The sequence below is a fragment of the Apteryx mantelli genome, chromosome 12 (genome assembly GCF_036417845.1).
Source record: "Apteryx mantelli isolate bAptMan1 chromosome 12, bAptMan1.hap1, whole genome shotgun sequence".
NCBI lineage: Eukaryota > Metazoa > Chordata > Aves > Apterygiformes > Apterygidae > Apteryx > Apteryx mantelli.
Window position 1 is genome coordinate 15,002,221 of NC_089989.1, and position 243,793 is coordinate 15,246,013.

General features: G+C 45.6%; 5 protein-coding genes across 13 annotated transcripts; 2 read left to right on the forward strand and 3 right to left on the reverse strand.

Annotated features, from left to right (window-relative positions):
* Positions 1-5,101: 5,101 nt before the first annotated feature.
* Positions 5,102-35,811, reverse strand: ABTB1 (ankyrin repeat and BTB domain containing 1). 3 transcript variants are annotated; one of them, XM_067303308.1, is made up of 12 exons: positions 35,723-35,811; positions 33,819-33,881; positions 32,658-32,713; positions 31,488-31,632; positions 28,509-28,668; positions 27,498-27,543; positions 26,377-26,493; positions 20,861-20,976; positions 15,214-15,312; positions 14,437-14,604; positions 10,602-10,802; positions 5,102-8,726 (listed from the first exon to the last, which is right to left on the reverse strand). In XM_067303308.1, exons 1-12 carry the CDS (start codon positions 35,776-35,778, stop codon positions 8,520-8,522), a joined length of 1,434 nt encoding a protein of 477 aa, XP_067159409.1. In that variant the 5' UTR covers positions 35,779-35,811; the 3' UTR covers positions 5,102-8,519. The 3 variants fall into 3 exon arrangements, with proteins under 3 accessions (XP_067159409.1, XP_067159411.1, XP_067159410.1); XM_067303310.1 differs by lacking the exon at positions 35,723-35,811 and adding an exon at positions 35,430-35,493; XM_067303309.1 differs by lacking the exons at positions 32,658-32,713; positions 33,819-33,881; positions 35,723-35,811 and having other exon boundaries at positions 28,509-28,693; positions 31,488-31,587.
* A 2,514-nt stretch (positions 35,812-38,325) lies between these two features.
* PODXL2 (podocalyxin like 2) lies at positions 38,326-71,042 on the reverse strand. The gene is made up of 8 exons (XM_067303311.1): positions 70,985-71,042; positions 60,424-60,717; positions 50,013-50,908; positions 48,841-48,915; positions 45,673-45,829; positions 43,999-44,060; positions 42,100-42,279; positions 38,326-41,746 (listed from the first exon to the last, which is right to left on the reverse strand). Exons 1-8 carry the CDS (start codon positions 71,034-71,036, stop codon positions 41,537-41,539), a joined length of 1,926 nt encoding a protein of 641 aa, XP_067159412.1. The 5' UTR covers positions 71,037-71,042; the 3' UTR covers positions 38,326-41,536.
* Positions 71,043-80,736: 9,694 nt separating this feature from the next.
* MCM2 (minichromosome maintenance complex component 2) lies at positions 80,737-92,974 on the reverse strand. Its single transcript, XM_067303313.1, has 16 exons — positions 92,927-92,974; positions 92,312-92,499; positions 91,757-91,932; positions 90,854-91,117; positions 89,611-89,830; positions 89,128-89,335; positions 88,161-88,295; positions 87,741-87,932; positions 86,511-86,604; positions 85,566-85,816; positions 85,192-85,318; positions 84,865-84,977; positions 84,486-84,728; positions 83,525-83,707; positions 82,381-82,536; positions 80,737-81,476 (listed from the first exon to the last, which is right to left on the reverse strand). Exons 1-16 carry the CDS (start codon positions 92,930-92,932, stop codon positions 81,366-81,368), a joined length of 2,667 nt encoding a protein of 888 aa, XP_067159414.1. The 5' UTR covers positions 92,933-92,974; the 3' UTR covers positions 80,737-81,365.
* A 4,725-nt stretch (positions 92,975-97,699) lies between these two features.
* On the forward strand, positions 97,700-116,248 carry TPRA1 (transmembrane protein adipocyte associated 1). Of its 4 annotated transcripts, none has more exons than XM_067303315.1 (11): positions 97,700-97,766; positions 102,530-102,732; positions 102,889-103,021; positions 105,539-105,625; positions 107,242-107,314; positions 108,368-108,447; positions 109,647-109,757; positions 110,191-110,251; positions 111,366-111,468; positions 112,117-112,197; positions 113,305-116,248. In XM_067303315.1, exons 2-11 carry the CDS (start codon positions 102,554-102,556, stop codon positions 113,537-113,539), a joined length of 1,143 nt encoding a protein of 380 aa, XP_067159416.1. In that variant the 5' UTR covers positions 97,700-97,766; positions 102,530-102,553; the 3' UTR covers positions 113,540-116,248. The 4 variants fall into 4 exon arrangements, with proteins under 4 accessions (XP_067159416.1, XP_067159418.1, XP_067159415.1 ...); XM_067303317.1 differs by having other exon boundaries at positions 97,743-97,750; XM_067303314.1 differs by lacking the exon at positions 97,700-97,766 and adding an exon at positions 99,434-100,799.
* Positions 116,249-119,161: 2,913 nt separating this feature from the next.
* Positions 119,162-236,403, forward strand: CHCHD6 (coiled-coil-helix-coiled-coil-helix domain containing 6). Of its 4 annotated transcripts, none has more exons than XM_067303318.1 (9): positions 119,162-119,344; positions 122,431-122,563; positions 123,825-123,894; positions 126,125-126,269; positions 160,555-160,638; positions 181,707-181,777; positions 183,644-183,766; positions 197,681-197,816; positions 235,493-236,403. In XM_067303318.1, exons 1-9 carry the CDS (start codon positions 119,255-119,257, stop codon positions 235,514-235,516), a joined length of 876 nt encoding a protein of 291 aa, XP_067159419.1. In that variant the 5' UTR covers positions 119,162-119,254; the 3' UTR covers positions 235,517-236,403. The 4 variants fall into 4 exon arrangements, with proteins under 4 accessions (XP_067159419.1, XP_067159421.1, XP_067159422.1 ...); XM_067303319.1 differs by lacking the exon at positions 119,162-119,344 and adding an exon at positions 121,740-121,870; XM_067303320.1 differs by lacking the exon at positions 183,644-183,766.
* The last annotated feature ends 7,390 nt before the right edge of the window (positions 236,404-243,793 follow it).

Here is a 243,793-nt window from a genome sequence, read left to right on the forward strand (position 1 = left end):
ACATCATTAGCAACAAGACCTGCTTCAAAACAGGCAAGTCCTCGGCTCTTTTGCCTGAGCTGAGCCTGGTATTTTTGCGGCTCATTACGCACCTCATGGCTTCGCAGGGCCGCCGGAGGGCGGACGCTGGGTCGGGGCAGCACGCGCAAAGAGCGGTTCAGCCAGCGGCTCGCCCAGGGGACGCGCGTGGCCGGGAGGCTCGGGGCGAAACCAGCTGTGTCCCCCGCGCGGCACCGGCGCACGCCCGCGAGCTCGGCCCTGCGCCCGCTGTGGGCTCTTCCCCCTGCGAACCTCCCTACCCTCCCGCGCAGGGTCCTGCGGAGCGACGCCGGGGCAGGGGCCGAGCCTGGCCACGGGGCCGGGCCCTGCAGGAGGCCAGGAGCAGCGCTGGCACCAAAGCGCTTTTTTTTTTGGCCGTGCAGCTTGCCTGGCCGGTTCCCGTGCCGCCGCCACCACCACCTGGGGCCGGGCGATCTGTCACGGCTGCAGGTGGCCTTTCTGTTTTTAGCCTGTGCTTCGAGGCTGCTCCTGCGAGGCTGCAGGACTCCTGACGCTTTTTGCTTCTTTGCCCCACCTTTGCTGGAGGTTACGTTATCCGGAGCTGGCTTGTTCTCTCTGGGCACCACAAGGCGGGCGGCAGCTGGTGGTAAGGCAGGAACCAGAGAGAACTGTAACCCCCATGTAAACCAGCAGCTCTTTGCTGCTGGCGAACAGTTACATGTGGGATTTACAGGCCAGGGGAGGAGGTGGAGGGAGAAGCAGGCCGTTATTCACGGCAGAGCTGCTGGCACGGATGCGCCGGGATCGCACCCCTCCAGCAGCTGCAGGGCCAGTGAGGAGCAGCCGCCCTGGCCCGGCCTCAGGGACCACAGCGCGGTCGGGGCGCCAGGCTCGGCAGGGACGCTCCTGCCCGGCCTCCAGTGCAGGGAGACGGGGCCGGCGCTCACCCACAGGAAGCACGCGCAGGTTGGCACTGGCAAGGCGTCCCGAGGTCACTGTGTGCCGGCATGGCTATGTTGGCCCCCAGGACCCCATAACCACGTCGGGGAGCTGCTCCAAGTCCCGACCCATGACTCAAGCCAGCCGAGGAGCTGGGGCTCAGCCAGAGCCGAGGGGAGCAGAAGGGCCATGTGGTGCTGCCACCAGTCAGTGAGAGCCCAGCGGCACCATGTGCTGTGCTGGCAGCCAGTTTCCCTGGCTTTTGGGGGTTGTTTTGTTTTGTTTTCCAGCAGATGTTTGCTCTTTTCCTCTGTAAGCACCAGAAGTCTCCCTTTTGCTCAGAAACAGTTACGTTCTCCAAGCTTATCAGTCAGGACTTGTCTCTTCTAATGCCCCAGCCAATTTTCTCCATCTGACAGGGAAGCTGCTTCTGTGGAGCTGCTGTTCACCTTCCTGCTAGCTTCCTCACAACAGGATTATTAAACTAAACAGCCATGTCCATGAGCAAACACCGCTAACCCTGCAGGGCCCTCCAGGCACGAGCCCAGGTCCCTGCGCCCAGCTGCCACGGCGCAGCGCAGAGCTGCCCCTGTCCTCCGCAGCGGCTCCTCGGGTGGTGGAGACGCTGCCTTAGTGCCCTTGTCCTCCACAGGACCCAGGCACGCAGGAGAAGTTCTTCAGTGTCTGGAAATATTCCAGGCATTCAGATGAAAAAAATTCCTAAGAGATTAATTAAGAGTTTGGATGGATCACATGATATGCATGAAATGCATGATAACGTCTAATTAAAGGAAACTTGGCAAAGAAACCCACTGGGCCTGGAGGGAGAGCAGAGGAGAGGGCAAGACGTCCAGCACAGAAAACGCTTGTGCCACCTCTCAAGAAAAGACCAGAACGGCACAGGCAAAGTGAGGGCAGCTCAGGCACAAGAGGGAGGAGCAGGACAGTTGCTGCCCCTGTTGAAGAAGGGGCCATGAACATGGGCAAGCAAACCTCTGCTGGACTACAGCCATGAGCCAGAGCCCCAGGAAAAGCCAGGGCTTTCCAGCTTTCCAAGGACAGCAACCTTCATTCCAGGGTCACATCTTCATTTAGATGACAAACATGCAATGGTTTTCATTCAAAAACCAGCAAAGCTTTCCTAAGGCCAGCAAAATTAACCCTGAAGCTTCACAGCAGGAGAGTCCCACACAGCTACAAACAACTCCAGGTCCTTATCCGGAAGGGAACAGGAGATTGAACTTGCCACCAACAAAGTTGCTTTAAAACTCCTGGATAACAATTCAGTTTTACATCCCGGGGTGGGGGGAAGGAGGAGTTTGAGAGAGCCCACTGCTGGCTCCCATTATGGAGGCAAGCTTAATAAAATTCATAGAAGTATTGGTGGTTCTGCTGTGCCGTGCCAAGAATGCGTTAGTATAAAACCTTGTGAGCCAGAAGGGAGAGATAATGTCATCTTAGCCTTGATACGAAGGATCAGCCTTCACCTCCTGACGCGTATCTCAAGGACTGGGAACTCTGACACATTTCCTCGCCTTCCCTCTAGAGCAGGTCACGCCACCACCTTGCTCGTGCGATTCGTCACTGTCACATCCTTGCACGAATGGTATCGGCATGACCCTGACCAGCACAGAAGCGGGAGGCTAAGGGAATAAAAGAGGGAGAGCTCGTTTCTTACAGGGATTTTAATGACACCTCGATGCAACACAGAGCAGCTCGGATTCTTCCACAGGAAAGCTACATGAAGTTAGTTCAGTTTTCTTTAAAAGGACCCCCCCCCATCCCCTAGATCCCATGAACGGGCACGTCCGGCCTCGCAGCCTCTCCCCAGGCACGACCTCTTCTGCAGGCTGCCCCCCACCCCCCGGACTCCCTGGTCTCAGCGCCACCCTTTCCCTCTTTCCCGACACGCTGTGCCCCCGGGCTTCACGTTTTGCTGTACCAGCAACCGGAGCAGGCGGCAAAACAAACCTTCAGGGACAAGATAAGAGAAAACCAACATGAGAGCCGCGGTCCGGAGGCAGCTAGCCCAGAGCGGGTCTTGCTTCCCAGGGCTGCTCTTTCCCCTTGCACTTGCTCTGCTGGTAACCGGAGGGGAGAGGGAAGCTCTCTCACGCTTTTCTCAGAGCTTATTTGGGAACTGAGCCAGACCCTTGGGACCTGGGCTAGCTCTTTGCCTGGTACTGATTCCCTTCCAAAGCTTTTAGTCTCCTGAAATGCCCTTCAAACCTTGCCCTGAACTTTTGGACTTACAAAGTTCACCACCATGAAGAGAAAGGCCTGTGCACATCTCTCCCCCTTTCCCAAATGCTGATCTCACTTAACTTCAAGTTTGCAGCCAGGCTTAGGAGTCTGCATGCCCATATCTGCACCCTCACGTAGCTGCTGGCCCCTAGGAGTTTCCCTCCCTGCAGAACTTGCCTTTGTTATTGCCCGTAACCCACCTCTGATTTCCAAACTGGATTTTTCTTATAACTGACCATCTGCCCACCCTGAAACACGTGCCCCTTTTATCTCTCCGAGACGGCCAGGCGCAGCCTCCCCATGGTGGCCGCAGTATTGAGTCACGGACAAATACCTTGTTGTTTTGAGCTACGTTTGCTCTCTTTAACCTACACCATGCACAAGGATCAACAAAAGCAACGCAGCCTGCAGGAACCCGCAGCCCTCCCAGCAGCTCGTGCTCCAGGCAACGCGCGGGCCACCCGCTAAGCTTGGTGCTGGCGCAGCTGCAGGACACAGTAGGAGACTTCTCCACCGGAGGAGCCATTTAACCCTGGAAATGGAGTTCACTCCCCTGCTCACTTAGCACATCTTCAAGGCGGGCAGCAACACCAGCAGTGAGACAGCTACTTATGCAAAACAGGGCCCTAGTATGAAAAACAGTTTGCCCCTGTGGTCTCTATTATCTTAATAAATTTGTTATGTCAAATCTGGTTAGCTCAGAAGGTAAGATAAAAACCTGCTCTGGCACATGTGACCCCCCTGCGAGCAGAGAACCAAAGCGACAGCTCTGCCTTTGCTTTTCATCAACAGCGCTAGCTAGACCTGTTCATCCCTAACAAACGAGCATAAACGGACAAAACCCAGCTCCCCAAATCGCAATGGGCTTTGCCAGGGTACCTGTAGCAACAGAGAGGAAAACTCCGTGTCACCCAGAGCAGAGCAGTCTGCCAACACACGCTGACTGCGAGCTCTCAGGTAGGAAGGTGCCATCTCTGCAGTTTGTTTGACCGTGACTGTACCAACCTGAAAGCTCAAGCATCTTGAAGATACCTTTTACTCCAGGCTCTTGCAGCACGATACTCCCTGTAAGCACCGTTTGCTGAGTCCCAAAAGCCTCATCATTGCTTGAACTTTTCCAAACCAGGTCCCTCCCTTTAACAACATTAGTAATGCAGATGCTATTACTTCTCCCCCTGAGACACTGCAGGTTCCTACACAGAGCTACAGGGATGCACTTGGCTCCTCACTCCCTGAGCCCCAGCCATGCTCTGAAGTCACCAGGGGCTGCACATGGGCAGCTTGGTCATTGCTGTTTGCCATGGAAGCTATTGCAGCCACCCAGACATACAAGACGGCAGAAGACAGAATAAGCTTCCATGTTTTCAGAGAGGAGACGAAGGACTGCCTAGACTCTTCAATGGACTTGAGTTTTTGGTGGAAACGTGCTTCAGTGGCTCCATGAATGCGCAGGTAAGCGCTGGAAGTGCTTTCCATGGAGGCTAAGCAACCTCCACCCTTGGATTTAACGAACAGAATAAACTAGTCAGTAATCACAGAACCACAGACAATTCTGGCATGGGGTGATGAGAAGGATGGACAACTCACCTGCTGGGGACTGCCCAGAGCAATTTTTTCCAAGATAAAAATCATCTGACACACCATCACCATATTGATCAAGGCTGTGCCATGGTGCTGCTAATGAAACAAAACATTCCTGGGAGAAAGTATTCGATAAAAACAACGCAGTGCTCTACTCCCAAATGGGCCACCAAAGGAGCAGAGTAGTCATGTTTTCCTTGCTGCTTGAAGCAGGACGATGCAGAGCCAGCCATCTGCTTGGGTGCAGGAAAACAAACTGAAGGAACCCACCAAGTCCTTCCAGAAATAAAGCCACACTGATGTCAGTTGCTAATAAACAGGCCACAGTAGAAATAGATATAGTGAAATATATAGCTTTTTATTGCTGCACACATGCTTACACATTTCTTTTTATATATATTGTTGCTCTGATAAACTTTACAATCTCCTTAATTCAACAGGTGGCTAGTAGTAAATAAAAAGGACAGAGGCAACAGAACACAAAAAGGACACTGGCAACAGAAGAAAAAAAAATCCTTAGCTTTTTATTTTGTGATAAAATTATTTGCAATGAGAATAAAGTGAATTCAAATCTATGTTATGACCTGGTTCATCTTATTAGGGAGCCTGCCTGCATGCTGACCATCTGCTTATGCATGCTTTTTCATAGCCCTATTTTGCCAACAGGAGGGGGGTTAAAGGACCCCAAGTAATTGGACGATCTGGTGGTGGTCACAGATGTGACCACTAAGTGCACGCAGACGGAAGAGGCGTTTGCTTGGCAGCCCACGTGTAGCTGTGCTACTGCAGGGTACAAATCAAAAGGCCGCACTGACCTTTCATCCCACGCGTACAACTGCGGCCTCGCTTGCTCCACGCTTAAGGATGCGGGAATGGAATTATTCAAGAGCAGCAATATGGAGAAAATGTTCTCAAAATCACTGCCCCTGCTCTGCCTCCTTCCTGCTTTGCCTACTACCAGTGTCCATTTTGCTTTAAGAGCTGAGGTATCTGCAGAGAAAAACACCAGCACGTTCCTCAGTGATCCCATTTCTGCATCTCACTCAGTACAAACAGAAGGCAAAGGCCACGTTCAGTTCTCTGGTGGCCACGTCCAGTTCTCTGGTGGCTCCACCAGAGCCTTGTGCAGGGCTGTCACAACCGTTGCTGTGGAAAGACGACTACCAAGATGTCAAATGGGGAATTTATGCAGGAAGAGCAGAGGAGATGTGATAAATTAAACATCCTGCTTATGTTTACTGTCGTCTTCAGCAATAAAGGGAGGAAAAACACCGGTGAACTGTACTAGCTGGGTCAAGCTATCGGTTGCTTCTGTAGCACACTTCCACGAGCCTGACACTTCACAGAGCAAGGAAACAGGCAGTTCTGCTCTTCCACCCTTCTTTCACTAAAATATATGGAACTTCATATTAAAGCTTTTTAAATAGCCCCTCCTCTCCTCAAGTCTATTGAGCTGCTTTTATCAGTTCAAGTTGTGCTGAGCTCTCTGGCTGTCCCATCAAAGCCTGAGCTTGGAGATGGACATGGAGGCGAAGAGATTTGTATATTCCACAAATTGCATGACAAACACACAGCGATTTTCCATGTCACCATCCCAAACAGAAAAGCGCTCCTGCTGCTCCCTGCTCCCATACAGGAACACACACCTGCACGGACACATCCTCTTACCCGCCCTAAAATGGCTGCAGAGAGCAAACCACAAGGACTCCTTATACTTCTACACAAGCATTTTGAAACAGAAGCCAGGCAGACACTGCCTGAATAGCCACGCAGCCTTCACCCCCTACCCTAAAGGGACTTATCCTGCAAGAGAAACCAGTTAAACACAGATGACAAAGTGCACAAGCATCCAGGGTCCAGTTCTGTCAACGCACTTCATTCCTGCCCTGCCAAGTCTGTCCCCAGGCTCCCTGTCAGTGCAGCTCAATCCTGACACGCAATTTTTTTGAAGTCCAGCTTCTCTAGAATACATTACCCAAACACCACAGTGCAACTTCTCCTTTGCAGCCTAACCCAGCCTGCCCACGTAAGAGCACGCAACTTCAAACACGTGCCAGGTAAAGGCAGACACTCTGAGCAGGGCGGGGTGTTCTCACATGGTGGGGGAGCACGTGTTTTTCACCAGGTGGGATTAGCAGGGAAAGGCACCCCATCATCCCAGTACCTCCACACCTGTAACAAGTCTCTGCCAAACACGGGATCTCCAGACCCTTCCCTTATCCATGGAAACACCCCCCTGGAGCTGCAGGGGACCCATGCCCATTTGACACAGGTTATTTTAAGCTCTTGCCTCATAAAGTGACCAAAATGACAATCAACATTCATCAGTAACGGCAGCCCACTGTTCATGTAAGATTCCCCCTGTGCTTCACAACCCCTTTTCTCCCTTCCGACTCACAGCACGGCAAAGCGCGCCCTCCCTGCGCCTTGGAGACTCGAGACTCTCGTAACTCGCTGTTCCAGAGACGAACAGCTCCGAGGGCAGCGAGGCAGGCTTTGTGCAGGGATATCGCCTGCTGATTGGTGCCGAGGAGAAAGAACATCATTACCCTCATTAGGAGTCCAGGGAGACGAAGAGATAACGCGACCTACTGCAGAACACAGATTCAAAAACATTCATTAGCACAAACAGTGAATTTCCTGGAGAACAATAAAGCTACAAGGCTCAAGGCTGAGCAAAGCCAGAAGGTCAAAGAGTGGGACAGCTGCCCTGCAACAGACCCAAAAGGTTCCTCTTCCCCAACCCACCAGCACAAGTGAGTTTTGCTCTCCAGCAATGGACCAAGAGAAAGGAAAAGCACCAATTCCAAGAAGAAGGTGTTTCCTTCTCTTGCTAGGACAAAAATGGGTGATTCTCCTTTTTAATGCATCAAAAGCTACTGCCTTCTAGGAACAGAAGGTCTCTGGTCTCTACTGTATTCCCAAAGATTTGTGTTCAGAAAGCAAAACTTTTAATTTTTGAAGGTGTGCATCACACACAGTACAAGGAAAACATCATATCTTTGCTATGTTCTTGATCGAAAATAATTGTTCATCTGCCAAAACTCAGATATTTTAAAACCTGAGTTTTGCCACTCCCCTGAGCGTGCAAATCTAAATGCCAACACTTCAAGGCAACAAAAAGCTAGGGAAGACCTGGAAATCATTTGGGCGTTTTTCACCTAAGAACCAGAACAGCAGGTGAAGACAGCTCTTTCCAAACAGCCAAGTGCTACTGTGTCCCTGTCAAGGAAGCACTGCCCACCTTTGCCAATCTTATAACGCTGACAGTGAATGAAAAGCCAGCTCCTTTCTAATGTACTTATTGGGAGAGTTTAATCCAGTTTTCTTTCTCGGCTGGTGGTAATGCAACAAATACCCTGGTGTGAACCAGTTTCAGAACTGTGCGGTTGGACAAGAGAACAGGATGGGTCCTTATGCAAGGCAGTAGCAAGTTCCCCACAGCAGCTCCCTTACCCCCAACGACCCGCAGTCTATCCGCACTGTATTGTACAAGCGGCAGCTACTGAATTGGGCTGTGCTTTGGGAGCTATTTCTGAAAGGAGAAACAAAACCAAAATAAAACCAAACACAAACCAGACATGCAAATGTCCAGACATAAATAAATTAAAAAAAAAAACATGCCTGGAAGTGGATGGGAAGGAGGACAAGGGAGGGGAGAAAGGACATTCAGAGACTCAGATGTTCCTGCACTCCGAGTCAAATCACTGTGGAGGGTTACGCAGGCTGCATATGACAGGCAGGGATTGCACACATCAGCACTCGAGCCCTATACTGGCCAGGAGGTTTTCCAGAGCTTCAAGTTTCTGGTTGGCTTCCTCGATGGCACTGTAAGTCTGCACATTGCTGGTGATGTGGAAGCGGATGTCATCGACCAGGGGAATGGAGTCAGTCTCCTGCCGTTCCTCCACAGCCTCTGCGTTCTCCTTCACAGCGGCCACAAACTCCTCCAACTCCACCAGCTGGATGGGGTGGACAAGATAAACATTAGGAACACCAGAAGGCAGATAATGGGATGCAATGGGATCGAGATAATGGGCTCAACCACTATTGAGCCAGCAGGAGGAGAGGGGAATGCTAAGGCTACAGGGAGACCCAAATCTTCCTGCGTGTTCTACAGACACCACTTGGAGACATGGCTGTAGATGCAAACATGCCATTGAGTGCACATGCAGTCCTGCCATTCATCTGAAGGAGGCAGTAAAACTCCCATGACAAATGTTCATGACTGTGAGGAACCTGCACCCCACACAGTGCACTCCAATATTCATTAACCAAGCATTCACAGCTCTGGTACCGGGACACCACACACAGATATACACAATATTCCCTCAAGAAAGGCTCCCCAGCAAGAGCCAGCAGCAGGAGCCAAGAGATGCTGCCAGGCACCTTTGGGCAGTGTCTTGCCACCGGCAAGGCAGAGAGTGCTTGTGCCCAGCTGAGGACCAGGAACCACAGATACTTCTCTCCCCACCATGGCTCTCAGTCCCACCACCAACAGCCGATCAGCAGATCACAGCAATGCAGGTGCTCTGTTCCATGCCCAACCTGACAAAATCAAGTCATCCATAAATGATTTTGCATTGCGTTCCCCAGAAACATGTGGCATGCTGAAGGGTGAGAGGCAGCTTCCGTCTGTCCATACTACCAAACTGCGTCTGGGCATGGCAGGTTGCTGACCCCCAGTCTATACTACATGCTCTGCCAAAACCTTTCCCTTGTTGCCAGCACCAGTGCATCTGCACAAGACACTGCAGCTGTTGATATTTGAACAGCTGGGTTGGCTCCATTTGTGCCAACACCCTTAGGAAGGCACATTTACAGTGCTGCGCCCAAGGACTCCCGTTCAGGCTAGAGAAGGAGAATGCAAGGGGAACATTTAAGCAAAGCCCTGGCTTACCCAATTGCTACTTGGGATATTCATTAAGCTTTCAAACCAAACACCCTTTTCAGAAGCCAGATCTGGGTCTATGCTGACGTGTCTATCATCTCCCAATTGTACACTGAGCAAAAGAACAGTCCCCAAATTATTTCCTTCGCTGTTTTCACAAGCCAGAAAGAATTGCACACCTTTCAGTTTGCAGGTGGAAAGTGTTACTTTCCCATGTGCGCTGTACAACCCATTTATGAGACCTGTATAGGCATAAAAATACCCCATAGTCTAGCCTGTCCTTCTGTATGGTGACTTTCTCCACGAGTCCTGAAACTCATAACTATAATCAGACTCAGGATAACACTTAAATGGAGCCTCATAAATGAAACTTCCGTGTTAGATTCATTACTTCTGTCTGTTCAACAGCCAAGTTTTCCCTGTGGAAACTTCTACTGTTAGATTTGTCATGCTGGAGGAGGGTGGGGATCACCTTGCTTACTCCTTTCTATAGCATTATGCTAGAAAGATCCCCAGTAAGCCATGGGCAAACACTGACACGCTCCCTACACAGAGCTCCCCTGCACACCCCAGTTCTCCAGGCTGCAGCTGGTGTATTTGAGCAACACTGCAGTTGTTCCAACCATGGTGGTTGAAAGCTCAGCACAGCCACCTGCCCACAGCACTTACAGTATCTTTTGGGCAGGTTTTGCAACCCACAGTCCATGAGGCCATGCTACGCGGCCACCAGCATCCAGCTTACTGCAGTGATGTCAGGTACCACCACACTCCTTGTCCTCAGTCCTAACTTGACATGTGCTTTGCTACTCTTGTAGCTCTTTTTCAGGAAGCACATCAAACCAGAGATGGCAAAGTACAGCCATAAAACCTGTTTATATCTATGGCTCATTATGCAGTTAGATTTATGGGCACATATGGCAAGTGCAGCTGGGAGTGTTCCTGCTACCTTCTCGATGATCTTTGCCATGTACTCTGTGCACTGGTCCTCCAGCCGGGTCAGCTGGAACAGCTTTGCGATCCTCCAGATGCTGACAATGTTGTCCTCGTCCAGGATCTGAGCCAACGTCCTGCCACACAGGCGCTTGAGTCCAGGCAGCAGGTACATGTCTGCCACACACAGCACATCGTAGGCGTTCTCTGGTGACAGCTGGCAATGGAAAGAGGGGAATTACCATCTTGTCCTACCCACTCCCACTTGCCACTGGCAAACTACCTTCTTCTCCTGTGTATTAGCAGAGATTTCCTGAACTGCTATTTGGCCCATTAGAGGACAAGTGCTAATCACAGCCCTATATCAGGAGCTCAGTCTTTCAGGGCTAGGTCTTCTACTCAGCCACTGCAAGGGTGGGCAGAAGTTTAAAATGCTGCAGTTTGCTCCCCACAAAGCAAGAAGTTTGCCATCCTGTAGCTATCCTCTCTAGCCAAGCACACAGCAATACTGAAACACTGGAGTGCAGCTGCGGGCTGGCTGTTAAGAAATGTCCAATGCGGTAGTAGAAAGAGGTGGTTTTTGCCAGAGGAACTTAAAGCCTGTTCTAGAGAGGAAAAAGGAACAGGCTGACAGAGAAGAGCACCTTTGTCTCCACTAGATCTTTACCTCTTTGCCTCCCATTTTGTACTGTTGGACTCACATTTTGGAGGAGGGGAAAAAAACAAAACAAACAAAACAAAACAAAACAAAAAAAAACACAAGACGACAACCCCGCCTCTTCCCCCACCACACACACACACCACAACACACAATTTTCTTAAGGTCAGCCAACCAACCTCCTGCCCCCACTGCCTTTTTCATGTCCTTTGGGAACTCCAGGTATTATCAAACCAGAGACCTGGCAGGCCCAAACCAGCCCACGAGAAGCGCTAACCTGCGTCCCAGCTCATCTGATGGAGGGAAATCTCAACTGGCAAAGAAACTCTGAATCACAGTGAAAGATCACCAGGGTAGCAAACATCCATCGGCAAAAGTTCACTGGGCAGGCTTGTACATACCACGGCCTTCTTGCAAGGACAAGCACTGCAGAGATCTCAGATCAAGAAACATGTAGGAAAAGGACAGCAGTCCCTTTTTTCTACTTCAAACACAGCTCCCAAAGAGTTAGCAATAATCTCAAGCAGTTACAGTCAGAACCAAGACTCCTGGAAAACATCTCAGTATCTAAAGGAGAAGGTCAAATCTAGCCTTGATGCATGTGGGGCCTTCAAGACCAGGAACATTTTGACGTCTGTATCAAAGCTGGATGGAGCACAAAGAAGGAACAAACCTGGCGGTGCAGAATACATCCAAGGACAGAAAACTGCACCCCAAATAAATTTTGGGGAGCTTAGATAGATATTCAAACTGGGCTAAACTCGGGTACCCAATGTTCAAGTCTACACTGCTGTGCATGGCATTTAACACTTTCAGACTCTTGAGCTAGATAACCATCCTCCCATTTCCCTCTTGGGTACTTTTGTTCCTTGCAAGCGATCTGATGATAAGAAATGCTGTAGACATTATATAAATACTGGATAAAATATAAATAAATATAAATATATAAATAAATATATATAAATACTGAAGACACCACTGCCAGCGTCACACAGTCTCTTCCCCCTGGCTGGGCAAATCCTATTTTAGTCAGCCATCTGCATCACTAACCTGGAACTGGAGTCTCTTTCTGCACAGTTCTGTTTCTGCTAATGTGAAGTGCAAAGAGCGCAGTTACCCACTTGCATTTCCACAGCAAATCTGGCAGCATACCCTGGCTTTGGAGGAGGCCAGATGACTTGTACCAAGAGACTGAGCCACACAGGTCTAGAGTGAGGAACCGTAACTGTGGTGCCACATGGCTCATCACCCTGATAACCATTCAGCAGCAAAAAGCTCCTGTACACATCTACACATGTGGTTGCTCATTCTGACAACTGCACAAGCCAATTATTTCTTCCTCTACAGCTGTCCACACCGGTGTTTGCCGAGACTGCTCGGAGCAAATGTCGCAGCAGTGTAACACCCTGCAGCAGCTGTGCAGAAGGATGCAAGATGTATTAGAGGCATGCCACAAATGCCGCAGTGCCACAGTGGTATAACAAAGCTCTTGGGGTTATTAATCAAGTGCTGCTTTGTCCTTTCATAAGGCTCCAGGAACCTCACAAGTTGGAGGCGTTCAAGTCAGTGGTGTTGATGGCAGCAGCTCCCAACTGTTTTGATAAAGGACAGACCTGGCAAACATTTCTCTGAAAGCTCCCCTTGAGCCCATGCAAATGTTATCAGCAAATTCTCTTTCTGCCTGGAACCCCTCCTGCCCTCTGCACATCCTCTTCATCCTGGATACAAGCACTGTCACTGCTACAAGGCAGAGAGAGGAATTTAAATCTTTTGTAAAAAAGCAAGTGGAATTGGGAGTGCTGACACTTGGCTGGCTAAACCCAAGGGGGGAGAAAGAACACTCCACATAGACACGTGGAACTGGAACTATATTCCTGTTTTCTTCACCATTTTTCCAGGCAGCTTTTCAAGACAGATGAACTCTCTAAAGAAGTTTATGTCTGTTGCTCAGTTTGGTATCCAAGCTAGTTTCTGTGGTGGCACCATTCTCCATAGGAAACATGTGAGCAAGACGTTTTCCATTCCTACACGTTTTTGTTGGTCCATCCTCCTGCTCTGAGCTGAGCTCTCAATTGCCAAATAAGGACAGTCTAAACATCCTTTGAAGAGGGATGGCTGCTTGGGTAACATCCCTCCTGCGAGCCATCATGAGATGGGCAGGCAGACTGGAGAGGTGCAGGAGAAGAGGGTTACACTGCAGTGCTGTCACAAGGGTCTGGAGGGTCCTCACAACCCCAACATGCTTCCCTTCCTCCCTGCCTGCCCTTTCAGAGGGTGGCTGAGGGGGAAAGCGCAGACAGGTGAAGCATTCACTCTCTGGAATACCAACAGCAATCCTGCCCTTGTTGCCTGCTGAATACACCTCCCTACTGTGCACTCCCTGCTGCTGCCTGGGGTGGAACAGGTCAGCAGAAACAAGGTCACAGCTCTGTGCACTCTCTGTATGCGGCACCCAACCCAGAGCACTAACGCTGCTTGGAAGAAGTGACACTGGCAGGTACAGAAGCGTCCCTGCTCACTGCCCCAATGCCAGAATGTGCCCTTGCATCTTGTAGCTAGACTTGTGGAAAACATTTGCTCCAAAACCAAGGCAGGAAGTTGCAGAAAGCAACCGAGAGTTGCTGCATCTTCCATTAGGCTGCAAACTGGGTGGGTTCAGGTCATTCTGTTGCTGCTTGTGATACGGAGCACAGCAAGGCTTTGGTCTCCCAGTGGAGCCTCTGCCCAACCCAGCAATAAACAACAGTGCCAATAATGACTTGCTACAAATGGAAAACAGGGTTGTGATGCCAAGAGTACATAAGTAGGAATCTCTTTAACATTTCCACATCTCCAAATGTGTTCAAGCTGCCACCTAGTGGCAGCTGCTCACCTTATCCTTCCAGAGAGCCCATATAGGGGAAGTCCACAAAGCCTGGCACTGTATCCGGCCAACATATAACATGCAAACCAATTTCCAAGCTCTTGTCATGGGATGAAAAACTGGGGGTTTGCTTCCCGAATGTCACATACACAAACCAGATCCCTGCTGGCTAACAGCAAGTCCCGGTATATGGGTTCCTGAGATAACTGAGTAGCCAGAATAGGGCAGTGGGATTTAAGAAACCATCCCCAGGATGCTGTAGAAAGACACTGCTATGAATACCTCCAGAATAAAATAGCAAAGGAGGAAAGGTTCCATGGCTGGCCTCACCTCTGTGTCATCGCTATAGATGTAGTAGAGGACCCGGATGAAAATGTCTTCTGTGATGTTGTGGAGAGTCACCACAGGGATGCTGGGCTGTGTTTGCAACTCCTCGCTCTCACAGAAATGGTCTTCAAGGAGGGCTTTGAAATAATCACTGCGACCACAAAAAAATGCCTGCAGAGGAAGAAAGGTGAAAACATTAGTACCTCTTCCCACTGCACCAAGCCAGACAGAACTAACTAACCAGCTGTCAGAGCAGCTCAAAGATATTTCTGAAGTTCTGACTACATAACTCTGACTCCCCCTACATTCTGAAGCTAATCTCCAATCTCTGAGAGAGAGAGCTTTTCCTCTTTCCCCCCCCCCATGCCTTTTAAACATACCTACCCTGCATTAGTAAGCTTAAAGGATTCAAAAGTAGCATCGGAGTAGGGCAGAAGGCTGAGTGGGAGCTCTCAAAATCCATTCCTATTGCTGTTGACTTGCAAATCAAACAATCCCTTCTCCAAACACTGCACTCACAAGCCAACAGTAGGAGATTTTGCAGCTGCAAATGCTCTACTCAATTCATTAATCTATCTCCTCACCTCTGCAAGACAGGCAGGGTTGGCTGTTTTGTTAAGTGCTTCAGATACAGTCTCCAAGTGCAGTGAGACTGTTGGTTTTCCAGCTAATGAGGCAACGCTGCTCCTGCAGGGTGTATCCAGCACTGGATGAGTGGGAGACGCAGGCAGACTCAGGGCAAAGAGGGGGGGAAGAAGGAAGCATAGCACAAGCACATACCTTATGGCACAGAAAGTTATAATCTGCCACCCGGAAACACACATCAGGACAACTGTTAAAGTTGTCAGTGCTGTCAAACGGCAACTCCCCAAAACCAACCTGGGAAGAGAAATCAGAAACCCTGCCTTTAACAACCATAGTACAAATACCCTCAGTCTGGACTTCTCAGTTTGGCCCCGAGCTTAGACTTCTCAGTCTTCCCAGACCCAACCACCCATCTGTTCCCTCAGCACAGCACAGAGCACCAGAGATGCTCCGAACATGGGTTTCGGTGTCAAGAACTGGCTTCCTAACACTCCTGACAGAGACCTTCCTGATACGATTCAGCTGTTTCCTTTGTACAGAAGGGTCAGGAAGTTTCCATGGACACCTCTGGAAAGCATTTCTGTGCCTTCTAGGAAGGCAAATAACTGAGTAGAGGTGAAGTTTCTTTCACATAGTAGGCATCACAAGCAGACTGCAGCTGAGGACTGGCACGTTACTGTGTGCTGTACAGGTGGATGGGGTAGTGTGTAGATTACATATATGTATACACCAGCTTGAAATGGTTTGGCTACAATTATTGCCTTACTCGAATAATGCAACATTTCCAAAGCACATTTTAAATTTCTCATTTGATTTGCAGCCAAAGATAGTGTTGTTGCAGTATTAATACTCTAGTGAATTATTTTAACACCAACACACCTCCTCCCAGTCCCACATGCCAACAAAGACAGCATAAAAAAATCTGTTGGCCTTCTGTTATTTTAAAATGACACTTTCAAATATTTTCGCTTTTGCCTTATTCTACATACAAGGTAATTCAGCTGTGAAAAAAGTTTATATTCACAGTCATGTAACCAGCATGATTACTCTCCGGAAATAGAAGTTTCCTCTGGTTCATGTTTTCCAGGCACATGCCCCTGAGTCACCTGGGATGAGGAGCTTTTACTACTGCCTCTCATCCAGGAAGGTTACATCCCAAGTTTGCACCGGGGAAAACCCCTGACCGACCATAAAAATCTCTCTTCCAATCACAGACTACCTAAGCGCCATTTCCAACACACCTGCCTCCATCCTAACTGAGGAAATTCGCTTTCAGGTTTGCTGAGGACCCAGGTGACTCCCCCCGCCCAAACTAAGCGACGGCGCAGCCTGGGCTATGCTGCCCCGATGCCTGCAGCCAGGCTCAGGCTGGAGGCAGCAGGGTTTCTCTCACACAACACGCTCTAGGACGTGGCAAGGCACCAAGCTGGCAAAGGCCCACAACACCTCCGAACACGGCAATCTGGCACCATTTGCCAGGCTCTTTGTCTGTCCGCAGCAACATTTGGCAGCTTCTGGGTCCTAATTATAGGAGAGCTGAGCCCAGCGACATTCAAACTGTGCACATGACTGTCACGCTAATGGCATCTCCCCATAGTCTCTCCCCGCTATGGGTCCTTTGTTACATGCCCATTGGGGAACTCCTCTCCTGGGAGATGTAGCAATTCGGGGAACCCTCCCCGCCTCTTTGTTCCCCAGCTCCCAACCTGATCTATTATCACTGCTTTTTATACAGCTGTAACACAAAAGGCCCCTCCAGCATCAAAGATGAGATCCAGTTGCCCATTTGGAGATTCCCCAGGCTGCCATTTTGCTATAATCTGTCTTGTGTTTCGAGGCAACGAAGAAATCCCAGCCTGGGATCTGCAGGCACGTTCTCTCTGGCATCCCGTTACAAAAGCTAGTAGCCACGATCCAACTGCCTGCTCTCTTTGCCCTGCTGCTCTCCCCACCCTACGCTCACAGCGTCCACATCCTCTCCTAGAAATCCTAGCATGACCTTCAGGGCTACAACTTCAGAGGCACATTATAGAAAAATATACCTAGAAAAAGGCTTTGCATGGGGTGCCGCTCTTCACAGTGAAAGAAATTTAGATTGAGACATAATCTCCCTAACTTGTGCACGCTTCCCTTCTTTGCTCCCCTTTCATTCCCCAAATGTAGATCTTGAAGAGGAAACCATACCTCTGGGATGAACATGGAGTTTTATTTGGCTCAGAGTTTGTCTCCTGAATTACAAAGTCCTACTGGCTCAGTTTCCTGCTTCTAGCTTTGGCTGGTCCCACTCTGATGCTGAGGGTTACAAGGTCACGTCCAATCCCTACCACAAAAGCAGGTTCATGTCTTTGTCTCGCCTATTCAGCATGAAGTGGCTGTGTAGAGTTTTCCCTTTTACATCTCTACTTTTTCTGCTCTCCTCCCTTGTCACACTTGAGAAATTGCCTCTCCCTTTCAGGGTCTCTCTGTAGAAAATTTTGGTCCGTTTTTCACCCCACATTCAGGCAACCTCTTTAGCACACCTCTGTCTAGGCAAAGCACAGCTGCCAAAGTTAAGTACATTGCCCAAGAAGCACAAAACAGACTAGCCTACAAAGCGCAAATGCATTCACAAGAACACATTCACCACACAGAAATATTCCAAACACTTATATAGAATCAGACAGCTTGAACATCCACAGGATCTTCCAGTCATCACATGTGGAGCATCAAGTCTTTGCTGCTAAGAATTTGCTATTAATGATTAAACAGAAGTATTGTTGGAGGCAACAACATGCAAAACAGATCAGTGGCAACAATTTGTGCCTTGACCAGGAGACTATCTCAGCAAGAAGATTTACTTGTAAACAAATTACAACACAAAATACAGGGGTTAGCGACCCGGGAGGAGATTACCAGCCCATAATCAGATGCAACTGGATCAGATAAAATCCTGGAAACTGCACATAATTCAGTTAATGTGCCTGTGCCAAACAGACAAAGCAAAGCACAGGAATAACTGCCAAGGACAATCACCTTGCACTAGTGCAGAGATGGACAAGATGGTACCCATCAACTTTCTTCCAAACTCTTCTATGCATTACAGAATTTAGCTTTATCCCAAAGGTGACAAATGGTCTTTTTTTGCAGCAGCAGCACTAAATGTCAATACAGGTGGAAAGAACGGTATTTATTTTATGTAAGACTCTGATCCTTCTATGTTTTACTTCATTTTTGTTTGGAAAATAAGATTTCAGTTAAAAGGGAATGAAAAACCAGCTACAAGGAGGCAATGTGCCTGCGGTCTCATATACTGGGAGCCATCAAGTCTCTAACTCAGAGGTCACCCAGCAGGCAGTGGGAAACCACATGGTCTTTAACAATTGTCTGGCTTCTGATGGAGCTTTACTGATGAAGAAGCTGTTGTGGTCAGAAGGATTCTGGCCATTTCTAGTTTGAAACAGAACAGAGACAACAACCATGCTTTTAAAAACATATAAGGAAAAGGAAAAGACTGCCAAGTATAAACAGGAATCAAAAACTAGATAGGAAGATTATAAACATGTTTAAGAGTTCAAAGAATAGATAGTTCTCTCTTTAAAAGCTAATAACGAGCTGTGATTCAATATCAAAGACATCAAATTTTAATCATTGTTTTAATCACATAGTTTGTTACTGAACTGTGAAATTGAGATACATACAGTTTCCTGCATCACTTTAATATCAAAAACATTAATGTAAATTACTTGTTTAGAGTGATACAGAAAGTTTGTATACATCCCAATTTCATTTAATACAGCCTTATATGACATGCAGCAGTTGTTTCTTGTCAAGTTCTGCTCATTACCTGAAACGCCTTCGGGAAATGCTGGCATTTATCCACAAGCTGAATACTGATTTTGCTTTGCATAGGCTGGAAAACATGTGAATGTTTCTCTCAAGAATGTGGCTGTTCGTACGTGACTATTCAGTTGTCCCTGACATTTTAAGTTAAATGATTTATATACTATTCCTTGCATGGTATGGTGTCAAAACCTGTAAGAATAGAAAGGTGGGATTCCTCTGTCCCAAGACAAATATGCCTAGTTCACAGAATTTAGCAGTTTGCAAACACCAAGAAGAGATATGAATGGGAATAGGAGGATGATCTTTGTTCATATATTCTTTGTAAGTTAACCAAAAAAAAAAAAAAAAAAAAAAGTGCAAGAGAAGAAAAACAGGGGAATCTTTTAGAATTAATCAGACTCAAACAAAGCACCCACATTAGTGCGTGGCATAAGTTCTCCAGTGAATAAATGTGTGCCCATGTCCTCTTCAATTTTATAGCCACAACAAGTCTAATGCTACTGTAACTGCCTTCTCTCTGGTCTGTGAACATAGCAAGGAAACCACAACTCGCAGTGGAATTCACAGTGCTGTCAGCTGATTATATTATTCTGAATTTCATATTTTCCTCCCAGCTCCTATTCTGCATTGAAGAATTAAAAATAAAGTGTTTCTAGCTCTCAAGAACAAAAGCTTAACTCTGACATGAGTGTATCACCAAGGTCTGGGAACAAGCAAACAAACAGAAAGCATTCTCTTTATTTGTGAAGTGGCTTAAAACTTATGTAAATCTCACTGTTTTGGGGCCCACAATCCATTTTTTTTTAATTCTTGGGAAGGCAATACTGAGGCTTACTTATAGTATCACCTCCCTTTAAAGTCTGCAAACATCCAAAAAAGCACACTGAAAGCCACAAATAAATGCACAGCTATTTGCTGGGGCAGGGGCAGTATGTAGAAAAGATTTCTACACTGGTAGAAGGAAACTCAGTGAAGGAAATTCCCTGTATAAGGTACTCAATATTCAGAGAAACAGGTCTGCCAAAAGCCAGCACAAAACGCACTGGCATATCCTGGCTATGAAAGTTTATCCAGTAGCTCACATGTGCGTGCATACACACGCAAACATACACTGAGCGAAGGATCCTCTCTGCTTCAGCACATTTCCTGACCTCTCCAGCAGGCAGGTTGATCTTGGTGGTGGGGGAAAGCAATAAACTTTGCTACATCACTCAGTCATACAACCTCTGGGCACAGCAGCCACCTAAAACGAGCTCATGTTATTAAATTCAGTGCTTGGTATGGGAAAGAAAGAAAGAAAAGGGCTGACATACAAAAGCAAAGAATCTGCTGACATTACACAGAACAACAAATGCAGGGAGAACAGCCACTAATATTTATCCTCTTCCTCTGCAACTGGAAGTGAAGATCTACATATCTGAGTCTAACTGATAATCCTGATGGTGTTTTAACATAGTGATCATCAATCTGTTGTGGTCTGTGGGCTGTTTCTAAGGGTCTATGAGAGTAACTACAAAAAGCAAATCTTCTGTCAATCAAGTTAATTCACTTCAGAAGGACTCACATTTCCGCTGAAAATACTTTAAGGGTTTGAAAGCACTGTAGGGTGTCAGTTCCTAGCAAGCCAGCCCAGCAAGCTGTCTTCCATCTATATGTCCCTTCAGGCATATATGCTTCCTGATCAAATATTTCTCAAGCTCAATAAGGGTGGCAGGGAGAGGGAAGAAGAGCTGGAGGCCAACTCGTGTCCCATGGCAGTCAATGGGGAAACTCCCACTAAGAGCATGGCAAGGGTTCGATTTATGCAGACCCCTGCCAGGGCACCAGCACAGACAGCCTCATTAAACAATTTTACAGCCCTTCTAGGCAATAAAAGGCTTCAGTATTTACAAAACCAGCTTGCAGCATTGATACCAGGAAATAAGCAACCACCAAACCCAAATGGAGAGAGCAAGAACAAACATATGTGAACACGTATCGTAGCCCCATGGAGACCATAAGAAGTATAAATGCTCCCTACCCGCAGTTCAGCTGGCAGGGCGCAGTCTGCTAGAAGAGCCAGATCTTCCTGCAGCCGGCAGTTACCTGTGGGCTCAATCGTCAGCACTTTCACACAGGTCCCTGGCTTGGAAGAGACTGGAAGAAGCAAAAAACAAAACAAAAAAAGAGCAGAGATGCCTAAATTCCTCTGCAAAGATTCTCTCCTATTTAGAGAAAAGAAAGAAACTCCAGGGAACATCAGTATTTTTGCTGTTTAGCTTTGACTGCAAGACACAAGTGATGCCTCTATGCAAACATGCACGCAGCACTCCTCACTACAGCTGACGAGCAGGGTTGGAAGGGGATACAAGTTTTATTGTCTCTCCTCAAACTTCCACTTATTCCTTGCACCAAGAGATGACATATAGCAAACAAAGAGCTGCCCAAAGCACATTTTAAGCCAATATGCCCTCTGCAACCCTTGTCATCAATTACAGTCAAGGGCTGTCCTACAGAGGCTGCCCCCGATCCCCGTAGGAGCCACAGGGTGGCCCTATACTGCCTCCCCCAACCAACCACCCCCACCATTGACAGTTTGACAGAAGGTGGTGTCCACAGCAGGGAGTACTTAGTTAAAGTCTCTCTCCACCCCTCTCTGTCCTGTTTTAGCAGGGCCATCCTAACTTCGTTCCAGCGTACAAAGAGTTTTATTCTCGTGTAGCTCATACATACTGCGCATCAGGATCTGCCCTCTACTCTGTACTTGTAGATCCCATAGCACAAAGGCCCCCAAGTCACCTGGACTCCTGACTGTGCCTGTGTTGTTTGCAACCATTAAATAACCATTGCTATTACCATGGAGACCAAATAAACCTTACAGAGACGGCAAATTCATTTTCCTTTTACAGTTAAGTGTGTCTTCCCATCTTGCCCTATCAGGGTATCCAATTAAACAGGCTGGTAAAAGGGAAGCCAAACACATGAGCCTAGTTTGGGGGTCTTGCTAGGACCAAAGTTGCTGCAGAGCTCATTGAAGCCAACCACCCCACCTCCTTATTTTTAACTCAGCCCTGCTGCACGGGCACAGTCTGTCAGGCTGCTGCCGCATCCACACAGAAGGGGTTGCTTTTCTTGAGGCTGAAGCACAGATCCTCAATTTGCTCCAAAACCAGCATCTCACCCGTTAAACAGAAAAGGCTGGAGTCCCTCCAGAAACTACTGGGAACAAAACCATCTGCCATCTCATGAGACACATGAGATTTAAGCCTCCTATTCCTCCCCTTTGCTTGCCCTGCCCCATTCAGAAAAAGCAGCTTGCTGTAGCACTTATAATCCCTTTTTCCAGTGGGAAAGGCAATACAAGCAAGTATTCTGACATCACCAAGCAGTGCGTGTAAAATTCAAGCCTTGAGAATTTCCTCCTGCTTTGTGGAGGTTCAGCTTTGTGAATAGCACAGAGGAATGCTCTTAGTCCAAGCCAGTGGCACCCCCAAAGTCTGTCCAAGTATTGCGTTATAATCCTACTGCTGCCAGCCCAGCCTTTCCGCGTCCTGGCCACCTCCCTCCCTCATTCACTACCTCTGGGCTGTTTTCAGTTCAGCATGCTTTGAGCCGAGGACTGGAGCATGTACGACATTCAAGAGTACCTGGCATGTAGGGAAGTATGTGAAAAACATGGAGCACCACTTGGAAATGCAAAGTTGTGGTGCGGAAGGCTTGAGATGCTGTTGGTAGCCACAGAAAAGCAAAGTTAACTCTCAAGGACAAAAGAGTTAAGCGGCCCCACGCTGAAGCGTTCAGAAGGATTTCTGACAGGTATGATTCACCGCATTAAAACCCCTCGCAGGTGAATCACACCACCTTGAGACCTCATTTTTCATGACATTTTGCTCAGCGTTACACGAGCTCCATCAGATGACTCCACTGGGTCGTGGGCGAAACAAGACCGTGATGTGCCACAAAACAAGTTCTCCACCCCCTCCTCCGCATTACCGCAGTACCTTTCAGATATGCCACTGCTGTACCTCAAACAGGCAGCATATCTCAGAAAGTTAAGAGAAAGGGCAGGATAATCTACCAGTAGAAGACAATTTGGTACCATTATTTCTACACACAGCTGCACCAGCGAGGAGACAGGCTGCTCTAATAGGACTAACTTCAGACAGACGACTTCTGGAGTAAATAAGCCCAGAGGAGACCTGGCACCAACACAAACAGGACTGACTGCGCTTCCTCGAAGAGTCCACTTACAGACCAGTGTGACAGAAGCAAATTTATCACTGTGCAATTAGAAATTCTTGACGGCAGAGTATCATCTATATTTGTGTAGTGTCTGTTACAGAGGAGTTTCCAAATCAATCAGGCTCTCTAAGCACTAATGGAGCCAGCAAGTTTTAAACACTAGTCAAGGGAAAGACTTCTTCTCATGGGATCTACAAAGCATCTGTGCACTTTCATAGCAACATGAAAGAACAGTGATATGTCTGAGAAGCACGTATATCACAAGATGTTTCAGACATTGCATTTCTCAAATCCAAGAGCATAGCATTTGGTATCACAAGCAACTCTACGCCAACAAAAAGAATAAAAATCTAAGCAACAGAACAGGAAAAAGATGTTGGCTGCAAGCAAGCAGCAGGGATGATCACCTTCTTACAAAATGTGGGAATGAAGGGTTTTCTGGAAAGAGCAACATAAACGATGCAGCGAGCTGGAGGGAATAACCCAGCTACAGTTGAGAATGAAGTGTTTTGTTTTTCTTCCCATTCTAGCCCAGCTGTAGAGCACTGAATGTCACCCATCGATTCATTAGCTGCCTTTGTTTTCACTGTTCAATATGTCTTTGTAGTCTTTTGTTTCAGTTGAGCTAATGCACCACTTAAAAAAAAAAAAAACTTTCCAAAATGATGCCGCACTCAGATACCTACGTCATACATCCTCTTCACAACGCCATGACTGCTATAACCACTGATTCTATACATCCAGGGCCTCTGTTACAAAGGCAAGCATCACGAACCTTGCTCTAAACCCTTTTGCCCTACATGTACAGATAATACCAGAACATTTATTTTCAAATATTTCCACATTTAAAAGAAGGATTATGGCTTAGCCTGGACAAAACCCTGTCTGAGCTTTTCCAAACACTGCAACAGTTTTTCATCGTTATAGCCACAATATACAGGTAGGTTAAAATATGCAAGCAGTTACACTGAAGTTTATCTTAGGTGCAACAGAAGGCATTGGGTCATCCTCTGCAGGGTTTTCCTAAACTACTGTCTGTGCACGCCAAGACACTAAGCGCTTTTGAAATGCTGATTAACTCTACACAATGAGATTGCAGAGACTGCAGTCATCCACCGGGGCTGCACAGGCTTAAGTTCACATTGTTTTATTAAGCATGTTTCAACTTTTTAACAGAGATGCAACACATGACCCTGACTCTGCATATCTGAATCAGATGTCTATGCCACAAAAGGCACTTCGAACAAGCAGAGATTCCTAGTGCACTAGAGGGAATAGTAATGTCAAGTGCCAGACATGACATCTAAAGATCTCTCCCATTTTTTAACTTCTATGACCCTTATATGTATTATTTTCTGAGGATTCAACAACAGAGTTCCCAGCTCCCACATGAGATCTGATTTGAGACACAAACATTTAATAGATCTATCAGCAGTTCTGTCTATTCATTTGAATCCAACTTGTCATAAATAAAATAAAGCAGAGTACTTCCATCAGAGCTTTGAACCCACTGATTACACATTCTGTTAGGCCTTAGAAATGAAGAGAACAACTGTTCCCTCTCCAAAAACACAGAAGTTAAATGATTTGTCCTGTGCCACCCATGAAGTCTGTAGCACATTTGCAAGTGAAGTTTATATCTTAAATTTCCAATCAACCTGAAATGTTACATGTTACTTCATCATGTTCCAATTTTGAGCACCCCAAGAATTCAGTGTTTCTGCAGTTCAGCAATTTAACCATTGTACTTCACGATCCTAAGTTGCCAACAACACACTATGCAGTGGCTTCAGGCAGCAGCTAGCAAACCACCCACCTCTTTTTCCCCCACAATCTGAGTTTTATCTTAATGTATTAATGTGGAATGGTCACGACATACCTTGGCTACACCTTGGAAAAAAAACAAAAAACAAACAAAAAAACAAACAAAAAACCCAGATCTCTAGCATATCACTGGATTACTCTGATATCAAAAGTGACGCAAGATAATTCTGTTACATGATTGTCTCAGTAATTTTTATTTCTAGGCATGGTATTCATGACCCCTCCCCTTTTCCACCACTTATTTAATACAGAGATTATTAAATAATAATACCTTACATTTATTTGCAGCAAGGAAGCAAGAAATGCATTTCACATCTCTTCAGATGTGTTTACACAGCTGAGGCAAGACTTATGATACAGCTTCCATTATATAAGGACTCGCACCCTGGTCTAAATGAGACCAGCTGTACTGTGGTAACCCAATATCCTATCAACAACAAACAATTGTGCATGCCTAAGGGGAAGAATACGCACAGTAGTATATTCCACGTGATTTGCAGCTGAGGAATTTCTTGAACCAGAAGTATTGTCTGTATCTGTTAAGCCATGCAACTTTAGGAGGCTGAATAATCAGAACTCACTATTCAAAAGGAAAGTCTGAATAGCTACACCCTTACCTCTTAGATAAAGGAAAAGCATGCTATTGACTTAAACGTTATGGACTAGACTCTCCTCGCAAGCCAAAGTAACTTGACTGAAGTAAAGGAGTTAACCCAGAGCATGAAGTGAGAATCAGATGTTTTCAGCTTGAAGGTTTCATTACCAAATAATTCTTTGTCACTTAATGACTAACACTGCTTTGCCCTACTTGTACTGTTTTAATTCCTTTTCATGTGTCATTTAGCTTGAACTAAGGAGATGAATGAAAAACTCCGCTTGTTGATTTTCATGCAATAAGCTGATGTCATGATTAGACCACAAGTTCTCTGGTTAACAGAAAGTCCTTAAACAAAGGATTGCATCATTTAAAGTCTTGCACACGAACACGTGTTATAAATATACATATGGTTTCAGAAATATTTCTGTGCTTTTTAAAAGGCGTTATTTCCCTCTCTGCACATAGAGCATCCATTCTGAGCCAATTATCAGATGTTCTACTTTGGTTAGGAGCCATCTAAATGCAGAAAAGGACTTTCAGTTGTACATATTTATCTCCCCAGGGATTTAAACAAGCTCTCTGCTGAAAGGCACTGCCCAGTATATCCATAGCGCTTCACTGAATGTCCAGCAGCCACAGCAAAGTCCCGCTGCCATGGCTGCTCTACTATAAGGAAAACGATCAATACAAAGGATGGACATGCATGTGTCAGAAACTACTACAGCTGCCCTGCAGAGATCCTGTGACTGAAAACTATCATGCAAATATAGGAACTCCACAACAGACTCATTTTCTGGACCACCACTGATGAAACATCCACCAGCACACTCTCCTCTTTCCCCTTGAAAGGGAATACAGGCTCAGCAGAGAAAACAATAGGTAAAAAAGCTTACCAAATTCATAGACTTTTTTACACTTGGTCTCCAAATCATCTATGAGGTCCTGCAGCCGACACTGCTTGGCTAACCTCTTGCAATCATTTACGTATTCTACGTCGATATCAAGACGACCTGACAAGAAAAAAATGCAGCCAGCTCTTAAAACCCATACCACTTAGGTGTAAAAACAGAAGACTGAAGACCTGATGGCACAGAAACTCAGTAATTACATATATTGCCTTGCTTTTCAGCCTCCAGTTCCAACTCAGTCCAAGAAGCTAAGACTTGCTACCCCACCGCCCACCACTTTGGTGAATCTCAACTTGGCATCTGACTCACATTCCCATCCCCTAGTTTCTACCACAACATCTTCATCCAAGAGGCCAAAAAGGCTTAGACAGAAAACCTCCAATTCTCTTCCTCAGAAAAGGTGAAAGAGCAGCACAACAGAAGTGGGTATAACTGCTATCATGGGGCATCTGGTTTAGGGTGAGAAAAGACTTCAGACTCATGAGCTGTCATCCCAGAATCCTTTACCATTGCTGAGGGACGTGTGAGAAACACTGGTGAAAACACTGGACTGGGGAATGAAAACCATGAAGATAAAGTTATTTTCTGGCACCACCTGCTGGTCTGAAATAGTTCAGCACTTATGTGCCTACAATACAACACATTTGGTACTTTGGTTGGAGGTTTAGAAACCAGTTCTGTTCAGGAAAAATATTAGCATGTAGTCAAATTATTTAGCACTCAGTGCTCAGGTCTGCCAGACTGAACACGTCCTATGAGTGAACCTGGCTTTTCATCAACTTTGGGGATCATTAGCCCAGATGACAAATATACTTTCCTAAGTTAAAAATACATTTTCCGCATCCATCGACCCATTCTACCAAAGCTGATTTTTTAATTGACTCTGTAGTTATTGGCAGGACAACAACTGGCAAATGGTACAGACAACTGGGAAGAGCAGGGGATTGCTCACACTCTCCCCTTCTGCCAGCTGAGAGGATGTGCTAGCAACTCACATGCCCAAACACACCCGTCTGCAAACCTGCACCACCCAAACAGTGCGATGGCAGAGGCACAGACAACTACCCACCAACCACATACAGACACACGAGACAGCAGTAGTTTACCTGTGTATAGATACTGCAGAAGGGAGCCAAAGGCTGCTGGATTGATCTAAAATAAAACATGAGAAAGTTACCTTTAGAACTCCCGGGAATTTACGTAACAAGCTTAAAACTTGCCTGAATACAAACATACTGACCAAGTCGAAAAATACCACCTACATGGCAATAGCTGTCCCACGACAACTCAGCAGTCTCGTCACCCAGACAATTTCCTTGCTCCCCACATAACTAATACTGTCACTCCACCTGGTTTATACAGCTCTTTACATGTATTAACTAATACTAATCCACATGTCTAGGGGACCTGACTAATGGAGATGCTATAGGTTATATCTAAAGAGACGGTTATGATACAGGCTCTGTAAAGTCCAGTATTTCACTGGTCCCCAGCATTTCCACCCCTTCTGTTCATGTGAGGGGGAAACCATGTTGTACAAAGAGAAAGAAGGAGAGACATTAAATAATGTCCCAGAAACTGGAAGTGTGTTTGCCACAAGAGAGGCCCATGAGGCTTTGCACAAACACAATCAAACCACAGAAACATATGCCAGAGTGCTGGTGATTAATGGATGGAATGCACTTATGGCCTATTTAGTTCTTGCCATAAAGGCATGAAAAGAGACTCAATTAGTACCAATTATAGAGGTGATGTCTTCACTGCAGACCACCTGTCCACCAGGAATTAGACAGACTCAACTCATCCCACAGAGGAGTTGTGAGGCAGCTGGCAGATGGTAACAGCTACCTGCTACCACAGTTAATTAAGCTGTGTTTGAGCCATGACAGAGGGAACAAAGGGGAAGTGCACAGTCTACAGCCTTTTCTTATCAGAGTAAGATGCTGTTTTAGTGCACAAAGTGCCTCCACAAGCCCTTCTACTTCACTAGGGTCATTCTGAGCTCCAGGACCTATTCACTGTCAACATCAAGCCTCAAACTGTCCTTCCCACTTACTTTTCTCACCCAGCTGAAATAGCAAAGGAAAATAAAGAGCTGGAAGCACAGTCTTGCTTACCAGTGGGTGCTTCAACACTATCATGTTCTTCCCCTTCCATTTGGTCTCGAACATTTCCGCAAAGTAAGCGCTGCGAGCGCTGAGGATGCAGCGATGGGCACAGAAAGATTTGCCATGGACGATGAAAACAATGTCGCTTTGGTAACCCTGTTCCAGCAATCTGTAAGGAACAAAGACAGAGGAAACTTGCTGCATAATAAGACAGGAGAGAATGGAAAAATGCTAGCAGGGGACATGGTGCAATTAGGCTCTAAACGGACAGGTCACAGAGTACAGGGGAAGGAGGGGTTAAGAGACTGTTTTGCGAAGACACCTTTTATCAAGCCTGATATTTATAACGGTATCAGCAACTTGCAAAAGTCATAAGCTTATTTAACTGGTGTACAATTAATACCTAGTATATGCAGCATGAAACCAAACAACACTAAGAACATTAACATTTGTATTATGTTGTCTTTAGAAAGCAAGATGAGAAGGGGGAAGTCGCCATCCCAAAGAGTGCTTTGACTAGCAAAAGTCACTCAATATTAGTCTGAATACTTGACCTTCACCCAAACAGTCTCTGCATGATTATCAAAGCTACAGCACAGCCGTATTCACGTGGTTTAGGAGGAAGAGGTGAGCTTCCAAGGGACTATGGGAATACCAGGGGTAACCCCTCACCAGTCAAACCAGGAATACAACATCTGAATCAAATGGAAGCAGGAGAGCACAGACTGCAAAGGGAGAGAAAGGGACAGAGTCCAGATCTGGAGGGAAGGGCTAGAAGACAAGCCTGTGAGTTGTCCCACACTTGGGCACAGCCATCAGGACAAGACTTAAAGATATGAAGAAAAAGACAACAGAGGAGCTAGGAAGGAAACCTGTTGTTAAGCATGGTAAAGTACATTCTGCATGACCCCATAACTTCATTTCTAATTTTGTAATTCAGGACTTAACCTTTTATTTTGCAGAGCGAAAAAACAAAACTAACAAACTTGTCCTGGTTTCACCTTCAGGCTCAACTAAAGACAAGTCCAGGAAAGACAGACAAATACAGGGTATTTTCACTGTCCTGTAAGATCAAGTCCTCCCACACACCAGCCTACTCCTCCACACATACCTCTGGACATTGCGGTCTCTCCCTGCCCAATTGCAAAGGCCAGTGAAGGGGCTGGTACAGCACATAATAGACTTGGACCTCTGCCTTTCCCAAGAGGGTTGGAAAAGCTTTGCTACTGCAAAAGGTAGGCTGGAGAAAGAAAATGTCCTGCTCCAGATGAACCTCTGAACACAGGGAGCAGAGGGACTGACTGACAGGTGATGAGGGGACCCCATCATCTTGGCCCATCATCAAATATGTGTTATGTCTGCAAATACACTTCTAAAGATTAATCCTGCTTTCAAATTGTCAGATGACAAAAAGCAGTCAAAGCCACAAAGAAGTTCACACGTTTCACAGAGAAGTTACCCCGCTGCAAGATAAGGCACAATTTTCCTGCTCTTTGGCCACTGTCAGAGGGCATGCTTTAACCACGCAGCAAACAGGAGAGGACTTGAGATCACCCCACAGCAGAAGGGAGGATGTTACGGGCCTGAAACACAGGCAACTACCACATAAGAGATGAAGTCCTGTTTGTCTGCATGTTCACCCCCTCATTCTTTAAAAGAATAAATTTTTAAAGTTTTTAGGGCATCCATCACTAATATTTTGTAGTACCCATCGCTTTTTGTGTATTTATCCTCACAACTATACCCAAAATGTCAAGTCAGGCAGGAGAAGTCAGGCATCATTCTCCCTTTAGAAAGCAGGATTGATGCACAGAAAGATGTGGGGTCACACAAGTAGTTGGTGTCACAGCAGGGTCTTGAACGCTGGTCCCAAGCTCCTGCTACCAGAACATTCTTCCTACTAATATTGTGCCCCAAATGAAATGGAAGCAGTTAGGTGCTTATTTTTGCCCCCACTGATGCCCTTTGTTCAATCTTAACGTAAGGTCTGTTTAGAAAGAGAAGCAGACAACAGTGCATTTCGGTTTTCATGTGAGCTCAGCCTTGCATCAATTGAGTCACAAACTCAGCAGGGGAGTGATAAAATCACCCTGTACAATTCTACTTCCCTGAAAAGCAGAACTTGGTTTTACTCAGATGAATGAGTTTTCTTCCTCTATTCTTTTTTTTTTTTACCCCCACAGCTTTCAAAATTAGAACTTTGTACTAATGTGAAGATTTTCAGTTCTTTCTAGGACTTGTTTGCTCTCACACTTTGAAGATACAGATGCTGAAACCTTGGTTTTTTTGCTTTTAAAAGTCAGTCCAAGGAAAGAAAAAAAAAATGGGCGGGGGGGGGGGGGGAAGGGGGTCTATGTAATAACATCAGAATTCCCAGGTAGAGAAACAAGAGGAAAAGACTACCACTATTCCTCTAATTCTAGAAGAGGTCAGATTTATTTTTAAGCTCTAGGCTAAGACTCCAAGATGTGACAAGCTACTTTCAGAAACATCGTAAAATGAAACAACTTCAATGAAATTTTAATAAAAAGAAAGAACTGAGCACTTTCCCCATAAGAGCTCTTTAAGAAGCCCCAAATTGGTTATTTTGGAAATGAGACACCTATTATCACTGTTGGAAACCTTGGCTTGTGGGCTACAGCACTTCATGCCTGAAATTTAATTTCAGTTGACATATTATCCTAAATTGCTGAGGCTTTTTTAGTTATCTGATTTTGGTTTGACTGTCAAGGATGACAGTCTAACGCTTCTTCATTAGAAAGACCAGCTTTCCATTGGCTCAGGGTCTGCACACAAGTCACTGGAGGATATCTTTTAAATGCACACATATCTGGAAGTCACCCTTAGGGCAAGCAGGAAGCCCTGCATGCGCAGGGATGACACAGGGCTCCAGTTAACCTGCCCTTAATAGAGAGCTTGAATATCCAAGTTGACAGCTAAGAAGGGGTAATAAAATGTGTTACACATGTAGCTGCCTCATCTGCTTACCGCTGTAGGAAGACATCATAATAGTCTCTCTTCATGCACTTTGCTGTGATCTGCTTGTACTCTTTCAGCAGGCGTCGGATGGTATCGCTCAAAGCTCCGTACAAACAACGCTCCCCGTCAAAAGTGTTTGCCTCACATTTTGCTCCTGCAAAACAACAAGAGGTATAAGTCCAACAGGCAGTTAATCTTCCTCATGTGTCCATGGATGGTCGCTAAATGGATATGACTTTTGGCTGGTGACATGCTTCACTGGGATCCCCTACTGAGCATAATCACTAAAATTTAACTACACGCCTACATGTGCATAACCTAAAGCTGATCTCCCACAGCAAAATCCCTTCCTGAAGGAGTGTCAGGACTCATTTAGGTTGACTTTGATAATAAGCCTCCCAACACAATTCCAACAGGGTCCAAGGAAGAAGACTCTCAACTGTACCAAGAGTAAGATCACTTACTGGACTTTTAAAAGCTCTTCCTAAAAGGCATTTTTGCCTCGCACAAGGCAAGGGATGCCTTTTAAAGTTAGATTTTGCTAGATGTTTGCAGGGGACTTCCTTTTCTTATTTTAGAACTTATTTAGAACCGAATTAGGTGTGCTGAATGCAGTAGAAGAGACAAATCCTTTGAGATCTGACTCTGCACACCATTTCCTTTGCCACAAGGCAGAACAACATCACAATCTTGGGGAATTTGGGTGCTGAGAACTAAATAGGCAACCATTTTGCCTGAGAGCTTGCCTTGCTTTGTTTGAAATTAGTAAAATCCTCTGCATTTCACCTTTAAGTCCTGTGTATGAAGCAAGACTATCAGAACAGTAGAAGAAAGTTTTACACAGACAGTTCTCCAGATGTGGTACAATTCTTGCATCAATACATTCCCAGTAGTAACACATTCTTGCAAAACATCTGTGATTTCAAAAAAGTTATGTTGTCTAATGAGTCATCAGAGACAGCTTCCTTGTAGCAAATTCAAGCAGCAAGTAATCTGCAGAAGGGACCACAAAAGTGGGTCCAGGGTGACATCTGGGGTCCCACTGAAGCCTGAGATCACTGATCAGATGGTTGGTTATAATAGAAGAAGGTTTCACAAGAGACAGCTAGAAGGTGTACAATTCGTACAGACTGGTATGGAGAAGGATATGGCACCCCTAAGCAGGACGTCTTTGCTCACCATTGGCTAGAAGATAGCGTACGAGCTCTTCATGTCCACACAGGCAAGCATAATATCTGGCAACAACAAGAGAAAGAAAATTAGAGATACAATATGAAGAAAATGTCAGTGCTGGGGTACACCGCAGCATGCAGACCTCAGCACTGAGCTATCACTGATAAGCTGGGAAGATGACTCTTCATAGAAGTGTGGAATTGCTCCCGAACAGCACAGAAGTCTGACCCCTGCAACAGACTGAGCAGGATCTGTCCTGAGCAATGCTAGGCCCTGCTGTCCTGAAAGGAGATCTCAAGGTCCCATTCTTGGTTCAGCATCTTTTGTTGCACTGCTAGCTGCCAAATCTATCTCCTCGCTTTAACAGAGTTCATTTCATGAGCACTCAGCAATTCCACTGCACTCTCAGAATGCTCCTTTTACTGTCAGTCTGCTGCTGCACTGGGATAATGAGGGAACAGCACTCACAGCAGACATACAGCAAACGCACCTCTCAAAGTCCTGCTTAAGATGGGTTTGTTTTTCTCTTTCCTCAGTCTAAGCTTTTTAGGAGTCTCTTTCACATGAGGACCTCAAATTGTCCAACAAACTAGCCTTGCAACCTGCACTGCCACAGGCAAATGTTAGTCCACCTTTATTTTGGGGAGGTATTTCATATGCTAAATATATTGCGGATGTCTAAATGCACTTTGGAATTCGCATGTGAGGAGGTACAGAGCCCATACCATCCTCCTCAGTACCTGCATGGGGATTCTCCACTACCTACTGCATGTTCCCAGCCCCACCAGACAGCCAGCAATCCCACAATAACTTTGCATTTCACCAAACAAAGACTTTACCTGAAAAGACATGCTGGAATGCCACAGAGTTTGAGAAAAAACAGCCTAATTGGGCCAAGAACAGACTGCTTAATCCAGGTAATTTGGTCACAAAATTAACCATGCTTCTGAGCACTTCTACAGCAAGTCTCATTCAGATGGGAGGAGAAAGATGCATCTAGCACAGTACCCACAGAGGAGAGAAGCAAAAATACATGGCCAAAGCTCCCACAAAACAGAACCTGAGATATTTTGTAGCAATGCTCCTAGGTGCTGATGGAGAGAGGACAAAGGAGCTCCAAAAGCCCTACCCTCCCACCCAGCCAGTGCACTAGGCTGCAGGACTCACAGAGGTGTACTGTCCCATTTATCGCAGACATTAATTTCCACATCTCGCTGCTCAAGAAGGTATCTGGAAGAGAAGGGAGAGCAAAGTTATAACTTCATGCAGTTGCTCAGTCAGTCACATTCTCCCCTCTAAAAAGATGCAGATTTGATTTTTGCATAGTAACTTCCAAAGGCAGGACAAGAACTTGCACAAGACTTGGGGAAGCAATGGCCGAAGGGGCATCAGTCGAACACGTGTCCCGAAGAGCACGGTTCTGCCACATGGCTCGACAGCTCCCTCCCTGCTGACCCCTAACAGTGCAGCAATCATGAATGAAGCCTGAGCGCTCCAGCAATACCTTCACGTTCTCCTACAACACTCACAGTCTAGACACTTAAAAATAAGAGGTCAAATTTACAAGGCCAAAGCTGGACTCCCATCCTGCTTGTGGCTTTTGTTGTCACAAGTAACAACATCAGTGTCTCTCCAGGCTGTCCTTAATTCCTCTCGCTTCCTTGGCCTGCACACTTAGACTGTATCAAATGCTGCCAACTCCTCCTCTTTGGCACCTCTAGAAGCTGGCCTTTGCCTTGCACACAAATCTCCTGTGCAAGCTGGCTCTTGTTATAGTGTGTCCTCAATTACTGCAACACAATTTCTCCTGACCACGTGTAAAGGTTGCTCTCAGCCTTCACAAATTCTGAAGTCATTTTTCTCACCCATCACATCATTCCCCTCTTTTACTCTCTCCATCTTTTCCGGTCTCAAACTTTAACTTCCTCTGACTATATTTAAAATCCAAAGCAATTCAGCTCCTTTCTAATCAGGCCCCTTTGTCCAGCTCCATGTTGTCATCTCGTCCGCTCTGCTTGGACAGCATTCCCAGACAGATCATTTCTCCACTCTCTCTTCTACGCTGTCTTCTTACAACACCTGCAAGGCCATCTGCAGGGCCTCTCCATCCACAGTAAATGTGCAATTTACTGCTTGCAGTAAATTAAGTTAACTCAAATAAACACTTAATATAAACGTTCTCCAGATTTCTTCCATCTGCCTGTTTAGCCTTAACTAACAAGCACCTTGAAACACAGATCAGAAATCTGTTTATCTGGAGAGATCCACATGTCAGGAGCAAGAACAACCAAGCAGGACTGAAAAGTGAAAAGCAGTCTTGGACTCAAAGCTAGAGATGCAGCAAAGAACATATCATACGCTCTTGGCCTTTGGATTATAACATTCATTCACCACTGCAGACAAGAATACGCTTTGACTCCAGATCTGAAATCATTTCAACCAAACCATATTGCTTCAATATTAGCAGGGAGACTTGAGCTGAAATTTAGCAGCCTGCTATTTCTTAGGGAAACTACCACAGTCTCCAGGGCAAGGTGCTTAAATATTTCCATGACGATTATTCTCCAGAGATCTAGTTTCCTACCATTACAAACATGATTTCCAACAGTAGAGAAAGAGCAACGGAAGACGAGATACATGCAAGGACACTTGCCACCACCAGCACACATATAAATGAAGTAAGCCACGAGCGTCTGACATCCAGCTGCTTGAATTTTAAGAAAATAGGTAAAAATCAAAGCAAGCCTAAGAATGCTTGAAGGACACAGCAGAGCGCACCCAGTTCCTTGGGGAAAAACACGCTTGTTTATTTTCCTAAAGAAAACGAATTTTCCTCGCCGCATCCCAGCTATCTCCGGGCCCGCCGCAGACCTCTAACGTTATCGGCCGCGGCAGGCGGCGGGGCCGGGCCAGGTCTCCCGCACGCACCGCCCAGGGGCGCCTCCCCCCGGGGAGCGGCGGGCGCGGACGAGCCCGCAGCGCTGCGCTGCAAAACCACCGCGGGCCGGGGCTGCGGCGGGCCGGGTCGGCTCGGCTCGGCTCGGGCCGGGCCCCCCGGCGGCCCCGCTCACCGCACGCGGCTCACGTCCCCCTTCTTGCAGCTGGTGAACAGGTCGCTGGTGTCCATGGCCGGGGCAGGCCGCGGGGCGGCGGCGCCGCATTGACGCTGCCGGCGGAGGGCGGCCGCGCCGGGCCGGGCCGCGCCGGGCCGCGGGAAGGGGCCGGAGGGGCCGCGTCGGCGGCGGCGGCACAGAAGCGGCGGCGGATGTAAACACGGCGGCGGGCGGGGAGCGGCCGGCAGCAGCAGCCGCCCCGCGACCGCGCGCAGCGCCGCAGCGCAGCACAGCGCCCCCTGCGGCCCGGAGGAGCGGCGGAGCGCGGCGGGCGGGGGCTGCTCTGGAATGCACCTGGAAGGGGGTGTGTGTGTGTGGGGGGGTCCTATTCTGGAGCATCCCTAAGGGGCGGCCTGTTCTGGAGCACACGGGGGGTGCCCTCTCCTGGAAAGCGTGGGGGGGGGGGGGCTCCTGCTCTGGAACACACACGGGGGGGGGGCAGAATCCTGCTCTGGAAAGTGCATGGGGGGATCCTGCTCTGGAACACATGTGGTGGGGGGCACCTCCTCTGGGACACACAGCACTGGGGCTGTTCTGGAACACACACGGCACGGGGTCCTGCTCTGGGACACACGTGGTGGGGGGGTACCTGCTCTGGGACACGTGTGGTGGGGGGGGGTCCTGCTCTGGGACACACGTGGTGGGGGGGTACCTGCTCTGGGACACGTGTGGTGGGGGGGGTACCTGCTCTGGGACACACGTGGTGGGGGGGGTCCTGCTCTGGGACACACGTGGTGGGGGGGTACCTGCTCTGGGACACATGTGTGGGGGGTCCTGCTCTGGGACACACGTGGTGGGGGGGGGGTCCTGCTCTGGGACATACGTGGTGGGGGGGGGTACCTGCTCTGGGACATACGTGGTGCGGGGGTCCTGCTCTGGGACACGTGTGGTCGGGGGGGTACCTGCTCTGGGACACACGTGGTGGGGGGGGTCCTGCTCTGGGACACATGTATGGGGGGTCCTGCTCTGGCACACACGTGGTGGGGGGGGTACCTGCTCTGGGACATACGTGGTGCGGGGGTCCTGCTCTGGGACACGTGTGGTCGGGGGGGTACCTGCTCTGGGACACACGTGGTGGGGGGGGTCCTGCTCTGGGACACACGTGGTGGGGGGGGGTCCTGCTCTGGGACACATGTATGGGGGGGTCCTGCTCTGGGACATACGTGGTGAGGGGGGTACCTGCTCTGGGACATACGTGGTGAGGGGGGTACCTGCTCTGGGACACATGTGGTGCAAGGGTCCTGCTCTGGGACACATGTGTGGGGGGTCCTGCTCTGGCACACACGTGGGGGGGGTACCTGCTCTGGGACATACATGGTGCAGGGGTCCTGCTCTGGGACACGTGTGGTCGGGGGGGTACCTGCTCTGGGACACACGTTGGGGGGGTCCTGCTCTGGCACACGTGTGGGGGGGTACCTGCTCTGGCACACGTGGTGGGGGGGGTACCTGCTCTGGGACACACGTGTGGGGGGGTACCTGCGCAGCAGGAGAATTCATCAGTGCTCTCCTGAGCGCGGGGGCCAGGATAACGCACCGCTGGGGCGGGGGGACAGGCCCGGCTGAGGAACCCTCAGCGAGGTTGCGTAGATGCAGCAGCCGTGAGTTCAGGCAGAGGCAACCAAGCAAAGGACTCGCGCTCAGGTCAGCGTTCATGCGCCCAGGAGGTGCTTTTTATTGCAAAGAAAACCAAACCAGGAGCTCGTGGCTTCCAAGGCGGACACAAGCATTTTTAGCATTCTCCAGGAGCAGCTCCCCAAATTGGCCACCAGACCCCGCAGGGACAAGGGCACTGAGACCGTGCACCCAGCCTGAGCTGATGGCTGGGAGCCCCGAAGGCAGCCGAGACGAGCCCACGGGGCCCTTGTGAGCCAGTGGGGGCCGATGCACGTGGTGTCTCTCTCAGTGGAGCTCCAGGTGCCATGACCCCCCTGTGAGGAGACGCTTGCTCCCACGCGACTGGCAAACGCGGACAAGCTGCTGCCCAGACCGGCATCCTTTGCCCAGAGGGCTCCTCGAGGTGGGAGCTCGAACGACGTTCCCAACCTGACATGCACATTGCAGAGCCCGGGCCACTCCTCAGTGTCCCTCTACCCTCGGTGGGCCACGGGGCAGTCTGGAGGATGCAGAGTCCTAGTGCGCGTTGGGTACCGCCCTACCTTACAGATCCTGTTCTAAACATCTGGGCAACAGCTGGGGGCAACCGCAGCCTGGTCAGGCCAGCTCACTGCTGCTGCTGCCTCGCGGAGGGGTGCATCCCTGCGGGGGACAGCCACCCTGCTGACCATGGCCGTGCCTCTGGGCAACCACCTTCATTCCTAGTCAGATGTCTCCGATTTCTGGCCGTGCTCCCAGAGGGGAAACGTGGAGGAGAAAGCGGGGGGACGGGGCTGCAGCCCCGTATTGCTGCCCGGGGCCTCTTCACTGGTGGCTCCTGGGAACAGCTGATCTCGTCGCTTTGCAGGTGGGGACGCGCTCACACGAGCCGTCCCTTCAACCAGCCCCCCGCGTGAATAAAACAGGCAACTGTTCTAGGTAAACCACAGGAAAATAAATATCCGTAGTTAAGAGGGAGGAAAACAGTCCTTTTTTATTCTTTGTCTCTAACTCCCAGCAGCCACCAGGTGTCAGTGTGATCAAACGTCTAGCAGATGGGACTACAGTGAAGTCCTAGTAGGTGGGAAATAGTTTTCCAGAAATTATTGTCTTCTGTCTGCTCTGTTGCCTGGCACACCCCTCTGAGAAGTCCAGCTTTGACAGTGTTAAAAACAAGTTTAACTACATTAAGGTGATAGAAAAGCTTCCTGTTACAAATGACAATATAAGGTTTATCCTCCTCTTTAAAGCCTCCCCGTGCAGAGCTGGAAACCCGAGCACTGAACAACAGAACCAGAGCGAAACAGGCTACCGATAGCCTGACTCTGCAGCACTTCCCAGCCCGCAGGTACCGAGAGGTGACCCGTCCGCAAGGTTTGCAGGATAGGGACAACAGTGCAATTGACTTAACAAGTTCAGCCTAGTGCAAAAAATAATACAAAGAAGAACAAATGGAAAAGGTATAAAAAAGTATCTCCATATTAAAATGAAATGCTCTTAACCAGTAGATTTCTGGAGCTAAACTGAGATTATACAGCCAAGCGTACCATGTCTGAGACATCAGAAAATTGTTCTCAGCTTGGTGACAGTCACCCTTGGACACTCTCAAGATACCCTGGAGCACTCCAGCTTCAGAAGAAAGCACTACAGTCTCTGGAATACGATCAGGCCCGATTAAGCCAGAGCAGCAGACCAGGAGAGCTTGCTAGTTGACAGCTTCAAGAGTCAGCGTTGCTTTTTAAGGAGCCTGGATGGCCACCTTGGCCTGTTTAAAGTTTGAAGACTTTAGACCAGATCAGGAGGTGCTGAGCCCAACTGCGACACAAGAAGCATTACTTTATCAGCACCTTGTTGTTTCTCTGAATTAGTAAAGTGGAGACAAAATAGGGCAGCAAAGCAGCTCTTAGCAATGAAGTGCACCAAGGAAGTGTTTTGTGGGTGAACTAATTCACATTTGATTGGTGGCTTTATCTTTTTAATAGCCACCAAGTATTAAAAGTGTATTTAATGAGGATTATTGGACTTATAAACATCTATACGGTGAAACTGCCTAAAGGCCACAGCCATGCCAGGCCTTGTTATGCTAAGTGCTATACAAACTCAAAATTTAACTCCATGCTTTAAATCACTTACCATGTCATAACAACAACTTACATTTAATGCTGTGAGCCCCAAAGCGCCATCAACAGCTCCTGAACTTGTGCAGGTTCACTGCACAGACCGAATTGGGCAGACGGCTGCCAGTGAAGGGCATTCGGAGAAGGGCTGCATGTGGCTGCTTGTGTCCGTGGAGCGTCCCCCCACGCCAGCCACCCACTGTCAACTGCTGGGGCAGGAGAGGGAGCTCTGGGCAGCTCTGCAACTCTATTGACAAGATTAAAAAAGGAGCTGAGGGACACCGTCTCCTATATAACGCAGGGGGAAAGGTATGGAGGCAGGACAGAAACACTCAAAATTGGAATCTGGATAGAAAATCAAAGGCTATCACCTTTCTTGAATCCATAATAGACTGATATCAACATGGTCCTACATCGAAGTAATCTGCAGTTCAGTCTGTATGCAAAGCGCTATGCAAAATGAAACTACAGACTCTTTTGTATCTTGACTTGAGGCACTCACATCAGGGATGAGCATGCTAAAAATATCTGTACATACAGGGATAGATTTACCGGCTAAGCATCAGGCCGCATATCTGGGGTCCTTCTGTACAAAGATTCCCTTAAAGACCAAACACAAAGCTGCATCTTGCAGAAAGCAAGCAAGCAGCTAATCATAAATGGAAGGGAATACTATTGCCTTTGACCTAAGCGAGACCCTCAATCCCGTGGTGACAGAAGAAACAAATGTTCTGGGATTTCAGGCTTGAAAGTAGTTCCGAGTCTCAATTTAGGCAGGGCTCAGAGAACAATTATGCATATTCACGTGCCTTTTATCACGCATCTTCAGGGAGCTGGGGCCTCACAGTTGCCTGAGGCATGGCTGAGAAACAGTCATTGGGGAACTCTTAGATCTGATTCTGATCTCACCTGAACCATCTTTTACGCTTGTTTAATGCAGCGATTTTAAAGATTTTACCCCCGATTTACACCAATGTGACATTAAACACTTCCGCCTAAGGCAGGTTCCTGAAAAGGAAACAACAAGGACCAGAAAACTGTTTCTGAATTTTTGCTTTTTTCCTGTTTAAAATTCTCCCATAGGCTGTACGTTCACCTCAAAAGATTAACTGAAACCAAACTACCCTGGAAAATGGAACAGGAGTGAAAAAGGTCTGCCACTCTAAGACTAAGACATAGGCAAGGGATACTTTGCTGCTGATTTCACAGGCTGTTAGGTGAAAGAGGCAGGTAAAAGTCCTTTTTGAGCAACTCTCCAGCCTAAAGCAGATTTCCAGCTAGGATGCTGCACCATGGCACCAAATTCTCTGCAGTCAGCCAAGACGACCAAGACAGGTTAAAGTGCTCACACTCTGCAAGCTCAGCTTGGAGCTGTGGAACTGGAAAAGCAGTTGGGACTGTTGGGGGAAAGAGGGGAAAGAGAGATCACATGGGGTTGTTTTCCCAGATGTAAACATCAGCCCATCCAGTTGGCAGCTAATGCTAGAGCACTAGAAAACCTCTCTGCATATGTGGAATGCAAACTCTGTGCCCAGGACATCAGCTGCGTCTTGGCTCCCCATATCCGGAATGAGACACAGGTATTACCGCACCTGCAGGGACAGATCATGATCTCAGCTCTACAGCTATAAATCCAGATGCCAGCAAGGTCAGGGTCTGGCTGCCATAACCCCAGCTGGACTCCCAAAGTGAATTTACTCCCCAAAGCCAGCTTCCTCATGGCATACAGCCTCACTGCCTTGTTTCTCAAGCCCAGTCACTCTCAGCCACTTCCAGAGAGCTACAGTAAGTGCATTTAAAGGTGATGAAAGCATTGGTGCTACTGATAGGAACACACACATAGAGACCTACACACCCACCCCTCCCGCTTCCCTCTTCAGTGATCCTTCGGGCTCCAAGCCTCTCATGTGGGCTCAGGACTTCCAGCAGGAAAACATGCCCAAGACTTGACCTGTCCCAAGCCTTTAAGAAGTTCCTGAGCAGCCACCCTGATCCCATGGTCCATCAGTCAAAAGAGTAGAGACACAAATGTATTTAAAGGGGTGGTTCTCTCTTTGCTTTTTTAAAGATGCGTGTCTTCCTCAAACACATCCACATCCTCGCTCGCCTGCTTATTGATCAGGACATCCCAGCTGTCGGGACCATTGATGGTATTTCCACCGTTCACGCTTGGCTTCTTCTCTTGCATTTCCGACTGGCTGTCGCTGGCCACATCCAAGGTGGGGTTGTCATGGCAGCCATTTTCAACAAAGCGCAGCTCCTCGCCATGCGACTGCAAAGGAAGGAGAGGAACGCAAATGGAGACAAAGCAGGACAGGTCCCAAGGCAGCTGAGGAGCACAGTCAGACCAGGCTATAAGGGCCACTGGGGATTTTGCAGGGTCAGTGGGAAAAGGAAAATTTGTTCCTGGTCCAGCCCTCATGGTGGAAATGAGCTGTCCTGAACACAGCAAGAACCACAGGGTTGCATCTCCCTCATGCCTCAAGGGCTGCCTTGCTGCTCCAGCAATGTATCCAGCAATGTCCAGAAGGTGGACTGGGAAAAACGATCTCCCTCTTAACTCTCCAGTCCCCTCCATCCCAAAGGTCAGAATCCAGCTGCCTTCTCCACCCACCCTCCACTCACCATGTTCTTCATCTTGGGCAGGCGTCTCTGCCAGCAGTTGTATATGAGCCCCATAACAATGATGATGGCACAGATGGAGCCGATGATCACCAGCACCACAAAGAGTTTCCCATAATCGCTGCGTGTCTGGTTGGGGTGCGACTGGCAGCTTGTGGTGGTTGAGTAGTTCTGGATGCCAATCTGGAAGGAAGGAAGAGGTACATTAAAACCGCTGGCTTGCAGTCACTAGTGGGGTAAGAACCCATTCGGACTTTCCAGGGTCCAAGCACAGGTTCCTCACCATGGGCAGAGAAACTAAAAGCCAGGACTAGGAGGCAGGTTTTACATTGTCTTACATGACTGTAAGGCACATGACTAAATTAATCCCATCTTCCACAAGACCTGACATATCAGCAAATGACAGCGGGCACAATTTCACCTTGACTGCCTGCACAAGGATCACGCCAACGTGCAAAGCAGAGATGCTTTTGTGGGAGAAACTGACCAGGATTAAGAGCTCCCAAACCAAACTACAGACCACTGAGGGGTGTTGAGGCTTTGGTGAATCTGAGACAGAGAATGAAAGCATAATAAATAGGTTTCCAATAAAACTCTGGTCCTAAGAGGGCACAGTGGTCCATCCAAGGTCTTCAAAGTGGAGAGCTCTCTGTTGATCCAAAAAGCTGGGGAATGGCTGCCCTAGAAATGGGTCCCTCATGGGTGTCAGCAAATAAAGCTGAACATTGCTCCCAGTGACTTGGCAGATTTCAAACAGGTTATGTATCAATTCAACAGCAAGTATGACAGTGTAAGAGAATATCCTCCCTCCTTCTAAGCTTGTGCTAGCGCAAGGTCAATGCAATGAGCTGTGTTTCATTATTGATAGGACTGGAGAGTCGGAGGTAGGTGGCAAGGCTCCTGTGGTAGGATGCATGTTAATGTAGGTTCACTGTTGCACAAAGTCAAACCTTGCACCAACATGAATCCTTCTCTCTGGACAGTTCTAGTTGCTGATATTTCAGTCACACAATTTCTACACGGTTGGCTCTTAGCACTTTCTCTGGTGTAAGCCAATCAATACTGCACTGAGCACTTAATTTGCTTTGTCTAACTGCACCAATTTGTTAGGTCAGGGGAAAACCTGAGAGCAAACAGACAGAAAGGCAGTGGCCTAATTCTGCTGCTATCTACACCGCTAAAGTCAGCAGAATTACTCCAGCAGTGTAAGCAAGAGCAGAATCAGGCCGTCAGTGTCTCCACGTCCAGTAGGCCTAAGGGGCAAGCTCAGAGACCACAGCACTAATTTGCCCTTGATTCTGCCCCCTTCCAAGCTGCCCAGGGTTACAGGGGAACATGTGAGGACTAGAGGCAGCCAGCAGTGGAATCTGGCATCGGTTGCTTCTGCTCCTCTGCCTGCCCTCGTGGAGGGCACTCTAAAGGACTGAAACCTGGGGTTGCAGGGGAAAGGTGTGTGAATGTGTTCCATCTACTACAGGCACCTCTTCCAGCTCATTCAGCAAAGGCTGAGTGACTGGAAGCAGCCTGCCAGCACGTTTAAATCAGCTGTAAGGTGAGCAGGGCTGAATCCGAAGCTCTGCAGCCTGACATGGCCACAGGCAGTGGTGTAGAAGGGAAGAGACCAAGGATCCCAACAAAATGAACACGTGAAATGCAGCTTCAAAACCAAGCCAGAAAAGCAAGGAGGGAATAACACACAGTCACTCTCTTAATGGGAGCTGACATTTGATGATTCTGCAGTTACCAAAGAGGGAAGAAGGGAGTTTGCCAAATATCTGACTCATCTGTTCACCTGTTGTGGGTTCAGCACTCTGTTAGACTGAGATATGGTCCCAATTCTCCAGGTGCTTATTTTAATTGCATAGCCAGCCTGAAAGGATGGATGCAGGCAAAGGCTCTTACCTCAGCTAAGCTCCTCTTAACATCCCCCAGTGCCATGAGAACATCTTTTGTAGGGATGACACCTGGAGAGAAAGAAAGGGAGAGATCAGTGCTGCGTGCTCAGCTCGGGCTAGCTTGGTTAGAAGCACTCATCACTGTGGAATTCACAGCAGGACAGAGGCAGGGGAATACCCATGGATTTTTGTTATTTGGTACATTATGTTATGAGGCTGAAAGAATGCAAGAATGGTAACTGAGGAGACCTCCAAATGTTCTTGAAAAGGGAAAAGAAACAGATGTGAATTGATGCTAGGGGCACCCAGGTACCATTCTCAGTCATGGGAGCTTTCAGGATCTGTGTCTGCTCTGGGAGCAGCAACAGCCAAAAAGTCATGGAGGCAGGTGCCATTGCTGCATGATCCATCCTCTCTGCCTTGCCCAGTGCATTTTGATCCTGGGCTGCAGCGCTCGATGCTCCCACAGAGCTCTAGGCTTACCTATCGCATCCTTTAGCAGGTGTGTTTTGCTCTGCTGGCAGCCCTAGCACAGCAGTGTGCCCGGCACATCAGCAGAGGCTGCAGGAGGTGTGCTGTGACAGCTCTGCTCCCAGCAGGACAACACTGCAGCCAGGGAGTCACCAGCCCACACTGAGTATCCCTTCTGGGACACTCTTTCCCTAACAGCTCCCAGGATGCTCTCTGAGCCAGGAGAGCATGACCAGGCAGGGAGGATTTAAAAGCTGAAGCCAATTTCTCCTTCCCTTCAGTTAGCCCAGCAATAGAAAGAGGAACTGAACAAAAGCATGATTCTTCAGAGCAGAAAACACTTCAATTCCTGAGGTTTCTGAACTCAGGGAAATCTCCAGGCCTACCTGTGCTGCTGGAGTTCAGACCTGTCTTTCTTCTCCAGAAGGGGAGGATGTTCCCTCTTGTGGCATGTAGGTTTTACATTAAAAACCCAAATGCTCACAAAAGCCTTTTCATTGGCACGTGCTCTGGCCCAAGGGATTGGGAGTGATACGATTTACAGCACAGATAGAGCAAATACCACTCAAATGTTAGCTCTGTTTTCCTACCCCTGCAGGCCACTTCAGAATACCACTTTTTTTTATATAGGCCATAACATCAACATAAGAGGCCTCCAGCACTAAGCAGACAGCAGAAGCAGTAGAGAAAAAGCACCCTCTGTATCAGAATGGGATAAAGAGATGATAAAATGTTCCACCCTGGCCCACCTTTCATTGGCAGCTTTTGTTTCTTTGGGGAGGCACCATTAGGACTGGTCCAGTTGGATAAGAGTTAAGAAGTGATAAGTTTAGGAGTGAACTATGAGCAGGCTTTCACGTCCTGCCGTGGCAAGGACCTGTCCCCAGAGAGCACACAAGCATGGGGAGAAAACTGAGGGATGCTCGTGTCAAGGCTACCCAGAGAAGGAGCAAAACAGGAGGCAGAACAGAGAAGTTGGAGCTTGGTGCAAACTCTGAGGGATAAGCCAGGAGGGAGATGAGAAGAACAAGAGGATTATGTCCTCGGTGCTCCTCCATCCCTCAAGTCCAAATAACACTGGGAACGGGCAACACTGAAGCAGACTGGAGAGCGAAAGCTCTTTCCAATGCGACTGAGCATCTCCACTGCAAGGCCCCTAAAGACAGCCCACCCCCTGCATCGCTAGAAAACTCCTTCTCCCAGCACCTACCCTGCTCCCCTGCCAGTGTCATTAGCAAGTGCTTGTCGTTCTCATTGGGTTTGCTCAGAGAGATCAGCCAGCGGTCCGGCAGTCCATCCGTCTGTCTGGAGAAGGCATCCTCCACCAGCGCCAGCAGCTGGGGACCCCTCTCCAGCCGAAACTCCTCCTGCCACGGGAAAAGGACCTCAGTGAGTGCGTGATGGGAACACAGCACCGTGGGACGCTGGTGTGACTGTGTGGCCAAGACCCGCAAACCAGCATCACCTGCTTTCAGATGTGCCCAAACGCAGCACAACACTCCCCCCCACCCTGTACGCCCCCAGCCCCCCAGGCCGGACTCGCACAGTTCTCCTGACACCCTGACCGTCCTCCTGCATGCCTGCAGCCATGCACCCCACACCGCCCTGAGCCTGGCCCCCCCCCCCCCCCCCCAGGGATCCTGAAGCAACGTTATTTTGCAAGGCAAGAAGGAAGAGGCAGCCAGGCTCTTCCCAGCTCGGCCTGGCTTTTCCCAGTGCCCGGCACTGGGTGAGCAGGCCCAGCTCTGCCCGCCATGCTCCAGCCATCCCCTGGCAGGCTCCGCTGCTGCTTTCCCACTCCTGTGTTTCTATTCTTATCTCCGGTTGCCATGCCAACCTGAAGGCCACACAGATGATTAATAAAATGGAGAGCTCTTGTTGCCATGGCAATTTGAAGCGCTCAGGGCAGGCACAGGCCCGAGCCAAAAACGGCCTAATTGGAAGAGCCACTGATGACTGGGGCCTGAATCACCAGGGTCTGCCAGTGCCTCGGCTCATCGGGTTAGGGGTTTGGGCAGGGGGAGGCAGGAGGAGCCGAGCCGGGACACGGCGCGCTGCTGCACGCCTGCGGCTCCTGCTCGCAGCTCGCCTCCGGGCAGGCTGGGGCCCCACTGCCAGCCTGCGGCTCCGTTTTGGGGGAGCCGGGGGAAGGGGGAGCGGCTTAGCCCGCGAGCAGGAGGAGGACAGAAGTGAGATGTCCCTCGTGATGAGGAAGCAGAGGTTGCAGAACGCCGATGAATTCTCCTTGGAGGAGAAGAGGGAGCTGTGACGGTGTCTGAACACGCGAGCGCACCAAGGTGGAGGTCACCTCCCGATGAGAGGCTGGGTACCGCTCTCCGGTCAGACCCCGCAGTCCTCAGTCAGGCAAAATTCCCAGGTAAAGCGAGTGGGAGATTTGCCCAGAGACAGACTGAAATGACTGCCTTGGCCAGAGCCCATTAGGAAGATAAACGGGCTGCCAGCTTAACCCAGCAACACAGACATCACCCCTGCGGGTAAAAGCCGGATGCTCTGAAGAAGAGCGGAGCTCAGGGCGCACCGCTCCGCAAGGGGCTCAGCACCCTCATCGTCCCTTGGCTTTTCAGGGGGACTCAGTACCGCATCGGATCAGAGCTTCAAAACATAGGAAATATTTGAGAAATCCCCATTCACCCTAATTTAAACTACGGTGCTGGCAATGCAGTCTTTCCCTTGCAGCCCCGGAAATCCAAATAACAAAGGCCCAGGATACCTAAACCAGAGAGCAAAAGGGGCAAGCAGAGGGTAGCTGAGCTGCCCAGAGCAAATTACCATGGTAGGAAACAAACTGCATCAACAGGGGTGGAAAGGAGAAGAGCTTGATTTCAGCTTCAGTCATGCAAAGTGATAACAGGAGGCAGGGAATGGAAGCAATGTTCATGTTAAATATGTATGTTGACAAGTGTCCCTTTGAATAAAGGGGAGGACAGCACAAATCACTCACTTGGAAATATGTTTTGAAACATGAAATCAAGTAGAAAAACAGTTCAGTCCAGCCTATCTCAGGGCACTGTCTTCTTTCAGTAAGGCAGAATTGAGGATTCAACAGCAAAGACACAATTTTGTCAAGAGACATCTGCATTTCTGCTTCTCAGCTCTCGCCATTCTAGTGGTTTAAAACATGGCAAGTGCAGATGACCACAGGAAGGGAGCTACTACGTACTATAAAATTAACAAGCATTTAAACAGCAGAGATAGGGGAAAGAACGATGATGACTAGGACATGGAGGAAACAGTGCAGCAGGATTCTGGTTTTCAAGAACTAATTTTCTGAGTTGCAACTGTAAACTGCACCAGAGATGCTTAAAACTCCCCAAAGGGCAAACTGGTCTGCTTAAAGTCAGGAGGCTAACGGAAAGAGACCGACTTTTTCATCTCTCTTTAAGGTAGTCGGCACACTTTATTGTGTACAGTAATTTCCCTGCCCCCCAAAATTTGCCTTAAAAAAACCCAAATACTAGTGGAAATAGGTCAGTGTCGAAGAGCCACCCTGCAGTAACAAAATCAGCCTGCTCACCCTCGTGCAGGAGCCGTAACAAGCAAGAGAGCAAACACACGAGGACAGAACGGGGTTCCCTGATGCAACATTTCAGTCGCAGACTGCCAGGCTCATAATCATTTCATAGAAATATGAAAGGCACCTTGACCCTATGCCTTTCACAACTGGTTTTAAAGTGCCTGATAAAAGGCCCAGCAGAGGTGAACGAGCCCTTTTACCAGAGATACACAGGGGGCTTTGGGCTCATGAATTAACTGCAGCTTTACGGGGATGGATGGACACACATTGGATTAGCAGAGCATGTCTGGTTAACAGACCCAGATAACACAGAAGGTAACAGGGTGGGGAGAAGAGGCACTTAGGGAAGATTTAGTGACAGCTGCTTGACACTGAACCATTCACACTGCAAATGGGGCGTCTTTATTCCCCTGAGCCATCAAAGGAAAGTGACTATAACCTAAAAGGGGAGGAAGGAGAAGTGAAAGGAAGAGGGATGGAAGGTCCCACCTCAGTCCTGCCATGTTCCCTATGAGTAACAGGTGCAGTGTTAAATGTTCCTGTGTCTCACGACAATCCAGGTAAAGACTGGTACAGACGGGCAGCCGGGAGTGGCAAAACCCAAACCGAGACTGATGCATGCTAGACTGAGCAAAATCCTCTCTCCACCCACTCTTTCCTTATTTGGGGAATGAGAATATTTCTGTCCTACCCCCATTCTCTCCACAACCTCTATAGGGATTTTGAGAATTAGTGCTTCTAAAATATTTTTTTTAGTGCAAGCACGCAGCAAGAGCCATGCCTGCCCCAGCATCTCTAAGTGCTATTCCTCTCATGCCATCAAATCTCTTTGGCCTGACTTACACAGTCGATGTTATCCGACATATTCAGGATGATGTAGTTTTTCCCTGCAAGGTTGCTCCAGTCTTTGCAGATTACCTGGAAAGACAAGGCATAAAGACAGCTGAGTTTGGGCAGCGAATGCAACTCTCCTGCTGAAAGCATGGGATATGCAAGGGAGGGGAGCAAGGAAAGGGGCTGCACCATACACCCAGGAGGCGCTTCCCAAAGGAAGTAACTGTCCTCTAACTCTTTGCACTCAGGGGGATTCACCTTTCCATCTGTAAGCTGAGACACAAGTTCTTTTCACTTCAGTGCTAGCACACAGGGCAGGGACAAGGTTACTGTGCCAGCATGCCACAGCCCAGCTTACCTTCTGCCTACATCTAAAAGGACTCAGGTACTCGCTGGAAAGCTCTCTCTAGCCTGGGGCCTTATTCTGTATGTGATTAGCACTAAACACAGTAAAAACCTAAGCAGAAGCCTCTGTGGTCCTTACACAAACTGGTCAGACAGGGCAGTATTTGCAGGCAAGATCAGACATACAGAGGGACTAAGTCACTTCCTCAGGGTCCCAAGTACTTTTGGAAGCAAAACAAAAAACCTTCCCCAGTACTTTCTCAACAACCAGCTCCTCCTACCTATCTACCCTTAACCACCTGCCAGTTTGCTAGATTCGTTCACCTTGCACCTCCCACCCACCAATTCTCCTAAACTAACATCCTCCCAGACTGCCATACCCTGCTCCACCTGCTCTGCATCTAGCCCTTGCAGCTAACGGCAGCAGCAGCAAAAATAGCACTTGCTTCTCACTCCCTTTCTAGAGGTCCTTGGGGCCATTTATGTCCTGACACTTCCAATAATGCAGGCTGAGGAAACAAGGAGCTTTTGCTCCTGTCTGTGCCCCAAAGGGCAAGCATTTATCAGAAGTAGGATTTTTGTGCAGCAGTTCATGGGGGAAGATGGGAGGGGGGCAGGTCTTTCACCAAGAATCATGGATACCCTTAAGAAGTACTGTGAAAGAACAAAAAAACTTCCTCCAAAATTTATTGGTTGGGGGAGTGAGCAGAAAATGTTATTTAAACTGGTTAGATTTAGGGGGATGGGTGAGATTAAGGGGTTAAACACCTCCTGAGAGAGGAGTATCCCAATATCTCCATTGCAACCTCCCAACCACTCCTCGCTCCCAGAGCTACCTGTGGTGAATTCCAGGGCATTTCTGTTGGCAGCACAGCCATGTGGGCATCCCCAGCCTGCGGTGACAAGCTCCTCTCTGCTGCCATGGTCTCTGTGGCCAACTCTGTGTCGTTCCAGGCAAGATCCAGGGCTGGCTCATCAGACCTGTCCCATGGAGCTGTGGAGGAACTGGGGTGCTGGTCGCCACCAGAAAAAGTCTGGGTGTCTGGGGAGCTGCTGCTGGGAGAGGGTGTCCCCACAGGCATTTCCACCGTCTGCTCTGTTTCAGCTAGCACCGTGGGCTCCAGCATCTCCCACTCCACTGTGGTCTCTGGGAACTCCTCTTTGGCAAAATGCTCTTCCTCGCCAGCCTCCACTGCAGGCTCTGCAAGCTCTGTTCTTGGGGTGGTCACGGTTGGCTCCAAATCTGCTCCCTCGACAGCCCACGTGTCCCCAGCTGTCACCTCAAAGGGCTCTTCTGGAACACCAGGGGACCTCACAGCAGTAGTAGAAAAAATAGAGGACCCAGGCAGAAGGCCTGGCCCCATGCTGCTCCCAAGGTCTAAGCCTGGAGGAACAGAGTCCTCTTCTTGAATTCCTGTGGCTGCCTCGGTCACAACGCCTGGCCTTGCAGAGGCTGTGGAAAACAGGACGGAGAACGAGGAGTCCTCTTGGCCCACTGGTTCAGATGATGTGTCCTTCGGCCCGGAGGTCTGGAGGATCTCCGGTCCTCCTTTCAAGTGGTCTATAGGGAGCAGCCCCTCCTCTTCCTCCAGTGTGCTAGAGAAAGGCGTGTGCGAGTCCAGCTCAGCTGGCTCTGCTGGCAGCTGGAGGGTGGCTGTTTCCCAGGTGTCTTTCACCTGCGTCCCGTTCCCTTTGGGCAGGGCCTTCTGAGAGGCAACAGGGAAGCTGTAGTCTAAAAAGAGATCCAAGAGACTTTGCGTCACATCCCAAGTACCCAGGAACTCTGAAAGACTGGGAGATGGCCCCATTATACCTGGCTAGCTACCGAGGAGGGTCCAATGGCAGAGGCCCTCTGAGAGTGTGTAGCCTGCCACCAAGAAGAGGAACAATCCCAGCTGATAAGTGTAGTGCAACTTCCCACGGCCCCCCAAGCTCCCTGCCCTATCCCAGTGAACCCATTTTCCCCAAGGATAATTCACATGTTGATCCTCCCCACTTCTTTCTGTACTGAAGATGTTTTCACAGACCTGCTAGCCAGGAGAGTTGCAAACACCACCTTTGATACTTGTCATCTCTAAGGTGAGGTTACAAGCGTTATGAATCAAGCTGGGACCCAGGGATTCATTTCACAAAGGGCTTAGACAGATACTGGGTTGTAACAGCAGTCAGCCACCAGCAAAGTGGGAGATACTAGGGAAGAAAAACAGCAGCATGGCAAAGCAGATCCTGCTTCCTGGTATGCCCAAGGAGCATCAAAACCTGAATCAACTTGGGCATCTTTGAAAGGCAGGACTTTGGTTTGTGCAGCAGTTCATAGCAGAAAAGTCATCTCAAATGTCTGAATTACGAGATTCCCATGACACTAAGAAGCAGTTTTGCTGCAGAGAAACAGGCCAGGGAAAGGAGCTGAATTTGACCCACCTCTCCCTCCAACTTCAGCTCCTGGTTGTTCTGTGGCTCGGACCACTGCTTGCTGCATGTGACTTTGCTAGGAAAATGCAGGTGCTGAAGGAGAAAATGCACCTCACAGATATAAGGTCAGAGCAGGCAGTGGTTTCTTCTGGGACTGCAGCGAGGAACAGTCCCAGGATAAAGAGAGCATCCGTAAGATCAGACACATTAAGTTGGAACTCAGCAAAGCTCCAGCAGGCATAAACCAGTCTTCATCTTTCTCAAGAAACTGCCTGTATCCAAGCAGCATGTTTCAGGGGGTTGCATCCCAATTAACTCCCTTTCTCCCCAAGATGAGCACAGCACACATTCTGATCAAGAAATGGAGGGGAGAGCGTCCCTCTGCAGCCAGAAATGAGCACCCTGCCCAGGTTTTGGTTATTAATAAGCAACTGTCTAAAATCCCCAACGCCTCCGTCCCTTCGCCCGTCTGCCAAAGCAGATGCTTCACTGAGCACAGTGGGCAGCAGCTATCCGGATGTCTTACAGAGATTCGTGTGAGGGGTCTCCGCACCCCCCCCCCCCAAATCATCGCTTGCCGCTGCCAGATTGGGTGCCAAGCTCCCAGGCAGGGAGGGCCATGTAGACAAACACTTCCATTGCCTTGGATATTCCCTGGCAACCAGGACTGTCCATGCTGCTCTAGCAACCCAGCCCCTTTCCTCCTCTCCCCACAAAGATGCTCCTATTCAGCAGCAAGTGGCTTCCCTAATTCACCACCTCACTCCTTTTATACCGTCAGCAGCTCCCTCCGCGTGCTGCCCAGGGATGAGCTTCACATGCCCTGACACAGCTGCTGACCTTCAGGGCTGTCATGTGGCAACTCTCTCCCAATTCGGGCTGCAAACAGGCCACTGAGATCTACTAACCACTGCGGGCAGATCCCTCCTCTAGCATACATCTGCTTTGCTGCTGTGTTTACTAGAGAGCACCCAGCCTGACTGAGACTCATCTCAGCCCAAGGATCCTGAGGATTAAAGATTATTGCTACCCACCAGCCTCCCTGGTGATGCTCTGTTGGTGGCCACCAAGGTGGTAAGAGCAATCACCTACTGCAAAGGCAGAGGAAGACCATCGCCCCTCTGCTGCCTGGTGCTGGCCTTCCCAAAGGCCTTCACCAACAGCTGCGTGTCTGGTATCTGTATAGAAGTAGTCACCTTGCTAGACAGATGCTGGTTAACAGCAGGAATGGCCACGGATCACAGGATTGAGGACATTAGGTTGGGACCCTCTTCCAACAGATGGTGAAGGTTTAATGCCTCTCCCTGGGCTCTTCTGCTCCTCCTGCCACTGGGACACTTGGGGTTTGCACTGAATGCACTGGCCTCAGCAAGAACTGCAGGAGCCCTGCCTGCACTGCTGCCCTGTGGGTGAGGAAGGTGGGAGATACTGATTTCCCCCTGTCAGATGGGACATTATTTTAAAGGACCAGTGATCCAGTCTGCCATCTCCTGTGCCTAGAGACATGCTCAGCTTTTCTCAGCTCCTCTGTACCTCCTCTCTCCCCCACACTTCTTCCCAGTAGGAGGATAGCAAGAATTGGCAGCTGGGCACAGCAGAAAAATAGACCAGGCAAAAAGAAGCAAAAGGTTTGCCCCAGGGGAGAGAGAAATGCTCCTGACCTGTCAGCTCTCCTTCAAAGTCATGCAGTCAACCTTTCCTTAAAGTGCTCTGTCATGGATTAGCTAGATCCCAAGGGGAAAAGTCCCATGTGGTTCATCCATGCCACCTTCCATGAACAAGATCTAAGGAAGCCCAAGGGACTGCCGCCTCTGCCATCTCCATCGGTGGTGACTGAAGCTTAGGGAGAACCGATCCCACACTTCCCTGGCAGGCATCTATCTTACAAGGCAGCTGAAGACTGAAACCCGAGCTGCTTCTCTGGGGCAATAAGTCAGTGAGGTGGAAGCAGACACAGGAGCCCTCTTGCTCATTGCTAATTGATTTAGCATTCCCACTTGCCACCAGCCTCCCCACTGTCCTGCGTGCTAATCTGGGAGCATCCTCCTCCCATCTGGCTCAGTAAAACCCCATCAATTATAATCTCAATTCCCCTCAAATCTTGCAAGGACTGTTACTCAGCTGCTAACCTCGCAGATGGGGCAAGATGCAAAATTCAGCGATTGGCCCGGAGAATGCTAAAACTCAAGGTGTTTTGGTCACAGTTGTGCTGCTTTGTGCTCCTTAAAATGAGGACTCCTCTGTACAACTCAGTTCCCAAGGGAGATTCAATCGCTTCCCAAGTTCAGAGGTTTAGGGATGATGATTCAGCCCCTCCCTCCAAACTTTCCAGCTAGGGACTTTGTTCCTGCCTGGAATTGTCTTCCCATGGCCTCACTTCCAAAGAGAGGTTATTCACCAACTTTGGAAGATCCGGTCTCTTTAAGGCACTCATATTTTCTTCTAGTTTACATGCCCCTTTCACAATTCAAAGGAATTTTTGCACCCCATCCATCTCCTTGCTCCATCTCCCCAGCCACAAAGCTGGTCCCAGCATCATCTTCCCAAAGATCTTTCCAGACAAGCTGGTTTCTGTCACTCATCTGTGTGCAATCCAGAACTAAAAGCTTCCTCTTTGGGGAAATCTTCTCAACATTTCCCTTAATACCCTTTCCCCCCCCCAGCTCTAGGGCAACTCAAAGAACATCTCCCATTTTTAGTGATCCCTTCCCATTTAGCTAGCAGTTCTCCTTCAGTGAGGGGTCTATCAGACCCTACAACCCACAGGCCCACCTGGCTGTCCTCTCCCTTCAGCAGACCCTCTACAACTGGCTCCCATGCCCTTGGCATGCAGAAGTGAATGCACAGACCTTCCCACCATCCTAGGCCAGCGCTATCCAGTCCCATCCCCACCAGTTTTTGTGGAGGTTCATGAGAAACAGCAAGCATGGAACAGGGAGGCCAGATTGACTCAGGTGACCCATGCTGCTGCTGCAGAAGTGAGGTGGAGTTTTACATTAAAGGAGATGGGTATTACATAGCTAGCTGCAATGCCAGATTTGTCAGGCTGGTTTATCAGCTCATCGAATTTCAGTGAAGGAGCAGAGAGCTGCCAGACAGAAGGGGAAGGGAAGGGAGCAGGTAGTAACGGCACACATCACCAGCTCCTTCCCTGCCAGGGTCTGCTCTGCCACTCTCCACTGAGATCAGCAGTAGGTTGGACCACAACCAAAACGTGTGGATATATGCAGAGATGATGCGTGTCTGGATACTGTACCCCTACCAGCCACAAGCAAGAGCAGCCAGCCCCATCAGAGGCAGATGGCTCAGGAGAGCTGCCCTCTGGAGCCATGACATTGTCTCAGTATCTGGCCAGAGCAGTCTGGCAGGAATGGACCAGACTAGTTCAGCAGGCAGCCACCACCTCCATGCCCTGTTCTCTCCCAGAGTTTCAGTCACATCATGCCTTTGGGAATCTGGTTCACGGATACAAAATTCCACACCTCAACAACATCTCTATGCCACCGCATCCTTAGCTACATCCCCTTAATGCTTTCTACTTGTAGCAATATTACTCACACTGCAGCATCCAGCTGCCTTCAGCCCCCCACTGGCTTTTCCCTTCCAAGCTCTCTTGCAAAGACCCTCAGGCACTGTTTTCCGTAGAAACCATCTCACACAGCCCTCTTGCCACTCAAGGTCTGCCCTTTATATCTCCCGGCAGGCCTAGGTCTGGGTCGCACAGATTCATTTCCCTTGGCTGGGGGGGATGAACTGCCCTGGGAGAAGTGAACATGAGCTACAACCCTCTGCAAGAGCTGTCCTTTAGGCTGTATCCTGCTCTCTCTGAAATCAATACCAAAACTTCCCTGACACCAGATGGGCTAAGACTTGGCACTTTGCCAAAGCACAATTCCCCAGCTAGACATTTAATTCATTACATTTCTATTTCTCTTTCATTCAGAAGAGCTGGTCTCAGTCATTGCCCTGAAAGGTTTCCTAGCCTGTATTTGCCACTATTACCTGTTTAAAGTGACTGTGACAGCTCAGAATAAAGGGTGACCCTCATCATTTTTAGTACACATAACATGACCATAAGGTCTTTATTGGATTAAAGTAGATCATGTTAACCAGTGATTGAATTACAGATAACTAGAAGGCACTGTAATAAAGACATGCCCATTCCTGGGCTCCCATCATAACAACACCACAGCTTGCTCGCACCATTATACTATACTACCTACCATATTCATGAAGCGCAAGGTCCATTTTACCACTGCTGCTTAAAGCGCAGCCTGTTCTGGGGTGTTATCTGCTCCATACTGCAAAACAGCAAGCAATGAGGCTTACTGCAAAAAGGAATACTACACCTGATTGAAATTGCAGGGGGATTTCAAAGAGGCAAAATGTAATTACCTATGCTGGCACTGAGCCAGTTTGGGTTAATACCCCAATCTTCCAGAAGAGCTGGGAGAAGTTATTATCTGGGATTTCAAGACACGTCCACACACATGCACAAGAAGAGAGGTCATAGTTAAAAGACAGACCCAAAGAAATAAAGTGTTAGGTCTCACCAATGCCTGGCAGTTGCTTCAGATGGAGACTGGGCACTAATTTGAAGGGCTATGGCTGTTCCCAAATAGCCCCAATACCTTTTTCCTGCTCTGTGTAACCTGCAAGACGCCAGAATGAGTCACCCCCCCCCCCCCCCCACACACAGAGTCGGTCAGTGATAGCTGTGTCAGAATACCACCCTGCCTAGAGAAACCCTGTTTGTCACAGGTCAGCCTTTGCCAGCAATGGCTTGTCCCAAGATGGATCACCTAATGCGTCAGTGTACATTAAATCAGGGCATAAACAAGAGGCATCCCGGGAGCTGAGCTCAGGCAGGGGGCTGCTCAGCACTAAGCTTCTTATGTAGACAGTCTTTACCAGGTGCTTCGTTTCATTAATGCCTGGGTTGAAGATGGTATTAAGAACTGCAGATCTGCTGTCAATCTGGATGAAGAGGAGCAGATTTCAGTAGGGCTGGAGGGACTGGGATCTCTCTGACCACAGAGAAGTAATTCATCAAGGAAGGAAGGGAATCTCACTGCCAAAGAAGAGTTGAGGGTGGGAGAGATTTTATCCCACTAGCTGGTTGGAAAGCTTACTTTTCTTTGAATGCAGTGCTTCTGCTTGTCTGTCCTGCTATCCCACATCCTAACTCTCCTGGGAATCTCTTCTACTAATTACCATGAATAATTAAAAGATTACAATTTTTTTTTTTCCAAAGCGCCACATGCCACCCTAGTGAATTCCCAACTCATGAGTCTAGATTTGATAGCTCCCGGCACAGCTATGCCTTGGTCTTCAAAGGCACAACCTTGGAGCTAACAGAGCAGTAAGGAAGTGAGCTTCATGCCAGCCCACCACCATGTTGGAAGATGTGATGATGCACTCCAATCCCTTGGGCAAGGGAAGAGACAGATATATGCCTTTCCTCACCAGCCCCTCCCAAGTCTTGGATCAGTTTTCGGGACACCCCACTTCCCACTAATGATTAGGCTGTCTCAACCCAGAGCCTTGGTTGGAGGAGAAACACGAGGGGCACTGGGTTCTGACTGAGCTGATGGGGAACACAGAGATGTGCAAACCAGGGACTACATCAGGCTGGATGCACCACAGTATCTCCTTTACCAAAATCGGAGATGAGAGAGACAGGGAAGTTGCACCTGGCAGGGACCTGCAGCCCTGATGACTCCCTTCTTCTACCCCTAAAGCTAGAAAAGATATCACGTCTCTGGCCCAGGAGATGCACTGGGCTAGTAAGAAATGAGGGAGGATGAAAGCCTCCAGGCAAAACAAGATGGGGAAAAAGGGACAGGAGGGCAAGAAAGGCCAGACACAAGCCCTTGCAGGTCCTCTCTTCCTAGGGTTGATCCTGGCTCAAGCCAATTTGATACAAAAAGTGAGATGAAGCAGTCAAATTCAAACTACAACCTGAGCAGTTTCTGGATTCCCTGGAAGTCCTAGAGGAGCAGGACGCAGATGTAACAGATTCATAGCTCCACTGACCTGTCTCTTGCTTGAGATTGGAATCACCTGCTGCTTCTTTCCCTAAGGATATAGCATCCACACACCCACCAGACCAGATCCATCTATTCCAGGTGCAGGTCCACTGGGTAGCAGCTGTGCATGAACAGCAAAGCCAGGGCATACCAATGGGTTAGCACACACACAAGCGTGCACCTCCGTGTACACTCAGACAGAACAAGACAAATCCCAGGGTCCTTTCACAGGCTGGCACTCACTGATGTCAATATAGATTTACTGTTCTGTAGCATAAAACAGCAAAAGCACATTATTCAAGAGAACCAGAGCCCCAGGCTGAGCTGGGTCCAGCCAATGGGAGTTCATTCTCACTTTTCTCACTTTCTAATGGACTAACAGGTGACCCTAGATGCCACAGGTTTTCCAGAAATATTTTTACAGGATGTTTGAGTGCACTTTAAAATAAATAAATAAATAAATAAAAGACAAAAAAAGGGCAGCAGCAGCTGCAGAGTGTTATTACTTTTTATCTCCCACAGTCTGCAAAGTCGCACAAAGGCAGAGCAGGCTCCCCACACAGACTTCAGAGGGACAGGAAAAAGGAGAGATGACTAATACAGCTTTGAAATCTCAGGAGATCTGGCCTATCTGCAACAAGCTCATCAATCCCAAGCCTAATATCTTTAAATCAAAGAAGGAAAGAAGTCCAGTACTACACGTCTCTTCAAAGCAGGGAATTTTCTCTCTCTAGGAGTACAACAATCCTGTTTTGTGCCTTGACTGATACAGGGTCTCAGAGCTGTGCCTGGGGCAGAGCTATCAGCTAGGCCAGCCTATACTCCACTGTCATTTGGAGAGAAAGCCTACATAAGAAGAACTTACACCTTACTTTTTTTTTTTTTTAAAAAAAACAACAGCTGTTTGAAACTGTTTAATGGATTTATACTTTGAAAATAACCTAACAGATGTCATTACACAGTTCCACAAGGTATCACATGGCATCTGTCACACATGCAGCAAGTAAGATCCATTGGTCGAGCGTATCTCTCTCATGCACAGGCTTTGCGTGACAGGAGAAGGTTGCCCAATTTAGGGATGCTATTACAATATCTTTTATTGTAAAATGACACACAGCAGGTTTCTAATTAAATTTTAAGTAGAAATGCACTCCCAGCTGTTGAATAATTCAAACTGTTCTATTAACCAAGGTTCTGAAATGCCACTGAGAAGTGAGCCCTGGACACAGCAATGGTCAGGGAAAAGCCAGTGCTTGGAAGCACTGTAGTGGTTAGGTGGGCAGCAGATAGGGCAGGGTACATGTAAAGGACAGCTGAAAGCACACATCTGTTCATGTTGGAAAGCACTGCAGGCGAGAACGGAAGGAGAGGCAAGTGTGTTCTGCATACAAATGGAGCGAGGCACGTGCAAGAGGCAAGGCTGGTTTGGTACCCAATGCATCTCGCTCTCAATGCACAAGCACATGCTGTTCTCCAAGTCACGTCCAGATCTGTGAGTGCATGCAGGTGCCTGCTGGCACACAAATAAAAGCGCCGCTGAGCACACTGCCAGCGCGTGAGAGCAGCCAAGGCTGAGCCTGTCCCAAGGATGCGCTGGTGGGAACAAGTGCCATCCGCCCCAAGCATCGCTTTGGAGCCTCCCCACATCCAGGCCTGCAAGTGCCCTGGGGGCCATGCGAGCAGCAGGGCAGCAGCAGTGGCCAGGCAAATTTAACAGCAATGCTAGTGAGCAAAGGGCTTCAGAGACCTAAGCTGGGATAGTCCTTGTCCCATGGCCTGGCAGAGCACACGCCATGTCCCAGCGGGCAGCCCGAGTCATAGCGTTGCCAATTAGCGTGCCGCAGCAGCCCTCAGCCCTGTGCGCGCACAGGCCTTTTTAAGGTCACAAAAATGGGTGGGAAGATAAGACTAAAACAAGACTTGTGCTTTCTAATTCCAGACCTCAGTCAGACCTGCTGAGAGGGAGGTAGTGATACTGGATGAGGGAGGAGGGATAAGGCTGAAAGCTTGGGCCCTGGTAACACTTAATACTTGCCTCGCATGACACTCAGTGCAGGAGCATGCAGAGCAATCTCCTAAGCTACTAGAAACCCTGCAAACACTCCTCCCTTTTCCTCCCATCCCTCTCCCCGAGGGCATCTCTAAACCATCAAGAGGCTCAGGGGAAGAGCACCAAAGGACCACCACCCAGAACCATTCCACGGAGGAAAGCAAGCTCAAACACCTCATGAGGTTCATTTTGGTCCAGGCTCCCCAGGAGTGGACAGGACAGGGCAGATGGGCCACTGCCCAATGGAGAAAACCTGCTGTCTTCACTCAGTTCAAGTCCCTACCGCAGTCATGGCATGAGAAATCCAGGATTTGGCCTTGGGAATGCAGCTGGGACTCAAATCCCAAGATGGCCTCAACCTCCGAGCCAGGGTCTTGAGACCTTCAGATAGTTCTTAATTGACAGCAACAGTAAAAAGGGAGTGAGAAGACAGAATAAAAGGGGGAAGGAGAGAGAGAAAGAAGGGGATGATGCAAACGACAAACTAGGAGGTGGAAGTGAAACCTCTCCCAGCTCAGGGAACTTTGTAGCAGCTCAGGAATAAAGGCTCAGCTGTAACCTGTTTTCTAAAGCCTGTGCTTGCTCAGGGTTCACTGGGGACACGTCAGGCACTGAGGTGATAAAATAGAGCTGACGTTTAATCTCAGACCCTCTTAGCAAGAGTTGTGTCAAAGCAGGAAAACAGATCCCTGCATCCCTCTGCTTCCCCAGAGCCCCAGCAGAGAGGAGAGGAAGAAGGGGGTAAAAATAACCTACCTGTTGCCGGTCCCAAGTCCAAGCTGGAGTCGTTGAGCTCTCCCCCATCTTCCCAGAAGTACTGTGGGGGTTGTAAGATCTTGGACTCCTCGTTCTCCTCGCTGGCAAAGCCTGATCCTGGGGCAGCATGCAGAGAGCCGGGGGTGAGTTCAGCCTCCGGGGCCTCGGGGCTGGTTTGCTCGTGGGAATTCAGGGCCTCCAGATGGGACATCATGGCAAACTCCAGCATGGAAGTCGAAGTGAGGCCATCAGCGGTCGGCTCCTCTGAGGAAGCAAGGCAGAGGCACAAGGTCCCTGTACAACGACAGCAAACCCATATCAGAGACAGCATTGACATCCAGTGGCCTGTCTTCTCCTGCCAACTCAACCTGCCTACCTGCTTTTGGGGTAACCTTCCCCTCAGATAGGCTACAGTCTTAACAGATAAGGAAAAATCAGGATATCTCAGGAAACACCCACAACTACACAGAGGAGTGCTCCCATCGGGAAGCAGCCAGTACCAAGCAGCCATCCAGCCTTGGACACCTCTGTTCAATGGAGCAGTGATGGTTTGCCCTTTTTGAGGCTTTTGCCTCTCTGAAAGGAGGGGGTGCCTTGCTGATCACCCATCCTGGAGGGGAGGTGGCATGTTTTACACTTAAGGCATGAAATTCTGGCTCTGTGAAGTCGATGAGAGTTTCAATTTGACTGTCAGACAGCCAAGATTTCACCCTAGTGTTTCTGATCTGCACCTATATCACGTGCAGGGAGATTGATTTAAACCAAAATTATTTAAGTCACCAATTTTAATCATGTTTTAAATCAGCAAGCTAGAAATCTATTTTTGACTCATCGATTTGAACTTCATTTTGCACTCACATTTTTTGTTTTCATAGGCAAGGGCTGACTGTCACTGGTAAGAATTAAAACACACTAATAGCAAACACATCTACCTAAAGCTAAGCAGGGAGATGGGCAATACTTTACAGACTTATTTAAACAATTCTAAACCTGGTATTTCCATTTTTTAAACTAGAAAGTTTGGCTGACATTTCTTGTTTCCTCGATGAGATTTTGTGATTTGTGTCAAGGTACCTTCACATGCATATTGAAATTCAATTAAAATGCAAGAAAACAGCATCTGAAACTTGGCTTTATTCAGCTGATAAATACCATCATAAATACGGAGAGATAAGGAAAAAATAAATTTACCAAAACACATTTAAAATAATTTTGGTAAGCAAGTGAAATAACTAACTGCAGTCAGTGAACCAAACCAGTTGTTTCCTAGCCCTCTGGTCTTCAGTACACAAGAACTAGAAGATCTCATCCTCTCATAGCTGATTTTTATTCACAGATTGGAAGGGGAAAAAAAAAAGAAAGAAAGAAAAGAGACAAGCTTTCCTGCTTTCTCAGCTCATAGTCACTTTCTCAATTTTTAATGAACTAGTCACTGAACTGAACTAATTGAATAAGCTGAAATGAAGACTAATTTGGTAACTTTCTTTGATAAACAATTTTCCAGACAAGAGAAATGCAGTAGATCTAATCTATCTGGACTTCAGTAAAATATCTGACACAGCGCCATACGGAGATTTACAAGAGAAGTAAGAAAAGACAGTGATGAATAGAAAAACTGTAAGGCATTGGCTATAGGAAAAATGACAGAGACTTGCGCTGGAAGAAGGCTATTAGTGGAATTCCTCAAGGTCTGTCCTTGAAACTCGTCATCTTTAATATTTTCCCAAGTGACTTTGGCATGAAAATTAGGAACATGATAATGAAATTAGCCAGAGACACAAAGTGAGGAGATATCTTTGCTACACAGAAAGACTGTAGGTAGAGCTAGGTGATCTTGAGGATGGAAAGAACAGAAATGTTATGAAAAGAAATAATACAAAGTCATCACCTTGGGAATTAATAACAAACATTTCTGCTATAAGATAAGAAACTATCCATTAGAGGTATCTTAAGAAGAGAAATCCCTGTATTAGGAATGGCTCCGAGCTATCGCTGGAATGCAGATGTGAAAATGCATGCACAATCCTGAAGTATTAGAAAAAATGAGGTATTAATGCCTTTTACAAGCACTGCTGAATCCTCACCTGGATGCTGCATGCAGATTTGGATACACGTGGTCTGAAACAGTTTAGGTAGAGCTGAATCAGCCTTCAGGGAAGGGCACGGACTAGGAGACCTCCCGAGGTTCCTTCCACTGCCATCTACAGCTCCACGTCCCAGAAGGACAAATTCAAACCAGGGTAGGTGCAGAGATGAGCTATGGGGAAACGGCAGATGGGCTGGACCTCGTGCTTTCACTGAAAACACTGGTTTGTCAGTGCAAAAAGTCTGGGAACCGCTGCTCACTTACTGGGCTGGTTACCAAACCTGCCCTGGGAATGCTGGAGGCCCAGAAATGCATTTCTCAAGCCTTCTTCCTACTCTTTCTTGGTTACTCTTTCCCACACACGCTTGAGCCCTTCAGCACTTCTCAGTCTTGTCAGTTTGTTCTATTGATCCAAGACAAGATCGGCTGAGGCCAGCACAGCAACAAAAAGGGAATGGCAATAGAGGCAGGGTACCATGGGGAAGGAAGATACTGCAGCATCCCAGGGCCAACCAAAGCACCTCTGGGCATCCCCAGGGACAGGCCAGCTCCCAGTGTGCTGCACACCCACAGCAGGGTCCGCAGCTGGAAAGAGACTTCGCACGCTTCTTGCGCCGGAGCACTGGTCCGGAGAGACCTGGCCAGGGCGGCCCCTGTGCCAGTTTAGCGCTGCTTGCGTGCTCACCAGGCTCTGAAGCAATGGTGCCCGGACTGGGCTTCTCCAGCCTGATATGAGACAGCTTGCAGTGTCTGCATCACTAGCGGAGAGCATTGCTCGGCCCCATACAGCCCCATCAGACAGAGCATCTGTCTGGAGAAGCTCAGAGAAGCTCACGGCTCCAGTAAAAATGATCAAGAGCTGTGAGCGGGAGAAAGGGAGTATTAGTCTTCCACTTATGCAGAAAGGGGAGCAGAATGATGGAGAAAGACCATCATAGGCCCAAGACCACATGGAAGATTTGGGACTACAATTGACTGCCTGGATCCTACTTTAGCTCTTCATCCCCCCAGATACCTCGGCTTCCTCTGACCTCCACTGGCAGAGACTTGGCCAATACGGTTGTCTGTCTTTCCAGCCATGTTACAATGCACACCCAGGTCTCCCACCCAGCTAGGAAAAGGGAAAAAGCCATGAATATAATCTTGCCCCAGCTCCAAAGCCTGGGTCAAGCCTCTTGATTTCCATGTGCTGCGCACCATTGGGGCTGTCCCCAAACCTCAGCCACAACCCGTCCTGCCACTTCTACAACTGACATGTCGCGGCAGATGAACCCGGACACCCGAAGAGCTAATCCCACCCAGGCGGGAAGCTCAGGTCCTTGGAGTTTGTTTACCCTCATTTAACTCTGAAGTGTTTACCCAGTTTAAAACCCTTAAGCTGCATTATCTTGTTTGCTGGGATGCTCTGCTCTCCTCAGCCCCAGATAAAACTATACCATTGCGGCCCTAAGAGTGAGTCATTAATAGACACAGCTTGAGTGAGCCAGGTTTCTCCACTGGGTGGAAGGGGTAGGATGATGCCTTGGGACCTGATCCACAGGCACGGGATGCCGAGGTTGGCCTGGAGGAACCCTCTGTTCCAGCACTAGCCTGAATGCCATGGGGATGGGGTTAGCTGAACCATTGCACCAGCGTACAAAACGGTACCTCTCCTGACAGCACCCTGGCAACACTTTATGCCTTTTGCACCAGCAGCAATGACAACCCAAAGGCCTGGGGCGCCGAACAGCAGACCTAAGCTTTGCCACCTTCCCACCCTCTCCAAGCATCTCATAAAGGAGCTCAGTGCAGCTGTCAGCGCCGAGGCAAAGAAAGAATCAAAGCAGAAGCTCAGCTGGGAGGCAGGGGGGCACAGCAGAGAGAGGAAATCCGATGCCCGAGAAATCTGCGGCTAACCAGTTTCCTCCTAGGATGGGGACAGGGATCAGACAACTTCCATTTGCCATCAGTCTCTTCATCTGGTATTCTAAAAGTCAGATCAAGCGATAGGGAAAAAGGAACACAAGCGAATAAAACCTTGCAAATGTAAATGGGAGGGAGCAGGGAACAGAGCCAGGGCTTGCCAGCTGCTTCAATGGGGCGTTTGTCTCTCGTTTCTATTTTTGCGGCACCTCTGCGTAACCTGGAAGAGTTGAGGCTGTGCATGCTAAAAAGGGCAGCCAGCCTTTGGGGAAACAGCAGGGCCACAAGCAGGGGAGGCAAAACCAGCCCCAGTTCAGAGAAACAACGGGTGAGAAAGGAGAGAAAGTGGGAGAGGTAGATGGAGGGGGGAGAGGGAACAAAGGCAGAGAGCGAGCACCAAAACCAGCGCGGGGAGTTCCTGCGTTGGCTGCGAACTCCCGAGCTCTCCAGCTGCAAGCACCCCCAAAGGTGACACAGGGAGGTAGTGCAGACCTTGTGAAAGACCGTCACCTCCATGAGGAGTGAAACGGGCAGATTTTAACAGCAGGGAATAACATTGCAGTGTTACCCTTCTAAGACCACTGGAAAAAGAGCCAGGCTGGAGTCTGGCAAACACATGAAATGAGTTTGTTAGTTGCAGTGGCCCCTCAGAAAACGTCTCCAACTCAAAGCTGTTCAGCTCAGCAGAGGAGTCGATGCCCAGACAAGGCAGACGCGGGAGCTTTGCTCAACAGCAGGAGCTGTTGAGCCCTTAGACCCAAGAGTCTAAAGAGAAGATTTGCCATCTTCTAGATTGCAGTGAATAAGAACTATTTCACATTTCAAAGCAATTCTGAAAGAATCTGAAAGCGTTTTCTACATTAACCAAACGAGAACCACTTTATCCTTTGGCACAAGGCAAGCCACCTCTCCATGGGTTGGGGCAGCTCTTTAAAAGCTCCCAATTGGCCTATGGACCAGAAGTGAAAGAGGAAATAAGTTATTTCTGTATCCAGCTGAACTGAGAATAGGGATTTGGGGAGATGAAATGGAATCTGGCTGTGAAAGTATCAAACGGCTTTAAAAAATTTCTTGCTCTTTAATTAGAAACAAGTAAACCTCAATTTTCTCTCCAAGGAAATACATAAGCATCCCTTAAGATATCAGCATACTGCCTTGACCCATAGAGGGGCTGGCATGCCGTTTGGTTTGCCTCCCTCCCCATCTGCACTCTCCCTACAAACCTCTCCTCCTCGGATGCTGTGCCTACACCACCACTGCCACAAAGGCAGGATCAGCCCTGCCTGAGGGGAAGAGCATGAGCCTGGAGCACAGGCCCAGGCTTTCTCCCCTTGCTAAGCCTCTCCCCACCAACTAGCAGAGCCTGTACAACACCACCCAAGCAGGTGCACAACGGGTATGGGAAGAGGTCAGAGCGCCCTGGTATTGCCAACGCAGCAGCTGCAATAATGTCCATCTGGCCCTGCTACTGTTGACCTTCCTTTCAAGCCTACTCCAAACCCAGGAGTTGTCCAACACTGTTATTTCCTAGGAGAGCTGGGTCAGGAATGGGTCATTTACTGATAATCATTTAGGACAGAAACACAATGACCAGATGAGGGAAGCATCTGCTAGGGATATTCCCTCCCCCAGGCCACTGCGCCTGGAAAGGCTGGGGAGCAAGGCCCAAGTGCAGGGAGGAGAGAGGCCCTGGGGAAGCACAGCCAACGGCACAAACCGCTTGCAGAACATAACAAAACACAGAGCTAATTTAAATAATAAAAAGGATCCCAGCCACAGACACTGGAGGAAGAGAAGAAACTCAATGTTGCTCAGCTGAGGGATGTCCCAGCTCCTTTCCCATCTCTCACCTGGAGCCTCTGCCCCCCAGACACTCAATGGCTTGCACAGGGAAGCACACAGGACGACCAGGTATCAGGCCAAGTCATTTTGGTGCTAATCCGGAGTTACGGACCATGCCCATGCTGGAACGCTCCAGCTAGGACACCTCTCCTCTCCCAGCCCAGCTCCCACATGGCCTTGCTGCTCTCTCACATCCCACTACCATTTATGAATTCAGCCAGGCCCCTAATCTCAGGGATCATTTCTAATCAGGGCTTCAGAAAGCACAGTCAGATTGCCATCCTCCTTCGGTACAGTTAGCCAGCAGGTCCCTCGCCAAGCGTCCCTCTAAGCCACCCAACTTTCCCACGACCCTGATACAACTGAGAAGCAAAGGGTAAAGCACTTGGGTCTGTGGGGAGCACATATGTTTAACAGCCTGCCCTGACCAGAGAAAGGGAGACAAGGTGTGACCGAAGAAGGCCTTGCATTGGGACAGCTCTTTCGAGAGAGAGCCTAGAGCACACAATAGTTGTGCCAGGATCTTTCAAGCCTTTATAGATCTTTACAGCTATCGTGATGAGAGCGCTCCAACACGAGGGTACGGGGTGTGCATGTCTGTACGTGCTGAGCAGGCATTACGTTGCCATTAGCAAAGGACTGCAAACAGTCGCTCCCCTGGCATTTCAGCGGAGAACGCCTGCAGGACGCAGGTCTAGGGGTAGAAACAGGAGGTGGCCAGGCGCTGCCAGAGGATGCACCTTCTTTTGCAGATAATTGCAGATGAAGGCATCAGCACCCCATGTGCACCAGGCTCTGACACCCAGAGGTGCGGGGCACCCTCAGCCATAACCAGCTTGTCCTGGTTGCCCACTGGCAACAAAAATGCCCAGCCCTGAGACGAGCCCGGACTCCTGTCCTTATGAACAGCCACATCAGAACTGCTCTTAGCACCACTTTCCACTGCCAGAGAACGGACCCCGAATAAGCGGGTCGCGGCAGCTTGGACAACCGCGTCTTCCCCCTTCCCTCAGCCAGTCACGCCAGGAGCCGCAGCTCTGCCTGGTTTCAGTCTCCCAGACTGTTTCCCTTCACTCCCTCCCCTCCGTGCTCTCCCCAGATCGTCTGGTAGCCTTCACACCCCCCTCCTCCGCTGTCGTAACGTCTGCTCTCCTCCGCGCTTCGTGCGAGCTGGAGCGGCAGCTCCCAGCCCGGGGGAGACGCAGTCCCCTGCGAAACAGCATCAGGGCAGACGGTTGTATGTAGCAGACACGAATTTGCTTTTGTCAGTCACCTTTCACAGCAGCCCACTGGCACCCGGGGGTTAACAGGCCACAGGGTGAAAGACACTGATCCAAGGGAAAAAAACCCCCCACAGACTCCTTCACCCTTTCACAGGTCCAGAGCATTTCAACTGTCAGCTGAATAAAAATCACCTCGCCAGGCCTCCGTTTCCACTTCTCACTCTGCCCTGACCCGGACTGCTCTGCCCGGTCCAGCGCACCAAACGGAGGCCCATCACTCCTTCATCTTCACAGCGTCCCGCTCGGGCAGGGCATGCGCTCCCACGAAACACAGGAGGGACCTTCCTCGAGACGCGGCCACGCGGCAAAACGCCACCGACGTCCCTTCCGCCCGGCTCAGCCGGAAGGGCTTTAAAACTCGCCGCGCGCAAGGCTGAGCACAAAACGGCTACGCTCTGCTCCAGCCCCTGCGGCCGAGCACAGTGACGACCGCCCTGCCGCACGCCGCGCGCTCCGACGTGCCGCGCAGCAGGCTCGCCCCCGAAGCCTCCGCTTTCCGCACACCTTCGCGCACCCGAGGCAAGAAGCACTGGCCTCGTGCAACGCTTCAGTAGTCCGTGGGCACGCGTACAGGTCCCGACTCCCTCGACGGCACGTGAGACAGAAGAGGAAGAGCCGAGTGTAGCTGCAGTTGTCATATAGAGGGAGGGCTGCAAATCTGGCTTCTAGACAATAAAAAATAATCCCCGAGGCAGGAACATACACCCGAATCCTGGTAACCACAACAGGGCTTAAGCAGGCATGTGGACAGCGCGGGTCTGATACGAGCCCCGGCAGCGCATATCTTGCTTGCCAGCATCCCTGGCCCTCTAAACAAACCAACGCACGTGTTTGCTTTGCCTCTGCGCGACTCTGTCTGGGCTGCACTCGTGTGGCTGACAAATAGCCTCTCTCCATTCTTTCGGGATTACGTGCTTCAATAGCCAGCGAGAGCCGGACGCAAATTCACCCTGCTGCCCGCCGCGGGCCGCGACGCACCTTCCCCACAGCCCCTCTCGCCGCAGCCCTGCAGCAGGGCTGGCTTTGTTACTGCTGCTCACTTATTTACCCACAAAATGCCGGAGCTTCTTCCCACGCCGAGCGGAGGGAAAAACTTTTGTGTGCTCTGATCTGCAGCTTGTCGCCTGCAGCTTCCCCTTGAGGGCTTAATGTAGTTATTTCTACCCCTGATGCCTATAATTAAATGAACGTTTCCTTATGGCACTGAAGAGGCCAAGGCAAAATTGACTGCAGGGAATTTTCATCCATCCTGATTTATATTCCCTCAGCTCGGGCTCGTTCATACAGTGCTAACGAGGAATCGTCTAAGCAGGCAGAAGGAAAAAAACAAAACTTACTTAGCAGCCCACATGCAGACAAGCACCTGGGGAGACAGTGAGAGGGAAAAGACCCAATTCCCTCCCTTCTCCCCCAGCTTTTAACCACATCATTTTCCTACTTGCAAAAGCAAAGAGGCTCACATAACCTACAGCCTGGAGAGATGTCTCCACGCTCTGCCAGCAGACCCGTGCTGCCAGCGCTCTGCCGGGAGCCCGATGTGGCACACGTCCTGTTTCAGCCTCTCCCACAGGTCGGCGAGGCTCCCGATCCCGGGAGGCACACTGCGGGACACACACCTTCCCCGCAGCGCACGTCGATCGTGCTCAGCTGCCACGGCTCTCAGGTTTTAACCGCTCCTGGTCTGCAGGACCGGAGGAGCGAGGCCAGAGCGCACTGAATTATTCCAGACTGGAACAGTTCCTGAACTGCTGAGCAAAGCTCAGGGCTGCTAACCAAAACGGGGCTCCCTTTGTAAAATTCCCAGAAGTCTTTGTCCTCACTTCTGACTTCCAGTCGAGGTAGGAATCCAGGTCTCCGGAGGTGCCTGGCCAACTGAGTCCACCCTCCTGTCCCCAGAGCCACCACAACCCACCAGGATTATCAGTTTCACTAGATTAAGAACTGAGCTGACCCTCAGAGCTGCCTCTCCCCTCCCACCCCTATACCTCGCCCCACTAGGACAGGAGAGAGGACCACAGGGAAATCCAAGGACCCAGCTCCTCGGTGTCATCACCAGCTGGACAGCAGCACTAGAAAGTTTCCAGCAGCCTCCACAGAATAGGAAACGCACCCTTGCCTCAGCAAAGCAGCATCAGCTGTAGTCCTTTTGGCCGCCAGATTTTAAAACAACCGTGTGATCCCTCTCCTTCCTCCACAGAACAAATGTCGCTTTCAAGCAATGGGGACAGGGACAACCTGTGCTGGCAGAAGGGCTCGGTGGGAATACGATTCCTCCCCACGCACGTTGTCCCCCTCCGTGGAGGAGGTGCTGGTCCGGCAGAGTCGGTGGCACAGGTTTCCTGCTGAGACGCGGCTGAAGGACCTTTGCCAGCTGCGCCTGTGGTTTTTCCCAGTATCGACAATCTGCCTCGAGGATGCCACAGAATTGGCTTCCGGCTCAGCTCAAGAAAGACTTAGTGCTTCTGTGCCACAGAGCGTTGGCACAAGACCCCAAGAGGGTTTTTTGGATCCATTTTGCTCTATAAGCTCCCTATTGTTTACAGACCTAAACCCTTCTCTTTAGGGAGCGCCGGGAGCCCCAGACCACCGGGGCCAGGCGCCATACACACAGCTCACGGACAGCAGGGCCCCGGCCCCGCAGAGCCGACACATCCCCCGAGGAACGTTTTCGGGAGATGGGGGAGATAAGACAGACGCGCCGGGGGGGCTGGCTGTGACTGTATCACGGCTCAGCCACGCTGGAAGGCAGCGACTCATGGGGAAAGCAGCTCTCCCTCCCAACCAGGATGACTCAAGACAAAGACTCCCCCACACTTCCAAACGTCCCCGTCCAAAGCTCCTGTTCGCAGCCTCACTTTAACCAGATTTTTGGGCAGAAGCGATGGTGGTGGGGTGGGAGAAGGCGATCTCAGCCTCATCGGTCTCTGAGGGGGTCTCTTTGTTGGGGAATTTCCCCAAACAGCCCTCATAACTATTCCAGTACCAACACCCCTGCGCTTAATCGCCTTGCGCTGGCACCCTACCTCTCCTCCAAATTTCAAGACAAGGCTCCTGGGGGACACACGGAGAGGTCTGAGGTTCCCCCTTCCTTTGCGAGGCTTTCGCAGCAGTTGGTACAACCGCCCCGATGCCAGAAGCAGCCACAAATACGAGCAAGGCGGGTTTGGGGGCGGCCCCGGAGCAGCAGCGTCCCCCGCGCCGGAGCGCCCCGTCCGGAGCCGCGTCCGCCCTCGCCGCACCGCGAGCATCGCCGGCGCCCGCCGCGGGCTCCGGCCCCGAAGGAGCGGACGCGCACCCCGAAACCCGCGCGCACGCAGCGGGGGGCCCGGGGGGGGGGAACCGACACCCACCGGGGGGCGCGGGGGGACCGACCCCGCCGGGGCTCCGGCTGCCCGGGGTGGCGGTGCCGGCGCGGGGTCCCGCTGCCCGCCCCGCTGCCCTCACTCACCGGCGGCCAGAAGCAGCAGCGGCAGCGCCGGGGCCCGGTGCGACGGCTGCATGGCGGCGGCGGCCGCTGCCCTGCCGCGCCGCCTCCTTCACGGGGAGCGGGGCCGCCCCGCCGCCCGCCCCGCTCTGCCCCTCGCCGCCGCCGCCGCCGCCGCGCCCGCCCGCCGCCCGGCCCCGCACTGCATCCCGCCGCCCGGCGCCGCCTCCTGCCGCGGGCGCTGCCCGCCGCGCCCGGGGGCGGGGAAGCGGGGCGGGGGGAAGCTCCCGCACGCCCGGCCGAGCCGCGGCGCCGCCCGGCCTCATCGCGGGCTGCGCCGCTGCCGCCCGCCGCCCCCGGGCGCCGCTACCCCCCCCCCCCCCCCGCCCGGCCACGGCGCCCCCGGCGCCCGCAACTAGCGCCGGCCGCGCGGCCGCATGCGCCGGCGGGTGACGAGCCCCGCGAGGGCGGGAGGCCGCGGCGCCCCCGGGCCCCTCCGCGGCGCGGCGCGGCGGCAGGGCCCCTCCGCGGCGGGGGGCGAGGGCAAGGCGAGGCCTCTCCTCGCAGCCGGCGGGGCCGGGGGAGCTGCCCTGCCGGCTGGCAGCGCCCGCGCCTTTCGGTCAGAAAATCAGCAAAACCGGGGCTTTCTGCAGCATCAGCGAGGGCGCGGGGCTCCTTTTTCAGCCTAAACGCTGGAGAACCTGACAGGAACCGTTGCCCCAACCATCGCCCTTTTGAACCTCACGGAGAAAAGACCCTCCACGCGTCTTTCTTCCAGCCTTTTCTCATTTGCTGTGCTCACTGGCCCACGGACCCGCTGGTCACGTCTCCTGGGCCCTCTCTCCCTCTGGTATCGCCTCAGCTTTCTAACATTGGAAGCTTCTCACCGATGCAACATCATTTCCCAACTTTACATCTGACTTGCTTCTATAACCTTCCCATCCCCACATCTGCTCGCTCCCTGTGCTTCACCCCCTTCGTTGACTGGCTGAGCCATCTCCCCTCCTGCCCTTGGCGGTCCTCCTTCGGTGCCCACCACCTCTCTGAGGAGCTTTGCCACCATGAGCTTTGCCACCCCAGCCCCAGCCAGGAAAGGCTACAAATCAAATACCCCCAGGCTCTCGTGAAGACACGGGGGCCCTGTCATTGCCTCACCAGGTCCTTTCCTGCGTGTAATGTTTGCCTGTTCTTAAGTCACAAAGATTTTGGGGCAAGCATGAGATGGTGAGTCACCTTCCACACGCTCTTCTCCACAGTAAGCTAAAAGCACATCAAAGAGCACATTTAAGGAGCACAAGGTGCCCTCTCACTAACCACCACCTGGTTTGTGCCCAGGGAAGATGACACAAGGACACCACAACAGCCCCAGCGAGTTAGCAGCTCACCTGGCCCCACGGGCCTCACACTCCAGTGTGATGATACAGATGTGGGGCCAAGGACACAGGACGTGTGTCTAAAGGGAGTCAGGATTTCAAATTCAAACATTTTAACTCCAAAATAAGAGTTCATTAAAAATATTTCACAACAGAATCCGCCTCCACCACCCACCTTGAGTAAGAGTCAGACCTCATTTGGTTAAGGAGTTAGTTTTGTGAATCTTCTGGAAACATTGGTGGTATATTTTTCCAGCATGAACTTTCTGGTTTTGAGCCTTCTCTGCACCAAACGCCCAGAGAAGGGTGTCTGCATGCCACTGCCCTGCGTGGGCCAAAACATGCCGAACCCTCCGGTGAATCAACCAACAATCCAAGGCTCCTTTGAATTATCGATACCGGCCTTCTTCGCTCCTAGCAGACAAGCACTGGGACAGGTCACCCCTTTGTATAGGTGCCTGTCTTTCTTGCAGACTTTTTCCGTCCATCTCCCCCCACATCAACTACCCAGAGCATGACAAGGGCAAGTAACAGACTGGATGCCCTGGCTCGTCTTGCCTTGCCATGTCGGGTAACGAGCCTGAAACAAAGCAATCACTTCTGCCTTTTTTCAGAAAGAGTCCTTCCAGGGCTCTGAACATCCTTTTTATCCCACAATCAATGAAGCCACTAGCCCCATGGAGCAGGAAATGCAGCTGGAAATACTGAGCTGTAGTTTAGCCGTTAGATGAGATAAAAACACTTTAATGCATTCAGATCCTAGTCCGGGCATGGTATTCAATGAATACTCTTGTCATTTTTCACTTTTCTGCTGGTAATTTGGCTCTCTTAGCATGCAGGTGGCTTACTACAAGTGGGTAACTGAAAGCCATTCAGATATCCTGACCCTGGTACAATCAAGCCCCAAATCTTAGAAGTTGGATCCAGAGTCTGCAGCATCCTAATCACATTAAAGAAAGTGCAGAAACACCCTCATGTATTACATGCCCTCAGATCAGAGGGATGGAAACCACGTGGGCATGGCACTACACATACTTCCTTTGAGGCTCATGGTGCTCTCTTATGCTGCTTGGATTTATTTTGACATTGTGCATTGGTCTCAGACTGAGCAACATAAAGGGGCAGTATAAAAGGAGAAGATGCTTCTTAGGCAAGAAAATGAAATAAAAATTAGCAGCAACATCGATCAGCCAGGTCAGCACTGCCAGCATAGCAGGAAACAGCCAGAGATGAGCAATACCAGTCATCTTTCAAGAGAGCACGAACTTAAACCCTGCCCCTGTGTCTTCTCATTTTATGGTACCTTGAATGGGTATGGCTAGTTAGGGTCTGTTCTGAGATAGACAACTTTATAGGCAAAGGGTTGTCATTCCTCATTTGATCTTCTCCAGCTTCCCTATCTGGTGTATATTCTCAAGCAATGTTTAGTGCACTGGTAAAAAGGGCTTTGCAATTGCACTAAATGCTTTTTTATAGCTGCTCCAGAACTGTTCTGAAAAGTGATAGCAGGAATTTTTTTTTCCTCAATATTGCCTTTGTCTGTGTTTTTCTGTTCTTCCCCCAAATTGTTCAATTCAATTCACAGTTATGTCTATTATACAGAATCAGAAAGCAAGTGTGTATTTTAGGCTGACAAAACCAAAAATCCTTCTGCTGTCTGCCCCCGTAAATTACCAAAAAGAGCTTTTGCCTTCAGGAATTTTAGCCAGCTTTCTGATTTCAATTTAAGGGTCATGTTTTGTTCCATGATACAAGCAAACAAGTATTACTGAGGAATGAGGTGATAGCTAAGGAAAAGAATTCAGTGCCTTAAACTTGTTAATTAAAAAGAAATTAAATGCAAAGTATTCTCAACAGAAGTCTAACTTGTTTTGAAATTCCATGTTAAAAAAACAAAAACAACATTAATTTGAAATATGCTGTTAAGATGTTTTAGTCTCCCAACTACAGCAAAATTTAATTTACCTACAAAGGTGAAATTAATCTATTACCATTGCTCAGCAGAGCAAGAAAGTAAACAATAAGCAAAACAAATAAGCACTCAGATGTTAGGTTCTTGCAGCGTTAGAAATGCAAGATGTTACCAGTATCAGGAAAAAGGTTTAACCCTTCCTTTTTCTTTGCACACACAATGGAAAAAATTATCTGTGCCCTTTCTTAGGGCAGAAAGAAAAAAACATCTCAAACTCTTTCCAGCTTGCTTAGCTTTTTGCCTCTTTGGGGCAGGCTTGCGGCACACCAAACACTTTAACCCATCTCCTGCAAGGGTGGACAGCCTTTTGGCATCTAGTCCCCCTTCCTGGGGAGGCTCAAGACTTCCCCTGCCAGGCCCGGTCCAACCCCTCCTTTCTTAAGCACAAGGAGAGAATTAACCTCCCCCTTTTTGCTGTATACATGAATTAATTTCAGAGTCTCCAACAAGCGTTTTAAGCTTATTTGTTGACTTAGCCTTTTTAATGCTGGGACACAAACATTTTGACTGTACCAGGCAGGGGCAGGTACCTGTTCTGTTCTCGCAGAGCTTAGGGTGTGAGGGGCACAGCTGTTCTCTGGGCACAGCACAAAGCTTCTACACTTGTCCAAAAAGCACATGGGGGGAGACACAATAAACACTTCAGGATGAGAGACCTAGAGCAATTAATGCTCTGGGGATGCGCTGTAATTAGGGGGAAACAGAATCTGCTCTGTTTAGAGCCCAAGAGTGAAAGCGAGTTTTTCTGTATCATTTTTAGCCTTTCTGCATCTCTCTGCATCGGCTTCCTTCCCTTAGGGGAAGAAGGCATGCTGCCTACCTGGGCCACGGTGCTGTTACCGGTCCTGCTTGTTTCCCATCCCCTGCCGTAAGGCATAGTAGAAGAGCAAGCACAAGTTGTTCTTTATTTTTCCTCCCAGTTTTCACATGCCCCTGCTGCTTTCCATCCACGAAGCTTTACATTTCTCTCTGCGCTAAAGCAGAGGTGATCGCTGCATTAACAGCCATGCCATTCTCCTGCGGGAGGCTCTGACAGCAAAGCCCAGACTCCTAGAGGGCAGAGGAAAACAAAGCTGTACTGGATTTGATTAAAGGGCCAGAATAACCACCATCTAACAGATGCCACCTGGGGCAAGGAACCAAACAGCTCTGCTGATGAAAGCCAAAGCAGGTTACCTCATAGCCCGAGGGATGGGACTCTGCACTGGAGGAACAGCAACTCAGTCACATCATTCTATTGGCGTTAGCTCATGGAGGGACAGTCACCACCTGCCACTCACATGAGGGGTGACTGCTGAGCTCCCCCCAGGAAGGGGAAAGATTTAAGCTCTTCAGGCTTACTCGGAGCATTTAAATTGGGCTTCTGTTTAGCAGAGCTTGGAGAAACCCTTTATCTCAGTGTTGAGTTCAGCAACTCAGATCCTAAGCAGAGACCAAATATCCTTTCTGGGAAGGGAAAATCTGCAGAAATACAAAAAAGGTTAATGACATGAAGGTGGACAGACTCATGAGGTTAGTAGCAAGGTATGAGAAATTTGGTCTCTGCTCTGCCTCTCTCAGAGCAGTGACCTAAGCCCAAGCAAGTGACTGCCAAGCCCTTGCTATGCAAAGTTTGAGGAGTACATGGCATAGAGCAGCAAGGGATGGCTGTGCCTTACAGGACAGGGAGCTGAGCACAATAACACAGCTCGTACAACAGGGGCCTTGCTGGAAAGGCAAGCAGGGCAGACCCAGAGATGGTAGCCAGTTTCAACCAGGAATCCAGATCATCAGGCAAGCATAGGGCGAAGCTGGAAAGTCAGCCCAGGTAGCCAGGGTCACACACAATCCAGTGAACACTAGGAAGATCCACAGGGACAAGGTAGGTCTGAGATCAAGCCAAAAAGGTCAATCTGCAGGTTGGGGTCCAGACCAGCAGGTTCCATGGCCAGGCAAGAGCATGGCTGCGGCTGAGCTAGAAACCAGTACTCCTACAGCCTGAGCTTAAATGGGGCTCCTGGACCTATGGGTGGGGGTGGGGTGGAGGCCCCAGCTGAGACTGGTCATGGCAATTAATGTTTATTAGTGAGTGCCCTCAGGACCCTGATAATGTAAGTCTTCCTCTTTGCACAGTAACCTGAGAGGTCATCCAGAGGGGAGTTTCCTCCCCTTGCTGAACAAAGCACCTTCACTGGGAAGGACCTAGAGGTGGTTCCTGGATTACACTTTTCCTTGCTAAATTGAAAAGCCTGATGCTATCCTCTGATAAAGTCCTGGTTCTTTGATGGCTAGCTATGCTGGGATGCAGGAGTCGCCAGAGCAAAGGGAACAGCCTGTAGCTGAAGAGGGCTGGGGTATGTTGACTCTGAGGAGAGCCATGCAATGGCTTGCTTGGACCACTGCCACTCCTACAGCTGTGTTTCTGTTCAGTTTGATGGGACTGAAACTCCTCAGCATTGTTTACACAGAACAGTTGCTTTCAGATCTCCCTAGCACCAAATAATCAGAGGAGTAGCTGGCACCTGCCCCCAGGTTCCCCCCGCAGCTCCACCTCGCCTTTAGAGGGAAGTGGCTTGCAGGATGAACAGAAAGGAGCACAACCACCTTCCAAGGTGCTTTTCCTCGAAAGATGCTACGCTCATTTGCCCCCCCTGAGGTTCCCCACAGATGTTTAGTTATGGCTGAAGAGCATACTGGACGGCTGGAGTCACTGGCAAACCAGAGCTCCATGATAATGGAGACATTAAATCAGAGTCATGGCAGCAACAGCTGCATAATAAATGCAAACTACAGCAGAAGCCTGATCCAACTTTGGCTCTGCGTTGTTAAGTGGAAAAGCATCTCAGGAGATGGAAAAATACTAGGAAGTTCAGAGTGCATCCTCACTTCAGCATGGCACAAGGGCTAGCTGTCTGCAGTAACTCAGCTGTGTTGTGGATACACATCCACTACAAACATATTCTCCTGTGTTTCATGGGACGCAATCACCTGTTGGAGTTCAGGTATTCACGTCAGCCGAGGTCAACAAAGACGGAGCCGTAAGCGCCTGAAATGGCCCCCTTGACTCGGTGGCAGCTAGCTGGCTCCTCTAGGACACAAAGATGACGCTGTCCACTGACACCTTGAGCACAGCTGCACTGGGGAAGACCTTGTAAACCAGTTCCTAGCCAGCCTTTTATTAAACCCACAGGAGATGGACAGACCTGGTTCCAGCCAAAGTCTGGCAGAGGAGAAAGTGAAATACTTTTGGTCCAAAAATGCTGCATATGCTAATTTTTCCAAGTTGCTTTTGCGTTAATTAAAAAAAAAAAAAAAAAAAAACCCTTATACTAGTGAAGGTAGGACATTCCCTACCTGTGGGGCATCTGCCATTTGACAAGCAGGCTCAGAACCAGCCCTTAGCACACTGGATACAACCCAGGAGCTGCAGACCGTGTAGCATATTGGTTTATCATCAGAATAAAAGCAGAAGCCATCAAGACTCTAAACTCTTTCAATACATAGGAACGAGCTTGTAGGGAGGGGAGGGGGTTTCTGTCCCTCTCTTTTTTAGCCACATCACATGCCCTCACATGTTTTAGCTGGTTATCTGCAGCCACCTCCAAGCAAGCATGCTCTGTGTGTGTGTGTGTGTGTGCGTGTGTTATGCTCCATTTATCCAGAATGCTCCGTGCTGGGCTAAGGTCAAACAACATTTTATGAGACTTAGAGAGCAATGCTGTCTTCTCAGGAGTCTGCACACAGCATGTTCAAATTAAACTGTACAAGGATCCAGCCCATCGTGCCCTTTCTGAAGTCAGGATGCTCTTCCAAGACAGCCTGACTCAGCAGTCACCAACAGTCACAGTCCCAAGGAGGGCACGGCTGCTAGCAGGGACACTGCCTGGCTTCCCAGAGCCCTGTCTGTTTTGCAGGAACACCCCCATCATCTTCCCATGAAAGCCCAGGTGCTGCCTGTCATGGACAAGCCTCACTTCCCAAAGACCCTTGCTTTTGCCCCATGTTGTCAGAGGCCCTGTGCGATGTCTGGATCACAGCAGTGAGGAGCCAAGTGCTCAAGCTTGGCTAATCCCAGGGTTGTCAGGGGAGCAACTCCCTCTTTCGTTAGAGCTTGGCTTCTGGCTTGCTCACCTCCAGAGCCCTGCAGTGAAATCCTTGCTACGTTCAGCTGGAACAAGCCCCCTGGCAAGACGATCCCTGTTCAAAACAGCATCTGTGTTCACTCCTGTCCCGACCAGACACCCGATGCTGTCAACAACTGAAACTTGCTCCAGGGAACCCAAAAAGCTCAGTGGCCATGAGAGGAGGAACATGCCTTCAGACTGGCATTAACACTCCACTGAGCCGCTGATGCCAACATTAGCAAGGGCGCAGCTGCAAGAATTCATTGCTCTGCTGGATGCTGGCAGCACAACAAGGTGGGAAAGCATAACTGCCTCTGTAGGGATGAGTAGAGTGACAAACCAGTGACTCCAAGAACAGCATCTCTCTATCGCTACTGCTCACACCCAGTGCCAAGTGGGGGGGGGGGTCAGAGCAAAGGAGGCAGTGGTAGCTTGTAGGACAAAACTGAAGGGTGACTGTCAACAGCTGTGTCCAGCAACAGGGCAAAGAACTGGGAAAACCAGGAGTCCCACTTAGTCCTCACACCATGTATTCTCTTACGGTTCGCAGTGACGTGCTTGGCTAGGTAGGTAACTCTCTGCCTGGGTCACCAAAGGCATAGCAGGGGCTTCACGAAGTTGCAAGTGTTTAGAAAGTGCTTTGTATTTCTCTAGCACAACACAGAGCCTCTTCCTCCCTCCCTCCCTCCACACCCAACATTAATTCCTTAAACACACAAGCTCCATTGCTGACGTGCCTGTTGCATCCCTCATTACTGCTGGTTTTATCATCTCAGGGCCAGCACTTTCGCCAGCAAAATACACGGGTTCCCGCAGAGTTGGATGCAGCTTGCAAGTACTCCCGGTTGCTCTCCCCAGGGCCTGTCTCTGCCCACAGCCTCCGGCATTAGGAGGCGAGGTGCTAACAGCTCTGCGCCCCAGCCCTTAGGGACCACGCCAGCTTTAAGCACAGCCTCACTGTGTGGTCACAGGCATGCAGCAGCTCTGCCATCCCCAGCACACACACCCCTGACCCACGTACACCCTCAGGCAGCAAAGGGCTAGCTCAGCCAGGGAGGACATGCCAGGAAAGTGCCTCTGCAGGCTGCCTGCCTGCAGAAAGCCCTGGTAGACAGAGACCCAGTGGGAAGGGAAAAACAGCCAAAACAGTTAAACAAATACACAGGAGGGAGCTGGCAGACAGAAAAGGCAACATGCAGAGCCAGTTCCAGGCTGAGAGTCATGTGCTAAGCCCCCAGCAGGGTTCAAGCACTGCTAGCTCCTCGAGTTACAACCAAGCTGAGGGGACGCACACTCACACACATCGGCATGACAAACTCCACAGATCGACAGCCAGGGACATGGTCTGCTTGGCCAGCCCAGAATTGCAGCATCCAGTTTACAAATTCACTCAAGCAAAGGTGGGAGGAGGCTGGAGATGCCTTACCGTCCCTCAAGACAAGTCAGGCGAAGCACATTCACTACCAACTGCAGCTGCATCTCGGAGAGGGTTTACTGCTTCTCCCAGGCTGGAATCCAAATGGCAGCCAAGACATGAGATCAAGGGTGTCTAAACAAAGACTTGGAAAGGAAGGGAGGTAGGAGATATATACTGTGACAGGATGGTCTCAGGGTGATACTGCTATTCATGGGGCAGAGTCCCACAGTGGGATCATTGCTCCGATAGGCAGTTAGGATGGAAAAGGATCCACTGCAGGCCCTGGGTGGGAATGACAGTGTTCATCACACTGTCCTGTGGACAACTATCTCTTGGTATACCTCCACAGTGAAGATGTGCAATAGCTGAGAGACCAGCATAGGCAGGATTTATCCTCCTCCACTCCCACAGAGAGTTCCTGCTAATATCAAGAGCAAACAAAGGATGGGAAGCCCAGGACATAAAACTCCCCCTGCATCAGCAAACTGCTAGGCAGCTGGTGCAGTGTCCAGGTTGCTCAGTTATGCTTTTCTTCCCTCTCTGTAGCTGCAGAAGTTCCCGAAAGAGGAGGAAACACAACAGTATTGAGAAACAAACGTATTCAAAATGCACACAAGGGAATTGTGTGCCAACACTCAGCCCACCCTGACCTTCCTGCACACCTCCAGCTTAGGGCTCCTCCACCACTCTCAAAAACAACACTGGGGTACTTCATCCTCAACACAGGGGACGAGGAGATGCTGTTCAGTTCAGGTGCCACCATTTGGATTCAGCTGTAAATTCACATCTGCTCACAGCAGCACAGAGCTGGCACCCAATAAGGAAGGGGAAGCCCTTCCCCTAGTGTTTCTGGACGCTGCCTCAGGATGTACTGAAGGAGCTTCCACTGCCCACACCGATCACCACTAATATTAGAAACAGTTATGTTTTATTTAAGTTCTCATTTTCACCCATCCCCTCCATTCCCCTGCAGAAACCAAACACAAGGTCAACCCATGTGGGCACCTGGGGAAATGTCAAGTGTCAGGCACAAAGGCCTGGAGCTGAGAGGCTGGCTGGTTCATGGAGAGTTGAAAGCAGTCTCAATTATCACCCAGCAGGCTGCACAGTCGCCAGAGATGGGAAAAGAGAATCCCTGAGGATGCTTGTAATCCAAGGGGCGTGGATAAGACAGACAAATGCTTTTCTAATGCTCCCTCTCTGCCCCTCCTGTAGATGAGCCCATAACAACTAGGGACAAGCAAACAGCAAACACGCCGTCTATGTGGCCAGCAATTTTCTCCCTGCTGGGCTCAGCTACAAGGCAAAACAGTGACTGAAGTTGCTAAACAGACTTAGCTGGGCACTTAACTACTTAACTCTGTTCTATTTACAAAGTCTTCAACAGCTCAGCACTCCCCTAATCCATAAGGCACAAAACAAGCAAGAGAGTGTGCAGCTTAGTCCCTCTGGATCACGATCTACTTTGTACCATTCCTGGGTGGATGGCAACACCGAGGTTTTATCTCATAGGAGCACGTGGCAGACTCCACTGCCAGCCTCAGAACTGCTGGACAATCAGCTTCCGCTTCACGTCCCGGCTGAACCTGTTCATCTTGAACACTTCGCTGTCGTAGAAGGCAGAGAGGTTGTGGATGTTGATCTGCCGAGCCTGGGAGGAAGAAGGGGAGAATAAAAGTTTATTGAAAAAAATAGGAACCATGTGGTTTTCCATAGCAGACACCTCACACAATTTGACAGTCAGCAATCTCTGCTCAGCAGGAACCACAACTGCAGTAGCAGAGGAGACTGTAGGTCAGGATGAAGGAGCATTGGCAGAGCTGAGCTGAGCAAAGAGAGGATGCTGGCTCAGCATCTGCCTGTTCTCAGCTTGTCCTTTTACTTCCACTAGAGCTAAAATACAACTATTATTCAAGAGCCCACAAGACCTCTCCCAGTGGGAGTCAGTTTTGCAGGAGACCTCTAACTGGGGGAGGTCGAACAGGCAAGCACGAGGCTGGTGGCTCTGGAGGGAGCAGTTACTCTGTACATTCAATGTGAGGAGCAGAAAAGTGGGAACCAGGGAAGCAAATACTGTTTCAGTACTAAGCAAGGTAAATACACTGCCTGGAATGGCAGGAAGCCAGGAATGCATCCCCAGCACAGGGATGAGAGCGCATTAGGGAGGAGAAGAGTGAGCCCCAGTATCAATTAGGAAAGTTCACACAAGCAGAGATTTTTCTGTTCATTTTTACTTTAAACACAAGTGCTGGGGAACTCATGTTCTCATTCACCTGCAAAGCAACAGTCATACTGCAGGATTTATTGCTCCAAACCCAAAGCTCTGTGGGGGCGCATGAGAACTGAGGGGGAAGAGGATGGCACTCCCTGACAAGACAAGGGCAGAGACAGACGAAGCAGTCCCGTTTCTTGGGGTTTTATTGATTAACACAAGGCTTCTCTGGTGCCATAACTCAGAAAGTGAAGTTACACATTTGAGAGCACCCCTGTGGTTGTGAGGCTGCAGACAGAGCAGGTGCCAGCCCCCAAGAAGGCTTGTTACAATAAGCCCATACCTTATCCACCAGGTCCTTTTCTGGGACTTCTATGATGTCTTGCTGGGCCCCATAGCGGTTTCTCTGGTACATCACCTGCTCTGCAACCAGCTGTTTCAGGATGAACAGCAGCAGCTCGTTGTTGTCTCGCTTGAATGAAAGGTAGCGGGAGAATGTCTGGAAGGGAGGATGAGAAGAGCCAAGAGAGTTAGGAACCGAGTGACGCACTGCAGGTCTTCCCTGCCCGACACCAACCAACACCCTCCTCCCACAAAGCACAAGGGGAACCAAATGACACCACTGTCACCTGCACTCATAACATCTCCTAAGGGACTCAGGCCTTGCCAGCCTGCCACCTGCACGTGCAGTTGCACAATAGCCCTGTAACAGCCAAGACACTTCTCCGCTGGCTGCTCTCAAATCTGCCACTGTCTGCAATCTCTGCAGGGGCCACGCAACCAGCCCTGGAGCCTCCCAGAGGCTGACCGCATACTACTGCGGAGGGGGAAGGGGGAAGGGAAGGAGCAGCTTCCCTTCACCCAGACTGCCCCGTGCTTCCCCAGCAGACGCTCACATTTGGCTGGCTCTTCAGAGTCAAAGAGAGAGGCCACGAGTCGCCCAGACTGAGGGCAGGCTCTTAGAGTGGATAAATGCCAGGCTGCAGCCAGCCAAGAGCTGTTCAGAGCCAGACCCTGCCACTCGGAGAAAAGGGCAGACTCTTGCGTACTAAACCACAGTGAGGGCCACACTGTGGTTAACTGTCCTCTGAGGAACCCTAGAGCTGCACACAGAAAAACAGTGAAGAAGCTAACTGCCTGCTTGTCTCAATAACCATTATGTGGCAGCAGCAGTAGAGGAGAGCACCTGCAGTGTTTTGGATACAGAGACTCAGGACACACTTCATGCCTCACATCTCTCAGCCTCAGCAAAGCACAGCTCCTAAGAGAGCTTACGCATCCCACCAGAGACTAACTGAGGACAGCCACGTAGCAGTGCCTTCAGACTCTCAACACTCCATTTACACAGGCTCGCCACCTTGCCCTGTAGGACATGACCATGCTGAGCCTGGGTGAGTCTCTTCGCATGGCCAGAGCGGCCAAAGAGGCTGCAGTCAAAGCCACGGGGCCTGGGGTTCAGCTACAACCCTCGACAGATGCACACCCACCTTGCGCATGCTCCGCATGACGCTAAACTTCTGAGTGTCGATGAAGCTCTCCAGCATCACCCGGATGGCCATGTTGACATCATCCTCCACCACATAATCCCGCAGGTGCATGCGGGCATGAGCCTCTGCCATCCGGATCATGGACTCGATGTGACGTACTGTGATGGGGATGCTGCCGGTCGCCTAAGGAGGGAGAGGAGGGAGTAACTCCTTACTGCAAAATAAAAGGCATGGGGCTAGAAAGGTGGCTAGTCTGGCTCAGAACCTACTTGCCACCATAGGGAGCTACTCCCGGGCCTTTAAGACCTTTCCAGGCTAAAGGAGGCTCTGCCACCTGCTGGCACATCTGCACAGAGCAGCAAAGGCTCTCCTATTCAACATTTTAATTCACCCAAGTGTGAGGGGATGCTACTCTGGGTCTCTCTTTGCCATTGTTTACTGTCTTGCCGGGTACAGCAATCCCCTGTTACCTACTGGGGAGTTTAAGGAACAATAAAAACCCAGTTTACCCAAGCTCCAAAAATTTCCCTCTGACCTTAGCAAATTCCTCTTTTTGGAATAAGAGAAGGGGGAGGATAAAATGAGTCCAAGAGATCCCACAGACAAAAGAGAAGGGCATTCCTATGCAGAACGGTTCCCTGGAGTGCACCAGGAGCATGTGGGGCTGAGCTAATACTGGTATCTCCCACAGGCCTGCCAGACTCAGCCACAATAGAGGACTTTGCGATAGCAGGCACTTGTACATGTGTCCAGTCCATGGATTATCAACAGGCAAGACTCTGCATTAGATCAAGAATCATCTGTTTAGCAGACACTCCTGGATCTGCCTCTCTCTCACAAAAAAGCGGCACAGACTCTTGTGATGTGAATAGCTAGAATGTGTCAACCTATGCTGGAGCAGTCAGTGGCTGATTTGCAGTCTGGATACGTACTTCCTCCCCCCTTTTCTCAGTATCCTCACCATAGATTCTTTCCTGAGGTCACTGTACATCCGGGCCACCTTGTCCTGGTCCATCTGGTTCAGTTTGGGATGGACCTTCTCTTTGGCATAGATGATGTATTTCCTCAGGATCTCCTGGGGAATGGGTTCAACCCCATAAGTGTTGGGAAGAATCACCTCATTGGCATCCCCATTCACTGCCTCCTTACTACCTGGATGGTGCTTGACATGGCTGCCCACAACAAATCGGGCAAGCATTTCATCCTACAAGAGAGCAGTGGAATAATAAGAACAAAAGTCACTTACTGGACAGCAAAACACAGTGGACATTTGCAGCTGAGCATCCCAACAGCATCACCATGAGCCCAGCACAAGCTCAGATTCATAGCACAGCCTGTACCTGCACAGGGTCCACTGTGTCTCTCACCACACACAGGATATCAAATCGAGAGATGATGGGCTCTGTCAGGTCTACATTCTCCGAGAAAGTCAATGATGGGTCATATCGTCCACCTGGATCAGAAAGACAAATCTCAAGGTCAAACATAGACTCCAAGGGTGAAGCATTGAAGCAAACACAGACTTCCTGCACAGGCAGCCTTTATTGCTTGTTCTCTGCTCCAGACTGCAGAAACCAAGCAGAGGCAGGGGAAGCAACACTGCAGTTCTTGTGACAACCGACTGATGGTGGAGGCCTGAGATGGTCCTGTGGTCCCCCAGCACTTACCTATGGGATTGGCAGCAGCAATTACGGTGCAACGGGCTTGCAAGGATGTGACAATGCCTGCTTTGGAAATGGAAATGCTTTGCTGTTCCATAGCTTCGTGGATGCTGGTCCTATCCTGATCATTCATCTATGAGAAAGCAAGGAGAACCTGAACTGAATCTATGTTTACACCCATTCCCCAAATGCACCAAAGGGAATTAGCTTGTGTGGGAAGCTCTGAAAAGATTGCATACTACATTATGGACTAGCAAAGGACCTAACCAAACTGCAGGAATCCCAGTTGGCTGGGGAATGGTAGCCTGAGTTACAGTGCGTCCTCACTGCAGAGGTCCACAGCTCAGCCCTCCCACAGAGACGATGAAGCTAGGACTCACCTTGTCAAATTCATCAATCAGGCAGACACCCCTGTCAGCCAGCACAAGGGCTCCTGCCTCCAAAGTCCACTCCTTGCTGACTGGGTGCCTCTGGACATAGGCTGTGAGGCCTACGGCAGAGGCACCCTGGCCAGTGGTGAAGATGGCTCTGCTAGACGCCTTCTCTATGTACTTAAGAAACTGTGATTTCGCAGTACCAGGATCGCCACACAGAAGCACGTTGATGTCGCCACGGACTTTGTGTTTGCCACCTGTAACAGAAATGGGAGAGACGCACAAGCAGCTGAGTCCTCTGCATACACCTTGACAGCAACCCTGCCCTGTAGGCCACAGAGCTGAAGGGAAGGCAAAGAGCAGGCAGGGGAAACACTCTACAGAGAAGCTGAGGGAAAAATCAGCTTTGGATGCTGTCACATTTTGTTTAAAGCACCCAGAGCATTTTGTTTAGAGCACAGTTTAGAGCACCCAGAAAGGCCAAAGTAATGAAGGACCAAAGTTAGTGGCACATGAGCATGCAGAATTCACAGCAAAACTTCTCACTTCCCACCGCAACTGCATCTTTTTAAAATGCAGGTGTGAAAAGCAGCATTTCTAACCTCGCTGAATACTTCCTTCTAAGAAATCAGGATGCCAAGAGGTCAAGTCTCTGCAGAGACATTAAACCTGACCTCCTAGAGGAGGAGAGAGAAAAATTTGCCCAGGTTTGCAGCAGGAGCCGTTTTCAGTCTTAGCATTTCAACTCCTACATCAAGTTGGTAGTGTGATAAAAACAGTCACTTCCATTGCAGATATCCCTTAGTCTGTTACCTCGTCTGTCACCAAGACATACAGACAACTCTAACCACTCTCATTCCAATAGCACAGACAACCCCATTTGCAGCAAATCCATTTGCTTTCAGCTGAGTGAAGCAGCACCATGTGACACCAAATACAAGTGACACCCACCTGGGTTTTTGGGCTCCCCACCAAATAGAGCTAAAGCCAAGCCTCTCTTGATATCTTCATGCCCATAAATAGATGGGGCAATGCTGGCAAAAATCTGAAAGGAAAACCAGAGAAGTTGTCCAAAGAATACCATTGCTCAGTCTGGGCAGAATTTGGCATGAAAAGCACTAAGGGGCAGTACCTACAGTTCCCCTTACAATACTGCTCTTTCCAAACGGTCCTTTAACCACTGAGAGGGGGATATTTCAGTTTTAACTATCCACCCAGTGTCCCCTGAAGTTGCTTCACAAAAATGGTGCTGTTGGACCATGGGAGATTCTGTAGTCTGGTGCTGGAAACTCCTGACGCTGCCTCCATGCTGCTGTTGTGCACAGAGCATACCGGAGAGGCTGTGCCTGTTATCAGGTGTTGCTAAGCTGGAGACCTTGATTCAATTCGAGACTTGCTGACTGCACATGAGAGTAGCTGGATGTGCTGTGGTGCACATGATTTGCCATCATGGTCAAGCATTCATTACTATAAACAACTGATGTACTTTCTCAAGGGTATTTTGATAATATCCTGATGCTGGAGACTACTGATTTCAAACCAGCCCTGGCTCAAATGAAGCTGCTCCACCCAGAGGGAACCTCGCAGTGAATACTGAACTGTGTGACCAAGGTAACATAATGAAGTCCCCACACTAGAGAGCCTAAACCCACTCCAAGTGAGGTTCCATGTGCACCCATAGAGGAGCTTTGTCCTTCCGAGTACTGGATTCAGGTCTTTCCAGACAGAGAGAAGCAAAGCTAAGACTTCCACAGCTTAAGCTAAAAACATCCCCTTAAAAGGATTGGAGACACATGCATCAGCCCCTCAGAACTCTTCCTCTCCATTTGCTTTCAGGACATGGAGAGAGAGAGAATAATGATCATATATACAAATAGTGTCTGAGTGTCTTTCACCCTGTTGTGATGCAGAAGACTCAGAGAAGGAAGGGGAGACACAGGGAATCTGACCCCAAAAAGTACAAGGGGAGAGTGCCTTATGCACCTCCTTCCTGTAACTCACTCTCGGCAACAGCTGTCCAAGAGCTACAGAAGACCAGATGCTTTCAGACAGGAATGGGATTTCTAAAAGTTCCTCTGACCACTGTTTCACCAGCTGATACCTTCCACCATTCTCCAATCCAACTGCCAGCAGATGGCTGGCTGTCAGCAGGAAGAGGAGGCCTGTTTGAGGCCGACTCACCTTCTCCCCAATTTGCTCGTCTTTGGACAGACCCACAATCACTTTCACGTCCTCATCAGTCAGCTCTCCGATGGCCAGCTTGTTGTCCTTCTTGGCAATGTGGTTGGCCAAGATAACAGTCGCGAACACTGGGAACCCATTGGCAGTGTTCAAGGAGCCGTCGTAGTTGTTGTGGTAGATCCCTGTTAGCTCCTTGGAACCAGGAGAGGGTATATCAGTTCCCATACAGTACAGAACAGCCCCCTCTTTCCATTTTAAGATACCAGTCTTGAAAGTAGCTGTCCAAATGTGTCTGTGGATAACCCCTCCCTACGTCTGCTCTGGATACAACTATCCAGGTCCCTTTGATGTTATTGTATTGTCAGTGAGTTTAAAAATGTTCTGTGTTCACCTTGTACATAACTTCAACAATTTACTCACAATCTCATCCCCTGGCTTGCAACTGTCAACCAGATCAGCGAGGAGAATGGCATCCTTGGAGCGGGGCAGCCTGCCGGCAGCTACCTTCCCAGGGCTCTCCTGGATTTTGATGCGCTGATAGTTCTGATAGACCGTCTGCAGCAACAAAATAAAAGTTACCCAGCAAGTCTGGCTGGTATCAGCAGTGCTGGTGCTTTTCAAAGGCATCTCACTTGAAAAGGTCCATTCGAAGATTTACTAGACCTTGGGTACTAACTAAAGGCAAGAAGGGATGGAGGTTATTAGGAGCAATTCGAGGATGTAGGGACAACCACGGGGACAGCAAAGTTCTTTGCCACATCTGGCCTCTGCATTTCAGCCTCCAAGGTCCACCCAAATCTTGGACTGGTTCCTGGAGGACACCATGCTTGTGATGGTCAGAGGTCAAAGCAAATCAGCACATTATAAAGGATAAAGTAGGCACCGCCTGTAAAGCTGGCCTGCAGGGACTGACCAGCTGCGTTAATGTGCAGAGGTCAAAGCAAATCAGAGGTCGGAGCAAAGAATGAAAGCCAGAATCTCCACATCAATGATTTTGCTACTGTCATCTAGTTACCTTAACCAGCAGACCAGGAAATACTGACCTAACTTAGGAAGGAGGAGAGCTGGATGCTTTGTTTCTGCATTTGTACAATACCGATAGGTCACTATGTACCACAGAGATGAATGTGTCAAAAGATTCAGCCCAAACACTTACGAAGAGACAGTAAAGGACTTTTGGGTGCCAAATCAGGCAGATTCAGGTCATTAACTCAAACAGACAAGACCTATGCTCTGCATATAGCACTACTGCCCTCTCACAGCACCAAGCTTGTTCAAAGGGAGGGAGCCAAGGCCAGGTGGGAAGAACAGGCAACGCAGCAGCCTGGGCAGGACAAGCAGATAACCCTGTCCAGACAAGAGGCTCCCAGGTGCCCACATGTCTTACCTCTTCCATGTTGATTTCAAAGGGACCAAGAGACTGACACTCTGGACAGGAACCAGGTTTCACCTCCTGGTTCTGGGATTGGAAGAAGGGTCCCAGAATAAAGCTGCACTTGCTGCAGTTGTATTTGACCATGCTGAGCTGAGGCAGGACCCCTGTGCAACTCGTCACCACCCCACTGGTCCGGATCAACTGGTTCAAGTGCAGTTGCCTAAGGAAAGAGAGAGATGCTGGATGCTTGCAGGGCGTACAGAAGACAGAAGACCCAGAAGGCATTCTTGTTACAAGGCACAACTGGTAAAGGCTTAATAGGAAACAGTTATCAGTAAGAGTTTTCTCCTGAGGTTTGTGTTTTACCTTTGGGGACACTGGAAGTTAATCCTTAAACTGAATTTTTTCCTGTATTGGGCTCAGTCATCCTGTTGGACCTATTCAGAGCTTTAGCCAGCAGTCTAGCTCTCCTGAGCTGGTAATTCTGCTGCTTACCTGAGTGACCGCAGCTCTTCCACCAAAGGGAGGTGGGAGATACGAACATGGATCTCCTGAGCAATACGATCATACTTGGGGTACATGGCCAACACCACTTCCTTGGCTGCTTCGTCAAAGATCTTCAGCATTTCTGCTGGGGCCTCAGGCAGAAAGTAGGCAAGGACATGTTCCTGGGCAGCCAGATCTTCGTAGTTCACCACCAAGCTCTCTCTGTTTTCTGGAGAAAAAGAGGGGGCGAATTTTATTTGCAACCTGCTCACCCATTGATGAGTCTGCAAAAGACCAGAACAGACAAACCTGTTTTCTGCAGGTTTTGCTGATGTTTACACCTCCCATGAAAAAATATTCAGAGGTCAAGAAGCTGAAATGGTTGGAAAACTTTTGTTTTACAATCATTTTTCTGCTAAATTCTTTACCAGTACCAAACTTTTGATTGTTCCTCACCAGTTCTGCACAGATATTTCCCAGGTTCAGCGTTCCTGAGACTCAGAAGCCTCACTCCAACACATAACTCCACTACAGACCTCCAGGAAATAGAAATTAACAGGAGAAACAACTGTGCTGAATGGCTGGCAAAAACCTTCTGTCTCTTATGTTCCTGGGAAGGAACAAGACAAATGGCTTTTATTTTCTTGCTGTACAACACTGATCCTGATCCAGTACTCAGGCTTCTGGAGCTTCTGCCTCAATATAAAGAAGAAATACAAGAAACTACACTTACTTGAGCTGTTCTTAGATGTGACAATTTTTGTTTTTAAAATTTATCAATGACAGCCTTAAAGATTGCTGCTTCTGTCAGTTCCTAGTCAGAATACATGGCTGCAACACTGACATCGTTTTCAAAGTCACAAGGTCTATTTATGTCCCTTCACTGGATAATCCAGTTTCCAGTGTGCAAAAGTAACTGGCACAGACAGCAAGTAATTGTTGTCTCTTTGAGACTGTGAGCTTGCAGACCACTGTCTGCTGCCCCACATATTTTTTTGCCAGCATTTCTATGGTATGAATATTAATGAGTAGCAGATGCCAAGGGCCTTCTTATTAGTAAGCCAGAATCAAAGAAGATAGTACAGATGCTTCCATTATTCATTTATCTCCATCAGCATCAGAGTTCTTTAAAGTGCTGACTCAAGGTCTGGGACAAACAGGACAGGCAGAGAAAATCCACTTATGGACTGGTTCACTGGAAAGTATTGCAACCCATGTAATGAGGAGAGAGCCTGTAATCACCAAGCCCTACCTTTGCACATGTCACTGATCCTCTCCTTGAAAACATTGTGTCCATGGTCATCCACATGGGTCTTCAGGAAGTTCTTGAAACGGTGGTAGATCTCAAGTCGGGGAGCTGCCATGGAAACCCACTCCCTCACCGAGTGCCCCTTCATGTCTTCCAGATTCTCAATGCTCTCAATCATATCTTCATCCTCCTCTTCCATGCCATCGGCAGCCCGTTCCGCCAGCCGCCTCTTCCGTGAAGGGCGGTCTTCGTCTTCATCGTCGCTATCTGAGGGTGGGGAGGAGAAGCTGGTCAGAGTTGGGATTCCCATTCCCACTCCTTGGACTAGTCATGGTTGAATTGCACAGGCTTTGGAAGCAAAGAGGTAGGTCAAAGCCTGGGATACAAACAGGAGGCCATCCTAGGCTCAGCCACACTCAGGCTCAATTCTAGCCTGACTCCTACATCTTTCACAATGTAGCTACAGACCTTATTGGGCAGAAATAAGAGTATTCTTATTCAACAGCACCCACACATGATCATTAATATGCTGAAGGAGGAAGGCCTGGACTTCCAAGTGCAATAAAGGCCCTCCTAGCCAGCCCACAAAAGTCTGTGTAGGAACACCAACCCCAGCACACTCCCCAGCATGGGCTAGGTACAATCCCAAATGCTTGATACAGGCCTGGGACCCTGACTTTATTTCAGCAGCAACCAAAAGCCCAAAACAAAGGGATCATGTCCTGGGGAGTCCAACCAAGCCCACTGCCAGACATTTCTCTATGAACCCAAATGTACGCTGAGCCACTGGAGCTCCAGAGACCTCCTTGCCTTTCTGATGGTGAGAGAGACTAGCTCCTGCACAAGGGCCAGGTTACAGTCAACCACACAGGATCAGCCTACCTGTAAAAGCTCACGTACACCTACCGTAAAGCAACCCCCTCCTCATGCGGCCCATGCCCCGCTCCAGCTCGCGGTCTCGCTGCCTCATTGCTCGCTCTGCGGCTTCCCGCTGGCTGGCGGTCAGCTCCTCCACATCCTCATCGTCCAAGGCCAGGCCCTCTGCTTCATAGACGTCCAGCTCTGGGATGGGGCGGTAGTCCCTAGCACGCACAGATAGCACTGAATCAGGCCAGGCTCCAGGTCTCCAGCCCATCTCTGGCTGCTGCTGGATGGGTGTCAGCACAGTTATTTTGCAGCAAGACTGAACATGTTCAGCAGGAAGGCATTTTACAAAGAAAGATGCCTGGCAGCTCAAAGGGCTCCAGCACCATGGTCATGAATGCCAGCATTCAGGCCTTTGCACTGTAAAGTTCACCACCTTGCCAGCAGATCTGGCTAAGTAACAAAACAGCAACGTTTATGGCTGCAAGAGTAAGGAGCTGGGCTGGATGTGCATCACACTGGCTGTATCCAGGTTCCCTTTAGCAAACCCCTGTCCCCAGACACGACCCCCAGGGAGCCAGCTCCGGATTTCCTTACCTTTCCATCCCTTCCCCGATGAGCTCTTCCCCTTCTTCCTCCTCTTCGGGGAGCCCCTCGGTCCCCAGGAGCCCTTCGGACTCATCCTCGAAGGGGGGCAGGTCCCGCCCGGGGCTGGACGTGAAGGCATCGCCCCGGCGCGAGCTTCGCACGGGGCTGGTGGCCGCGGCCTGCGACTCGGAAGAGTCCTGCAAGGAGGGAGAGGGTGAGGGCGGCGGCGCCCGGGGCACCCTCCTCCCCGGCACCGGGCGGGGGGAAAGGGGTTCCGTGCTTCCAGGTTTGCCCTCCTTGCAAATGGCAACGGAGACGCAGGGCGGAGGGATTAATCCTCAGAGCCTAAACCAGCCAGGGGGAAGGGAAAGGCTTCGGTCTCCCCCACCGGCGGCTCCCTTCTCCGGTGCAGGGCACCGGGGAGACTTCCCACGGCATTTAGGCTGTCCCCGGTAGGAGCCTGCAAGCCCCCCCCCCCCCCGAACCCCGCGCGACGGTGATCGGGGCCGCAGTGCAAAGATGCCCGCGGCGAGGAAAAAGCGGGATCTGCACCCCGCGGGGATCGCGCCCAGCGCCGCGCAGCTCCGCTGCCCCCGCCCGTCCCGTCCCGGCGCGGCCGCTCACCGCCATCGCCGCCGCTTCTTCCTGCCGCAGCCGGATTCCGCGCGAAAGGGCCCCACGTGGTCGGCAAAAGCGCGCGAAACCTCATGAATAATGGGTAGGCCGCGGGCAGGCCACGCCCCCCTCGTGAATATGCATGACGCGCCGTGGCGGGAGCGCGGAGCTGGCCTGAGGCGGGGTGGGGCGTGGGGGCAGGAGCGGGTGGCGGGGCGGGGAGGGGTGCGGGGGGGGGGACACCCCATCCCTAGGGACACCCAGCCAAGGGGGCCGTGCCCGCCTCAGGTGCCCGACAGGGAGCCAGTGACTCGGGAGGTTGGGGCCTCCGCGCCCCGAGGGGTAGCGCTGAGCCCCACTCCGCTACGGCCTGGCCTCCCCACGGCAGCCGTGGCGGGATGTCACATCCCAGTGGATGCTGGCACGCTCCCCGCTTCCCCCGTCACATCCACAGCCTCTGGGGACGAGGGGCCTGGCGGCCCGCCAGCATTCCCACGTTGTGCACGCTGTCAGATCTAGCATAATGCCGTCTGGCTGCTCCTGCCAGGCTGTCATGCTGGACTTCCTCGTGCCAGGAATTTGAGTCACGGGAGAGATCCCGATGTGAATTCACATGTAGATATTCTAACATCTGCTCCTTTTATTTCAAAATCAATCTGGCTTGACCAGGTTTGCACTGGCTCCTGTGAAATCCGCTTGAATCCTCTTTATTCCATACAGGTTCACACTGAATGAAATTACAGGAGGTGGGAATATGGTTCTGGTGTTATTTTTCTGATGTGAGTCCATATGTAATAATAATAATGTGGAGCTAATCAGGGCAGTTCTGAAAGACAGCCACATCCGTCTCCACAGTTGTTCAGCACCTGCACAGTGAGTGATGCCATTCAGGACAGGAAGTGAAGAAGACCACCTGTCCCATAGAAACTGGAAGAGCAACGTTGAGACACAGAACATGCTAATGGGCTGCTGCTTGTCAAGGCCACGAGCTGGAAAACTCTTGCATTCCAGCCACAGGCTCTTTCATAACTGCAGATGGTTTGGATTTTGGAGATCTGTCTTCTCTGAAAGGTATCTGACAACCTTTTAATATCAGGGTGTCTCTGCACTTGGCAGCACTCAAATGTGGGACAGTAACACTGAAACAGGAGGCACAAGAAGCAAAAGTGACTAAGGAGGCAGCTGACAATCGTAGATCTGAAATGCCTCTTCCAGGAGCCCAGTTGGATGATTCAGCCTGGTACTAATATAGCAAAGCAGAAGCATCACGATAAAAATAGGAGAGCAGCTCAGCCTCATCTCTGTGACACATAACGCTGTGTGCTGGCTGGCGCTGAGGGTGTACCAGAGGCCCCTGGTCCCCCAGAAATGCCCCCACCTGTAGGCTCTTAGACATCACCATGGCTTATAAGAAGGTAGCACCGGACCTGTGGTAAGGTGGGTGCTGTCTGACAAGGCCCAGGTGACACAGTGCGATGAACTGGTCTCACCACGGGGTGCCACTGTCTCTCTAGGCACAGGTTGGCTGGATGGACAGGTCTTCTGTCCCATCTCCTTTCCAGTCTCCTTTCTGGAGGACCCTGTGTCCCTCTTTTCCCTGCTCTCTCTGGGTGCTGGCTTTGAGCTGTCTTGTGCTTGAGGTGGGATGCTCAGCCTCTTTGAGAAGAGCTGATTTTGGGCAGCTAAAACCATCACTAAAGCCAGGCAGTTGTCATGAGTGGGGCAGGGCTCCTTCCCCTGTGTTAGAGACCATGCACCAGGTCATGTGAAGGCTGAGGTATGGAGAAGGCTTGTTCGCACTGAGGCTGTTGGTCAGGACATGGATAAGCTCTGCTGTTACTCCCAGGTAGCTGCCCAGTGTCCTGTGTGAGCTTGTTGGGGTGAACTCAGTTGAATATCAAACTCCTGACTGTACCAAAACACACCACTAGGATTTTGCAAACCAGCAGCCTACTGCTGCAAGTCCCAACAGCAAGAGAGGACAGGAGGAGCACTGGGGACTGAATTCCTGGTGCACAGAAGAGCAGAGACACTTGAATACAGCCCATGTTGTATCCTGTGGAACAAATTTATGCCTAATAATAGAAACCAGTAGCTGTAGAGACAACACAACCACATCTGTCTCTCCAGTTGCTCAGCACCTGCACAGCAAAGCAGTTTAGGCCAGGAAATAATATCCTGTCCAGTAGCCTGGTCCAACACAAACAGGAAGAGTATTTTAGAGAGATAAGATATCCTAGAAGAGTGGAATTTGGTGAAGATATGAAAGCATAATACTGTCTTAGAAACCATGATTGCACCTTCTGCCTCTGACAAGTGCAAGTCAGGTGAGATTGCCAAGGGACAGCAGACTGGAGCAGGTAAAGCATCAACTGCCAGCTTTTTTTGAAGTCCTCAAGGTTATACTATCGCTGCTAAATATCACCTTTTGTCTTGCTTCAGACTAGCAACACTGTGAGTGACACAGCAAGGACAAACTGAGTGAGCCTTGCCACCACTGAGCACTGGGTGGGGGAGAGGGTACGGAGCACAGTGGTTCTCAGCTGAAGTTGGAGGATGCATGCAGTCAAGGAGATGGGGCAGTGTCTTGAGCTGGGAAGAGCAGAGCCATGTTTGCACACGCCATGTTTGTGCTGAGAGGCAGAGTTTGTTATTACAGGCGAAATGTGTGGATTCCCCATCATCTCTGTATTTGAAAGGACCAATGAGGAAGGCAGGATCAAGGGTTCAAGGTCCTTGTGGTGGCATTCAACAGTCTTCTGTTTGAGAGACACAGTTTTCAGTCCTGGTGTCCTGTGCACTGGGCTCCAGCCTCAGAGTGAATCAGATGGAAAGCACAGGTGGATTGGAAGGCAAGATCTTTCCTTCTGACACAGTTATGTGGGAGGTAACACATTCAATTAGTTTGAGCCTGAGGCTAGAAGTGAGAAGACATGGATTTTACTCCTGGCTCTGCTACTGAGGTACCTTATGCTTTTAGGCAGAAGCTCCACCTCTCTTTAAACAGAAGTGTCCCTTCTGTAACTCAGAGATGTTGACACCTGCCTGGCCTTTGAGCTCGGATCCATAAATAGAACCTGCCAAAATCATGCAACATATGATTAACCAGAATGATGATGAGAGAAGAGATGAGCTAAGGACCGGATTCTCCAGATGTCATTCCAATGGCATGACACCAGCATAAAAACCTGCTTCAACTCAGCAGAAAATGCGACGGAAGGGGGCTGAGGCCAGCAGCGCAGTCTAAGTGTACCTCCTCTCCGTGGGGCTTACTGAAGTGAAGCTGGAAAGCTGAACCTGAGAAGAGGATCGTGCAGACTTAAGTTGGGAATGACATCTGTTGGGGGGGGATCCCAAAATACATCGTGCTGACTGTATCTTACAGCAGGGCATGCAAACTTGTTCAATATGGGGATCTTCTAAGAAGGTGTGGAGCTTGTATAGCAAATTTCAGCTTAGCAAAAGCCTTGCTTTTTTGTAGAAGCAATCCCTAGAGCCTCAGGTGAACTACAGGTAGAAAACCACACCGGAAGTTATCCTCCAGCCTTTGAAATGACTCAGACACCTAGCATCCCCCTTGAAACTGTGTTCACAGTCAAATAGCTCTTACTGCCAAGAGTGACCTGATGATATTTAGCCAGCTATTTCCTTTATTTCCTTTCTTAATCTTGCCTCATTTGTCCCAATTATACCCCTGTTTACCATCCTAAACATCTCTTCTCTCTGCCTGGTATTTGTGCCTCCAAATCCTCCTAATTAGGTGCCACATTTTCCTTTGGCTGCTGTTTGTCCAGGCTGTGCCGAGTTAGTTCTGTCAGCATTAAACTTTCCTTAAAAGTCAAGCTCTCCGGCTCGTTAATCATTCTCCCCTGCAGTGAGCTGATTGCAGGATCCAGGCCGTGGAAGACAATTATTAACCCCCCACCTCGTAATAAGTAATTCCTCCACTGGAGCAGCCTAAAATCTCTATTTTCTTGGCTGTGGAAACATGCGTTGATACAGATGCCTGGATCACGTATGCACCTGCTGTTGTCTCTGCGTCCCTCTGGAACTGGTACAGTCGCATGGGCTCACCTGGGAGCTATATAGCTAAGGTTATAAAGCAGAGCCTACATGTTAGAGGCGAATATAACCATTAACGGCCTGCAGCAAGGCCAAGACGGCGGCGGGCCGAGGTCAGCCCTGACGCCTCGGGTGGAGGCCAGGTCTACCCCGGGGCAGTGCCCCCCCCCCCCCCCCAAGCGGGGAGAACCCGGGGTAGACCTGGCCTCCGGGAAGCCCGAGATCAGCCTCCTTTACTGGTGGTGTGTGAGGATATTTTCTTCCTCGTACCCATTTTAAAGCAGGGGAAGGCCGACCCTGAGCCCCCCGGCACTAATCGCGGAGTCGCGCAGTTATGGCTACATGTAACACGAAGGCGGCGGAGGCCGCCTTCTGCTCGGGCCTCTCTGCTCCCCGTCCCACAATGGGACGCGCGGGGACAGGGCACCTTTAAAACCCGACAGGCCTGCCTCGCAAGTCCCGCCTCCTGCCCCTTCCCATTGGCCGATGCGGCTGTTTCTTTTGGCTTCTTTGACAGACCCTCTCTCCAGGGACGCCTTTGATTGGCCGAAGCGACACCCCTCTCGGGGACTCTTTCTCAAGAGCGACGCCGGGCCCGGGCGAAAAGGCGCCGGTCTGCCTGTGCCCTCACCGCCGCTCGTCTGGCGGGCCGGCTCTCTCCTGGGGCTGCTCTTCCTCGACGCTCCCTGCCTGAGGGGAGCGGCTGGGCCGGGGCCTGGCATGGCGGGGCTGGGCCCCCGCGACTGAGCGGCGTCGCCGGGGGAGACCGGGGTGGGCCCGGCGGCGGGTAGGAGCGGGGCCGGGGGGCGGTGGGGGGGGTCCGTGCCCCGGAGCTGGGTGGCGAGGCGCCACCGAGGCCGGGCGCGGCGGAGCGGCCGCGCTGGGGTCGCGCGGGGGGCGACTTCGCGGGGCGGGGAAGGGGGGGGGGCGAGCGCCGGTGCCCGCCGGGGCCGGTGCCCGCGGGCGGCGCCTGCTCTCGCCCCTGGCAGCTCGCGAGGATTTTAGGGTCTGTCCTCAGCAGCTCCCGAAATACCCTCCAGGCTTTAGCACCCTGAGACTCGCTCCCTGAGCGCCCGTTTTGCTGTGTTCTATTTGTTTATGTATTTACTCACTTTTGCGGCAGGGCCCGTGGGAGGCAGGCGAGGCGCCCTGCCTGCCGTGGCGTAGTTAGCCCTTGCCGGCCCCGAGGCGGTGTCTGATGCGGCGCGGCTGCCGCGGCCTCGCCGCTCTCTGGCTTCGCCTCGGCGCGGTGCGCTGGAGCCCGGCCCTTCGCCGGCACCTCGGCCGGTCCCGGAGCGGCGGCTCTGTGCCCGCTTGGGCGGCGGGGGAGCCCTCTCGTGGCGGGGCAGGTGCCCGGGGCGCCCCGGAGGCACCTTTGCGGAGCGTGAAGGTGTCCGTCACTTCAGGTTCCCCCCAGCTGACTCCTTTAGCTGCCTTTAGAACAGGCAGTTCTTCCTTGCCAATGTACAACACAGCGACCACGTACTGTTATTTTGCTTTGCTTGCCCTCTTCTTACGTGCTGTCTGTACACCCATCTTCTGGAGGAAAAAAAACATGGATACATATTTTGGAACTCACTCACAAATGGGCATTCTCTGTCTGTTGGTTTTGGATTACTGCTGATGCTTCTGCTTTTGCCATTTTTCTTTGCTTGATTTTTAGCATTGCAGTTCCTTTCTTTTAAAGTTAGTCCAGTACCAGATGTGATGATGAAACTTGGAAAGAAGAGAGAAATTTAGTCCTCTCTCATTGGTGGAAAATTCCTGTCTTGGGAGTTTGTTCTAAGGGTGAAATGAGGAAAAGCAACTGGTTTGACCAAGGAGTACAACATGTGAGATTTGAAAAGCTATGTTAAAAAGGAAAAATAGAAAAAAGAAAGAAAGGAGGAAAAAAACCACCCCTCTTCTGTTTTAACCTTTATGTTATTGAGGTAGCAGTTATATTTAAGCAGGGGTCAGGTCAGTCCAGCTTTCTGTTGAGCACAACCCAGTGTGGGTTGTTTTCTGTTTCTGTTTCTTTATCTAGGGAGCAGTGCTAACCCTAGTATGATGTATATGTGCAAGACTTACAATAGTTTCCTTTTGGAAAAGGACATCATTTCTTTCTTAAAGCTGAAACTCTGGTAGGTGTGTGATTCAACTTTGTGCTTGGTCTTTGAGAGCACAGAGAATTGCCCAATGATTTCAACCCTGAATTTCACATGACACTCTAATTGAATCAGAGTCCAGAACCAAAAAATCAAATTTACTTGGTGAGAGGCAAAGAAGAGCAGTCCTCTTCATCGAAGAAGCAGCTGAACCTTCCCCTGGCACTTTGCCTGGAGAGCCTACAAGTCATAGAGATGTTCTTGCTCTAAATGCTGCTTGTGAGTTCGGTGCTTGGATAGAGAAATAGGCCTCAATCAAGTCAGGCTGTCTTCAGCTGTAGTGTAGAAAAACTATCCCCCCCCCCCCCCCGGTATATGGCAAATAGAACTGCCTGTCACAAGAAAACCAGGATTGTGGCATTGATTTCCTTTTTTGTGGCTACAGAGTGATCTCACCCCCTTTGCACAGGCTGAAAATGAAGAGGCCTGGCTTGCAGTGGGGCTGCCTGTGAAGGCAGGGTGTGGTGACTGATCTCTTGGATATGCTCAGCTGACTGGACTTATTTCAGACTGGACAGGGCAACGGTTTGGAAAATATCCTGTAAGGAGCAGTGTTACTGGGGATGACGAAAGCTAACCAGATCTTTGCCATCAGTTCTGGGTCCCATTGCCCTGAAATTTTTGCTGTGATTTTGACAGGAACAGAACAGCTTCCCACATGCTTCCTGTAGGCTTTAACTATTAGAAAAGTGTGAAGATTAACCTGTCTGGCTGATGGCTTTGACTGCCTTTTGTCCTCCTGTTGCGTGTTCTGCTGCTCTGCATTTGTATATACCTCATCCTGGGAGGAAAAAATAGACACTAACACGAGGCCGTAACAAGCAGCCTAGCTGAGGTCAGCTTGACTCTACTTTGCCCGTTGAAAGCTTGTGACTGGAGCTCGGTTACGTGTGGCCAACTCCCCTCCTTATCAGCAGTTTGCTGCTGTTTCATGATAGTGGTGGCTTCTAGAGGAAAAAAACAGGTGCCTGTTTGCCCTTTTATAAGAAAGTTGTTCTTTCCCATGTAATTCCCTAGCAGCTTTATATTCAAGCTCTTTTCAGTGGGACAGGCAGATCAAATTCCGTGTTCCAGAAGACATCTTAGGAGGGTGTGATGGCTCAGAGTTGTTGATGTTGTTTTACCTGTGCTCTGTGAGGTTTTTCTCCGCTCTTTCCCAACTCTTTAAAAAGTAGATAGAATTTCCTCTGCATTGGTGAATGTGAACATATTCCTTCTTGCTGCTGCTGAGACAGGTCTCCAAAGTGTCTCAGACTAAGAGAATGGAGAAAGGTCATTGAATTCATATCATTCATTTTCTGTTAGAGAGGTGAGAAACTGGAGGGAAGACAAGATACTTCTAGAGCAAAGTCCATAATATGAAGGTTGTTTGCTGAAACTGCTACTAGAACTAGGACTTTTGGCATAGATTTTGCCACCTCAGCACAAAGCTGATCTTTCCACGTCTGCATGTGTTTATTTAATGTGACGTCTCTTGTGCAGCACCACATACGGCAGCCGCAAAAGAAAATCTCCACTCAGTGAGTATCTGTCAACATGGATGAATCAAAGGGGAGGGTGTGTTAGCTCAGGGTGTGATGATCCCCTCTCCCCTCAGAAGACCTGGGAAGATCTCAGCCTCTGAAGAGAAAGAAAAGTCTGTGGCTGATGGTCCTGAGCAGTTTGTGGGGAAGGTACTATTGAACTGTAAAGGTTCAAGAGATGGCACAGGGCTGTGCTGCTTTTTTCCTAGTTGAGTTAACCAGTACCTAGCAGGAAAACTACCTTTGAGTCCCCTCACTGAAGCTGTCATTTTTGCCATGCCAGCCTGGCCTAAACTCAAATGAGTTGTTTTGTTTGTTTGTTTGTGGGTTTTTTTTGTTGTTTTTTTTTTTTTTTTGAGGTCAATCCAGGATTTACTATAGCACACAGGCTGCTCGAGCGCTCTCTGTCCCTGGCAATGTGCATCTTTAAGAGGACAGTTGATAGAAGTGTTTTGAATCTGTGTGTGATCTGTGACCACTTCTTTGGGGAGTGCCAGGCTGGAGAGATGATAGGACCTTGTGGTTGTGTTCAGCTCGTAGCTAGTCAAGTGTATTAATAGTGAGGGTTACCATTTTACAGTGGGAAGAGGAGAGGGTTCACACAAGGTGATGCATCAAGTCAGGACCACGTTTACTAAGGAAAATCAGCTCAAAATTCTAGCACAGTCCTGTTCTCTAAAGTACAAGTTTCAAAGGTGATTGTAGAGGCAACAGAGGAATGAACTTCTGCGGTTGTTTCTGCCAGTGCAATACTTTCCAAGCCATCAGCACTGTCATAAAGCAGATGGAGTTTGTGGATGGGAGAGAATTTCCCTTTAACTTCTGGAAGGATAGTTAATAACACAGCAGTGCAGGACCCGGGGGATAGACAGATGGCAGAGAAGATGTGAATGTGCTTTCAGGGAAGGCAGTTCAAAAAGGCTTCAGCAGGGGAAGGAGAAGTTCTGTCTTGTCTGTCCTACCTTCACCTGTCCTGCTACTTTGAAAGATGACAAAAGAACTTAGTGCCTCAGCTCTTGGGGTCTGTCCATAGTGCTCTGGTGCCCTAGAGTTTGACCTTAGGAAAGTCATTAGATAGGACTGCTTCTGTTTCTGGGTTTGCAAACTACCAGTAATGATGCTGACCTGTCTGAGAAGTGCTATGCCGTCAAGATTGGTGAATGTAAAGAAGTTTTGAGAACCTTGTACAGGGTTGTAGAAAGGCACTGCCTTTTCACGATCTTACTGTTGTGCTTAAGATCAGAACACTTGTGGTGCCTTGCAGAGGATTAGGAGAAAAAATGATTAATCTTGTTTTTTGTCGGTGTTGATTTCTGAAGGTAAAGAGTTTGTACAGTCCCTTGACATAAAAGTATGTCAGGTTTTCCATACTCTTAGACTGTGAGGTTTTAGGTAGGGGTCTTCAATCTTTTACTTTGCCGTAGCTGAAATTAAATCATTGACCATAATTTCTGATGGTCTAGATGAACTAGAAAGGTAATTAATGTTGTAATACAGCAAGTTTTCTATCTTCATCCAATGATGCTTTGTATTGTTGCAGAATTTTGATTTCTTCTATGGATCTGCTAAAGCTTAAAAAAATCATAAAATCTAATCCAGTTTAGTATTGCACTATTTTGAAGGTGCTTATTATCCTGGTACAAGATAGTGTTTTTGGTCCTGCCTACTGTAATTGCTGTGTGCAAAGCAGGGGCAGATGGCACTTACTTCATTGTGCAATACAGTCTTTCTGATAATGATAATTTGCTGTAATGAGCAGGAAGCAGTTGTGCTGGGGCCTAATGGAAGGGATGTGTTTTTTAACTCTGACTCACAACTGAATTAATGTTGCTTTTTTGTCTCTGCTGTGGTTGTCTTGTGCTGTGCTTGACCTGGACTAGAAAGAAGACGGGACGTTCCGGTCCATGATGTCTGTGATGAGGTTCGCCATGTATGACAACGTCACACACACTACTGCCCTGGTGACAGCACTGGATAATGTGACAACTTTGTCCCCAACAACAACACAGGCAATCAATGACACCAACATCACTGTGCCACACAAGTGCCTGCTGTTGCTCTATGAGGACATTGGGAAATCCAGGTGAGAAGGGAAAGTTGGGACCAGAGACTGACCCTGGGCCAGGGGAAAGAGCTTTCTCTCTTTCCAAGAGTTTGGGTGAGAAGGGATTGGAGCTGGTGCCTTGTCTTCTAGGTGCTGAAGATCAGGAAAATACTCTGTTTTATTTACCTCTTGCAGAGTCCGCTACTGGGATCTTTTGCTCCTGGTTCCCAACGTGCTTTTCTTTATGTTTCTTCTGTGGAAGCTGCCCTCTGCCAGGGCCAAAATCCGTGTCACTTCCAGCCCAATCTTCACTACATTCTACATACTAGTGAGTACCACTCTGTGCTTTTGAACTGATTGGAGGAGTGACAGTTTTTTGTTACCACTCATGAACCACTGGAGAGAACCTAGATCAGATCTCCACAGGGATAAAAATCTGTTTTTAGAGGCAGGTGTACTATAAGAAACAGTCATAGTGTTTTCCACCACCCCAACTCTCTGAATTCTAATTTTCATAGATTCTGGGAATGTCCATATCTGGATTCGGGTGGATTTTGTTCTGCTGTGGTCATAGTTGAGGTGTTTGCTTTGTTTTTGCTCTGTCATCTTTGTATCTTTGTCTTATGTTTTTCTTGCACCTTGGAGGAAGTTGCATGTGAAATGAAACCAGCTTCTTTCTGAGATAGTGAAAGTGAAACAGTGGAGAATGATTTGTGTGAAGCTATTTAGAAGCTGGTTCATCTGCTGTAGAAAACAGTATTCTGGTTAGTCCAGGCATGTAGAAACCCAACCCTGTTAGCTTCTTTCCCATCAAAGTGGCTGCTCATTTGGGGATGTTCTCATTGCTTCTTAAAATGGAAACAGAATATGTAGGCAGTACAGTCACAGTTCTCAGACATGTAAGAGCTCTTGTCTGTTCCCTTCTCCCAGTTTAAAAAGGTACAAGCAGCTTCTGATCACTTCAGGTGGTCTCTATAGCAGTCTCTGAGTGTTCGTTCTGATTAACTGTGATATTGCTCATGAGGCAATGGAAGTGAAGCTAAGGACCTACCTGGATTTGTGTAGAAATGTCCTTCAGAAGCTTTATCATGGGTGCATTTTAGACCCTAGCATGTCTTAATGTAGCATAATGTGCTTGCTCTTTCTCAGTGAGTTTAATACAGATTGTATAAGTAAAACGTTTGAGTTGGGTTAGATGAGCCGTATCTTTCTTCAGACTATGTACAGGTACTGGCATGGCAAAACCTAAGAAGTATCAAAAACGGTGCCAGTCTGGTGAGAAGTCTTGTTAGCTCTTATATGTCCAGAACATTGGCACTGGGCTTGTGCACAGTTTTGGATAACCAGGTACATAAAATGCTTCAAACTCTTTAAATATTATTAGTCACTTCCAGTTTGTATTTAAATTTTCTATTATGTTTCCAGTAATGAAGTAAGAAGTTCAGTGAGAAGTTAGTGTCAAAGGCTTTGGAAAGCAAAACTCCTGAGAAACCAAAGGAAAGAAAAAAGTGAACTGACTGTATGCTGTTGGCTTTTTCAAAACAGAATGAGAAGCAGAAAGTGATGCAACAGCCTTAAAGGGAAATGCTTTTCACTCAGTTCGATCTTCTGGAGTATGTTATTGGGAAATGAGGATATAAATGTATTCTGTGAGGATTTTCTTTCGAACAGTTGTTTATCACATCTTCAAGGAGTGCTTTCTGGTGGAGTCAGTGGTTAAAGCTAAGTAAATAGATTGGAAAGAGTCTCTTCCTACTTAGAGAGGAAACAAAAAGAGTGTGTTTTCTTCTCCAGTGAGTTGTTGCAGCTATAGAATAGCATTATATTCAGGGACTTTTTTCTTTTGTCAGTGTTCTCTCCCAGGGACTTCCACCCCAGAAGGGAATGTCACGTTCTTGTCTCGTGCTGTTTTCATTTCTTTTTCCTTTAAGGTGAAACATTCTGCTGTAGGTGGTTTGCTTATAGGTGCTGTTCTCAAACCATCTTGGAATCAGTCTGGACTCTTTCCAATTTGTGATAAATTTACCTGTGTCACTTATTGAGTGTTATAATAAATTAGCCCATGACTCTAGTGATTTTCTTTCTTTCTTTCTTTCTTTTTTTTAATTTGGAAAAATCTGTCTTTTCAGAGGCTAAGTCTTCATTGCACAGTGGAGGGTAGATATATCCAACTGAGCTCCTAATTGCATAGTATGGCTATGACAGCACAGGGGCTGGTAAATTAGCCTTGCTGAGCTCCATGCTGTCATGCTTAAATGGTACATGAGCTGACTTGGGTATCTCTGTGTTGCACTGCAGGGTAAGAGGCTCTATAAGATAAGTCAGCTGACTTATCCGCTGCATTCCTGAGCATTGTCAGTGCTGAGTGAAGGAAGACTTCAGCTTTATCACAGATCTAAGTGTGGTAGTTACTGTCAAGTGGCTTTGCTTATCTGATACGTTTGGTTTATTCAATCATGCCAAGCATCTGATCTTGTAGTTTGGAGGGATATATTTTTGTTTTAATTTTCTCCTTCCCTTGACCCAGTGGACTGAAGGATGGGAAGGCTCTCTGCCTTTAAAGGCGTTATTGTAAGGAGTGGATGAGACCTCTTCAGAGCTGTTAAATCTGACATTTGAGGGAATTTGTTCCTTCCTAGACTCTAAGTCAGTACTCCTACATCTAACAGGCCTGAGGAATCTTCTTGCCAGTTTCAGCAAATTAGATTGAATCTGTGACTTGAAGTCCTCAGTACCCATTACCAGGCTTCAAAGCTGACCTGGAAACTGTATTCCAAAGGAATTTCTGGTAACTGCTGCATATCTGCCTGTTGACACCAGCTCACTCTGGTATCTTTTCATGTAGGTATTTGTGGTGGCTTTAGTTGGCATTGCCCGTGCTGTTGTCTCCATGACTGTCAGTGCCTCTGATGCTGCCACGGTTGCTGATAAGGTAGGTACAACACTGACTTCAGAGTCTCTGCTTTGTGCGGTTCTGTCACAGCAATCTGTTTCTGCTTCCCTTTTATGTGAACTCAGGAAGAACGCTTTATTTGCAGTACTCATAGCTATGTGTACCATGGAATGCTGTTCTGATAATTGTATCTAAATGATGACAACATCCAGGGCTGTAAAACAATGAACTTCCTAAATTAGACATGCAAATAGTGGCAGCAGAACTTTCTCTTGCAAAGATGGAATGACTCTTTTTTTTGCAAGAACTAAACATTCAGATACCTTAAAGATAAGCAGCACCTGGTCTTTGCCTTTCTTGTCTGTATTTGTGTGGCTCTTGGAAAAATACTTTTTCTTACTGAAAGCAAATAAAACTGAATTCCATTGTGAGCCTGATAGCTGAACGTCCTTGCAGCTACTCTGAGCACAGGGCAAACCTTTTAGCAAACAGGAAATAGCTTTGTACGTGCTGTTCTTTTGTAGACATTTGACTTGTAGCAGAATATCACCTAAAACAAAAAGCTCTGTCATTCTTGAGCTGTTGGAGGCAGAAGAGCCACCCTCAGAGCACAGTTCTCTAGCCTTTATTTGATGGGATCAGTGTGGTGCCCTTCTCTTACGTTACCTATCAAAGCATTTTACTGCACTGCTTGTGAGTGGCTGGATGTCTGTAGCATTTTCCTTCACTTCTGTTGAATAGATCTAGGTGCAGGACTTCAATAATGGAGAAATGGGTGAGAAAGTGCTTCTCTTCAGCTCTGTTAGTGTTGCTGCTAAGCACTCCTTGCTGGGAAGTCATACAGTAGGGCAGATACTCTGTCAATTTTTCCTGTAGACACATTCTATTATATGTCTGTTATGTTTGTGTTATTCTCGCTTACGTATATATTCTATTTATTTTATGAGATGTTAGAAGAGTGATTATGTTTTCTTAAGTATCTCACCAAATACCTCTTAAAATACGGTGTATCTTCAAGAGTGCTGTTCAGAGTAAAAGGATTGATGAGCCAGGATTCTGGGATCTTGCCCTAGGTTTGCCATTAGTTTATTGCATGACTTTCAGGAAAGTCACATAACCTGCTATTTATTTGCTTTTGTTCACTAAATGAAACATGGGAATGAAAATGACCAGCTGGAAGGAGGGAGTGCTTTACAGTTGGCTTTACATTTTGGGACTGGTGGCTTTGGAGAATGGCAGAATACTGAGTTTTCTCAGTCATAATTTTACTGCAGAATTTACTGCTTTAAGAACTGGCCCTGTTTGCTATACTTTTAAGATCTTCTTGGGTTGGTGGTGTTTGGAGTACAGCAGAAAGGACACATCCATTATGAGTGACAGAGCCTCAAGTGTGGCAAGCCATGGACGCTTCCTCTCTCCATTGGCGTGCTATTTGCTTGCTGCCATACATTAGTTTTGTTTCATAGGCTGGGTCAGACATTGAGACAAGCATATAATTAGCATTCCTACAGAGCATGAGGAAAGCTTGTGGAAATGTCTTGCTCAATTCAGAGGCTGCCATCTCCTGGAGCAGAAAGTGGAGTTTTGCTGTATTAACTTCCGATTGGTTCCACATTCCTCCTAATCATGTCTGTCTGGTTTCTGTTATCCCTCAGATCCTGTGGGAGATCACAAGGTTCTTCCTTCTGGCCATTGAGCTGAGCGTAGTGATTCTAGGTCTCGCCTTTGGTATGTATCAGGAAGCTTTTGAGTGCTTTGAATGTTTCTTATTCCCCTGCTTTCCACAGAGGCTGTGTCTGTAAGTTTGTGTGAATGCCGATCCTATGAAGTGGAAAATCTCTAGAATAAATGCAGAGGACAAATTCAATGTTTTTTGTTAGAAATGGCTGAAAGCCTGATTATCTTCACAGTTCTTCTGACTTGTGCAGTTTCAGAGTTTGTATGTGCATCAGTTTTTCTTTCCCCTGCATGCACATAGTGAAGGAGTGTACAGCTTAGGTGAAGAGGACTTTTATGCCCAAATCAGCTGTCTGATCTTTGCTTGAACCCCATTTTGTGTAAGAAGGATGGTTCCTTTGGCAGTCCTTCTATCCCACCTTGGTTTGATTCCATCCTGGCTTTGTTCAGCCCCTTTAGCCATCCCTGTAACCTGTTATCCACTTCCTTCAGTTGTGAAAGTGAAGAAGCTATTTGGAGCACTTCTTGATGTAGGCTGTGGGTGGGGGACTGGGAAATTGGTAGGTATGTCTGTCATCCCTGCCAGTGGGACATCTGAGCACTGGTTCCTTGTTTTCTAAAGGGCTCATAAAATAATTTAGGTTGGAAGGGACTTCTGGGGGTTGTCTGTTCCACCATGTTCCAGTGCAGATTCTTCCAGAGTATGTAAAGCCTTCTCCCCTACCCTAACCCAATTGCCCATCAACATTTTTCCTGAGAAGAAACTTTTCAATTGCTCCATGTACGTGATACTGGGGTCATTCCTGTTGTTATTATTTTTTCCCCCTTTTCTTCTTTTTTTGTAACATCAGTGGAAAGACTTGGTTGCTTTCTGTGTATTAGTGGGGGCAGGAGGAAAGTAAGTTAAAATCTGCTGTTTTATAGGTGTTGTTTTGTCTGTGAAAGGCTTAACTCTCCAAACAGAAAAGCAGTTTCCAGGGGTTAAGTGGGCTTTAACATTCCCTTGAAGGCTTCTGGAATTTTCCTATATTGGTTTTGGAGATAATTGATTTTTATCAGGGTTGGGATGACATCCTGATTCACTCCCATATTCCTTATTTCCAGGTCACCTGGAGAGCAAGTCAAGCGTGAAACGTGTTCTGGCAATCACCACAGTGCTGTCTCTGGCATATTCTGTCACCCAGGTGAGTACACTGGAGCAGAAAGCTAGTCTTTGCAAAAGAGAGCTTTGCTCGGAATTATGTAGTTAGTTGGGGCATTCCTGCCTGGAATGTGGGACAAATGGCAACTTTGCTCTTTGGTTGAGGTTTTGGGGGATGACAAGATGCTTGTGGTGATGTATGAGGATCCTCAGAGCATACACAAGACTAGATCTCTGTCTTCTTCATGGCATGACTGCCTCAGCCAGGGTCAAGAAATGAGCTGAGGTTTAGACAAATTGCCTTGTTTCCTGAGTTTTGAAACAGGAGTGAGAATTCTTCATATCTGAGCAACAAGTTTGACTGTAGCTCAAGTTCTGCCAAAACTAGATGGAGAGACACAAAGTGCCCTTGTCAGATAAGGGCGGTACAGTGAGCCCTTCCAGCCTCTTGTCTTCTGTCTCTGAGAGCTGTTGCTTCCCTTCAAACTAGCAGTTGGCTTGCCAGCTCAGTTTATTAGCTGTGTCTCCACCTCTCTACAAACAATGCCGTGTATGTCTGGGTTTATTCTTGGTATGTCAGTGGCCAGCCCTGTGTCTCTTTATCTAAGGCAGCGCCAGAATAACAGATCATTGTTCAGTGTTCAGGCTCTTGCATGCAGGGGCAGTGAGCTGATCATTAGCACGTGATGCACTGGAGGAGCCTCATTAAACATCAAGTGCATGAGCTACCTATCTGGATTCAGAAACTGCTTACAAGTGCCTTTCTCTCTCCACTGTCTGTATGTTAGCTTCTGTTTATACAGTTTTTCAGGTATACAGGTGAATGAGACAGTTTCCTTTTCGAACTCTTGCACAAGTGCAGGTGTTTATATTCCAGATGTTCCAATATGAAGGTCTACTATGGAGATGGAGGTGGAACTCTCAGCCTGTTTCAGACAGACAGCTGCCTCCATCCACTCTCTTCCCTTCATTCAGTCTCCCTTCCAGGGAGTCACTGATGCTGGTTTCCCTTAGACAGATTCCTGCCGCTTTCCCCCCTACACACACTTCTTGTCTTCAGTTTCTTGCACTTTTCCTATATGAGCTTGACATGACCTAAGCAGGGAAATGGTTGGGCCTTAGTGAGAAGGTGGAGACAACTGTTATCCGAACTTCTTTAAACATAGTCATCTTTGTCCAGACACCAACGGTAGGGAGGGTGCTGACTGTAATGGAATCTTGATGGTACTACTTCTCTCCTAGGGGACCTTGGAAATCCTGTACCCTGATGCCCACCTCTCAGCAGAAGACTTCAACATCTATGGCCATGGAGGGAGACATTTCTGGCTTGCCAGCTCTTGTTTCTTCTTTCTGGTGAATACCAAGCATGTGTTACATACTCTGTCTGCCTCTTTGAATTTTTAAATGGGACAAGGAGAATGATTTGTGTATGGTAAGGCCGTAGATTCCCCCACCCCCACCCCAACCCTGTTCCTGCAGCATTGATGCTTCTCATGGGACAGGGAAGCTGAAGCAGACGACAGTGTCGTGGAGTGATGTAAACTCTGGCAATTGAATTCCAGCTAAACTTAAGATATCCTTCACTTTCTTGTTTCTTGGTGACTAGCCTATGTGTGCTGATGGGGGTGAGATGTGGAGTCTTCATGTCTGCACTGGGTTCAGTATCAGGGGTCTGTGCTCCCCCCAGAGCATCTAGGGAGTGTCTGACACCACACACAATCCCTGCAAAGCTTGTTGAGTTTAGTTACCAAACAGCCATGGAACAGTTAGTTCTTTGTCTCAACAGGTCTATTCCTTGGTGGTGATTCTTCCAAAAACTCCTCTGAAAGACCGGATTTCTTTGCCCTGTAAGTGACTGTAGCGTGTCCCAGAGTATAGATGGGGACAGCACTAGGATAAAGGATAGATGGGAATAAGAGGGTCCTGTATCTGTACTGCAGATACATAGCAAAGGACTGAAAGTGTGCTGTGCCTTTCAGAGGCCAAAGCAGGGTAAGAGTGACTACACTGCTACTTCAGTAGTTAAGCCATTACATTAAGAAAACAAGACTTGCTGCTCAGTTATTGGCACAGGTATAATGTGACTGTAGTGGTAAATATATCTTCAGAGAGCCATAAAAATGGCAACTTAATTGTATAGTTTCTTTTGAAATGCATGTATGATGATGTATGTATGCTGGTCACCCACCTGGGAAAGAAAAGTCCTGGGCTTTGCAGGCTACTTGGGAGCTGCTTAATAAGTTCTGTCTGGGTATGTACTTTAAGATGCATTGTGTGGTGGGTTTTTTTTTCTTCTCCCCTCCTCCCACCCCATTTAGTTGCAGATTATCTGCAGTTCTTGAATAGGGAGATAGGCTGTTAGTAAAATGCTTTCATTAGTGTGTGTGTGGGGGGGAAGGGGTGTCTTTTTTTTTTTTTTTTGTCTGAGTAATGTTGGTACCTATGTCTGGGTGCCCTGAGGGAGGAAATATGTGGCACGTGCTACAGGTAGGTGGTCCTGGGCCTGATCTGCCCAGCGTTGATCTCGGGGGTACTCTGCTGCCAGCCTGCTTGCTGCTCCTGTTCAGGTCTCCTGAGCAGTTGTGTTAGTGCTGCAGATCAGAATGGCGGTGCTTCTGGTTCAGCTGTGTTTCTTTATGCCCAAGTACGTGACTGATGGTGGTTCCAGATGTTTGCCTTAACATCTTGGCAAATGTTGCCATGATGCTCTGTTTTAAGACCCATCTGTGTGCTGTGTGTGTGTGCGCACACATACAGGAGAGCATGGTTTAGCCCATTATATCAGTTCTGGCAGCATGGGACAGAAACATGCAGTCATAACTCTTCAGGAATTCCTAAGCAGCCCAGAGGGCAAAATGCTTCCATAGGGTTTGCCATCTCCATCAGACAGGACCTACTGTTTGTGCTGGGCTGGTGCTGATGAAGTTGACCTTCATCCTTGTGTCCCTGTCTTTCTTACAGCCAGGAAAAGTTTTTATATTTATGCTGGAATCTTGGCTCTGCTGAACCTGGTGCAAGGCCTGGGCAGTGCCCTCCTCTGTGTGGATATCATAGAAGGACTGTGGTATGTATCCTGGGGGAGAAGGTCTGCAGCCCAGTTTTCCATGAAGCATTTGAGTGTTCTTCAGCATTGCCTCTCCTGAGAAAACAAACTTTTGTGGTGTTCCTAAGGAGGAATAAAGCTGTTGGGTCTGTTTTTTCTTATGCCTAAAGACTTCAAAGTGCTCAGGCAGGAAACTTGCAGTGGGGAGGTCTGTGGAGCTGCATACTCTGCGCTGGTCTTGAGGTGGTGAGTGAGGGTAATAGTCTGACCATTGGCTCTGTCATTGGCTCATGTTTCATAGTTAATAAGGCAAGAGATGGGCAATTTCCTAGAAATAGCATGGATGCCCTTTATCGTATCTGGAATCTGCAGGGACCAATGTCACTTCTGTGAGTTGAAATTGGGAGCACTGAGATTGTGCTCTTGAACAAACCTTGGCACTTGACATGGTCCCCTCCCAAAGTGTCTAGGAGCAGCAACACGTTGATAGCAGTGCCTATTACTTCGCATTAGTCTAAATTTCTTTAGCACAAGACTTTTCTTCCGCTCTACTTTGATACTCCAGAGGGAAATGGGATCACTTCCTTTGGGATGGATGTGGCTGGGGTTATCTAGCTAGTACTATGTGTGGATGCTAAATTCCTTCATATTCCCTTTTGCCTTTGACAGCTGTGTTGATGCTACCACATTCCTTTACTTCAGCTTCTTTGCACCTCTCATCTATGTGGCCTTCCTAAAAGGCTTCTTTGGGTGAGTAGCCAGGAACAGGGGTTTGTAAAGTATGTATTGTTATTAATTGTTCTGCACCCAAGTTTTCCCCATCTGTAGAATAAAGGCAGTGACTAGAATGCCCCTTGGAGAACAAACTTTTTTTTTTTATATCCTGGCTGTTTCCCTTGTGTGACCTAAGGCCGGTCAAGTCTATCCAAAACTCCTTTGTATGCAAAGTAGAGACGATAGTGTTATTCTTCTTGAATGTTCATGAGGATCAGTTCTTAAGTGTCTGCATCTGTTATGCAAAGTTTTGCTGCCGAAATTGGTAACTAAATGGTTAGTGAGAGACCGAGTCCTGGAAGATTAAGTGGTCTCCTGGATGGGGTTTTTGACGGCTCCGTAGAGGAGTGTCTGGGAGTTAGGTAACCCAATGTCTGTTACTAATCCTTTGGCTGGGGGCTCCTCTAAATAGTGAGTGGCTTGCTGGCCCGTTGTAAACGTGCTCAGAAGCATGATTCCTGGTCGGGGATGCCGCCGTGTGGCCACTCAGGGGAGATGCATCTTGATAGGAAAAAAAAAAAAAGTTTCAGTTTAAGAAGCTCTACCTTTTATTTTCCATGAGCAAGAAACAGTAGGCTTTAAAATAGTTAGGAACATAAAGTACTCCTAAACTATCAAAATGTGCCCTACAGTCTGCAGACACTGTTCCCTTCTGATTTCAGGAATTAGAGATGGAAACTGCTGATCCTCTGGTGTTTGTTTTGGTTTTCCCGATGCCCATGAATGGCACGAGGCAAAATACTGTTCTGTTGTAGCCAGGCTGTCATGAAGTCCAGTGGTGTTTAGATGTGTTTGGCAGTTCAGAACTTCCAAAGATGAGCTCATGATTATCTTCCCACGTTGGAGTCAGGATTCTCCCATTTTTATTTTGCCTAGACAGCCTGGTCTGAAGCCACAGTTGGCATTAGCTTTCAGTCCTGAAATTTACCTGCTGGAGTAATTGCCATGAAGTAATGCAAAGACTTCTCTAGGGCCTGAACGTAAGGTTTCTTATTGCTGCTACTGAGTTTCAGTTAAGGATAGGTGGCTGCAATGGGATACTGCATTGCTTACACAAGTATTTTAAATCTTTAATGACTCCAGGTCTGAGCCGAAGATCCTTTTCTCCTACAAATGTCAAGTGGATGAACCTGAAGATGTAGATGTGCATCTACCCCACCCCTATGCTGTTGCCAAGAAGGAAGGAATGGATTCGGGTTTCTACTCAAGCACTCAGATTGACACTGCAGCCTACCTGGATGATGTAGCCTCTATGCCGTATCATGTGGGCAGCATCAACAGCGTAGACAGTGACCGCTGGAAAGCCATCAATGCCTAAGGCAGTGCAGCCCCCTTCACATGATGCCTCGTTCCTTTCCTTCCGAACACCCTGATACCACAGCTGTTAGGATGTCCACTGGAAATCAGTCCTTGGCTCTCTGCCATGGCTTTTTCCCTCTTCCTTGGGATTTCCTAAACCTATTGTGGAACAGTTGGCAGCCCAAAACCCCTTGGAAAGGACATTTTCTGTCGCTACCCAAGAATAACCTAGAACAGTTTTGTTCGTAAACCTGTAAACACTGAATCTTCCCGATCCTCCATGTTCCAGATGCAAATATGACCCAGAAGACAGGCCTGACTGTTACCACTTCCTTTTCAATGAGTGAAAGCCCTTCTTTGCCCATTAGGGGAATGGCACTTAGGGATGAGGGTGTTGATTTGACTGCTGTATTGTGCATGTTTAGAAAGTGTTTAGTGCTTGGAGCCAAAGATGGTCTTCCTGGGCTTTCTTGAGCGGCATAGTTGCATGGGTCTTGTCATAATGCAATTGCATAGGCTCCTGGTGACAGCAGCATCTGGAGAGGGAAGCTGGTCAGCTGTGCTCTTCTCCACTTTCAGCTAATACTGATGAAAATCCAGAATGACAGTTTCTGGGGGTTAAAAGGAGCATTCAGAGTGTGTGGGAAGGAGAAGAGAGGTATGAAGAGAACTGTTCAGTGTGTCCTGGGACCATTTTGGGGTGCACTGGTTAGTAGGTAGCAGCATGGACATGACCTGACAGAAGGACAGGCAGACAGAAGAACAGGCAGCCATGCTGTGGCTGAGCTGAAGCAGCTGTGAAACAGTCTCTGCAGACTGTGCTGCTGTGCAGCTGAACTCACAGTGAAATCTAAGTAAGGACACTGAATCAAGGCTGAGTTCTAAGAGTAAAACATGTGAGGTGGGTGTGTTTCACATGTGCACCATGCTTCATGGATCTGGCAGGGTCTTGGAGGGGGCTGTAAAGGAGGGAGCTGACTCTGCAGATGAAGGCTCCAGAGAAATTCAGATGCCTGAGGCAGAGCAGAAGCCCATGATAAATCGCAGCTGCCAGTCTCTCATGACAGGGGAGCTCTCAAGCACAGTGGGAGTGCTAGAATCGAGCCGACTGGTGTTCTAGGTTGGGAGGTAGGTGGGAGAGGGACACTCCGCTACTGTGGCAACGTTCTTCTCTTACGCCGCAGTTTAGATGTGCAGACTTCTGCTGGCCTGAATAGGCTTTATGGTTTGATGCATTGAAAATACTTCTGTGTATGTGAAGCATGGTTCATTTAAAGACTGTCTGGAACTTCCTATTATCCTCTTCCACTCTGGAAAGGGACTGTTGTCTGAACTGCCTGGCATGCAGTTCCAGGACACTGTGGTCCAATCCAGGGACTGTTCAGCTGAAACCTGTGTCAGACTGGCTTCTGGGACATACTGTGCTCTCCGAGGATAAAGAGGTTTATTCCTCTAGCTTTGGGGGTGCTTTCCTACCTGAGTCCTCCAGGTAGGTGGAGATTTGCTATAACCAATGGCAGCTTTCTATTAGAAATGGCAGAATGAGGGAATATGAAACGTTTGGGGACTGTGTTCATCTCTTCCCCAACACTTCTGTTCCTGAAGAAGAATATTGAGGTAAGAGTTTTGGGGAAATCTTTGTGGAGGGTGCAGTGCAGTGATAGTTTGGATCATGCAAAGCACTGCTACTAGGTAGTAGCATTTGCTACCAAGTGTTCCCATGTAAGGAAAGAAACAGTTTGGGTAAGAGCACAAAGTGCACATTGGTTGCCAAAACTATGCAGGCCCTTTGCTTATCATCTTTGTTAATGAGCAATGCAGCCTCTCTGTTCTGCTGCCTGTGGACTTTGCCCTGCAGGCTTCCAAGTAGCATTGACATCTTAAAAACAAACACCCCCCCCCTTTTTAAATAAATTTTTTATTTACTTTTAAGGAAAAAAGGCTTCCCTTTGTCCATGTGTTTGAGCTGAATTTATACCATGTGGTTCAACAGCCTTTCACATTTCCCCTCCACGCAATGACTGTGTAAGGGGTGGACAAGCAACTGGTCAGGTGAGCTTTTTGCCACATCAGAAAAATGTTCTGTGCTCCTCCCATCACTTGCTGTGAATTGGCCTGAGCCACACTTGCTTACTGTAAAAGGGATGGATGACATGGTGCCTGAATTGCCCTGCTGCTGCTCCTAATGCTGCTTGCAACACTGGTAGCGAGCTGCTGTTAGCCGCTATGGGGAAACCTGCAAAGCTTCCCTGGAGCTGGTGGGCCTCGGAAAGGGCCAAGAGATGTGAAAGTCTTGAAGCAGTTCAGGAATAAAGGAGCAAACGTTTCCCATCCCAAGGAGTGTATTTGCTGACTCTCTAACACCTTGAGCTTGAAAGGACTTATCTGCCCTCCTTGATGTGAGGAGCGGGTTATGAATTTGCCTTTTTATCAGCTAAATTCAGTGCTGAAGGATCACCGAGGCAGGTGGTCAACATGTCCATCCTCTCCTTTGCTGGCAGGACTCCAGCATTTCTGGAGTGTCCCACATTCTGCTGCTGAGGAGTTTCTGCACTAGGTCATAGACTGACCTTCCTCCTGTTGTATTTTTATGTATATAAATGCCTTGGGCCGTATTCACAATGGTTCTTGAGCAGAGGTGTGTTATGTGTTTGGGGAGGGGGGGGATGCAAAGAGACTATAGAGTAAATGTATATTTTTGTTTGTAAAATAAAGAAATAAAATTAAATTTGGCATAAATAGTTATACTTTCTTTCTCAAGTGACTCATGTTAAGGGGGAAAATATTTTTTGATTTTTTTTCTTTAAAAATCAAAAAATAAAATCCTGAACAGATATGGCAGATATTAATGGAATGACAGAGCCAGACACTTTTGGTTCTTGGAAGTATATTCTTAGGACAGCAGATGACTCTGCAGAGCATGGTCTCCAGGTCCAAATAATTAAATCAGTGAAGCTTTGACTCTTCTGCCATTAACTAGAACTTGCTGTACCCTGACATGTCCAGCATCAGGGGTCTCTGCTTATATGGAACTATGAGCTGTTGTACACTTTATTTTTTTTCCTTTGGGCTTTGAAATTAACTCTGCTCATGTATTTGGACTGACTTTTCTGGCTGAATCAGGACAAAGTAGCCCTGTGTAACAGTTAAGTGAGCTGGCAGTAGCCAGCACCTGTTAGCTGCTCTTTGGTGGGGTGTACAGGCTGGGGAAGTGGAGTGAGATTTGTCTCTAGCCTGAGTTAGTCATGTCCTTGCGCAATAAAATTTGACCTGACTTTACCTTACCTTACCATGCTGCTGCCAAACTATCTCCAAAAAACGGTAGGGATTGCCCAAGGGGACACTAACCATAGCATCACCTGCTCCTCCTTGCATAGAGAAGAGTTTGAATTACTGTACAGCTGCTCTGCCACTATCACAATTTGCATCCACCTCGGTGCTCTCAGGCTCTTGGAGATCACAGGAAGGCACAGCTGGAGGTGTGAATTGTGTTTTTGTCTTTGTACACTCTCCCTCCTGCCATGTTTGCATCCTTGCAGATGTTGCCTGGCACCTAGCTGGAGTTATGCCTGGAATTACTCCTGGAAAAGGAAGGGTGATGGAATAATTAAAGCTATGGGATGACTTCTGTAGGAGAAGCAATTACATGGCTGAGAACTCATAAAACCAGAAGAGCAATGGTAAAGGTCTCTGAGATCATGAGAGGACAGAGGAAGCAAACAGGCAATAACTGTTCATGGGCTCCTTCAGCACAAAAAGTGGGAGCCATCAAATGAAATTAGTGGGTGGCAGATTAAAAATAAACAAGAGGCTGTGAGAGTATTCTGGGAGGAATCGCTCTGCTCTTGCCTTGCTTGTGCTTTCTCCTAGATATCGGCTGTTGGCCTTTTCAAAAGCAGAGTTTTGGCTCAGCCAGACCTTCACTTTGACCCTGTGCAGCATTTCTGTACTGCAAATAGCTGATAATACTGCTTTGTAGTGCTCTAGTCTTGAGAGGTCAAACAATCAGCAAAGTCTGCAATGCGCTAGGTGTTACCCAAGTAACAGGAAAATAATCCCCTCTTTCAGGAAGATGCTACAGGCCTGCATTTCTTGGGGAGGGTGTGTGTGTGTGTGGGGGGTCCTTCTGGATCCTTAGACCTGCCCAGAGTCCCATGGCTGAGCCAGAGCTGTGGTTCCCATGTTAATTATAGTGAAGCACAGCTAAAACTGTTCCAATGCACAAGTTGTAAGTAGGAAAGCAGTGTGTCAATACCAAGGCTTCAGTAAGTGTCTAGCCACAAATGCGCAAAATTTTATAGGTCATTATGTGGTCTGTATTGTTAGGAACCCAGAAAGCTTCTTTGGAAAAGCTCCTCCAAAGCTACCATCTCTTGCTCCAGCTGCTTGTGCATTACATTATCTTATTTCTCTTTCCCTTCATTTAGCCTGCAGATTGCAAGTGCTTGGAGCCAGGGACTGTATCCCACCAAGGGTCTGTATGACCTGCAGCACAGCGCGATGCTCTGCTCTACCTGGGACCTCTGAGTGTGCCTGTCATAGCAAGCAATGTTACAGCTGTTAAGTCTTTGCTGGCTCAAAGGAGATGATTAATTTTGCCCATAAAGCAGCTGCTGTAAAATTGACTGTAATTCGTATTGACTGTAACCTGTATTTGTTTTTAATCATCGGAGAAACGTGAGCTGAAATGTGGTGATGACGCACTCCCTCAAGCGTTACGGAGAAACGGTGGCTATAAAGATGGATGCGGGGTTCCCCAGGGGGGACGACGGGAGATGCCCGTGCTCGGCAGCGGAGGTGGTCTCTCATGGGGCGAGGGGACGTTTCACCTAGATGATGAGGCGGGAAATTGCCTAGACCCCCCTTAAGGGCTTGTCACCCTGGGGATCCTCCACAACCTGCAGCGTCTTGGTCGCACGCAGTGGATGCTCGTCTGTCTCGTCCCATTTCCTGAATCTAAAGGAGCGTCTGGGAGCTAAGGTATAAGCTTTATGCTTTCCAGTTTTATTTATTTTCGGTGTGCTAATTTGTGCTTCTTTGCTGTTTTCCTTCCCTAATTTTTGCCCAGCAAAGAAACCCACTATATTTTGCATATCAAAGTGAAAGTTTAAGGGGCAGTTTGATAACAAGTGGGTAAGATTGGTGCAGGGCATCAGCACTCCGGAGGGGAAGAAGGAAAGTGCAGGAGATCCAATGGGTAGAAATTGACTGTGAACATGTTTTGGTGCAGATATTTACTATTGAGGATAGCTTTTCAAATAAACCTGCTAGTTTTTGTTTGTTTTTTTCCCCCCCTCCTTCTGAAGGAGTGCGAGTTTTAGGGGAGACCTGCCTGGAAGAAGCGACCTCTCAGCCTGCGGGCCAGGTTTGGGAACGGGGGTGTCTCCGGCTTCGCGTGGTCTCACCTTGGAAGGAGGACGCCGGCAGAGGCCCCCGCCGCGGACAGCGAGGGGCCCTGCGGTGCCGCCCCCGGGACACCGGGAGCGCCCGAGGCCTCGGGCGAGGCCTCCGCCGCGCGGGGCGAGCTGCCCCCGCTCGGAGACTACAACCCCCAGCCTGCACCGCGCTCGCCGCCAGCAACGCGCCGCGCTATTGGCTGCCCCGGAGCCGGCCGCCAATGAGGCGCGGGTATGTTGGCAGGCGGCGGAAGGGGGAGAGGTGTTGCTCTCAGCGGCTGCCCCGGTGCGAGAGGGGGGCGCGGCGGGGGAGGGCTTCCCCCCACCTCCCCGCTGGCATGGGGGGCAGCGAGAGCAGCCACGGCAGCAGGAAGGTCTCCTTCGGGCTGGATGAGCGGGAGCAAGTCCGGGTGCTGCAGGGCATCAGGGTGAGACGGCCTGGGAGTGCTGGGGGAGAGGGGCTGGGGGGGAGAGGGGCGCCGGAGGCCTGAGGGGAAAGGGCCTGGGAGGGAGAGGGGCGCCGGAGGCCTGAGGGGAGAGGGGCTGGGGGGGAGAGGGGCGCCGGAGGCCTGAGGGGAGAGGGGCTGGGGGGGAGAGGGGCGCCGGAGGCCTGAGGGGAGAGGGGCTGGGAGGGAGAGGGGCGCCGGAGGCCTGAGGAGAGAGGGACTCGGAGGGAGAGGGGCTGGGGGGGAGAGGGGCGCCGGAGGCCCGGGGAGGGCTTGGTCAGGGGCTGCGTGGGCCGGGAGCTGGGCTGAGGAAGGTGCTGTCGCAGCGCTGGCTGAGCTGGGGCAGAGCAGGGCAGGGAGTCAGGAGATGCGGTGTGGGGCTGGAGGAAAGGGGGAGTGGGGAAAGCCAGCAAGGAAGAGGAAGGAGAAGCAGAAGGTAGTGCCGAAGGAGTGGGCAGCAGTGGAGAAAAGGGCTGACTGCCGGAGCTTGGCCTTTCCTGAGGGATGAGGTGCAAAGCCTTTACCCTTTTCCACATTCTGCTCTCATCCCTTTTCCCCTTCTCCTCACTGCTTAATGTCACCCTTTGCTGCCACCTTCTGCTTTGCAAGCAATTTGATGCTAAAAGGTGGAAGTACTGGCTGGCTCTGAAAGCATCCAAGAGGAGAACTGTCTGCCCTTGAATAATGTTACCAAGTTCCTTAGTGAAGCACCACTGCCTGAACATGCAGGGCGAGAAGAGGTTGTTGGGGATTAGTGAGGAGTTAGGGGTGCTTCTAGGAGGGCCGGTGGGGAAGCTACTTCTCAGACTTTGATTTGAACATCTACATATGCGTGTCATGTAAACAAGCTCTAGAAGGAGCTGGTTGTATCATTCTTTTTGGTGTTGTTTTTTTTTTTCCCCCTCTGGATTTTTCTCCCTGTTACTCTTTAGTTATTTAATTTTTTTCTACCATCATTTTCGTTGTTGTTGCTTCCTTATACTTCTCTCTGGCTTTTTTTTTCCCCCTCCCTAAAATTCCTCTGAAATGAGTTTGCAGAGTGAGTTTTGCTGTGGTTACTTATCTTTTCCCCCACGTTTTGATCAATCACTTGACAGACATTAACTAGGATTGTGCCAAGTCTCCTTTTACAGGTTCTTTCAGGTAAAGTCATTCTTGCCTGATTTCTCTTTGCAGCATGCAGGTGGGGCCACTTCAGGGCTTAACCCCATCTACCATATAAGCAGCAAAACAAATTATTTTAATTTAGTCAACTGCTCCATCAGTTGCATACTGATGGAACTGGAGAAAAATGTGGGTTCAGTGTTACAGGTCTGTGTATGACCTGTAGGAGCTCCAAATGAAGAGGGCCCTATGTGTCACATGATATCTGATTAGATTAAATGAGCTGTGGTGGTCTCAGGTCTCTCCATTTGACTTCCAAAAGTAAAAGGTTTTATTTTATTTTTTTTGTTTTCTTTTTGTTTTGTGAAATAGAATAGTCATTCCCCATTTTTAGAGTACCATAGGGATTATTTGCTTTTTGAGGATATGTATATAAAAAGTAGTTCCACTGAATCTGCAGTTAACGAAGACTGGCTTCTTACAGGTTTGTGTTTTTAAAAGCCAGTTTCGATGCTTGCTTTCCGTATTCCTTTGGACATCTTTTTCTGGGTAAGAGGGAACATGTTCTCAGGCTGATGCAGAGCGCTGTGTGTTAGTCCATATGTGCATGCTGACTAACTGTGTAGAATGGCCTCAGGCTAAGTCCTATGAGTCATTGCTTCCATGGGGTGCTAATATGGAACTTTTTCCTTCAGCCCACTGCTGATTTTCATAAAGCTTGTAAAGAACTGAATTATTTTTGAGATATCTACTATCTCTGAGGTCTAAATTGACCGGTAGTATTGTATATTGTTTGATGAGACTGATTTCCCTCAGAAAACTAGGTTAAACTCTTGAAATAAATAAGCACTGCCCCCAGGCTTCAGATATATGATGATTAGTACTGGGAGTTCCTCCCCCCCCCCCCCCCCCCCAGTCAGCCCCAGGAGAAGTAAAGGCACTTCTCTAAAGCTGTGAATTTTGTCCTTGTCATTAATAAGACTTTCTTGCTGTCATGCAGTTTCTCTTGTGGTGGGTATTGTTATGTCTGGGGCTATCTCTCTTTAGATCCTATGTCAAAGGTACTGTGCATGTATATGTGTTTTGAATATAGCAAAAGTGTAAGGGGGGAGGGCAGAAGACCCCCAAAGTTGGCATGAATACAATGTATAACAGAGATATTAAAAATGCTGATAGATTTGGCAGCATTGGCGTCTGCTTTGTGCTCGGTACTGTCAGACTGTGACTGGCGTAGGTAGGGAAACTCTATCTCGTTTCATTTTGTTTTACAGTTTTGTGGTCAGCCCAGAACTGTTGACCGTGGTGGAAAAGAAGGGGTCAATCTTGCAATGCTGTGAGAAGCCCCTTGGACTGAATTTCCAGGAAACTTTGAGTTTACTTTCCTTTTCCTGGGTTTGAACTCAAGTAAGGGAGTGAAAATAAACTTCAGGTCGCAAAACCGGTTGCGGCCTTACATGAATAGGAGGGCGGCTGTGCAGTTGTTCTCCATCATATAGTTTGTGGCACTTCTGCTATGCAGAGCAGGGTTAGCAGGCATGAGGGGAGAGGAGGAAGGAAGCACAGATGGACTACAGCCTGCTTAGTTCCTTTACTTCCACTCCTGGTAAATACATCCCTGCTCAAGGGGTTGGCTTGTTTAACAGTGCTCTCCATCTTGGTTAGTATTTTGTGGAAGATTTGTTCTCCTCATCTGCAGCCTTTAGACTCGGCAGTTCGGGGACTTTATTGCTTACTGATATGTGTGTGTGGGGGGGTTTTTGTGTTTTTTGTTTGGCTGGCTTTTTTTTTTATGTGAAGTCAATGTACAGATGATGACTACCTGGATTCAAAGGAATCTGGTATTAAAATGGCTTAACCAGTAATATTTTGCAGTAGCATGAAAACTAACAAGTAGGAAACTTTTATAGTGAAATATGTATAAATTAAGACTTTACTTGGTTAATTTATGTTAATGTATGTCTTAGCTCTCTGACGATGTCGTGAACCGAATGAAACAATCTCCTCAACCTAAAAGGGACAACCAGAGATCGCCCCACTCATCCAATGGCACAGCATCATTGTCACCAGCTGCAGAAGGGACCCCCAGATCTCCTACAGGTACTGTCAGTCCCTATCAGATCTACTGCCTAGAGCTACGACACTGTTCTCAACAGCACTGCCAGTTGGATGTTATGTGGCATGCCTGTATCTTTTCAAGACTAGCTTGTTATGAAAGGGGCTCTTTGATTAGCCTTTGACATGTTCATGTAGGTAGATACCAGTATCATTGAACTTGAACATCACAGTCCTGAGATCCTTTTTATGTGTTTGTGAGAGGCAGCAATGTCATGTGGCAATTGGGATCTTATGGTTTTATCTCTAGCTCTATCTCTGTGTGACCTTCAGTAAGACAACTAGTTTCTTTAGGTCCTCCATTTGTGAAATGCTAATACCTACCTTCTCAGGTACATTAATGAAATTTTACGACTATGTGAAGATCTCTTTAGGATTTCAGATAAACATGCAATAAGAAAGGCAGAGAATTTTTATTTTTTCTTTGATTTCTAGAAAGCTGGCTTGTTCTCCCCTTTCCGTACACGGGGAGTATATTGTGCTGGTGAAATGTTGCTGTATGTTCTTCAGAAATAACTCGTGGAGAGAGGGGAAGGGGAAAAATTGATAGACTGACTAAGCTTGACTATTTTGTGACATGCCAATGGCCAGTGAGAACTTGGTCTCTGAACTTGTCCTTCTTTTCAAGTCAACTGTTTGATTTCTGTTGGTGATCAAATATACATTGTTGGTCATTGTTATCAATATGGATTTGTTTAAGGCATCCAGACTAATCTGAAGTTAGTGAACCTGGCCTTCACTATGTTTGCTGTTAGCCTACACTTTTTTTGAAAGTGGATTCAGCCTTATGGATAGTCTGAACTCCCAACAAGTAATCTCATGTCTGCTTGTGAGATCTCCGTAAGTACAAGGAAAGGAGGAGGTCAAGGAGAAGACTTAATGGAACTAGAGGAAAAAAGTGGAAAGACAGGACCAAAACTCTCTTTGTTTTTATATAAACCAGGGTTTGTGGGGTTCGCATCCTTTTAGAAGGTTGCTAACCTGCTAGCAACTTCTTTTAGAAGTTTTTGCAGCATGCCTTGTTCAGTGTGCCTTATTGAAGTTGGTGTTGGTGTCTCTTGCCTTCATGAATTCTAGCTGCATCCTCAGAATTTAAATTTTCTTGAGGCTTTTCTAGGTGTATTGGATTTTCTCATGGTGGGATAATACTCACTTTTGAAGTGTTCGTGTCTTCCCAAATGATCTATGATGTGTTGAGAAACTGTAGTCTTCTGCAGTTGTCACATGCTTCTGTCCTTCTTTCTAGGAATCCAGCCACCAATGGCAAGTAACTCTGATCAGAAGTCTTCTACAGCAGAGCAGGAGCTATATAGGAGGTGAGGTGAAATATTTCTTGAAGAAGATGCAGTTTAACTGCTTTTGGACCACATATGTATGGTTTACTTCAGTCTGAGAGCAATGACTGTATGTTTTAATGCCTACAGAACTCCCTCTGAAGCCTTGTTGTTCAGTTAAAGGCCATGGAGCATTTTGTGTAGTGCAAGCCTGTCCATTAGCCAAAAGGAGCAGGCGGGGGAGATGTGAGCAATTGGAATGGTGTTTGGAGAAACAGATAGGGTGGGCTAAGGTAGAGTTGGTAGCTACAGAAAATCATGCATTTTAAGACCAATGAAGCATAAACTTGAGTACAGTTACCTTTTCTGAGACAAATGAAGAAGTCCGATACTTTTTCTCAGGGATTTTGGAATCTCAAATGTGGTGTTGGGTTTAATTCGGTTCATACCTAAAATAATCAGGTCTGTCTTACCTGTCTGGTTCCTTTTGTGCTTCTTTTCTTAGATTAGACTTAGTGACTGTCAGCCCATTCTAGAGCAGTATGAATTTTTCATTCAAGGGGCTTAATTTTTTTAAGATATAAATACCTGTTAGATGGTGGTAAGAAAGAGACACTTTGCTGAAGAAAGTGTCCGCTTCTCTTTGTCCAAACCTCAGGAGTCTTCTCCTAGTTTTAGGTGTTGCAGGGCAGTAGGAACTTAGTTTCGCTATAACTCAGTGGCCTGTCTTTTTGTGTGTTCTTAAAGATGCTTTGAAGATCTGTCTTTTCATCTTCTTTCTTTTGCTGCTCTGGTGGCTTCTTTACTGTGCCTGTACTTTTCTGGCACAGGGTCTGTGTAGGTTACTATGAAAATGGGTCTCTTTTTCAGTATTGCTGTTGACTGGCCAAACCTGTAAAAACCTGGTGCACCAATCATGCTATCCCTGGTTGTATCTCTGGCTTTCCTAGGGGAGTCTCTGTATCTGTAAATCTGGTTCAGGATTTTTTTTTTTTTTTTTTTGGAAACTGAAATCAAAATTGCTGACGGTTTTCAGTGTTGACTTACTGAACGGCATCCAGAGTACTTGGTCTGGGAAGGGAGAGGGAGGGGCAGAAATATGGAGGAAATGCAGGCAGGGAAGACAAGGAATGGAGGAGTGGCTTGTGTGCATGTAGCTCAGCTGTGGAATAGGCACCAGGCCTGGGTGAGGTGAAAGGCATCTTGAGGAAGCTTGTGGATGACTCCAAATTGGGGGGAGCGGTCAATGTGCTGGAGAGCGGTGCTGCCACTCAGAGGGACCTTGACAAGCTAGAGAAATGGGAAAAGAGAAGCTGAGGGAACTGCATTGGTTTAGCCTAGAGAAGAGAAGGCTAAGGAGGGGGGAATTGTTGTCTTCAACTACCTAAAGTCGCGTTATGGAGGAGATAGTGCCAGACTCCTGTCAGAGATGCATGCTGAAAGGACAAGTGGCAGTGGATGCAAATTGCAGCAAGGGAAGTTTTGCCTGGATATAAGGAGGAGAAGAATGTCACAGTGAGAGCAGTGAAGCACTGAAACAGGTTGCACAGAGAGTATGTAGAATCTCTGTCCTTGGAGATATTCAAAAGTCGATTGGACAAGGCCCTGAGCAACCTGATCTAACCTTGGAGTTAGCTCTGCTTTTGTAGATGATCTTCAAAGGTCCCTTCTGACCTAAATTGTTCTGTGATTCACTTCATATTAATCTCTCTTTTCTTGCATGCAGGATTCCAACAGCTCAAGTTGGACTGAATTTCCTTCATGGCAGTCCTTGAGATTTAGGTGTCCGGGCTATGGACATGACAAAGCTGCTTCTCTCAGTTCTGTCATTGCATGTGTTCTGAAAGACTTTCTTCCCTTGTAGAGAAGCAAAATGGAGATGTCAGAGAGGCTAACTCCTTTTGTTGTTGTCGTATGTCTCTTGATCTTTTTTCCAAAGCAGCATCTATTTATCTAGTTAACTACTTTCTATTCTAACTGTTTTCAGGTCATACTTAAGTACTTAGTCAGATGTAAGTGAAGTATGAGCTTGTGTATGTGCAGTCTACTGACATTGCCTGGACTGTACATCACTGAACTTGCAGGTCATGTTTAAAGTTTGCTGGACTTCTGAATTCCTGCTGATACGCAGAGACTGTGAACAGGCTTTGTGCCAAACATATTATGCATTTGTGGCTTGGTTCTGGCCAAGGATTGTCCATGCTGAGTCACAACCCTGTTGCCAGAAGTCTGCTGATCACCTCCTCTCTGTTTGCCCTTGGCACTCTTGTAGGTACGAGCGAGAACAGGCACTGGTCCAGGAGGAGTTGCTCCGGCTGGCCAAGAGAGAAAGGGAAGCAGCCAGTGAGGCCTTGAATACTGCCCTTCAGCGGGAAAGGAGCAACACTAATGAAGAGAGGCAGAGAGCGGCCCAGCTGGTGAGTACAAAAAACCCTGGTATGTTCCACCCAGGACGAACTTAAAATCTCTCTACTTGAAGGAATTAATTAATTATCACTTGTGTAATGAGTTTAGAAATTGTGCTTTAGGCTGAAGTACTCGTTACCTCATAATTTACTTTTGTCTTACAGTGTAGCTGGCATGACCTTTGCCGTGCAGTGATTCTAAGGCCAAGGTTGTAGGGAAAGGCGTAAGCAATGACCGTGCTGAGGACAGCCTTCCCTGTGGGGGAGAGGGGACGGCTGGCAGCTCAGTGTGATGTGTGTGCATGGGGCTGCTGTCTGAACTAGGGAGGGTTCTGTTAAATTATCAAGTGTATGAAATGAATGTTTCACTACATACAAGATCAGATTCTGCTGACCTTATCTGAGCTTAAACAGAGCAAAGTTTAAGGAATCTAGAGTATAACTATGCAAATACCCAAATTAGTGAAAAGTACTAGTGGATTCTGTTATTTAAATCTTTCATGATGCTAATAACAGAAGAATTGTTATAAAACTATCAAGTGTTACAACGTTTTTGAAGAAGATCTAAGTTTGATTTTTAGGACCCAAGTATCTTAAACCCCCTTCTCCTTCACTGACTCCCGAACCCAATTCTTGCTGAGCAGGTGGACTTATTTTTGGGGACTTCTTCCAGCTGTAGTCTTTACTGTTAGTCATCTCTGTGTTGCTGAGATAACCTACTGGAGTTATTGTCATACCAGCTCTGAGAGGAGCAGTGATGGAGGCAGAAACAGTGAGATGAAACTGGGTAGAACAAATGTTTTTTTGAAAACCTTAAATGTACGGTAGTAATACTGGTGCCTAATACTCTTGTGATATCATTTTGTATCATATTCATTTAAATACTAACATTAATATGACAGTGGTGGCCTATAAACGAGATGGAGTCTTACTGAAATTGCCACTTTGCCCTGACCTGTAGCAGTATGAGGTGTCAGGGTGTGACACTGAGGTGGGACTATGCTTGCCACAGTGAGATGGATCTGCCTGTTCACTTAGGCTGTGATGTTGAAACTGTTTATTGAGAGAACTAGACTAAGAGTAATCCTCTTCTAATGCATGTTGAAAGGACAGTTTAGGGAGAGGATAGACTTGAGTAATGATGTATTTGTCTTCCTACCATCCTACTAATCTGTTGCATGTACCTGATTTAATTGCAGAATCCTTCTGTGGGTATGTCCCCCCCCCCCCCCCCCATTCTTTGAGTAGTAATAGTCTTATGTCTGGGTGAACCATGGCTTGGCTTGCAAAACCTTTTATATGAAGCCATTTGGGAAGGCTGAATAAATAAAATTCGTATAGGAGTGACTGTAATGGTTCAAGTTGAGAGTTCTTCTAGCTACAGGCCATTTCTGACAGTGGTCCATAGCAGATGCTTATGGATAGTATAAGAATAGAGCAAACGTATGGCAGTACTTCCTACCTGCGTATTCTCAGAGCTTAGGCCATTCTGTGGCTTAGAGGCTTCTCTGACAGGAGGTTGTATTTTCATGTTGGCGATTAACAATCCTTGATGGACTTTTCTTCTGTGAATTTGTCTATTTCTGTTTTTGGATCTATTTATACCTTTGACTCCGTGATATCCCACTGCATGTGGTTGGGCTGGTATTGGAAATTTCTTCTTGATAGTACACTAACAGTGGGAAGTCTGCATGAGTGCACTTAAGGATAGTGGTGTCTGAGGCAGGCGACTGCTGTTCCTCTGGGTAGGAGATCTGGGTCAGCAGGTACAACATTAGCTCTCTTTCCACTAGAAAGAGAATATTCTTTTTGTGAGTGCGATTAACAGACCTTTGTAGAGGGTGGTGGAGGGGGGGGAGGGAGGGGGGGAGTCAGTGGTTTTAACTTCAAATCTAAAGACATGGCCCTGCTCGGAAATAGAGGCCTGCCCTCCCGCAGTGAGGTGTGGAGACTGGAGAAATGTGACTAGCAGTGTCAGGCAATATTTGTGAAGCATAAAGAGGGCACCTCTAAACTGAGTTGGGATCTGACATCTAACATACAAAGGCTGTTCTATTACCTGAATTAGCTTTTAATGCTGCAGTGTCGCATACCCAGATATTGCATACTTGATGTTCTGCAAAAATCTGCTCAGGCTCTCTTAGTGTAACTCATAAAAGATAAACAGTGACCGTGGAGTGTTAGCCCTGAATGTTGTGCAAGAATGGAGAAACTGTTAAATTTCCTTGCTCTTTAACTATCTCTTGATCAGTCATAAATTTAAGACCCTTAAAAATAGAATAGTCTAGCCTGTTCTTCCAAAAATGAGGCCAAAGCTGTTGTCTGTTGGTTTCTGGGTGTCTTCCTAAGCAGGAACTATTTTTGCCAGCCTTTTAAATTATTGGGATTCCCTACCAGACTTACTTTATCTCAACTACACTTTTTTTTTTTTTTTTTTCCAGGCATGGGCATCTTATTCTGCTTTCTCAACCATAAACAAATCATACCTGTCCTTTGTCTTCTAGTGCTGTTTCCTTCCTTTATTTGGCATAGAGCTTGAATGTTTCTTGCTCGCTTTTCTGTTTCATAGTCCTAGAATATGAGGCAAATGATGAGTGTGAACTGCTCTTTCTCTCCCCTTTCCATCTTCTCCTTCAGGTGGAAGGGCATAGTGAAATTAGATACCTAGTGATGATCTAAATGTGGATGGATTATGGAATCTGGAAATTATCTGCTTAAACTTGTAAGGGAAAAAACTTTCAGGTTTTCTTGTTGTGACCCATTGGGGAAGCCAGAAAAAAATGAGGTAGCTCCCATGAGGAAAAGAACAAGTGAATAATTTGCCTTTAGCAGCCCTTAATTTAGTAGGATTTTATTTATTTATTTTAGACTTGCAGTAAGATCTTGAACTGCCTTGTGTCCTCAGCATCTCAATAGTTTGGTCATTAATAGTCTTTGCTGGTACAGTTGTCTCCAGTAATGCTGTAATATTCTCCCTTAACCTTAGCACTTATAGCTATAGCATTTGGATATATGGCCTACGTTTTGAAATGATTTCATTTTGATTGTGCTGAAAGTCATTTGGCATTTAATCTGTGTTCTTTATGATTTTCATCCACTGACTTTTATTATTAATAGTGTCTTTATGGAGTGATTCTTTAGTCTTATTATGTAGTGTATGTTCCTGATGAGACTGTGGACTACAACTAACTGTTGATAAGGGACTTGCTGTCAACTCCTGGGTACAGTTACTTCGTCACTTATGGGGTAGGGTACAATTTAAAACTGGCTGATTTAATAATAGGCACATTGGTTGAAAGAGGGATTTAGAATTAAGAACCTGGGTCCTGTTCTATGTTTTTGTCTCAATCTTTTTTTTTCCTATGACTTTGAACAAGTTACTCAGCTTTTAGATACCTTAGGTTTTGAGTAAAACGGCTTGAAGCTTTACTTTAAAAGGCTTTGTAAGTAGGAACTTTGCAGCATTCACTTTATTCTTTGAGTAAATATGGCTTTTGAGTGACTATATGGGGGCTGGCTCAGATGGAAATAATCTGTTAAGCTGCTGTAGAAGAACTCTCACCCGTTTGTATAGAGAGGAAATGTTTTGTATGTTTGTACAGTGTCTACCACTGCAGGATCCTGGTGCCGACTGGACCCTCTGAATAGTTTAATGTCATGAGTACTTGGGATGCAGCAAGGATTATATGTATAATACTTTGCAACAAGGTCTATGATGTTTAATGCTTGTAGCATGCCTTGTGTCTCATATGATTTATGCAAGAATTACTATAGCTGTTTTCTTAATTTTTTTTATTCTAGCATGAGGAACTTCCAAAGTTGTCATAAGCAAGTTATTTAATTGCTGGGTTGTGTTATGAATAGTCTCACCTCTTCCTGAATCAGACATCTTTTCTTTTTCATTTCCAATTAATCAAAATCTCTTCTTTCAGCTCCTCAGATCCTGTGTGTGTGGTGTTTTTTGTTTTTTTTTTAATCAACAAAAGAAACTTTGCAAGCAAAGCTGCTCTTTTCTCTCCTTTCTGCTTTTGTAATTTCCTAAGGCTGTACAGCATATGCATCAGGAACCTCCCTCCTGGAGGCAGTGGCTCCCAGCCTGCTGGTTTTCACTGGAACTTTGAAACAAATCAATGTGGAATTGGGGGGGGGGGAATAAATGCGATTAAGCAAAGACATCTCGTTACTACTCTGGAAAAGGAGGATTATAACCTATAAAATAGGAGGATCTCATTTAGGGGCCACGTGTGCCTGTGTTATCAGGACAGAGGAAGAGCAAATAGAATAAATGAAATTAATGCTTTGAAAAGAAGCATTACCCGGATTTGAAAATTGAACTAATATGGTTTGTGCAAAGTCCTGAAGTTCTTATCTCCCCATTTAATACCCCTAGGATAATGGCTTTGTCAGAGTTACTAACCAAAAGTCTTTCCTTCCTTTCCACTTTGAAAGAATGAATTCAGAAATGGAATGATGAAAGGACAAACTTTGCACCATAATTAGCTTTTTCAGGCAGGACTAGAGGGCATTGGTTGCTGTGTGGAAAATGGACCAGATTCAGAATTGCGAAGCTGCTGGGTTTCTCGAGCTGCTGATGAAGGACAACTTTCCCTTCCCAGCATTCCTGCTTGTGCCCTGCTCACTGGCTTGCTGGACGGCAACCTCTGCTTTCCAATGGCTCTAGCACTGTGCTGTTGTAATTAGCCTGCCTTGGAATATGAGTCTGGAGGAAATCCCCACAAATGTGAGGGTTTGTCCCATCTCTTGTTGCTTGAGCAACTGATCGTAGTTAGTCATAGGCCATAAGATTCCTTCCAAATTGCTTTTTGTTTTTGTTTGTTTGTTTCCGGATATAACCTATTTGCTCTTCAGAGCCTTTCCTCATCTCTTGATTCAGGAGAGAAGGGCTGAAATGAGAATGCTGGGTGGGAAAGGTTTTTGATCAGTGCAAAGATTTTGATATTGGCGTGATCTTGTCAATGTGGGATTCTGAAATCTTGAGGCTTGAATGTGTCATACTTTGAACACTTCCGCTGTTGGATTCATTGTCAGACTGATCTGACAGCTTAACCAGTATGTTTTCTTCCCCAGCTCAAAGGATGGGTGGGTAAAACTGCTGGAAATGACATAAATAGGCTGTGTTTATATATTTATGTAATGGAAAAACAGATTGAGAATTTCGATGATAACAGGGAGGTGATCAGACAGAGTAGTATTTTCTTTTGGCCTCATAGAGGGGAGGGAATGATCCAATAAGCCCATGGATGGAAAGATTTCTGTAGGTTTCTGGTCACTGATGAAGCTTTAAGCCAATCTTGCATACTTTTTGCTGTAAATTCCCCAGTGTTGTTGGACTGATACCAGCTTGACCAGATGGTCGACCAGATGTTGACCACCTACCAGCTGTAGATGCAGTAGATGTAGATGCATCCTGAAGATGGTTTTAGAAATGGTGCTGGACATGACTGAGTTTTGTTAAAACTTTCAGTTACTTTCTGTTAAGCTGGGTGTCGGCTTCATTCTGGCTGATCAACACTCCAGAACGCAGAAGCTTTTGATGCGCACAGTCTCCTAGCATTGTGACAAGCTGTGGTGACCAACTGAGGTCCAGTAGTGGCGTGGTGCTTCTTGAAACTGTGACAGTGCAGTGATGGAAGTGATGTGAGGCTGCCGTTTCTGAGGTGAGGCTTCTGTTGTCAAAACTGCCTCCCTCCCCCGTTTATTCCCCCCGTAAATTAATCGATTGAAAGATACTTCCTCTGAGACCTTTGTGTTGCGGGTTGGATACTGCTTGCACTGGGGCAGTTTTGTTGGTCCTGTTTGCTCTGCAGCTAAAAGGTAGTACCAGGGCTAAAACCCTTCCCCTTCTGAAGCTGTAAGTCTATATGTAGGAAATAAGTTCTTTCTGGAAAGAGGCATTGCTAACACAAATCTTGATTTATTTTTTTTTTATTTTATTTTTATTTATTTATTTATTTAGTGTTTGGTTGTTCTTTAATTTCTGTGAATGTTTTTTCATTGAACTGCGGAGTTTTGTGGGTGAAGCATAAAACATTGATTTAAATCAGAAAGTATGGAGGCTCACTTTAAATAATAGTACATGAGGAGAAGGCCCATTCAGTTATTTTTTTCTTTCAGACTGATTTTTTTCACTGATGTTACAGTGATTAGAAGCAAGTATCTACATATGTTTATTAAAGGAATGACACTCTCCAATTTTTTTTTTTTTTAAATTACTGATGCACTTATTTACTAAAACATGAATTCTTACATAAAGTTTGCTTGGGTAGTGGCGCTTGTGGGGGGCAGTGTCTCCTAATCAATGTTGTACCCTGAGATTTTTTTTTGCTAGCAGAGCGTTCTCATACTATGTGTAAAACACTTACGTGCCATTAATGTCATGCAAGGAACTCTTTGAACTAGGTTAACTTGAATGAAGTTTTCTTTGGCTAGATGTTGGAATGCGCTTGTTTCTGATTGCTTTCACTGATTGGGTAAAACTGTCTTTTAAAAGTGTTGATACAAAAGGAAGGATGTGCTTTTGGTTAATGATTTATTGCAAAGAAAGATAATACTCATAGTTTGTCTATTAAGGAGAATTTTTGTGTTCTCCTTTAAGTTTAAAACTGGCAAATTTCAACTTCCAAAAATGGAGCATCTGGACTTGTGCCACTCCCAGTTGTTTTCTCCCTGCAAGCAATTAGTTGAACGGAGCAGGTTGAAGACACTACGCCTCTGGAAGGCTCCTCCATCGCCAGAGCTGCTTCCGTTAGTTAGATGGTAACTTCTGCTAGTTCAGGGCTTGTGGCATACAAAACTCCGGTAGTAAATGTATGCTTGAATAGCTGAAGGATTTTAGCAGATCACAGGGAATTCAGATCTTAGCCTGTGTTGTCCGAACTTCAGAATAATTTTTAAATGGGTTTAATTTTTTAAAAACACTTAGTAAAATTCTCTGTGGGGCAGAACTTTGCAGTTAACGAACATGCAATATCGCTTTGCCTGTACCAAAGGCTGGTTCAGCCTCTGATTAGCTGTCTGCCATTAAGCATGTGGTGTGTTATGGTCTTCCTTTGGTGTCAGTGCTTCTAATTAGCAGAGAGTGTGTCACTAAGTGCCAAAGACGTATCTGAAGAGCAGACAGCCTTCACTTCTGGAAGTCGTCTTTTGGTGGTTTTATTATTATTATTTTTGACCTGAAAAAGTCTATTAAGTAGTACCATTAATGAAGGTATTTGTTCTGTTTCTCTGCATCTTTAATGTCTGATACGGAGACCTTCTCCTGCTATGTACAAAGGAGAGTTGTAATACTTGGAACGAACGTGCCTTTGCTCCTGCTGGTGAGGAGTCTGGGCTGGGTTATGTGTCTGTGTTGCAAGATACTGATAGGGGAATTAAATAGCTGGGCTGAATAGCCTCAGAACTTGCTCCTTCTCTCTCTCTCTCATTCTTGCTGTCTGGGTTGAGAAATACTTTTCTAGACTTTCCTTTGAGGAATATGTGTTAATCCGTGGAGTCTTTAAAGTTAGTGGCCTGTTTTTTCTACAGTCTCTGGCCAGAACATCCCTCCTTTTCTTCCACGGTTGGGTTTCTCTTTGGCTGCTGCCTTCTGCAACAGAATAGGGGGCATTTCTGCAGTGAAAGAATTGCTTCCTTTTATGAAACCATTAAATGTTTAAGGAACCCCTGTAGAAAGTAATCTTCAGTATTAAACGATGCACTTTGGAAAAGTTTGCATTAAATTTAAACTTGGCATGGTTCTGTAAAGTGTCTACCTGTCCATTGTCTCCAGCAAGCTAATAACTTCTGGTCTCTGGAGCACTAATGAAGTTTGAAGAACAGCAGGGAAGATGGGTCTAAATTTAACCCCCCCACCCCCCCCAAAAAACCCCAAAACAAAAAAACAAAACTTTGGAGAGAGTGTATTAAAGTGAACTCAGAACGTAAAAGTACTCCCTCCCTCTCCCCCCTTCCTTCTTTCCTTTCCTTCCCTCTTCTCTTGAGGGAGGCAAAGGTGTTATTGGGGGGGGGGTAAGATGCTACTTCTGTATTCCTTATTTTTCCTGCAACTGTTGTTATGATTTGTCAGATGCTTATAGCTTTTTTTTTTTTTTTTTTTGAACAACTTCCAATTTCTGCAGCTCTAGTCTTTTATCTCCTGACTCTGAAGGTTAATTTGTGTTTGGAGAGTTTTTTGCAGATTTCAGCAGCTGATGGTCGTTGTGGACTTCTCCTTTTTGTAGTCTGTTGGGCTAAGGGACCTTATCAGAAGGTTGGCCTCTTTTTAAATCCTACAGCTGCAACAAATTGAAGATGTCTATGGAGCTGCCTAATTCCCCTCTCTTGGCTTCAATTCTTCCTTTCCCACGTTTCACACAATTTTTTTTGTCTACAAAATTCCCATGCTCCACAGAAACTTCTTCAAAAATCACTTGCTTGGGTTTAGGATTTAGGGTTACAGCAAAGCTATCCTGTCATTTAAGAAGGGAAAGTTAGGATTAGCCTTCCTCTTTCCTTCTCCATAGCTATAAAATATTCAATTGATAAAGAAATAGGAAAATAGTATGTTGATACTTTGCCATGAATGGTCCATGAAAGCTAGCGTTGCATCTTTTTTTACTACAAAAACACTGTGGAGCAGTAGAGTTCTGTTCTAGCTAATTGTGGGGGCATAAACAACAGATTTGATGATGCATCAGAATATTTCAGTAGGTTTTCCTTTCCTCTCCTGTGAGCCAGTACTAGTCAAATGTGGTATGAGGATTATGATTTTGGTTTCTTATGTTTTGTGTATTTGGGATACTATGTATGTGTAACTTAGTATTTGTTTATAACTCTCCAGTATTCATTGTATTCTGTTTCACAGATGACAGTGGTGTTTGAATCCTAAATCAATGATCTTCGGAAATAAGCTTGTAAATTTTCTAAAGATGTTTCTGACTGAAAATAAGAGAGCAAGATCGTGAATTTAAATGGCGTATAATAGCTAGGAAGTAAGTTTGCATGGAATGGAAAACTTAGCTTGCTCTTGCACTCTCAGACGATGGGGATGTGGGGTGGGTGACCTGTCACTGGGTGTCACTTCCTTCATGTTTCCTAAATGCCATGAAAACTGGCTGTGATGCTTCTGTTATCTTTCACACCCTCTTGCCTTGGAGCCTGAATGTGCGTGTTTTGAAGTGATTCTAAGTGACAGCACAGGGGGTGCTACAGAGAATAGCCTCATTTGAGATGGGAATAGCTTCCTTGCTTCATACTAGAGATGAAGTTGAGTGTATGTGGTATGGTGGGAGTAATCAAATTGAGCACTGAGGCTGTTTCTTTAGTTCTTATCCTAAAGGAAAGTTAAAGCAAGTTCATATGAAAAGTAAATTTCACTGAGGTTTTTTCCAGTTTAGTTCTATCCCCTAAAGCTGGGCACCCTAAAACCTGCTTTTATTTACTGATGAAGTTTATTTTCATTCTTCTTAGCTTCTCTCTCTCTCTCTCTCTCTCAATCTCTGTGCTTCTCCCAAACTGCAGGACTGTTTCCTCATGCTGCCTCTCCTTGGTGGTGGTGTTATCAGGTGCGTGTGCAGAGGGTGAGATTGCAGGCGCCGCTGTTCTCTGGGTTTCTAAGTATCAGACAATGTTTTACACAGCGTCCCATTCTCTAGCCAGCTGGTTGGACATGATGTTGGTACCTTATCTTCACGCTGACACACACTGGACATTAATAGAAATACATTGCTGAAGCACATGTGTGGAATTTCAAGCAGCTTTTCTTGCTGTGCTTTAGATAGTCTATTGTGTGCTTAACCTCCTTGGAAGAGGTTTTGATGAGAAACGCAAAATGTTAACTCTTGGGCAGCTGGGTGGGCTCTCTTAGAGTTTCTTATTACAGTCAGCATAATTTCTTCCTAATTGCACACTGCTTATAGATTTTTGGAGTTTCAGCAGTTTTAAACCCATCTTTCCATGAGTGGCATTCCCACTTCCTAATGTAAATTTATGGGGGAAGAAATAGCTGTATGTACTGCGTGTGGGGAGTAGGTAGGAAATGGCGTGCTTCAGAGGGAACTGAGCTGCCAGCACCCTTGCTTAGCTTTGTCTGAAGTCTGTCCCTGTATTATTTTTGGCCCTCTGATTGCCTTACATCAGCTGAAAACATGATCTGGATGCAACTGCTGCTATTTGCCAGGAATTCCTCCTGCCCATGGATCACCTCAGAATTTTTGTTTCCTCTGTACTATATATGTACATTTTCTCTGCTTGTTCATTATGGCTATCTGCAATTATCTATATTGTTTATGAGTAGTGAGTAAAACATGATGGGAAGGAGCTGCTTAAAAGGGACTGTACTTAGAGGAAATGAGCTTATGACTTTCTTTTATATATTTATTTATTTGTTTGTTTTAAGACAATGAAAATAGAACACCTGAAAAGCTGGGGTGGGGCCGGAGAGAAGGAATTGGAGAGTTATAGCTGGCTTTCTTCTTCCTGTCGGTTACATTGAAAGCTTAGAGCCTTTTGAGCCTGGAAGACTTTGTGATAATGGGCAAACTTGAAGGATGATGCTGAAGGAGTCGAAAGGGAAGAGTAATCAGGTGGATAGAGTGGGGCTATGTATAATTACTGCCCAAAACAAAGAAGTTCAAGTTTAATACTGGCTTGATTAGTGCATTAAACTAAGGATGCATTTGTTAAATGACCGGTGCCCTTGGTTAGGAATGGGAGCCTGCCATGTCCATTCACTGTATCTTCTGCCTAATGCTTTTGTTGTGGAAAATGTGGGTTACTGTCAAGCAGATGACTTCAAGCCCCTTTCTTTTTCTAAACACATAGGCTTGTATCATTCTTCTCTCTCCTTTTGCCTTCTCCCCAGCCCCTGAACAGAATGGACTTGTTCCTCATCTTGCTATAGCTGTAATCGGCGCTGTCAAGCTGAAACTGCGGTTCCCCTCTGCGGGTTTCCAGACTTCCGCTACACAAATAGTTCCCTACAGAAGCTGTTCTCCTCCCAAATGAGAACCTGAGCAGTCAGTCATTTTTGTATTTTTGTGTGCTATACCCTCTTGTTTGAACAGCTGAATGTGGGAAATGGGGTTTGGGGAGACTTTAAAAAAATATACTTATGTCAGTTGCAGTTAAACTTGCTTGTTTCTTAAACCCTCTTCCCTGATTTTTCAGGGTAACAGAATTTTATTTTGAGTACAAAGTTTGAAAAAGCATGGGAACTTTAAGCTGTGAAGCAAACTAAATTTTAGAAGATAATGAACCTCAGTCTAGCCTATAGTGTTTTTTTTTTTTATGATTTAAAAAGTTGCTCTCCCCCCCCCCCCCCATGCCCCGCAGTGTGCCATTCCCTATGCAAGGCTCAGCCTTTTGTAGTCAAGTTTTTTTTTCTAAGCTTTGTGCTAAAGAAAGTTATCATATCGTTCTATTACAAATCTATTTGTCTGTGATTTGCCTTTTACCATGCGAGTGCTGTTCAGAAGCCTGTGTAACTACTGGGCTCTTGGGTCACTGTGGCCTTGTTCCAGACTGTGATGAAAGTCTAAACTGAATCTTGGTGGTGTTGCCAGCCCACCTGCATTTTCTTTTCTTTACAACAGTTTAGAAGTAGTTTACCAAATTTTACACATCTGAGGTAAAAATGCGTTGTCATTGTAATTGATTTAGATGAAGTATCAGTTTGCGTTCAGTTTAAGTGGAGGCTATTAGCAGCACTCCTGCTCTGATAATGTCATTCTGCTGGAGCAGGCTTATTTTCCAAGGTTAATAAGGAATCTGTTAAGGCACCTGGAGGGAAAGGAACTCTAATGGTCTTAGCTACCGTTCTTTCGTGTAGATGGGACTTAGTGTATCTGGTAAATACCTTGCTGCCTCAGGCCTTTCACATGCTGGCTGCTCCCATAAGAAATAAAGTAGTTCAAGGGGTACCTTGGGGATTCTTCAGATGGGATTGAAGCAGCTGGACAGATAAGATTTCCTCCAGCAGAGTCTCACTACTCTAAATTTTAACCCATTTTAATTTCAGTGTTTTGCTGTCAAATATCTCGGAAGATAGGTAAGGATAGATAATGGATTTTTCTGATGGTACAATACAAAGTTTTGCCTTTATGTTGCTTGCACTGATGTTTAGAAGTTGGATCTGCTTTCTGGGCAAGAAATATGTCTTAGTGAGCATTCTTAAGCTACAGTGAAAGTTCATAGCTTTGTTAAAAAATCCATATAATTGAACCAATTTCATATTGGCCAGCAGATGTTGCTGTTGAGCTTGGTTAAGCTTCCCTGTGGTGTTCAGCAAGTCATTTGCCTATTTTAAGAGCTATAAAACTGACTAATTTGGACCTAAATTTCCTGCTTGATAAGTCATATCATCGACTGGTAAGTCAATATACTGGTCCACAGACTTTAGGTACATTTTGTGTATCTGTGTGTATAAATAAATGATATTAAAATGTTTTTTAACTTTTTTTTTCCTTAGTTCATTACTGACTCTGAATGAACTCTTATGGAACTTTCTGCTTTCTTTATCAAGGCAATTTTAATTTTTTTTTGTGTGTGAGCAAAGTGGTTTGATTTTTTGTTTGTTTTTTTTAGTTGGATTTTCAAGTGAGTGTTTGAAATGTGATGATGCAAATGGAATCTAATAAACAAGCTATAAACAGCACATTCTCATTAATATCCCTTTACCTGTATTGTTTGTACAATCCAGAAGATGAATAAAGTATTTGGGGTCAAAACCTGCTCAGCTTGGATGCTGTTCTGTGTATTATCTTGTGGACTCTGTGCTCTGCTGCTCAGTTCACTGGGATGTAATTCTAGCTGTAGCACTCTTATTTTGGGATTAAAGAGTTTTAATAAACACTTCAGTCGCATGCCAGTGACGATTCCCTCATTGAGTCGTGTGTGCCCCCCACCCCCACCCCGTATTTGGAGCAACTTCATAGATGCAGTGAGTATTTCCAGAAGGTGGCAGTGAAGGAACACCTATGAGGGCTCCCTTTCAGGAGGGGACCAGGAACTGCTGAGCTCTCAAATTGCTTGCATACCAGTGAAGTATCTCTAAGTTTTCACTTATTTATTTTCATTCTGACTCTAGCTTCTCCAGGAGTTTCCATAATAGTTTTCAGAATGAGTTTACCCTGTGTGTTTGCAGTCCATTCGTTTCCACAGAAATACATTGCTTGGAGTTGTGAGGACGCTCACAGTGACGTAACTTACAAACTGGAGATGTATCTTGAATCCACCTGCTTTTCTCTTTCATTTTCTTGCCATGCTTCCTGTGACTTGCTCTCCTGCTTAAATGCATGGATCTAGCAGCCTGTGAAGTTGCTGTGTATTCAGACTGCAGAGGGAGAGCAAGGTTGTCATGAAGCCAGTGCAGGTTTCCACAGAAGTGATATGGTATGTTCTTAGCCACCTCAGTTTTCTCTTTGCTCTGCTGCTCTCTAGTTCAATTCCAATAGTACTCTTCTTAAGGATAGATAACTGCTGCCAACAGCAAATTCAGTTTTGGAGGCGAAGGGAGAAGAGTTGCACATGCTGTCCTAATGGCATCTCATGCTCAGTATCAAGATGTATGTCACTGCATCCATTCCTCAGATCCTCTTCAAGATTCACTGTTTTGGCCTACGTCCTAGTCTTCTAGTTAGATACTATCTACAAAACCTGGTTCTTTGCAAAAATAGACTAGAATATCTGTGTCTCTTTGACTATCAGCATTAGACTATCTAGACTGTCTAAGAAGTCCTGTACTTCTTAGAAGGAAACCACTGGAGTTTCTTTCAGAAGATGTTTGAGATGTATATGCTGTTCTTCTTTCACAGAAGTACCTCAGGTCAGTCCCAGGTGGTATTGTAAATTTCTGATTGATTTGATTGATTTGGAATTTAAAAAACATAAAGATGATCTAGCCGGCCTCAGTCAAAATGAATTATTGTTTTGAGGGCAGAATCCTCTCTCTTGAGAGAGAAGTTGGTGATTGGCTTGAATCCCTGCAGATTTTTAGGGAGGAGATTTGTATCTTCTCATCTGTTTTCAAGAAGGAGAAACAAGAGTTATAAAAACCACTTAAAGGTTCAGTTAAGATTTATTCTGGCTGCATAACTGCCTCCCATAATAACTTTAATATGCATCATCCTGAAACTCCTAATTGGCCTTGGTGTTGGCAGGGCTTTCAGAGCCAGCAGAATCTCCAGCGTTCAGCAGCTTTTAGGAAGGAAAGTAGCCAGAGAAGCACAAAAGATGAAATGGCTGCCTTATAAATTCTGACTGACCTTGAGAGTCCTCATTTTAACAAGCAGGAGGACTTTGAGAGCCATCTAGATGAGAGCAGTGGCAGTAGTATGTGTAGGTGCAGGATTGCTAAGGCAAGAGGATATGGGAGGGAGGAGGGGGGGAACCTCATGGACTTGGTGAGAAGAGATGGTTTTGTGGGCAATGTACTTGCTTACCCCATTGTTTCTGTTGGTTGGAGTCTTGTCTGTATTGGCACCGATTAAAAATGGTATCATGTGATAGCTGCTTAGGGGGGATTGTGGAAGATCTGTGGGTTGAATTAATCCATTCTATTGGAGCTGGTATCTTTATTTTAGGAAGCTGTTCCCGGTCAGTTGTTCCTCTCTATTTAGCGGCTGGTCTCTGTGTGGACAGTCATCAGGCAGATCAGACTGAATGGCCAGGGAGGCTGAAATTTTCTTTTGCTTCTCCTCTGTTCCCCTTGATGTCTGGGTATGAGGTGGAAGCCTGCCAGGCTGTTGCCAGTATTGTATCGTGTTTGGGAATGATAGAGGACTGTCATTTTCGGTCTCCTGGGGTGTTGGTTGGGCACCTTTTGCAGACCCTAAATTCCTTTTAAAACAAAATGTTTGGCTGGCTTTATTTTATTCCATTAAGTAATTTCACTGCTAATGCATAATTATCTACAGCAGTGACACTCTTCTATGCTTTAATTATCGCAAAGCTGCACAATTCCCCCTCCTCCTGCCATGAAAGTTGTCACTTGTGCAGAGTGGTTTTGCAGAGATAAGTGTGTAATAACATGGCAGTGCTTTGGGCCTCACACAATACTCAGGCAGTTGCTGACTGTTAAATGTGGACAATGGAAAGGGAAGGATTTGGGTCTCATTTTTCTATTAGTGGCTGTTACTAATATGGACTGAGATATTGGGAAGGAAAAGGCTTATCAAAACTTCATAGTACTGGTTTGAAGATAAAGATGTGAGCAAGTGCTGATTGGAAGCATGAAGCTTACAGGTGTTAGGAAAATTTGGAAGCCCAAGTATTATTATTATTATTATTTTTTTTTAAATGAAGAAATCTAAGAAATGAAGCATCTGTGATCCTGGGTATCAGCGCAGGAGCCCTGATTGTGTCTGAGGGGTATTCTTCATCTTTCTCTTTCTCCAGCCTTCAAGCTTTGCTCCCAGATCCATTTTCTGTAAACACCCTCTCTGAGTGCGGAAGAATCCAGTAAGAGCCTTTGATCCAGCCATTAATTGTGAGGAAATGCAACTAAGTAATAGGCTGTTCACCCCTAAATTGGGAAAGGATACATACTTAAGTGAAATACTTGATGTTTCTTAACACCACACTTGCTTGTCTATTAAGGAGCAATTTTGTTAGTGAAAGACAAGGTCAGCCCTTTATGAATAGAGAGCAAGGGGGCAACACGATACTTGTGTTGTTGGAAGGCAAAGGTCGTCTTGGGAACAAAATGTTCTTTAAGAGATTCCCAAAACTTTACAAAATCTGCATGAAGAAAAAGCTGGTGAGAACTCATAATTGTACTTGTCTAGTTCCACAGAGCTGAGATAAGTGGGCTGTAGACATCTCATTTAATTTGCGACAATGTGGTCAGGCTTGTGGATGAAGGAAACCCAGAGCACATGTCAAAAAGATAGCAAATTGTGAGAGGGACCTCATAGAAATGAGGACAGTGTGAGGAAGCAAAGACTGTTTATTATCTTACAATAGATGAAAAAGAGACCATTTATTGGTGTTATCTCCCAGCAGAGACTTTCTGCCAACTGCCTTTGTTTGGAACTCTGACCAAGATGTGCAATACGTATTTGTGTTCCAGTTTCTATCCTGACTTAATTCTTAGGATTGAAATTACTCTCTTTCATATACAAGAACATTGAATTATTATCCTGTATTGTTATGATGAAAGCCAATTTTTGGTTGCTGACTGGCAGGAACGAGGATAGGAAGACTATACAGCTTGTGTTGCAACAAATGTCCTGTCTCCATGAATCTGCTGCACTTGGCTAGGAGCAGTGGCACCTGTTTAAGCAAGCTTTCTTTGGCCTAGAGTTTTTTTGTATAAATTCTTTAGCCCAAGGTCATTGTCTTGAATCTATCACTTGAAGACCTCACAGCTTGCTGAGCTGTAAATCCTTACAGATTTTTTTCTACAGTACTTATCACCATATTATCTTATGTAGTTTTGAGATAAAGTAGACTTGCATGATATAGTGGTCAGTTTGATGGCTTTCTTCCTGTCGTGAAAGGATGTTGGGTTAGGAAGTGTACATTTTTGCACAGGAGGATAAATACTCACCCCCCCGGTAACTCAGTCTCGAAGAACTCTTTTTTTTCCTGGAATGTAAATACTGTTGCTCAACTTCCAGATGTCACTTCTCTAAACACTATTGGTTGAAATTCCTTCCATATCTGGCAGTTGATGCTCACATATAAAGATTTAAAATGTGCAGAACTGATCACAGAATAGGTGGTTGGGTGTGTGGCTTTTATTTTTTTATTTTTTTTCCCAGCATGCCCTAAAAAAAAATTCCCGTAAGAGCATGGAAGTAAGTGTTTTTATTTATTTATTTATTTATTTTTTATTCATCTTGCAAAAGCCACTTACCAGGTTTGAAGTCTTGACCAGCCTATGTTAGTTGTTTCTTTGGAGTTGTACTCTTATCTTGAAGACTTGTAATATACCTCCCAAGTAGGGATGGGATGACATGTTACTTTTTTTTTTTTTTTTTTTTTTTTAAAGAGTTCATGCAAAGATACAAAAGAAAATGGGGAGACGGGGAGAACTGTGTACTGGAGGTGCTGGAGCTCATTACCTCAATTCTCTTGGTTGGCCTGAGGAAGCTAAAACACAGAGAGCGTTCTGTATCCAAATGGCAGGGGATTGATTGGGCATCGTTGGGGAGCAGCTAGGGAGAGGATGGGGGAGCGATCCAGGTGGACTACATGTGTAGCCCATTGGAGGATCTGGGGGGAACATAACATAAGTTGTGAAACCTGGGAATGTAAAAGAGAAGTGGGGGAAGAGGGAGAATTGCATTTCCGGGCTCTGTGTGCAAATGTGATGTTTTTGCCTCCTGTGTGCTTGTTGGCAGGTGTGGAGAGAAAGGATCCCGGCCTGGCAAGTCAGCTGCCAGTGTGGCTGATGATTAATTGCCCTTTTTAAATTGCAATTATGTCACTCATAGAACTTGTGAATATTAATTCCTGATTTGCTGCTTGGGAGAGGGGGGAGGAAAGAGAGAACGATGATTAGACAGGTCCATTTTAGTGATGTCTCAGAAATGGGTTAAGTGCTGCAGCCAAGAGTAACGGCTGCAAGCAGACCCTGCTTGACTCTCTGCACTGTTTTGTCTGTCTTGCTGCTTCCTTTTCAGTGTTTCTGTTCCTTTCTTCAGAATCCTCTCCATGCTTATGGTGAATTTTCCCCACTGACAATAGTAGGTGGCAGGCTGGCACCTAGCACGAGCTAATCACTGTGAGCAGTGTTAGTCATCTGAATTTGGTGGATGGCTTTCCACCATTCACCGCTGCTTCATGAGTCCTTTAAAGACTTAAGAATTAAATAGGGATTTCTTTCTTTGCTGTTCCAGCTATTTCCCTTCATCTCAAATGTATGTAACTTTTTCTTCTGTCGTAGTTGGATCTTCTGAGACAATTTTCTGATTGTGCCATCTTGGAAGGATATTAACAGGCAAGCATCAGTACATTGTGACTGCCTTCCTTTGAGTAATCTGAGCAAATACATGTGATGGTGAAAATACTAATTTCTTCTGCAATTTGGGTATCTGATGGAACATTAATAGGTTAAATCCAAGAAGGAGGAATTTCAGTCATGATCCTGTCTAGTGTTTTCTGTGTGAATCGGGACAAATTATTGCATCTTGCATCTTTCTTTGAGTAGTATCTATCTTGAGAAGCATTGTCGTGTTGTGTTGCTATTCACTGAGATCGTCAAAGGTGAATAGCATAGTATGTCTGTGTGGTGTGTGGATTTTTTTTTTCTAATCACCATTTGATTCTTTAGTTCTCTGTGCTTTTCAGATTTTTCAAAAACTTTTTTTTTTTTTAAAGCTTTTCCAAGCCTTTAGTTATAAGTGACTTTAAGTACCTCCCTAATATTACACGGTTGGGTTATGGGATTGGTATCTGCCAAATTATCAAATCGACCTATGATTTGTAAGAAGCAGAATTAGATGGTGGAAGTTGCAAAAATCAAACAAACAAAAAAACCCCAAACCCCTCAATTCCCACCCTTTTTCAATGGGAGCATTGACTAAAGAGCTGAAAGTATTGGTCATGTAAATGCTAAGTTATTACTTGGTGTTGGTGGAAAAATAGACCCTATTACTTGGTGAAAGCTCTCAGATTCCAGTGCGTGCTTGCTTGCTTTTTTTTTCTTTTTTTTTTTTTCTGAAGTGGTACTCCTCCACTTTGCCATTCTCAGTGTTTTGTGTACAAGAGAATTATATCCCATCCCATGAGATATTACATTAAAATTTAGGCACATTAGCTTATTAATTTTGATCATTATGTTTAATGCTTAACTTTATAAGATGATGATATTATAGTGCTGGTCAGACATTATTATAGCGACTGTGCAACTGAATTAAAGATGTTATTTGATACCCTTTCAAAAGCAAAGCATTGGACGTGAAGGCTCCAGGAGGCCAGTTCTAGTTCTGTGTTCAGATCACTAGGGAAAGGCTATAAGAAAAATAGCTGCAGTAGAGAACAGGAGAAAAAGTATGTTTTCAATCTGTGCTTAGTGTTGTCCTTTCCTGGACAGTAAAGTGCGTTTTGGTAAAGACTTCTCTCTGACCTCAGAGAGGATTGAGGGCAGCCCTAGGGCGGCTGCTGGGTCAGTGCTTCATTAGATACATTCCGACTCTTCTGTTTTCCCCACCTTTTAGCTTTGCAATTCCATGGTAAATTGCTGGTCTTTACCGGATCCTTTCATTTTGGAAAGCTCCCGGCACTCTTGTATTGCTGCTCTTGCCCTTGGAGGTAAAAACGAAACATTTTATTTTACAAAACGGGTGTTGGATAGACAGCCATTTGACAACCAGACTAGCTTTTTATTACTAGTTCTTGTGGCTATTACTTTTATCCTCCTTCTTCCTGTTTCCTTGTTGTGTTTTTTCTTAACTCTCTGGTGTATGAACTACTTTGTTTAGCACCTGGTTAAAGGCTTAGGCCTCTAAGCATTGCTGTGATGTGAAGAAGTAGTCACTTTTCTTACAGCTCTAAAGAGGTATCAGAACCGTTCAACTGCCAACACTCATTGCTTCTCAAAGAGCCTTTCTTATCAGTAAGGGGAGTCTGCCCTTAGAAATCCCTCTGTAAAATGCAAAGTGTTTATTAGTGCCTGGCTAATATACACCTGAAAGGCCTGAATATATATGCCTGAAAGGACAAGAACAACCAAATACTTCGCCTCCATTTCTGCTGGACCAATGGCGGTTTTGCCCAAAGATACACTGCAAACTTAGTGTTGTCTTCAGGAACTGAGTTGCCCCTAGGATAATCTTTAGCTAGGTGGATACTCTAAATATTGATTTTAATTGATTGAAATATTAAAAAAAATTTTTTTTGGGACATTAGCTTGTTTTAATAGGATTTGTTTCCATAGTGCTCCTCAACAGCACATTTTACAAGCTCTCCCTACAAGATACTTCTGAAACGCTACCTATTCTAGGTAGCTGCCCAACAGACAAATACGTAGCCTGTTGCACAATGGTGTAAGTTGTGTACGCTCAATCTACGTATTTGCACAAGGTGCAAATATCAACTCTTAGTCAAAAAGTGCCAAGGGAATGCCGTGTTTAAAGGCCATGCAGCCTCAGAGGGATCTCTGGTTTCAAAAGCATGACTAATCCTCCAGCAGAAGGGAGTGGAATGATACTCCAGTGACTTCTCTTGAAAAGGAGTGAGATTGAGCATATCTGGGCAGGAATCTCAGGTTCACACCCAGAAAGTCAAGGTGTTTTAGAACAAAGTGTGCTGACCATTGCCTAAAGTGGCAGTAGTCTTGATCGTTGGGGATTAAGAATGGAGACCAAAACTTGAAATGCCTCTTTGTGTTGCTGTAAGAGGTAAAAAATTAACTGCAGCTTGACTTAAGGGAACAGTGTTGTGGTTGACTTTTCCTGAAAGACTGAGCACTTTCGTGTACTGAGATGCACGCACACACACACGCACACACACACAAATTTGTACTTATTTATTTAGAGTGCTTTTGGGGGTTGCTTGTTTGTTTTAACATCACATTAATAGATGTTGCCCTCTTTACCTGGCAATTCCAGTGCTTGCGAGCTCAAGGTAAGCTCTGCTCCCTTTGGGGCTGTGGTCTGAAAAGGCTTCTACTCTTTTTGCTCAAGCACTGTGAGCAGCATGAAGAGGAAGGTGGGGGCAGAGGAAGAAGGCTTTGGCTGCTGCCTGTCTCTCATTTTTGTCAATGTAAAGAGCTTTACAGAGACGAGTAATATTTTGCAATTGAGTTTCTCTTTTAAAGACACTCTGATGCTAATGTTGATTTAATAAGGTTCTCTCATTTCCTCTCCTTGCTTAATTTGAAACGTCTAATTTTGTGCTTCACAGTTCTGAACACAGAATTAGTGAGGGAAGAAGAGCCGGAGGCAGGGGGGAACAGAGTGCCACACCAGAAGTTGCCAGGGGAGATTGATTCAATAGAGTGAAAAGGTGCAAAAGGTTATATGACCACAGGTCAGAACAACGTGATGGTGGTACTAATGAGAAGAAAAGCTTGATCTTTTAAAATGTTTTAAGGTCTCTGTGGGTGTATGTTCCAACATTAAATGGAAAAATGGAGCACTGAAGTCTTGGCTCTTTGAGTGGATTTTGCTTTTGATTTTATATCCATATAGTATATATATCTTATATGATGAGTAGGAAGGAGAATATTGGGTGACAAATAAGGCTTTAAAGTTTTTTTTTGTTTTTTGTTTTTTCTTAAAGTTGTTTTGACAAGTCCGGCATTCATTTTCAAAAATGCTGAGGGGTTATGACAGATTGTGAATTTGGTCCTGCTAATTTATTTTATCTGCACCTGAATGTTTTTTCCTCCTTTAATTTTATGTTTGTGGAAAGCTACTGACATCGCTGGAAGTTTAATTCTTTTGTTGCACTGGGGATGAATGTAAACTTCTGAACACCACCATAATACATGATGATCTAAAATACTGTAAGAATAATAGTAATAATGCAAGCTTTTTTCTTCGCCTCCTGCTCTGTCAGTTTAACTTTTCCCCCCACCTCCTAGAAACCACTCGTGTGCCGCAGAGCTAAGTTCTAGGGTTGCCTCTTGCTTGCTGGAGTTGGCTCATAGTTCTCACCACAACTGACTGGGCAGTGTAAACAAGCGCAAGTTGTGTTCAGCTTAGCCTTATGATAAGCTGCCAAAACATTTCACTGAAAACCTGGTTAAATCACAATTAAATCTACAAGGAAAAAATAGGCCATCAAAGTGAATACTTGATACGTGAGGTTAATGGTTTTCGGTGTTGGTTAGGGACATAATCCACTCCTTGCTGTTGGAGCTCCTTGAAAGCTGCAGTGGAGTCCCACCACAGAATTGCCAGAAACTTGTCCAGAGCACTGTAAACTAGCTGTGAAAGATGCTCTCTGCCTCTTTTCCTTCCATCCCATGCTCTCGGTTAAATACAAGAATCCCTTTTGTGTCTCAAACTCTTGTATAGAGCACTATTTTTCTTTCTTCCTTTCCTTTCTTCCTGTTTCCTGCTAATAGGAGCTGAACTTGTGCTAGTTGTTTCTGCTTAATTTAATAGCCCATATTACTTACAGAATAATCTCGAACACTTGGTTTGGGAGTGCACTTGGCCAAGCAGGTCTGCATGGGTGATGGAGTAAAACTTTAGGGCAACAGTTAATATAGATTCTACTGCTTAAAAAAGCCCAAACACAAGTTTTAGGCTTTCTTTTCCCTTCCCTTTCGCTGCCTTTAGTGACTAGTCTCCAGGAATATTTGTCAAATCACTTTGCAGTCTGGTTATTTCTAGTCCACTGCACTGTTCAACTTGTTTGATCAATAAATCAATCAACAGGTTCTTTAAAATTACTTTCATTGACTTGGAGGTGTAGTGTACAAAAGGAGCTCACAGAAGGTAAATGATTGTATGTGCCCCATCTATAATTAGAGAGCAAACAGTGTGGAGATATGTTTGTAAATAGTATCTACTCTAATAAATGTGGCGATCTGTCTTTAGGGTTCTGCGATACTCTGAGCTGGATTGACTCTTTCCGTTTGCAGAATCATGAAGCATGAATCTTAGCTCTGTCAGGTCATCTAATCACTATATTTAATGCCTGCAGTATTTTAAAACGAGATTTCAAGCTTTTTGCTTTTGATCAAAAGGTCTAGGAGTAAATACTTCTGTGGTTCCTTAGCATGTGGCATCATGTTTGAGCTTCAGGAGCTCCACTGGGACTTGAGAGTGAAAGAACAAATTTTTTGTTCCAAGGAAAACTCATCAGAGCTGCTTAACTCCTCCTGCTGCACCCACTCTAACCTTCTTCCTCTCTATAGCAGAAACCCCTGGTTTGTGTCCTTGATGAAAGACTAACAGTTACTGCTCCTTCTTAGAGAATGGTCTTCGCTCCCCCAGATTTTTCCAAGCCAGCGGCCTTGAGCTCTTATGCTTCCTAGTGCATACAAGAGTGCGTTGCATTGCCCAGTAAATGGGCATTGAATCAGCATTGAATTTTTGTAGCTCTTACAAATGTTAAGCCCTTGCACAATGTGGAAAACTGCTGTTTGCAAATTGTCCTATCAAATGGAAATCAAAATTTTGCTGGCAGTGACAGAGATTTGCAAGTTGCTCTTGTTAGAATCCTTCCCTACAGATTGCAATGTAAAACCGTGTTCTTTATTTTTACAATAGCCTGAAATCCTTGTTGTTGCTGAATCTACACTCTTTTTGCAGATGATTTCATTATGATATACTTGGCCTTCATTAAAAGATGCTACCTTGCAGCATTTTCTCTGATCGTAGCCTTGTAGGGAGTGAGTAGTGCATGTATTTGAGAACCAGCATATTGGCTTCCTAAAACACACGGTGGGAAGCAAGTGCTCTGGAAGCAAGAATCGGTCTCTAGTGGACATTTTTTTCTATAGCTCGAAACCACAACTTAATTGGCAGCCTTTTCATAACATTGACTGAGGCCTAGGATGTAGGGAATGCTGCAGGTCAAGACAGACGTACGCTTTCAGATGCGGTGATAGGGAAATTTAGTGCTGACTACTTGTCTCTGTTTAGCGATCATGTAAATGAGGGCGATTGCAGTGAAGTTCTTCACTTCTCAATCCTTTTCCCTTCCATGCAGTCTGTTATCTTTCTGAATATTTTGGTTCCACTTTACTCCATATGTAACACCTTACTAAAAGCATGATAAGTGGCATGTGCTAATATACATACATTATTTAAACTTCCCCTCCTCTATGGTTCTTTGTGGTTCATTCTGTAAGGCTTTGGAATGCACTTGATTTAATATAAATCTTGATTACTGTGTGTCTTTCCCATATCTATCTCGTAAGCTTGCAGACAGGATTCTGCTTCCAGAAAGTTGCAGTGCTGACCCTGCAATGCTGAGTAAAGCGTGTTTTGCATATGTCTAGGGTGAAAGACTAGAGAACACAGGAAAACTTACAACTGGGTAAAAATATAAACTGTGATACTTGAAAGTGTACCTCGTGTCTCCACCTGCAGAAGGAGTCATAAAGAGACAGACAAAGGAGATGTGTGACCATGACTTTGAAGGTTTTCAAGAATTTTCTTACTCAAGCATATAATTAAGACTGTCTTTGCCTGTATTAAAAAGTGACCTCAAAGTCAACTGCATTTCTTTTAAACTGTGTAGTACTTGAGAAAAATCTTTTTTTAAACAAAAAGAAATTAGATTTGTAATCCTGTAGCAGAAACCCTGGATTCACTTACTATATTAAACCTGTGTTCTCTGGCTGGTGCTTACAGATATCTGTTGCATTCAGAGGCAGGTAGAAATTGCATGTGGTGTGTGGGAGCAAGCGTGGAGTTCATCGGTTGTGCTGCCCTGAGGCATGTGGGTTGATTATGCATGTCATCTTGATTTTTTGCAAAATATTGGTTGTGTTTGTTTGACTTGGAAGCTAATATAGCTCCATTTTAAGAACCTGGCAAGAGGAAAGCTATGTCCCCAGATGCAAGCACAGAAATGAGACTGGGATGTAGGCACACATAACTGTTATCCTCCTGTTTGTTCTATCCCTAGAAAGCCATATACCACCCTTAGACTGGCATAGTGGGAGTTGGTATTAATGATGGTGAGCTAGAAATAACCCAAAAGGAGTTGAATGGTCTTTGGTTCTAGCTCTATGAGAAAATACCTCATTGACTCAGTAGGGTCACAAATATGTTTGGGGATAGGAAAGACATAATTAATATTGAATTTCATGATGCCCTCTCCTGAGAGCTGTTTTTTGCCAAATTGGTTAGGGACTTGGGGGTTCTTGTGCCTAATATGCAGAGTAGGAATTTAAGCAAAGAGGTGAAAATTTAGAGTGGGTTGTTGACTCACCTGCTCTCAGAAATAAGCATCTTGAGCATACGTCTCTGGAGAGCCTACACTCTGAAAGATTTCTATAGACATTGAATGCCCTGTCTGTTGGCAGCCTGCAAAATGAAAACTCTGTATGTATGCATGTATAGAAACAGTGATGGGAAAAGGAGAATGCTGGAATGGGCTGAAGTATTAAAGCAAGCAATGAAAGCAGATGGCTTACTTTTGGATTTGATAAAATAGGTTTCTCTTTATTTTGTTTTAAATGGAAACTATCAACTGTCAGCATTGCAAACCTATTTTCAGCAATGCCTTAAGTATTAAAAGTGCAGTTGTCCCTGAATCATAAAAGGGCAAGGGGCTTTACTGCTGCTTGCCATCTTCATGTTTATAGAATAGTGTATGCTCTGTATACATTAGAGTTGAGCAATTTCATCACAGCCTTTCCTTAAAATTGATTGCTGTTCAGTTGTCTCTCTTCCTGCTCCCTCTCCCTTGTCAGTTGGTTACATCTCTGACTCTCATTACATTTAATATTGATGCTGCTTCAATTTTCCACTAAACTGGAAGTGTTTAAGGGTTTGGAGTAGATACTGGATGTCTAGATATATTCTTTAATTCTTATCATCATGAAAAAGTTGAGCTGGATTACTGCCCTAAGGAAAAGGGACTCTTTGCTCATTCAGTGATGAAGTCTGGTCATCAAGATGTTAGAATATGTGCTGCAGAACTCTTCAGATCCTGACATGAGTGCAAAAGTTGTTGCCAGCAGCTGTCTTTGGTTTTGGGCACCTGCTGCTTTTCACTTCTCACATCTCCCACTCTATCTTCCACTCCCAAAGTTGGCAGTGCCTCTAAAAATACTCTTTATTGAGCTCTTAAGTAGGAAATCTACCTATTAGTCTGGATTCCTGAGTTGTTGGATATGCTGTAGTGAGACTAATTATATGACAGTGTTACTAATTGTGGCAAGATGATTGGCATCTAGAGTGAAACTGGGCACTTGCTGGTTCCAGTCAGGTCAATGAATGACGAAGGCACTGCCCTTCCTCAGGCCGCTGCTTTATCGTGCTGATTCCTTCCTTCCAAAGCTCCGGCTGCAGAACTGTATTTTGATTATTGTCTACCACAGATGTGGGTAATGTGCCTGCAGTGATAGTCATGTATGGGTGATGTGGTATATGGATTTGGGAAAAGAAGGTGCTGGAGATTGTTCCTGTGTATGACATACTAATTTGTCTCTGTATACATGATTTCAGTGGGACCTGGACTGTGGATACATATGGGATACTATTCCCTGCCTGCAGCATCAGTGCTCTGATGTGAAGTTTTCAGAAGCACAGATGCATTACTTGCATAGTTCCCATGTCTAACCAGTGTTATCCAAATGGACTGTGTCTTTTTCCATGTGAATACCTAGAATAGGGGCGGCTGGTTTGGCCTCAGATCCAGTTTGAATAATAACTTTTGGTTCCAGTGCAGTGAAGAGGAGAATCTTGATTTGGTTTTGATCCCAAAGGAGTAAGTCCACTGTTTATTCTGTTTCCTGTAATTGCTGTCTAGTGGGTTACTTGGAGAAGAAATTAACCCTTGTTTTAGCACAAAACCACAGCAGTCCTGACCAAGAGTGCTAAGAGCTGGCTGTCTGGGCGCAAGGATTATAAAACTCAAAAACCTGCAGCTGGGAGCTGAAAGTGAAGTTCAGCTGGTTAGGAAGCAAGTAACCCAAATGCTGCTCCCTTCTTAGGCAGCTAACAGAAACTTTGAAAACATTAGTTGGGCACCTTGTGTCTTTTATTATCAATCAGCAGTGGTAAATACAGATCTACTAAAAGATGTTGGAATAGACTTACTAGGCAGCAAGATTTAACCCAGCAGCCCTTTTGAGTTTTCGTTTTTATTATTATATTTTATTTAGTCTTTGCTTCACTCTAAATGTAATTACTTTTCCCAACACAGGAACATGTCCTACTGCATTTAAACCTGTTTGAATTTTCCTGTTTCCATTCAGTGGAGTATATCCATCTATTCTTGGAGTAATAAGTTTTTTAGCGTCATGAAATGTGACAAAATTAAAGCCTTTGGCAGTACCTACAGAATAGATGCACTGTGTTAGCAACAGTATTTTCTCTCTTTGGACTGTAATTCTACTATTGTGCGTTATATTGATGTAAGAGGGGCCGTTTCTTGGCGACAGGGCCGATTCCTTCTCCTTGCTCAGCAATGTGCGTTGGTACCAGTTGTTCGTTTTGCCAGGCAAGCATTTTTCCACCAGGAATGTGACAGTTAATGGCTTAGGTTACCCAGGGATGACAGATATAAAATCAGTAGAGAGCTACCTATGTGCGTGACCCATCTACTCTAATAATAATATACACCATAAAGAGCCCCATGTTCTTCCTGTCCATCTGCTGAGGATGGACAGCCTTGCAATTGATAAAATGTAAAAAACAAAACTAAGCACATCTGTCTGGACTGTAAAAATCATCAGGAAGAAAAATATTTTTCAAATCAGGCTTTTGTCACGATTGGTCAGAGGATACCAGTGAACACCGGCTGTGTATTGGTTTGTTTGTCCAACAACTGGATGCTGTTATATCGAGCCTGTCTGCAGAGAGGAGGGTGTTGGCCTCCCCCAGCTGAACTGTAGATGTTCGGTTCCACCCCCGTCAGCTGTTGCAAAGGATGAGGGTGGACGGCACATAGCTGATGACACATCATCCCTCAGCTACCTGAAGTTGTTGCTCTGCGCCATAAAAATGATGGCAGATCCCATAAACATATTGCTCTCCCCTGTCTGCTCCCTCTGGCACTGAACTATGACCAAGAGGAAAATTTCTCCTGCCCTGTCAACCCCCTTCAAATAAATAATCTTAATAAAAAAAAAAGCCAGCCCTTCTGTGAAGTTCCTGCTTAGCAAATGTGTGGCTGATTGAATGTAGCCCTGAGAGGCAGGGAAGGCTCGCAGCCCTTGACAACAAATGAGTGCTGTGGCTGCCTCGTAAACGCCTTGGCTTCAAAAGGAGGTGTTTATGGGCATGAAATGTTTATCATCTTGTACTTGCTCTGCTGCCGCAGGGTTATTGCGTAAGTAAAAAGTAGTAATAAGTAAATAAGAGGTGATACTGCAGCTTGCTTGATCTGCTTGTCTTCGCCCTGAAGTCCTTAAATTGGCTTGCTGACAAAAGGAGAAGCAATTGAAGGCAGCTTGTATTTGGCATAGCGGTTTGGACTGTGAACTAAAGATGAATTCACCTGCCTATGAAGGGAGATCTGGCTGGAAATCTCATCAGTCAGCTGGCTTTGTTAGGAAGCACTCTTTGAAATCGCCCAGCAAAGATGATGACTTGCTACTTAGGATCACTTGTGTGTTTAAAAATGCCCTTGCAAAAAGATGCATGTTCTTTGCAGGAAGTTTGGAAACAGTGCAGTCGTTGGCCTCCTTCCAAATACACCCTGCATTGCCATGTTCATTGGTGTATGGTGTGGATATCAGCATCTCTAACGTTGTGCAGTGCCTTGCATGACTCCCTGACACCGGCTGCTTCACGTCCGTCTCTGCCTAGCATCCCCTCTATAGGGGGATGCTGCAACAGTCTTGGGGTTTTTTTTTGTTTTGTGTTTATTTTTGTGTGTGTGTGTGCTCTTGTTTTTGTTTTGCTTTAATAGCGCAGTTCCCAACAGGGGACAGTGCTGCACTGTTTAAGATGCTTGTTTTTAAGGAACTTTTCTGAACTTGTCATCCTAAGAGCTATATTGTGCAGCAGCAGGCGGCCTCCATAAATCACTGATTTCTTTTTCTTCTCTTTCCTTTCCTTTCTCTCTTGCGCTCTCTTTATTCCAAGCCTGCGGATTTGGACGCCTTGGTAAGCTCTCTTTTTGTCTGGATCTTGCTTATTCCAAGTGTCATGTTGTTACTGCGCGCGTACAGATTGTTATTGCTGAGCACAGATGCAGGATTTTATTTTCTGTCATTACATTTTAAAAGGTGTTCAGCTAGAAAATTGCATATTATTTCCTCCATAAAGATTTTCACTGGTTCCTTTTGTGTAGCTTACAGCTGCTGAAACCAAACATGATTTGGTGATGTGTGTAGCTGGCTAAGAGAGCAGCAGAAACAGGAGGAAATGCAGGTTACACCAGTACTGGTTTTTAAGGGCATGAGTCTGCATCAGGGGTTAAAAGAAAACAAGGAAAGCCTCCTGCCTTCAACAGAAGGAGAGAAGGGACAAAAAGCGGGTGATTTTGTAAGCCTCACGTGTCTGGAATAGTGGCTGCAGACAACTCCACATTGTTGATGGTGATGTTACTGCTGATGCAAGTGAAGGCTGAATCAGTGCTCCCCCATGGTTACTCATCTCGTACAGCCCTCTCTGTAAAGTTTTGCTGTTAAGTCTCAGGCATGATATGCTCAAGCTGTGTCTTACTGTTTCCGTGTTGGCCTTCCAGGTCTGCCATTCCCTTTAGACTTGGTCAGGAATATGCCAGCTAGCTAATTTTGGAGCTAGTTCTGGTCTTCAGTGCACTGCTGTCAATTCCTTCTTCTAGTCTTGAAGCACTTCCCCCTCCCTGCCACCCAGACTGCTGCCAGGATTGGAAAATGGGAAAGCATGAGATATGAGAATTTGCAATTGTGAAGTGAGGCAAGCTGAGGTACCCATCCAAAACATCTCTGCTGTGCTACTGCAGAGATGTTACTAGATATCTTTGGGGGAAGCCGATAGCTCTTCTCAGCAAAGACAGAATGATATAGAAACGAGGCATTTGATAGACTTAAGTATCCTTCCTTTATCCTTTAGCTTATTTCCCTGGATTGCCTCTGACTGATTTTGTTTTCTAGGCATCGTTTCGCTAGTTTGTCTGTGACTGGTGAATGTGTTTTGCCAAGATGATAAATATTTTTGGAATAATCTTGCCAAGTGCTGTGACTTGCCTTTGAGGAAGCTCTTTATAGACTGTGGTACGGACCTTTCCTTCTAGCTCTGCTTATCCTTTGCAGGGAAAGAGTTTTTCTTCAGCAGATTCTTTTCCTTGCCCTCTCCCCTAATCCCAGAATGCCAACAGTATTGCTGAGAGCGGCAGCCTGATGGTAGCCATCAGCTGTGGGCTGTGCTATTGCTGCACTTTACTCCCGGGTGCCACTTTCCTTACTGTCATTTGACCCTGCCAAGAAACCCCTTTTTAGCAGGTTTCCTCCCTAGTTGTCATGCTTAACAAGGTGATGAGAAAAGACTGTGATTAAAAGTAGTAAAAATCTGGTGATGATATTTTATGGGGAAAAAGCCAAAGCTGATCTGTGAATGGATGCAGCCAGAGTGGAGCCCAATTCCAGAAGACCAGTTACACACTCTAGTGCTAATGCATGGTATCTTGGTTTCAGTTTGGGATAAGGCTAGAAGAGTATTTTGCTTTGTTCATTGACAATGAACCAATATTATTTCATTACCTCAATTAAGAAGTTTCTAAAAAATATCTTTTTTGGCCTGTCTGTGGTCTAGCTGGCCAGTGCTCGAATAGTTCTGTTGTAAAGCTGTGAATTACCTATTGGTTGACATGTAAGTGGTTTCACAGCTTGCTTCTAAAGGGGTTGCATGATAAAGGGGGAGGAGGAGGTGGGGAGCTGCACATAGCTGTGCCCTAGCTCTTGGTCATGATCCAAGGCAGCACCTAAATAACCTGGAAAAATTTTGGGTCATGGAAAAAGTGTAAAGATAAAAAGTAGGAAGAACTTGAAAGACACCCCTCCACCTCACCCCCTGCACCAGTCTGTGTATCCATGCCCGTGGAAGCCAATGGAGCATGCTAGTGATGTACCTTTACTGCCCTTTTGTAAGCATGTAGTGCTTTTAGCTTCTGGCACCCTTACAGAGAATTTTTGAGCATTTTAAAATATATCTTATAGCCTCTCCTTGTACAGAGGGGAAATTGCCTATTGCGCATGCTCTTTTGCAAATACTTGTGTCTCATGTATGTGCTTTGCCATATATATAATATATATGGCATATATATTAAAAAAAAAATTCCAAGTTCTGGGTTTACTCATGTATTCCATGTCTAACTACTCTCCACCTCCCTTCCCTCTCTGTTTCATTTTTCTCTCTACCTCACGCTCTCTGCTGTGTTTTTTCTCTTCAGTTTCTTGGTTATCGTCCGTGGACTTTGGTCATCTCGTGCATGATGTGTTCAAGCTCAGATGTAGCTTCTCCAAGTGAAAGCTGATATGTGATTTTTTTTTTTTTTTTCCAAACCAGTGTGTTATCATACATGTCTTTCCTCCTCCATCCATTCTTTAGTTCTAAAGGCCTTTGTGTGAAAAGTGTATCTGATGCTTTGTTTGCCACCTGCAGTCTCAGTCCCCTGCGAAATTGTAATCATCTCCATGGCAGCCAGTTCTGTCTGGGACATCACAGGCTTCTGACTTTAGGTAGGGAATAAGCAGCAGGACTAGAGGAACTCTTAATAAATATCCTGTATTCGTATAAAATTTCCCTTGTTGCCTAACCCAGTTTGGAACAGTGAATATTTCAAATGACACATGCTCTGACTGTACCATTCATACTTCAAACATCGTCATAAAGTGTACTAAAGTTTCCAGTAATAACAGCTGGGGCTAGAGGGGAAACAGAAAGCAACTTTCAAGCAGATCTGTCACTAAATAGAATATTACTTCAGTGGTCTGAAACAGCAGCAGCTCTCTAAAACAAGCAAGGCATAGAAAATATGTCTGAGTTGTACAATTTAATGGTGATAATGTGGGAGAAAATTATTTGGAAGAGTGGTACTGAAGGGAAGAATAGTGTGCGTAACAAGGCCAGAATCTGCAGTTGGGAGCTCTGGTTTTCGTTCTTGCTAGATGTGGGTTTTGCAGGACTCTAGGCCAGTCACTTCAGGTATGTTTGCCTACCGCAGGGTGCATCATTATGGAGGCACTTTCCAGTTTGGGCATCCCAGCCCCAGTCAGATCTGCTTGGGAGTTCGCGGGGCGTTATCGTCACGCAGGTCAACACACCTCTAGTGTCCCTGCGCCTCAGCTTCCCATCTGAGAGATTAGGCATTTGTGCTGCAATCCCTTGTGGCGGTGTCATATGGATAAACATGGTGAACTCTTTATTGGATGAGGTGAGGCAAATTCCTGGGATAAGAAGAGGGGTGCATGGGTCCATATCTTGCCAGAAACGGACTAAAGCCTCTTGCCTGCCAGGATTGCTACACATACTGTTTTTGTGCTCCCAAAATAGTCTGCTACTCCAGGAGGGTAGCACTGCCACATAATTCCTTGCTTAGATTAAGCAGAAACTTTTTTTTTTTAAGTGATGATCTTTTGGCAGTTCCCTTCCTGTATTACACTTACACCTGAATCACCTTCCATCTGAATTGTGCAGAGAGGGGTCAGTACTGTGTTACCTTTCTTTCTTTTGCTTATTTTTTTATATATATATGTGTGTGTGTGTATGTATGTGTGTATATATATATATATATATATATATATATATATATATATATATATTTTCCCCTTAAGGGAATGCAAGGCATGTGTTTAGTAATCTGATTTTATGGGTGTTATGCAGAAAACTAGCAGGAGAATCGAGGTCCTTTGGTTTCCCACCAGGCCACCCTGCCTCCTTCTGCTGGTTTCATTTCAGTTGACATTTGCTTAGTTGTTCTCTTCGTAGAGGATGGATATCAAATCAGAAAGATAGTTCTGTGGTTCTCCTGTCAGAATAAGGACAGTAATTTTGGCACATAAAAGTTGCTATTCAGTGCCCCCATTGTTGCTGTGGTATCTGTTCGGTTAGGCTAGGTGTATAGGACAGCTCACCACCCTCTACGTTGTCCTGGTTCAGTCAGTTTGCAGGCCAGAGAATATACAGCAGCTTTGGTTAAACTGAAGCCAGAGATTTTGCCTTTAATCAAGCATTTTTGGGAGTGAAAAGACTTAGATGTGGGTCTATAGCGCTTATGCCTTACCCTGGCCATGTTGGCTGGGGTGGCAAACATGGGAACCAAAATTATTTCTCGTTCCTTCCAAAAAACAAACAAACAAACAAAAACAACAAAAAAACCCCTCCCCAAAACCACCTCCCTTTCTCTCTGCCCCCAGGTTTCATGCACTCTGAATTTATTTGCTTACTCATTAGCCATCCCTTGCTGCCTAGCTTAATCTCTTCTTAGCCCTATTATACCACCATATTTCCATTACTAGGGGAGTCGGAAGAAGCAAATGCACAGCAGCTTACTTTCAGATGTAATTTTTCTCATTAACAATGGCTGGTGGCCATAAAATGACAGGTCTGAGCCTACGGGGATGTTTCTGTCCCAGCTGCTTAATCGTATTGGACCAGCATTTCTATGATTGTACCGTCATCATTAAAAGTTAAGAGCAGTGCTACTGCAATGCTGCAGATTAGAAGGGTTTGTGTTCATGTTAAACAGGCTAATCGTTCTGGTTTTGAAAGATCTTCTGCCTGGTGATAGCGTATGTGGTTGCAGAGATTTTTTTGGGGGCGGGATGGGGGAGAGACACAAGTGCCATTCTTCTTGCTATTGTTGCTTTGTATTTTCAAGCTTTAAAGCAAAGTTTATTTTAGTTCCATCAATGCCATGTTTTCTTAATGCTAGTTCAATTTAGGGGTGGGAATACAATGAAATACTGCCAGTTGTAAAGAGCTAAAAGGGAAAAGCTGTTGCTGTAACCACAGAGACTATTTTTTTTCTTGAGCATTGTCTAGTTGATGAACTACTTTAAGCAAGTGTTTGTATACCACGTTTGCTGTTTTGGAAGTGTCAAGCTTATACTTCAGAAGGAAGAAAAGAGAAATTCTCTGATTCCCTCCCCTCCCCGCTGCAATTTGGGCAACACCCAGTCAGAGGAACTCTGGGGGTGGTGATGGTGTATGCACTGAGAGCATACGAAGAGAATTGCGGATTGTCATGGTATTCTGAAGTATGTGTTTAAAAAAAGCAAATACATGTTTGGTGAGAATGTGTCTCTCAAAATGCTATAATATAGACTTGCATTTGGGATTTCCCTCATGGTCGTAGGGATGTATTAGATCTGTAGAAGCTTTCTGACCCTCCAAGAGGCAAGTGCTTAGAAAGTAGAGGGTTTGAGGGTTGTTTTTAAGGTACTACAAGCTTGGATAATGTGCAGTTCTGAAAAAAGCAGTCGGAAGGTCCAGAAGTGTCACCTTCCTAGGATTAGATGTTTTCATTTAGTGAAGAGAAATAAAAATGAGGTAATGAGTTTGAGTATGATACTAATTAGAGTAATTCAGACTTGTGGGAATAGTCCAAAATGAACCAGAGTACTGAAGGCTTGAAGTTCCAGCTAGAGGAATCCCGTATACCAGTCCTGAGCAACCAGGATTTTCTGATTTCCTTCCAATCTGCATCCCATGTGCTTTCCTTGCCTTCACACTTTTTTTTCTTTTTAATTTCTTCTTTTACTGAAGCTCTCTTTTGTTTTTCTTCACAGGCCATGGAGCTGCAAGGCAGGGAGGCAGAATTGCAGCGGCAAGAGGCCTTCTATAAAGAGCAGCTGGCCCGCATTGAGAGGAAGGTAAGGCTAGGCTGTCTTTCATTTACGGCCTCTGAATGCTAGTGGGATTGGACACGCATTTGAGTGGATCTACAGAGTAGAGAAACGAGAAGCGTTGTGCCAAAATCTGGAACTGCCAGCTCTCATTATTTATCCGCCCCCCCACCTGTACGTAGTTACATGAAAAAGCTGTATGAACCAAATCTTTTAAACAATTCCTGTTTGAAAGATAGGTGGTTTTAATTGGATAACGTAAAATGTTTATAATAGTTCAGACTTTTTCTTTTTCACCGTGGGGTTTAGGTGAAAGCTAAGTTTGCCTTGTTTTCATTCCTTTTGTTAAAATTCCTGTGCTAAATTAAAAAAAAAAATCACAAATCTTGCCATAAATATGAATTAAAGTTGTATTATTAATTTTTCTCTGGGGAGCCCAACAGTTCAAAGTCTGTTGCTGCAGTGCACTGTCTGCTTCTTGCTGGATAAGCCTTTGAAATGAACATGATTTAAAGAGACACTGTCAAGCATCTTTTAAGCCTGAAATGACCTTTAAAATCCATTTAGGGATTTGAATCTCTCCCCTAAACGTGGGATTTGCTTCTCTGTTTAATTGTTTACCATGATGAGTTTTTAAAAATTGATGCCATAAAAATAGGAGCAGCCATGCTGTTCCTTATGAACTAATGCGTTTTTCACTTCCTGGCAAAATGAAATAATGTTATAAGTAGTTTTTATTTTTTAATAAATGTAGAGAATAATCTTCTCCAATTTGAAGCAATTAGACCTCCTGACGGGGAGCTGCATACATCCTACTTGTAGTCGTTATGTGACTGAAAAGAAATGCAAAGCAATGAAAAAGGTGAATCATAAAAAGACAGAGAAATCGGTCAGCTTTACTACCAACATGCAGCATGATGATGAATATGGAACACTGGAAAATTACAGGTTATAGAAATGATAGGAAGTTATTGGCACATCTCGTGCCCCTTTTCATTCTCTGCTACTGCATGATTGTCCATGCAGCTTTTTTTTTCCAAACCATTGATGGTGGAACATGCCCGTGAGCAATTTCACATGATACAATTTTGCAACACTTCATCCATACATTTCATTAGAAAATAAACTATTAAAACTACCACTCAGTGTTGCATTCAGATTTTAAATTCTATTTCTAGATAATGGGGATTGTTCAGTGAAATTGCAAACAATCTAGCAGCTATCGTTCTAATTATCACAGTTGTCCATATGTTCATACGCAAAGGGAATTTTTGCAATTTCTTGGTCTCATGCTGTGTGCTTCTATTATGTGCTTCCTTCCAGATTTAGTTTCATGAAGTGGAAACTGCAGGGAAAATTTGTATATGTGTCTGTCCTTTATGGACAGTGGAGTTGGGAGAAGTTTGACCAAGCTGCTTTGTCCTCCTTTTAAGGTCTTTTGTTAATTTTTCTGTTTCCCTTTTCAGATCAGTGTCTCTTGCTATAGAGTAACTTTTTCAACAAGGTGATGGATGTTTTAGTGCAGGATCTTCACTCTGGAATAAGGTGGCTAGCCTGTACTTCTATTCAAATTGTGGAGATGTATAGAAACTCTCTTCTAGTTCTTGTACAATAGCAAGTAGATAATAAGAACAGGTTTTCTTTCCTCTCTTGAAACACTAGATAGTTTCTGACCCTTAAACACTAGCATTTTGCTGGTAATAAAATAGAAGAATGCCTCCAACCGTTAGTGTAGATTGGAGTGGGAGGTGGTGGGGGCTAGAAGGGAGAGGAGAGAAATGTACTTGAAACAGTGTAATAAAGCTTAATTGTATTAGTTTTGAAAAAGGTTTTCGATCTTCTCCATGGATAATTTTATTCCTATAATGGTTGGAAAGATGGGAAACACAGCACAGAACAATCTTTTTTATTAGCTGTTGCTTTTATATAATTCTGCTTTTATTTGTTGAATACACGCAGACCTTGACATTTATTTATTTATTTTTCCTTCCACTATGTTAAAACCTTCCAACTCAGGCTTTTTTATATATTTCCATACACATATGTATATATACTTGAGCGTATGTGTATAAATCTCTCTCTCTCTCAAGATATATGTATGTGCGTTTGTGTATATAATATATTAAAACAAAAAAACACATCAGTAAGGGCATGAGGTGGGGAGGAGCTCTGAAGCAGAGATTTTGCTTCCTTTTCTGCTGTCAGATGGGATGGTCACTTGGCATGGGGTCACGTGGTTGTCTGGAGGCAGTGGACTGGGGATGAATAGAAATATTGGCTCACTGTGGAGTTAGGAAGCCTAAATATCTCCTCCTAAGGAACAAGCTGTTGGGAATTGCCCCTTCTTCTGTGCTTATTCATACCCTTGGTTAGACTTGGTCCCCATTTCTGCATGCTAACAGAATTCAAAAGTAGGAGACTTACATATTTGGTTTTGAAGGATGCTTTTTTAACTGTTCATGTAGAGAACTAAGTACCTTCCTGGTAGGATGCTAAGGATAATTGTGTTATATCTGAGGAGCATAGCTCTTAGAACATGGTAGCTGCTTCATGGGATCAAACACAGAGACTGTCCTGTCTCTTCTGAAAGTGGTCGGTTTTCAAAGACTTCAAAGAAAGATGAGAAAGAAAAAAAAGAAGCTTTCAAAGAACAGCTTTGAAAAGTGTCTTCCTAAGAGTTATCGGTTAGAGGCTGACACATGCCTTCCTGCATGAGAGTTTATCTTCCTTCAGTGTTTTTATTCACTGTGATGGAACTTGAGTTACTTTCATCGTTCATCTAAATGTCACAGCCATTTTTTCTGAACTCTGCTTATCTCTTTGCCTCAATATCAAGCGGCATTGGGTTCCACAGGTTAACTATATAGCCTATAGCAGCTCTATAGCCTATCTGTTTTTTGTTACCACTTTCAACTATTTGTTTTCATTTATTATCTTGTATGTGAAAGCGATAAAAGGAATTCTGTTTGTTATAGGTTACCTGTAGGCTTCTTCTCTGTTCCCTCTTTTATCTTCCCATTAAGCTAAGCAGTCCTCACCTTTTCAACCTCTGGTTGTGTGAACGATTTTTAGAGGTTTCTCATTCTACTTGCTTGTCTTCGGGCCATTTTCCCCTTGCTGCTCTGTCTTTGAGATGTATTGACCACAATTGAACTCAGTAGTTCCCTTGAATGCAGCAGATTGTGTGAATACATTATCCCTTTATTTTGTAATCTCTAAAAAGAGTGTTGTAATCTACTGGACAGAGCACACAAGTGGAAGCAGAAAACTTCTCATATTCTAATAGCTGTTTCTCTTTTGGGAGTTTGAAACAATTACTTAGCCCATCTATCTCAGTTATTCCATCTACAGGATGGAATAGCTTATAATGGGAGGGCAAAGTGTTGTGAAACAGTAAAGCTATAAAAATGCTAAAAGCATTTTGCCTTTAGTTTTACATGAGGTGAACTATGGGTATACCTTGTTTCAAACAGATCTTAAACTCAGTTTCTCTAGCGCTCTCTTATATTAATATTTTCATGGCAAAGGGCATGTATTATAAAAATATTTTCAGCGTTTCAGCAGAAATATTCATTATTTGTGAGTTCAAGAAAGTCACTTTCCTCCTCTTCCCTCCCCCATCCTCCCCATGTGGATAATTTGTTTTTTGTGTTTTTTAATTTTCTGCTAAAGCATTGGAGGACGTAAGACTGTGAGGGCATCCATGCTTGGTCATGCCAAAGACGCATCTAGTTCAATACACTGTTCCTGACTGTGACCAAAAGCGGATGCCCAGGGATGACTGCAAAAACAGTATATATGATACTTGCCCCAAATGCTTTCTCAGCCTCTGGTCACTTGTGGTTCAGATACTTCCCAAAATGTTTGTGTGTTTTTTAATCCTAAATGGATTTATTTTCCATCAGGTTGTCCAGTTTTCTCTTGAACTCAGTTTGTGGCGAACAGTTCCCTACCTCAACTATAGGTTGTGTGAACAAACTTGTCCTTCCACATGTTTTGAACCACATTCCTGTTAACTTAATTTGATCCAGGTTCTCATGAAGAAGAGACAGTGACAGATAAGTCCCCATTTCCCTTCGTGCCTCTTACGACTTTGGAGATCTCTGTCATATCTCCCAGTGCCATCTCTTTCTAGGCTGGAAGGTTCTAGTTCACTTACCTTACTTAGATCATCCTTGCTGGTGGTCTTTGAAACTTTTCCACATCTACTCAATCCTCTTTGAGAGGTGAGGAGCAGAACTGGACAAGCAGTGTTCAGGATTTGGGTGAACCAAGGATTTATACAGTAGCCTTGTGAGAATCACTGTGTGGTTCTGTTTCTTCCCTAATAACGCCTAACACTTGATTTGCACTTCTGACTCCTATTGAGCGAATGTCGTGCACTACTGTTTCTAGTGGTATTCAGGTCTTTTGAGTGCAGATTTGAATGGGTGAAGTAGTTATGCTGGGATTAAACTTATCATATGATTTGTTCTTGGGAGGTATTCTTCCTCCGCTCCATCCTCCATATTAGATTGTCAGGGTGCGTGTCTGTGTGTAGAGTGTTAGGTTTTGTTCTGCCCACAGTGTGGTGTGTACTTTCAGACTTTTTTTTTCTTTATTAAATTTGATTGAACAAATTCCTTGCAGTGGATCATGACGCTGGTGATGTCCCTCATCTTCCCCACTTTCCTCTAGTAGTTCATTATATTGGGCAGGGGGTTTGGTTTCCCAGGTTGCTTACAAGTCTCTTTTTCTGGGATGTTTAAAAAGTATTTTGGTAATCAGAAAATTACAGGAAATAGGTCCTCTGAACTGTCAGTTTCTTCCATGACTACGTGTAATTGCAGGAGTTTGGAACTGATGATAGAGACATTCCCTTCCAGGACTGTGTTTCCCATGTGACTAATCTCCAATAAGGAATCCAGTATGAGACCTTGGTAACTTGTTGAATTAGAAGCAATGCATTCAGCACGAGACTAATCCAAGTAATTTTGCATCTCATTCATGTAATTCTGTGTGTGGGTGTTTTTTTATTCCCCCCCCCACCACCACCTTCCCCAAGCGTAGGTCTTGGCTCAACTAATGTTAAGCAGGTTTTGTACTCTAGTATTTCTCTGGGTAGATAGAATGAGAGTTGGGCCTGAGATTCTGTGAGAAAACTGTAAAAACACTCAATTTGAAAAGCTTAAGCTGATGCTCTATGCTTTAGAGAGAAGCATGAAGGAGAGAGGGAGCTTGGTATAAATAGTTAACATATATACTGTACAGAACTGGGATTTGTATTAAGTATTTGTATTCTGTATATGTATTGTCCTGCCTTCTCCAAATAGTGGAAACATCCTTGCCAAAGTATAAGAAGAAAGAAATGCAGCTTCTCCTGGAATCCTTCAGATGTCAGTGGATTTCACTTAGCATATTAGTTGTATACTTTCTCCGAAGTAAATATTTGCTTGATTCCTTCTGCTATTTGGCCTCTTTTCTTTGATCTAACCTGACAAAGGTTAAGGGCAGCGCTACAGCATAGCGAAATACGGATAGCTCTTTGGAATAGCGTAAAGCGGCAGAGGGGCTGAAGGTAATCTTGGCAGATGAAGTGAAACTCCTTGTTATAGATTGATTCTTTTCTTTGTTTGGATTTTCCTAAGCTCCAGCTCCCACGTTATCTTTTATTAGGTGGCTATGGACTACTGCGAGCTGTGGGTACATTAATATGCAACATTTTCTGTTTGTAGTTTTTCAGAACAGTAAGTAGCAGAAGAGGTATTCATAAGCTGTGGTGTATTTCTGCAAGTGGGAAAGGAATGCATTAAACAAATACCATTTTTTATTAATAAGATTGACTGCACCTTTTTCTCTGCTTAGCTTCCCAGGTCTTGTAATTTTGTGTGTGGCATTCACCTTGTTTGGTTTGTTTAAATTAATCTCTTTTTGCCCTTGCACTTACCATTTAATTGATGTTTGTAAAGCATTTAGGATGTGTAAAGAATGTGAGAAAGGTGAACTTACTTTTGTTTGTTGTTCTTACTGGTCTCGATCCTTGTTACTGGAGCAGTCTCCCTTGTGGTGCGCCGGGGTCACCCCTCCATTTGAATCCCTTGTCATTTCTGCGCTTTTCAGCAGTAACCCATCTCAGTAAAAATCTTACCAGAGAAAGTAAGAGCACACTGGGGGAAAAAAAAAAATCTCCAAAATATTACGTTCTCATTGGGTCTTCATGATAATTTTTCAGCATGTCTGCAGGGTTGAACAAACCGATGTCCCTTGACAAAGGCTGAAGGCGACTTCTGTTGACAAAAGCGAGCCAGTTCCCTGGCTTGGGGTCCCAGGACGTTTGTGTGTCCATGAGACCTGAGGAGTGCTCACCTTGCGCTGAGAGCTGTGTCGAGGTGTTAGTCTTAAACGGAGCCCTCGGCCCTCTCAGTGGGAGCTAAAGATTCGATGCCCTTTTCCAAATGAGTTGATGTGTCTTGGCAGGTGTCAGTGACACCATTTATTTTCCCAGTAAAATGGCCTGTAACGTCTTAAGGCCGTGTGTGAGCTATTGCCGTGTGTGTAACGGCTGCTTTGTTTGCCTCCAGTCACTGTATTGCCAGTCACTAACTTCTTGCTCTGCAAGGTGCTTTGGGATGCTCTGAGGAAGAACAGCCAATGCGAAACTGAGTTCTGTGCTTAAAAAATGTATTTTCCTTTCAGAAGTGTTTCTTGTCCCATTCTTTGTAACTGAGCCTTACAATATTCCATACAATTTCAATTTTTTTCTCACCTAACTTGCTGAATTTTTTTCTTTTTCCCCCACGCTGCTCCAAACCTTTTTTCCCACAGAAGCAGCATTGCTTTTTGTGAATCTATAACAGCTAAGATCCCAAAAAGCAGTTTGCCTTTCAGGCCAGTGGAGCAATATAATGAAGCATCCAGTTCATCGAACTGCTGATTTAATCTTTTGAACACCAGAGGAATAATCTCCAGTATAGTTTTCTGTAACAGGCTGATAAGATTCTCCCTAATCATCCAGATCACTTCCCAGTCACCTGGGCTGTCCATGCGGCTCTGTGCGGACGCTCCTGTTCAGGCAGCGGAGGAATCTGTCAGGGCGCAGCCTTTAGTTATTTTGAGAACTGAAGTTTTTGCCCTGTGAGAGAGTTAAATTTCTGAACAGGAACTAAATGAAAAAAGGAACGAACCTGAAATAGTCATCTGAAACAGCTCTGACCTGTTCTCCTCTCAGCTATTCACAAATGTTAAATGTCATGTTGAGGGGGGGGGAAAGGAGGAAGGAATCCTGCTTCCCTAATTTCTTCTTCCCATTAGTATTGGTCGGAGAAGGCTTGAGCAGCGTCGGGAGGAGGCAGCTTTTCTAAGGTTTTCTGGGAAGCGCCTGCCTGTGCAGGGAGCGGTTCCTGTGTCGTTGCCGGTGGCCGCCTCGCAAACTAAATTTCAGTACCCGGTGCTCAATTTGCCTGTTTAATGGTTGTTTTGCTGAGAGCTTGTAAAGTTGAGTAGTTAATATACCTCAGCACACCAGCTTTCAGAGACCAGGTAAATTGATTGGTAATTTGATGAACTCAAAGAACATTTATAATAGGGTAAATAAAATGTGCTGGATGTCAGCGCTGCCTCTCTGCCTTCTCCGCAGTGTGTGTTCCCTCTTGGTATGTGTTGACTGATGTACAGTACATTACCTCAAATTACAAGGAGCTTTGATGCAAACAGCGACTAAGTGTTTGCTTCCTTCTCAGTCCGCATGATTAGCGTAGGGATGTATTTGCAGTCCGTGTGCTGAAGGGTGAACTGTCAGAGCCTTACGGTGATTTTTGTTTTCCTGGCATTTAGAGTACCTTTGCAGAGGGGAAAAAAATGATACTTATGGGCTGCTGCATCTTGGAGGAATCCATCCCCAGGCTCGACTTGTGAAATAAATGTGGCAATGTGTCGTTTGAACTTAGAGTCTTAACACTGAATTTAGCAGCTGAATTTAGATAGCAATCTGGTATCTGGTCTCATCGGTGTATCACTATGAAGACTTGTTAAAGGCAGAACAAAAAGACCTAGAATGTGATCCTGTCCGTCTCTGTTAGAACAGAAAAGCAGAATATTTGTCCAGTCTAGTCCAAAGAGAACGAAATGGGGGGTGCTTCTTTTTCTTTCTTTTAAAAGCTTTTTCCATTACCCAGTATTTCTGATATACCCTCCCCCTTTTCTTAAATTCAGCCCAATTTTTCCTTTATTTCATTCTGTTATTTTCTGATTGCCTAATAGTTCACATTTTTCTCCCTTTTTGTGCTCTTTATATGCTTGTTTATAAACAGGATGGCATTTATAAATGTGTACATATACAGGTAGCACTGTTACCAGTAAAAACAGTGCTACTTTTCTAATATAGTGCAGTGCACACACATACATACACATGCACACTCTCAGCCTCACCTATATTTACTGTAGTGTTGTTGTATTTTAGCATCAGCTACACTACCCTGCTGCAGTGCTGCCTGTTATTTCCATGTAATTGGCCAACCAGTGTACAATTAATTTTTGGCCCTGTTATTGCAGTATTGGCTATTTTATGAAACTGTAGAGAGTTAGCAGAGTGAATTGATTAAATATGTTCCAGACCTTAGCCTGGAGTCTGTGTGTCTGCTGGGATTTGGATGATTGAAACTTGTGCTCATCTTGGGATATTCCAGATCTTGCAAATTGTTTCAGGTAGACAAAACTTCCATGTGTGTATGGACTCCGCTTTGCTAAGACCCTGCCTTTGGGGAATCTGAGATTTCTGTTTTGACCTGCAGCATTCCTTCCACATGTGGCAGGAAAAAAGCGTCAATGTTGTGACTTAAAAATAGAACCAAGACCTAGGCCTATTTTAAAAGGTCCTTAAAATTTTAGCCCTGTTGTCACAGAACACACTGTTGTCATTTTTATGAAAAATATGGCTTGGAATTACTCTGTAAATTGGTCTGACTTCACAGAACATCTCGAACTTGTGCTGAAGTTAAGTGGTTCAGAGACCAAACTTCGAGAAGTGACTACTCTGCCATTTCAGTGGCTGAAGTGGTTGTATATGTGTGTTTTTTCTAATAGAGGTAGTTTACTGTGGGTGTGGTAAATAAGTGTTTCGTGACAGCCTAGGGCTACTTCTCTGAAGGTTTTTCCCCATCCACCAGTCATTTTATAGAAACATATAAATAAGTGCTATTCCAATTTCTTGAACATCTAATGCACGCTCCCAAGAGACCAGAATGACTCAGAAGTAGCTTGTAAATAACATGTTTTAATGTTCCTAAATATATGCGCACCATCCGGCCCACTGTGAGGTCTTGACTGCAAATGATACTTGTTTCACCTATGGCAAAACCTCCTGATCCCAGGATTATGTCTAGTGGGTCTTTTTGTTTGCCTGGTTTTCCCAGGTTAGCTGGTTGTTTGGCTACATGTTGCGCTATGCCAAAAATGATTCCAGTCTCAGTTTACCATTGAACACCTCGACTCGAATCAAGATTACCTGACTCACCCATTCAGTCTAGCCCCATTATAAGTAGATATGAAGTAACTAATTAGTTTTGCAGGCTTTTTTTTTTAATAATTATGGTAAACATGCATCTTGGGCACTAGAATTGGCTGCCTTCTGTGGAGTCCAACCCTGAGAAATGCTAAGAGAATGTTGTCCTGTATTACGTACTTGTCAGCGGAGTAGCTGTCAGCTAACACAATCTGGGTGAAAGTGTGTGTGTGTGTGTGTGTGTGTGTGTGTGTGTGTGTGTGTGAGGAGCCTGCCACCTGCTCTCCACCAGCCTCTTGTCCTACCAAAAACAAGACCCGGTTGAATGCGAGCCCTGGTGGAGCGCTGCTGGCAGAGGCCCGTGGGGCCGCGCAGGGTGTCCGGCGTGGGCGCACAGCTGCTGTCTGCACCCAGGGCAGCACTGCAGGTGAGAGCGGCAACGGGGAAAGGCCACGGAGCCAGAAGCAGCGGTGCTGGCCGCCTAATCTGTGTCGGTCTCTAAGGGGCAACAGAGGAGCAAGAGATGGGAGAAGTGTGTGCAGGCGATGAGATAAGTCTAAGCCTCTGATTTGTGAAGACTTGTAATAACTAGGTTATTTTAAGAGCAGAACTAGCTTTTCCTTCTCAATTATTGTGGTTCAGGTCTTTGCACGAGAGGAAAGGCTTAAATCTCTCTCTCTCCCTTCCCCCCTCGCTATTCTGAATAAAAAGCCATGTTTTTGCTTATATAATTTTAAGCCTACAAGGTTGCTGCGAGCTTGCGAGTCTGGGTCACTCCAGGAACGCCTGGATTTTTTTCCCCCTAGAGATGTCTTATGACGCATTGGACAGTGTACAGAAATTGTCTAATTTGTCCTGACATGTAGCAAGCCTTGAATTGGCTGGACTGTAGTTTTTTTGAAAGGGAGGGAACTCATCTGGGTATACAAAAATGCTCTATTGTGTGCCTGTCTGAACATGTAAAGGAGTTGAGAACTTTCAGCTGTTCTCTAGAGTCATTATTATTATTTTTAACTTCAGTTTTCATAACACAGTTGTGTCTACCACAAAATTACCTTTGGCAGTTCAGGGGATTAAGAGTTGGTATATGAGGCCTTTTGCCTTTCGATCATTCCTTCAGATGCAGCTTCTGTTAGGAGCAGCAAAAAGCCATTACTTGCTGATGGCTAATCATTCGTGTGCCATGGAGATGATAACTCTTCCCCCTGTTAGATGCAAGTGTTTGCTGCAGCAAGAACAAAAAAAATTGCATCCTCGCTGTCAGTTCCCGTGATAGGCAAAAGGCAGCCTGGTGAGGAATAAAGAGTTTGTCCTTGCTAGTTGAGAATAGGACAGAGCGAGGTTATAAGTTTGAGCATTCGCTTGTTCTGCGAAGAGAGGATATTGTTCCAGATCTGCAGCGTTTATTTATTTTTTTCCTGTCATCCCCAGCAAAATTACAGTTGCGTCTCCTTGTTTGTGTTCCTATTATCTGATTTCTGAGCTCAGCAGTCCACAGCTGAAGGGCTGGGAGTTTTGTATGGTCTTGTCCAGTAGACGTAGGTGGAAAAACTGACGCTTCATGAGCCCAAACAGGCTCTTAGGACACTTTTTCCTAAGCCTTTTCTTGTTGCACAGTCTATCAGATACAGCAGCCCCCCGCCCCAGGCAATATTTTGGTACAGGCATCTGTAATTGCTTTAGAAGCTTTAAGCCTACGTTTATTGCTTCTTCGTTTAGTCCTATAGACAAACTCTTTGGTTGTTTGCTTGGAGTACTCTGTTAGAGGTGGTGTCCAGAGATTAAATTCTGGGAGGAGATTTAGCTTAAGTCTGGGGGTGTGTGATACACGGTGGATGCACCGCGTATGTGACGCTCTTCCATTTATGCTCTTGAGAAGCCTTGGCAACAAGGCTTTACAAGAATTTTCTGGTTTAATGTTAATAAGTAATTCTTCCTGTTACTTTGTAACAGGCCAAAAGTGAGAAGGCCTTTTGTTCCCTCTCCTTCTCCTCCTGGATTTTATAATGAAAATATAATGTTAAATTGGTGGTGACCAAACAGTATTCAAGGCCACATGTGATGTCGTGTACCACGGTTGAGGATGGTTTTGGCCAGAGTACAGGAATGAAGCATTTGTGTGGCTGCCTGCACCGCCAGTTGGCGTGTTTTTTTTCTTTATATATATGCATGTGTGTGTATATATATTTGCTTCTCAATAACTGTGCTGTGAAAATGCCTCTCTCGCCTGATCGGTGGTTTGTGGTCCTTCTGCTGCGACTGGCTTGTGTTCGGACACTTTACAAGCTCTTGCCAGCTACAAAGATGTCTCTTCAATGCCTTGCCCTCTTCAGAAGAAACAAAACTATTCTGTAAAAATCATATGAAAGAAGATGACTAAAAGCGGAGAGGATGAGACCGTCAATGATGGAAAGGAAATTGCTTACAAATATCTTCAGATTTCTTTCTTATCCTTTTTACCATCCCTCCCCCTTTGTCCTTCTTGACTTTATCTTAGGATAAACATCGTATTTATTTTTCTGTTTACTGTGTGGAGAATTTCAATCCATTTTGAATAGCAAAATAAATATAAAAAGATACTAGGGTTCTTTTCTCTGGAATAGCTGATGCCTTGCAGGGAGAAATGGAGGTTATGTGACAGCAGTATTGTAAAGGAAGGGCAACAGAGTCTGTATTAATTCATTTTCTTGTTATCAGTGATTCATTTTACACTTTATTTTAATTTCTAAGTAATAATCAGCATTTTGTAGTAGAATTAACTTTGTCAGTTGTAAAAACAAATATACTCTTGGTCTATAATGGTGATCTAAGTGACATTAATAAAGGAGAATGACATCAACTTATCTTTCTAAGACTACTTTTGAGCTGCTGAGCTGGGAACTTTTTCCAGGTATTTATTAACTAAAGTTTCTAGTTCACTGGGAGATGAGTCAACATTGTCTCCATTTTAAAAGTGAGACCCTAATGTTTCAGGGTTTTATTTTATTTTTTTATATATATATATATATATATTATATATATATATATAATTTTGTTGTTGTTGTAGTTTCTTCACTTTTTGGTTGTCCAGGTATGGCTTATGTCTTCAAACTCAAGTCATGGGTAATCAGCTCCTCTGAAGTTTTGAATAATGAGCTCCTGAGCATCTGGAGGCAGACGCTCCAGCCAGAGGGCACCTGCGAAAGTGTGGATTTGTCTCTTCCGTTCCCCGTGCACAGTGACCTGCAAAGTCACTGGCAGTCTTTTTGGCTGTAATTGTTAAACCAAGCTCTACTACAGGATGAAATGGGAAAAGAAGCCGTAAGCGTAGTGAGAGAACGTTGACTGGAAATACAAATATCTTCAGAAAATGCTCTGGGCTTAATGATAATAAAGAAAAAGTATGGTGGCAAAATAAATTGCTGCTGATACAATTTTTCTTTCTCTCCCAAGTTTGCCTCTAGTGTGGCAGTTTCTCTCTTAGATAAATAAATGCAAAGATGAGAATTGCTGCCAAAAACTGTCACATTTCTGGAACTTTCAGCCCCTGATTATTCACGTTAAACCTCCCTCCCCCCCCAGCAGTGCAGTACAGTACTCTGAATATGTACACCCACCATTCTGTCAGATCTGTGCAGTCTGCGTCTGGTTCATCTTCTGTGTCTTTGATGTGCTCCATAACGTAGGCAAAGAGAGGTCTGATAGTCTCTCTAAAAACCTGACAGTTTGTGTGACAATCTGTCCGCGAATCCACAGGATCCTTGTCAACCAAATGAGTCTTTGAATATCAGAGGTTTTCGGCACAGTGCTTGCAGCATTGCATATGCGCTAAGGGGAAAGTACAACAGGCTTCGTTGTAACCTGAGAGATGTCTGCATTTTCCTTAATCATTTCAGGGACATCTCATCATTGCTTGTTGGCTGGTTCTCAGCCCTGCATATGTCGGGGTTATTTAGCAAAGCTTGATTTACTGGAAACTGCACATGGAGAATAATTTGCAATTGGGGTTGGAGGAAAAACCCTGGGAGGGGGTGGAAGTTGCAGGCTTTGGTATACTTCTGCTTTTTGTTTGTTTGTTTTTCTTTCTTTCTCTCTCTTTTTATTATTTTATTTATTTATTTTTTTTGTTTTAGTGACTCTCTCCCTTGCAATTCCTTCTGCCTGTTAAGGGCATGGATGTGATGCATTTTTTTCAGTGCTCTCCAGTCCTTCTGTATATTCTCCTGCCATGGATCCCTCCTATTCTGCATTCCTCTTGGCATCCAGTGAGTTGCATTCCTTGACTACCTGATATGGAAAAGGACGGGACCATGAATATAACTAAAATTTTTAGAAAGGGGACAGAAACTGTTTATTGGTCCAGTTGCCTGCAACTTGTAAATGAGGGTTAGGGGCCTTCTCAGCAGAGAAACCGGGGAGTTTTAGCTGTGTGGTTCAGTCTGAGGTGGTGGGGAGGCAGGTGGGAGGAAAGCAAGCCTCTGCTGGAGGCTGTATCAAATTACTAGCACTTGCATGATGGCATCAAACTTTAATGGTAACGTTCCTCCCTTTCCCTCCCCAAATAAGCTCCTGTGGTGGGTCCGGCAGGGGAATGTACTTAATGTTCTTTTATATAAGACAAGTACTTGATGACTGTCTTTCTTAGTATTTTTATTCCCCCCCGCCCCCGGTTCCCCTGAAGTGCTGGTCACTATCCTAGTGGAACTTCTAGCTTGGTACCCTTGATGTTCTGACAATTCACTTTTTTTCTCTCTTCTCCCGTTCCCTTCGCATTGATTCTCCGCATGCTTGTCGGTCTCTCTTGGACAGTGCCTGCCTGTTAGAGGCGGCGTCCTGCGATCTAGCAGCTCGTGCCTGGTTTTGTGACAGATCTGCTGCTGGGCCCCGTACATCACCGCAAGACTCGCTGTGCAGCAGCCCAGCCCGGGCGGGGGCTTTAGCGGGCTGCGTTGAGCCCCGAAAGCCGTGGGCGCTGCTTTCCCGGTGCAGGTCAGCCAGGCTGAGGGGTTCTCGGAAGCAGGTGCTGAAAAGCTGGATGTTTAATCAATGCCTCTGAGACCTGTTTACCTGCGCTTGTCAGGTATAATTGATTTGGGCATTTGCTGTGAATTCCTCACCTAAGACTCCTAGCTCCTATATTAAACTTTCAGCTAGGAGGGGAGCATAGGGATAGCCTTCTGCAGTTTTATCATTAATCTGGGCCTTTCGCGTTGCCGTTGCTGTCTTTGTCAGAAAGCCTGGGTTGCCTGCTGGCATTCTGTGGCCTTTCTCTTTGAAAGGTGACTTTACTTTCCAGAGTTTGTATTTAAAGAATTGCTATTGTTTTATTGCAGACTTTCAGAATGGTCTGCTTTAAAGCAACCTCATGTAAATGCAGTGCTTATTTCTTTCTGTGCTTTTGTCCCTGCTTTCTTTGTCGTTGGCTGTCTTTCTGGCTTGAAGATAACATGAGGGTTTTCATGCGTTCAGTGAGGCTCTTGCAACCTCTCCTGAGTTTCTAATATCTTTCTGTGGGATATGCATGTGAGACCTCTTTCCCTGCACACAGAGCATAAGAAGTGTATCATAGTTTTAACTGGACTCTTTCCAGGGTACCTTCCTGGAGACACCAAGATGCTTTGACTCTGGAGTGCAGTCTTGGTCCGGGATTGTAAATCCATTGCTGTTCAGATGGAGTATCTTGAGTTTGGGACCTGCTTCTAGGAAGTCTTGGGTTATAGCCTTGTTTGATTCACTATGCGGTTTGGGGCAAGTAGTGTAGCCTTTTTGTGCCTAGCTTGTTACCCACAGGGTAAACCTAGCTGTGGTCCTTTTCCCCCTTTTCCCTAACCCACCTTCCAAAAGTTTTGCAGAGGTTGGTGTTTTGTGGGATTTTAGCTATGTGAAGCTGTCTAAATGTGCTACAGCATTAATATCTTGCTTTCGACTCGGGATAATATTGCAGCATGAGACGATCTGTGCAAACAGGAATGTACTTTTGCCCGTGACTGGTTTAACTTTCCCATGTTGTTACTGGGGACATTGCTCTCTTCCTGGCTTTTCTGATTCTTAATCCAAAGTTTATGATCTCATAGCCTATTGCCAAAGGAAAGAATAAGATGACACAAATTCAATGCTCTCATTTCATTATTGGCCCCAGCGGGAAGAGTGGATGAACCCACCCACGAACAGCAAACAACAGAGCTGTGTTCAGATGTTGGCTTTGGATAAAAATCGTTTTTCCTTATCAGCAAGCTGTTTTTAGTTGTTTGCAACTTCCCTCTATTACCTTTTAAGAGAAAACATTTGAATTCTCATAAAAGCAGTTTAACCCCTGGCTTCTAGGCTCCCCATGATATGCTTTATGTGCATATTTCTTTCTTGTTAATCAGCTTCTATGTGCATGTGCACTTGCATTTGGTAGGAATGCGAAAGCAGGAGCGATTATCTTTTAGCCAAATGCTAGCTGATACCAACAAAGAGGCTGAGCGGGAACTTGAGAGTGTGCTCTGCTGGCGAAGAGATCGCTGCTTGCGTTGTGTCCTGAAATTTCCAAATTCCCTGTTTTGAACCAAAGTTGATAAAAGGGATTGATTATGTAGTGTGTTTTTTTGTTTTTGTTTTTTTTTTTTAACGGTTCCAAAGAGTCATCCAGCAAAAAAATCGGTTGAGCTCATCTGCCTGTGTACCTAGGAGAAGGGTGCAAGTAGATGGGGTAATTTTTCAAAGCTGTTAAGAACCATTTGCATGAGACTTGTGAGAGATCAGAACTAATGACCTGATTTGCAGTGCGTGTGAACCAGCAACCCCCAAAGTCTCTGGAGCCCGAGCGTACCTTCGTTCCCCTGCGGCCGTAATACGAGCAGATGGGGTTCCCAAAGCCTGCACTAACTGCAGCTTTTCTGTAGCTTTCTGTCCCGCACGGGAGCTCTGTGTCCAGAGCACAGGTACGCTCGCTGCCCCGGCGTGTGAGTGAGCGGGGGGCCGCAGTCACGCAGGGATACCAGGATCATGTGAAGTCTTATTTCCTCACTTCAGAAGCAGTGGGAAGGAGGAATTTGGACATCTTCCAGTTGACATTTGATGGAGGAGCAGTAACTTCTGCTTTTCCTTCGCCTTTCTCTCCTCGCCCAGTTTTGAGGTGTTTTCTGCTCCTGGAGCATAATATGAGTTTTTCCTTTGACACGGCACCGGCTCTCGCGCTCCTTCCGGCTTGATCAGGGCGCGCGTTTGGAGGTTTGCTGGAAGCCGGCGAGCGCGTACGGCGGGAGAGGGAATCGAAGCGACGCGTCTGTCAGGTGCGAGGCAGACTGCACCCTCTGATCCGCTGGCTGTCGCCCGCAGCGGCTGTCAAGGCCTCCGCTGGCCTGCTCCCTTTCATCAGAGGTATCACGAGCATTCATCTAGGCTGGCAGCATTTCAACAGCTGTTAATCCTCTTTGTATCTTTAAGCACTGTGACCACTGACAAGCTTCTATACTCTGAGGTGTCAAAATATCTCAAGATAGCTGTAGTGTGTGGGGTTTTGTTTTGTTTTGTTTTTTTTTTTTTTGTTTGTTTGTTTTTTTGTTTTTTAATCCGAGCACCTTCTGATCTATTGACCCAGTCTTAACCTGATGGAGAAATCTGCGTTCCCCTGTCAGCTTTTTGCTGCGGCTGCTTAATGTTTGCAAAGAATTTTGCCTAAAATTTGATTAATTTCTAGTTCCTCTTGCTCATGTTGCTCTGTCTGTTTTACATGTTACTGCAAGTAGTGCATGTTTCGCTGAAGTTGTAAGGAATGTGATTTGATGTCAATGTGAGAATGAGCTGGCAGGGTTTTTTCTTTATGCTTCAATTGCTTTCCCTCCTGAAATAGCCCTGAGAACGCCTTGCTTTGCTATATTGTTTTCTTACTTTCTTTGCTGTGCTGTTTGGAAAGGACCTGGGCAGTGTAGAGAGTTGTAGTAATGAGTATAGGAGCTTCTGTGTGTGGTTGCAGCTAAGGGGAAATGCTGAATTAAAATTGTCCCAAATTTAGCTTGAAGTTTTAACATTGCTTTGCTTTGGAAGGAGAATTTTCAGTCCTGTGTTTTTTTGAGAAGAATGGGGAGCAAGGGTTTAGCAGCAAATATGTTATAGGAACAGCAGGGTAAAGGAAAGTGGTGCTGTTGGTCTTTCGACTTTAGTTATGTATTTTTATAACTTCTCGATGTTTTTATTATTTGCTACGAACCATCATTTAATAGCAGGGGAAAAATCCTTCAAATGAATGTTTCTTTGTTTAGTTTTTGTCCTCTCTGGAGAGCGCTGTCCCCATATGACAAACCTCTGATGTTCTGAAGTTGGCTCCCCTAAGGCTCAGCTTTATTGAGAGAAGTGAAACATTTTAGGTGGTTCATTCATTCTTTCTTTGTCTCTTGTTATTTGAGTCCTTATGGTGTCCTTTGGTCATGTTTTTAAACTTATTTCTGCAACTAAGATTGCCAGGAGCTTTATTTAATAATAGTTGAGGTCTCATGTTCCACTTTTTCCTTTGTGAGCTTCCATTTTATCTCAAGCATCAAATATTGTGAGGGTAAATTAAAAGCAACATTGACATGTTGTAATTTTTATGTTGAATGTTCTCTGTTTTGCTGTGCGACTGAATATTGCAGTATAAAGTTAAGGTACTTGGCCAAGATTTTGGGCAGATCGGTCTGTTTCAAATGCAAATGCCACATCTTGATCCAGCTGAATAGCCTTTAGGTGTGCGTGGCCCTACTGAAGTCCCTGGAAGGGCATATGTGGTTTTTTGCTTGGTTCCTCACTTACAACCTTATTATAAAGTCCTAGACTTTTGTAGGCTGTTGGAATATTCTGTGCTGCCACAGTGTGAGAGGGTAAAATATTGAAATGAAGCAGGTTTGCAGCTAGAGCTGTATAGATGAGGCTACTTGGAAATTTGTTCTCCCTATGTAAGCACTCACACCGAAAGCCCCTTCCTCGTCTGCTACTCATTTAGCTCTTGTTTAAGCCAAAAGCAAATGCCACTTTCCTGAGGTAAGAAGAGGCCCAGAGGCCAAAGAAAACCTGTTTAACAGGCCTGCTTGTTGAGCAAACTCAGGTTTAAATGGTAAAACTCTTTTTTATTTTATTTATTTATTTTTTTCTTCCTTGAGGGAGCCTTTAAAATACTCATCCATAGCATTGGAAATACTGCTTCATTGGCGTTTTAATTTTTTTGTTTGGGAGGAGTGAAGAGCGAGAAAGAAAGGCTTGATTTAAAGACGAGAGGGACAGCCGGATCGCGTGCAAAGACGTTTCCTTTCTGTTTCTAAAACTGAGCAATTTTAATCTTTAGGTTGAACATCTTCTGTGCCCCTCCTTGATCTTTGCTTTCTGCTATGTACCTTGTGGTTTCTTTGAGGCCTCATTCCCTGCTCCTTTCCCTCTCCCTCACTGAAATTTTTGCCTCTCCATTCAGGTTCTCACTTGCCTGCTTTTCATGCTTTTCATCCACTTTAGGATCCAAAGCCACTTCATACTGGTTCCTTTCCTTGCTATTTCTGTCCAGGTTTGTAGCTGATGTCGAAGCCGGGGTTGTCCGTGGTATTGGGTGGTTGAACTCTGTCTCTAATAAACTAGACAAGGTCCTACCACAACCACCTTATCGACAGTGAAACCAGCAAATGAATCTGTTGGCTATTTTTTTCTTTCTTTAGGTGGGTTAAATGCCAACCTCATGCTGGGTCTCACGTACAACATATTTGTTCCTGTTTTCTTCTCCTGCTGCTGTTTCACTGCAGAGTGCTGCAGGCTAATAGTATCTGATGGGACTACTTCCTATTGCCTAAAAATGTTTAATTTTACTACCTTGCTTTCTCTCTTTCCCGCTTTCTCTCATTTTGATCTCTCAAATCCTGTCCCTCTGAGAAATCAGACAGTATGAAATATGAAAATTACTTGGGAAGTAATTGGAGAAACTGTGAGACTTAGGAAACCCATGGAGATAACGCTTACGCCTACTTATTCACATTATTTAATTTTTAATGGCAAATTTAATTAATGGAGCACAGGTCTTGTAGTTTCATGTGTGAATAAGTAACAGCAGGGAGCTGAAAGTCATGAGGTCTGTTTACAGGACAGAGAAAAAGGCTCCATTAAAAGCTGAGGAATGAATAAAATGGGTTTAATAGCACAGAAGCTTGACCATTATGTAACAAGTAAGTAAATGAAAACATTAATCACAATTTGTTGGTAAAATGCATTTTGAAGTGGTTACTCATCCGTGTTTTGTCAGTTTAAGTCTGTCTCTTAGGTCAAAGTTTGGAAAAGCAAAGTCTCTTCTGTGTTTTTTTTTTTTTTTTTTTTTTTTTTTAAAGTATGTGACATAAATTCAGGCACCAGAGATAAAATGCTTAAATATAGCACCTTGAAGTCTCAGCTTTGAAAACCTTAATAAACCTCCCAATTAGCTAAGCTTCACACAACTTCTGTGATACAGACAGCTGTTATCCCTAGCTTGCAGATGGAAAAGGGTGACTTGCCCAGGATTGCACAAGTGGCCGAACCACTAATAGAACCTCAGTTATATCTGTCGTTTCCTTTTTCCAACCACTGAACAATATGTGTAGTCTCATCATGTGCAGGGCCACAGCTGCATTCATGGGAAAATAAATGAAGAAAGGCAAGAATGGTGTTCTATATAAAATGACCAAGTCTGGGGAGAGACAAGATAGCAGCTAGAACTGGTCCTAAATGAATAACTGTCCTCACTTTCGGTACAGTTTTGTCACTTTTTTTATGATAGATGATTGCATATATTTTGCAGGTGCTTTTTCAGACTGAGAGCCTTGCAGATGAGCTTTGAATGAGGCAACTGCAGCTTTTTTAGTATAAAGGCTGGAGGCTTTGCTTAAATCAGCTTTATCAGCAGTTAGTGACACAAGACCTTGCAATGAAGTAGCTCAGGGTGTGCAGCGGCTCCCTTGTGCTGGCCATGCTTGGGAGGGCTGCAAGTTCAGCAGGGGAGGGGAATTCACCCTCCATCTGCAAGGGCTGAGCGGTTGTGAACTAACCCTCTTTCTGCGCGAGCTCAGGAGAATTTAACGCAAACCTCTTTAGCCCTAGATCAAGACGCTCCAGGCTCTGTTTGCCAGTGCCTTGACTGATACCTGATATGCCTCCCTATATTGTTAAAAGGGAAACATGCTGCATAATTTTCTTTTAAAGAATAAGTAACATAAGTAAAAGCACTGAGATGTAAAATGAATTTTCCAGTGCTAGCAGCCAGTTTTGATACTTGTGCTTCAGTAACTCACAAGATTCTCCGCAGCAATTAAAATAAAACCCACCAAAACAAACAAAAAAGCCCCTCAAAATAACTCATTGCTGGAAACACCTTGTTTTTGTGGTTACGTGAAAAAATCAAAATAATCAAAGCTGATGGCTGGCTGTTAGAGACCTTTTCTCCTCGCTTTCCCTTCACAAAGGCGAAACGCATAATGGAGGACACGTTGTGGCCTTGATGCAGTCTGTTAAAAAGTAAATAAACTTTTTAGCGTTTTGGGGGGGTTCTTTGAACTGAATATGCCTTTTGTTGTTGGAAATTGTTATGAATTACAGACGACGGCTATGGGGCAGGCCAGGCTCGCGCTGCCGTTGCTGTTGGAGCTGAGCGGTGCGTTCTTTGTTTCAGAATGCAGAACTCTACAAGCTGACGTCGGAGCAGTACCACGAGGCAGCCACCAACGCCGAGAAGTGGATAAAGTGAGAAGCCTTTTTTATTCTTTTCGGCAGTTCTGCTTGCGCTTTATAATGCTCTATGTATAGCCTCAGGATATTCCCTCAAATGGAGTGTGAAGTTACCTCCTGCCAGGTATTTAGGGGACTGAGCAGTTGTAAACTAGCATTCTCTCTCTCTCTGTGCCAAGCTTGACGGAATTTAGGATAAAGTTGTTAGCTTTTGCAAGGGGAGACAAGAGGGAGGACATGGACTAGAAAATCCAAATTCAGTGCAAATGTTTTCCAGGATTTTCAAAATGGCAATGGAACATGTTTAATTTCTTCAAACATTGACCCACTATATTTGATCTACACATTGCAGCATTGGGCTAGTGCATAAGAGTATGAAAAAGTCACTTTTAAAGTTTTCATTGACCAGGGAAGAAAAAAGTAAATAGCATAAATCTTTACTGTGTAAATTTCAGTCAAAATAGAGTTGTAATTATAATGTTTTCCTAGAATGGGTGAAATGATTTTTCTGACCTTTTTATTCATCTTGACATAATTAGAGGACCTTTAGTGTTGTTTTTTTACCGTGAGCATATTTAGTATCTAAATTCCATTTGTATTTGCTAGTTGTGTTATATAGCTTATTGTTCCACATGCACTAACAGCTGTCCAAGAAAAAATATTTTCTATAATTCTTTAATATTAATGAGTCCAAAGCAATTACACAGTCAAGAGAAGCACACGCATCTCTGTTGGGTAAACAGTTGGCCAACATACAGTAAACTAGAGTAGCAACATATGTAGTCCAGTTGGGTCTGGTCCAGGCTGTATGATACTTAATTGCATAAATAGATAATATAACAGCAATGAATATGTTAGTGGGGTGTGCAGTATATTGTGCTGTCTTTATTTAAAATTATGTTTCGCTGCCAAAGCATCATATAACCTGTTGTAATTTCACATTTTTGTTTGGACAGTCAAGCAATAACTTGCTAAAGAAGTCAAAACAAGGCAGCTGACACATTTTGTGCGTTTTCATACGATTTTCCGTAGTAGAAGTCTTAAGTTCTGTTTTTAAATAAAATTTTAAAAACTTATAGGACATGAAGCTCTGACAGTCTTCAGTCATTTCAGTCTTTTCTGAATTTGCTTCTGTAGTGGTGTGGTCAGTTGTTGGGAAGACCTGTAACTGACTTATGGGATTGTAAAGGAAGAGACTGTGACCTTGGGTTATGTTCTTTACTTGCTGTTACAGATTGTTGCTAAGCTATTTTTAGCTGTGATCTTAAATTGGATTCCGAAGATTTAATTTGGTCTCTTCTCTGTTCCTTGTGGAGGTAAAGACTGGTAATGTAGGTTACCCTCTGGTAATGCAACCATTTCTCAAAATGGTTAGTGGCGGAGACCAATGCAAATGTTAGTTAATGATTTTTCTTTCAAGAATCAGAAAATGTGTTACAGGGTCTCTGAGGTTCTTTCCCCTTTTGAGTCCTTAACATCTGCGAATCCCTGGCTTCTGGCCTTATTGTGCAGTCTTTTCCTATTTGGAGGCTATATAACATGAGTCATTAGCGATCGGCAGGTTCCTTAGGCTGCCCTCCTTAGATCCCAAATAGACACCCGGCCTAACATGAATTTTACTGTGAGAAATGTTCCTCAAGGCTATGGTGAGCCTTGAGAACAGACAAGCTGTGTGGGGCTAGTGAAACTGAGGGAGGAAGAGAACTTTGTACTCTCTATTGTCAGGAATAACCAGTATTGCACTGAGCTGTGTGTGAGGATGTGCAGTTTAGGATTGATAATGCCCTTTTGATAATGGCATGTGCTGGAAAAATCGTTGTTTTTCCTTGTCAGTGTGCAGTGCATGCATCTCTCATAATAATCTACCATGATCCTTTTCAGGGTTGCTGCCTCAGCGTACAACACACACTCTCAAAGAGCGTACGTGCCTCAAGCAAGGGTCACGACATGTCTGGGGCAGAGTGAGGGAGACTTCCTTTGCATGTGGGCATTCGTGCGTACTTGGTAGGACTTGAAGTTTGCATGTTATGAGAACCTCTTATTAAGCTTTGTATATTCAAGACTTGCTACTGCCTGTTTATGGAAATAAATTACAAGAGCCTGTGAATTCAATGGAAAGAATAGTTTGTTCATATTGTTTTGCACTTTCATATTAGGCAGACAAGCACAGTAAGTGCTAAGCTAGGTAAGACTTATTTATGCAGATCTAGTAACTTGGATGAGAAGAGCAAACTGAAACACGATCAAAGTAAAGTGGATTGGATTCTGTAGCCAAGCTATGAGTGAAGCGCAGGTCTGCCTGCTCCCAGAAGCACCCTGGGTGTGCCGGACTACAGCGGCTCCTCTACCAGCAGGAAATCAGGAGTGGCATTTTCTGCACCTGAAGAGGAGAATGCATCTCCTTTCCAGTGTGTCTTTCCACGTTCATACTATCTCTGTTTCACCGTGAACTCTCAGACCTGCCTTTCTCACCTCGTGAGACTAATCTACCCTGTGTTTGTTGTCATCCGCTGTGCATCAGTGTAGTTGATGGAGAAAGAGGGGAATTGAGTTGGGGCTGTTTCCACAGCGAGTATGCTGTTTTTCAGAGACCATGTTGCAGCAAAGATAAGAAATATCTGAAACAAAAAAAACAGTATTTTCTTGGCATTTATTGACTTCCTTAATTCCTTTATCAACACCTACAGCTCTGCACAACTGGTTAAGTGTTCAACGGGCCATTTCCTCTCCTTAGTGATTATATAGCATTTCAGGGCTTGAAAATATTGTATGGGCTTTCCACCAGTGACCCTTCACAGCATGCCTGCGAGGCAGGCAGGTAAACCTTTCTATCTCCATTTGTATAGAAACAGAAGTGAAGTGCTTAGTGCTGAGCTTCATATTAAATCACTGACACGGGCATTAGCTCTTGGCTTCTACTTAAAGGTGGGATGCTAGGCTCGATGCTTGCATGGCCTGGCTTGCGTGACGGACTTTGTTCCTGATACTTTCACCTGAACCCAGCCTGCTCCCGTCTCTGCATTCCTCCTACCACACTGTCTCATTCCTCTTTGTTCTGGGCTCTGTCCAACCTGTTTCTTTCTCCCAGGAAGGAGATCCTAGCAACAAGAAACCACTGAGCAGAGCTTTCGGCACCTTGAGCAACTTGCCCTTGTTGCTTACATGCTGTTGTGAATTGGACCATTGCCATGGACATATTGTCTTTCTGATTTTATTATAATTGGTGCATTATTATTTTTCTCTTTTGTTAACCAACAGAATTAAAGTCTGGGGACCTAGAACTCTTTTCTTCGTCCTTCCCTGTTTAGCAAACTGTGCACATCAGTAACCACCCACAAAAGAAGCAGCATGTAAATAAAAAGTCAGTGCTCTCCGCCCTTCACTTCGTTCCACATCCTTTTCTCAGTGTTCAGAGAGCCATGACTCAGACTGGGTTTAGAGAAGACAACTTGCTAATCCCCTCCCTGCTACAGAGAATAAAATGGCATTTCATTCCAAGCTCTATTAATGCGCTCGCTCCGGGGATAAAGCAGCACTCCCAAAAGGCAGTGGCCAAATTTTTTTCTGTTGCGTTGTCTTTGTCTTCTTTTGAGTGTTACATTTAGATTAGCTTCTGAGGATTAAATGTTATTACAGTTCCTGAATCTGTTAAGGGGAAGGGGAAAAAAAACCATCAGTAAAGAGGTTATGGCTTAGTGCAGGCACTCTTGATTTATCCTCAAAATGCTGTTTTTCTTTAATTTGATTTATTTTCTTTTGTGAAGGTGGTCTTATTTTTATTTTATTTTTGTAGCTGTTAAATTTGGATGCAAGGATTGGCATGGGTGGGGGTGGGCATCCGACTCTCTCTTTAAAAGGTAAAGCTAGGAGTGAGGTGAGGGGATTAGGAAGCTGTTAAAAGATAAAATTGTTCTGAAGCTGAATTTCCCTCTGAGATCTCCTTATAGTTTGCTGAACCCTCTTTGACGCTGCTTACCGAAGGCCTTGTTGCTTTGCATGTTGTGCCGAGAGGACTGCGAGTGCTTTGTGCTGTTATCAGGGAGTGCATAAAGAATGTCTCTATCTTATCCTGATAGAGATCAGCCTTGAATCCGCAGCAGCTCTCCGATGGAGAAACTGCCAAAGAGATTTACTCCATATGGGACTTAGTATCTAAGAGTTCCATTTAATGGTCCTAAGATCTTTAAACTTAATAGGCATCAGTATTTACGGCGATTATGTTAGAGAAACTGGCAAGTAGTAAGTATCCTCCTGGGCTGGAGGTGGAACAGAGAACCAAACTGCCTCTGTGTGGGCAGGGGGTGGAAGGTTCCTAGATGGACTGTCTGCGGAGCACAGAGCATTTACGGCTCACTTCCAATACCCGTGGAAATGAAGCTCTTATGAAACTGCACAACGTTTTATGGGGTTGATGCTCCCTCAGTTAAAATGGCAGCAGTAACCAGAAGGTAGAGGAATCCCCCCCCCCTTTTATTTTATTTTACTTTTTCTTACTTGATTGTGTAGATCTGGAAAGTTTATAAGACAGTTATGTGGTGATACTTGAGTTTATTAATCTTGAAATCTATTGCAAGGCCCCAGCTGTTTCGATTCTGAGCGCTGTGCCTGGCAGTCAAGCTCTGAAATAGATATTATGTGGACAGTGGGGAAGCCCAAGGAGAAGAAGAGTAGAGACATAGTTTTCAAATAAAATTGCTTTGGGATTTCTCCTATTATTAGATTAGAGAGATGATTAATTCAGTGTTGAAATTAAGAGCCTCTGCAATAGGGATTTTAGAATTTTCGGGCATAAAAGACTACTAGTGCTTGGAGCTCATCCACAGCCTTATCTCAGCATAGCACTTTTGTGCCCTGCAATGATGATACCTTCACAAGAGAAGGGTTTGGCTCCATCCCAGTCCTGTCTTTCCCTCAGTGCTTGGTTTGTGTTAGTTGTTCCCAATCCTGTCTGTAGTGAGTCTGCTCCACGTAATCTTCAAATAAAGGGATTAGTTATTAGTCAAAGCTTTGCTATTTCTTATGGTTATGAAGTTGGTCTGTAGTAGGAAATTGCTGAAACAGACTATAAGGTATGAGTCTCCCCAAAGTTGTTTCAAAAGTGGGTAAAAGAGTGTATGGGTCAGTTTTTAAACATTTTCTAATTCAGGAAGGCCCATTGTCAAGCAACTATTTCCGCTGGTGCGTTGATTTCCAATCACTGTATTTCCCTGCTGCTTTAGAGATATGGTGTATGGTAATGAAAGTCAAATATGTGAAATGAAGTTGTGTAAATGTTCCAGTTAGCTCAGGTTATCCTTTTTGGACTGATTTTTAATTCTTGAAGATTGATCAGCTAGCATGCTTTATCCAAACTGTCATATCTTCTTTCTGAAGTTTGGTTTCTGGGGATTGCTAAGATGATGTTTTTAAATAAAAGACTTTGTTTGTCCAGTTAGTAAATGATGTTCTAATCTAATGTTCACAATATCATCTTTCCTCCCATGCATGAGGAGGGATAATCAATAAATCAGTCCAATGAACCTAGATTGCAGTTCTGTTAGAACTGAAAAACTGGTATAAAATGTTAATATATATTCTCAAAATTACAAGAACCTTTCTTCAAAGGTACATTGGTAGAACTTGGGAGTCTGTAAAATTAAGAGCTGAACAGCAAAGACTGGAATAGCAGAGCAAGAGGTGCCAAAGACTCCATGTAGTCTATTAGGGATGTTTCTATTGCTATCGATTTTTGCATGGAGAGCACTTGTATTCTGTAGTAATGTTGCCATTATAAAGCTCTTAGATCAGGGCGTGTTGGCAGACCAAATCCAGATTGTTTTCAAAAGCATGGATATTCGTGCAGCTGATAAAACTCAAACGTACTTTGCGTATCAGAGTATGTGAAATACTTTGGCTCAAAGCTTCATCACAGAGTATGCAGTGAAAACAGAAGTGGACCCTGCTCTTAGTGTGGGAACTATGTATTCCACTGTGCACTGTGGTGGAAGCAAGATGTATTTGTCCAGGTTTCAAAGTATTTTATTGTGCGTTTAGATGTAATGACAGGTCCACAGCAAAGTCAGAAACTTCTTGTGCCTTTGCTCCCTCCCTCCCCTTGCCTTCAGTTGGGAAAGGTATCCTGGATATTAATTAATGACCTAACTCAGCTCTCTCCTGCTGTGTATTTGTGCCTCTGTCTTGCTGCATATGTGTTGTATAGTGTGCTGGTGGTAGTGGCATGGGGCTGATTTGTAAGGGATTGAGGCTAAAGTTGTCTGGGGAAGCTTTCCAAAAAGAGTGGCGAATTAAAGATGTCAGAAGCAATAATGCCTGAGAAACCACTTGTTACCAGCAAATTAATGACTTGTTTGCTAATTAGCAGCCTAAGGCAAAGCTGAGGTAACACTCCTTACGATCTGGTCATTAATTCATTAGCAACTGATTTCAAGGGCAGGGTTGCTATTTTGAACAGTAGTTGTATTTCTGATTTTGGATCATATGCTCTGCGCAAAATGTCTGCGCTTTTGAGTCAGAGTTTCCACTCAAAGCGACGGAGGGATGATAGGAGCGACCAAAGGCAAGTACTGATGGAGGAAATTTGAGGAAAGAAATAATGTGTCCTGTAGGTCAGACCTTCTGTACCCCGGTGTGTTCCCTCTCCATCTGCTGAGGAAACGACCGCTGTGGGCAGCCAGCTGTGCGCACCCTCCAGCCTGGCGAGCTCCCTCCCCGGGGGAGGCTGGTGCTGCTGGGTGTTCGTGGCCGATGAGAGAGCGAGTTCCTCCCTTCCCTTATAAAGGGAGAGAGAAATCATCTCTACCATCTCATCAGGCTTTGACTCCCCCCCACCCCCTTTTTTCTTTTCTTTGATGTGATTTTGGTAGTTCATGAAATCACTCTGATAAAATATTTTTGTGCGAGTCAGCAATTGTCTATAGTATTTGATTTAAGGCTGTGGGGTCCCATCAGCTTTAGAGTCTCAAGGTCGGTGATGCTCAGTCTGATGTTAGAGGACCTTGCCGGGGTTGGCCCTTCCTTCCTGTCCTTTCATTTTCCTTGCTAGTCCTGGCAGCATTTCTTGCCTGCTTGTCTGGGACGTATGCCTGCCACACCAACCAGAGTCATGCCTAATTTGGCACAAAAGTGGCATTTGGAAGGCAGGAGCACTCTACTTGTGTGGACTGTTCTGGGATGGATATTGTTTCTTTGGAGACAGCTTCTCAGCATTGTGCTGCTGGGGCCTGAACCTGATAGTGACCACCACTAACCGCGGAGTGGAGCAGCCTGAAGTAGGCGCTGGTTTCCTTAACTTGCCAGAGGTGTTTCATGTGCTACTCTCTCAGAGCTGAAAACCAGTCTATCTAAATTATTTTCTATAGGGATTTTTTGGACTCTGTGAGGACTTCCTGAGATGATGACATTTACTTAAAGAAACAAAAAAACCCCTCCCCCAAACCCTTAAAAAAAAAAATTAAAAGCTTTGTGTTTCCTCTCTGGAAGCAGCATTATCCATGTTCTCGTGGGGCATGAGTAGCTCTTAATGGGGATCTTGCTGCGTCAGTACTTGGCGAATTGCGCAGCATGGTAAAAGGGGACACTGTGGTTTTGAAGATTAGAACGTGTGCACAGAAGCAAGGGGACCTTGTAGTAAGGTGAATATTTAGCTTCAGATCCCACCAGAACTTCAATGATAATAGCTTCATTCTGCCTTCAAAATTTTTCTCTGCATCTTTAGCAGGATAAGCCATTCTGTCAGCGAGGAATATATTGGGTTTTTTTTTTTTTTTTTTTTTTGGTCCATCACTGATGCCCCTTTGTGTAGTCTGATGTAAAGAGTATAACTGTAGAGACCTAGTATAGTGCTTTGTGGCATTTTAGGAAAGTAACTGCTATTTAAATTAGTGGTCAAGGTTTTCTTTTAAGAAGAACATATTGCTAGCACTCTGACATCATTACAAGATCTTCTCCCATAGGAAAAATGTACTGAACCTGTCTGTATCTCATGTCTCGTGGCTATATTAAATCAGCATATCAGATCTTTAGTTATTTTCTTTACAATATTTTTTGTTTTTTTTCCATATACCAAAAAAATATAGGTTCAGCATTCTTCCAGTATGCAGTTCCCTGGCTGACCCCCAGACATTATAGCACTATCACAGCCCATGTATTCTTAGGGCCAGTAATGCATGCATTCTGTAAGCTGCATGCGTTCCCTTCCTGAGCTAAGTTCTTAATCAGTTTTTAGATGTCGGGTTTTTTTTTTTTTTTTTTATCTTAAGAAACAAAATCCCTATTCGGGTCACTTGTTGGGCTGTGTGTTGTTTTCAGATTCAGTTATTGCTTGCTATATTGCTTTTCTGCCTTGTGGGAGCTGAGCCAGCTTCCTTCTCTGATTCAGAGAACTCCTTCCAGCAACAAGATTCTGACTCATTCCTGCTTGGCTTCCAGAGACCGTTTTGCTGCTAACTTTAGGCTCTTCATCTTTGCTAGTCAGCTTTTAGTAGCTTGGCATCTTTGGGAAGAATGGTGCATGGCTTTTCGAGCAGGAGATCCAGTTCTGTTAACTTCTGTATCTCTTGGCAAGTCATGGAAGAGGCTGTAGTTTTCCTTTCCTCTTCCAAACTGGCAGAATTTCTCTTAACTCAATATTCTGTCATCATAATCAGTAAAGAATTTACATCCAAATGTACATTGGAATTATCTACTTGTGGGAAAAAGTCATTATTCTGAACCACTTGCCATCTGCTATGCAGAATGCCAATAGATTTGATTAGTGACTGGGTTTGCAGGTTCAGTGGGACAGGGACCGTGCCATCTTATATGGTTTTGTGCAGTATTTTGCATATTGCCCCCTTCCTGCCCTTCCCCCCCCCAAAAAAAAAAAAAAAGAAAAAGAAAAAAGTAACTTAAGCCTTAGGGATTGATAAGGAAGCCAGTTAAATTTGTTTGAGGCTACATCAAGCAAAGGCCAATGAGGAAACATAATATGAAGTCTTTCAGGGTGACCTGTTGGTTAAATGGGCAATGACTGCCTGTGTTTCGGCTTAGAACAAATAAAAGGACAGGAGTTCATGTGGCATTTGGAGTAGATAAGCTAGAGAGCTTGAGTGTGCTTTGAGCAGGTTACGCGATCTCTTTGCATCAATTTCATCACTGAAATGGGGAGAATGCTGACTTCCAAAGGTTTTCCAAATTAAATGTTGTTATTGCTATATAAAACTGCTAAATACTAGTTTTATTCCACTTCCGTCCACATGTTTTAGAAGAGTTTTTGTTATTTCACGAAGAAAATATGGTTGGGTTAGGCTGTTTTCACTGAACATACTGTAGTGACAGAATAGGTTGTTGACACTATTGAGATTTGGACATTTGTGTTAACTCTTGTGCTCAGTGATAGGATCTAATTATTTACATAGGAGAAAATTTCGGAACAGCTTCTGTGTGTCTGTGAATGCAAGGAAAGGAGGTATCTGTACTGGAAAGGACAAGGGTGAACTGAGCGCACAAATTGCGGTGGGGAATCGTGTGGCAGCTTCAACATGCTGTCAAAACAGGAGTGGAGATTGGGAAGTATGTGAGTGATAAATTTTGTAGGATCACAGAGTTGCCCGGAAACTCATAGTGCTTTATAACTATGCGTTCATTAGGCATTTCTATAGACAAGGTAGTGAAAAAGGCAATCAGGTGGCCTATTCCTGAAATGCAGCTGTCTAGGGAAAGGGGCAAGGGGGAAACATTGCAGCTGTGCAGTAGTGTGCTACAAGCAGATGATACGATGAGGCGTACAGGAAAGATTTAGAAAGACAAGAATACAGCTACTACAATACAACTCCAGCTGAAATTTGGAGGTAATGTCCCCCTTCTCAAGAAAATTGTCACAAGGTTTCACCTTTCCTTTTAATCCATCTCCTCTTATTTTATGCAATATATTACTACTACTAGCTTTGTATTCAGTCCAGATCAGTGACAAAGCCTGATGAGCAGTGTTTTGAATACATAAGGCTGATCAGAAATATTTCCTTCCTGATGAGGCATGCAGTTTGTTTACACTGTGCTGGGTTATGTAGCGTAAATATTACCAAATTTTTAGCAGACACTTGGATATCTCTTAGGTTTCTTCAATTTCTCTTGCCAAGCAGCTGCAAAATGCCTCCTCCCTCTTTCATTCAAGCCACGTTACTGAGCTGACCCACAGGGTCAGGGAATCCCGTAGGCTGTAGTGAGGCCGTGGTGTTTGCGTTGTGACAGTGCAGCATCCTGTAGCCCGTGCTGAAAGCTAGCTTTCCTGGCTGCTTGTTCTGTGGTGATGAGTTTGTTATATGTGAATGAAATGCTTCAATTGTGTTTAATTTTCTGCTGTAAATGTCAAGGATGCAGTAATGAGAGAGGATGGAACCTTTCTATGTGCTGTGCATCGCATCCGTCTGGAGTTATTTTTCTGACATGTTAAAGAGAAGCCATCAGTGAGAGCCAACTGCTACCCAAGGGAGAAGGCAGTTTTACAGGTCAGCTAACCGCTTATTGGTTTTTATGTATGTACAATACAACACAGTAGCACTCTGCATTTGTGTGACCAAAACATCACTGAGCTTCATCTGAAATGCACATAAACACCCTAGTTATACACACACACTAACTAGCTGTATGACAAGTCTGATTCCTTCCCGACGTGCAGAGACCGCTGCTGTGTGCCCCAGGCTTTGCTCACAGTGTTACCAGTGCATCTCGTTGCTGACCTGCCACTCTCCAGGCTCTCTAAGGTAGTTGCAGTGGTGACTAACATGGTGCAGATAAACCTAGGTTTGCTCAAGCTAGCTCAGACACAGGTGGCAATCCAGTTATGCAGCAGAGAGTAGTTAATTCAGTTGTTGGTGGATTTTGCAGCCTACAAGGAATTTCAAGGAACCTACAGGATTTAGGTTGCTGCCTGTAGCTATGTACTAGAGCTAGCTACTTTAAAGTTGGCTTATACGAGGGATCCTGCATGTCTTTTGCTTTTCGCTTTCCTAGTACATGTGCCTAAATGTCTAAGTTTAGATACCTGCAGTCTGTATCTTGAGTTTTTTCTGAGCCTGCATGGTTTGCCAGAGTAAAAGGTAAAAACAGGATCTTGTTTTTAACTCCATCTGGGATCACTGTTCTACCTGGTAAAGCCAAGTGACAGTGTGGTAATCACCGTAGAGTTACAGGTATTTTTGCACTAGTCTGAAGAGCTGCCAAGTCCTAAAGCATTAAAGCTGTATCTACACTTGGCTAGTCTAATTTTTCAGCTGGATGGAAGGAGTAGCAAATACATACACATCTTCCTGTTCTCCTTTACTTTCCAATACTGAGTCCATACTTTTCCTTTCGAAGAGGGAAGCTGTCAGCAGCAACAAGCACTTAATAACCATCACTGTGCTGTGTTTGAAACTTTATGCCTATAGGGTCTATATCCTGATTATATTGCCTTAATCATTTCTTGCAGTAGGTGTCTGTGTGTGTGTGTGTTTGAAAGCTGTGTTGCTCCTTGATTAATTGCTGGATGTTTACACCAGCACTCTTCCTACTAACCCAGAACTTGCGATGGAAATTCTCTAAGAACCTTGCTTTAACCTCCCAGATGCTCAGCACTTCTTCATAGGGTTTATATCCACGTAGAAATGAATTTACCGAGACAAATGAATGCAGTTATTGACCAGAGCAGCCGTTACCTGCTGCTATTGAACAGCTAGGAGAGGGTTAAGAAGAAAACCTCTTGTGAGCCTCTAGATTGGCCCTGACTAAGATGAATGTCTAATTCACTCCCAGCGTCCTTACTGCTGCCAGTAATAAAAAGCTTGCTTCACATATTCACCCCACTGCAGACGTTTCTCTTAAATTAAATATCAAGAGGACATATAATAGCACGATTCCACGCCAAGCCAATATTATCAGATTGATGTCAGCAGTGATAATAGAAGAAGGATAAGTTGATGAGATTTCATTTATTAAATAAAGTAAAGGGAATACGCAGTGTTAGAGAGGATTTGGTAACTCTTGGTGTGTCAAAATGCAGCAAGATCCCCCTTGTTCTGTGCTTACCTCAAGGGATAGCAGAGAGAAGGATGTCCTTTGTTTCTTTTTAAGAAAACCTCTCCCTTCTTTTCCAGACAAAGACCTGATTTAGACTGCTCAGTGGGAGGGGGAGAGGAAGATCAGAAATCATGGATTTCGTGTGTATGTAGCCTTCCTCCCCATTGGGCAGCAGAGAAGCAAAGGTCCGTTTCGCCAGTATGATAAAGGAGACGCTGCTAAGGGGTTTTTTCTTCCCCCCCCCCCCCATCATCTTTTCCTCTTTCCCACCTGTCATCTTTTCCCTTTTCCTCTAAACAGAGGAGAGCATGTATTATTGGTTTGATCTTTCATATTCTGTTTGTCCTGCATTTATTTCTGAGGTATTGTCAGAGCTCATCTCCCGTGCTTCCCTGTCCGTGGATGGTATCCTTGCCCCTCCCATCCCAGCCTTTCCCTCTTGCCTTTTTCCTAGCTCCTGTAAGCGGGCCTCTTGCATCTGTTTTGATAATAGTTGTAGGAATCCTAACACGTTCTATTTTAAGCACAGGCTAATTGCCTACCCTTTTCTGGAGGTAGTATGCTATTCTTAAAACAGTGACCTGTTTTATAAGAAAGGTCTGTATTCTAACCTCATCCCTACTCCACCATATTCCTTCCCCTCTTAAGAAAGAATAATAAGCTTCAAAAAGAATGACATGTTTACCAAAAGCAGTGTAGTGGAGGGTCCAGAAGATGAGTTTTATAAGGGGTAGTTATTGCCAGTAGCCTTGAGCTGGGCTGAGGTTGAAGGGAGGTAGCTGACAACGGTCTACCTCCTTTGGAAGTTAGCCTGCCATTGCTCTCTAGAGATGTTAGAAACTCTGCTGGACTCTACCAGGTTTTTCATGTTTAATTCCTTTTCCTTTCAGTTATGAAGGAGTAAGGCAAGACAACTGTAGGGTGCGTCTGGTGTATAGGGCTGTAATTCCCACTTGTATGCAAATGCTGCAACCTGAAGTTAAAAAACACTTAATGTAAACAGGAGAGTGACGTCCCCTTGAGTGAGTAGATAAGAGCTAGGACAGGAGTAGTGCTTGCTGTGCTGGGAGGAGAGCTTTTCAGGCATTTGTTCACCAAAGCAGTTCAAATACCCTTTTTCGGTCCAGATGGGCATGAGAATTAGTCTGCTGGACGTGGGTGACTTGTATACTCCCTAACTCTGCAGGATATGCTTCCTTACCGTGAGCTTGCATTTGCTTCTAGACTTAGATTCATGGATCACGCTGCATGGTGGGGCATAGTGGCGGTTATCTCCTGAGCAGCACTAGCTTCCAGCACTGAAGTGAAATGTCATTCTCAGTAGGATTTAACTGGTTTTGTTGAATTTCCAGTTCACTTGTGAAGGCATTCATAAATTGGTTTGCATGATTTCTGTTGATAATTGCCTTAACTGACTTTGTGTTACATTGATTAGTTTCTCTAAATCTGTTTTGAGAAGCTGGTGCTATTGATGCATAAATGGAGTTTGAGATTTTATTTTGAAGAAACAGCAACTTATTGATGCGAGGAGAGTATTTTTGTTATGATTCTGGGTACCTGGAATTCAGTTATCCAATAAATCCTCTATGTTGTGGGAAGCGGCATGTATGGACGCTGATTTTTAGGTGCTCGCTGTGCAACGGATGCTGTCTCATACTGGGTGATCCCTTGCCTCTGGTAGGCTTTAGGCAGCCACAGGCACTCTGCAGCTTCTCGCTTACCACTGCTTGGCTTTTAAATAGCGCTCTGCTCTGTGGTCTGAATATCAAGGTGTCTCCTAAATAAGGAGACTGTCTAAGCCTGCAAATAAGTCCTAGCTTTATATTTACTCTAGGCAATGAAGCCTGATGCTGTAGGAGGTATGTGAAGGAACAGACAAAAAAGGCTTAATTGGCTTTGCTGGCATGGAGAGCTATGGGAATCTCGAACATGCTTCTAAATATTTCTCAGAGGTGTTTGTGTGATATTGTTCGGTTCAGATGAATATAGACCATTTTGTGACATGCTGTACCTTTTTCCCCTCCTGGCTCTCTGCATGAAAATTGCAAAATGCCCTTCAGTTTAATGTGGCTGAGTTTAAAAAAAACTAATTTTAAAAGTCTTAACTTTTTCAATGAATTGAGGGATTTGGTGGTATTTCCTGACCTGGTATTGTTTGGTATCGTTTCCACTGTCTCATTGATTTGATTAGAGTGATATTAAAGTTAGTGACAGAGCAAAAGGCCAACATTATGAGTTTCTGAAGCTCTCTGAGTTCTTTTCTATTTCAAAATTTGAAGATTTTTTTAAAATACGGATTTTTTACAGAGGCTTTTATGATGATATTCTGTTGAACATACAAAATTACAAATGCACACTAGCCTCTAGGAACCATATATGGAATATATATTTCTCCCAAAGGCTGTAAGATTAGAAAGGGGCTGAAAGAAGAAGTCTGTGTGGTATTTTTGGTGGTTTCTGATCCAAATATTGGTGTTTGATAGGGTGACTGTTGTGATGTTACTATTAAATTCTTAGTCTGGCCATGTATGTTGGCAGTATAACTGAGGGCTGAAGAAGTCTCATTTGGAGTTTCTCAGCCAAACTGTTTTGAGGAAGCACCCAGGTTGCTGATAGGCAAAGGACAGAATATTTTTTTCCTCTTTTGTCCTTTTCCCTTGCCTTCCTGAGCACCCTACAAAAACAAGCATGGTTTGGAAACTCATGTCTGAGCTCTCCAAAACCTTTTAGAAGATCTTGCCTTAAGATCCTAATAGTCCTAGAAATCTGTTTGTTTTACCTGATGGAAAGAAACCTGCCCCAGTAGTAGGTCAGGTTTCCTCCCTGTCTGACTCTGAAGCACTATTGCTGAATGGGCAGCTGCTGTTACTGTGGCAATGAGCATATATCATCACGTGGCATTTGAGCCTGCCTGTAGCATCAAGCGCTTTGGAAAGAAGAGGTGCATCTGAGGTGTGGGCACAGATCTGTAACCATACTGGGGCGGAATATGCAAGGAATTAAATGGATTTTTGTTTTGGGAGGCTGCATCTGAGAACTGCTATACCTAAGCATATGTTCACTGTCCTCATGTAAAATATACCATGGCAATAGTACTGCTAATTCCTGCAATTTGTGTCTGCGTGTCTGTGCAGCTGATGACACTACCGTTAGTGTGTTAGTGCCTTTGTCACTGGCAGCGCTTTGCAACGACCTTCCCCTTTATTGGTACTGTTGCTGATGATGTGCCATATGTACACATGCACATTACAGTATACCTAGAAACATCTCTAATTGTTCTTGGGTAGCTGTTAATGCCACTTATGGGGTATGAGTACTAATTACTTCAGAAATGCAAAGCAACAGATATCTGGTCTTCCTATTATTCCTTGCTTTTTCTGGTCACTAGGAGGACTGCAGTGTTTCCAACCATGTTGGATTTTTTGAAGTGTTTAAATAGATGAGAATTCAATAGATTGAGGTGGCTCATTTAACAAGCCCATTCAGTCTCTCATCAGACTGTTGCAGATCTTCTGCAGGCCCAGCCGAGATTCCTAAGTTCTGCCAAAGATTTCCAATGTGACTTGGGGAAATCACTGAACCTCTTGGAATTGATTTTCCTAACTGTAGAGGAGAAATGATGTTTTATCTAAGGATAAAACACAACCTCCCTCCTCCCCCAACCTAGAAAGAGTATGCTCTTTCTTTCTGCTAAGTACTCTGGATTTTTCAGCTGGAAGACGCTGTTGGCCATTTGACCCGCTTTGAACGCTGTTCCCCCTGGTTTCTTTATTTTCTAGGACTAGGTGACTCCAAGACAAAATAAGTATTTTTGCCACTAGTAAAGTGGTAGTAAGTAGGTGAGAACTTGTTTTCATGCCTCTTCTATTCTTGTTTGCTCTGCAGGAGGAGGAGCACTGATCCTGTCTGTGCAAGGCTGCAGTCAGAAATTCTGAAGTGCTACCAAGAAAACAAACATGAAGTGCTCAAATGCTCAGAGCTGGCTAAGGAGTATCAGCGCTGCGTTAGTGCGGCTCAGAAGGTAACAAAAACTTCCCTGGTGTACTCACTGGCTCTGCTGTCTTGTTTTGCACGGTGTTTTCTTATGAGAAGTGTCTCTGAGTGCTGTGATCTCTATTGGTCAAATTGCAATGTTCCTAGAAGACAGATTTTCCTCAGGATCTGGTTTTTTACTTTCACATTTCCCACTCACACTGTGGTATGTCCCAATATCTCTTCTATCAGCAGATGCTGTTGTGCTGACCTGGCACCAAAATAGTAGTATTGGCACTCCTAGGTTTCAAAGTCAGTCACAATGTTTTTCCTAAGTTTTACCGTTCTGCAAACGGTAGGCAAATTCATTTTTGTCAGCAATATTTTGAATGGACTCTGAACATCCTTGCTCCTATTATGGGACCTCGCAATTGGAAGACGTGCTTTCTTTCATTACTGCGTGAAGAAAGCTTCTTTCAGAGATGCAGAGCCTTAGTAGCTTCTGTTAATGCCTTAGGACTGTGGCTGCTCAGCACCTTGGAAGAGTATTGGGCCATTTAAACAAGTAAAAGGAAGAAAGGAAAAATGCAGTGTTTGGATGTTATGACTAGGATGGTCTTGAGGAAGTGATAGGGAAGAAATAAGCTGCTGTTTGTGATGTCCAGAGTGTAAAGGATGCTGGTCCCTGAATGAGAATTTGCTTGGTCAGATGTCCCTCAAGGACAGACTCTTGGTGGAGAAATTCTTCAAAGGGTGCTGAGGCTGTAGTAGGGTGGATTGGGGGAAAGGGATGGAGCCTTCTGGGAACAGAAAACTGAGACTCCTCACGGGATTACTAATGTTGGGGGGGGGGAAGGTGGAGATTTCATAGAAACAGTCTTTCTCTGTCGCATTAGCATTGTGAAGGAAAGCTGTATGCCTGATTTAAGTATAACATGAAACAAGCTGCCAGCCGGCTCCCAGAAGAAGCCCGACAGAAGGAGATGGGAAAATTGTCAGGATATATTAGACCAAATGTTGTTGCTAGTCCTAGTGGAATTTTTTTCCTTCCTGTTTACAAAGAAGGTCTTTGTATGTCTGCAAATCAGCAAGGTTAAAGCTGCCAGGGAAAGGGCTTTTCTCTGATATCTTTAAAGTCCCCAGCTCCCAAAACGTGTGGTTTCTTTTTTCTTTCTCAGCTTTAAAGGCATGTGGTGCCTGTGCTGCTGCCGCACAATCCATGCCCCCTGTGGCTGTGTGCAGGGCGCTGGCGCATCTATTGCCAGCCTCTGTTACCTGGTGCTTCCTCCTTGCCTCCTGTAAATCAGGCTTGTAGCCTTTTCAGTGGAGTATATCTTTAGCAAATGCATTTACCAATACATCTTTATTGTATGCAGTGCGGGCGGAATGTGATTACCAAAGAAGACAGATTGCATTAAACTTCAGCATATTTGCAAGCTGCGGCTCCAACCCGCCTGAGAAAGGGGCTGGGAGGCTGCCAACCCTGAGCCCCAGCCCAACGTTATTAAAGAGTAAATTGGAAGCTGAATGACTGGTAACAGCAGAGGGCAGTGAAAGATCCTATTAACTTGGAGCTTTCTTGGATTTGTGCGGTGGGGTTTGTTTTTTTGTTTTGTTTTGTTTTTTTTTTAGTATGCTTTCTTTATAAGGCAAAAACCAGGAGTGTTCTTGGTTCCCTGAGTGTCCAGTGAACTTTGGAGTTATTTTTCCTGCTGTTTGGGAAACTTTCTGGAAGGATCAGTGCATAGGACATTAATTTGCTCTGGGTGATGACAAGGCGACAGCAAATCTCCTTGCTGTGTTTTAAGAAGGGGCAAGACACTAGGAAATGGGTAACTGAGTCTCACAGCTAGATATAGGCATTAAAAGATTCTACAAGAGCAAATACAAATAAAACTTACCTGTAAGCCAGTACATCTCCTGTGGTTTCCTTTATCCAAGGACACCTCAAGCCCTGACAATTTGCCTCAATGCTCTTACTGAGCACTATGACTCCTGAGATGCAGGTAGCAATTGTGAGCTGTTGTTTTTTCACGAAGGACTTTAAATCTCCCTCCTCTCTTCCCCTTTTAAGCTGCTATTTTTCTTTAAGCTTAAATAAGCATCTTCTACCAAAAGGCTTTCAGTTTCATGCATTCCTCATTCAGGAAATTCAGTTTGGAGGATTTGGGAAAGAGGGGACAGAATCTTTTTTTTTTTTTTTTCTTCTTCTTCTTTCTTTCTTCCTTTTTAAACACAATTTGTTTTCTGGGACAGGAGGATGTTGTAATCAAAGCTGGATGTGTGACTTCAGCTCACTTGCATGCTGGTGATTTGTTCTTCTGCTTTTCACTAAAGATTTTATAAGGCTTGGTGAATATTCTTTAATGAAGCATCTGGTTCTCTGCGAGTTTCTTTTGATGGCTGGTAAAAATGTCTCCAGGGTGCAGTATACATTTAGACTCAGAGAAGAAAGCTCTAGATTTCTAGAATGAAAATTACAGCTCGCAGTGGATGACTACAGTTCCTTGCATCTTCCCCCTTACCATGTTGGTTTGAGACCATTCCTTTGGGCACCCGTTTGCCTTCTGCTCTGCGCATCTCTGAGTCAGGAAGTTGGATGCATCCTCAGTTGCTTCTGCCCCACAGACAAATATGTCAAGTAATCATTTCATGAATTTTGAAATTCATTTTCTGCTCTCATTTCCTGCGCAGGCCCTCTTACTGGAAAAAATTACTTTGTTGTAGTGCTGATATGACTGATGTTACCTGTTCCGTATGTTTTCTGATCGTCGGGGCTTTTTTTTTGTAGTCAAGGGAGAGAAATAGGCACCACTAGAACACATCTGATCCTAAAGCAGCCATCTAAAATGGGTCAGCTGAATTGCCATCCGCAAGCGCATATTCCTCCCTGTTGGTTAGGAGGTGCGTCTAGACCGTGAACTCCAAAGTTAATGCCTATGTTGTGGGTGTTTACAGAACTATGGGAGCTGGATCCTGTTCTGACTGTCAGCGCTGTAGCCGGCATGCTCTCGACTTGCCTTGTTTAACTTGCTAACTTCCCCACTTAAGCCATGCTGAACGTTAAGCTGTGGTTGTGCGGTCCCTGGCTCGCTGCGGTGGCCTCAGCCCGCCTGGGCTCTGCGTTGCTCGCTGCCGCCCGAGTTTAGCTTATGTTGGAGTCCGCTGGCTGTATGTCACCGTAACGTCTGCTGTTTAATTTAGGAGTGTTTTATCTTTTCTGGTGGTCTGTTTTCATGGCTCTGCAGAACTTCAGCTACGGCATAAAAATCACTGGTTTTAAATCTAATAAAAGCTGGGATAATGGGACGGCTGTGGGAGGGGCAGTTCCCATTGTGTCTTTTCAATTTGCCTGGAGTTTATTGACCGCAAGTTTCACCAAGAGCTACTGCTGCCGTCAGATAATGAGAATTGAAAATTGCTGCTGCTGTTTCCCCGAGGTTTTATCTCGTGCCAATGAGAAGAGGGTGTAGAAGGAAAAGGAGAGTGGGCAGTGGAAATGTGGGTAATTTCTTTCTTTGAGTTCAGATGGAAGGGAAAAACAAATGAAACTTTTTTTTGGTCTGAATTCTGTTACTGAATAGTTTTCCTCCCCCTGCAAACGTGCACTGACATACAAGCTTTTTAGAACGTTTGTGTGACCCCACTGCTTCCTTTACTTCCTATTCGCACCCACAGGCAAGTCTGAATTTCCCTGGAGTTTTATTTGGTTAATTTGTTACATGATCAGTGGTTATACAAGGGGATCTCTGACCAGCTGCCACTTGAGAAATGTGGCCTCTGGTGACCATATAGTAATGTGGTTTGAGAATTTGAACAGTACCTTCTTCTGGCACATGCGTGCAGAAGGATGTGGCCCAGTGAAGAGCATGTATCCCTCTTTTCCCAAGTGCTCTCTTAGTGTGTCTTTAGATGCCTGTCTTTCATAGAGGGACCCAGCTGAAGTTTTTGCACTCTAGCTCCTGGCCAAACCAAGTTATAAAGAGCTGCATACTCAGACACATGTATTCCCTTGTCAATAGGAGGTGTATACATTGAGCTGGGAGCCATTCATAATTCTGCAGTCTTTCGCTCTCCCTATTCTACATCCAGCTTCTCATGAGTCTGCTAGACATAACAGACAAACGTAAACCTGCTTCTATTAAGGCTTTAGGGCTTGTCTACATAGGGAGATTATAATGCAATAAACTGGAGAGTGAGTTTATTGTGCTGCAACTTCTCTGTATATGGACATTCTCAGTTAGTAATGGAAGTGCAGGGAAAATTCACACTCTCATTTGCTGTGAGTCACTGTGCTATGCAAACAAGCCCTTGCAAAACACTCTGATCTCACTAGATTCCAGCAGAGGTAGACTTTTAATGTAACCTTGAGCGTACGGCATTCTCCTTTACCCTTGACTGTAATAAAAGGTAACGTGATCAATCTACTGTTTCTAATTTTCCAAGTCATCCTTGTGAAAGCCTGGTTCCTGTTTAACACACAGGGCAGAGCGGTGCAACTCTGCCTGAAGTTTGCTTTTAATTTGTGGGCGGTGACCTGGATTATTGTTACCGAGAAGATGCAGCAGATATGGTCACGCAGTGTCCCATCCTGATCGAGTAGCTTCGCTCGAGTGTCTTGATTCCTGCTGGAGCATGGCCTGCCGGGAGCTGTTGTTTCTGCAGCCTGAATCTCTGTCTCCTTAATAGAATCAGCTTTTGGATGCATTGGATGCCATGGGCTGCACTGCAGGTATCTCCGATCATCAGGTAGTATTAAGCTCCCTTTATAGAGCTGTTTCCATTCTGATAGATTGCAAAATGCTTTATATAGGCTTTGAGTTATATCGGTTTTGAGTTAAAGATTAGTGGTCTGCGTGCAGAACACATGACTGGGGGAAGAAGACTTTGGCCAGGTATAGTGAGGAGAGTATCTGTGCTTGAGAAATGCCGGGATTTTTTTCTTTTTCTGAGATTCTGCAGAGGTAGATCTTAGCTGTTGAAGTCTCATAGAGAAGATATATTTATATCACACAGTATGCTGCTTGAAATACAGTTTATCTGACTTGGAATGCTTTAGGGTTGTTTGAGCTTTCTGAAATTCAGCTTTGTGGTTTCAGATAAATCTGTGTATTTTGTATCTGGAGTAGGATGCTCAGCCATCCTCCGTCAGGTGGATATGTGCCCTACCTTTCGTCTGTCTGTCCCTGTTCAAAGCAAACATATCTGTAAAGTGTTTTTCTTGCTTTCTCTGTAAAGTCAATTCTGTCTTTTAATCTTTCTTTCTTCCAACCTTTATTTGTGCAAACGCTGTGGCGATAGCACTATCGGAGGAGTTTATGACTCAATAAATGGCCCCCACAAGGGAATCAGTGGAGAGGCCGCAAGCTGCAGGCAGCTGCTGTTTATTTAGTCATAAACACAGAGGAGAGCCGCGTTGGATTAACTGTACCCAAGCATTCCTCTGACCTGTTATTTGCAAAGGTGAAAATGATCCACATTTTGCTTCTAATTATAAAGGATGGAAACAGTTGTTGTTTTGATTTCAGAGCAGCAGTTCTCGATTCTGGTGGGTCTTTGGTGCATATTCAAAAACGTTTCATATCCCCAAGAGTTCGTCAGTGGATAAACCAAAAATATAGAGCTGCTGAAAGGATGTAAACCACCATCTTAATATATGAGGCGTGTCCCAGAGTAAAGTGCTGGCCTACTTAAAATGGAAATGGCTGCTGCATCCCCCCTGTATTTATGAAGCTGAAGGCATAAGTTCTTTATTTGCTCTGTATCACAACACTTCACAAAGCCCTGATGTTCCCCAAAGCCTGGCGTATTGTCAGCACTTACTAACCCATGTGAACAACTACCTTTCTCTATCTGCTGTTTGCAGTCCACCTATTACGTAAAGCCCAAATGTGGCACCTTCTGGAATTTGTCATTTTCAAAGAAAACAAGAGCATAAATAAGCTTAAAACTTTTCTGCACAGTTGGCTTCAAGGCTCCGCTTCCATACCCTGCATCTCCTAGTCTGAAAGGAGGACTTGATGACCCCATTTCTCTTCTCCAAAACGGTCTACCACGTGCATTTATTTTTGAATTTGTTTTGTTTTTTTGGTTTTTTTTGACATTGTTTCAGTGAGGCAAAACTACCTTTGGGTTTAATTTCTCTCTTAATGGTTCTGATCTCAGGTATACTGGCAGGTAAAGTTAATCTAAATATGCATAAATACACACAGATCATTTTGAAGCCACTTTGGTTAAAAGAGAGAAAAAAAAAAAGTTAAGACACTGTTACAGTTCTTGAATTTGAACTCTGGTATTTTGCCACATTTAAAATGTGGTCTGTGCTACAGATCTATTTGATTTGAAAGTTGGTTTACCTGAACCAGTATAAAAACAGTCTGAAAGTTTTCTATAATAAAAATATTATAAGAGCTATCCAGTCAGGAATGACAAGTCATAGCATTTGACTTTGTACTGCGATGTGGTCTTTGAGTGGGTGAATCTGAAAAGCTTCAACTGAAGCTGAGTGTCGTAATTTCAGGCACAGTAAGGCCAAGCACTATCAGGAAGGGACTGCTTTTCTCTCATGTACAGCTATTAGTTCCCCCCCCCCCCCCCCCTTAAATTAGTGGGCATATACATGGAGCTGCTGTATCTAACAGGATTCCCTAATTCTGTGTTCTCTATATGATGTGATGGTCAGTGTTCTTCTGAGAACAGTAGCCTGTCTGTATTTGATAGAGCTTATCTGGTATGGGAAATAGTTGCTTGGGAGTGAGTGAGTGTTGTGATGTATCATGCTGTTTTAATACCAAAATTTTTTTCACAAAAGATTTGTAGCACTGTGTTGGCAAGTTGGAAGTGGTAATTCTTACCCAGATTAATTCTGGGAGACTGATGACCAAGCAGTCTTGGACAGAAGGAAGTTGATTTCCAATTTTTGAACTATGTGTTTTGCTGCTGAAGTTAGATTGAAACAGATCCACAAAAATTGCTGTTGATAGCAAGTGCTGGCTAGAAGCACAAGGTCAGTGGTCAAATGCCTTCACACTTCCAAGATGTTCCAAAATAGCCCTGGCTTTCGTAACTTTAGCGATAATGTTAGATCCTTTCTCGGATAACTTAGCTGTAACTTGGAAAATTATATCTGTGATGCCTAAGTCCTCATGGCAAACTGTGGAAAGAAGATTTGTTATGTTCATTGCTGGTCATAGTCTGCACAGGTGGTTTCCTGCTACATGCAGTTTTCAGGTTTCACACACCATCCACCAACTGGCTTTTTTAGCAGATCTTGAGGCTGGATGGCTTGAGGAGTAATAGTAGGATTTAATGCCTTTGCCGATCAGTTGAATCTGCCTGTGTAGATAGCATATAGAAGGGTTAGTCTGGTGGCATTGGTCCTGATCCAGTGGAAGAGTTGCTACTGAGCAAACAAGACCATTATAACTAGCCTTTTTTTGCAGTGCCAAAGAGAACTTGAGAAGTTAATGAACAACGGAATGAACCCCCCCTATTAGTAGGAAGTTAATCCCTTTCTCAGTCAGAGCTATGTGGTGTTGAAGGAGAAGGCTTGGGGAAGTTGTCCTCATGCTGCTTGGTTGCTCTCCCCACAAAGGCTCTCTGTCCAAGACCGTGAAGCTTTCATCTTTCACAAAATCTAAACTTTATGAGGAGACTTCTTTCTGCCTGGTGCTTGCATTAATTACTTATGGTTTTCATGGCTTTGTGACACTGCCTTGCTGTCTAATACTCCTCCTTCTCTGGAGATATTTCCTAGTGCACTTGAAATGCTTCCTAAGCAATTTAGCACTATCAGTCCTAGCTGGACCTTTTCAAGCCATTTTAAGTAATCTTTCTGCACTTTAGTGCTCCAATATAGGACCAAGATGTATTGAAGTCAATGTGTCACAGTGACTTGAACATAGTGCTGGAGTCATCTCTGCTGCTGATACTCTGTGATCTGCTGGCAAGAAACTTGATCTTTTGGTTATAACATCTTTGTGGGATGTTAAAGGTCTTTGTGGGGGCCTAGAAGGGTTGGTGAAGGGCTCTTTGAGACCTCTGGACTCACAGAATGTGTCCACAAAAATGCCACATATTGGAATTAGAATTTTGTTACCTTTGTAATGTGAGGGAAGTGGTTACTGAAGGCTTGAGTTAGATTGGTGTTGCAGCATCATGTGTATCATGTTGTTCCTAAAGTTGGAGAAGCTCATAGCTCTACTGTGTTAAGCCCGAGTGTGTGTCCAGAAATGCAGACAAAATTATTTTGACAATGTGTTCGCTGTTTGTCCCTGCTGAATGCCAATTTGTCCTGTATAAATGGATTTCAGGTTCAGCCAACCTCCATCTCTGAATTAGTCTAATGAGGTATCGTAGGTAGGGTTTAAAGGTCATTTTGAGAGCAGCTGGCTCCCTGCATATATTAGGGGGAATGATTTTAAAAATAATGCTGTTGGAAAGCTGTTGATTTAACTTTTCAAATATCTGTAGCCTGTAAAATCTCTGCTCTTCTGCCTCTGTCCTTCAAGCTCTCTGCTTGCCCTCTGCCTGCTTATCTTTCTGTCATTTCCGATTACCTCCACCCATCTGCCTCTGCATTTTATTCCACTCGGTTTATCAGTCCATGTTTGCTTCCCACAAGGATGGGGTTTATTTTCCTGAGCGGATCATCTGTTGGGTTACTCCACTGAGCTGTGTGGAAAAAAAAGATAAGGGTTACTTGGTTCGGTCTATAAGTAAAGCAGTATTACGTTGTTCTTTTATTGGGGGACTGGGGGCTCTGAGCAACATCCAGTGCATCTGCAGCCTTTTTGTTTGTTTGCAGATACCTAGTTCCCATCTTAGAATGAATTTAAAGCTCATGAAAGGACATTTCAGGGTTTAAAAAAAACACTCACAACAGATTAAAGAGTGCACAGTGATCGTTCCAGCTTCCTCTCTGTGGACTGTATGCTTCAATCCTGACCTGATCTGAATGTTTCGTATGGAAAAAGAGAATCCTTTTCTTCATTTACTTGATGTTTGGATTCTCCTCTAAGTTTGCCAGCAAGGGTGAAGGTGGTTCCAAGTGATCTGGTGATCCTTGTGTTGTGGACACTGTCTTAGAAACTGGAGGGAACACCCACTCATCCAGGTCATGCAAGCCTTTGCCAGGAGGCAGTGTCCTTCTGTCGGATTTGAGCTGGTACTTCCCACCGCGTGTATGGGTTTCTGGACCTTTGAATTGCCTTTCCAATAGTTTGAAGCTTGGCTAACAAGGTTACATCCTCAGGAAATTGGTTATTTGAACTTAAAAATTAGATAACTGAAGCTTAAAAATTAGTAAGATGATAGCAGCTGGAGCATTTTTCCCCCTTCATTCAGATCGGACTGCTGTAAAGTTTTTACATTTTGTTTATTCTGTATATTCCCCTGTTTAGAACTGTGCACTGTGCCAACTCAGCTATCTGAGCTATTAGATTTCTGACTAGGAGACACCTTTCTTCTTTAGTTATTTAGTTAACAGGACTTTCTTTCTGTTCTGAGGTTTTTCTGGGTAATGGGCTCTCGATTGTCATGGAAATAATTAAGTGATACTGGACTGAACTGATTTGTGGATTCTGATTGCTGCTTATTAGGGGATAAGACAAGCAGTGCCTGCTGCATGGTGGGTCCCTGCACTGCTGCTGTCTGAAAGAGGCTCTGCTGTGAGTTCAATGATAGGACTGTGAGCCTTTGGGTCAAGGATTGAAACTGTGGTTGGCAAAGTGATTATCTGGGTGCTTCAGAATTGGAGGGAGGCTCAGAAGAGGAGTCTAAGTAAACACATCTTCATGGTATAAACTTCAGGAAGAACTACTTAATCTTATGCCAATATACTCCTTTAAATAATAATAAAAAAAAAGTTTCTAAATATTAAGGAAGTGAAGTTTTATCTTCTAGCTGGGAAGCAGGGCAAGTAATATACTCTGTTTCAATTATGGACTTGATAACTTTTTATGAAAGTTCTTTGACAGAACAGGAGAATTTGTCATTGTAGAAAGATTTAAGATTATGATATGGAGGGAGACTTGTTGATATCTGCAAAGGGATTGGAAAGGAGACTGAATCACGGTTTGTCCCATCTTGATGCCATCTGAATCCCATGTTTCAGCATGCTTGCTGGTTTCTTTTCATGAAGGAAGAAGGGAGAAAATGGATACTTCCTCTGAAGCACTGGTCACAGGTAAACACAATATGTAGGTGAGCTCTGTGGGTATTTCCAGTTGTTCTCCAGTCTCTCTGACACCCAACTGCAGTGTCTTCTCAGACTCGGATGTAGACCAACTGCTGAGTTTGAACATAAGCAATTCCCCCAGCCATATTAGCAGGAACTATAGAGAACTTTTGTCTTCAATAGTGCTAAAGGTGGCCTGCTTCTTAGATTTATTGTCATTTAATAAGATCCATAATATTTCTGGGCCCTAGGATGTTGGCAGGTGCCTTTCATCATTGTTGTATTTGGTCTTTTAGTACCAACCCTTAGTGTGTTCAGGAGAATCCTGAGGCTCAGAAAGTGTCCTGAAGTCTTGTAGAAATAGATAACCATTGAAAAATAGATTTGACACAGTGATTCAGGTGATCTTCCCAGCTGAAGTGATGAAGGCCCTGTGGTAGGGCTGAGGTGCACTAGAGGAATTTTTGTGGGGAGCTTGCACTGTGCCACCTTAATGTTCTGCAAAAGCCAAGCTTAAAGCATGTGTACAGACTCCAAATTGACCTCCCTGGAGCAGAAGCACACAAGGTTTGCTTACTGAGGATAGCTGGGGTATAATATTTCCCTTAAGTTCCACTTTTTCCAGCCTTTACGAAAAAATCTGAAGCACTTGGGGCTCCACTCTGTTCAAGAAGAATAAGTGCTTTGGAAGCTATTAAATGACAATCTCATATTTTGTTCCAACTTGTTCTGATGTGGGCTGTGTGTACACACAAAGCTGTGGCATGGACTTGAGACAGAGTGCTCTCAAGATCCTTGTTTAATGGAGTATCAAACATAAGCGGTGGGGAGATGAGCAAGGGAGATTCCAGACTGCGCAAGACAGTTCCTAGTGCCTTCTTGTTTTGCTGAGCTTTGACATTTGCTGCAATAGAGCCCCATAAAATCTAGAAAGGTCTTTCCAATCATGTAGTTGTATTAGCAGGTTTCGTGCACTGATGGATTAAAGCCAGACTGTGTTCAGTAAATGTGGATAAATAATAAAAGGTGAGACTGTGTGCAGTGATCCTAGGTCTCCTTCATCCAGCTGCCTCCATCCGTCTGTTTGCAGAGAACCTTTGCACAGGCGAGCAGCTTTGCTTGAGAGAACAAGCTATGCACTATTTTCTGACATAGCCAAAGGTGGCTGACACAAAGCCAAGGGAGAGCTTCTCTCTCAGGGACTGAAATGTCAACAGAGTCGTTGTACTGCCTTATAGGGCCCTGACTTGCTTTTGTATAAAAACTGAACAGATGTTGGAAGGTCAGGAGCTTTGTCACATACAGAGCAGCCTCTGGAGAGCAGGGCAGAGCCTGTTCAAGTGTCATGGGTAACATTGGTCTGGGTTTAATGTGCCTGCATGTGTCCTGAATATATATCTTATTGTTCTGTTCCTCCCCCATCGCTAACCATGTCTGGATTTTTATCCCGAGTAAGGAAATGGGGCTTACGTAACCATGTTTGATGTCTCTGTGAACCTAGTTTCTGTCCCACTCTTGGCCTGCTCTGAACCTTCTGGCTAGTTGCAGTGATGTTCCTCAGAAAGCACAAAGGCTCTGAAGTAATAAGTTTCTGTATGTCTTGCGAAAGCAGGCAATTAGGTAGAGGAGAGGAACCCCAGCAGTCCTCTTGCAGGGGGAATGGTATCGACTTGCTCTTTATTAGACATCAGTTTGGTCACATAGGAACTTAACCTTGAGACATGAATCTGGAGGAATCCAAATGTCATCAGTTCTGCCCATGGAACGGCTTGTTTCCACATGGGGACTCTTTGACTTGCTTAAATGTTTTGAGGGTCCCTGATTTCCCTGCTGACTTGCAGTTACCACTAATCAGCTTCACTGGAGAGGCTCAACAAGGGTGACACTGTAGCAATTAAGAGGAGGGTGAGCAGTTTTATTTTTAGGAATTGTCTTTGGAATGCACCTTCTCTTCTCTATCCAACTATTAATTTCCTTCTTTGCTTCTGAGAAACAGAAGCAAAACTCTTGTTGCAAGAGAGGGCTATGCTGAGGTCCAGCCTTCAGAAGTTAATAACTTGATCCTTTAATATATGTTCTCTTATTTTACTTTCTAGGATGAGATAAAAGATATAGAATTAGGTGTGAGCAACTTGAAAGGAGAAAAGAGCTTATATATTTAAGACAGCTTGTAATCTTTCTCCCTGCACCCCTTTTTTTTGTTCTCTAGTCAGATATTTCACACTTGGGAAGCATAAGCTTTAGGGACCAGAGCAACTGCTGATTCTAGCTGGCCTGAGCACCTTCTCCTGCTGATAGCAGGGTCTGCAGTTAGCTGTTGGGCAGTTGTCAGTTCCTTGCTGGCTTGTTTCTGCTCCTTTATGTCGAGGCAGGACGGCACTTGGGGTGGGGGAAGAGGAAATTTTGTGATGTTGTGCTTGTATGGCAAGTCAAAGTACCAGTGTGACAGACAGCTGCATTTGAGTGAAATAGTTTAAAATCTACCAACTCACAGGTGAGTGTTCAGTACAGTCCTTGGTTGTGATGTGGGTGGATGTTGTGTCTAGCAGTCATTGCTCGGAACTCAGTCACAGCACTTGCCTTTGTTGAACTTCATGAGGTTCCTCTCTGCTGATCTCTCCAGTCTGCTGAGGTCCCTCTGAATGGCAGCACAGCCTTCCCAGGTATCAGTCATTCCTCCCAGTTTTGTATCATCAGCAAACCTGCTGAGGAGGCACTCTGTCCCTTCATCTAGATCACTGACGAATAAGTTGAACAATACTGGACCCAGTATTGACCCCTGGGGGACACCGCTAGCTACAGGCCTCCAACTAGACTTTGCACCACTGATCAGAACCCTCTGAGCTCTGCCTTTCAGCCAGTTCTCAGTCCACCTCACTGTCTGCTCATCTATCCCGCACTTCACAAAGTTCACAGTGGCTGTATCTGGAACCGGATCTGCTATAGTTATGGAAATCCCATCATGGAAACTTTAATCTTAGGTTCATATTCTTGCTTCACTAAGCTGTGGGATCTGACATCCCACAGGGAGAAGAGAGCTGATCTGAGCATTTGGGGAGACCTGACAGCAAGTTCTGCCTGCTCCAGCTGGGAAGATGGTGGCTTTGATAGATGTTATGGAAAGCAGGATTTAAAAGAGCAGAAGTAAGGGAGATGAGGTGCCAGCTGAGGCAGAAGGATCAGGTTCAAAATATGCTTCATGTAAATCCTGCAAATTGGAGTTCTGACTCTCTTAATATCTTGAACTGCTGTCTCAAACTGTTGTCAACATGGGCTTTTGTGGCCATCGTATTCAATGCCATCTCTGTTCAGCCAAGAAAACTGCCAGATTGTGCTTGACTTTGGTTCTAGCTGTTCAGTGCAAAAAGCTTTCATTGCTGCTATGAAAAGCTTTTCCTAGGGGACAACATAAAGCAATAGGAGTCTTGTGGCGCTTGAAGGTTGAAGTAGGCATCTTCTCTTGAGAATTGTCTTCCAAAGTCCAGCAGTCTTCTACACTGTCATTTGGATGAAAGGTAACAAGGATTGTGTATTAGTCTGTAGCTGGCTGCAGTTAATCTCCCCAGCAGTTATGGATTTGACTGAGTTTGGATCTGCCTGCTGGGTATATAAGGGAGTTTCTTCAGTGGCTCTGAACTGTTCCACAAGCCTCTAGGCTGTAACTGAACATCCTGGGTACTGCCTGCTCTTCATCATGTTCCTTGGTTCTTGTTCCATCTTTCCCTGGATCCAGTTCTTGAATGATCTGTTCACCTGGTCTTTACCTTCTTGTATGGGCTTCCTTGTTTCTGACTTGTCTGATTGCAGTCTCTTTTCTTGCTTTGCACACTCTGTTGGTACTTCCCTTGGCTGCATCAGTTTTGACTTGGACTTGACCATGGAATCTGGTTTCACTTCATTCCTGACAGCATGGTGGTAAGTTTACACCACACTACATGTTTCACCACAGACAAGCTTGCTTTCTTCCTGATAATTGCTTCAGAGGCAACAATTGGAAGCATTTCCTGATCTTGGCACAAATTTCTCAAGTGCCACTGAAGCTTTGACAGGCTTCTGGAATGTGAGTTGTTGAGCTGTAAGAACCTGTCCTTCCTATTTCTCTGACTTGCAATCTCTTATCTGCAAGTTTACTTATGTGCTTATTTTTTATTTATTTATTTAATATAAAGCCAACAGCATCTTAAAGTTTTCAAGCATGATTTCCTAAGGTTAACTATTTGGAATCCTTTGTATAAGTTTAAAAACACCAGAAATTTGCCATTCCTATTGGGCTGGATCTTAAAACATGCAGCCCTGAGGCTTGAAATCTTTTGGCCTATTGGCACTGGAATCAAGTGCTGTAAGGCACTGCCAACTTATTTTATCCATGGTATTTTCAGTTTGTTTTACTTAACTTTTTTGAGGTGTGCTGGAGATTGCTAGGATTGCTGTTCTAGGAATGGGGTGGGTCTCCATTAGTTCAGTACAGTGTCTAGCAAATGTTTGCGCTTATAGGCAAGCGTAACTTGTTCTGTGGCTCCTCTGCTGTATTTTGAGATTGAAATTCAAACTGTGGGCAGTTCACTTGTATTCTAAACTGCCTATGGCTGACCTCATGGAAATGATCGATATCCCACCTGCTATCTAGGACTTCCTAGCATGAGCAATTCTGGCCACCTGTAGAATTTTTCTTTTTAGTACGTACAAGAAAGCTAGACATATGCTATTGCCTGTTTTTACTACCTCCTCCTCGTTCTGCCTCTTTATTTACTCACCTCTTTCTAGAGTCTATGCTCAGATTTTTTCCTTTCCCTCCTGCATCTTGTTTCACCTGGTTCTTTCCAGTGTCCCTCCACCCTGTCCCTTTCTCCCTCCCTCCTCTCTTCTCTTCTGTCCCCTTTGCATTCCTTTCATTTTAAAATCTGTATTGGAGCTGACACCAGACTGCCTATTCCCTGCAGTACTGAACTGGTGGTTTGGAAAGAGGAGGCTGCAGTTCCCTCGGGGGCAAGACAGAGTTCAGTGTCTGTCTTATTTTAAATATGCATCTCAGCATGGCTGATCAGAGGAACAGGGAAATCTTTCGGCTCCGAGTACTGGAGGCTCATAAGGACATGGAGTAATCCTCTGCATTCCCCTGTGCTCCTCACTGAATATGAAAGCCACTTGGCACAGGGGAGAGTGACTTCAGGAAACATGGGTAAGATTCAGAGACCCTCATGGAAGGAGGGTAGAAAGGTGTGTGCTTGTGTAAGCTGCACACCTTTTTTTTTTTTTTCCATCCTGTCATGTTTATACACTTTCTTTCTTTCTTTTTTTTTTTTTTGACCCTGAAGGATCCCAAAATGCATTACTTAACTACACATCAGCCTTGCAGAATTCTGTTTGCCTTGGGCAAGTAAAAGATTGATCACTGATCGTCACGCTGGTATGGTCAGGGGCCAAGCTGTCGTATTCCTGTTTTATGTCCTTATCACAATCGATGTCATGATAAGACACCAAAGATGAATTAGCTGATTTCCCAGTATGAGTAGCAACCCCACTAAGGCAGGTAGATACTTCTGTGCCCAGCTGGTGAATTTCCTAAATGGTTTTGCAGTGCAGCCGGAGATGCTGGTATCTGTTCAGGCATCACTGTGATGTGGTCACCTGAAGGGCAGGGAAAGGCAGTTGCTTAACAGTTCAACAGCTCTCTCCAGCAGATTAGGGTTGGAAGTGAAGGATAGCATATTGAGTTGAAGCTGCAGTCATAATTTTAGTTAAACCAAATATATGTAGTTTGGCAGAATACCAGGGTCCTGACTCTTGCAGAAGTGTGTCACAGGGTCCTTCAGGACCATAGGAAGGTCAAGACCTCTATTTGAAACCTTCTGTCAGTCCTGTTACTTTCTGTATCACAGCCACTGTGGTTTAGTTATAGACACAGGGGAAGTGCATACTCCTTTCTGCAACATGTTGAAAATTTCTGATCCTGGAAGTGGTCAAACCTGGTCTACTTCACTGTGGATGTTCAAGGTGATTGCAGCAAGTAGTGTGGGAGAGGCTTGCAGGCTCGTACTCTGCATGTTTTCTTCTAATATGGTGAGGAGCTTAAACCATTAGAGGAGGTCCTTGACAGTATCTGGACTCAGTACTAACTGATTATTAACTGGAGAAAAACAGAACTCATGTCCAGAATAGGTTAAATAAACTAGATGCTGGAAAGAAATATACAGATCGAGTAGGCTCCATCTTAGTTCTCCAGAAATGCTCCAATAACAAAGCTGAAATAGCAAGTCCTTTTTGTGGGAGAAAGAAGGTCTTCTTTTAGGTGGACCTTGGTGTTTATCTGACTTTTTTTTTTAACTTAAGGAAAGAAGTAGTAGTTAGACTTTCCAGTTGGAAACCGGTTTGCATTAGTAAATCGTAAAGGCAATGATAGAAGATTTGACTGGGGTGGAGGAATGTGGCCTCCCGTTCTGATTCTGGCTGTTCTTGCTAAAGGATTCCCATGTTTTGACCCTATTCGATGGGGTGTGTTCGGTTGGTGTTTTTGTAATAGTTTGCTCAGTATTTATGTGGAAGGGGTTGTGCATTTGAAGTGGGTGGGGGAGTAGAGAGAAGAGCTGGCATCCCTGCAGTGCTGCCTGCTCAACTGTTAATTTCTCCTCTGCGTTTTGAAGATTTTTGGCTTGGTGTTTTCAAATAGCCAGTAGAGAAAGGATTCATTGCCTATGAAAAAGATAACTGGAGCCAGGTGGCAGGAAGACCTTCCCCAGCTGTGCTCTTTCAGATCATTCCTGCCCTGAAGGTGGCCCTGCTAGAGCTACGGGCCCCCTAAATCCGCCTGTCAGTGTCCCCTGTCTTGGTCAGTGCTCTGTGCACTGTCCAGGCCTGGGCGCTCTTAACACCCTGTTGCTCATACACTGTGGTCCTGAGAGGTGCTGTTCTTCCCACTTAGATTTTTCCTGAAAAAGTCTAGCTGTTGCTTACAGACGGTAATTTTCTGAAAAACTATATGCCGTCACACTCTTGCCAGAGCAGGTTCTGTGTACGGGGGAGCTCTGGATAACAAGGTAGTAAAATTGCCCAAATTCTGCCTGCTCCAGCGTTGCAACAGTTGCTGCACCCTCGTGAGACTGTGCCAGTGATGGGAGAATTCCTTAGGAAAGCAAACCACCCGCTATGCCAGTGCTGGTGTGACCGCATGGTGACCTTGCTTGTCCTGTGATATGGAAACATTTCCAAAAAAGCAGCAGAGCAGACACGACCAAAGGCGCTTTCATGTGTAACTTACAATATTCAGGATTTGACCCTGGATCTCTAGAGGTAAAAGGCTGCTGTGTTAACTCCACTACTTCATCTCTTGCCAAATCTGAAAATCCAGGTACTTGAGAGGAGCTGTTACTTGTATGACCTTCATGCTTGAAACAGTTTCTCTTTTAAAATGTTTTTTTCCCCTTTATCAGTTATTCATTGAAGAGTCTCTTTGCATCTGTAGAATTTTGAAGGGTAGCTATTATTTTACCATTTTAATTTTCCCAGCTGTTCAAATAATTGTTTTAACCTCTCAGTGCCTGGAAATGCTTTTCACATCCTGGTTGTTCTGCATTGTAATCCTTCATTTTCATGCTTTAAATTACCAGCAAACATTTTTCTCCCCTTCCAGATGGTTATTCTGTGAGTTTCTTCTGGATGACTTTGTAAGGGTAGATAGCTTTGAAAAGAGCTCTGGGAGCAAGAAACTCATGAACTTTCACTTTGTGATACTGGACTTGCACCCTGGGGTTTTGTTTGTTTTTCCCCAGAGGAGCTCAGTATTTGCAGATCCCATTAATACCAGACCAAGTTGTGGGTATTCTGAAAGATCTTTTTCGCTGGTCTCTCTGGAGTTATATTTCACTGTATATAGGGGTAGGACCTCTGACAGAGACAGTGAAGCCAACAGGCAATGTCTTGTCTTCAATTTTACATGTATTAAAGTCAAAGCATTAAATATGACTGTGGTTTCTCCAGGCTGCTACAAGCTGTGACAGCTGAGGACAAGGCAGAACTGCCCACTGGTCTGGCAGAGGAGGTTACCAATTGAGCTGTCAATACTAATGTAGTGTTCCCAGCCTCGGTTGATGCTCTAAGGATGGCTACGCCTTTTGTGTCCTGTTTGGGGCAAAACACTTCCAGTTGGGAGTATCTTGAGAGGTGTCTCATTTCATAGCATCAGTTTTCCTTTTCTTTTTTTTCCTTTTTATTTTTTCCTCCCCCTCTTCCTTCTAATGAGCATTGCTTTTCTTAAGCATGCCTTGTTAGAGTCTTTCCATAGGGACAGAGGTGGAATTTGAAAATAAGTAATTATATTATGGTATTTTGGACACATCGCTGTAGTTTCTCTTCAGTTTTTCTCACGTGTTCAAAAAGTTCCAAAAAGTGATTTATATTTCATCAAAGTGAGTGTAAAATATCTGACTGCAAACCTATCAATCTGATCCCATCTCTTTCTAGCCCTTTAATTAGGGAAGCCCTGCTGAAAAATGTACCCATCAGCTACTGAGAAATGGTGCATTCCTGGACCCTTGGTATAAATCTCGAGTTATCCAGGTGCCAAAATGCTGTCAGAACTGACAGATCCTAGAAAATACACCCACAGGCAGAACATTATCCATTATTCTAGCACTGAGCAGTGGGCAGTAAGGAAAAATCAGCAGCGAATGTGTCTTTATCAACTTTAATTGGCTTTTCCTGTTGATTAAAAAAAAAAAAAAAAAAGAAAATTCAGCGTACCCAGCAAGGAAGAGAGCCTATCTGGCAGTTTGATCTTCCCATCTGCAAGCTGAAGGGTGCAGTCCATCTCCAGTGACGTGTGATGTGGACTTGTCTCGGTGCAGCTCCTAGCAGTGCAGTGGAGTCTACAACCTGCAAAGAAGGCTGCCAGTCTGTCCTCGGTGAGTGACCGTGTTTAAACAAGCGTGAAGAATGAAATACTCTGGATAAGTTGGATTTTGTCTCTGCTCTAGTTGCTTGAAATTTACTTCAGAGAGGACCAAACTAAGTTAAACTTTTCTTCAGGTCTAGGCTTGTCAGAACTGCTGGATTATAACTGGCTGGGCTCTGAAATCAAGGATCTGGGTAATGGAAATTCTGATATGAAAAGGAGACAGTGGGCAAAGGAAGCCACAGCTTTGCAAGGGCTACAGGAAAGGGCACTAGAACAAGCTTCTGCTGGGTCATTTAGCACTGCAGGTTTATATGTAGCTTTACATCAGAGAGAAAGGAGTCAGCATCTGCCTTGGATTTCTCCTGGGAAAGCAATTCTGCAGCCTTGTTGTAGCATCTTCCATTTCCTGAACTGTGTAAAATGTTTCAGTTTTTTCCTTGGTGTTGCTTACATCTATTGCTATTAGATTTATGGAAGTTTTATTAGAGTAAATACTACAGTAAAGATGATTTCAAATCTATTACTTCTAGTTTTATTCTAGTTGATTAAAGAGAACAGCTCATTCCTTTATTTATGGTCAACCATTTGGTAATGTGTGTAGCACTTCTCTCACTAAACCCCTCAGGATTTCTCAGCATGACTTTTTTTTTTTTTTTAAGTTTGTTTTGCTCGACTAAACTTGTCCATCCTATTTCCATAAATAATGGAAAACAGAAGTAAGTCCGTTTGAAAACGATAGCATAGTAAGTGAACTTTATTGGAGAAGTTTCCTTTTCACAGTGCCTGGTGGCCATAAAGGCTAGTCTGTAAGGATCTGACCATCTCAGAGTTACAAGCCTATAAACATCAGTTTAACCCTTGCATTTAAAACTTTCTTTAAACACAATTTTTGAATGTTTGTTATTCGGACAAATGAAGGAACAGTTCTCTGTCCAAAGCTTGCTGCATAGAAAACGTTACTTCCATTGGAGTAGATGACTGTGATCTTTTAGAGCACGTCTGCAGTGCCGTGGCAGCATGAGCAGGTATCCTGGAAATGCTTTTCATCTAATCAGTTAAGCAGCGGTGAGGACTAAGGGCGCAGCAGCTGGGCGGGCTGCGTGCCGGGTATGTACCTGGGCTCTTTGCCGGCATAGCTCTAGTATGCTCCGTGCACGCTTCTGACTGCCGTGCGGACACAGGCACTGCCATTGCTGATGGTGATGCGGTGCCTGGCGCAGCAGGTTCCCCATCGGGGTAAGCTCTAGAGCCTGCCGCTGTAAAAGCCTGTAAAAAAGTATGATGGGCCTTATGGAAGAAAGTGTTGGTCTTGAGCTTTTTTTTTTTTTTTTTTTTTTCCTAGCCAAATGATAAGCAGTTACATAGTGACTTCTTGTGTTCAGGAGGTTTCCTCAGAAACTTGAAGCAAGTGGGAGGGAAGGATAACAAAGTCCGTTCTGTTCCTCTTACTCAATCTGCCTGTTTACAAGCCCAGCCCGCCAGGGATGTTGTCACTGTTCTTTGCAGCAAGAGGAAAACTGAGGTTTTGAAAGACTTTTGGAGAATATGTATAAATCCATGTGAATAGCCTAAAATGTCAGAATTCATATGGTTTCCATGGATGCTGGCCATGGTGCAGTTTGGATGATTCTGTTGTGCTATGTGGTTTTATCAGGACGCAATATTCCTGACTGCCAGCCCTAAACTCTTGTGTGGTGTTGCTGTCCGTTGTTAAACAGCTGTCATGTGCCTGTGTGACAGAAGGGATTCCTGTGTGTGCAGCACAAAAAGAGGGTAGAGGATTGTAAGATATATTATGCATTATAAAACAATAATTCCAGAGGGAGTAAAACTGAGGAAAGAAATCGGGGTTTAATATTTTCTGAGCTGGCAAAATGCTACTTTGGTGGCCTAGAGTTGTTAGAGGTGCTGCTGTCCCAGATGCCTAGCTTGCCAGGTCTGTAGGTAAATGCAGACAGACAGTACCTGCTACAGTTATTCCCTGAATGGCTGATGGTACCCGAGTGGGCAACTCCCTCTCCACCTCCTGCTTGAAAGCAAGGCTGCATGAGGTTTCTGTTTCTGTGAACCTTTTGCTCTCTTTAATTGAGCACTGTGAGCCATCGTCTGCCCAGTACCGCTGTATCCTTGTCTTGTAAGGGCCTTGATAAATATGTATTGTATAGCGGAGTCTTCGTGCCTGCTCTGCAGGTAGCAGTGGAGGAGCAAGCGGCATACAGTTCAGAGTCGCTGCATCTCCAGGGTCAATAAAAACAAGATGGCACAGGGGACTGTGGGAAGAGGAGCTAGGATAGCTGCTTTCAGCATCACCTGCCAATATAACAGCTATTTATAGACCAACCGAGGCTTTGTCGACTAGATTTTTAAATTAATGTTTACGTACTGGCTTCATTGTCTTTCCCTGAAAATCTCATTTGCATTACTGCTTGGACAGAAGTGCAGCTTTCGCTTCTCCAGGTATACCGAGTGCATTTGATAAAAGTCTATGGTTTGCAGTGCGGATATGAATCCATTCCTGATAGAGTCTTGCCTTCCGGATCCTCCCCTCCCCGTAGCAGCGTTTCCCATCTTTCTGTTTCTCTCCCTGCTGGCGGGAAGGCTCACCTTTGTTCCCAAATGTCCACAACTCATCATGAGGCTGAGCTCACCAGAGAGAGAGGAGCAGCATTTCTGCATTAGCAATTCCTAGTTAATCTCTGCCTCTCAGAGAGACTTGAATTGTTGATGGCTTGTGGGTAATTTAATAACTAACGGACAAATGGGATGTATAGAGTGTAGTAACTTAGCCCAGATGCAAAATCCCCCATCCCTATTTGCATCTGTTTGAATGAACGTTGATATAAAGGCTTGATTTATTTATTTATTTATTTCATATGTTTTAGCACCGATGAAACAGCAGCAAGAATCGCTACTCAGTGAAGCTGTGTTGATAACAGCAGGCTCCGCACCTGGCTAAGCGGTTTTGGTCTTGTGTGTGTGTATGCACGCCTTTCAAAAGGGAAGAGCTATCTACTTGCTAGATGTGTGCGTCTCTGTCTTGTAGTCCTTGGATGACCTTGAACAGTTGTTTAACTTGTGTTTATTTGCCAGTCTCTACATGGGCAGTTATTACTTCTGTGGTTTGGAGTGTTGAGATTGAATGGATGTCTAGGAAATGCTGCGGATGAAAAATGTCCCTGAAATGTAAGGTATTCATACCAGCTCTTCATACAGCTGATCAGAGTTCAGATTCACCTGCCTGTCTTGCTCTCTTGCTTCAAAGCCATTTGGACACTTGGATTGTGTGGGAATTCGAAAGGCAATAATAATAGCAGGGCTGTAATGCAGACAGGTGTCACAGCCCTGGCGGAGCTTCCTCCTTTTAGCACTTGCAAGGCTGTTGATAGGTCCTGTTATGCTGGTTTTGTTATTCTTAATCCGCCTTTGGCCTGCAAAGGGTCTAACAGCATCTGTTTCTCTGACACTGCTGCAGGCTTTCTGGGCACCTCATTACTCTTTTTTGGAAGAGAACATTGCAATCCCATTACTCTATCCACAGAGAACAAGAGCTCATCTTCCCAAGCCAGCCCAGTTACCCATAAAGCTGGAGCTCAGAGAGCGGGTTGCAGTTTCTCTCTCCAGGTGCATGAGTCAGAAGGTTCTGAAACCATTTGCTTCTTATTTATTTAGTTTTTTGTAAGATGGCACAAGCCTCAATTTCCTCACACTTAAGATCCCTCTCCCCTTGGCTCGCAAGAGGAGGAGTGGGACAGGCCAGCTGCTGACCCAGGACTGGCAGTTGTGGTTGGGAAAGGGAGGATCTAGGAAAGCTGGAAGCTGGTTCCTTGGTACTCTACATGCAGTGACTCGACCTGTGCTCATTTCTCTACTGCCTCGTCCATGTTAACTTTAGCTCTCACTGAAGGCTGCATCTGATTGTTATATTTTAAGATCTACCTTCCCCCCCCCCCCTTCTGTTCAGGGAAGACTTGGATGTGGTTTTCTGCAAAATATCAAGATCTCTTCCCAGAGAGCTGACAGTATAGGTGTGTTCTATGTACATGGGCTATTGGGATTAGAAATTCTTACTCGGAAACATTGGCTGAAAGACAGACATTCCTCCTGCCACGGAGAGACTGGCAGGCACTTAGTGTTGCCAAGTCTTGAAGTATTTGGCATGTTTTCTATTGCCCTAGTTTTGTGGAGTTGTTCCTGAAGTTTTACAAGTACATGAGAGCCTTAGTTATGTTTTTTTAATAATGGAAAAAAAAAAAAATCTAGCCCTCCTGCCTAGTAGAGGTAGGTATGAAAATGTGACTCAGGTGTTTGAAAGAAGGCAGAAGGCAAATGAAATAACGCCAGTGCATTTCTAAACAGTTTACAAGTCAACCTTGTGGGTTTGGGGGAGTTTCTGACTTCTGTCTTGGGTTTTGAATGTGTGAAGAGTGTGCAGCACTGCTCATTTTCTTGTGTGAGAGAATATTTGTAGCTACATAAGAGTTCACACATCTGCAGTGTCCTCTGCAAGCAATAACAAACCAACCAAAACAGTCTCCCCAAATTGCAAGAGCACTATGCTTTTCAAATCTCATTTGCGTTCTAATTTATGCTATTTTTTTTTTAGTTGTTCCACTTTTTAAGCTTTCTTTGCAAACATGAGGATTGTGGTCTCTCTAGTATTAAATAGAAGCCAAGATTTAATGCAAGAAGGTGATTTTGGGAAACGAAGCTTTGACATTTTCATAGTTATGTCATTCGTCATCAGACTTTCATATGAGCTGGCAACACCGTTTACGCAGAGGTGAACGGAAGTATTCACGGAGGGGGCCTGCTCAGCGTAGTACCCCTTGGTAGGTCTATACGGATGACCAGCTGGCTCTGCCGGCCCATGCCTGTGTCCCTCAGCACGCTCGGAGAGGCAGAGCTAGACTTGTGGGCGCGCGCACGCTTTCACGTTGGTTCTGCAGGCAGCCGTGGAGGCACGTGCTCCTGCAATCACCGACGAATTCATAGGCACACGCTCGCACCTCGGCACTGCCTGAGCAGAGGGACGCGTGCAGTCAGGCTGCCACAACAGAAAGGTTTCCAATAAAGCTGAAACACAGGGGTATTGTTTGTCCAATCGCTGGCAAACGCACAGCGGCATTGTGTGGGCCCTGAAAGCCTGGGCGCTTTATTCTCTGCAGACTGAATGGCAGCCGCGGGTAATAATAACACAAGATTAAAAAAGCCAACATTATAGGGGCATTTACAACCCACTGAGAGAGTGAAATCTCAGCGAGGCTGAGCTGTGTCTCTAGCGATCCTACGTTCTTGCTGCTTGGTAAGGAAATGATGGGCAGCTCTAGAGAGATGGCCACCGCGGAGCGGATGAAAGGGGAGCAGGTTGTCTGTTCCAACGCTGCAATAAGTAGAGTGGGACAAATGGAATAGCTCTCGGCAAATCAAATGACCTGCCCGTGCTCCTCGTGCTGGGTGGGCTGGGGCGTGTGTACGGGTGTTTGTGCATGCCTGTGTTTCCTTTACAGGCTGATTGAAAAGCTAAGACCGGCTGGGCTCGGTGGAGCCAGACTCGGTTTGCATAATTCAGAGCCTCGCGCTTGAAAGCCTTTGGTCAGTCATCCAGGGCTGGCAGCTTTGGTAGCTGAGTAGATCCACTAAAGGCTGTTCATGCATGAGGCTGTAGCTGTTGACAGGTTGTGAATAAGAGACAGTAGGATCACCTGCTGCCTGAGAAATGCCGGTTTTTCTGTGAACTTAAATTTTGTGATGTAATTATGGAGCTTTCTGAATATAAGTCTTGGTCTTAAGTCATACAGTGCTGATGGTTACCTTACACAGTTGAAGCTCAATGGACTTGATACCCTGTCTTACACTTGGAATTTCACTATTTTCAAAAAACCCTACAGTGGGGAAAAAATGCATGTTTTTTTAAGGGACAGTTCCTAATCTTAATAGTCACGTCACTAATTTAGTTTTGGTTTTAACAATCCTTTAATGTGAAAAGTGACTTTTAAAACTCTTCACGTGCATGTAACTTATCTAAACAACTTTAAAAGTTCTAGCTTCCCTGTGTGCACACGTGGAAGTTGTATTCCCTAAGCCAGAGGCAGAGTATTAGTCTGTAGCAGCATCCTCCCAGGACATGCCTATGCTGCAGAATAATGATGGCATATCAAAGCCAGCTTTCACCTTGCTAGCTGGGGTATTACTAACAGTCTAGCTGTGGTGGTGCTGAGCCCCTGGAATATGTACCTTCCTGGGCTCTCTGCTGCTCAGTGGGTTTCTGAGGCAGTGGTCTTTATTGTTGATGATGGAATGAGTTAAATGATAGTAAGTGTTTTAAAGTTTCTATTGAAGTAATAAAATAAGTTGTAAAAAGAATGCATGCTTATCCAGTTACGGTAGGCATGGTTAATGATTGCCTTTTTCCTTTCTAAAAGCATTGTCATCTGTTCAATTTTCTTGCTTTGCATATGCCACACAGTGTGACATGGAACTTGCTGGGACCCAGGATTATAGGGTGCTGTTCCTCTGTGTGGGATATTGTGGGGAATCGGAAATCTGGGCTGCTTCACAGGTTTGTTTACTTGGATTAATCAATCTGCCCCTGCCTCTGTTTCCCCAAGAGTAATGTGAAGTTACTTACGTCACAGGGATATATGAGCTTTCTGTATTGTCCATTTTGCAGGGAGTGAAATTCTGCTTGGAAGGGCTCTACAGAAGGGTGAAGTGTTTGAGCTGGTTCTGTTCTAATCCTGGTTAAGCAGGAATTTGCCAATTTTCTGTGAAGTCTCTGTAAACACAAAATATAAATATCCTTTGATTGCACTTTTCTTTTTTCCTTTGTCCTACTCTTTCTCTCTCCCCTTCTTTCTCTCTTGCACTCTCTCTGTCTTTTCTATGTTATCTGTCTGGAAGTATAAGGTGCCCAGATTGGGAGCTGGGAGCTCCTTTGCTCCAGCGCAGACCGTGAGCGTCAGCCTTGGCTGTGGGCTTTCTTTGTTTGTCCAGGTTGCAAGTAAGAAGTAGAATTTATGTTAACGGTGAGGCCTTCGTGGAAAGGAGTACAGCGAGGTGTTGAGTGACACTAGAAATGAATGGTCTAGGATGGGGGAAGAGAGGCTGTAGCTAAAACTAAATACGATGTTTGCTTTTTGCCAGAACCTGTGCAGCAGAAGCATGGCTGTATTCCCAGCTGACAGCTCCTTCGTCTCTCTTGCCGCCTCCCTTTTCTCTCTCTCCCCCTCTGGGGTTACTGTTTTAGGATGAGTTGGTTCCAAATCAACAATACTTTTCTAGCAGATAAATGGACACCTAAGCAGCTGTGCTGGTATCTGTTGTGAACAGACATACTCCACAGTGAGGGAAACTACAAGCTGGGACCAGCATCATTTGTCACATCCAAAACAAAACCAAAAAAAACCCAAAACACCCTCCATTTGAGTGGTGTCAACAAGACAAACAAACAGCACATTTATAAAATGTTGCTTTCTTTTCCACTCTCTTATATGTTCTTAAATGCTCCAGGTAAACATTCTTCTGTGGGTCCTGTTTGTAAAAGTTGCGTTTAGACGGATAGAAGCAGGTCTCTGTCCTGACACGGAGGCAGGACTGTACATTTGCAGTAGAGGAGATAAGAGATAATTATTTAGGAGACTTTTGTGGCTTATTCCAGAATCTGATTTTTCACTGGGATGTCTTCCAAAGAGGGGAGGAGACAGGAAGGAGCTAGAGAAATGGTGAGCTTGTTATTAATTTGGTAAAGGATTTTAATTTTGAAAGGAGGACTTGGAATTTAAGCAGGAGGAGCCATAAATTGGAAAATAAAGATGCATCTCCCAGTATTCACAACTTTCCCTCTATTTGATCATATCTATGTTTAAGGTTGTAGGGAGTCTTATCTGCTGGGTTTTTTTGATTGCATTGGTTATGGTGGACACCAGTGGGCAATTGCTCAGAACAAATCTGTCTTGCTGAAGTACTGACTCTGATGGCCTCTGTGTTCAGGGCTGAGCATGCAGCACCATGCAAGCCGCTGCCTGGGTGTGACTGTGGTTGGACATCCACATGTAATTGCATGACTGAATGTCTCCACAGCCTTTAAATCTGTCCCGACCTTATCCACTCAGGTTCGCATGTCATGCCCAGTGGGAAGACCCGATGTCTTCCTGCCTTGAGTACTGATTCTCAAGGCATCAAGCAGGGTCACCATGCTGCTTGGCTCCTTGGTCTTGTGCAAGGGGAGTTGTAGGGTGAAATGTTTAGTGTTTACTGAGTGGCTTCTAAAACCGCTAAGAGGTGTGGTGGAGTCATTTGGCTGTCTTAGCCTGGTTTGTTAACATCTCAAAATGCCTGTTATTTTCCTGTCTGGTTGCCTGAGCTTGGTGGAGGGTTGTCAAACTGGGATTTGGTGCAGGTCAAACAACCAAGCTTCGCTTCTCTTGTGATCTAGTCAGATCTTTCAGCTCCTGGAACCCAATCTTTCAAGATATTTAAAGACTGGCAAGAATTAGACATGTGATTAATATTAAAATCTGATAGTCAAATACTATAAAAGCCCAATCAGCTGTAAGCTTCCAATGCAGAAGGGTTGCAGTGCTGAGTCAAAGGGGCTGATTCTGCTCAAAGACATTTCAACTTCTGCTTTTGCACCTGGGCCATTGAGGTTGTCTCCCAATGAAAAATATTCTTAATTTACCTATAGGCTATTTACTGTGATCCCAAACAGTCTTTGGGAGATATTGTGCAAAAGCAGGTAGTGGTTGTATCCCACACATATCTGTAAATAGAGATGTGAATTTGCAGACCTGCTTCTGCTCCATCACTGCTGATTTTTGCCTCTTCTGCCAGAAGAAAAGGAGAGTGACATCCACACCTATGAGGGCGAGATGAATACGGCTATCACACAAATAAAATTACTGGCTGCCGAATAGCAGCAGCTTAATGAAAATGTGAACTGTTAAACAAATAAAGCCAGTCAAGCTCATAATGCTTCTGCGTGGAATTTCACTGTATCACTGAGCAGAAATAGAATTAGACATAGAAAAAGGATACCTCTAGAAGTTGTCTCTGTCTGCCTTTTTTTGTGCTTGGTGTGTGAAGCTGGACTAGGCAGGAGTGAGCCATACCCTAGATGTGGCCATGCTACCCCTGACCTTGGTGTCTTTCTTTATCCAGTGCAGGAGCCTTCTAAAGCAAGGCAGAAAGAGACAAGTTAATGCACTAGGTTTTCTCTGACACCTAAATGCAAATTGTACAGAGGAGGATGGATCCCTTGAGAACTCTGCTTTTTGCATTTCTTTAGCATCTTCTGCTGGTGAATAACTATTGCACTTCTGTGTGGTTGGCAAGTAGCATTATTCTTATGTACGGGAAGGGAAACCAAGACAAGGATTTATCTACAGCTGCTGGGTGAAGTCAGGAGAAATCTGACAGTAAAGTCTAGGACTCCTACTCATTCCCTCCAGACAGTGTTTAGCTCTCCGTACCTCGTAGAAAAACTTCATGGTTTAGTAACACTTGTGAGTGGCAAATGAAATCCCCAGGATGAGAATTTAACAACCAATATTAAGGCCCTATCCTGGAGGAGCGTTGCCGTAGCTGAAGGCTTATGAAGTGTTTTCAGCAGCTCTTTGCACTGTATCGGGGTGTAGGACTAGACATTTCTGTGCCTTTGTGTTCATGATAATTCCCAGAATTAAAGAAATGATTGCTAGAACTAGTGCAAGTTAATAATCTGTTCCAGGATGAGATTTGGAACTGTGAAAATCAGTACGTAAAGTTGGGATCAGCTTGTGGACAAGTCCTGGAATCAAGGGGCTCCTGGAGCTGCCTCCAAACACCATGATGTCCTCTCTTCCTTGCTTCTTCCATCAGTGGGTGTTTGGCTGTGAAAAGTCAGAGGCAATGGATGGGATGTGGTGATCCTTAAGAGTTCAGAGGACAACTGGGATTGCTTCCTCTGTCCTTTTGTTTTGTTTTGTTTTCTTTTTTATTTTTCTTCCCCACTTACTCTGATGGCACTGCTTCACAAGATATCATGCGTCAGCAAGGCTTGGTCTCAGACTTGTGTGGAGCCACCAGTATCGAAGGTGTACTGTGTCAAGGTCACACGAAGCTTTAATGTGCTGTGGAATTAGAAACGTTCTAGGAGTTGATATTCAAAACTACTTTATTTTTCTGGGTGACCTTGGGAGATTTTCTTGCACCAGATCTCTTAACTTGTTGTCCTGCTGCCTTCATCTAATTTGTTTTCTTGCGTATGTTAGTGACATCCAGTGAAGTGTAATTTGGTTGAGAAGTGACACTTATAACAAGGATCTTGCTAGTAATCCCTGCATTGAATCCCTATACACACAATGTTCCAGGAATAATTGAAGTCACAAACTTCAATCTGGAGGGATGCACAGGGGAAACCTATTCAGAAATGAGGCTCTGCATATCTGGCTTTTGTACTTCCACTGCTTTTTAACAGTAGGATTTGCTATTTTTGTTTCAGGACTGAAGTAGATTTAAGCAGAAGTCTGACATTCGGAATTTACTCACCCGAGCAACAGTGTTCATCAGTCAGTGTTACAGTATCCTTTCTCTACCCCTTCTCTGTATTAGTTTTCCTCAATAGTCTGAAGGGATCATTTGCCAGCTTGATTCAAATTCCTGCACTTTCCTGGCTTCTTGTTTTATAACATCTTGCATCACGTACTTTCCATTTCTGTAATCCATTTAATCCAAAATATTGGAATGGCTTTGCAGGTGTTTATTGCATCTCTTTCTTCCTTGTGATAGGAGATAACAGGTCATTTATACAGCTTAATCCAAAATCTTTTGCCTTCAGAGATTTCCCCCCCCCCCTTTTTATTTTCCTCCTGGTTATCCTCAGGGGCTGGTAGCAAAAGCAGGCATGAGAGTGTGGAGAAGTCTTTCATTTGTATACACTGCTCCAGTTAGTTTTGCTCTGTGCAAGGCCTGGCAATTTAGCAGTTAAAAATCCCTGCAGCTGCAGAAGCTGATGTCCCCCAGCAGTGATGTTACTGTTGCCTGTCCGTCCTTTTTGAAGCGTTTGGTTTAGGGTTTGAAAGAATGAAATTCTGTTGCATCAGTCAGTGGTTTTCCATTCCTGTTGGCTCTGGAAACGGTAATTCACAGTTGGGTGAAGTTCATTTTAATCCTTATGAAGCCGGAGCTGAATTTGTACAAGTTGTCGTTGTTCTGCTTTCGAAACATCGTGCGCCTTCTGAATACCTTTATCCGTCCCGGGACCTAATGCACAAGCTTGCAAAACCCTAGGGGTGATTCCAGTTGCGGGATAGAGGAGCATCCGGTGTTATCTCCCTTTCCTTTTAAATTCCCTTCTCTTAGCTTGCTCTGGAAAGGTGCGGTATTGTTTGTAGTTTATGCTTTCTGATGCATAGAGATAGTGGGATGTAATTATCTTCCCCTGAGGTAAAATCATTATGTTGGCTGTAAAGAGAGGATCGCAGTCCTAATGGGAAATGATTTTAAAGCGATCTTGACCAAGTCTAGTGGAGCCATTTCAAACCACTTAAAACTCAGCCAGTCCTTCGCAGCACTTGTGATATGTCCTCTTTATGCGGTGAGAGGCAATGGGACTAACACTTGTCGAGGGATAAAGAAAATCTGTGATAAACTGCAGCACCAGCTTTAGGCAAGTGTTGTGTGCTGCCACAGGGGAAAGGCAGAGACGGTGCCCAGTCTTGATTATTATTGTTCTCGATCCTGATTTGGAAAATGCACTTTACAGAAGCAATAAGACAGTGGTCATGAAATCTGCCACCTTGGGCTTCATGGGCTGCAAAAGCTGCCCCTGTGCCCCAAGGTTCGATTCCTGCCGACACGAAAGGAAGGCTTCGGTTTTCCAAACGGGTGGCCGTGCAGATAGAGGCGCAGTCCTGCAATCAAAGCCAAATAGCTGGTGAATGCACCAGTGTTTACCTTGGAAATTCGGGTTTCAAGCGTGCACTGAGTTACAAGGCAAGCTCGGTCAGAGATTGTTTAATAGCAACTACTACTTCATGTTGTAAGAAGTCAGTGGCAGTCAGACTTTAGCATAATTTGGCACTTTTTGGTGGAGTTGTGGTCAGTAGCAAGTGGGAGAGAAACACTTTGGCAGAACTGATGGAAGGTGGCAGTCAGCAGTAGCAGGCCATGCTGAGGGGCATTGGCAGATCTGTTGGGAACAGCCTGGGACTGAAAAGCAGAGACCGCTTCACATAAGCACCTTTCTGTATTTCGGCACTTTACAGAAACAGAATAGTCAGGGCTCTGCAGGTTAGCAAAGCTCTGAGCCAGTACCCAGGAGAGCAAGAATAACTAGTAGTGAAATGCTCCATGTCTGATTTCCATCCTTTGAGCTCCTCTGTAATTTTATTGGAAAAAAAAAATTGTTTAAATAATGAAACAGACCCAATGAAATTGTGCAGTGATGCAGAAGGGGTGAGGAAGGGTTATTTTCTTTCCTTCCATTACTTTTCCCCTCTTGCCTTGCCTCCGAAATGTGGGTGGAATCTGTGTCAGGAGCCAGCAGCATCAACCTGGCCTGGTGGCTTTTCTTAATGGTGAGAACGAGATTAAATGCAATTAGCATTGATTGAACAAAAAACATCCTCAGTATGAATGCTGATTAATTAACAGGCATCCTTTCAGTAGTGACCCTTGGTAGAACGGTGTTTGTTCCTCCTGGCCCTGGTGTTTTCTAGGACATGTCCAAAATAAAAACAACCAGACGTTGCCTTCCCCACTCCCTACTGTGATGTCTGGGGCTACCAGCCCAGCGGGGAGACAGATCCCCCCAAGTGGGATGATTTTTAATGCACTCTAGTAACTGCAGAGCTGCTCTGCCAGTGGCAAAACATTTCCTGTAAAGCAAGGCTAATGACGGGGACTCTGTCTAAGCTAGAACAACGATCAGAACAATTGGCTGGAGGAAATCAATGTTATAATGCATGAACAAACAGGTGAGGCTCAGAGCAGCTAGAAATTAGTTGTGCTAGTAAATTACTTCATATTCTGGTAATGCAGAGCAATGGGAGGTATCAAGGCAGAGTAAAGCAAACGGTGTCGGCTCATATGAGTCAAAAGAGAATGTGGAGGCGGGGGGGAAAGGAAGGTCCAAAACTTCTCTTTTTTTCCACTTTGCTTGTGGGGTGTGCAGAGCTGGGGGACTTCCACGTGACAGTGCTTTCTGGGGTGTTCTGACAATGCATCTTGCAAGTTTTTTGAAAGGCATCTTTTCTGCTGTCATGCCAGCTTTGAAGACACCATCTGGGGAAGTAGCCAAGAAGTCACTGGGTGAACTTCTCTGCTTTGCAAAGCTATTAACACCAGTACAGAGAAGAGGGAAGACAAAACTCTCTTCATAGCTTTTTGAATTAATATTTTTTGCTGCTGCCAGGCATACTTCTGCCCCTTCTTATTCCAAATCCAAGGACAGCAACTCTTGGACTCCTGAAGGATGAGAGAAACAGAGAGGCTTTTCAGTGCAATAACTATATGGCACAGAAGTGCTGTGATCCATTAGTCAGCCCAGCTGCTCCACAAAATAGCCAATACTCTGAATGTAACAGAACAAATTGCACATAACCAAAAAATACCTACAGCATACATCAAACCAAAGTGACTTAAATGTCCCTTACAATGGTCTGGGGTGCTAATAAGCCCACAATAAATACCTTATGCAGTAGAAGGGCCTTGAACACCCATCTTGGGACTGGTCAAGATTTTTTGTTTTGTTGGTGCCTCTTTTCAGACTAACAGAGGTGAAAAAGTTGTGCAGTCACGTTACTGAAGTCTGCTGTGTGCAAAGAGGTATTCTGTTTTGTGGGGAAAAATGGTTCTCTGCACAAGGCAGAGAGATAGGAATTATGGAGATTAATTTCTACTTTGTCACTGATGCTCTGAATCCAGCAAGTCATTTATCATGGGGATCTGCTTTCTGACCTCTTCATAGCTACACCTGTACGTATGAGTGCCAAGGCGTAACTGCTGAAGGGACTATTAGAACAAAGGTGAGGTACTAGCCGCTGGAAGAAACTTGTAGGATTTACGTCTGGGACGCTAAAAGCTGTTTAAACAAACATGTCTTGCTTGGCAAACAGCATCTGTGGCAAACAGCAGGAATAAAGTTCTTCAAGGTCTCAGTTTTCAAGGAGGAAGATGCCTCCACGAGCTGCGAGCCTTTAGGTGAGGCGCAGAGCTCTCCAGCCTTCATGGAAGGAGGAGAGGAGGCCATGGACTTGCCAGGCTGGCCCATGAGCTCTTACGGGCAGATGCAAACCGACAAAGGATGAATGGGACAGAGAAGAGCAGTGCATTAGAAAACCTTGTTGCTGAGACGTGGTGCCCTGGGGCTGATACCAAAGCCTTGGTCCTCCATTATGGGAGAAGGACTGTTTTGGGCTTTGGCTAGACTCTGTTCTCAGTGGGAGTGAAATGCGTGGAGCAGATCTGCTTGCAGAGCTTGGCCCTTTCTTCTCACCCGACTGGAACCAGAACTGGAAAGCTGCCGGCTCCCTTGCAGCTGCTGCGAAGTGGCAGGCTGTGTCAGCAAGCAGCCGGCCAGCTTTAGCTGCTGTTAGCTCACAAGCAGGGTCTCACACTGGTGGAAGATCGTGGGTTAGTGGCTCAGGTTCCTGCTTGCCAGGAGAGGCGTGCAGGAGATAACTGAGTGTCCTCCAGTTGGATTTACTGTTGAGACTGCACAGATTAACATTCCTGTTTTTACTGGAACTGCAGCTGTGAGGAATTATCTTGAACCCCTTCGTATGGACACAATTTTTGTATGTAGAAGAGCTAGATTGGAGCTCCTGAAGACTTGGAACCTGGTGTCTACCTGTCATTATATTGGCAGTGGCATTAAAGTCATCAGCCTCCCTGTGTGAGGAGAAGGACACTGTCCCCTCACATTAGTGTGTGTGGTGCACTCTCCAAGGCTTCCCTGAGTTCTTCTGCTGAGATGGCAGCAAGGACACCAGCTAATGCCAACTGTGGGTCAGGTATTTTGTGATGGGTCACTGAACTTTAGGTTGAACTTCAGCTCAATTAATTGGGAGTATCCTATCATATGGGAAGAGCTTGTTGTTGCAAGCTGCCTGGACTTGTTGCACATGCATTTTGTCAGGTGCATACACAATGATAAGGGCATGTTGTAGAGTTAAGGCTTCTTTTATTTCCTCGCTGTTTCTGCTCAAAGTAAGTATCATAGCAGCCTGATAGAACCTTGCAGGGAGGACTCCAGATTGGAAGAGAACCAACAGGTAACTAATCTGTATCTGCATGGTTGCGATGTAAGCTGAAACACTTGTGTAAATAGCTGGCTTAACAAAGAGTGGTTTTAGTCTTGGAGATGTGGGGTCCTTGCACGCTATTACACAGCAAGTGAGGCTTGAAATAGATGCAACTGTGCTTTTAAGTAGATAGCCGCAGGTTTATAAACTGGTGGCCTAGAAACCGAAAACAATTCTATGAGTACTGTAATAAGCATATACATACACAATGTCACAACAGACCATGAGGCCTGCAGAGCTTCCACTGTGCAGCGTGCTGTGGCTGTGTGAAGTTCTGCAGTAGCTGTGAGAGTAGACCTGTGGCTCTGGCCTCCAGTGTTGTTAGCTGTTAACAACTGTGCCCGCACTGCACGGTGTGTTCTGCGGAAGATCCATGGGAGCACAGGATCTTAGCCAGCTAGAGACTGCGTGTGGTTTTCACTTTCTTTGTAAACTGAACCTTAGCAACGTTAGAGGGTTTCAGTTTTCAAGAATGGGCTTTACCAGGCAGGATGGTTAATGGTTTACACTGGTTTGGCAAATGTTGTGAATCTGGATTGGCATCTGAGCAGAAACATCTGAAACAGCTGGGAAAGGCATCCCTCTGTGCAGTCAGTTGTGCACGGAGAGTGCTTCAAGACCCAAGAAATGCCAACCCTATAACCTTCATGAGCACCACGTGTCCTTTATGAAGCAGGGGGAAAATGAATTAGTCACTCTGGTCAGCACAGGTTGGTCTTCGATGCGACTGTGTACAAATTGCGTTGTATCAGGCCATGACTGGGAGCAACCTGGGCTGACTGATGGTATCATTACTTGCATCCTTTGTTCATAAAACTTCCCTTGGTGTGAGCTGCGCAGCAGGAAATTGGTGTCTAGCCTGTCTGGCGGCCTGTCAGCTTTGGGTTCAGTGCTTACAGTGCAAGAGACTTTGACGAAGTTTAGTTGTCCAAAGTGAGATGGAACCCGATGTTTTTACGCAAGAAATGTTTGTGAGTCTCCAGTTTGATGTGTCCCTGGTGTGTAGAGAGGTTAGGCTGGAAAGAATTGATTGAAGTTAAGTGCTGACTATTTGTCTCTTCCCCTGAAAGAAGTTTTTAAAAAAAAAAAGTTAAGATTTTGAACATGAAATTGTGTAACTATAATTTTTAAATTATTATAAAAAAAGTTATAACCTCTTCCATCAGAGTTAATCACAGAGTGGTCACATCAGTGGCTTTGTCACAAAATGTAGCATTCCTTGACACTTAACTGAAGTGTTACAGTCTGAATGCAGCAAATGACTTTATTGCAAAATTGATTGCGAGTTGTTGCTGCTTCGCTCATTACGATTTGTGTGAGTGCTATTGGAGATTTTGAAATATATTGCTCAGTGCGAAACTTCTAAGCCACTAATGATGAGAAAAATTACCTCGGAAATTAGAGTCAGTCGAGTAATATTGATGGTTCATTTGTCAGATTTCTGGATAAGCTTTGTCTAAATAATCTGGCAAACAATTTTCTCTCTGTTCTCAAATCCTTTGAAGCTTTTCCAATCTGTTGTTAGAGATGGGGCTGTCTTTGGAGAGACATGATGAGTGTAGGCTTAACATGCTGACCTGGCAAGTGTTAGGTAGTGCATATACCCTGCTATGCAAAGGTAACCTAAATGACATCCCTCATTTTCTGATAGATATTGCCAAGTGTGGTAACATCATTGATTTGTGATGTCCCCCTTTCTGATTCGCTTACAAGGAGCAACAGCTTCTCTCCTATGAAAAAATTAGTGTACGAGGAGTAGGACTGAGCTCAAATCCAGCCCTAGTCGGTTGGGTGATGGGATCACATGCAGCTACAAATTATTTAGCTATCTTTCTGTAGCTGGCTTTAGCAAGGCCCTCTAAACATGGGTTCTCTGCAAAAGGAGGTGAACCTAGCCAGAGCAGGAGGAAAAAGCAGTGTCTTGACCAGATCACCCCATGCAATTCTGCTGTTAGTGTAGCTACACCAGCAGTTCCTTGATTATAATGGTGTCATTGCTGATGCATAAGAGCTGATTACCTAGTTTTTGAAGTAGGGTCCAACATCAATACCACAGATCCCCAGTTGGGAAGGGAGTTAGAGCTGGTGCCAGCTGTGTTCTCATCCATGGCTGATGGCATTGTTGGACTAATTTCTTTGAATTTATAAGAGTGAGAAGATAAAAATAGAAAGAGGCCATGGTAGACTCTGCAACTCCCATCCTAAAAATGTGTAAATCCTACTGTTTCTTCTCCCTCTTCTTTAGAAGTTCACAGCTCATAAGTGGATGCCAGCAGGATCCGAGGATGTATCAGTTGCAAAACAGGAGGTTGTTTGTGGTGGGGGAGAGGGAAAACAAACTTGATTTTTCTTAGATTTTGAGGAATTTTGGAGTCTTACCTTAATATTAAAAGATAAAGGCTCTCAAATATGTCAGAGGCTAGGGTGATATGCGAGTCCCTTTATTTCTTCTTTTTCCCTCTCTGGTGTCCTTTTTTTTACATTGATCCTGTTCCAAGTGTTGGGATGAGTGAGTGGTGTGTGTGTATGTCTGAAGGCAGCTAATCCAAGTGTTCCCATGTGCTGCTGAGGCTGGGGTTTTAGCATGGAGCTATGCTTACTCCTCCCAGTTAACTGGTCTGGGGTTTAACTAAGACTAGAGGCTTTCTGCCCCTCTGTCACTCCTGCTGTAGACCATTGGAGGAGGCCATTCTCCAGCCTTTGTCAGGGCACTTGCAGTGGAAAGCTTTCAACTTGAAAGTTGTTCTGTGGTCCAGCATGGTGGACTGTAAAGCTCCCCTAGTTAATCAGGTCTGTGGGGGCTCAGGCTAATTGCAAGAGGGGGATATAGGTTTTACGAGGTCATCCTGAAGTACCTGCTTCAAGATGCTGTTGCTGTGTTGGACACTGTTAAATGTATAAGGACTAAGAAAAGGCCTTGCTCTTCAACCTGACCAAGAGTGAGCGTGCTTACTCTTGAATCACGGACTGGAGACCTGCTATTTCTTGTGGCAATTTGTAAATCCTAATCATTTAAAATGCTCGCTCGCTCACTCGCGCTCTCTCTCTCTCTCTTCCCCCCCCCCCCCCCCCCACCCCAGTCCCTCAGCAGAGCATGTGGGCAATGGTTGAGCTGGAGCTGACCACAGACTCTTACTTGTTCACAGAATCAGTCTTGCCTTTGATATCATGACCTGTTCTCTTCTACAGTCCTCTGTACTCTTGAGTATCTTGCTGTGTTTTGCAGCAGGCGATACCTGATGATTTTTCTGAGGGATGTCTTGTAATCTCTCAACCATGCCAATACTGATCCTTCACTTCTGAAAGAAGCAGTCCAAGGTCAGCAGCTGAATAACTAACTTGCTGTCTTTTGCTTTGTCTCCTTTTTCCTCCAGGAGCTGTTAGTTAATTCTGGATAAACATCAGCAGCCACCAAAGAGCAGAAGACAGGGACCACAGACGCCCTTGGAAGCCCCAGCATCCTTCTGGATAGACGCTGACCAAAACTGGTGCCTTCTGCCCATAGTGGTCCAAGACAACGACATGATTCCTCTTCTGATCGCCTGCATGTATCAGCCTTGATGGATGTTTCTGGAGTTGGGAGGAGGGTCCTGGGGGAGGGGGACACTATTGCTTCCTTTTTTTTTTTTTTTTTTTTTATTGTGTTACAATATAAAGAATTATTTTGACCACAATGCTCCTGGCACAGCCTGTAGTTTGGGGGCTCGCCTAACACAGGTCTGGTTCACCATGTACTAGCTTTGGTTTCACCCATCTCCATCTGAGTTTCGAGAGCTTTTGTCTTTGACCTTGTGCTTCAGAGACAGGAGTCTGAAGTACTGGGAAGTATCTCTGACTAGCTTGTTAGGATTAACTGTTCCTAGCATGCTCCTGTTGGTTACACCAGCAGGCGCGTTTCTTCCCTTCTAAGGTTCCCTCCTAACCAATAAAGTGTTTAATGGTCACTGTGTGCTGTGAGATGCCTTCAGTCCCACGAGTTTGTAAATGGCTGTTTTCTGCCTCCTACCTTTGCCAACAAAAACTTCCAGCAAGTGTGAGGAATAGAAATATTTCCAGTCACAGTTTATAAATCACAGAACTCGTTCATTATGGTCCCGGGCTGAATGAATTTGGCTTATTTAAAGTACTTGGAAGAGTGCAAAGTCCTGGCTGAAGGGAACCGGTCTTGGTGAATCATACCGAAAAATCCTTTTCCTGCTGAATGCAGAGCCCTAATTATCTTTCTTTGTACCAGCTCTTGTGTACGGTTCCTCCTTTATCTGCTATAAAGCACCATCCTTCCTCAGCCTCGTACTCTGTTTTGTGCCCTCTCTTTGTGGAGCCCAGGGGCAGTGGGAGTTGTCCATGTCTGGCATTTCATCCTCTTATAAGAGGTAGGTGCAACAGGTTTGCAACAGATCTGTCAGCAACGCAGGTGAGCAGGTCTATTTTTGTAACTTAATTCCCTTTCTCTGGCCAAAGCCTCTCCTCCAGTTGGCAGTGTTTGCTCCTCGTGTCCTCTCCGACTGGCTGTCTGACAGGTTCTGAAGAATGTGAACATAGATTTTTTTTTTTTTTTTTTTTTTTTTTTTTTTTTGGAGGTCATGTCAGAGTTTTATGTAGTGTTTATGAAATTGGTTGAGGGGGGCTGAGAACTATGTTATGTTCTGCTTGGTCTCTTTCTTTTAGGCAGCCACTTCATGCTTTAGATCTTGGTTAAAGGGACAAAATCCCTTTCCTTCCTCCAGGGCACTGATACCACAACCTTCTTCCTCCTCACAAGCACAATGTTTGCTTATTCACAGCTCATCTTTGTTAGTCCCAGATCTTGCAAAACTTCTGTCTTTTTATCACCGTGCAGGTCAAACGTGCAGTCCCCAAAGGAGGAAGGGTAAGTTTTTCTAAGCCCAGGTAGGACACTTAGTGGCCTTTGGTCTGTCTGTAGCAGCACTGGGCAGGCTTTTTCTGCTGCTGCTGCCATACCGGCTTTGGGATCTGCTTAGAATAGCCAGGTGCCACAGAGCCACTGAACTTCTGACACTGCATGCAGAAATTTAGAGCAGCAAGGTTTATCCCTGACTAGATTTTAAATTATTTTGGTCTGAAGAGAAAAATATCTATTTTGTCTCTTTTTCGTTTTCCTCTTGCCCCCATCCAGTGTTGCCTTGGCACAAGTAATTTACATGTCGTTATTTCAGCTGCCCTAAATTGGGGGGGGGGAGGACTATGATGCCAGGGCTGATTATCTGGCGGCACTGGACAATTTTCTCTGTTAGGCAACTGTAATATATTTCCATGTTCTTTTATAATGAGCTTTATTTACCAAATTGGCAATTCCTCTGTTGAGAAATAACTGATTACAGCATTCAGGGAGTTGCTGTCATCTCAAGATATGCAGGTGTCTGTGGAACATAAACAGATGTGATCGTTCAGACGGTGAACTCAATTGATAGAGGGTAGGGGGAAAAAATCAGCCATAAAATCGTAAATGTAACATCTCCAGCTAATGCTGGCCAGGTGCACTGCGGCTGTTTTGCAGCCCAGCAAGGACAAAGTGGCACTCTAAGGCCATTCAGTATCTCCAGATGAGCCACTGCTTGATTATTAGCTGAAAATGTACCTCTTCCACCTCATCCCCCTTCAGTACTGACTCACATAACCCTCAGTCTCTGGTAGTTTCTGAGGACAGAAATTCATTCATTGTATAGCCTTGAAGTTGAAAAGTCTTCAGTCCTGCCATGCTGGGTAGGATTTTAGCTCACTCTGTGATGAGTATCTACAAATCTCATGGTGATTCTCTGGGTCCTGGAACTGTGGTCCCATCTGCCTTTCAAAGAGTCCCTTTCTCTTGGTGTTGGATACTGCCCAGGAACAGGGCAGTTGCTACTGTTGCTCTAATCTTCGGCTCAGGTATCAGAGCTTGGGAAAAAATGATGAGCAGAGGTGTTGACAGGAGGTTGCCAAGGATGAAACTGAGTTTGCAGAGCCTCAGATGCCATATAAGTGTTTTAAAAAAAAAAAAAAAAAAAAAAAAGTACAGTTTGCACAGCTTCTCTTAACCGTTAACACAGGTTACACTGTTTTTCTTTCTCCTCTTCACTGATCCTATATAACTGAGGCCCTTGCAAAGAGGGAAGAAACCCTGCCTCTTCTCATAAGCTCCCTCTGCTTATGTTTCTCCATGACTGCTTGTTGGATATTCAGTGTGAATTTTTATTGTGCAAGATTGTGACAGCAGGTGTCAGTTACGATCCAAAGTGGCAAAGATCATTATTCCTGGAGCCTGGTGTCCAGTGGTGAATAGATGGCCTTCTCACACAACTACCGTCACAGCTGGCATTAATGGGCAACTTGGACAGCAGGATAAACAAGGTCTAAGTCTATTGTGGAGGCTGAATTTGAGGCAGTTTCCTCCAAGGCAAATTTGAGGTAGGGTAGGGGCAGCCAGAGTGCTGCTGTCTGTGCTGCATGTGCTGGATAAAAAGGAGCTATTTTGTATCCAGAAATATCGGTGACCTTTTTTACCTACTCAAACCAAAACTGCCCAATGCCAGATGCAGTTTATAGTCAGTGCTCCATTCAGCTGAACAGCAGCGTGTCTGTTTTGCCTGTCCAGTTACTGCAGTTCTGCGTGCAAATTGGGTAATTGTGTGTACAAATGCATCTGGTGATTTGCATCCAATGTGCACAACTGTGATAATTTAATGTGAAAACATAGGCTTGCAGAGTGCCCACTTTAGAAGTATGAACTCTTAAAACTGGCCAGAGAAGTGGAAGAAACAAACTTTTTATTTATGTGTAAGTTCTTAACATTCCAGGAAGGAAAAAGAACGAAACAACAAAGTTAGAGAAGATACACTCAGAAATTTTCAAGTAGGTTTCGATAGCTTTTTAAATGAAACATTCAACAAGCGCTTTGAGGTTCCAGTATGCAAGGGGCTCTCTCAGCACCAAATTTGTGATCTTGCATAAAAACACAACCCATTGCCTCCTGTTGTTAATATTTCACACTTGGCTTTGCAAGATGCTTTATCTAATATCCTCTCTGTATTCGGGCTTCTATCAATTCTGCCTTGTCCGCAACACAAGAGGCTGGAGGAGGAAGGCAATTGCCAAGCATGTCTGTAATCTTTGTAGGAGGGTTTTGTGCAGCTGTAGGGAGAGAAGAGTAAGTCTCATTTCCTATTTTATAGTCCGTTGAATCCTGTGATCTCATGCTATGTGCTGCTTTTCCAGGCAGAATTTTTCAATTTGTCTTTCAAGTTGTTGTTATATTTTATTTCCAAACTGGTTAAAAGTGTTTGTCTGTAGCTTGTTGCTAAACTGTTTGTGTCTGATTACCTAAAATGCTTCATTGCCAGTCTGCTGTGCATCTCAGAACCATGTTTTTCGGTTTGGTTGGTGACTTGGTCTTTTGGGACTAGAAGCAGTGTAGATGCAAGGACTCTCTGCTCATTCCCTGTCATTTCCCCTAACAGTTGCTGTAGTTAAAATGCACCTGGTTAAAACAAAACCTACAACTGCTACAGCCCTTTTTGTAACCCCAAGGAGCAGCTGCACTGTGCCCTGTAGAATTATCAGCCTCTCTTCTCTTTTCAGCTGGTGCAACAGCAAGGGAAATCCACAGGAGCCTGAAGGGCCATGCGGAGTCTGGGAAGTGTGTGGCCCAACACCCGCTCTCCTTCAGTGGAGTTCTCTCTCTTTTTGACCTTGGAGAAGATGGATGTGATATTCATGAAGTGACTCGCCTGACCTCTGTATCTGTCAGCCTTATCACTCTGCTTTTTGTGCGTGTCGTGGTTTCTCGTCACTTCCCCAGTTCTCTTAGGCTGTTAGTCTCTTAGTGTTGGGAGACTGAAGGGTGATGCAGACTGAAGTGATTGGCCCGGGCTGGTAGTTGTCCTCATGCTGTTCAGAGCAAGTAATGATGTCCCTCCATCTCCCACTCTGGTGTCTAATTGTGCTAGCGTAGTGGTAGTTGTGCAGCCTGGGGCAAAGCCAGAGGGAGCTAATGGAGCAGCTGCTGGTTTCAGGGCTTCATGTCAAAACTGTGTCTTGGATTTAATGACACACATGCTCTTTTCAGACTTTTTACAGAGGTCAGCATACGGCAAAGAACTTTCCTTTGTTGTCTTACCAGGGCAATCAGCAAGCCAACTTTTGTTTCCAAGTTGTAGATGAAATCAGCTGCTCCCTCTGAGGTATGAAAGAGACTGCACCTGAAGCTGGCTTTCCTTTGTGAATGGCCTAAATTAGAGGCTCTTCCTGCTTTCACTCAGTGGAATTGTCTGTGCTTGAACCAGCAATTCCTTCTGTGCAAATGGTGCTACGAGAAGTTGAATAGTACTTGTGTTTGCTTCCTGCTGCCCCGTATTGTTTTGTCTGGGGGCTATAGGGTGAAAGACCCAGGCAGTATAAGAGAAGGGGGGACTGGGGAGCTGGAGTTTGCTATTGATTCCTACCTTGCCCCGCCTTTGTTTCAGACATTTTGTTTAGAAACAAATATAATTTCTGATATCTTTGGGGCAGGTTTGCTAATTAGCATGAGCCCGAACAAAGCCCTTTGGCTCACATGGCTATCTTTGGAGGGCTACGATCTGCTCACCTTTTTATGCATCTTTTAAGATAAAGTTCTGATTTTAAAATCCTCCTTGGATACTAAGTTGATATTGGATTGATAGCTCTGGAGTAAGTTGTCTTCATCCTCCATCTCCTACTGCTAATGTTTATGGCAAACTGGTGCCCCCAGTTAGGTCCTGTACATTTTCTGTTTTCTTCTCTGTAGATTTTTTCTTAATTGTTTCTTGTTATCATCATTGTTTAAGACAAGGCAAGATTACCGTGTCACTTAGACTACAAAGCAGGAAATAATGCAGGGCTGGAGCAGCTGAAGGAAGGCTTATTTGGCCTTGGCTTGGTTAGTAGCTTTATAAACACCACATTGGAGACTCAGGATCCATCTGGGTTCTCTGCTGTTGGTCCTTACCAAATGTTTTTGGAGTAATAAGGGCTTGTTTTACTTGGATTGTTACCTTCTCTGAGGCAGCTGCCCTCTTCTGAGAGCTCTGTGCTAGGAGTTTCCCAGTCCACCACCCATGAGGGGGTGTACATGACTGGCTGTTGGATGGTTGTGAGAAGCTGACCTGGTGAGTAGCACTTGAACGGCTTGTCCCTGATCCAGTGGGATACTTTAGCACAAACAAGTCTCCTGTGATTATCAGGAACTGTTTGTACTTGTCTTTGGTCAGTAGTGACCTGCGTTGGTTTTGACCTGCTGGGTGACAGAAGCTGGAAGCTCTCTGTGTCCATGTGTGTGTGCTTAGACTGTGCCCTCTGTGTGTGCGTGTCTACTGAAACGGCTGCTCTTGTGTCTCTGGGTGGGCAACTCCTTTGCGAATATTGGGCAGTGCTACTGGAGCCCTCCAGAGCGAGGATGGCCCTCAATTCACCGGACACTGAATTGGCAAACTGAAAGGCTGCTGCTAGTTTTCTTAGGTCTGAGATTGATCTTTAATCTTAGATCGATGCATTTTGAGCCAGTTGCATCATTAACCTGGGTACATACTGCAGGGTGTGTGAATGGGTGGTTTAAACATTATGGGTTTGCAGGTAATGAGAATAGCCACTGCTGAAGTTAGGAAGTGACAGTCCAAGGGGATGTTTGCTCCCAAGTGTGGGACGGGAGGGTCTCTCTGTGTTTTGGTATGTGGTGCTGGGCACTCAGAGGGGCTGCTGGAGTTGGAATGGCTCTGGTGTGGCAGTGTGTGCTTTTTTTTTCTTCTTCTTCTTCTTTCTTACAGGTTTGGATCAATTTTGTTTTATTTAGATCTTGGAACTACCTGAACTAGTTTCTGTAATGGGCACCAGCTGAGGGATGTGAGTGACGCTCCCTCAGAAAGCATCAAATGGGTGTTATTTTTTCCTTCCTACGACCTCTTGAGCATCCCTCCATATCTATTGTCTCGGTGATAGAATCCATCATCATGGAGAGTTTGATTTTTATTTTCTATGAATGGGGAGTGCCACTGTAAGTCAGGATTAGCTAAACATAACATTAAAAATAAAGCACAGCTATTAATTTAATGGGTTCCTCATTACAACCATCATAAAACAAGTAAACAGGAACTCTGCCAGTGCTGCCATGCGTTTCCCCTCTGAGCAGCTGAACCAAGGGAGAGATTTGAGTTTTTGCCATTTGATAAAGCAGTGTGTGAGTGCAGCTTTTTAAAAATTCGTTCTTTCCTTTTCCTTCAGTAGCCTTTTTAACTTCTGAGGAAGGCTAGCTGGTTACTGCAACCAAGTTTTACGGTTTTTAATGAGCTGGGGGGGAAATACCAGTTCAGGATTTAGTTTAAATCGTGTAAGCAGAAATGAAAGCTTACTAAAGGCAGAGAAATTGCTCTTTATGGGCTGCTTCAATGAAACAGCCTTCATAGCCCCTTTAATCCTTATTTACTTATTTTTCTTTTGCAAGCCTTCTTTGTGTTGAAGGTTTTTCACTGTACTCCTTAGCTTCCAGTTTGCTGTTGCCAACTAATGATAACTTCCTTGGATTGCAATTTATTGGATTGAATGGGTCGGTGCTGTGCATCTGTGATGGCCGTCGTTGCACACAGACTAAGCCTGGCTCCACACGCATTGCAGGTTTCTGAAGCCACCTTTTGCTGTGTGATTTATGCTTGTTCCTAAGCATGGCTCTGCAATCTCATCTCTGGATCAGGGCTCCTTTGGTGGGAAGGGGCACAGCAGAAGGCTGTCGCAGTTGGCAGGCAGGCTTGTCCAAATGTGGGGCGCAAGCTGAGACCAGTAGACTTATCTGTGTGCTAGGCTTCTTCCAAACTTAACTCAGGTGCTTGTGCAGTGCCACAGGATCTTTCAGTGAAAGAAGGTACAAAAAGACAAAATGTTTGTCTGTTATTTCACTACTACATTCTAATTGTTTTATGTAGCACCTTTTGGTACCCTGAGTATACGTTCCCAGACTTGGAGGCAATTTAGAAAATGGAATACCCACAGTAATATATTTAAAATGCTGCATGGCTGCTTTCCCTAACATCCTATTGAAACCCAGCCATGAAACCTGCGTGCCAACAGTTGGTTCCACCCAGCCACTATTTGGCCTGACTTCCCCATCGCCAAGAAAAATGAATTTTGCAGTCTGAGGAAAGGCTCACCAATTTAGTCTGTGGCCAAACAGAGAAGAGAAATTATTCTTCCAAGTCTAAGCTGACAGTCTTTTGGAAGCAGCCTCAGACAATAGGGTCTGGTTCTTTTCCTCCTCAAAGACCAAAATGTAAGTCCTCTTCAGAGGCTGCGTTGCTTGTTCCTGATGTAAAACTCGAGTAGTGTTATTCAAGGCTGTTTTCAGCTAATGGTTGGGGTACATCCATATAGGTTATAGGAATCTGATGTCAAGGGGACAGTGTCTGGGGTAAGCATGGCATGGTCTGTGTCAGGAGAAAGGGCTACATTTGCTTTCCTTGTGAGAGATGGGCCAGGTGTTTCAAAATACAATTCTGCTGCTGCTAGGTAAAAGCCTCTGTTCAATAATGCAAGGAATGCGTAGGAAAATGAGACCTGTGTGCACACCACAATTTTAAGCCAATCTGTCTGATCTTTCTGACCTCTGATGTGGTTACTTACCGCCAGTGTTTTCCATGAGGGGCTGCCTGGGAGGTCCAGACTCGCACAGCTCT

Coding starts and splice junctions, on each gene's coding strand:
- ABTB1 (XM_067303308.1), bottom strand. CDS start 35,778: ATGGACACCAGCGACCTGTTCACCAGCTGCAAGAAGGGGGACGTGAGC. Junction 32,714..33,818: donor AAATGGGACAGTACACCTCT/GTGAGTCCTGCA, acceptor TGTTGTTGCCAG/ATATTATGCTTGCCTGTGTG. Junction 8,727..10,601: donor TGGCAAAGATCATCGAGAAG/GTAGCAGGAACA, acceptor CACCCCATCCAG/CTGGTGGAGTTGGAGGAGTT.
- PODXL2 (XM_067303311.1), bottom strand. CDS start 71,036: ATGCAGCCGTCGCACCGGGCCCCGGCGCTGCCGCTGCTGCTTCTGGCC. Junction 60,718..70,984: donor GCTGCTGCTTCTGGCCGCCG/GTGAGTGAGGGC, acceptor GTCGTTGTACAG/GGACCTTGTGCCTCTGCCTT. Junction 42,280..43,998: donor TTAAGAGGAGCTTAGCTGAG/GTAAGAGCCTTT, acceptor CCTTCCTTCCAG/ATTGGCATCCAGAACTACTC.
- MCM2 (XM_067303313.1), bottom strand. Junction 85,319..85,565: donor TGATTGATGAATTTGACAAG/GTGAGTCCTAGC, acceptor GCTTTCTCATAG/ATGAATGATCAGGATAGGAC. Junction 83,708..84,485: donor ACCTCAGGAAAGAATCTATG/GTGAGGATACTG, acceptor CTCCCTCCTTAG/GCGACCGGCAGCATCCCCAT.
- TPRA1 (XM_067303314.1), top strand. CDS start 100,704: ATGATCCCCTCTCCCCTCAGAAGACCTGGGAAGATCTCAGCCTCTGAA. Junction 100,800..102,529: donor CTGAGCAGTTTGTGGGGAAG/GTACTATTGAAC, acceptor GACCTGGACTAG/AAAGAAGACGGGACGTTCCG. Junction 107,315..108,367: donor GATTCTAGGTCTCGCCTTTG/GTATGTATCAGG, acceptor CCTTATTTCCAG/GTCACCTGGAGAGCAAGTCA.
- CHCHD6 (XM_067303318.1), top strand. CDS start 119,255: ATGGGGGGCAGCGAGAGCAGCCACGGCAGCAGGAAGGTCTCCTTCGGG. Junction 119,345..122,430: donor GGGTGCTGCAGGGCATCAGG/GTGAGACGGCCT, acceptor TGTATGTCTTAG/CTCTCTGACGATGTCGTGAA. Junction 126,270..160,554: donor GGCAGAGAGCGGCCCAGCTG/GTGAGTACAAAA, acceptor TTTTCTTCACAG/GCCATGGAGCTGCAAGGCAG.